At 44.4% G+C, this 243,793-nt stretch overlaps 2 protein-coding genes, 1 long non-coding RNA gene, 1 other non-coding gene and 1 pseudogene across 20 annotated transcripts; 3 read left to right on the top strand and 2 right to left on the bottom strand.

Moving 5' to 3' along the window:
* Nucleotides 1-61,330: 61,330 nt before the first annotated feature.
* On the top strand, nt 61,331-84,674 carry GSDMC (gasdermin C). The gene is given in 19 exon segments (XM_072775685.1): nt 61,331-61,544; nt 62,457-62,640; nt 65,192-65,360; nt 67,842-67,947; nt 68,961-69,005; nt 69,379-69,411; nt 69,650-69,703; nt 69,966-69,992; nt 71,234-71,373; nt 71,755-71,884; nt 72,357-72,430; nt 73,133-73,412; nt 78,664-78,859; nt 79,593-79,767; nt 81,814-81,994; nt 82,335-82,493; nt 83,286-83,333; nt 83,809-83,984; nt 84,654-84,674. Coding segments are annotated over 19 exon segments (2,412 nt in total).
* An 11,521-nt stretch (nt 84,675-96,195) lies between these two features.
* CYRIB (CYFIP related Rac1 interactor B) lies at nt 96,196-243,587 on the bottom strand. Of its 13 annotated transcripts, XM_072774503.1 has the most exons (14): nt 210,463-210,533; nt 199,372-199,424; nt 147,979-148,017; nt 129,238-129,320; nt 128,240-128,322; nt 121,474-121,595; nt 116,704-116,809; nt 110,748-110,884; nt 109,597-109,674; nt 107,172-107,288; nt 106,202-106,281; nt 104,795-104,921; nt 102,704-102,774; nt 96,196-96,940 (listed from the first exon to the last, which is right to left on the bottom strand). In XM_072774503.1, exons 5-14 carry the CDS (start codon nt 128,310-128,312, stop codon nt 96,877-96,879), a joined length of 975 nt encoding a protein of 324 aa, XP_072630604.1. In that variant the 5' UTR covers nt 128,313-128,322; nt 129,238-129,320; nt 147,979-148,017; nt 199,372-199,424; nt 210,463-210,533; the 3' UTR covers nt 96,196-96,876. The 13 variants fall into 13 exon arrangements, with proteins under 13 accessions (XP_072630604.1, XP_072630607.1, XP_072630602.1 ...); XM_072774506.1 differs by lacking the exons at nt 128,240-128,322; nt 210,463-210,533 and adding an exon at nt 243,482-243,587; XM_072774501.1 differs by lacking the exons at nt 129,238-129,320; nt 210,463-210,533 and adding an exon at nt 243,482-243,580.
* LOC140603846 (uncharacterized) lies at nt 138,111-151,113 on the top strand. 5 transcript variants are annotated; one of them, XR_012006832.1, is made up of 6 exons: nt 138,137-138,201; nt 146,770-146,896; nt 147,163-147,265; nt 148,952-149,146; nt 150,328-150,384; nt 150,875-151,113. It is a non-coding gene; the product is annotated as an uncharacterized lncRNA (long non-coding RNA). The 5 variants fall into 5 exon arrangements; XR_012006830.1 differs by lacking the exon at nt 147,163-147,265; XR_012006834.1 differs by lacking the exons at nt 146,770-146,896; nt 147,163-147,265 and adding an exon at nt 142,936-143,072 and having other exon boundaries at nt 138,140-138,201.
* Nucleotides 153,408-155,013, top strand: LOC140603844 (SERPINE1 mRNA-binding protein 1-like; annotated as a pseudogene).
* Nucleotides 169,125-169,324, bottom strand: LOC140604361 (small nucleolar RNA SNORA73 family). Its single transcript, XR_012007281.1, has one exon. It is a non-coding gene; the product is annotated as a small nucleolar RNA SNORA73 family (small nucleolar RNA).
* Nucleotides 243,588-243,793: the final 206 nt, after the last annotated feature.

Genomic DNA, 243,793 nt, shown 5'->3' on the forward strand with positions numbered 1-243,793 from the left:
GTGAAGTAAACATGTGAGAAAATAAGAAATAACAGAAATAATTGATAACGGCCACAAGTTCTGCATTGGTGTGGAAAGGTGGGAAAATTAACCTCTATAAATGCTTCCAAAACAGATATAACAAAAATGGTTCATTTCTCTGCTCAATGAGAGGTGAGCGGCCAGCTGTGGGAAGGGCCAAAGTGAAGAGATGCTAACATGTGAAAAGAAGAGGAGACCACGTCGATTTTTATACTTTTCATTCAATGTATTTCTTCTGAAGCCACCTTGCTCTAGGAAAGGTTTAGGGTGGTTTGTCAGTTTGCATTGAGAATTTTTAACATTATAAAGTAATTTTACCTCCCATCCCAGTGTTCTCCCATCACTTACTCAGCACATGCTGTCCCCATTCATTCATTGACCTGTTCATGCCACAATACTTATTGACAACACTGTGAGCCCATGTTCCAAGCGCTGGGTCTGATGGCTGACTTGAAGACACCCGATTCCAACCTCCTTTTCTACCTTGAAGCCAATCCAGACACAAGACTAATAAGCACTCCATAAGCTAATTTCCTCGACACTCACAAAACTCTACTTCAATTCACAAAATGCAGAGAAGAAACTAAGGACACAGAAGCCATGGGTAGCCCGACCAACAAGCACCAAAAGCTCCCATGCTAAATCAGGTCTGCACAGTCACTGAACTCATTTATCCTTCCTGAGGTAGGCAGGGAAAGTAGGAAGTCACCAACAGTAGTGACAGCCAACATGTGCAGTGCCTTTCATGTTTAAAATCAATTTTCCTATCTTGCATGTAAGTTAAACGCTATGGCAGTGTTGAGAGGGGAGTACAGTTGGCATCCTGCCTTGGATGAGGAAGCAAAGGCTCCAGGGAGGTGGTTTCCCCAGGGGGCATAGCTAGGAGAAGGCTCAGCTGGAACTCAAGCCTCAGTCTTCAGATGATTTGTAGCCAGCGGTGGGTTGGGTGCTGGGGGGAAGCTACAAACAGATAAACGGTAAAGGGCCTGCCTCAAAACAAGAACTAGACAAGTGAGGGAGCCAGGAAACAGCTGGGAGGAGACAAGGCTCTGAGGAGTGCCAGGGAGCAGGCACTTGGGGACAGATAGGGAGGAGCATGGCACGTCCCTAAGTAGGTTTTTAGGGGGAGCCCAAACCACGTACTGCTGTCAAGAAAGCAGCCAAAGAAACCTCAGCACCTATGCGGCAGGCCCAGCAGAGGGAAGCCAACAGTCCTGGATATTAGGCCCACCAGCTGTCCCGGCCTGCCCGGGACTGAGGTGATTTCTGGGACATGGGACTTTCAAGTCTCAAAAGCAGGAAAATCCCGGGCAAACCAGGACAAGATGGGCACTATGGTTAGCATTCCAGCCTTGCTGCTTTCTGGCTATATGAACCTGGGGCGAATTACTTCCCCTCTTCTGATCTTCCTCTCCTCTAAAGTGGGTGTAAGAATGGGACCCCGGCAGGTTTATCAGGAGATTTTAGTGAGATAAGCGAAAAATCTCTCACATACCATCTGGCACTTGGAAGGCATTCCGCTAATGACCGCTATTATTATTACTGTGAAGTTATGAAAATGAGATGTTCAACTGCACTTTTCTCGCCATTCCTGAAGCTGAAACGCAGTCATCAGAGTCCTCCCAGAAACAGCTCTCCTAGGAGCTGGGTTTCGAGCCAGCTGTTACGGATCTTCATAAGCACCGGAAACGTGGAGACGCTGAGGCAGCACTATCCCCAGAGCAAGTGAACCCCAGCTGTGGGCTCCTTGGTCCCCTGGCTGCTCCTTGAAAGTTTCTGTAACTCCCAAGATAAGGCCTATCCTAGATAAGCTTCACCACTGGAAAAGTTTAGCACACCAGGTTGACCCTGGGAATAACAACAGAGAAACCAACTGAGTTTCCCGGTGACGGCCCACATACCAGGAGCTCAGGGCTCTTAAGGTGCCCCTGTTCGCCCCAGACTGTGGTCCCTCCTCTGCCCACCCAGCACATTCCCGCAAGGACTAAACGGGGACCTTGGCTAGTCTGGTACCATCACAGTCACTAACTCCTGGCACACAAGTTCTAAGTGTGCCCTCTACGAAAATCGTTTTAATTTCTGGGAGCATTAACCCACAGCTCTGTCATGAACAGAAAACTCATGCCCTGTACAGAAAGCCATTCTCTCTCCCTCTCTAGGTAGAAGTCCTTGCTTTGAAGACCTGCATTCCACCGTAGGCCGTTTGTTCTTTGGGCTTCAACTGCTGTCATGTTTATTGCATTGTAACGTAAAGATCTATCTGAGCACCAGCACAGCTCTTGGAAGACAGGAGATGACTGCATGCTTCATCCGCGGAGATGGAATATAGCATAGCAGTTGAGAACACCACTGCCCAAGTGCTAAATGGAAACAGGGCTTCCTATCAGGGTGAGAAAAATGTTCTAAAATGGACTGTGGTGGTCCTCATCTTCACCAAGTATACTAAAAACCACTCAATTGGGCAGCCCCGGTGGCGCAGCGGTTTAGCGTCGCCTGCAGCCCAGGGCCTGATCCTGGAGACCGAGGACGAGTCCCACGTCAGGCTCCTGCATGGAGCCTGCTTCTCCCTCCTCTGGTGTCTCTGCCTCTCTCTCTCTCTCTCTCTCTCTCTCTAGGTCTATCATAAATAAATAAATAAATCTTTAAAAAAATAAAAATAAAAAAATAAAAAATAAAAACCACTCAACTGTATACCTTAAGTGGGAGAATTGTAGTGTATGTCAACTCTATCGCCATGGAGGTGTTTTGGAAAGACAGCAAGACCACTGCCTGCCTCTGTGTCCCAGCCTCACCGCTTACCCCGTGATTTGGAGTAAGTTTCGTGATTTCCCTGTGTCTCGGCTTCTTCACCTCTAAACTCGGTTCAAGCAAAACCTACACCAAGGGGTTGTTATGAGGAACCAAAGTGGCGATTATTTTTATTTTTGACAATCATTTTTCAAGTAACTAGAATGGCACCTAGAACATATAAAGCTGTATGTATGTAGGTAGTAAGGGTAGTTACTTTTCATCTCTGTGATGCTAGAACACGGTTCAGTGCCTGACACAGGGTAAAGGAATGATGATTTATTACCTGCGTATCCCCCAAGTTCCCACAGGAAAATCCAGATGTGGGACACGCTAGCCCATATGCCTCCAGCAACAGAAAGAAGAGTGGAGTTAGGAGTTGAAAGACTTGAGTTTGAGTTTCTGATCACCTCCTTAGAGCAGGATGCCTTTGAACAAATCTCTTTCCCGTTTACCCTGAGACTCGCCTCCCTCATATGACAAATGAAGCTGAAAATTGTTTTTTTTAACTTCAAAGTGTTGCTTCGAAGATGAAATCAGCTCACATATATGAATGCCCTTTAAAACTATAAGGTAATGTACAAATTTAAGTCCCCCCCCCACAGAAATTGGTTTTGCCTTAAAAAGACCCATGTTTCTCTCTTACCACAAAAGTCTAATTATGCTCTCCTGTGCTCCCTTACTCATGCAACACTGTTAGGAACATAGACAAATATCAGACCCAAGGGTGGTCTGATGTCACTGGGCTCTGAGCACCAGCGTGGTCCTATTGTACCGAGCTCTGGTTGGGCTGGAAACTCCAAAGAAATACTATTCCTTTAAATTTTGCCCCTTTGTGGCTCACAAATGAATCCATTTGGAGGGCAGCAGCTGTTGAGCTCAGCAGTAGAGCAGCATTCCCAGCCTTGCCAGGGTGGGAGGCTATAATCAGGTGGGCCAAAAGCTCTAAAATTCCAATTCAAAAGTCTCTACTGCCATCTACTGGCCCTTGGGGGATTCCACTGGCAAAAAGCCAAGAAAGGACTTGGGGGGTGGGTAAGGAAGGAAGCCTTAGGAGATTTCTATATGCAGGATGGAAGGGACCTTACGGACCAATTAGTCCACCACCCCCTCCATCTTCCAAATGGGGAAACTGGCACCAAGAGGTACAGGGGCTTGACTGAGATCAGGTTCTAGCCCAGAGCAGGCCATAGCTCCTAGATCCAGATCTTAGCTCTGCCCATGCTATACCATTTCTATCCGAAAATAAGAATGATCAGCAAGGCTGGCTTGGGGAATCAGTTTCTGCAAGGCACCTCCTTCCTCTCCATCGTCCGTCCCACCTTCTTCCTTTTGCGCCAACACCCCCAGATTAGACCTGCACTGACATTTTCTTCCCCGTCTAGAACCCAGATGATTCACCCTGTCCAGCAATCCTTTTCAGGGATGAAACGTTAAGTCATGCACTTGAAGGCACTTGCTTATATTTTTAAGGACACAGAGCCCAGGGCAGATCCTGTATGGTAGACATTCAACACACCCATATTCGAGACAAGGAGACTAAGACTTGGGTACATCAAAGAATGTGCTGTGGCAGTAGTTCCCAAGGAGCCCAACTTTAGGACCACCTGGGGACTGGTGACAACCTCCAAAGCCCAGGACATACCCCAAACCCGTTAAACCAGAATCTGCAGGGGCAGGAGCCAGGCAGCAGGAGTTTTGAAGACATAACTCCCACCTTCCAGGTGATTCCAAAATACAGACAGGTTTGGAAGCTGCTGACTTACATTCATTCAATTAGTAGGTGAGACAGTAGTACCCCAGGCCTTTCCATGCAGGCCCTGAATAACAGTATCACCCACATTTCAGTGGTTTGCCTTATACTTTAAAGACTTGCCAATTCCACGCTCTAAGTATATTATTAATAATTATAAGTGACCCCTTTTTTACTTAAATCAATACGCTTTTAAGGGAACACTTACTTTCAGAGATGGAAAAGCAGGATCACTTGCCACAGAATAAAATTCAACCATAAAATTAAATACACTTAAGTAGAAAAATTAAAATAAAAATGTATAATCGTTGGGATCCCTGGGTGGCTCAGTGGTTTAGTGCCTGCCTTCGGCCCAGGTCATGATCCCAGGTTCCTGGGATCGAGTCCCACATCAGGCTCCCTGCAGGGAGCCTGCTTCTCCCTCTGCCTGTGTCTCTGCTTCTCTCTCTGTGTCTCTCATGAATAAATAAATAAAATCTTTTTTTTAATGTACAATCGTATATGAAATAAAGTTATTTCATTTCTCAGTTTTGGAGCTATTCCTCCCTGAGAGCAAAGAAAGTACTTCTCTCTGCTCCTGACAGGACTGAGAGAAATGCAGCAAAAATACACCTTGGAGCAGTGTTGGACCTGCATGTTCAACGGGCGCCACTATACGTGTCTGCCATCTTTGCCTTCTGTCCTTCTGTCTCTTGCCAGCCATGCTCCGGAGCTTGGGGAGAACTCCCGTCAGGATCTTCAGTGTCCTAAGTCCCGGGCCCAGGGCCTGTGGGTTCTCAGCCAGACTACAATAGCATCCCGCCCAGGGTCTTATCCAACAGCTGGGTCACCCTCACGCATTACCAAGAGCAACAGACGTTCTTTTCGCATTGCTCTAGCCCCTTTTCGATTGGCTGGCCCACCTGTTGGAGTGGAATTGTCAGCTCCTTGTCCCCTAGGCTGCAGACCAACTCCACGACCCACATTTCCTGCAGGTGAGTGTCATCGTGCTGCTTGCTCAGAGCACAGCTGTTTGGCAAAGGCAAGCAGCAGATGTGAAGCCCGGGCCCCCACTGTGCTTGGCAGCGGCATCCTCCATCCCACTGACCCACAGCAGCTGAGAGCAGCTGTCTTCATTGAACAAAAAGAGGGTTAATTAGCAATTACTGCGGATGACACAATTTGTGTCTGTTTTGAAAATATTTGGGTATCAGTCTTATTCAACAACCACCTGGAAACATACCGGTTGTCCAATTTTTTCCTGTTCAAATAAAATCATCACCTGTACACCCTGAAAGGCAGAAACTTCTTAAAACTACCACATCAACATATGGTTAATTTACATACTTAAGGAAAAGCAGAAAAGCAAAAAGAAGCAAAAAGCACTGGTGGTCCCACCACCAATACAAAAATGGTTTTTAACCCACATGATAATCCTTCTCTCTTCATCCTATAACTTATTTCACATTCTTGTACAAAAATAAGTACATGCAAAACACCCCCTTTTGTATCATTTGTTTCCCATAGTAACATATCACAACCACTCCATCATTCAACGTTCCTGTATGACATCATGGTAATGAATCCTAAAACTTCATTACAAATGAGTAAGGTAAAAAAAAATTTAAAAAAAAAAATGAGTAAGGTAACATGAAGAGAGCAAGAGAAGTAATGTAGTGAGTATCCTAAATATTAGGTATACACCCATTCTAAAGATGTAAAAACAAAAGTGAGTGGCCAGTTGATGGTGGAGCAGAGATGCCCATCAAGCTCCTTTCCAACCGAAACGCCTACATAGCCCTGTTGACTTTGCATGCCTAAGACTCACCTTGAATATCTGAATTTTTAACATTAGTGCATTTGATTATAAGCTGAACTCCAAATAAGAACCCCAAAGGAGCTTCGTGAGGCAGCTGATAACCATTATCCAGAAGAACAAGTTGAGTGGGATTTTGCCTCTGATGGAGACAGCTAGGGTCAGATATGGTTTCTTGTTCTGTCAACAACTGTACGTGTCAAGACTGGAAAAGAATCCTGGACTAGATATCAAGAGATCTGAGTTTTGTTCTCACCTCCTCCGTTCACCCGCCAAAGAGTCATGGCCAAGCCAAGACACTCAATTTATCTGGACTTCAGTTTCCTCAACTATGTGCTGGGGTAACACAATCTGCCCTGCCAAGCTCAGAAGATTCTAAACAACAAATGAAACAATGAGGCACTATGCAAACATAAGAGATCCTTAACAAATGCCTTTATGGATCTATCAACAGAGAATTTATTTAACACTAGAAAATACATCAAAGAATTTTAAATAAGGAAGGAAATTCTGAAGCCAACTAATTTTAGAAATAAGGAAACTGACATCCTGAGAAGTTAGGAGGTCGGCTCAGAGTTTCACAGTGAGTTAGGAGCCCAGCTAGCCCAGAAGCCAATGTTGGGATTCCCACCAGGGCCATCTTCCTTTTATAAGGCCCCCCTGGGGCCGATGAACATCCCCAACATGCTCACAAATCTGAGTGGAAGGCAATTCAGTTCATTTCTGTTTCCTGTGGTTCAATAAAAATGAACGTTTCCACACACGGTGACCTCTTCAGCCAATGATGTCCAGCACTGATATGTTTTACCTAAATTTAACTTCTTTCAATGTTGAAGGTTGTAGATTTCTCACCTAGACAGATCTGCCTGAAAAGAGCAGGGAATGACCTAAGGACAGTTGGAGCTTGAGTTTTGCACATGCTGGGAGCTCTTGTACCAAAAGTCAGACACAGGCTTCTCCTGAATGGGACCTGAAGTCGTTTGGTCAACTGATCTCATCCCAAGCATCTGGAGAGCTGCCAGTGCCGGGAGAATTGGTTACAGAGTCACAGAGCGGTATGGCCCCATCACATGAAAGTCACTTCCAGCTTGGAACAGATTGCAAATTCCTGCCTTCTGAGTGGTGTTTCAGATGACTGAGGGCTGGCGTGTCTGTGGGCAGTCACCAAAGCAGCAAAAGGAAGTCAGGGGGAGCAAGAGGCATCCAACACCCTGCCCTAGACCCAGGATCACAGAAAACAGGACTTTGGGGGCTCCATTAAGACTTGCCTTAACTGAAGGTTTTTGATCAAAAAATATCAAGTTTCAATTTGCCTTCATTTTGAAACACAGAAAGTCATCTGTCATCTAATAACACAGAGGCTCTCCTGCCCCAACTTGGAGCTTTTCCAAACTGTCTGCACTGCACAGACGAGGATGACCGGCTTTCACACATACGTGTCAGAGCCTCTCAATGCTTACTGTGTGCCAAGCACGGTGCTAAGTGTTTCACATGCCCTGACTCCTCTAATCCTCACACTTAACCTCAGGAGGGAGGCATCAGTATCACTATTACAGCCAAGGAGCCTGGGACAGTTAAGGAACTTGTACAAAGTCAACAAATGGTAACCGACAATGGAGGAACTTAACCCAGTCCGTCTGGCTCCCAAGCTCTAAATAAGTTGCATAGATAAGAGGCCTTGTGTCCCTCCACTAGGCAGAAAGAACCCCCAAATCAAGAGGAGAGCACCAAGGATATGGCCTCTGTTTGGCCGATGCCAGGACTATCTCAATTCCCAACAACCCACTACAAAGTTCCATGGTCTTCTGGAAAGTTTTCCTTACATCAAAACGCTCCGTCACCATTCATTCCTGCCTCTGCTCACCACAGTCCTCCCAGCACTCCAACTGCCCTTGAGAAGTCGGCCTTAGGCCCTGTTCCCATGAAACAGATCCCCTGCCCTCACAAAGGGATTTCTGTCTGACCTCCATCCTTCTGATCATAGCTTAAGCAGAATGCTTCTTGCTCTCATCTACATGAAAGAGCATGATTGTCCTCAATTTCATGTTGCCCCCACAGTTACAGTACGTGCTTACATCTGCTGGTGTAAAACATGATTAAATTTTTTCCCAAAACCCCAGGGCTAGAAGGGGCTTGGAAATTTTATCTTGTACTTCCTCCTGCCTTCAGACAGGACCCTACCCACCCCACCCCCCCACACACACACACCCCACCTAAATCAACAAAACATAGAAACACCCAGTGAGATCTGTACGAACGCTGAGTATTACTAACGCCACCTGACATACTTGGAAAGCAAGGCAGAGTGATCCATCTGAGGTCCCTCAAGTAGACTGTGGGTAAGGCCAGACATCAGGCCTTTAGGTGCAAGCTCTGGTCCCACATAGCCTTTCCCATAGCATCTAGGTACTCCCACTCACTACGCTACTATAGACACGATGAAGGTACATGGACATATGAGCACAGCATCTTCTCACGGGCATTCGATTTCATTTACCCAGCATTTCCAGCACTGTGCTAGGAATACAGAGGAAGATACATCAGTTGGCTACCCCCCAGAAGCTCAGGCCGAGGCCTCAGAATCAATAACCACCTCCATAACAGACTGACTTTGAGCACTCTGTGGGCAGAGCAGGGCCTTCTGAGCTGGGTTGCTGGGGCCAGTCCTACAACTGCCTGGTCCCTTCTCTGAGGTTCCACAGGGCTCTATAATCCATGGAGTGTGAAACAGGCCTCAGGGGGAGTCCTCCCCAGCTCTTGCCACCCACCAGTTGAGCAGCTGTGGGCAAATGACCTCCATGGATTGAAGCCCGGTTTTCTCAAATCTAATAGCAATGTTAATAACACCTTGTAGTATGTTGAGCGGTGGCCCCCCAAATTATGTCCAAACTGTAACCTCTAGAACCTATCAATGTGACCTTAGTTGAAAAAGGAGCCTTCGCGGATGTAATGAAGTTAAGGATCTTGAGCTCACCCTAAATCCAGCAACAAGGATCTTTGTGAGAGATACACACAGGAAGGAAGAAGACACAGGGGAAAGGGAAGAAGTCTGTCTGAAGACAAAGGCAGAGATGGGATTATAGAGTCACAAGCCAAGAGATGCTTGAGCACCTGCAAGAGGCAAAGGAGAATTCTCTCCCAGAGCCTTTGGAGAGAGTGTGGCCCTGCTGGGACCTTAATTTCAGATTCTGGCTTCCAGAATTGTGAGGAAATAAATTTCCAGAGTTTTTTTCAAGCCACTAAATTTGTGATAATTTGTTAAGACAGCCCCCGAAGAAACACACCTATTTCCTGGGCTGCTAGGCATGGAAACTATCCTATCCTGGAGTAAGCCCTTCATTGATTATTGGTGTTATTCATGGCCTGACTGTGCTCGGACTCAACTCAAGTCCAAGCCCATTTTGCCCACTCCTCCTGGAGACTGTCACCTTACCAAAGATCCAGAATAAAGGTTTTCGTGTTTTCATTCAGGGTTGCTGCTTTGTTGTTATTTACCTCTTTCCCGTGGACATTGTTCAAAATCATACCCCCAAATTTTCATTCAAATGAATATGAATGGGACCCAAAGAATGTATTTTAAAATACATTCTACAACATGTTGCTACTAATATAACATGATAATATTACTACAACATCTAATCGCCTATGTTTCTAAGACAAAAAGTGACTGATACTCCACCAGGATGTATCCACTCCAGGATGCTGGCCAGCATCCTTTCTGATCAGTTTGTGATTGGATCATACTAGGTAACTATTCCTACCCTCGTCCCTGTCCAGAGGCAATGCTCTTCCATCTCCATGGAACAAGGGGCGAATCACCACAGTGGCCTTGTAGACCTAGAACAGATAGTTGAGATTAACCAGTCCAGGGGGTTCAGGCTGTGTTTGGGGAAGCCAAGTTTGCATAGATGAGCCTTGGGGAATGCATGTGGGAGCAGAGAATGACAGAAGAGAGCCAGGCAGGACCCTGGGAGTCCCATCTCCTTCACACGGAGCTGCTCTTTTTATTTCTGTTATAAACTTGGGATATGCATGTGATTCCTTTTTGGGAAAAAAAGAAGTGTAAAGCACTTTGGTGTTTAAAAAAAAAATGCTTAAACTACTGATATGACATATTTATTTTGCAGGCAGACTAAGGTCCCCAGAGCTTGAATGGCATGCTCAGGGTCACTCAGTGAGGGACTGAGAGCCAGGACCAGAAGGCTGGACTCTGAACTCTATCCAGGCACCGTCTGCTCCAGAGGCCACAGGCACAGCCACCTATCCCCACTGTGAGGCCCTGAGCACTGCCACTGCTGGCCTCAGGGCTCCTCTCCAGGTGCCAGAGCCCCACCTCTCAGGAGGTCCGTGCCTGGGACAGGAGGGGATGCCCAGGCAGTGCTGGTAGCCCCTGCTCTGGAGGTAAGCTTAGTCTCTACCTGTGCCCAGGAAGTTCCAGTCTCTAGGCCACTGCTAGTGGACATAGTGTCACTCACTGCCTGTGAAATCTTCCTCTCCACTGTACCTTTCTCCTTCCTTAGAGCTGACACCCAGGCCTTGTCTCACGTAAGGCAATGTCCAGTACACAGGACCACTGAAATGTTTCTTGGAACACAATTGCAAGGCTCCTGTTTTCACAAAGAAAACAAAGAAGAGAACCCACCCAACAATTACTGAGTTGGTTCTGAGAATGAGCTCTTATCTGCTCTGCCCCAGGGGGTCTGGACCCAGGGACTGCTGTTGGCCTCCCACCTGGCCAATGGGACAACCAGGAAAAGTCCAACCAGGGAGAAAGAGCCTACCACACAAAAACAAAGATGCTAAAAAAAACAAACATTAGCAAGAGAGCTATGGCCTCAAAGTCCCAGGCCACTCCCAGTTGCTGTACCGAAGTGAAAAGATGATGAAGCAGTAGTAGCTATAAGCCCCGCACGAGGCTTCTGGCATGGAGGGGCTCTCAATAAACTGTAGTCAAGTTAGAAATGTTTGTGCAGCATCTTCACTCAAGGGACACCCAGTGCAGGAGCAGGGTTCTAGGTGTATTTGCAAGCTAAATGGCAAGAAGAGTCCAATAATAGTCCAAGTAGAAAAAAATTAGGGTGACACAAAGTACTGCATGGTCAGTGAGTCACCAGATAAACGGTGGAATCAATAATTACAAAAGAGCTCAGAGGAGATGTCCAGGCAGCCAGGATTAGTAAGATTTGGCTTCATAACATCTCTCATTCCTTAAGTACCTACTTTGACAACTCTACAAGGCCTGCCTGACCATCTCCACTCCACAGAGGGAGAGCTAGATGCCAGAGTGGCCAGGTGGCCCCCACAGTAACTCAGTTGTGGAACTAGAGTGGGAATGAGGACCCACCTGGGCCCCACCATCTCCTGAGTATGCTCCACTAGGGACAGCAAGGATAATGTGGGGTGCAAGCAAAAGGGGGGAGACATCATTCCAGGCAGGCGTCTGGAGCATCTGAGTTCAGAGGTGAGAAAGTTAAAAGCACACTTGAAGCAATTAACAGAGAGATTTAGCTAGAATGGAGATTTCTAGAATGGGTAATAGCAATTGAGGACTCACTACACTTGGTGAAATTCTAAGACTATATATGCATCATCTCATTTGACCTCCACAATAACCCTGTGAGGTGTGGAGTATAATCATTCCCAATGTAGGGATGAGAATGTAGTGGCACAGAGAGGTTATGTAACTTTCCCAAGATCACACAGCTGGTAAGTGGCAGAAGGAGGATTTGAACACATTCTAGATTGAAAGTCCATGTTTTAATCACACGTAATACTTGAAAGGGTTTGCTGTGGACAAGCTGAAAAGGCTGAATTTGGTGTGGGTACTGCCTAGAATGGCAGGTGCATTCAACGCTTCTGCAGAAAAAAAAATGAAATTGCAATGAAATAGTTGTCCATATAAAAACAAAGTGAGAACAGAGAACATCTCCTCAAGAACAAAGGCCAGGCAGGAAAGGGGCAGCAGCATCCCTGCTCCACATCTTCCCCCTGCATTGTCCTCATGTGATGAAAGCAGAAAGGATCCTTTTGCCACGAGGAGGAAGGTAGGTGTGAAGGAGGACCAGTGGGAGGCCAGAGCCCGAAGCACAGCATGAAGTGAGCGGAAGGTCCAGGGAGATGGGAAAAGTGGAGGTGGACACAACAACAATATGGAGAAGAAAGAATAAAACAGAATTGAGGAAGAAGGGGAGAAAATACTTGTTGCCCCCTGTGGCCAGTTTAACCTACACTGGACCCATGTTCTCACCCAGGAAACAGGCTCGCTGTCCCCGTAAGAGGAATGATCCAGAATGTCTAACGCTACCCCTGCACCAGAGAGGCAAGGGCAGCCTGTGTTTGTGCCGGGCACCTTCTGAATGCCTCTGGGAAAGGATTTACTAGGGCAGGAGGAGGTCCGTCCAGCAACTCACAACAAGGAGAAAGACCCAGAGCCCGGCCTCAAGCACCTCCAGATTTCCCCGTGTAGAAAGCCACACAAGGTTCTCCTGGCATCCATGAGGGGCATTTCCTATTACGAGATTTCATACATATTACCTTTCTAGATTCTGCTAGAATGATGGGCTTCTACAGGTCTGTTCTCTGCAGGCACTGTGCTAGGAGCTCCCCAGAGCTGCCCCCAGGCCATGGTTTTTCTTCCCCCGATGTCACAGATGAAGAATGGAGCTCCGGTGTGATTCAACGAATTCTCATGGTCACACGACTAATAGGGAAGAAGAAGATCATGATAGGACACCGTCCTCTCCCATTCACTAGGACAGGAGGGGCACCCAGTCTCACCATTTCCCAGCTGAGGAAGTCCAGGCACCAAAACACTGTGCGGGTAAATGGCCGGGTGCAGCTGGAATCCCCAGCTCACGAGCTCTGGGTCAATGTTAGTTTTGCCTCTTACTGTTTTGAGTACACTTGTTGTTCCCCCTCATAAGATGGCAAGTTCCTCACAGAAAAGGGGACCTTTCAATCCTGACATCCTCATAGCGCCCAACACCAAGGATGGCCCCTGAAGACATGAAGCATGGATCGCTGGCTTGTTGGATGAATGGACTGTTAAGTCACGTCTTTAGTGCCAACAGTTCACTTCTTCGATCACCCTTCCTGCTGCCTCTAGAGGTACAGTGCAAAAGCATTTGTCTCCCTCAACTATTGCAATCCTTCTCCTGCTTAGGGTACAGCTAGCTGAGAGGCCACCTTCCCCATGGAGGCTTCCTATCCTCACCACGATAATCCCCCTCTTAACCTCCATGCCGCTCTGTTCCACACCTGTGGGTGTCTGCTCCACTACAGAGTCCATTCCTTTAGGAGGTGTCATGGCCATCTTTGGATTCTTAACAAATGCTGATGAGCAAACATGTAAAGGAATGCAGGGATGGATGGATGGATGGATGGATGGATGGATGGATGGATGGATAGATGGATGGATGATGGATAGGACGGACAGATGGATGGTTGGATAGATGGATTCATCAATGAACAAATGAATGTAGAGACAGATGATAGGAGGGAAACATGAAGGGCTGGGACACAGGAGTTAAGAGGTTGTATAGTAGAAAAAACAGTGGGTTCCATGGCACAGGCCCCAAATTCTATAGAGCTGTGTGATCTAGGAAAAGTCACTTCTTCTCTTCCAGGCTCATTGTACTTGCGTTTAAAAAGAAGGGCTTAAAAAGACCAGAATTGCTGCAAGTCCCCATTCTCCAGTTCTGTGAATGAAAAGTTCATCCTTGAACAAACCCACTAACGGATGTTTTGCACCTCCACCCTTGAAAACAGCCATTCTCTTCAACCAGCGTCTTATCTGAGGCCACCCTTCTCTGCCTCATCCCCACCAGGAGTTGCTATCTTGTAGGGGACCTCCTGGGGTGTTTGTGAACAAAAGCAATTGTCTTATCTGGTCACCCTCTCAGGCCTCATCCTGCCCTTGGAAAACATGAATGGATTTAAAGAATACCTGGCCTCTGATAGTCTGCCCATCCCAGGAACAGCTAGCAAGGCAGCCCCAGCTTCTCAGAAAGATGGTGCCATTTCATGCTGCTATCAGGACTGACACAGAGGCAACTCCTAGCCTGGACCCTTCAGCTAAGTTCAACTTCGGGTCAAGTCAGGGGCCCCAGCAGCTCAGAGGCATAGGATCCATAAGGAAGGAATTTCAGAACATTGCCAGAAGCTAACAACAGTCCCCAGCTGTTCCTGGCCGCCTCCTGCCAGTGAAGTAGTTTGAAGTGGGGGTCTTCATACACACACACAGCAGAAGTAGAGGTCAAATGAACGGCTGCACCTCTGGGCCAGGGTGGAGGGCAGGCTGGTGGGAGCAGAAGTCTCTGTCACTGGCAGCTCCTGCACATGGCCCCAAGACCCTTGGCAGAGAGCTCCCCCTCCCAGGACCCCTGCGGGGACCCTGACATCAGTAGTATGGATGCACTCTGACTTAAACATCTCTGCTCCCAGCCTGCCTGTGGCCAGGAGCTTCACTCCACAGTTCCTTTTGGAGCACATTTTGTGAAACCCTCTTAATAAATGGCTCTCCCACAGCTGATCTCCCTGGAATGAAACTGAAAACACCTACCTTAAAATGAATTTGCCTGGAATGCGCCCCCCTCCCCACTGGCCCTGCTCTTTGCCTGCACAGCTCCCACTCATCCTCAGGTCTTACCAGTGATGAGGTGTGCCCACCCTCTGTAGACCAACTCGTGTGCCTCCTCACAACACTCTCATCCACTTTCCCTGGGCGTGTTCCTTCTCAAACACTTGTGTGTTTGTGTGTGTCCTCATAATGGCTGTGTCCCTCGCCAGTACTTCAATCTCACAGTGATGGAAGCTGCTACTCATTTTTGTCATCACTGCCTGGCAAGAACCCACACGCTGTGTGGTATACCGGAAGTGATCAACAAATAGTTGTTGAATAAAATGAACAGAATCATGAATGAATTCATTATCTACCAAATATAGAAGAGTATTGTTGTCAGAATCCTAAAAGAGCAAACTTTGTAGTTATTAAGAGCTATAACATGATTAACACATGGTCTCCTAACTGGTCTTTCTTTTTTTTTTAAGATTTGTATTTATTTCTTTGAGAGAAAGAGCATGCATGTGCAAGCAGGAGAGAGGCAAAGGGAGAGGGAGGGAGACAATACCAGGCAGACTCCCCACTGAGCAAGGAGCCCAATGCGGGGCTCAATCTCACCACCCTAAGATCATGACTTAAGCTGAAATCAAGAGTCAGATGCTCAACTGACTGAGCCACCTGGGCACCCCATAACTGTTGCTTTTTTTTTTTTTTTAATAGAAAAGAAAGAGAGACGAAGAAGACAGTCCTAGGCTCTCAGGAGTTGACAGGCTCCTGGGGAGACACATGTGGCATCTGCAGATGGCAAATACCACATTCTCATTGAATCCTCCTGTGTGGGCTTAGCACTATGATCCACATTTGACCAAGAGGGCCTCCGAGGCTCAGAGACGTTAAGTTCTCTGCTCAAACCACAGAGCTAGAGAGTATCGGAGCTGGAATCCAAGTCTCCTGAATCTCTCTTATCCTTCTCAACTTGGTCTGTTTTTTTTCAATCTTGCACTTGAAAACAGATGAGCCCAGAGCTCTGGCAACTCACACTATTTGCCAGGAGTGACTCTAAAGGACCAGGAGGTGGTCTTGCTTCCAGACTCTGTTGCCCTGCTCCCTATTCCTAGCTGGGTAGTGGACCAGTGTGAGAAGGAAGCATGGGTGCCCACTGCAAGTGACCATTCTCACCCCCACAGAACTGGCTTTCACACCTTTCCCAGCCCAAGGTGTTCTAGAAGGCTTCCACTGAAGAGGCTTGTTTTGCAACAGCAGCAACCATGGAGGAGGCACACCGTTAGCAAACGACCCCTCATCTGACCTGCCAGGTTTTCAGGGATATGTGGACGCCCTAACGGAAGAAGCATCGGGGGATCCCTGGGTGGCGCAGCGGTTTGGCGCCTGCCTTTGGCCCAGGGTGCGATCCTGGAGACCCCGGATCGAATCCCACGTCAGGTTCCCGGTGCATGGAGCCTGCTTCTCCCTCTGCCTATGTCTCTGCCTCTCTCTCTCTCTCTATGTGACTATCATAAATAAATAAAATTTAAAAAAAATTTAAAAAAAAAAAAAAAAAGGAAGAAGCATCGGGGAGCATCCTGCCAGCAAAGCTCCTTCCCTGGAAAGCACGAGGTTTTGGACTCACACAAAACTGCCTCTGACACCAACTGTACTATTTGGGATAAGTTACCCAAATGCTTTGAACTTTGCCTTCCTAAGCTGACATATAGATGCTGATGGTTTATTAGGAAGACACAGACAAACCACACAGCGCCACTGGCGCACAAGCAGCAGGCCTTCTGTAACAGCTCTCCCCACAACCCCCCTGGTCTTTAAGCCTTTGTTTCCCCCCATTTCCTAGTAGAAGCCTCATCTGGTCTATCTGTTATCTATCTGGCTGTTCCTATGATCGAGGTCCTCCAAATTCTGACCATCTCTTCTGGGGTATACCTCCCACCTCCCAATGGTCAGCCCGCAGAGAACGCAGAAGAGCAATTCCATGTTCAAGAGTGCCGAGAAAAAAAAAAAAAAGAATGCCGGGAACAGCTGCACAGAAGAAATTCTGAACTAACTACTGACCAGAGAGGGGAAGGCTGCCCAGCGGAAGAAAGTGTAGGGGCCCTCAGACTGTGGGGTGGTTGGACATCCCAGTCGGATGAGTGAAGCTCGGAACTGGGCTAGGGCAACAGAGGAAGATGGGACGGAGGAGGTGTCATGGGGCCATTGTGAAAGTGCTGGGTGTCACCAAGAGGCAGCTGAATGTCATCCTGTGGCTCTGGGAGGGTTTTACACCCAAGAGTGAAATGATAAAGCCTGTGTTTTAGTGGCAGCCCTGGCGGGCAACAGAAAGGATGGACAGGAAAGAACAGGAACTTGAAGCTAAGAGACCACTTAGGTTTTCAAGATGACCCAGGCAAGACAGCAGTAGGACAAAGGACAAGGAGGATGGAGAGGCGGCAGTGGACCAAGCGGTGTGCTGAAAACACGACACACAGGGGCCCGCCTGTTGATTGATGTGGAAGGCGATGGAAACAGAGTGTGAAAATGCTTCCGAGGGGTCTAGCTTGGAAGGCCGGGTTTCCAGTGTCACCGTTAACAGAGATTTTCCATGTGAGAGACACACCCACAGCAGGAAGAGAAAATGCACTTGATTTGTGACCCATGGTGCTGTTCAAAAGAGATGCAATCAAATGAGTCTGGAGTAGAGATACAGCCCAGGAGACAGCATGAAGGTACCTAACGGAATCCATAGGAGTGCATAAGATCACCCCTGGGATAGAAGCCCCACTAAAGAAAAAAAAAAAAAAAAAAGGCTTAAATACCAGTATTTCAGAGGCACCTAGAGAAGAGGGCTCCAGAGGGGAGCAGGAAGGAGTGGGCAAAATGAGAGGAGAACCAAGACAGGCTGAGAGGGCCTGGAGAGGGAAGAGACCAGAGAAAGCAGCCACGTGCAGTGCTTACACAAATTTATACAAATGCTAAAATTCGTGGAGCTGTATACCAAAATAAGTCATTTTGTTACACGCTAAATTTAAAAATAAAATCAACGAAAGGCAAAAGGAAAAAGTCATCCTGAGATCCTACCTACCAACAGAGGAAACCACTGCGAACATTTTGGCATATGTCCCTCTAGTCTTTTCTTCTTCTTTTTTTTTTTTTTAATTTATTTATTCATGAGAGACACACAGAGAGGCAGAGACACAGGCAGAGGGAGACGCAGGCTCCATGCAGGGAGCCCAACGTGGGACTCCATCCCTGGTCTCCAAGATCACGCCCTGAGCCAAAGGCAGACGCTCAACTCCTGAGCCACGCAGGCATCCCTAGTCTTTCTTTTCTTACACATTTTTTTTTTTTTGGAAATAGAATTTGCAAGTGCAATTAACAAGCACAATTGTGATTTTTTTCCCTAATTTACGTTACATTGTGATTGTGATTTTTTTTCCCTAATTTACGTTACATTGTTTTAAAATTCCATGCTGTTCAATAAATAAAGTGGTGCCAACACTGAAAAGAAAGAAGGGAGGGAGGTGAGAGGGAAGGCGGTAGGGAGGGGCTGTAGATACTGCTGAACCCAGCAGAGGGGAAAGACAGTATAAGCCTGAGAAGAAGATAAGGTGGTTTCTTTCAAATTCATTTTAATCCTACCTAAAGCTTAGTAGTATACATCCTTTTAGAAAGTTCTCTCCCCATTTTTCAAAGAAGAGGCAAAACAACAACAATAACAAAAAAACACAAAAACAGCTTGCTTATTTTTTTTTCTGGAAAGGGAGGTGGTGGCCTTTCCACTCACCCGCCAAAACTCCTCCTGCATGCAGTAACATCGCCATCTGCTGGACCTGATGCCATCACCAGGGAGCAAAAAAATAAATAAATAAAATAAAATAATAAAAAATAAAGGCACCTGGACCTTTGCAATAGCATAATCCCGGTGTGCGCCCCCCGCTACTGCCCACAACCCAACCTGCTCCCCCTTTAAACACTCCACCACCCCATGGCCTTACAATACCAAGGGATATAGGGGTCTGACTGCAAGTGGCACAGGATGCAACTTAGGCCTTTTTGTGGCAAAAAAGCAAGTTAGTATCTGAGGAGCACTGGTATGGCAATAAGGCCTCCCAGGTCCCAGGCCACTGCTGCCACCAGCAAGGTGAGACTCAGGCCCACTGAGGAAGATCGTGGGCTTTGCCACCAAGCAGATGAGCATTTGGGGCTATCACAGCAAGGTTAATGGTAATTAAGTTGATTTCTTTTGCCTCCAACTCCCTGTCCTCTCTCTACTCTTTTGTAAGCAGTGGACACAGAGTCAAAAAAAAAAAAAAAAAAAACCAAGGATATGGTTAATTAGCATCCTCAAGCTTTGTATCTTCCCAGAGAGAATCTTCATGATATAAATAAATAAGCCCAGCCAGGTAAAGCCTATCATGGAAACAAGGGCTCCCCCCAGGCCACACTGGGAGAAGTTATATGGAGTGAGAGATTTTTCCTTACCCTCCTCATGACCCCCACATATGAGACTACCCACCTACTCACACACAAGATCAAGCCCTGCAGCACTACCACATTTGAGCCTCTGATTGTAGCTCGAAGATGGGATGTGTTTTATTCTCTCTCCTCTCCTAGCTCACCTGCTGAGAGCCCCAGAGTATATGATGCTGAGAGTTCCCAGAGAGTGAGCTTAGGGCCCTGAATTCCCGGGGTTGATTTCATATTAGCACTGAAACTAATATGATTCTTGGTCCGGGACTGCAGCCAAGTAAACAGATGTGGGCCTGACAGCTGCCTCCAGCAAGGGAGGAGGGCAGGACAGAAGTGGCATCACCAGGCAAGCAGTTGGCAAAGGCAGGGAAGAGAGAGAGAGGAGATTGGGGGACCCTCCCTACCCACCATCTGAAGGGCCAGGTCTCAAACCTGTACTGCACACCCATGAGTCATGACCATGACAGCCTCAGGGGATCCCCATCCTAGGTAATCTGTTAAGCACAATACTGAAGTAATAAAAATTTCTGGCATAAAAGAAAAGGTTTGATGAGGTAAGCAAAATTGCAAAAAAATACCTAATCCCTCTTCTATCTCTGCTCTCGCTTAATGATTCCACTCATGAGAAACTACCGAATCATTGGTGTCTGGGGTTTTGTGCTTTCATTAATACTGTATATTTATTTAGTGCCTGCTGTGGTCAGGCACCATACGGACCCCGAGGGAGAAAACAACAGCCCATGATCTGGGTTCAGGCTCGTCCTCCGGGAGCTCACAGCCATGGTAGGCAGCTTCATGGAGAGGGGTGCAGGATCTAGGACCAGGCAGCGGGGTTCCCATCAGCCACTTCCTACCTGAGTGACCTGGGGCAGACTCCTTAACCTCTCTGTGTCATTATTTTCCTTTCCTGAAAAATACAGCTAATACTAGCACCAACTTTATATAGCTGGTATTAAGTAAGTTTAACACTGTGCCAGATTCATGATAAACATTTAATGAATGTGAGCAATTACTACCATGTGGCAGGTCCTAAGGGTCTTCATCCTCACACAGTAACTGTACTGAACAGTACAGAGTATGGCTGTTAAAAGGGGAAGAGATTACCCTGAGAGCACATGGACTTAAAACCTTACTTGAGTATTGTGGCAAGCAGAATAATGGTCCCAAAGATATCCATGTCCCCAACCCTGGCACCTGGAACTTTATATGGCAAAAGAGACTTGAAGACATGACTAAGTTAGGGATTCTGGGAGGAAGAGGTGATCTGGGATTAACAGGCGGGCCCAGTGCAATCACATGGTCTCTATAAAAGGGAGACAGAAGGATCAGAGTCAAAGACAGAAGGTGATACTGATGATGGAGGGAGGGAGGAAGGTGATGTGATGTGACCTGTTGGCCATGAATCAAGGAATGTCGATAGCTCCAGAAGCTGGAAAAGGCAAGGAAGCTTCCAGAAGCAATGAAGACCTGATGACACCATGATTTTAGCCAATTAAGACTCATTTTGGGGGCACCTGGGTGGCTCAGTCAGTTAATCATTTGCTTTCAGCTCAGGTCAGGATCCCAGGGTCCTAGGCTCCAGCCCCACATCGGGCTCCTTGTTCAGCGGGGAGTCTGCTTCTCCCTCCCCCTCTGCCCCTCCACCCTGCTCATCCTCACTCTCTCACTTCCGCTATCTCAAATAAATAAAATCTTTAAAAAAAAATTTTTTTTTAATTCATCATGGACTTTGGGCCTCCAAAAACTGCACGAGAATAAATTATGCTGTTATCGACCACTAAGTTGACAGCAATTTTTCACAGCAACAACAGAAAACTAATACAGATTTTAATAAAAACAAAAGTGTGTTTCCTTACAACATATCTCTCACGAAAGACAGCATAATAAAGCTGAAAGAGCACTGGGTTTGGAGTTCGAATCCTGCCTCTATACATTACTGTGTGTCTTTGGATATTTTACTTAACCTCTCTGAGCCTCATTGTCCCATCTCTCAAATAAAGATAAATGTCATTATTTCAAGTGTTGGCTATAAAACCACAAGGTAGACAGACACTCAACAGCTGTATCACTCTTTGTATGAAAAATACAGTGACCATCCCTCTGCCCCCAAACTGCTGATTATCTAAAGGTTCTAGCTTTTCTGCGCTTTGATTAAAGGCGTTCACTTGTGCGCAGGCCACCATCCATTTCTAAGTACTTGACTCCTCTGCTGTCGGAGGCTGGGACTGACGGAGATACCATGTGCTCGCCAGAGATAATATTTTGGTTTCTGTGACCAAGGCCTGCTGATAACCTGAGCTCCACCCAGCCATGTTCCCCACCCCTGCTCCTAAGTCTGAGACCCCTTGGCTGACAGACTGTCCTCTGCTCTAGGTTACATTGCCATCAGTCCACCAATTCACCATCACCTCACTCTATTCTGGAATGTCAAAGAAAGAAGGTCAGAACATGTGCATGCCCGTGGAAAATCCCACTGCATCTATCATTTCCACCCATTACAACAATGGCTAGCACACGCTGATTGCCCACACTGCACTAGAGGCTGCACTACAAGACAGTGGGGCAGGGGCTGGGGGTGTTCCACCCCTCCAGTCTTTTCCTTGGAGGACATTCCAGTAAGAAGAAAATGCAGCTGTTAAAAAAGTGACATAAGGGAATTTTTCAGCAAAAGGTGGTCAGTGGTCAATATTAGCAAAGGAGAAAGTTTGCCTTGTAGATGTTTGGCTCTTAGACAAGAGAAAGGCCCCCGCTCCCCACCCAGCTCCATCACTACCCCCACCTCTAGCTGCAGAGGGATTGACAAGAGCCAAGGCATTCATTCCACTCTACACACTATCAAAGGAGAGCTAGACGGAACTCCACAAACCAAGGTGAATTCTGGGCGGGCAATGAGACAGAGATGGGCTGGGCGGCGCTGTGACAGAGAGTGAAGGTGGGGCATCAGGGACAAGGGGCTCACAGATGGCCACGGCAGGCTGAGAGGCAGAGCTCCCTACAGCCTTTCCCCCAGACTCCGCACACACGGTCATCCAACAGTGTGGCTTTCATCCGGCAATGAACCGCACCCTGCCATCGTTCTCAGAGCTAAGATCCTGCGTGCACACACATATGCTTTCACTTCGTCCTCACGAGAACCTGAAGAGATGGTTATGTCATCCCCGTAATGCAGACAAGGGGCTGATGCCCAGGGGTCAACGGATCCAAGGTAACTAACTGCCAGTCAGACCAGGAATCTAACCTCCGGTCCAAGGCCCATGCTCTTCCCAGACACTGCCCTACCACTGCCACTGGCCCTTGCTTCCCCTCCGCATGATAGGTCCAGAGCCAAGAACATTTCCAGGGCCTCTTCCAACGGGCCTGAAGTTCTGGGTGGTCTAGAAACCTTGAAGCAAGCGTTGCATTTTATCCCAGAACAAATGGAGACGTGGAAGCGAAGGGTCCTTCCCAAGCGAGGAACAGCTGGGCCCAGCTGGGGGGCAGGATAAGATCACCTCTCTGCGCAGCACCGTCCTTCAAGAGGAGGCCTATCTACCACAGGGTCTTGGAAGCAGGCCAGGGACGTCTGCACAGCACGGGCACTGCCGGTCTGCACAAGTGTGGGGCAGGGGTGGCAACGGATGCCGGGCAGCTGCTGAGGGAAAGTGGCCCTGGGCTGGAGGGTGACCGCAGAAGCACCCCAGGACCCCTGGGCAGAGCTGCAGGTCAGGCCAGGACACAAACATCGGTAGTCCCTGCACCCACGCGGAGGATCGCACATGTCTGGAGCCCCCGGTGTGTGGCAGGCTGCATGCTTTTCCCCGTGCTACATGACATGGCCAGAGAGTTCCTCTGGGGCCGACCCAGCCTGCTGCAGGCCCAAAAGCAACTCCTCCACTGCGGCTCTGCTTGGGTCCAAGTCCGGTCCTGCTCTGGGCCTTTCTCTCACAGCCCTGAAGAGACTTCTTTTGTGTGGCTCCTCCCAAGCTCCCCTTGGTTCTAAACCCTTAGTGCACATAAGGGTCGTGGATCTCATAGGTCCAGACAGAAGGATGCTTGCACGGTTAACAGGTATCCGCGGGGTGTGGGGTTTTAAGAAGATCATCCCAGACTACACTTTGAAAGGTTACTTCATTTCTAGGCTGCCGCCTCAAAGCCCTTCTTTTTCAGCCCAGCACTGGCATGTGGTGCCGGCATCCCTGCTCTCAGACCTGCAGGCTTCTGCCCTGACATCCGGGCCAGCTCCCACCATCTTCATTTCGACAGCCCCACAGTTCTGCCAGCAGGTACTGGTTCAGGTTTTGAACCTCAGGAGACATGTCGCTGAGAAAACCTGCCTGCAGGAGGACCCTTCTCTGAAATCAGTCTTGCCTGATGGATTCCACTAATTTTTGCTTTCTGGACTCCTCTCCTCAGCTCCCCGTCTTCCCTCACTTGACTCAGGTCTCTCTTCTCTAGGCTGTCTTTTCCTAAGCTCACCCCCACCTCTCCTGGTCCAGCCTTGACCCCAAAGAACTTCACCTGAGCACACTGCTTACCCAGCAAGGCAGGGGAGAGAGCCCCGAAGGCCTCCAGAAGTTCTCAGGCATCACAAAAATATGTGGTCTGGCAGGAAGGAGAAACAGAGCAATTAAGTGCTTTTCAGAGTTTGCAAAGGAAGTAGGCCAAATGGCAGGAGAACGTGGATAGGTAATCGAGGAATTCTGACACGGGAACCCAAATTAGCCTCCTCGAGGGAGAACATTCCTTGGACGTTTCCTGTCTCCCTTAGAGTTGTATGTGAATTGTGCATTCCGCTCCATCAGAGAGCTGTGTTGAACATATCACTCATGTTTTACGTCAGTAATGCCCAAGGCAGATAGGGGAGTAGTGGCTGTGTGGAGAAATCCCTCTCATGACGAATCTGTGTCTGTGTCTACTGCCTAACTCCATTATGGAAGGTAGGTTTTAACACCCCAACATGATACAGACGGTCTCATCCATTTCTCAGAGACACACAGAAGAATGGAGGGAAGTGAATTTGGCTGTCGGGAGGACAGAGGCAAGGAGCCAGAACAGGACACGAGGCCAGTGTCGTCACAGCTCAAGAACACACTTCGAAGGTGAGGACCTAGGAGGTTAAAGGAAGTGAGGAAGGTCACATGGACATTGTGACTCGCCATCGCTGGTCCCTCAAAGAGACACGAACAGGTGCAGTAGGACACGAGGGTACTGCTTTTACTGCTGATGAGCACAGAACAAAGTAAGCACAAGAAAGAACTGACCCCCCACCACACCACCACGGCAGAAAATCATCTCGCTCAGCCCCACTTTACAGGTAGGGAAACAGGGTCCAGAGAGAAGCGATCTGCCCTGAGATGTCGGCCCACAGTCTACAGCCATGATGACATCGGCCTCGCCCTGGGCCCCAGGCCTGTGCTCTGTCCCCAGCACCGCGCCATTCCCAGGCGTGAGCACCTCTCCTTTCCGTACCTGGCTTCCAATTCATCATGAGGCTTCAAGGGCTTCTGTGATAGGCGCAAAAGTACAGCGCTCTGACCTGCAATAAATCACTGCAGCTAATGGTCTCCTTGCTCCCCATGACCAAATGCACACAGCCCTGTTCTCACTCACGCGTGCAGCAAAACAGCTGAGGCCACCGCCTGCCTTGAGGGAAATGTGGGAACGGGGAGAAAGGGGAGAGCCACTGGGGACGCTGGGCTGGCATTCCTCTCCCTCTTCCCTTGCCTGCCTCCCCCCTCCCTCCTTCTTCCCTTCCTCCTGTCCTTCCTCCTTCCTTTCTTCTTTCTTTCCTCCTTCCTTCTGGCATCACATAAACAAGGCACTATGAACAAACAACTTCCACATGAACCCCCAGTTCTGCCCACTTAGTCATTGGGAATGTCCCCCTGCTAGGGTCACTGTAAGGTTCTGAAGATCTTAGCACTCGGGGTGGGGGAGGCAGCCTCGCTCATTATCCCCTGTCCACTCAGGGGCCTGCAAAGATGCCCTCGTCCCTGTCCCCAAGTGCTCCAGGCTGGACATCTCTCTGCTGCTCCCGGTCCAGGCTTCAGCCGTGGGAATGCCTTGCCAGCTGCCTGGAGTGGCAGCTCCCATAACAACCTGTGGGGCCTGCTGCCTCCCTGCTGTGCTGTGGGATCTGCACTGCTCTGGAGCCTGTAGACTCCCTCTCCACTCCTCAGCCCGGGAGAAGCCCACCCTGCCCTGGCAGCTAAGCCAAGTACTTTTATTGCTTCCCCTACCTAGACTCTCTGCCCACTCTTGAGATGCCCCTTCTCCTAAAGACACAGGCCAAAGCTGTTTACCTCTCTGCACTGTTTCCTCTTCTATAACAGCATCTACTCATAGGGTCACTGAAGATGGAACAAGTTAGTATATGTAATGTATTTAGAACATTGGCTGCCACACAGAAAAGTGATATCAGCAATCACTGTTATTTTCAGGGGCACGCTTGCCACTGCCTCCCCCCAAAAGTACACTTTAACAAGACTACGATCTCAGAATAAAGAAAATCCTTTAAATTCATGAACTTAGCTTCCTGGAGCCTGTCTACCCTTCATCCCAGGATAGAAACCTCATCTGGACAGACAGAAACAGGACACCATACAACAGCCCCAAAAAAGTGCATGGAGGAAGAATCGGTCAAAACTCCAAGGACAGAGGATAGTCTGCACTGCCCTGCCATGACTGACCTTTGGAAAGCTGCAATATCTCTAGCACCCACACTTACCCCCCCTCCGGTTAATGATAACTGCTCCAGCCCATTGCCATTGGATTCAGCAGTTAGTAAGATGCTCTCATGCTCATTTGTTCATTCAGCAAACATTTACGGAGCACCCACTATGTACCAGGTGACGTACTCGGTTCTGGGACACAGAGCAGGAAAGACGAAGTAATGCCTCTGCTCTGTGCTCCCCTCACTAAACTGTAATCTCTCAGAAGAGTAGGGGCTCTGGATTCATCTCTGGATGCCTAGTACCTGGAAGGGTTTCATGATCAGAGAATGGCTAATAACAGAGGCAAGCTATGCTGGCTTCTCAGCACAGAAAAAATGTGGCTGTTCAGGTTACACACTGCAAAAATATTTGATCAAATAAGCACTGAATGCAGGGATAGCTTTGTAACTGGAGGCACCCTGTGCAAAATAGAAATATAGGGCCCTTTGTTCAAAAAAGAAGAAAAAAGTGTCCTTACAGAAACTAAAATATAAAGCTTTTTCCTCTCTTTCAATTAGTCATGGTGTTTTCTTATTTCTTTACCTTCTTATCATTCTATGGAAAAAAAATTTGAAACCTTAATTAGCATGAACTACTAATCTCTATATTGTGCAATGCCAATTTTAAATGCAAATATAACACTTAACTCATGAAGAATCACTGAAATTACACAATTCAAATTTGGTTGCTGGTATCCCATTCTTGCCAGAAGATTGGAAACAGCACAAACCTAAGTCAACTATTTTTATCTGACTTCTTGACACACACACACATTCTACCAACACTCTACCTTTGGCCCACTGATGACAATGACGGACATAAAGGAAGTGAACTATGGACAGTCGATCTTCACCTTCTCTTCTATGCCATCACTTTTGGCACAAGTGGCGGATGAACACCAGGAAGTAACACAACAATGGATATGAGGGGGTTGGATTCCTCCGTGGTTCATGCTTCTAGAACATCATCACCTTCTTTCTGTGCTCAACACAAGTTCTGGCTCAAACAGGAAGCATGGCTTCTTGAGGCTATCGGCACCTCCACTCATTTAAGTGTAGATACAACATGCCCACCTTCCTCACTCTGAGTCATGCTGACTTCCCACATGGCACGTCCAGCAGACTTCAGTGCTCCTGGGCACCACACACACTACATGTAAACCCTCATGCACCATGGATATGCACACTGTGATGTTCCCCTGTCTCATTAGATCCACTTTAAAAGTACAAGTTCAACAATAAACTAGTAAGAATTTCGAGACTGTGGCAACACAGCATTAAACCCTGCATGGGGCCTCTCTGAGCATGGACTTTGTGCACTTGCACAGGTCCCATGCCCATGAAGCCAGCTCTGCCTAGACAGGACCAAAGGTCTCAGCCAAGGGAACAATACCTGAAGCCTGAGTAGGGCCCTGGCTGGAGCATCAACAGCTCCCAAAGTGCCCAGAGCACCACAGACCCAGGCGAGGTTAGCTAGTTAGGCCTGAATAAAGAGGGCATATTGGTTCCTTCTGGGAGCCAGCCTCCTTAGCAAGGAGGTCCTACAAGACCACGGCAGGTGAGGCCCTGTCTCCCTGGGGAGCTCAGGGATGAGAAGCAAGAGAAAGCAAAGCAATCCTGCTAAGCCCAGCCTCAGAGTAACCTCCTTGAGCCTAGAATGGGAAAAATGGCCAAGACAACATTCCCATACTCACCAGGCCTCAGAGCCCCAGGCAATTCCAGTCCTAACCAGAGCAGGTGCCTTACAGGTGCTGGTGACAGATGCCAGAAGAACAGCAGTGGGAGGGCACTGGATGGGACCAGCCACTTGGCACTGGCAGTGCAGACAGGTGGGTTACCCCCATCACATGGCCTACTCTTAGCCTTATCCAAGCATTGCCAAATGGAAATGTGGAATGCCATCCTTCACCAACAGTAGACAAAAATGGCTGAAATTTCTCGTCTAACACAAACCCCTCCCCAGTTCTCTCACCAGCTAGCTGAGTGTCCTTGGCTAATCACTTTTTTGGGCCTCAACATCCCCATCTGAAAATAGGGATAATCACATCTGCTCCATAGGGGTGTTACATAGAACAAACAAGGAAACAATGTACAGAGACAAGAAAGGGGGATGGAGGTTGGGAGGAAGGATTTTCCTCACGTTTCCCTGTCACTCTGCTTCTCCTGTCCTGCCTGCCCAGGATGCTCTCTCCATCCACCAAATCCAAGAAGACCTCACGCAAGTCTTACACCATCCACAGGGCTTCCATCTCCAGCTCTCACCAAACTCCCCCTCCAGACACTCAAGAAGTAGGTCTTTCTATCCCACACAGGGGGGCAACTGGTTACATTTGGCTTGCTGATGCTCCCGGAAAGGGAATAAATAGCACTGAGAGAGTTTCTAAGTTCATGGAATTTGTTGTTTTGTTTTAAAGATTTTACTTATTTATTCATGAGACACACAGAGAGAGACAGAGACATAGGCAGAGAGGGAGAAGCAGAGGCCCCAAAGGGAGCCCAATGTAACACTCGATCCCAGGACCCTGGGACCATGACCTGAGCTGAAGGCAGATGCTCAACCACTGAGCCACCCAGGTGCCCCACGGTATTTGTTTTGATAGGAAAGTCCTCGGCACCAAACCTGACACGGCAGAGACACACGACAGACAGAACTAGGATGATGCCCAGCTTCAAACACTAGGAAGGGAGGAGGGGGGAGGGAGAGAGAGAAGGAAGGAAGGAAGGAGAGAGGAATATCAACTGATCCAAACTCCTGCACTATCTGGTCCCTCTGTAGCTCTCCAATCTCATCTCCCTTCCACCGTGACGCTCCGATCTGGTACCCTGTTTTCTAAATATCTCCACGAATGTCCATCTCTTTTCCACAATAGGCTTGGCAAATACCGTTCCCTCCATCTAGAAGGCCGTTTCCCCACGTTTGGCCCTGCGATCTCTCCCTTGTGTCTGAGACCCCAGCTTACAGCTGGTGCTCCTTCACCACCTAGTCCAGGGCGGCCTTCCACATTGCCCTGTTGGTAGAAACAGTTACCTTTGTTGCTTATCTCTGGGTGCCAGCATCTAGCACACTGCATGACCCACAGTTGGTAATTAATAAGGATTTGTTCATGAACTAACACATGAATGATAAAGGAAATAAATATCTTTTTTCTTCTCCCTTATGTGCACAATTCTTCTCTGAGTGTTTTGCAAATGCAAATCGTATCTCCCATTAGAATGCAGGCAGGGTGGGCATTATAGATTGCTTTTGTTTCTAGCCCAGTGTGCAGGACAGTGCCGTGCTTGTATACAACACTTTAAAAATGTTTGATGAAGGAATGAATAAATCATGGAATAAATGAGCAATCGGGCACTTACCCAAAACTTGCTGGACTAAACTGAATTCAGTCGACCTGCACGTGTAAAGGAAGTGCCACATCCTCACGACAGCGAACATGTGTTCTGCATTTGTCAGTGGGGCTTTCTTGTGCTCTGCTCCCTCGTAGGGCCGTCACCCATCAGCCTGCTAATGGGATCATAAAGGAAAGGGAATCTGGGTCCTGGGCTTTCTCAGAGTCATCAGCTCAAAGCCCTTTTAATGTGAGTTCCTGACTCAATTGGGTGTGGAGAGAAAAGAAAAGGTGATGAATGGCCCAAATACAAGGAAACTCAGATACCTGACTTTGTTCTTATCTTGGCAAGAATGCACAGCCTCAAAGAGTCAGCAGCAGGCACACTGAGTCACGATGAACTAAGAAACTCAAGAATGTCCTTTGATAAATGTTTGCTGGATAAATGAATGAATGCTTCTGTTGCTTATTACCTTTTAAGTGAATAGGGTCAAAGGTTGGTATTAACCCAAGGCTCATGGGGTAAAATATTCTTTGTGACCTGGCAGGAATTATTACCAAGGGCAGACTGGGCCAGCCGGTTCACATGGCTAATGAAGCCAGGGTCACAGGTTTGAGGCTCCCTGGAGACTAGTTATCTGTAGGCCAAGGAAAAATCTGCTTCACAGCCATACTCTGTGCGCTAACATTAACGCTGGGCAACAATCTTGCAAATTCAAGCATTTGTCCAGGAGGGGGAGGGTTTCTTAGGGATGGCTTAGGTGAAACCTTTCAGCAGAGAAAAACAACCAAGATCTTGTTTACGTTTACACAGGACTTCGTAAGCACCATGACGATGACAGCTAATATCTACTGAGCAGTCACTCTGCACCATGCGATGTGCATGACACCTCTGACCATCCCACTTCCCAGATGAGGAAAGGGGAGTGTAAAGAGGTTTACAAGGTACTTTCACAGCTACTCTGATTCAGGTCATTGAAAGGAATCGGCTGCATCCTTGTGAGGCAAATGTCATTCACTTTCTTGTACAGAGGAGGAAAAGGACAGGGGGAGAGATGTGCTGACTTTCCCAGGATCACCCAGCTGGGAAGCGGCTGAGCCAGATCTGAGATGCAAGTCGTTGCCAAAGCCAATTCCATTCTCTTAACCGAGACAATGCTTTTTTCTTTCTTTTTTTTTTTTTTTCTTTCTTTTTTCTTTGCACAAGCAGGTGAATAACACGGTCATGAAAGGTGACTAGTTCAAAATCAATGAGAACAAGGCCTTTGACTGTTGCAAAGAACTGCCACCTAAGGCATCAGCCAGGTAATCTCCCAGATTCCAAGGTGTTGGAAGGAGGGAGGCAGTGATGGGCAGGGAAAGAGCCAGGTCTTGGGCCAGAGGACCTTCTTGCAAATCCCATCTTTACCACTTACTGTGTATTGCTGGACAAGTGACTCAACATCTCCAGCCAGGGTAGCCACTGTTCTAAATGCTTTAGAGGCAAAATAACCATTTAAGTTGGGCAGGACTAGCCCTTCCTCATGGATTAGAAAATTGAGCCACAAAATGACTAAGCAGCTTATCCCCGGGACTCAATCAGAGTTGGGATTTCAATCTAGGTGCTCTAGCCATAGTGCCTGTGCTCTGAAGGCAATAATAATAATAATAATAATAATAATAATAATAGTAATAATAATAATAAATACCACCTACCTCACAGGCTTTGGAGATCTGATGCATGTAAAATGCATAGCAAAGTGGCCTATAGTATGTATTTAATACACAGCACATTTTATCATTAACTAAATTTCCCACCTCAGGAGACTGATTCTCATTTTTTAGTAAGTGCTTAAGAACAACCAGATTAGCTGCAGCTGGATGATACAGATGGTTCAGGGGTCCAGGGTTTGAAGTCGAACCTTTTGTGCCCAGGCTGAGCTACAAGTCCTGGGAAAGCATGCAGCCCAGCAGGCTGACTCTGGGGCAGGGTGCCTTCACTAATGATGAGTGCTAGTTCAGCATGACCACCAGCCATGGAAGACAGAACACAGCAGCCAGAAACCAGGAGCAGCCTATACTCTGAAGTTCTAGGAGCACCGTCTTCAGCCAGCAAGACCTCAATCGTGGCCTGGGGCTCAGAGACCAGGCCCCAGGCTCCAAGGAGAAGATCTCACTAGGGCAAGGCAGGGCTCAGAAGTATCTACCTCAGGAAAACAAGGACTTGGTACAGAGAATAAAAGAGGGGTGGGTGGGTGGCTGGGGTCAGGAGACTTTTGTCCCAGTGACTGGGCAAAAATGGGAGATAAGAGGAAGAGCCCAAATGGGACCCAAAGCTGAATTTCATGCACTTCACCTGGAGTTTTTTTAAAGCTCTCCTGACTTGGGACAGCAGGGGTCCTGAGAGCTTGGTGCAGGGGGAAGGCATGGAGGAGGATGGCAGGTTCCAGTTGACAGAAGACGCCCACCAAGGCTGGCGACCAGGGGGGGTCCCACATGCTCAGACTGCGGCTGGATGTCGGGGGCAGGGGGTCCTGCATTTGGTAAAGTGTTGCATCAGATGATCCCTAACACCCCTTCCACTCTGCCCTCCCATGATGCCAATAGGCTCACTCCCTCGCACTCCCCCACATCCCTCCCAACATCATCATGAGCCATCTTTGGGCCCAACCAAGGCAAATTAGGACTGCATACATGATTCCACTTTAGTTCCAAATATGGAGACAGCACTATTCTCCAAAATCTGAACCTGGCAGAGATGTCTCCGAGAACAATCTCCCCATAAAGCCAATGCTCATCCTGAGATCTAAGATTCCACAGTGGTACATCTGTTCTTGTAGGTGAAGTGGAGAGGTAGGAGCCCCAAGAGTGGCGCCAAGTCTCTCGAGGAGCAGGGATGAGATGGTCCCAGCCGTCAATGGAGCTTTGTGGCCTCAGTGGAAAGTGAGGAACGCCCTGTCTCAGGAATGCAACCTCAGAGCACTGAAGACAGCCACTCTTTGCCATTATGAAACCCCAAACACTCTGGGTGTGGTGGAGTCTTTAAAAGCATATTCTGCTACCACTGAGAAGCCTTGAAAATGTGGAGAGTGTACCACCCAAGCCATTAAATGCCCAGACAGCTCGGGACAGAGGCAGGGACAAGGAGCCAATGAGTTTGGGGCAGAATGTCTCAAAGAAATAAACATGCGGTGAAGGTATTTCCATAGCCTGTAAATACTGTCTTTCAGGGGGCTCAGAAGGAGACCAAACAGCCTGCCCTCACTATCCCCTGATAAAAGAGTGACACTGTGTATCTAAGGAGTGAGCAGCCAGGCACAGAAGCCAGATTTGCCAGCCACCCTTTAATTTATAGGCCGTAAATGATAGAGCCCATGATCTATTGCCCCTGACTCCGGGGGGATTTATTCTGGCTAAGAGCACACACAGAGGCTAGAAGTGATGGCTTTGGGTGGAAAAAGGTCGGGCTCCCCCTAAATGCTAAGCAAAAATGTTTGGAACAGACAGTTACATTACTAAGAGATGGTTCCAAACACATCACAGGAAGCAGCTGACACTACCCATCCCAGCCGAGGTCAAGCTGACGGGGAGGAAAACCCAGGATGCTGCCACAGGGAGGCAGTCCCCAGCAGCTGGCAGTTGGCCTGGATCTCCACCGGCATCCCCACTATACACCCTTTCAAGCTGTCCTTCTATCTAGCTTTGGCCCCGTCCAAACCCGCTATGGGGTCAAGGTTGGTTCCAGTCCTTCATGTGAGCTGCTAGTATCAAAGCACCATGAGGGCCTAGACCTCTTCTGTTCCACCATCACTGTGACACAAGACAGCTCATTGTCCATCATGGACCAGATGCTTGGTAATTGACTCAACAAACAGACAAAAACAGTTTGTTTCTTTTCATCCATCCATCCATCCACCCACCCATCCATCCATCCATCCATCCATCCATCCATCCTTCCCCCAACTATTCATCCAATCAGCCTTTCCCCAAGGGCATGACCAGGTACATATTTTAAAGAGAGCAGTTAATCATGTTTTACATCATGCATATATATTTTCTCCTTGTCATCTATATAGGGTACACAATACTGATTTTCCATTTGTGGTAGTGATACAAAAATTCTGTGTTCAAATTTATTCATGCAAGAGAGTCAACTGAAATAAAAATAGTCAATTAAGTAATACCACAGGCTTTATAAGGATATGGCAAAAATCTTAAAGGTGGCTCAAAACTAACTAAACCTTGAAGAATACCACATTCAACAAACATTTACTGATTAGAGACAGTTCTAGAGTTAATGCTGTCCAAGGCAGAAAGCACCCATAAGTAAGTCACCTCTTTTTAAAGTTCCTCTTCATACATTCAGTGAGTTTTCTGTCCTTCTTTTGACTCCTGTTGTCACTGGGATAACCCTATTATTGGTTCATTTTCTAAAATCAGTCACTGGTAGGGACTGAGTTGTGCCCTTGCCCCATATTCATGCATTGAACCCCTCACCCCTAGGACCTCAGAATATCACTAATTTGGAAGTAGGGCCTTTAAACAAGTTAAAATGCGTGTGTCAGTGTGACCCAAATCCAATCCAACTGGTGTCCTTATAAGAAGAAGAGGCAGGGATCCCTGGGTGGCTCAGTGGTTTAGCGCCTGCCTTCGGCCCAGGGTGTGAGCCTGGAGTCCCAGGATCGAGTCCCACATTGGGCTCCCTGCCTGGAGCCTGATTCTCCTTCTGCCAATCTCTCTCTCTCTCTCTCTCCCCCTCTCTCTCTCTCTCTGTCATGAATGAATAAATAAAATCTTAAAAAAATGAAAAAAAAAAAAAGAAGAAGAGGCATCTGGGGTGGCTCAGTCAGGGAAGCATCTGCCTTCAGCTCAGGTCATGATCTATGGGTCCCAGGATTGAGCCCCGCATGAGGGGCTTCTCCCTCTCCCCCTCCCCCAATTATGTTTGTACGCCCTCTTTCCCTTGAATAATAAATAAAATCTTTAAAAAAAAAAAAAAAAGAAGAAGAGACTTGGACACAAAGAGAGAGATACCAGGGGGGGTGCTCACACAGAGGAAAAGACCATGTGAGGACACAGGGAGAAGACAGCCATCTATAGGCCAAGGAAAGGAGCCTCAGGAGAAATCAATCCTGCCAACACCTTGATCTTGGACTTCCAGCCTTAAGAACTATGAGAAAATCAATTTCTGTTGTGTAAGCCACCCAGGCTGTGTACTTTGTTATGGTGGCCCACGCAGACTAAGACAATCACAACACTCTGCATTGTTTCCTTGTTGCTGGTGATGTGCCACATGAACAGGTTTAGATGTGAATGCAGAGAATGGCGGAGACCTATCCTGGTGGACATGTGGCCAGCACGTGAGCAGGGAGGTCCTGAGCTCTCATTGATTAATGTCACTCAAGAGCAGTCAGTGCCTGGGACACAATCACAGGAGTGGAGGTTCTGAAAACACGAATCTTCCTATAAAGTTGTATTCTTTTATAATCTATTCAGTACCAAATTATTGGCTAATGTTAAGTAAAATATCTGACAATTCTGTTTCCATGGACTCTGTGAATGAAACCTCAAATGTTATCCCTAAAAGTGACCAAAAATTTGTGTATTTTGTGCTATTTTCATCCATATAAACTGCACTTATGTCCACATAGGGCAATCAAGTGTTCATCTTCTCATCAGAAAATGAGTTCATGAGAGCAGGTGAAGATCTCTGCCCACATCTGCCCACCTCCTTAAACACAGCTGCTCAGTTCACCTTGTGAAAAGAACACTGATGTATGACCTACAGCCTCTGCCTCATGAACTTTGTATCTAACAGAAGACACAGACCAGTGAAAACTTCCAGTGCCAGCCACTGTGTAGTAAGCAGAACACATCTCTCCCACCATTTGCAACTAAAAACTCTGCAAAGTCAAAGCTGATTGAGCCAAAAAGAGAAATAGAAAAGTCAGCAATTATATTCTAAGATTCCAATATCCATGCCTCAGTAGTTGATAAAACAAGAAGGATACAGGAGATGCAAAAAACGCTACCAACCAACTGGACTCAATTGACATTTACAGAACACACCACCCAGTAGCAGGATAATACATCTTCTTTCCCAACATTCACCACAACAGGTTATAATCCTGGGCCATAAAATAACACAAAATGTTTAAAAGGGTTTAAGTCACACAAAATGTGTTCCCTGACCACAATGCACTATATAACTTCTTTGAGTTGCAGTGTTCTCATCTGTAAAGGAGAATAAGAATCCTGGTAAGGATTCCAGAGTTCCCATGAAGTTTAGAAACAGTAATATGTAAAATAACCTCAACACAGAAGGCATGAAATAGTATAACTACCAGAATGCACTCAAGATAGCAAAGCTAGGGGCACCTGGGTGGTGGGCACCCAACCTTTGCTTTCAGCTTGGCTCATGACCTTGGAGTCATGAGATTGAGCCCAGGTCTACACTGAGTGCAGAGTCGTTTAGGTTTCTCTCTTCCTCTGCCCCTCTGCAACCCTGTGCTCGCTCACTCACTCGTGTTCTCTCTCAAATAAGTAAATAAATAAATCTTAAAAAAAGAAAGGAAAGAAAGAAAGAAAGAAAAGAAAGAAAGAAAGAAAGAAAGAAAGAAAGAAAGAAAGAAAGAAAGAAAGAAAGAAAGAAAGAAAGAAAGAAAGACAGCAAAGCTAATAAGTTGGCAGGAGCCAGAATGGAAGCCTGAGTTTGCCAACAGTCAAAGCCTGTGCTTCTCCCAACACAGAAATCAGATACCCTCATGGGGTTGTGGTAAGAATGAACAGAATAGTGTTCATGACCATATTTTAAGAAGCTAAAAACCACCAACTCAATGTAACAATTAATCACTATTATAATATCAACATCCAAGATTATGAATGTGCGTACTCACAATGTTCTGATACCAGGACATACCACATACATTTCTTTTTTGGCCTAAGTTCTTGTTTAACAGAGAGCATTTTAAAAGCTAGAAAATTCATTGTTTCCTAAGTACTGAAATACATACACACACATCACACTTGTGTACACATATCGCACATATCATACACGTCATAGGTATCATACACATATGGTACATACCATATATATATATCATGCATGAAGACATTCAGAATAATTCCAAACACATAAAACACTAATGCAATTACATATTTATATATACACATAATTTATTACATATTAACAAACACATGCACAAACATTATATACATTTGCAATGATGCCACCTTAACCACAGACAAACATATAGTCAACTACAGGCTTACAACAGTAATTTCAGTTTATACTCACATATTAATTTATAACTTACATGGTAATTTCATATTGACCATTTCATTTTCGGTTCTCAACTGTCTTATACTACATTAGGGCTAGAAATCATCACAGCAAAGCATAATGGGATAAGCATGGGTTCTAGGGACAGGAAGAAGTGGTTTCAAATCCTACTTGTTTTTAATGATTTTATTTATTTATTTAAGAGAGTGAGTAAGAGAGAGAGCACAGAAGCAGCAGCAGAGGGAGAGGGAGAAGAAGCAGACTCCCCACTGAGCAGGGAGCCCAACAGAGGGCTGGATTCCAGGATCCTGGGATCAAGACTCAAGCCAAAGGCAGACGCTTAACCAACTGAGCCACCCAGGCACCCTTGGTTTGGAATCCTAGCCAAATCTGTTACAGAAGCAAACTCACAGATATAATGATAATAAAATGTGGTGAGTGTGGTGGGAAACTGAAATAGGTATTAAGAAGCCCAACTGTAGGGGCCTGTGAGGGACAGGCAGAGAGGACTGCCTGGAAGAGGTGCCATCTGGAGTGTCTCAAAGAAGTGACTGACATAGAGTCATGGATCCCAGGAAGTCAGAACCACACACAAAGGCAAGGAGACAAGATATTACCTTCATTCCTCTTTTTGCTCAAGTCCTAAATCTGAGACCTCTCCTTGGGTCTACCCATGCCCCATCTTTCTTTCTTACATACATATGCTATGGACTGAACTGTATCCCCTCAAAATTACTACATGGAAGCTCTAACACCCAATATGACTATATTTAGGGCTTTTAGGAAGCAATACAGTTAAATGAAGTCATAAGGATGGATTCCTACTCTGACAGGACAATGTCCTTAAAAGAAAGATATCTCCCTTCCCTTCTCTCTCCTCTCTCTCTGTCTCTGTCTCTCCACGCAGAACACCTAGAAAAAGCAAGAAAACAGCTGTCTGCAAACCAGGAATCTGACAGTGCAAACACCCTGATCTTCAACTTCCAACCTTCAGAACTGTGAGAAAATAAAGTTCTGTGAAGCTACTCCATCTACGGTATTTTCTTACAGCAGCCCAAGCAGACCTAGACACCCACCCCTAAGACCTCTCCTGGTTATTTCACCATGACTTATTTCAACTATTGCCTCTCATTTTATTTATTTTTTTTTAAACTTGGAATGGTGGGTTTATTTTTTTTTAATTTTTATTTATTTATGATAGTCACAGAGAGAGAGAGAGAGAGAGAGGCAGAGACACAGGCAGAGGGAGAAGCAGGCTCCATGCACTGGGAGCCTGACGTGGGATTCGATCCCGGGTCTCCAGGATCGCACCCTGGGCCAAAGGCAGGCGCCAAACCGCTGCGCCACCCAGGGATCCCTGCCTCTCGTTTTAGAAATGGTCTCTCTCCTCTGCTTCAGTCCTAAATGTCCAGCTGCCAGATAGAAGGCCCAGCCGGCACCCACAGCTCAACACGATCTATGCTGGGTTTCACGCCTTCGTCTCATTCCAATCACTGTCCTGATTTCCATATTATAGTTAAGAACACCACCATCAGGGCACCTGAGTGGCTCAGTCGGTGAAGTGTCTGCCTTCGGCTCAGGTCATGACCCCAGGATCCTGGGATGGAGTCCCACATCCAGCTCCCTGCTCAGCGGGGAGTCTGCTTCTCTCTCTCCCTCTGCCTCTGCCTGCCACTCCCCCTTGCTTGTGCTCTTTCTCTCTCTCTCTCTCTCTCTCTGTCAAATAAATAAAATCTTTAAAAAATAAAAAAGAAGAAGAGTAATAGAAATGACAAATACGCAGGCTTCAGATAAGGTTAAATCCAGGGTCTCACTGTTACCAAATATCACTCTCCGTGGTTCTGCTCACTCTCCGTCAGGCTGCCCTCATGTAAAGGCAAACACAGCTTTGGGTTCACACCCTGCCAGGTGGCAACCCCACCAAGGGGACTCGTCCATTGTTCCAACAGATGTCCTATAAGTGAGGAACTTGGCTTGAGAATATTCTGTTGTGTGGACTCTCAATAGTCAGACCCAGTCCACTGACACCAGCCAAAGAGTAGGGGAGTCCCACCCAAATCATGACTGTAAGTGGGAGAGATGGTTCCCTAAGGCAACACTGAGGAGCTGATACCCTAAAGTAGGGAAGGAACACTAACCAGACAGGCAGGCAGACAGAGGAATAGATAGATAGATAGATAGATAGATAGATAGATAGATAGATAGATAGATAGATAGAATAAAACAATCATCCAAAACACCTCTTAATTTTATTTTTTTTTAAAGATTTTATTTATTTATTCACGAGAGACATAGAGAAAGGCAGAGACACACGCAGAGGGAGAAGCAGGCTCCATGCAGGGAGCCCGATGTGGGACTCGATTCCGGGTCTTCAGGATCAGGCCCAGGCTGCCCCTTAATTGTATTTCTTAATTCCAATGTCACTCTACTTCAATTCATCTTAAAAACATCTCTGACCATGTCTTTCCTCTGTTCCCAAGTCTCCAATGACAGATATCCCATTGGAAGCCCTGAAGGGTTCATCAATGGCAGTTCGCAAGTGCAGTGAGGAATTTCAGAGCCCTCCTTGAATGAGAGAAAGAAACCTGGGAAGAGACAAAGTTTTAAGGACAGAATCATGGGGAGGGAGAGAGAAGGGTGGGCGTGACTGTTCCGTTTTATTTCCTGTAGTCCAGCTGGACACCTTGGGCTGGTAGGGCTCATACACAGGTCTGTGACATAAAAATCCACACAACCAAGATGGCATTCGGAGTAAAGCATCCAGAAACGTGGCTTCTGGCGGCGCTGGGTTTCCTGTGCACCTGTCAGAACCCTCACTCATCTCCTGGAGTCCTTTTTCCCTCCTCCATCCTCAGGAGAGCTACAGTTTTCTTTCCTCCTCATTGTGTCATGAGCCCTGCTAGAATGTAATACTACAAGGATGGGGAATAGATCAATTTTATTTACATCTCTATTTCCAGACCCTAGCAGAGTACCTGGCAAGTTGTACCCTTAATAAATATTCATTGATTGAATGAATGAATCAGAGGGTCCAAACATACATGTTTTGTTTTGTTTGCTCTTTGACAGCACTTAATCCAGAGTATGGTATATAGCACATGCTCAATAGATGTTTAGTGGATCTTATTTATTTCAAAATATATAAAAAAAGGATCCTAATCAGATTTTCTTGTTTGGGGCTAGTGCAAATTTTGGGAAGCAGCTGGATTTGAGTTATCTCTGTGCCAGCATCCCTAAAATTTACAGTCTCTAATCATAAAACCATAGAACATTCACAGATGTGAGGTACTCGCAAATAAGCCATGTTCTATTTTCTGCGTCACTCCTGTTTCATCGCAAGGGCTGCTGAAGCAAGTGTCAAGGACATTTGAAAACAAACATTATCCATTCTTGGATATAAATCATGTCATTTTTAGCTTTCTATGAGGAGAAATAAAGGCTGGCCCATATGCGTGTCCCTCCCCCTGCCCCAGGCAAATTCAGCTCCTACCAGGGTTTTCCCACCTCAATGCCCACCCTCGGCCCTGCCAGGTGGCCTTCCGGGCTCAGTATCCAGCAGTTTCTCTGCTGCTTGGGAAACCCAGTGAATTTTAATGCTCTTGAGCAACTCTGCTCAAACACTCCTGGTGTGAACTGAGGAAAGCTCTGGTTGCTAGGCAACTGTTACAAAAGAAGAATTTCCAAAATAAAAAGTGACCCAGAATACACTTGAACTGAGTACAATTGCACACTTAATTTGCAATTGGTTGGAGTATAACCTCACCTTGGTTAGATGGTCTGTTTCTTGGGAACTCTAGGAAATAGCCTTTCTAATTTTTAATGAAGCTGAAAGTGTTATTTATTTCTCTCAGACTCAACAAAGAAACAAAGAAAAATGTTTCAGTGCTGGGATTCCTGGCAAGTAGTGGGTGCTCAATAAATATTTGCTGAATGAATGAATGAATGAATGGATATGTGGGCACAAGGGCCTGCTTTTGCATCCTGAAGAGTCATTGCCTGAAAGATATATAAACACAAAGTTATGTATCTATGTGGTGGTTTTAAAATAAGTCCACAGGGGATCCCTGGGTAGCTCAGCGGTTCAGCGCCTGCCTTTGGCCCAGGGCGTGATCCTGGAGTCCCGGGATCAAGTCCCACATCAGGCTCTCTGCATGGAGCCTGCTTCTCCCTCTGCCTGTGTCTCTGCCCCACCCCCCCTCTCTCTGTCTATCATGAATAAATAAATAAAATCTTAAAAAAAAAAAAAAAAAGTCCACAATTTCCTTGGTCTCCCTCCCCTCAGGAGATGAAGCAGGAGTGGGAGTTGGGCTTTTACCAACTAATTCTAACAAATACAATGTGATAGAATTCACAGCGTGTGACTCCATCATAGAAAAAACTGAAACTTTCTTCTCTCTCTCTCTCTCATCATTCACTCTGGGGGAAGCTACCTGCCATGTCCTGAGGACACTCAAGCCATCTATAAAGAGGCCCACGTAGTAAGGAGCTGAGGTCTCCTGCCAAAAGCAATGTGAGAGAGCAATCTTCAAAACAGATTCTCTGGCCTCAAGCAAACCTTCAGATGACTGTGGCCACTGCCAACCTCCAAATGCAATCACACAAAAGACCCCCAGCCAGAACCACCTGGAGAAGGCCACTCCCAAACTCCTGAGGCACAGGAACAAGGAAATATAAAGTAAATGTGTCCTATTTTAAGCCACTATGTGTTGGGGTGATTCGTTATGCAGCAACAGATAATCTTCTTTCTCCTTTTGGGACATGACAGATGGTTAAAGCAGAAACTCCTTGAGGGTGTCTTATATAGTCTTATGTCCCCAACATCTGGCATCTTGTAAACACCTGTCATTCAGTAAACAATGGAAGTGACTCATTTAATGACAAGTTTGTCCCTAATGTTTTTTATAGAAACCCATACATATAGATTCACACACTGAAACAGGAGCATCCTTCACCAATTAAAAGAAAAAGAAAAAAAGACTTTTCAACAAAGAACTATTAGAGAGCTTAATTATTTAAAAAGGAACTATTAACTTGAATTTGTAGAAAAAGAAAGACTATTTAAAAGTTATTTAATGAAAAGGAACTATTAGAAACTATGGAAACAGTGCTGTTAGAATTTGCATAATCCTCCTCACTTACTGGGGTGAAAAAGAGCTACATCTAGAGGGAATATAAGGCATATAAGGAATATACAGAATCCAAGGTAAGAACAACCAACAAAGGGCAGAGCCTGAGAAAGCATCACAGCTTGAGACACAAGGGACCTGGGGGTCTCAGATCCCACTGTGGGATTTTCTTGTAGTTCTCTTGAAGCAATGTTATCAAAGGAGTTCAAGTATACAAAGGCCAGTTGAACAGGATAACCCTCCAGTACCTTTCTGACTTGAGCTGCTGTAATGGGAAGACCTCCTCCTGCCTGTGCTCCAGGCACACCTATGAGAAAGGTGGGGAGCACGACTGCCCTCTGCTGGCCCCAAGAGAGCTAAAGAGGAAGACCTGCCACCAACACTGCCAACATTCAGGCTCACATACTCATTTCCATTATCTTGTGATATTATCAGTTTTAGGACATACTACACACCTCTCTGTAGAAATAAGAGAGGGTAAATAATGGTAGCAAATCACTGTCTTGTTTCCTCAATGACAATTAGGACAATGCATATTAAAAAAAAGCAAGATTTGCCCTCTGCCAACCTCTGACAATGGAGGGCTAACTGTATTCAAATGCAAAGACCTACTGATGTTTCCTTTTCTTTTGAACAACTGATACTGTGCACTCTACCACCTGCTGTGAAGGATGCAAGGAAAGTAATATCTAACGTGGAGTCCCAGTTATTTGTCAATCAGCTCCAATGAGAGGGGACATTTTTAAATATGCTCAATTCCCTACGAATACCTAAAAATTAAAAATAATTTAAGCGTCCCAGACCAGAGAATCCCACTCTTCTTGTCATGCACAGCTTTTGAGTCTTCCTAGCGCCACAATATCAAGTGCAGGGCGGGGCCCCTAAAAGTTAATGCATTACTGTTGTCTTAGTTGAGTTATTTCAAGGAAAGGTTACTGAGTATGGGCTCTGTGGTAGGCACTGTGGTAGGTTCTTGACACACATTATTTAATTTGGTCCAATAATGATTCAATAAATGAGAACAATAAAGCTCAGAGAATTTGTATTATCTACCAGAGGTCACAAAGCTAGAGAGGTGTCAAATGCCAAACCCAGATTTTTGCAGCTGCCCCCAATAACCAATCCCAACGTTCTACTAAGTGTCTGAAGACAAGCTTTGTTTCCATCACGATAGCGAACCCCACACTGCTGCCCCCTGTGTTTTCACATGTGTTAACCAAGCTTCCAATGTTTTAAAAGAGTTTAATTGCTTGGCTGAATTTATTTAGAAATAATATACCCTTGCTTATTAAAAGACTTTCAAAACTCTTAATCTGGGCTTCTTGCTCAGCATGAGACAATCAGATCTAACACAGAATCCATAATAATTCTGGCCTAAGCCACTGACATTTTATAAAAGGTACAGCTTTTCTGAGATGTTGAACATAGCTCTAAGTTCCCCAAAATTCAGGTCTTACCTCCCAGAGATCTTTAAGGGAGCTGTTTATAATACAATCAATGTAGTGCTTAAGAGGGAGATTGTACTCTGAGGATAAAAAGAGAACCCAGTGCTAATGCCATCTGCCATTGCCCCAATTCTCCCAGCCTATTCCACACTAACCCAGCAGGGAGGAAGCTGGAAGGGGAAGGAAGGGAGAAGTGGGGGGAAGGGAGGCCTAGAGCTGAGCCCGGAGAGGAGACTGCCTCTCATTCCATAGGCCCCAAAGCAAAGAAAGGAACGAGCGCCTGGCGTCACCAACTAGCTTCCTGCTGTTTGACGATGCTGCCACCTTCTGGCACAAAGTGAAAATTCGTGAGAAAATACTACCAGTCACTACCTACCATTCAATAGATAAGCCAACAAAGACGTGATCCCTACATACCAATAAAATTAGGGAATAAAAAATCCCCCCCCCCCCAGTGCACTCCTGGGATCTATTTAAGCTAGAACTAAGTACGTATCTTCACTTTTCAGGCTCTTACCTTTTAAAATATGTCATCTAGTACCTGGACAACTAGAGAAATTTCTTCAATATTCTCCCAACCCTCATGCATGTCCCCCTTCCAATCCATTGCCCCACCCAACAGTCAGAGCCTCCAAAGACTTTTAATTTTACTTGGGGACAAACCTGTTGCTCTTGCCCATGAGGGATCCCAAGCTAGCCGCCTACAAGCCCAATTTCAGTAGCCCAATTTCAGTAGTGTGTGTGAGTGTGCATGTGTGTCTGTGTGTGTATGTGCAGAGAACAATATTTTCAAGTGCTTTAAATGGGGCACTCCCTACCTCCTCAGTGGGTCGCCACCTCCACCTATACCACATACAGATAGGCATACATCTTCACACCCCCGAAGTCAAGAAAGCTCACTCGGAAATTCACATCCACCCAGAACCTCAAAATGTGACCTTATTTAGAAATAGATATACCTGTAGATATACTTAGTGAAGAAGGAATCACATGCGTGAAAAGGAGCCCTAAATCCAATACGACCGGCATCCTTAGAAGAACAGACACAGTGACAAAGACACATAAGGAAGAAGTCATGTGAAGACAGAGGCAGAGATTGGAGTGATGCATTTTTAAGCCAAGAGCCATGCAATGTCTAAAACTGCCAGCAACCACCAGAAGCTAGAAGAAGCGAGGAAGGATTCACCCTAAGAGTCATAGGAGAGAGCATGGCCCTTGATGTCAGACTTCTAGCCTCTACAACTATGAGAGAAAAAATTGCTGTTTTAGGCCACCCAGTTTATGGTACTCTGTTACAGTAGCCTTCGGAAACTAATACATTATTTGTTTTCTATATCTTCTACTAAAATAAAGAGCCCTGAAACAAACCCTCATAAACACCATCAAATAATTTTCTCAAGCATGCTAAGAGCATTCAGTGGGGGGAAAAAACATTTTGTCTTCCAAAATCAATACACAAAAATCTGTTGTGTTTCTCTACACAATGACAAACTATCAGAGAATTAAGAAAATGATCACATCAACAATTCCATCAAAAAGAATAAAATACCTAAGGGGGCACCTGGATGGCTCAGAGGTTGAGCATCTGCCTTTGGCTCAGGTCATGATCCCAGGGTCCTGAGATTGAGTCCTCCATCAAGCTCCCTACAGGGAGCCTGCTTCTCCCTCTGCCTATGTCTCTGCCTCTCTCCCTGTATCTTTCATGAATAAATAAATAAAATCTTTAAAAATAATAATAATAAAATACCTATGAACAAATTTAATGAAGGAAGTAAACATTCTGTATACTAAAAACTATAAGACAAAAAAACTCTAAGACATTAATGAAAGAAATTGAAGACACAAAAAATTAGAAAGATATTTCAGGCTCATGATTGGAAAAATTAATATTGTTTAAATGTCCATACTACCCAAAAGAAATTTACTGATTTAATGCAGTCTCTATGAAAATTCTAATGGCATTTTTCACAGAAATAGGGCAGATAATCCTAAAATTTGTGTGGAACCACAAAATATCCCAAAGAGTCAAAGCAATCTTAAGAAATACAAAGCTAGAAACATCATGCTTCCTGATTTCAAACTATATTACAAATCTATAGTAATCAGAACAGTAGGTACTGGGGGGGGGGGGGGGAAAGGACACATCAATGAAACAGAATAGAGACCCCAGAAATAGGGACGCTTGAGTGGCTCAGCGATTGGGCATCTGCCTTCAGCTCAGGGTGTGAGCCTGGGATCCTGGATTGAGTCCCACATCGGGCTCCCTGTGGGGAGCCGGCTTCTCCCTCTGCCTCTCTCTCTCTCTGTGTCTCTCATAAATAAATAAATAAATCTTTAAAAGAGAGAGAGAGAACACGCCCAGAAATAAAACCAAGCATATGTGGCTAATTTACAACGAAGGAGCCAAGAATATACACTGGGGAAAGGGCAGTCTCTGTAATACTGTTGGGAAACACAGGCAGAAGGATGAAACTGGGCCACTGTCTTTACAACACACACAAAAATTCACTCAAAATGGATTCAAGACTTGACTGTAAGACCTGAAACCATAAAAATCATAGGAAAAAAAACAAGGCCAGAAGCTCCTTGGTGATGACTTTTTAGACTTGACACCAGAAATAAAGGCAACAAAGGCAAAAACAAGTAAGTGGAACCACTGCAAACCAAAAATCTTCTGCACAGCAAAGGAAACCGTCAACAAAATGAAAAGGTAACCTACCAAATGGAAGGAGATATTTGCAAATCACATTTCTGATCGCGGGTTAATATCAAAATATATAAAGAACTTCTACAACTCAACAGCAAAAAAAAAAAAAAACAAAAAAACAAAAAAAAAAACCCAATTAGAAAATGAGCAGATCTAAAGAAGACATTTTTCCAAAGAAGACATCCAGATGGCCAATGGGTAGGTGCATGAAAAGATGCTCAGCATCATTCATCATCAGGGAAATGCAAATCAAAACCCCAATGAGATATCACCTCACACTTGTCAAAATGGCCATTGTCAAAAAGACAAACAAACAACAAGTATTGGTGGGTTTGTGCACTGTTGGTGGGACAGTAAACTGGTGCGGCCAATATGGAAAATAGTCTGGAGGCTTCTCAAAAAGTTAAAAGCAGAACTGTCATATGATCCAGCAATGCAACTTCTGGGAATCTACCTAAAGGAAACAAAAACACTGTATCGAAGAGATATCTGCACCCCTATGTTCATTACAGCACTATTTACAATAGTCAAGACATGGAGACAACTTGAGTGTCCACTGACAGATACGTGGGTAAAGAAGTTTAAGAAGTCGTGATGCATGCACGCACATGAATATCACAGCCATAAAAAAAGAATGAGATCCTGCCATTTGCAACAGTATGGGTGGATCTGGAGAAGATTATGCTAAGTGAAGTCAGTCAGACAGAGAAAGACAAATGCTGTTATGATTTCATTTATATGTGGAAAAAAAAAAAACTTCACAAGAGATCAGATTTGTGTTAACGAGGGATAGGGTGGAGGAGGACAGAAAGAATTAGATAAACCAGGTGGTCAAAAGGTAAAAACTTCCAGTTATAAGATAAATAAGTACTAGAGATGTAATGTACAACATGATAGCTATTGCTAACACTACTGTACGGGTTTTTTTTTTTTAAGACTTTATGTTTTAAGTAATCGCTACACCCAACATGGGGTTCGAACTCATAACCCTGAGATCAAGAGTCACACACACCACTAAGCCAGTCAGGTACCCCTGTGTATGGTGTATTTGAAAGTTGTGAAGAGAGTAAATTCTAAGGTTTCTCATCACACAGGGGAAAAAAATGTTTTTCTCTTTTTTATCTGCAGGAGATGATCAGATGTTAACTAAACACACTGTTCATCATTTTGTAATATACGTAAGTCACATCATTATGCTGTATACCTTAAACTTACACAGTGCTGTATGTCAATCAGATCTCAATAAACTTGGAGGGCGAAGGAACTGTCAAAGTTTAAAATTAGACAAAAAGTTTTTAATGGACAAAAGAGTTGGGGACCCCTGGGTGGCTCAGTGGTTTAGCGCCTACCTTAAGCCCAGGGTGTAATCCTGGTGACCTGGAATCAAGTCCCACATCGGGCTCCCTGCATGGAGCCTGCTTCTCCCTCTGCCTGTGTCTCTGCCTCTGTGTGTGTGTGTGTGTGTGTGTGTGTGTGTGTGTGTGTCTCACATGAATAAATAAATAAAATCTTTTTTAAAAATGGACAAAAGACTTAAATATTTTACCAAAGAAGATACATGGGTTGGGGGAGGGGCAGCCCCCAACAGAACAGCAGAAGATGTTCGACACCATCAGTCATTTGGGAAAAGCATATCAAAGCCACAATGAGATACCACTATGCAGCTGCAAAAACGGCTAAAACCAAAACACATGACAAGGCCAAGTGCTGCCAAGGGTGCAGAGAACTAGAACTTTGTTGGGAATGCAAAATAGTGCAGCCACCTTATTTAGTAACTTTTCATGAAGTTAAAGAGCACGCACCATAAAACCCAGCAGTCCACAAGTGAAATGAAAATCTACGCTCGCAGAAAAATGTGTACAAATGAGTCTTTATGCAGAATTGCCAAAAACTGGAAACAACTGAAATATCCCACGCTGGTGAGCAGATAAGCGCGCCCATACAACAGAAGCCCCCTCAGCAGCAGAAAGGAAGACACACCAGTGATACATGGGACAGTACATCACAAGATGAGACATGAGGCTCAAATGCACTATACTAAGAAGCCAAACTCTGAAGGGCGCATATGATAGGATCGCGCTTACAGGCTGAGGCAGAAATCAGTGGTCAGGAGGGGCTGAGGGTCAGGAGACCAGATGATTACAAAAAGCCACAAGGACCCTTGGGGAGGGTGGCGACACACTGTATGCATTTGCTGAACCTCATAAAAAACACAGAAAAAAATTACATCTCTATGAAAACTCCTGATCACCCCTGTCTACTGCTTCCAGGGCTTCGGTGAGTTGCTACTGTCCTATTAGCAGGGTTTTCCAGGACACATCAGCTCTCTGCCTCTCTTTCCAGCCTCATCCATCATCCCGCCTCTCTGCCTCCAACCACACAGCCTGCCATTTTGCTGAACACACTTTCCCTTATCTTTGCCTATGTTTTCTCCCCAGATCACCTAACGCCTCATCCCTCAATTTCGGACCCCTTTCTGCAGCCCCAGGAAACCTCCTTCAGCCCCCACATCTGCTCCACTCGGTGCTTGCTGGTAACACCATCTGGCCTTCAGTGCTTCAGGTTCACTGCACACTTGTGGTGACAGGTGTCTGAGCTGGGTCAGAGATTCCTGCTGAGGGCACCAGGAGATGCTAGTGCTATTAAGCTCATGGTAAATGAAAACATGCTATATATTTAGGGAGGGGGGCGGGAAACGACACTTAATTTTTCTAAGTGTTGGCAAGTGTGAACAGAAGTTAAAGGCTCCGCCAGCAGTGCATGCAAGTCCCACCAAGTCCACGAGGGGGCGAGTAGGGCTTACTGTTTACACATTCTAGGCTTATAGGGGAAGAGAAGGAAGCTTAAGTATGGCCCAGGACAGCAGACTGGATTTACAGGAACTACTGTAATCATCACGACAAATCAGAGAGGAACATAAGTGTAGAACAATTCAATAACTCACCACAGCACTGGCTGTGCAATTTCAAAGAAAATCAGACTCTGTCACCCATCTTGTCTATAAAATGGAAATGAGCTCTCCTCTCCAGAGTCACTATGAGAAGTAGAGATGTCTGGTGAGGTGACTGACAAAGGTTACCCTTATCCTCCCAACTTCACCTGAATCCTTCCCCTGTGAACTGACAACCAGGTCAGGTCCCTGTCAGCTCTTAAAAGCCCTTACCAAGTATCCCCTCCAGTGACCCCTTCCTCCCAAACACTGTCTCCTCTCAGACCACTTCCCTAAAGAACCATCTAGAAGCTGCGCGTTCACTCCTCCCTGGCATTCACACCTCCACCCACTGAAGTCTGTCTCCCAGTGAGTTTACACCACGGAAGTCAGGAAGAGCACACTCTTGGCTATTCCCTGCCTAGATACAAGGACACCTGGTCCAGGGGGCCTCCTTTAAGGGATCATTTCCATTCTGCCTCCTTCCCGGCTCTGGTCCCTGGCCCAACACTTAAAGCCTATTGTTAGGCAAATCCCAGGTCTCAACACATCAACACATTTCTTATATGCAGCTATGAAATCACTCAGAAAGGGATGCCTGGGTGGCTCAGCAGTTGAGTGCCTGCCATCAGCCCAGGGCGTGATCCTGGAATCCCGGATCAAGTCCCACATCGAGCTCCCTGCATGGAGCCTGTTTCTCTCTCTCTGCCTATGTCTCTGCCTCTCTCTCTGTGTGTGTGTGTGTGTGTGTGTGTGTGTGTGTGTGTGTGTGTCTCATGAATAAATAAATAAAATCTTTAAAAAAAAAAAAAAAGAAAGAAATCACTCAGGAAGAGGGCAGGATTGGGGGCACACAGGTGAGGGAGGAGAGCTCAGGGGATAGGACAAACGTCAACAAACAGACAATCCTACCCAAAGAAAGGAGGACAGAGCCAATTACCTTTACCTTACAGAGCCAGTTGTCCAATCTCAGAGAGCACAGTGATCAACCGAGGTGCTTGGTCAAAAGGCAGGCTCCAAGGTCCTCTTCAGAAAATTGAATTCCGAAGATACAGAATCAGGTCTGGGGTTCTGAGTTTTAGCCAGCATCACAGGTGCCTATGTCAAAGGCATTACAGGTGCCTATGACAGGGGTCCCCAGGCCACGCTGAGAAAAGCTGCCATGCCTGGCCTGGACGAGGAAGTCTGGGGCTGCAGGTACAGGAATATGAAAGAGTCCAACAGGAATAACCTTAACTCTCCTGGCCTGACTTCTTCCCATCCAGATATTCTCATCTCAGATGACGACAAGGAGAAGAAAGACCTTTCCAGAAGGTGAGCTCCAGAGCTGGGCAGCTTCTCTGCCTAGACGCAGACCCTGCTGAGCCCTGACATTCGTTTGGGGTCAAATGGAAAGCCTGTGTGTGCCCCCAGCCCCAGCCCAACGGCACTCTAAAGGACCAGGAAGTACCCTATACTGTCATCAGCAGAAGGGCCTGAAAGGAAGTTAGGTACATGTTAAAAATTCATGGTGGTGGTGGTGGAAGTGGGGGCAGTGTTTGCAAGGAGAAAGTGAAGGCCTCACTGGAACGTGACATTTGAACAAAGACTGGAACTGGAAGAATGTGGGGAGGACATGAACTATGTGGCTGTCTGGGGAAAGGAGGAATGAGGAAGAGCAGAGATCCTACAGGAAGAAGTACCTGGCGCCAGCCCAGGCGCAGTGCCTGAGCGAATTCATCAGGCAGGGAGGGCAGGTGGGGGCAGGCCCTTGTTGCACATGGTTAGGACTTGGTTTTTACTTGAAGTGGGACTGGCAGCTGTCGGAGGGGAGTGAGCTCAAGAGTGACAAGTGGGACACGTCTTTGGAAAAGATGCCAGTCTTTGTTGTGTTGTCCACAGACAGACATAGTAAGGCAGTAGGAGCAGAAGTAGGGAGTCTGGTTAGGAGGGACTGCGGTGACCCTAGTGAGAGCTGATGGGGGATGAGGCCAGGGTGCTGGCACAGACAGTGAGATGGGAAGTGATTGGGTCCTGGTCTGTGTTGAAGGCAGAGCAGACATCTACAAAAGGAGTGGCCTAATGAAAAGAAGACCTACACATGGCCAAGAGGCACATGAAAAAACGCTCCACATCACTGGCCCTCAGGGAAATACAAATCAAAACTACAATGAGATACCACCTCACACCAGTGAGAATGGCTAAAATTAACAAGACAAGAAACAACAAATGTTGGCATAGATATGGAGAAAGGGGAACCTTCTTACATTGCTGGTGGGAATGCAAACTTGTGCAGCCACTCTGGAAAACAGTGTGGAGATTCCTCAGAAAGTAAAAAATAGAGCTGCCCTATGGCCCAGCAATTGCATTATTGGGTATTCACCCCAAAGATACAAATGTAGTGATCTGAAGGGGCACCTCACCCAATGTTTATAGCAGCAGGAGGAAGAGAGGGGAAGGAGAGGGGAGGAGAGGGGGGGGGAAGAGAAGAGGAGACAAGAGAGGAGGAAGAGAAGAGGAGGGGGAGGTGGGAGGAGAGGAGGAGAGAAGAGATCTGCATGAAAACCTATGAGAAAGGTTAAATAAGCAGGAAGAGTAACTAATGGAGAATTTTGAAGATAATACCCTGTGCTGTGCAAGGGCCACTACTTCAGGTTCCACATGTGACCTTAAGTAAATCGACATCACTCACTCTTGGCCTCTAATTCCTGGGCTAAGAGCTTCCCAATGATTATGTGCAAAAATCCAAGAATCCTATTGTGAGGTGTGGTAGGAGTGAAGCATGGCTGCTGAAGGAATGAAAACAAGTAAGTGTTGTCTACACACTTGAGATTCTTTTAAGAAGGAATCTGGAGCTTTTTCTCATGCTTTTCAAGATTGCCACCACCCCGGCAAAAGGATGTTCCCAGCCTGGGAGGATCAGGGAGGCTTTACTGCTGCTACCTGCTGGACTTTCCCACCTGCCTGGGGTGTGTGTAGGCTCCAGGCTCTGGGAGAGAACAGGGAGGGTTGAGTTAAGACCATGGGTTCGATCTTGGTTCTAAACCGTATTTGAAAAAACAGAACCAGAAAAACAACTCAGGGTTCACCAGCCTCACATAACTCTTCCCAAAAAGCTAAGTTACTTTCCTTCAGCTTCTAGAAGAGCCAACAGCAAGCCCATCCCTTGGAATGCTGGTGTGTCAAAGAGTGGTCCATATTATCCAAATCCTACATGACAAGTCTGTTGTTCCTAAAATGCAAATTACAGAAAGTAAAACTGAGGTTTGGCAAATTTTTTGGTCTGGTGGTGTCATGCGGTGAGGTGTGTCCCGAACGGAGTTGAGTATCAAGACTCCCAAGATGGAGAAAGGTGGATGTGGGACGTCTATGAATATTAAAAGGAACAAAAAAGTGATATAAATGCGTTGTAAAATCCTGTGAACCAAAAGGAATGTTGTCTTTGTGAGCCTCTGTTCCCGTATATTACAAAAACTTGCAGGTGTGGCCTTCCTATTCTTACAATTTTCCCCTCCCACAGCATCTCATCTAATCCTTAAGTCAACAGAGAGTCACCAGGAAGAAAATGGGTTTGGGGCAAGTTGTTTTTGTCCTCTTTGAAAGTCTTTTAATTTATCTTTAAAATAAAGGTTGTTGGGATCCCTGGGTGGCGCAGCGGTTTGGCGCCTGCCTTTGGCCCAGGGCGCAATCCTGGAGATCCGGGATCGAGTCCCACGTCGGGCTCCCGGTGCATGGAGCCTGCTTCTCCCTCTGCCTGTGTGTCTGCCTCTCTCTCTCACTGTGTGCCTATCATGAATAAATAAAAATTAAAAAAAAATAAAATAAAATAAAATAAAGGTTGTTGTAATATTGGATTCCATAATATATACATACTACCTGACATACAGGAGGTGTTTTAAAAATTCCTGTTGTACAGAGCTCCACATCGAGGCAGTTCAGAGGCTCTCCCTAGGGCCCTGGCACTTGCACCTGCCACTCCCTCTTTCTGAATTGTTTTTCTACCTTTCTAAATAACTCAAGAGTATTTACATATAGCACAGTTTACATCTAGCACATTTACAGTTTACATATAGCACACTTAAGACAAAATATGAGCCAAAAACTTATTCCATCCACAATGACTGTGAAACCATGAATCAAAACTTGGTCAGCCAGTTCTGTTAGTAAGAAATGGGTGTGAGTTCCGAAGAACTTTCTCTAGTACCCTCCTCACCTAGCAGATATATAAGAAGAAGGACTGGAAAGCTAAGATTATGTGATCCAGAGTAAGTTCCATATCTGGCTGGCCTCCTGAAAGAGAAGAGGGCCCATCATATGCTGATTTTTTTCTGGGATATTGCATTGGAAATTGAAGCAGGGACCTATAATTGGTGAAAAAAAAAAGAAAAGAAACAGTGAGCAAAATCACATTTATCTGGTCTCTGAAATCTGACACATTCTGCTTAATATCAGGATATCCAGAGATTGCAAGGAGCCCAACTCAACTGGAATCTTTCTCTACAAGACAATACACAATCTGGTAAGTTGTTTTTTTCTTTTTGGGGTTTGTTTTGTTTTGTTTTGTTTTTTAAGATTTATTTGTTTAACACAGAGCAAGAGAGAGAGCACCAGCAGGAGGAGCTGGAGGGAGAGGGAGAAGCAGGCTTTCTACTGAGGGGGTAGCCCAATGCAGGGCTTGATCCCAGAACCCTGGGATCATGATCTGAGCTGAAGGCAGACACTTAACCAACTAAGCCACCCAGGCTCCCCTACAATCTGGTAAATTCTAACTGAGGGTCAGAGGATGAATAAGATTATTATGGTCAGAGACAGAAATGTTCAGGATGAGTTCATGGAATGAACAGGGGGCTTTGTTTTGCTTTTGGCATAATTTTGCCCCAAAAGAAGGTAGGACTTCTTTCTAAAGGTCTCCTTAATAAAGGAGAATTCTGGGGATCCGGGGGTGGCTCAGCGGTTTAGCACCTGCCTTTGGCCCAGGGCGTGATCCTGGAGACCCGAGATGGAGTCCCAGGAGAATTCCTGATAATAACATGCCAGCGGGTAAGGCTAAGGGATTTATCTTTGATACACCTCTACTGAGGTCCATTTTCAGAAAATATTTTATTCCCATTACTTTGCCATCCACTGATCTCTTCTATGACTTACACTAGATAGAACTGAAGGTCATATCAAGGATTTTATAGGAACCGTTGAAAATTCTGTTTCCGTTCAACCAATAAATAGTTCATAAATACTCAAAAGCTGAATTCTATATAGCTGGGAAACCCTATTTCTATTTGCTGATTTGTGGTCGGCAAGATGCACTTTGCATTTTCCCCATCCAGCTCTTATATTAAATATTCAGTTACATCTTAATTTACAGTACACTGGTTTCAACTTCCACCTATACACAGATAATTCATTTACATCTCCAGGGCAGGTCTCAGCTCTAAGCCCCAATCCGTAAACTGTCTGGGGGAGTAGGGGTTCTTGTGGGTTTTTTTAGGAGTCTTTTTTATCCTTTTTTTCAGCTTGACTCAGGTATAACTGACAAAAATTGTATAGGTTTAAGGTACACAATTTGATATTTTGATATACATTGTGAAATGATCACTACAACCAAGCTAATAAGCATATCCATCACCTCACATAATTATCTTTTTGTGTGTGGGGTGAGAACACTTAAGATCTATCCCCTTAGCAAATTTCAAGTACAGAATATGATATTAACTGTAGTCACCATGCTGTACATTGGATCTCCAGGAGTTTTTCATCTAGTATAATGAAAACTTTGAACCCTTAGATCAACATCACCCCATTTCCTTCCTCTAGCCCCTAACCACCACTATCCTACTCCCTGCTTCTGTTAAGTGTGGCTATTTTAGATTTCACATGTGAGATCTTGCAGTATTTATCTTTCTGTGTCTGGTTTTTACTCAGCATAATGTCCTCCAGATTATCCATGTTGTTGCAAATAGCAGAATTTCGTTTTTTTTTTAAGGCTGAAAAAAATACTTCAGTGTGTGTGTGTGTGTGTGTGTGTGTGTGTGTGAATTTCACATCTTCTTCATTCATTCAACCATTGATGGACATTTAGGTTGTTTCCATATCTTGGCTATTATGAATAATGCTGCAATGAACTTGAGAATATAGATAGCTCTTTGAGATACTGTTTCATTTCCTTCAAATATATGCCCAAAAGTGAAATTGCTGTTTTTTTTAATATATTTTATTTATTCATGAGAGACACACACAGAGAGAGGCAGAGACACAGGCAGAGGGAGAAGCAGGCTCCATGCAGGGAGCCCGATGCGGAACTCAATCCCAGAACCCTGGGGTCACAACCTGAGCCAAAGGCAGCCGCTCAGCCGCTGAGCCACCCAGGCGTCCCAAGAGATTGCTGAGTTTTATGGTAATTCTATTTTTTAATTTTTTGAGGAACTTCTATATTGTCTTCCATAATGGCTATACTAGTTTACATTTCCACCAATGGTACCAAGAATCCCAATTTCTCCATATCTTCACTTGTTAAAATAACACTTGTTATTTTTGTCTTTTTTTTTTTTTTCAGAGAGAGAGAGTACAATCGGTGGGGGAGGGGAAGGAGGGCAGAGGAAGAGGTAGACAGAGAATCCCAAGCAGGCCCCACGCTCAGCGAGGAACCCAAAGCAGTGCTCAATCTCACAATCCTGAGATCAAGACCTGAGCTGAAATCAAGAGTTAAATGCTCAACTGACTGAGCCAGCCAGGTGCCTCTTAATCTTTTTGATAATAGCCATTTCACCAGGTGTGAGATGACATCTCATTGTGCTTTTGATTTGTGTATCCCTGTTGATTACTGATGTTGAGCACTTTTTCCTATACTTACTTGGCATTGTGTATCACAGAACCGTATCTGTCTCCCTGCTGACAAACTTGTCCTGAACCTACAAGATGAAAGTTTTACCAGGGGCAATGACAGCCTTATCTAGGGCAAGAAATGAGCCTGGTGACCAAGAACTCCACCCCCAGAGAAGTGAATCTGTTTCTCTCTGGTTTTTTGAGGAGCCAGCTTGGGCTCATGTGATGGTCCAGTATCATGTGATGGTCCCTTCTGTATCTGTCCTCCCAACCCTTCTTGGATGAATAAAGCCTGACCAATTTTAGGTAGAATGATTTTGCTCGTCCCTGTGTTGGCCAGAGATGTTGGGACAGTGTGATTTCTGAGTGATTGATTTCCTACAGTGTTGGTTCTTCCCTCCAGGTTGGGAGGTGATAACCACCAACCCAGGAATTCTCAATAAATTTTTATTAAAGGGCACCTGGGTGGCTCAGTTGGTTGGGCATCTACCTTCAGCTTGGGTCATGTTCCTGGGGTCCTAGGATCAAGCCTTGCATCAGGCTCTCAGCTTCTTCCTCGACCCCTCACCCTGTAGTGCTTTCTCTCTGTCTCTCTCTCAAATAAATAAATATTTTTTTTAAAAATTTTATTAAGCAGAAAAAACTATTAATTAATTAATTAATTTAATGGCATTGTGATAAAAATGTTCTCTAGATAAGACTGATTCTTCATATTTGTGGAGACTTGCTTAATGATGGATGTGTGTGTGAAAAGAATTAGTCTCTTTGTAAGGGGTAAACAGAGTTTTATATATATCTATTCAATCAAATTTGATAACTGCATTGTTCATATCTTCTATGAGTATCTCCTATATTTTTATACCTGATCCATCATTTATTGACCTCTTTGTCTAACAACACTTGTTTATATGTTTTCATGCTTTATGAGGTTCACTCATGGTTTGAATTACTACATGTTCTTGTTATTATAAAGTGATCTCATTCTACCCCCATAATGTTTACTAATATATGAATATATACATACAGGTTTTATTTTGGTACTTATCTGATTTTTATTCTTCCATTCTTTTAGTTTTTATTTATTAATTGTAGTGTTCTAAATATGTCTTTTGTCTATAGAGTGTACTTCTACATTTTGGTTTTTTTAATGTAATCCAACAACCTCTGATTCTTGAGTGAGGAAGAGTTATCTATTATATTTACTCCATTTACTGTACATTTTGATTTATTTCTACCACTTCATTTGAACTTTCTATTTTCCCTGCCTTTTCTTCCTCTTCTTTTTGTTTTATTGGATTAGATACATTTTCTTTACTCGTTTCCCCCCCTCTCCTGGTCTAGAAGTTAAATATTCAATTTCTACTTATTTACTGGTTATCCCTAAATTTAGAAATACATATTGGGTTTAACAAAATGTAAAACTGACTTCCTTGTCAAAAAATACAAAGATATTTAATATTTTAATTCTGACTTCCTTTTCCATGACTTCTATATTATTATAATCTAGAATTTTGGTTTCACCTTGTTTTCTGCTGTCAAGTTAGTTAGTATAAATATAATTTTTATGTAATACTTGATGCAATACTTGTTTAGATTTATGCACTTGTTTACCAACTTCTTGCTCACACTTCCTTCTTGTATTTCACTCCTGGCTTTAGAACTTCAATGTCACTCCACCTTAAGAACATCACTATTGTCAGAGAGTTAATTTAATTATTGATACAGCCTTCCATTTTTTTTGTCTGTCTGAAAAATGTATTTATTCTGCATTAATATTGGCCTGGTAGTTTAGCTGAACTAAGAATTTTTGGTGGAGAGTTATTTTCTCTTAGTACTTTAAAATGTTCTCTTTTCTTTTAGCGTCTATTATTTGCAATTGAAAATTCTCTGTTCTATATAATAGGCATTCCTTTATAGATGATTCACCTATTGCTTAGAGATTTTTAAGATCTTCTTATCTTTACTATTTCACAGTAATATCTGATTAGCTGTGGGTTTGACTAGTTTTGCCTATTGCATCTAGACTATTGCTTTACTCCCATTCTTTCCATTCTCTCATATATATGCACATCTTCCATATACATGTGTGCATGTATGTATATACACATATATGTGTGTGTTTCAATTTATCATTATGTCCTCCATATGTCTTACTATCTCTATACTATTTTCTCTTTATAGTTCTCTGATGAATTATGGTAAAGTTCCTAAAATCCACCTTCTAGTTCCTAATTCTCACTTAAGCTAGGTCTAGTCAACTATTTGTCTAATTCACCAAGCTATTATCTACAACTATTTTTCATCTTAAAATCTTCTTTTGAATCTTTTTTCCAATTTGCCTGGTCACCTTTTTTTAAAGATTTATTTATTTATCTAGTTTAGAGGGGGGAGAGCGGAGGGAAAGGGAGAGGAAAGAAGCAGACTATCTGCTGAGCACAGAGCCCAACACAGGGCTGGACCTCATGACCCTGAGATCATGACCTGAGCCAAAAATCAAGAGTCAGAGGCTTAACCCACTGAGCCCCCCAGATACCTTTGCCTGGTCACTTTTTATGTTACCTTGTTCTTTTCTCATGTTTTGTTTCTTTATGTTTTTAATATTTTACACATACTTCTCCTATAGTCTCTATCAGAGTATTCAATTTTATGCCATTCTGTAGGTCTAATCCTGATGAATGTTGTGTCTATTGAGCTCCACTAAGGGTGATTTCCTCCCACGTGTGTTTTCTATTTTTGGACTGTGAGATGGTCTTACACAGCACTTTGTGTCTTCTGTAGGGCTATGTTGAGTCTGCAAAGTGATGTTACTATTGACCTGCCAGAGTTACATCCAATCAGGGACCCATTTTTACATTAATTACTCCCCTTATTACAATTCTCTATTCATTAGATTTTGTTTTGCTCTTAGAAGAATGATCAAAGACCCAAAATAACCTCTAAAGAACAGTACCACCTGACTGCCATCTACTTCCTGAGCATTATCTCCCACCCATTCCACCACTTATTCCACTCCAGCCATACTGGCTTCTGTGCTTTTCTAGAATGGACCAAACTGTCTCTCATCACAAGGCCTTTGTACATGCTGTTTATTCTACTGAGGGTCCTCTTTCTTCCCTTCTTATTTTAGCTAACTTCTACTATCTAATATCTCAGTTGAATAATTACTCCCTTAAGAAAGACTTCCCTGACCTCCCAACTACCCTGACCAAAGAACAAGGAAAATCTATCTATCATAGATTCTGAGAGCATCAAATACCTCTCCTTTATGGATCTAATCATGATTTATACGTGCACATGTATTTATTAATGAGATCGCTTGGTAAATACCTGCCTTTCTCACTAGACTGCCTCAATGGATCTGAGACCATTTCTATTTTTTTTCACCATGGTATTGTCAATTCCAGCACAGGGCCTAGAATATAATAGGTGCTTATTAAAAATTTGCTAAATGAATGAGTAAATAAAGAAATGAACAAGTCGGGCAGCCGGGGTGGCTCAGCGGTTTAGCACTGCCTTCAGCCCAGGGTATAGTCCTGGAGACCTGGGATGGAGTCCCACGTCAGGCTCCCTGTATGGAATGGAGCCTGCTTCTCCCTCTGCTTCTCTCTCTCTCTCTCTCTCTCTCTCTCTCTCTCTCTGTCTCTCATGAATAAATAAATTAAATCTTAAAAAAATAAAATAAAATAAATGAACAAGTCAATTTACAGAGGATCGATTTCCCTAGGAATCATCTCTCTCCTCTTAAGCACTGGTCTTTGTTTCTTATACCATGACTAGTGGGGATCCTGGGTTCTTTTCTCATGTTGTTGACATTGAAAATGTTTATGAAGCATGACAGCATTATCCAAGATGATGACTACCCATTCAAGTTCCTGACACCTAGCAGGATTGACTTTACTAGATTTCTAGTGATTCTTGGCCTATCCAGCACAATATAGGCTTCTGGGTTTATTATTTTACCATTTCAGCCCATCTTCATGAAAGTGATTCCCTTGTCCTATATCAATCACAGCAAGAATCTATAAAATCTTCAAAGGCATGAGTTTTGCACCACTACACTTAGACAATTCACAAAACCTATATAAAGCCCTTCTCCAGTTGGTATATACAAATTGTACAACTTGGCTGTCTTAATCTTATCTACAGAGGCAAAGGAACACACATATAGATGTCCTTCGGAGGGGAAATTCTTCTCTTTGCCACTTCTAACACCTGAACCAGGTGCTCATTGACTCTTTGATTCTGTCAAGGTCTCATGGCCTAGATTTTATTTCTGTCCTCTAAAGATCACCTGCTAGGTACCTACCTGAGTAACAGTTAAGGCTCATTCCAGCTACAAATAAGGGCATATTTATGTATGTGCACTACTTCACTGAGCATATGTGATAAAGGTCTACATCTCTGTGAAGTATTCAAATCATGGTCAACTCTCTCTGAATGACATTTTTAAGACCTATTTAATCTCTTCTGTAAGAACAGAAGGAGCCCATAAAAAGCACCCAGTTTGTCCTTACAAGTTCACAGACAGCACAATGAGTGACACGTGTACCTATAATTGATTCTCTGGCTCCCCAGGCTGGCTCCTCTTTATTTGCCAAGACTCCTGTTTCCTCCATCTTGCCTTATTTCCCCAACATCTTCCACTCCTTCACATTCCTTATTCATCTCCCTCTCTAGCAAACAACTCATTTCAGAATTATTATTGCTGATGTCTACATGGCACTTTCCTGACTCAAAGTGTCAGAGCTTTGAGTAGCCACTGGGACCACCTCACCACACCACTCCTTTTGTAGATGCTGGCTCTGCCTTCAACACAGACCAGGACCCAATCACTTCCCATCTCACTGTCTGTGCCAGCACCCTGGCCTCATCCCCCATCAGCTCTCACTAGGGTCACCGCAGTCCCTCCTAACCAGACTCCCTACTTCTGCTCCTACTGCCTTACTATGTCTGTCTGTGGACAACACAACAAAGACTGGCATCTTTTCCAAAGACGTGTCCCACTTGTCACTCTTGAGCTCACTCCCCTCCGACAGCTGCCAGTCCCACTTCAAGTAAAAACCAAGTCCTAACCATGTGCAACAAGGGCCTGCCCCCACCTGCCCTCCCTGCCTGATGAATTCGCTCAGGCACTGCGCCTGGGCTGGCGCCAGGTACTTCTTCCTGTAGGATCTCTGCTCTTCCTCATTCCTCCTTTCCCCAGACAGCCACATAGTTCATGTCCTCCCCACATTCTTCCAGTTCCAGTCTTTGTTCAAATGTCACGTTCCAGTGAGGCCTTCACTTTCTCCTTGCAAACACTGCCCCCACTTCCACCACCACCACCATGAATTTTTAACATGTACCTAACTTCCTTTCAGGCCCTTCTGCTGATGACAGTATAGGGTACTTCCTGGTCCTTTAGAGTGCCGTTGGGCTGGGGCTGGGGGCACACACAGGCTTTTCTATTCTAGCCCAAAGAGCAATGAATTTCACAACACTGCTTTCCTCCAAAGCCTAGGCTGTGTTTAGAATACCAAAGTTGAGAAAATTATGATCTAGTCACCATTCTAAGTTAAGACCAAAGTTAATCTCATAAATTTGCTCTTTCTTTAGGAAAAATATCAAGCTCCGTGGGAGCTTCCCCTCTCAACTGAATTTTGGACTCCCCTTCTACCTGTTCCTAGAAACATGCCCTCCCTCTTTGAGCATATTAGCAAGAACTTGGTCAGAGAGCTTGGAGACAAAGACCTGAGGCCCATGAGATGCCTGTCAAATGCCAACCAATTCCGTCAGCTGGCAATATTACAGAAGAGGAAGAAGCGCTCACCCTTCTGGGAACAACCTGACATTCCAGCCGAATACACCCTCATGGACCTCCTGGAGCCAAGTTCTTCAGTTCCCGGTATTGTCAACAAGGGCAAGGGGGCAAGGAGTAGAAAACACATGTGCTCACAGGCAGTGCAGCATACAAGGATCCCTTAGGCACCCACACAGGTCAACATCAGGGTTGGTTTTGCCAAAAGGCACTGGGCAAGAAGCTACAATACTTAAAAATCTAATATCAGGACGCAGGCATTTATTAGTTCATCTGATACTTAGGATAGCTTCTTAAGTCAGGGACATTATCTCCACTTACAGAACTGTGAATTGAAACTTATAAAATAATCTGTTCCAGGTGATACACCCAGGAACTAGTAAAATTAGAATCCAAACTCAGATCTGTCTGGGTCCATAAGCTTAACATTTTCTGCTCCAGGGTGCTGCCTCCTGGGACTAGAGGCTGTGCGTGCTACAGAGGAAAAGATGACATTGTGGATTCCCTGTACCAGTGCACACATGATGTCACCAGAGCTTAGGGTTTGGGATACTATCCTCTGTTATCCAACCCCTAGGCTGATTCAAACATTTGCCATCAGCAATAATTTATACTTAATACATTAACTCAGGGGCACCTGGGTGGCTCAGTTTGTTGAGCGTCTAATTCTTGATTTTGGCTCAGGTTATGATCTCAGGATCCTGAGACCAAGGCACCGACCACCCCCACCCCCTGCTGGGCTACATGCTCAGTGAGGAGTCTGCTTAAGGATTCTCTCTCCCTCTGCCCCTACCCTCTACCCCCTCTCTCTCTCAAATAAATACATCTTTAAAGGAAAAAAATAATTAACCACTGATGTGATAGCTTCTCAACTGAGAAATGCAAATGAATTGGAGGGTCAGGGCAACACAGGACTCAGCCATTCGATTTCCATTCGGTTTCCCAACCATTCTGGAGTAAATTCTTGGCTGAACCTAACGTCATCTTTTCTGTCCCCAGAAACTGCTGTCATGGGACCGTTTCTCTTCAGTGACACTGTGGTCCAGCAGGGACAGGTTTCTGCCAACGTGACCACTGGGCTAGAAATGAATGTGTCAGGGAAAGCTACTGTGTTCCATGGATCCTCCCTTCAGTTTCAGGCTGTTACCATCCCACCCCATAACTGGAAAGACCTTCAAAAGAGGTGAGGCCATAGGACAGGAAAGAACTGGTCGGGAACCCTGGGTGGCGCAGCAGTTTAGCGCCTGCCTTTGGCCCAGGGCGCGATCCTGGAGACCCGAGATTGAATCCCACGTCGGGCTCCTGGTGCATGGAGCCTGCTTCTCCCTCTGCCTATGTCTCTGCCTCTCTCTCTCTCTCTCTCTCTGTGACTATCATAAATAAATAAAAAAATTTTTTTTAATTAAAAAAAAAAAAAGAACTGGTCAATGAGGCCCTTGAACTCTCCTCATGTGCCAAAAGGCACCTCGCAGGCTTTACTGCTAGGCTCAAGAGTACAGAAAATGACATCTCAGACCATACTATTCTTCTTGGGTATTCATTCATTCATTCAACTAATAGTTATTAGTTATCTGGTATATATTGATTAAAACAGTAATTACTGGAACACCTGGGTGGCTCAGCAGTTGGGCATCTGCCTTTGGCTCAGGGTGTGATCTGGAGTCCCAGGATCGAATCCCACATCCAGCTCCTTGCTTGGAGCCTGCTTCTCCCTCTGCTTATGTCTCTGCCTCTCTCTCTCTCTCTCTCTCTCTCTCTCTCTCTCTCTGTCTCTCATGAATAAATAAATAAAATCTTAAAAAAAAAAAAACAGTAATTACCCATAACTGTGCTGTCATGTGCTGGGGATAGAATAACGACAAGACCAATAAAAATCTCTACCCCAAGCCACTTATATTCAGTGTGGACAGGCAAAGACCAGGGAGTGAGGAAGCAGGAAATAAAAAAATAAATATAGGGATCCCTGAATGGCTCAGGGGTTTAGCGCCACCTTTGGCCCGGGGCGTGACCCTAGAGTCCCCGGATGGAGTCCTACATCGGGCTCCCTGCATGGAGCCTGCTTCTCCCTCTGCCTGTGTCTCTGCCTCTCTCTCTGTGTGTCTCTCATGAATGAATAAATAAAATCTTTTAAAAATAATAATAAATTTTAAAAGTATTAATTTAGGTGAGACAAAGAATCTGAAACTCTCTGTGCTTAATAAATAAAGTATGCAGCAGTGTCCTGGGATTCCACTTATCTCCATGTATATGGGTACATGGGCAAAGGTAGGTATCAAATGATCCTCTAAGTGCTTAACAGACAACTTCTTAAATCATCTTAAATAGTGTGTTTACAAAGGCAAAACACATTGTTAGGTAAGCAAGGAGTTAAAAAATCACAGTACTTTTAGAGACTAAAAGTTACTTTCACAAGGTATTGGACAATTTTTGTTTCCCTGGGTTCTTACAAGGCCCTTATTAAAAATAACATTTGCAAAGACTGCTTATGGTGCAAAAGAGTATCTCAGATTCTTATACTGCTCAGAAAGAAACAAAAAAAGAATTCTCAGTATTTCAGTAGGGAAAGAGGCAATTTCTAGGATACATTTTAATTGCTAGCTCTGAGAGAAATAAGTAAGCCTGAGGTCAAACCTTTAAACATGGAGGCATTGAGGGGGAGCAGTTGGCTATTTCTAATAAATGGGATGTGGGCATATAATGTGTTCATCTGTGAAGGCACTTGCAGATCATGATAGGAGCTCTGAGATAAGGAATAACAAGACAAAGAGAAAGAGACACTGCTGGTGGTTGGTTAGGTTTCTCTGTGGCACTAACAGCTGAGCTCAGACCCCAAAGAATGATGGAAGCAAGGAGGAACAGGAGGAAAGGGGTTCAAATGAGGGTTTAGAAGCCCTGGGGCATGGAAGAGCTGGATGATGATTCCAAGGCCAGGGGGAGGCCAGGGAGGCCAAACCTTAGTCAATGAGGACGAAAGTGATTCAAAGCTTAGGAGGTAAGGAGGGGTCAGATGACACACCCCTCGGATGCCTGGTAAGAAGTCTGCATTTGTCTCCAAGGGCAACAGGAAAGCCCCCACTGGATGCTCAGTACTGCCTGCAGTGAAAGGAGAATTTAAGGACCTCTCAGTATTCTGCACGCCAGGGCACCAAGCCCAGCGGGGCCTGGGATAGAATCTGACTTGAGTCTCAGAACTGAAATGGGGATAGACTTTTGTCTTCAGCACTGCAGACCTTCCCCATCCAACTCATCTACTAAGGACAGTCAGCCCATAAAGCCCACCTGTGCTCATGGAAAATAATCCAGCATCAGCCCTGCTTCAGCATACTCTATCCCCCTGCTCCACAAGGGCACACGGGGGGTGTGAGGCCAGCTTTGACTACAGGGCTTTCTAAGCCCTGTTCTCAATCACCTGGACTCATCTACGTCCAGTCTCCTTCTGCTGAGAGGCCCTAGTTACTAGTGGAAAACTACCCTAACAGGACCAAAATAATTCTGGAAAATGCAGCTACCTTTCATCACACGGGATGCATACTGTCACACCCATACCCTGTCAGAGAATGGGGGGCCCTGCATTGTGCATATAAGAGATGTTCTGGTGCTCTAGGTAACCTAGCCTGTAAGCCAGTATCTTCCAGATGCACTGTACCCCATCCAGGTTCCTAGAAGAGTAATCTAGAATAACCTAAGAAAGCATCCCTTTTCCACTATGACCTTTCTCTTCCCACCTACCCCAGGAAAGTGCAAGATCCAGAGCTGCTATTTCTGGTGAAGTGCCGGGACAGACAGGATAATCTCTATGTGGTGACAGACACCGTGGAACTGACCGACACTACTGTGCTTTGTGACAACAGAAGTGTGAATGTTTGGGGAAGCTGCTTTCTCCCTTTTGATACTTTCTTCAAGGTACATGGTTGTCCTGAAGTGGGTTGGGAACACAAAGAGCCCAGCCAGCCCAGCCTCACTTCCCAGGGGCTCTGCATCCTATTAGGACCCGTCTTTGGGGGTGCAATGAATGGGTCAGCATTTCCCACTTCTCATGTGCTGAGGAATCCTGACTCCTGACCTGAGAGTATATTCTGACGTGGTCACTTTAGTATTTTAATATATATGAGATTATTCAATATTGATAAAATGAAAAGAAATTTAACTATTTGCAATGATTATATTTGCTTTGGATAAATGATGGATCCTGGATACTCTGAAAGTATGGCTGCTCTACTACATACATGTGCAGCTCTATGGCTGCAAGAAACAAGGGACCACACAGTACAAAACCTTAGCAGTTCAAAGATCCTAAATACTGTGATACCCTGACTAGAAAGTTTTCTGGATTGAGATTAAATATCTTCGAGCACATCTGATGCACGTAATTTATAATAACCACAATTTTTAAAAAACGGTTTAAACACGAGTTTATCAAATATTTAGTCAACATGAACCGTGATTCAGGGACATATATAGTGTGTATGTGTCATAATGGACATTTTATACACAATCTATTTTATATGTAATATGTCCTCACTTAAGAGACTTAGGAACTAAAAAAAACAGGACAAAACAAAAACTGAGATGTGCACTAACTTTCCCAAGATCTGTGAATGAACCCTAGAGGAGGACACGACACCACCCAGTGGACAAGGAAGTCTGAAACAAAACTCAACTCCAGCTTGGAGGATTATTTCCATGTTCAGCTGTTTTCCCACCTGTTCAGATGGGTGGACTGGGTTTTGTAAGGACAGGTGAAGAACACCCTATGGCATTTTGCATAGGGCAACTGCCCAGCTGTGTGTCCAGCTGCCATCCCAGCTGTTCACAGCCAGTGCCAATCTAAGCATGGGCTCTTGAGCTGTGATGCTGTTAAACAGTTTATATATCACCCCCCCACCCCCAGCTCATGGCTGCATCAGTTTCCCATGCCATTGGTTTGCACTTGATTCTCTTAGGTAGTATTTGATTCTCCAGGACATTCAAATAATAGGGCTGAATTCTGGGGAAGCTATTTACTCACTAGGCTGCCTGAGAATGGTATTCATGGTTCTGAGATAGGGTTCCTTCATACATAAAATTAAATACAACACTTACATAAAAGCCCACTATAATACATTTTGACTATCAGGTCTCTAGAATATAGTCATTACTATTCAATATGATGGTTAATTTTATGTTGCCAATGTGACCGCCCCATGGGGTGCCCAGATATTTGTTTCAGTGTTACTCTGGGTGTGTTTGGGAGGGGGTTTCTGAATGAGATTTAAATGGGTGGACCGGTAAAGCAGATTATTTTCCCCAGTCTAAGTGGTCCTCATCCAATCCACTCAAGGTCTGAATAAAACTAAAGGCGGAGAGAGACTTCACTCTCTGCCTGAGTATCTCTCATCTGGGACACTGTTCTTCTGCCATCAGACTCAGATTTGCACTATGACAATACACCATGGGCTCTCTTAGTTCTTTAGCCCTTAGATTCAGACTAGAACTATACTATTAGTTCTCCTGTGCCTGCACATCTGGGGATTTTTCAACTTTTTTAATTGCATGAGCAGATCCCTTACAATAAATCCTTTTAGGTAGATAAATATATAGACAGACAGCCTACTGGTTCTGTTTTTCTGGAAAACTCAGACTGATATACTCAGTAAAGTTTATTCAGCTTTTTATTTGATTTTAGGACAGAATAATAACTTTCAAGCTTTCTACATGCCAGATCAGAAACCAAGAGTCTAATTTTTTTTTTAAATAGAAAAGTCAAAAGATAAAATCAAATTTTCCCCCAAAAAAAGTAAGCAAAAAGAGAGGGAAAGATTAATTTTAAAATTTAGAGAGTTAGTCCAGGAGAGAAATGGAAAACAGAGTAACACAGTAAAATAGGGAAAAGTATCCAGGAAATAATTCCAGAAAGGTAAGACCTGAAGCATATGCTCCCAGTTGGAAGGACCAACAGGAGGCCAGTTTCCCGGGTTCATAGGAATTAACTGCTAAAAGAAAGATCTGGAGTGAGGAGAAGCAGTCTCCCCAACAGTAAACAATGAGTATTAACTTAGATATTGGGACATGAACATTTTAGGAGGAGTGGAGGTGGGGCAGAGAGAAGAGTAGGACAATGAAATCCTCATCATCCAAAGAAGAAAATAACTGAATATACTTCATTCTGGGAGGAAAAAAATCAAATCACTGCAAAATAATCATGAAAATGAGAAAATGCAAAATAATCATGAAAATGAGAAATAAATATTGAACCAAGAAGGAAAAAGAGCAGAACCTGGAAATCAGGAACAACAGAGGGTGAGATCAGGGGGCTGGTGGGTTCTTTGATTATGAGCTTTCTAGATCTACCTGAGTTTTAAAATCATATGCATATGGGGCATATTGTTTGCTTTCTCTCCCCAGGGTCGAGGCCAGGGAGAGGGTCTAAAAGTGAGATAGAAGACACTGATTCTGCCACAGGGCACAGTGATGGCCTACAAGAGGAAGCAGCTGGTTTTTAAGGAGAATGGCTGGGGTAAGCAGAGGCTGAAAGAGGCAGATGGGGAGAGGGAATCTGCTTCTCCTCAGAAGAGAAACGAGAGGGAAGGAGCATCAGCATGCTTCCACCCACTGCTCTGCCTATTCATGGAGAAGACTGAGGACATTTCCCAGCTCTGGGGGCACACACATATCCCACTACCCATGGCCCCCTCCAGCACAGCCTGGACTGCTGCTATGAGGAGAGAGAGTCTCCCATGTGGAAAGGGGCCCAGTGCAGAGGTGACCTTAGCACTGAACAAAGTGCACAATCCCACCACCTGTATTCATTCAAGGACTCACTCAAGCCACTCTCAGCAGCTTACCTGGGAGACCCCATAACCTGAGGTCAGAGCCCATGAGACACCAGCAGGATCCCAAACAAAACTGCAAACATAATGCCCTAGGAGCATAATGCAGGGTTTTATCTACACCTCTCCCTCCCTTGCTAGCCCCAGGCCCCTAGCACACACACACTCACACACATGCACCTGCACACATATACTCACTCACCCACTACTCTCTACAGTATCCTCACTGCAACATCTTGTCTCAGCACATTTCTTATATGCAGCTATGAAATCACTCAGGAAGAGGGCAGGATTGGGAGCACACAGGTGAGGGAGGAGAGCTCAGGGGATAGGATAAACGGCAACAAACAGACAATCCTACCCAAAGAAAGGAGGACAGAGCCTCCTTTACCTTACAGAGCCAGTTGTCCAATCTCAGAGAGCACAGTGATCAACCGAGGTGCTTGGTCAAAAGGCAGGCTCCAGGGTCCTCTTCAGAAAATTGAATTCCGAAGATACAGAATCAGGTCCAGGGTGGGGTTCTGAGTTTTAGCCAGCATCACAAGTGCCTATGATGGGAGGGGTCCCCAGGCCACGCTGAGAAAAGCTGCCATGCCTGGTCTGGATGAGGAAGTCTGGGTCTGGGGGTGCAGGAATATGAAAGAGTCCAACAGGAATAACCTTAGCTCTCCTGGCCTGACTTCTTCCCATCCAGATATTCTCATCTCAGATGACGACAAGGAGAAGACCTTTCCAGAAGGTGAGCTCCAGAGCTGGGCAGGTTCTCTTCCTAGACGCAGACCCTACTGAACCTTGACCCCCTTTGGATGCTAGTAAGAGCAGTGCATTGGGCTCAGCCCCCACAGACCCATAGGGAAACCTTTCCAGCCAGTCTCCTTCACTGCCTCCTACTCTCCCCTGCCTTTGACCTTGGCACAGGCCCCTAGCCACTGAGATAAGGTTGTGGGGGTGCTGCCTGGGTCTCCATATGCCTAGGCACCAAGTCACCTGAAGTAGTGGGAAGAGGTAAGAAATCCAGGGGCGGGGGTAGGAAGAGGAGGGAGAGCCGTGGGGTTAGGGCAGGGGGAGAGGAGAGTAAACCTTTGTGAGTAAACACTTCTCTTTCTTTCCAGAGAAACTGCGCATGCAGTCGAAATCACTTCCAAGTGAGTGGGTGATTTTTGAGCCAGGAAGGTGGGACTGGATCCTCCATGACGCCACCTTGCACAAAAGCCCCACGTGATTGCCTCTGCTGTCCTTACCTAAGGCGGGAGGATCTGGCCTCTGGGCAAAGGGCAGGAGTAGAAGGAAAGGAGGGGGTCAGGGAAGTCGGGACAGAAGGTCAGAGAAACCAAATGGCTTCAGAAGTTAACTGTTGGATGGGGAATGTAATTTCTCTTTCAGGCACCATCAACAGTGGTTTCATCCCTCCAAGAGGTGAATATGTGTTTGCTGGAGGTAAGGATAAGGATCCCAACCTGCACTCATCTGGTGACCAGGGCAGATTGCCCTGGCCTTTGCCACCACTGCCCCCAGGGCCTGGTCCTAGTTTTTATGGAATAGGAAAGGTCCAGGAAGGCCAAGGGGGTGGAGGGATTGACCCAGGTTTGGGCAGGAAGTTTAACAAGAGGAAGTGGTAAGAGGACAGAACCCTCCAAAGCGTCTGAAAAGCATATTTGAGCATGAGAAAAGAGATGATCACTTGTGATTCTCTTTCCAGGAAGAACACAGGAACCTTTTAGGCAAGGTGAGTGCTTATTAAGAGGGAATTAAGAGGCCTCTAGGATAGGAAACTGCAAACCTGAGAACCCAAATTGGAGCTTCCATGCAACTCAGAAAACTGAGCTCTATGTCCAAATATACACTTTGGTCAGCTCCACTTATTCATTCTTTTTTTTTTTTTAATTTATTTATTCATGATAGTCACACGGAGAGAGAGAGAGAGGCAGAGACACAGGCAGAGGGAGAAGCAGGCTCCAAGCACCGGGAGCCCGATGTGGGATTCGATCCCGAGTCTCCAGGATCACGCCCTGGGCCAAAGGCAGGTGCCAAACCGCTGCGCCACCCAGGGATCCCTATTCATTCTTTTATTCATCTGTGCACACCTGCAACAAACATTTATTAAGAACTTACTGGGCGAGGAACCTGGGTGGCCCAGTGGTTGAGCATCTGCCTTTGGCTCAGGTCGTGATCCCAGGGTCCTGGGATCAAGTCTCGTATCAGGAGATACGGGGGGGATTTGCAGGGAACCTGCTTTTCCCTCTGCCTATGTCTCTGCCTCACTCTGTCTCTCATGAATAAACAAATAAAATCTTTAAAAAAAAAAAAAAGAGCTGGGCAACAGGCATTATTCTGAGCAACGGGGATACAGCAGGTGAACCAAACAGAAATGCCTGTTGTCACTGCAGCCTCCATTCTGGTGATCCCTCACTTAGCGGATCATCTTGAGGTCACCTGACATCTGCTAGGAGAAGCAGAGAGCCCCTGAATCCATTCCTTGGTTAATTCTGTATGGACATAGACAATACAGGGAGAATTACATGATAAGGATAGCTCACGTGTACCCAGAACTACTCGAAGCATTTTACATACATAAACTCAACTGAATCCTCTTAACATCCCCATTTAACACATGTAAACCCAGAGCACTTGAGATCCTTATTTCCCAGAGCCCAATATTAGAATCCACGTTATGTCAGATATGTCCCAGTAATGAGCACCTAGTCATTTTCTTCCACTTCCCATGACCCCTGTCCAGAATCTCCATCTCTGCTCCCTGTATTCTAAACCCCCCTCATCTCATAGCACTAGGATTGTCTATTTGCCAGTCTGTTATTTTAACTATTTCCGGAGATCAAATGTGCCATCCACAGAGATGCTTTAGTTGATAAAAGGGCTCACACTGGTGGGAAAGGGCTGATCATTGCAGGAATGTTCTAATCAAAGAATTGTACCCATTTTCTGGTTGATGCTGATTCCTGAGAGAAGATTTCAAGCAACTACATGAAGAGATTTTCCAGGAAGTGGAGGCCCTGGACGAGCTCTCAAAGGACACTCAGGATGCCATATTCCATAATATCCTGAACACGCTTGGGAACCGAAAGGCTTTGCTGGAACTTATGGACAGGGTAAGGGGTTCCTACAGCTACTGAGGGCTGATCAAAAGTGGTAAAGGGGGCAGGTTTAGGCGATACTGCTACCAATGCACACGGGGGGAAAAGGAAATGGGACAATGCCAGGGAAAAGAGTAGGATGTCAGAGATCCAGGACACTGGCCCCAGGCACAACAGGGCCAGTGAGTGCAGCTCCAAATATTGGGGCTGAGGGCCCTGCACAACAGGGCCAAACCCCCTGGGGCAAGTAAAGCGCACTGACTCTTACAGCTTCATCAATGACTTACAGACTTAGAAGACACAGGCAAAATTACTTACTAATACTAGTTGTAGTAGTAGTAGTAGTAGTAGTAGTAGTAGTAGTATCATATTACCAATACTACCAGTGTCCTACAGCTGGATGGGGACCCCTTTGATCCTTTGGATGGCTTTGGTGGCGAAATCCTAAATGAGACACAAGAAGACACAAGAAATCTATGGATCCAGGGAAGATCCTCCATCATTTACCTCCTCGAAGCCATAATAGGTAAGAGTGATTTGGGAGAAATGTAGGAAAGTCAAAGGTTTGGCCTGCAGACCTCATGAAAGCCATGGGTTAGATGCCACCTCTCCAAAACCCTTCAAATACCATGATCTTTATCCTCACATATCAGCTCTCTCCAAAGTCTGGAGGGCTTAGGGAGATAAATTTGCTGTATTAACAGAGAACCAGCCTTAGGTTTAGAAAGTGATCTGCCCAAGTACATCCAACAGATCATTGTGGGTGGATGATTCCAGGCTCCAGCCTCACAATCCCTTCCTCTGAACCATGTTATGTAGCATCCTGGAGACCATCCCAAGAATAGGAGGAGGACTTAGTACAGGGAAATTGACTTCCATGTCCAATGGTTTATTTGCCTGCCTCAGAGTTCCCCTCTCAGGAGGTCTCCTAGTTCACAGTGGGGAGAGGAAAATCTGACTCTTCATCCCTCTTTCTCCAAATGTCCCCCTGTTCCCAGTGCTGAGTGATACCCAACACAATCTGCTGGCCCAGTCCATGAAGAAGAGGATCCTCCTCCAGCAGCAGGAGCTGGTGAGAAATCCCCAGGGGCCAAAATCCAGGAAGGAGGGTGAGAAAATCAGAGTTAAGAATGGCTCTGATGAAAAAAAAGAGATCATGATGGAGGTTTCTGCCAGGAAGGGAGATGGGATTTTGTGTGGCAACTGGGAAATCCCTGGCTGCAACTGCCTCTGGGGAACAGTCCCAGCGGGTATGAGTCTATCTCAGGAGGGTCTCCATTTCCATGGCAACCCCTGCAGGGGGCCCCCACAGTTCTAAAAGAGCTATATAGTGAACCCAGGTCTGGGAACCCAAGGGCTCTGAGTCATATCCCTGCTTTACTTAAGCAGTTACCATTTGAGAATTGCTCTCCCTTTCTCCACATACATATATGTAAATACATATGTGTGGGCAGACATCTATACACACACACACACACACACACACACATTGCACACATGTGCGTACATGAATACATATCCTACTACAGATGCCACTACTCTAGAAGGGAAACGTTAGTATAACTGTTTAGCAGCTGAAAAGCCAATGCTCAGCATTTTCCAATAACATGTCCACACTCACACTGATCACAGGATATGACCTGGATATGACTCCTGGTCCACTTGACTCCAAAGCTTTTATCCTTTTCAGTTACCCTGAATGACCCTCTTGGGACCAATTTTCTCTTCCCAACCTCAAATGCTAACCTGTAACGTGGGATGCTGTTTATTCTAGGTAAGGAGCATCCTGGAGCCCAACTTCAAATACCCTTGGAACATCCCCTTCACCCTCAAACCTGAGCTCCTTGCCCCACTCCAGGGTGAAGGTCTGGCCATCACCTATGGCCTGCTGCAGGAGTGTGGCCTGAATATAGAGCTGAATAGTCCCAGGTCAACCTGGGATCTGGAAGTCAAGCAGCCCCTGTCTGCCCTGTATGCGACCCTTTCCATGCTGCAGCAGCTAGCAGGCAGTCAGAGAGGCCAGGCCCTACCAGTCTATACTGGAAGTGTCCCTGGTGAGCTCAGAGGACTTAGGACCACAACTTCTGCCACTCTAGGTCAGACACAGCCAGGAGTCAGTAGACTTGAGGGAATGTTCTGAAATCACAGAAAGATCTGTACCTTGATGAAGATTCATGCAATTGTCAAAACTCATCAAATAGTATCTAAAGATGTGAGCATTTCGCTGTATAGCAATGTTACTCCAAAACAATGTAAACCAATATTAAACTCCAGTAACAATATGAATTGTTTGGGGTGAGGTGTACTGGTATCAGCAACTTACTTTGAAATACATCATAAGGGACGCCTGGCTGGCTCAGTGGTTGAGCATCTGCCTTTAGCTCAGGGTGTGATCCTGGGGTCCTAGGATCAAGTCCCACATCAGGCTCCCCAGGGGGAGCCTGCTTCTCCCTCTGCCTATGTCTCTGCCTGTCTCTAATAAATAAATAAATAAAATCTTTTTAAAAATGCATCATAAAATAAGGGGACTAATGAATGGATAGAGAGACAGATATCAGATTTTAAAAACAAGAGAAGTTTTCTTCTTTTTTTCATTTAAATTTAATTAACATATAATGTAGTATTGGTTTCAGAAGTAGAAGTTAGTGATTCATCAGCTGCATACAAAAGCCAGTGCTCATTACATCAAATACCCTTCTTAATGTCCATCACTGTTACCCCGTCTCCCCACCCCCCACCCCTCCAGCAACCCTCAGTTTGTTTCCTATGATTAAGAGTCTCTTATGGTTTGTCTCACTCTCCGATTTCATCTTGTTTTATTTTTTCCTCTCTTCCTCTCTGATCCTGTTTTGTTTCTTAAATACCATATGAGTGAGATCGTATAATTGTCTTTCTCTGATTGACTTATTTTACTTAGCATAGTATCTTCTAGTCCCAACCATGTTGTTGCAAATGGCAAGATTTCATTTTTTTGATGGCTAAGTAGTAGTACATTATATATGTACCATATCTATATCCATTCCTCAGTCGCTGGACATCTGGGCTTTCTCTCTCTCTCTCTCTTTTTTTTTTTCAATTCTTGAAACATTTTGTATGTCTGGAATTGCTTCAAAAAAAAAAAAAAACTCTAAAAAGGCGGGGAGGGAGCGCTTGGGTGGCTCAGTCAGTTAAGCATTTGCCTTCAGCTCAGATCATGATCTCAAGGTCTTAAGATCCAGTCCTGCATTGGGTTGCCTACTCAGTAAGAAGTCCGCTTCTCCCTCTGTCCCCCTCCCTAGCTTGTGCTCTCTCTCTCAAATACAGTTTTAAAATCTTTAAAATTAGCTCCCTCAAAATTATACCTGTGTACTGATCATTATGTGTGACTTTTCCAAATTATGCTTTTTTGAGCTGTTTTAAAAGGAACATTGAGGGACACCTGGGTGGCTCAGTTGGCTAAGTGTCTGCCTTTGGCTCAGGTCATGATCCCAGGATCTTGGGATGGAGCCCCACATTGGGCTCCCTGCTCTGTGGGGAGTCTGCTTCTCCCTCTGCCTTGGGTCCTCCCCCCTACTTGTGCACACGTGCGCTCTCTCTCTCTCAAATAAATAAATAAAAGCTTAAAAAATAAAAGAAACATTGAGAGAACAAAATAAGATGTCTTAGAAATTAAAACTAATATAACAAAAGCCCAATAGAAGGATCAGAAGGTAAAGTTGAGGAATTTTTCCCAAAAAGTAGAGTAAAAAGTCATAAGATGAAAAATAAGAAAAAAAAAGAAGAAATTGAGAAGAGTAGCTTAGGAAGCCTAACAGCTGGTTAAAACAAGTTCTCAGGGATCCTGGATGGCTCAGTGGCTTAGTGCCTGCCTTCTGCCCAAGGCGTGGTCTCAGAGACCTGGGATCGAGTCCGCATCGGGCTCCCTGAATGGAGCCTACTTCTCTCTCTGCCTATGTCTCTGCCTCTTTCTGTGTCTCTCATGAATAAATAAAATCTTTAAAAAAAAAAAAAAAAGTTCTCAAAATAAAAAGAGAACACACACACAAATGGAAAGGAAATCAACAACAATTCAATAAAATATTCCATAACCAGAATATGAGTTTCCAGATTTAAAGAGTCCATCGCATACTTGACACAAATGGATGAAAATGGGCCCGTACCAAAACACATTTGGGTGATGTTCAGAACATGCAAGACAAAGTAAAAATCCAGGGAAAAGTACAAAGGTTATTTACAAAAGACCAAAAATGAAAGAGTAACTTTTAAGTGGGTACCTGGGTGGCTCAGTCTCTGGCCTGGCCTCCAGCTCTGCACTGGGCAGGGAGCCTATGTGAAATTCTCTCTCTCCCTCTGCCTCTCCCCTGCCTCTCCCCGTCTCTTAAAAAAAATAAATAGGGATCCCTGGGTGGCGCAGCGGTTTGGCGCCTGCCTTTGGCCCAGGGTGCGATCCTGGAGACCCAGGATCGAATCCCACGTCGGGCTCCCGGTGCATGGAGCCTGCTTCTCCCTCTGCCTATGTCTCTGCCTCTCTCTCTCTCTGTGTGTGACTATCATAAATAAATTTTAAAAATTTAAAAATAAATAAATAAATAATAACTTTAAATTACAACCACACAAACTAGAAGCAATGGAACAAAGACTTCCTATATTTTGATGGAAAATTATCTCTAACTAGAAGTCTACATCAATTTGAAGGTAGAATAAAGGACATTTTCAGGCAGATTTTTTAAAATTACTGTCTATGTTCCATTTTCCAGAAAGCTATGAGATAACGTGATACAGTAAAATGAGAGAGACCCAAGAGGAAGATATTGGCTACAGAGAAAAAAAGATTTAGTGTAGAACAGAGATAGGGGGATGCCCAGGATGACAGTATGGGGGCCAGAGGACAAGTAGTCCCCATCTGAGCAAAGAGGAAGGCTTTGGGGGAGATGTCTCCAGAAGAGAAAATTGATAGAATACCTCAATTCTGAGGTATTTAATACAAGATTTAAGGAACTGGCAGTTTGGATTTAATTAGATACAAACACACTGAAGATAGAAGGAAAAATAAACAAAAAATGACAATGAGAAAAGTCCTACAAGAAAGGAAAATAATTATGGCTTATTAATAGCTGAGAAGTATTCACATAGTCATAACTGTGATGGGACCTGTACATGGTGCAGAGCCAAGGGGACCCTAAATCCTCATCTTCCCTGGTATAAGCTCATGAAGAATGTCTAAAATTAAGCAAGCTTATTTTTTAAAATATTTTATTAATTTATTTGACAGAGAGTGTGCACACAAGCAGGGGGGAGCAGCAGAAGGAAAGGGAAAAGTAGGTTTCCTGCTGAGTAGGGAGCCAGACAAGGCTTGATCCCAGGACCCTGGGATCATGACCTGAGCCCAAGGCAGATGCTTAAAGGGACTGAGCTACACAGGGCACCTGAGCAAGCTTATTATTAAGAGATGTCAGACACAAAGGGCCACATATTATATTATCCTCTTCATAGGAAATATGTAGAATAGGCAAATCCACAGAGACCAGGAAGTACATCAGTGGTTAGGGTGGGGAGTAATGAAAATGTTCTAAAACTGACCATGGTCATGGCTGCACAATTCTGTGAATACATTAAAAGCCACTGATTTGTACACTTTCAAGGAGTAAATTGTATGGTAGGTGAATTATAATCTCAAGAATGCCCTTTAGGGCAGCCCGGGAGGGCTCAGCGGTTTAGGGCCCCCTTTGGCCCAGGGCTTGATCCTGGAGACCCAGGATCCCCGCAAGGAGCCTGCTTCTCCCTCTGCCTGTGTCTCTGCCTCTCTCTCTGTATCTCTCATGAATAAATAAATAAAATCTTAAAAAAAAAAAAAAAGAATGCCCTTTAAACAAGAAATAAGGGAGGTAACTACCAAAAGCAACAAAGCACATTTAAAGTGATCTTCTCTGGGGAGAAACAATGGGGGAGAAGGGGGCAGAAAGAGGGGTAGGATGGGATCTGAGATTTAAAAGAAAACTCAAGTTCTGTGAACACCGGCTTTGATTAAAGAACACAAAGCACTGATATTCCTGCAAGTGCACACGCCCTTATTGAAAGCTGGAGGATCACCCCAGGGGCTGGAGATGGCTGGAGACGGCGGGAACCACAACCCCTGAGCAGGGCTGGAAACCCTGTAGTGCTGGACATGGGTTCTAGAGAGTTCCTGCGCTGGGCACAGCCCACAGTCCCGAACCATCCAGGGCAGCCGCCCAGGGCCTCAGGTAGGTGCAGGGGGCAGGGACCCCAGGTCCTAGAAGGGCGGCCGGCCTTGGGGGCCACAGGGGCCCCCAGCAGGACAGCAGGCCATGGCAGGCCAGCAGCTCCCGCAGCTGCTTCCAACCTGTCCTTCTTGGGCACCCCCTCCCTCCTGGAGAGCGTCCCACTTGGGAAAGTGCTGCTTGGAGCTGGTGCTGCCCCTGGGCGGTCCCCGGCAGGGGGGAGAGGGGGGGACATCTTCCTCCTGCTTCCCCAGGCCAAGGTCACCTACCTACCTGAGCCCCTTCCTCCATAGAAATAGCAAATATTGTCATTTGAGGCTGTGTTGGCCTCAAATTAGACGAATTTATTAACAGAAGACGAATATATTAGACGAATATATTAACAGAAGACATCCTCGTAGACCTAAAAGTTTCTTTCTTTCTTCTGATTTTAAAGTAAACTAAAACATTTTCATGGGCCCTAGTAGTAGTGTGAGCCCTGGGCACCGCGCCTAGTGGAGAAGCTCGCCCCTCACCCACCTGCTTTCCCCCGGGTCACACTCCCCTGGGCTGTGGTCCTCCGCTCCTGGAGTCTCCCCTTTCCAGTGGGCTGTGGGTGCTCATCCTAAAAGCCACCTCCCCACTTGCAGTGTCACTGCCCTGCTCACAGGGCCCACCTCAGGAGGTGCTCACAGACCCCGTGCCATCAAAGACAGAAGATCAAAATGTTACTGGGGAGGGGAACAGAGGCTCCCCCTAGATGCCTCTATCCGAAGGAGGGAGGAGAGGAATCCCTGCTTTTCTCATGCCCCTCCCATCTCCTCCTCCTCCTCCCCCCCCCCCACCCCTGACACCCCACTACCCCAGAAAAGCAAGGTAACAGCTTATCGACAACCTCCCCTGGGCATTACCTTGTCATCCTTCCCTCCCCTTTTTAAGATGGAGCAACTGAGGCTCCAAGAGTTAAGTGGCTTGCTGAGGGTCACCCCCCCACCCCATCCCCCAGTAAGTAGTGGAGGCCAACGTGGACCTCAGGGCTGATGTCTTAGCCATGCTCAAACTTGCCTCCCTCGCCACCTGGCTCTAGCCTGGACCTCTCTTCCCACAGAGCTGAACCAGAGCCAGTCCATCCAGATCGAGGAGATGGTGGCAGGAGCCGTGACAGGGGCCATGAATGTGAGCATCGGGCTGCCGGTGCAGGTGACAGGGAGCAGTGGGGTGACCCACAGCTCCACACTGACTGTACACACCCTCAGGGTTTCCCCTCACACCTGGGAAACTGGTGGAGAAGAGGTGAGAGTCAGGTGGGCCATGCAGACCGGGGGGCCCTCCTGGCTGAGCTCTGTGGGCGCAGGGCCTCCAGGTGGGAGTAGGGATGAGGGGGCAGCAGAGAAAAGCCCAAGGCTCAGGCCAGCTTGAGGCCTCCAGTGAAGCCCCTCTGACGAGTGGGTCGGGATGGGAGCCCACCATTCGCAGTGAGCCCAGGGGACCAGGGACCAGGGAGTGGGTGGTAAGAAGGGCTTATTTTAAGTCAGAGATTTCAACCCAGGTGGAAATAAAACAGAAACATGGTAGCTGCTGAGTGGAGGTGACAGGGAGTGTGGAAGACTATGGCAAGTCGCGAAACAAGCCTGCCCTGAGCTGAGCAGCAGCTGCCAGGACTGCTCCAGGCAGGACTGTGAGCTCCGTGGCACCATTTCTTCCAAGAAGCTAGAAACTGAGATTTTTATGTGAAACCTACAAATTTTATCTCAAAAATTCTGAACACCACATGGGCCAAGTAAGCTTTTTGTACAGTTCAGCTTATAGAAAGCCATAGGGTGGCCTCTCTACTCTGGACGTTTTGCACCGTGTATAAGACAGATGTCACACTCCCCCTCAGTTTCTCTCCTCTTTCTGTCACCCCCAAGTGACCTTAAACAAGCAGTCCCGAAGTCCAGGCCAGTCGTACCTGGGAAGGCCTGGCCCCCCGGAGCCCTGGCAGCGGCTCTCCCCAGCTCTGCTCTTCTCCTGTCCCACCCCTACACACCCTTGCAGGAAACTGAGGACCCCAAAGCCCTCGTTCCTCAAGGAGTTGCAACACCGGAAGGAGAAGGAGGGCCTGTATGTGGTGACAGAGGCCGTGGAGACTACACAGGACACCATGCTTCAGAGCCTCAACGATGCCAAGGGATCAGGACAGCTGGCCTTCCTTGGGCCAGGCCACTTAAAGGTGGGTGCAGGGTGTGCCCCAGGGGTGCCAATTCGGGTGTGCTGGGGATGCGGGCAGCCACCAAAAAGCTCCCCCTCCACCCTGACTCCTGTCAGATGGCTGCCTCACTAAAAACTGCCCCATCTCAACAAGAATGGCATTCCTGGGCGCTTGTGTCGTGGTTCTCAACTCTGATGACATGTTAGAGTCACCTGGAAAGCCGTTTTGTTTTTGTTTTTGTTTTTGTTTTAAATACCAGTGCCCAACAGTGCCCTGCCCAATTCTGTTTTCATTGGTCTGAAACGGGCCCTATTGGCTGGTCTTTTTCTAACTCCCTCGGGTGATTCTATGCACTGTATCAGCTTTGGAACCTGGAGTGCCTCTGGCCACCTGTGTGGCCTCAGGCAAGCCACCTGACCCTCTGAGTTTTCCGGCTCTCGCCCCAGAGGCTGGGCTGCAGAACCAGGGGAGATTAGGCAGTGGTGTAGGGAAGGTGCTGATGACACTGGTGTTGTGACACTCTGTTTCCTTCCACGTGCCTGTAAGGCCTGGAACTGCTCCTCATCAGCTCAGTCCTTAGGTCATACAGCACCTGTGAGCCTCAGGTCCCCAAGGTCATGCAGGGAGGTGTGGGCCCTACACCAATATCGTGGGGCTCTGGGGCTCTCGTCTCCCACCAATTGTGACTCAGCCTCACTGTTGGCCTCACCTCTCAGAGCCAAGGAATGCTGGGGAGTCTGGGTCACCTATTGGTCAGTCTCCAGCTGCCATTGCTGAATACTTTAGATGCTGGAACACAGAGAACAAAATGTTCTCTGTCAATTTTTCGCATCCATCCCTTCTGAGGATTCTATAAGGCAGGTGCTGTATGTCAGGTTCTCTCAGTACCGGACCTAGACCTCAAAGAGGCCAGGGGTGCCTGGGTAGCTCAGTCAGTTAAGCACCCGACTCTTGATTTTGGCTCAGGTCATGATCTTGGGGTCGTGAGAAGGAGCCCTGCCTTGGGCTCTGCGCTTAGATCTCCTATATAGAGAGATTGTCTCTCTCTCTCAAAAAAAAAAAAGAAGGTTAATGAAGCTCCTTGCTCAGAAGCACACAGCCAGCAAGTGTGGCTAAAATCAGACTGGGATGAGCTGGTTCCAACACTCATGTGTTGAATCAAACCTGTTACACTACCGTGTGTGTAGTGTAGACAGCCGGCCTTCTCACTGAGGATTATTTGGATGTTAATAAACGATGCTGGCTCACTCCACTTGCCACTTGTGGGAAAGACAGGGAACCATACAAGGGGAGGGTGGGAGTAGCTGGGGAGCAGGGAACCATCTTGGGATTAAAGTCCCGACATGGGACTCCAGGTGTGTCATGGGCCTGGGGTCAGTGTAGGGTAACCAACCTTCCCAGTTTGCCTGAGTGAGGGGATTCTGGGTGGGAAAACCAGGTCAGTTAGTCACCCTAGTGGTGAGTGATGGAAAACTTGAAATGACAGTGGCTCTAAACAAGAAAACGATTTCTGTCTCAGGGAAAAATCCAGATAGGAGCCTAAGGCAGTGGCTCTGCAGTGGCAGATCCTAGTGATCAGAGACACAGCTCCTTCTATTTTGTCACTCTGCCACCCTCAATGTATGGCTGCCACCTTCTGGTCCGAGATGGCTGCTCTAGCTCCATCTGTCACGTCCACATTGCAGCTGGCAGAAGGAAGAAAAGGACCTGCACACACCACCTCCATTTGCATCCCACTGGCCAGAACCTGGCTACTCAGCCACGTCTAGTGGCAGAGGAGTTGGATTCACCGTCTTTATGCAGGCCAGCCAAGTGCCAGAAGAAAGCTGCTTTTTTTTTTTTAAGATTTTATTTATAAATTTGAGAGAAAGAGACTGCCCCCACGAGTGGGAGGAGGGGCAGAGGGACAAGCAGGCTCCCCACTGAGCACAGAGCCCAATGCAGGGTTTGATCCCAGACTCTTGAGATCATGATCTGAACCAAAATCGAGTCGGGACACAACTGACAAGCCATCCAGGCGCCCCGTCTTACCGTTGCCTTTAAACTGCATTTTCCCTGTGGGAGTAGGGTGGTAACGGTGACACTACCGGTGCCACGTCAGGAGCCCCAGCTTCCAGTGGGCCCCCGTGCCTCCTTGCACTTGCCCCAGCTGCACCATGGTCTCCGCCTCCAAGTGATGACTCAGAGACCACTTGGAGGTGGCCCAGCTGCTGTGCTCATGACTCCAGCGAGGCACATCCCAAAGCCAGTACTCCACACTCTGGACAGTGCTGAACAACACTAAATGAAATCTATTTCTTTGCTATGGGACTTTATTTAGAGCTTTACCCGTGACAATACATCTTGCTTTGACCCCAGAATGCCTTGTTTTTTGTTTTGTTTTTTTTTCTGGAAATATCTTGTGTATTCCAAGATAGCAGCATTATTTTGCTCTTCATGTTGGGTGTCCCCCGACATCCTGCTTTTGGATCTTCCCCTCCTCTCCAACCTCTAAAGACCTTACACTGATCATCAAGAGACTCTTGCAGTCCCTCCTCCTGTGTCTCCCGTCTCCTATTCCTGTGTGTCCTGACGACACCTTCCTGCAGGTCCTCGAATCCTGTGTGGACTTGAGGTCCTGTCCTCCCTGCCTCCCTCCCAGCTCCAGGGTCAGAGCCACATGGCCAAAGAGAAGACAGTGACCATCCCCCAGGGCACTGTCCTGGCCTATAGGGTGCTGCAGCTGGTGATCAAAGAGGACTGCTGGGGTAAGTGGAGGCTAGAGGTGGAGGAACAGCAGCAGGACTCTCCCTCTGGGAGGGGTGGCAGAGGGGTAGGGGCCACTTGCAAGAATGGAGCAGGAAGAGGATGAGGGAAGCTATTTCCTGGGGGCCTGAGCACTCAGCCAGCCAACTCTACCTTCTGGCAGCTACTAAGAGGATCTGATGTGCAGAGAGGGCCCTGACATCAGCTGTCCAGGAGGGTTTACAACCCAGTCTGCACCCCACTTGGCCCAGAGGGGAGCTGCATTTGATGGGAGGAAGGGCTATTACATCTAACTAGCACAGAGAATCATGTGGACTGGATGGTCCTACCCATCCTTGGCCTAGGGGTGACAGTAGGAAGCTGGGGGTTCGCTCTCCCATCAATGCTGCAGCCCAGAGGCAGGCTGGGGACTGAGCCCCGGGTGGGACAGCTCAGATTCTCAGATCTGGCCAGCTGAATCTGAATCTGCAGGGTTGACTTTGGGTGGGCAGAAGAGGAGGATCCAGCCACCCTTGTCCTCACGAAAAGAGCATGAGCTTGAGTCCAGTGCACTGAGGTTTGAGTGGTGGCTTTGCCCTTTGCCCTCTGTGTGACCCTGGAGACGTCACCAAATGACTCAAACTTCAGCAGCCTCATCTGTAAACGGGCTCATGCTGACAGCCCGCAGGGTGCCGTGAGGCCACAGGAGATCAAGCTGTGATGTCCCTGGCCAGCACACTGTAGGAGCCCCATAACTGCTAACTGCCTTCCTCTCAGGCACTTTCCTCTTTTGTCCTACCTGTGCTTCCACACAGCTATTCTGTACCTGCCTGAAGGAAAGCTCAGTCGAGACATTAGTGCAGGTGAGTAGCCCTGCCCAGGGCCTGGAACCCAACCACAAATCATCCCTTCCCACAGAGAATGCCCTAACACTGTTCTTGGGGTCCCTTCCCTCCACCATGCCATCACCCCATGTCACCCCATGTCACTCTAGGGGCAGGGAGGGCTGTCTTCTAACTGAAGCATGGGCCCTGAACAGGTTGGAGTAGGGAGGGCAAGGTGGAGAAGGAGGAAGGAGAGTGAGGTGCAGAAAATAGGGAAAGGCAAGGATAAGATCCATGACTGCTACCTAGTATGTGGTGGGTACTCAATAAATGCTTATAGGAAGGAGGGAGGGAAAGTAGGTACACACAAGAATGCTCTGCATGAGGTGGGAGCTTCACCAGGCCAGGACCGTGACACCAGGACCTCCTGGTTAGGCTGAGGATCTGGACAGGCTGGCCCTGGGCAGGGGGCCTGGGCCCAGGAGCCAGGGGCGCCTCTCCTCTTTCTCTACAGGCTCATCCTTCAGCTGGGCCCTAGGTGAGGAGCCCAGTTTCCAGGGCCTACAGAGGCAGGTGGGTGCCCAGCTGCAGGACCTGGCCACACTGCCCGCAGAGCTGCGACACCCACTGCTAAGTGCCCTCCAAGACCTGCTCCAAGACCCTCCAGCTCTGCAGAAACTTGAGGACACGGTAAGGGGCCCACAGGCCAGACAGGGACAGGGGACTGGGATCCAGGAAAGTGGGAAGGAACAGAGGAATGAGAAGCAGGACAGGATGTGCTCTGAGTCTCGGCAGCGCCCAACCTTGGATGGCATGGTGACGCCGGCCCGTGGTGACCATGCACAGCCCTTTGCCAGCTGTCATGTCAGATACTCACTGAGCCTCTGCTCACTAAAGCCCAAAGGAGGGACCCGGCTCAGCAGTCTTGGTATTAGAACCCAGGCTCATATCCTCACTGACACCAGAGGGGACACAGTGCCAGGGGGTGTGGGACAGGAGCAGGGGGGTAGGGTGCAGGGGCAGGAGGCAGAGGAGGAGACCCACAGTCTGTCTTCCTTTGCTTCCCCTTGCTCCTGCCCTGCAACTGGAACATGCCCTGGACACTGGGGTGCTGGGATACCTGGGTGGCCCTGGGGGCTTCATCCTAAGCACCATCAGGAACCCCTCAGGCAGCCTGCTGACCTTGAAAGGCAAGGCAAGGCCATCCTCTGCATTCTTGGAGCTCTCATGGGTAAGAGGGATGCACGAGGGGCTAGGTGGAGGAGGAAGAGTCCGGAGAGAAGGCCCCTGCCCAGCAGCCCTTGTGATCCCTGTCCACCCCCTCCGAGCAAGCCTTCTCCTGTTTGTTCTGTGTCCCAGGCCATTCCCACTCACATCTGATTCCGTGTCCAAGCTCTGCTCAGAGTCAGCATGGAAAAGCACAGCCCGTTTCCTCATTTTACTTGTGCATTACGTGAGGGTAAGTGGCACTCACCTTGCAGGAGGCTCCTTCGGTAATGATCTGCCGAGCACCCGCTGTGTGCCAACAAGGCACCAGGAGACATGGAGGCAGCTGCTCTCCTCTTTCAGTCTGTAGTGGGGACAGACGTCACACTGATATAGACAGAGAATTACCAACAGCATGAGAGTGTCTAAAAGAGGCCCTGCTCCAACCCAGAATGGATGCGAGGCTCCCTGAGGGAGCTAGGATCAGGATCCCCACACTGGTGGTCAGTGGTGTGGACAGAAGCACTGGGGCAGGCAGGAGGATGGAGGATTTGAAGACGGAGCCAAGCTATTCTGTTGTCACCTTGGGAAGTTGGGATCTTCATTTCCAAGTACCCCCTCCCTGGGTTCTGGGTGAGAATCCCCCAAAGAGGAACGAGCATGTGATGTGGGGGCCAGAAGTGAAGCAGCAGCCATTCCTCTATGAAGGCTCCACAGTGGACTGGTGCTTCCTCCCAGCTGCTGGTGGCTGGCCAGCAAGGCCGTGACCTGTCACCACACACAGGCTGCAGCTCCCCATTGGCCTCCCCAGCTGCACCCCGGCAGCCCCCTCACCACCAGCCTTCTTGACTCTCCCCCCTTGCTTCCTGCATGCCAGCCGCAGCACCCTCTGTGCTGTCATTGCTTGAACAAGTCAGACCTGCCCCTGCTCCAGGATCTTTGCACTGGATGGTCCCTCTGCCTCGTATACTCTTCCTCCCAGATATTCACAGGGCTAACTGTGTTTATTGCTTGTCATCAGTCTCCCTGTGCCAGAAACGCAAGTGCCATGAAAGCAGGGGTTGTGGTCTGTTTCCCACATGCTTGATCTACTGAACACATGTCTGTACGTCATGGATGCCCAACATCCATTAGGTCCCTCCTCACGCATGAAAAGGAGATTGAGGGGCAGAGATGCCCCCATGGAGCTAGAGGGATGCTATTTCCCAAGACTGAAGCTTCAGGTTTGGAATCAGGCCAACCTGGGTTCTCATCCTTGTTCTGCCACTGACAGGATGAGGAATCCCCCTTATCCTGGCTAATAACCACCTCACAAAGCCACTGGGGAGCAGATGAGCTCATGTGAAAGCTCTCTGTAAAGTGAAGCGCGCCATACACGCCTCATGAATCATACTTTAGGGAACCTGAGGGATTGGAAGGGGTGGCAACTTACTCGGCATTTCCAAGGCAGGCACGGTTCCCACCTCCTTGAACACTCTCAGAAAGCATGGCCTGAGAGGTGCCTCGTGGAGCTTGTCTCCACTTCAGGGCTCCAGTATCCCAGCCACTCTGGTGTAGGGCCCGTGAGGAGAGACACAGGATACCAGTGGCCCTCAACCCCATCTCTCATCGGTGCTCAGTGACACCCAACGTTGCCTGCTGACCCAGGTCCTGGAGAGAGGGATCGTGCCCCGGCAACTGGAGCTGGTGAGAGCCGCCGGGATGGGGTGTGGAGCGAGGACATCTGGAGAAATATCCCTAGTGGTCTGTCCGGTGTCCGGTCCCCAGCTGCTTGATCAGCCCTCACTCACAGAGGGGGCACTCCCTGGCTCTGACTTCTGAGCGCCCAGGCCTGTGCAGCCTCTGCCGGGTGGGCCACATTCAGTCACATGCGGGTTTACTGATCATGCTGCATCCATACCTTGTGCCACCAGACCCTCTGCTGGGGCTGATACAAAGGGGAAAGAGAGTGCACCCTTCACAGTCTGGTTAAGGGACTGTGCAAACCAGCGTCAACAGATGGCACCTGCCTTATAGCTCAAACAGGCAGCTATGGGGACACCAGCTATAGGGCTCAGGGCATTTCCTGGGGGGGGGGGGGGGGTGTGACACCCCCCTCCCATGCAGTTTGTGAATTTCTAGATGGAAAAAGATGGAGCGGGTGGGCTGGGCCAGAACCCAGGAAGAACAGCACCGGCAGAGGCAGGGAGTGTTGGCAACCAATGAATCCAGCCGGCGCAGCCCGGGTGGCATCGGGAGGCGCACCGTTTTGCCAGGCCTCAGCTGCGGTGGGAGATGGCGCAGCACCGCCCCGGGCTCCCCGCCTCAGGGTGGGTTCCACGGATGCGGGACCCGGGGCCCCTGTCGGTTCACTCCGGGCGCCTCCCTGCAGGTGGCGAGCATCTTGGGGCCCGACTGTAATCAGATGGAGGAAACCACCTTCTCTCTCCCGGCAGGCGGCGGAGTCCTGTCGCGGCTGCAGAGCGAGGATGCAGCCCTCTCCCTGAGCCCGGTGGAGAGCTGGGGGCTGGAGCAGCCGGGGCCCCGCCAACTCGCCTGGGCCCCCGACCTGGTGCCACAGCTGTCTGCACTCTGCGGGTCCGTCGAGGGGCTGCAGATGCGGGCTGCCCCCAGGCCCGCGGCCCTCTAGGCCTGCGCCCCGCGCTCCGGCGCCCTCGTCCAAGGAGCCGCTGGCCCAGGCCGCCGGGGTGGCTGCGGGGCTCCACCGGGGCTGGCTCACACGCGCTCCTCCGTCCCCTTCAGGACGGGTCCGCGCCAGGTGCCGGGGGCTCTCCCCTGGGGTCAGAATTCCTCCTTGAGAGGCGGTGGCAGCTGGTGCCCCGGCACCCGTCTCCATCCAGCGGCCCACCGCCCGCAGCTCGGCAGCCCCGGGCAGGCCCCCCGCCGCTCGCGGCCTGCTGTCCCCGCACCGGGCCGGCCCGGAGCCCGGTGCTGGCAGCTGGCGGGGTCACGACCCGCTTCGAGAGCCCGGCGGACCCGTCTCACGCGGCTGGGACGTATCTGAGCTGTGAAGGGGGGCGTGCGCGTGCGTGTGTGCGTGCGTGCGTGCGTGCGTGCGTGAGCGCGCAGGGCGCCGGAAGGGCGCGGGGGAAGAGCCCTGAGGACCCCGAGAGGGTGGCGGGCCTCGGAGCCCCGGCCCGGTTCTCTCCACCTAGCGGAGCGCCGCAGGCCCAGCAGCCACAGGATTGGTCCCCTGCCTCTGACGAGAGCTACCTAAGGACCCGAACAGTCGGCCCTTGTAAGAAAGGGCCGGGAGTCTCGGAAGGGCGCGGGGAACGCGTGAACGTCCGGAGGCCACTGGCGCGCATTCGCACAAACCCTCTTGCGGGTGAACGCGGCCGCTGGCTTGGGCGTGCGAAGCTGCTCTTTAAAAATGCATTACACTGTGCGCGTGTCCTCGGGCGCGTGCGCTCCGCGCTCCTCGGGGACGTAGGTTTTCGGAACGTGGATCTTTGCCAGCTTACGACAACCCCTGGAGTTTCGGAGCTAGTGCACCGTGTCACACCTTCGGGGAATTTGTGCGGCTTCCTTGTCCTCACACTGGAGAGATGGCCCGGCTCCTCCTCAGGGGGAGAACAGGAGGCCGGCCCATCTAGCCAGCCAGCCCTCAACTCATCCAACCAGCTCATCCAACGAGCCCTCCAACGAGCCCATCCAAACAGCCCAGCCAGCCAACGCATCCAGCCCATCCAACCAGCCATCCAAACAGCCCAGCCAGCCCATCCAGTCAGCCCAGCCAGTCAGCCCAGCCAGCCAGCCCAGCCAACCAGCCATCCAACCAGCCCAGCCAACCCAGCCAGCCAGCCATCCAAACACCCATCCAACCAGCCCAGCCAACCAGCCCATCCAAACAACCATCCAAACAGCCCAGCCAGCCAACCCAGCCAGCCCATCCAAATAGCCATCCAAACAGCCCAGCCAGCCCAGCCCATCCAATCCAACCAGCCATCCAGTCAGCCCATCCAACCAACCCATCCAAACAGCCCATTCAGCCAGCCCATCCAACCAGCCATTCAACCTGTCCAGCCAGCCAGCCCATCCAACCAGCCCATCTAGCCAGACATCCAACCAGCCCATCCAGCCAACCCATCCAACCAGCCCATCCAAACAGCCCAGCCAGCCAGCCAGCCAGCCCAGCCAACCAGCCAGCCAGCCAGTCCAGCCAACCAGCCCATCCAGCCATCCATCCAAACAGCCCATCCAGTCAGCACATCCAGTCAGCCCATCCAACCAGCCAAATCTTTTTGCACATTGCTCTCACAGGTTCAGAGACCCCCACATTTTAATCAAGAAATTAAACAGCCACTATACTTTAAAAGGGATTCATTATTCACATGTATTAAAGAATATTAAATGAATCCATACACATGATCTACATTAAAATCCACTTTCCAAGCACCTGAGTAGCTCAGTCTGTTGAACATCCCACTGTTGATTTGGCTTAGGTCATGATCTCAGGACCATCAGATCCAGCCTCTAGTATGGCTTCCCGCTGACTGTGGAGCTTGCTTGGGATTCTCATCCCCCTCACCCCTCTTTCTCTGCCACTCTCCCCGATCCTGCTCACTCTCTCTTGCTGTTAAAAAAAAAAAAAAAAAAAAAAGTTTTATTTCCTTTCCCATGCCCTCACCTCCTGCAGCTGCACAAATGCCTCTAAGCACCCTTGCATTGACTTCTTACTTCTGCCATCTGCCTTCTATCTCATACATCCTCCCTTCTCTGAGATTCATTTTACAGATTGGCCTGTCTTCTCTCCTCGCAAGAACCCCTCCTTTTGCAGGGGAGGGAATGGACACCCAGTGGAAATTAAAGGATTCTCTCCTATAGTCTGGTCAACATAATAATAAAAAATGGTGTTCCATAATGCATACATTTTTAAGTTCAGTTTTCTTGAAAAGCAACTTTTGCCTGAAATTAGAGGTGATCACGATTTGAACTAACAATGTACTAATTAAATCAAACTAGTTCTAAAAAGTGAAGGGTTCCATCATCATCATCATCTAAAATGGAGAAAAATAATGTAACATACAGCAAGGGCTCTGAAATCAACAAGTGTGGACTGAACATTGGTTCTATTAGTAACTGTGTGAACTTAGGCCAGTTTCTTAACCTCTCTGGACTTCTGTTTCCTCTCCTGTAAAGCAGAGGTAAAATATCTCCAAGTTGGAGAATGTCATCAAAAAGTTGTGACTGCCAATTGACCTGTGAGCTAGACCCAGGAACTCCAAGGCTCCCCACCCTCTCCCCTGTCCTTGGAAAGAGGGTTCCACTTGCCTTTCCTGCTCCAGAGGCTGCTACAAGGACATAACCCTGAGATGGTGATGTAATGTTGAAAACACCCGCATGATATATGTGAGCACCGTTAGGGCCTTTTTATAAACTTCTGAGATCTGGAGAGCACATGTGGGAATCCATTCATCTTCTTGCTGCCCAAGAGAAACTCGTATGTAAGTTCCCTCCACTGATATTAAAACTGTCAACCTGGAGTGGCCTGCCACTTGCCTAGGTCTCTTTTTCTGCCCTCTGATTACAGGAGCCAGGTCCAGATCATACTCAGAAAGCTCAAGCTCCCACGAGGGTTGTGAACTAACACCCTGTGTGTTGTACCCCTTCAGTAACATGCTTATATACAGTGGCCCCTCAAAATCACTTTCCTCCCTTCATATGACCTTCTAGAGATCCTAACAGGATGGCCCTTGTCTGAAATCCCCTTTCAGCAGCTAAGTCAGAGTCTCCAAGAGTTGTGAACTTGTGGCCAGCATAGGAGAGGGGATAGATGAGCTACCTTCTAGCCACGGGGGTCTGAAAGAAGCATCTCTCTGCCTTTAAACCATCCCTATGCAGCTCTTTCTTGGGACCTCCCAAAAGCACATAGGGCACAACCTGGATACCAATGTTGCCTTAGCAGCTTTTCCAAATATGAGGTGGGACCTTAGAAATAGGGAGAATGAATGGGTCATAAAGCCACTGACAGGAAGAAGGGGGACCAGAACCCATACAAAGGAGTCTTTCCCCTACCAAACCATTTTGTTGTCCTTCTATGCCCCTCCCATCTCCTAGCCTCTTGCTGCCAAATGCTCCTGGAGAAATACTCCCTCACTGGGCCAATGGAGGTCAGAATCTCAGGGCAAAAGCCCTCAACTAGTGAAAGATGCTAGTGCTTACTACACAAGACAAAGCATATTTTCCTCCTGCAAAACATGCTCCACTCACCTCCTTCCCACCTCATCCCTCCTTCCAGATGTTCAAGTCCCAAACTTGGATCATTCTTGACTCTGATCTGCTGGGGACGCCTATGGCTCTCCCTTAAAATATATAGCGAATCTAGTTCCTTCTTATCACACCCACTGCAATGATCTGTCGTTATTTCTTGCCTCGATTAATTAGTTGCCTCTTGCAATTCCTTAAGTGGTCTCCTTCCTTCTGTCTTGCCTCATCTCAGTCTGTTCTTGGCCAGGCAGTAGGAGTTAAACCTCACCAAATATACCAGTTTATATCACTCCTCGCTCAGAGCCCTCTGATGACTCCGAGCAAAAGCTCAAGTCTTCTGGTGGCTGCTATGGCTTTACACGATGTGATCCCATTACCCCTCCAACCCCTGGCTCCCTCTGCTCCTCAGACACTCTTCTGCTTTGAGGTGTCGGCACTTGCTCTCAGCTCTGTGGGACACCTCCCTGCTAACTGCCTTCCCTCCTTCAGTCTTGGCTCACATGTTACCTTCTTAATGAGACCTACCCTTTGTCCACCCTATTAAATTGCAAACTGTACCTCTGCCCAGCACTCCCAATCTACCTTAATTTTTCCATAGCCCTTCGTATCTTCAACTGTACTGTGTAGTGCCTGATATCAGTCTAGGAATTGATTATATCTAGACACGGAATACAGACAGCAGTGCTGGGAACAGACCTGGTCCTGCTTTAATGGAACTGACCATCTGGGGTGTGACACAGACACCAAACAAAAATTCCACAATCCCTTTAATTCCTGCCATGAGTGATATGCAGGAGACTGCTGACACTGGTTAGGGGAATCCAGGGCCTCCTCAGAGCTGAACATGCCCTAGGACTCCACTTTGGTCAAGCACATTGATCATTGGCATGACTTTTCCAGGTGTCACTGACAACTCTTGTGCTACTTTGGGAGATATGTCTGAAGATGGAGAAAGAAGGATAAAGAAGGGAGGCAAGAACAGCAGGAGCCAGGCCTCCTATTGCAACCTTTGACCAATGGTAGATGGTCACTGGTGGATAAATACTCCCATGGACACCCCAGGCTAGAACAGCATGTTCGGTGGTAAGTGCAGTGGAGACAAAAACAGAATAAGGGTAGTGCGGAGTGCCTGGGAGTTTGTCATTTTCAACAGCACACGGGCAAGGTAGGCTTCCCTGGAAGGTAACATCTGCACAAAGACGTAGGGCATGACTCATTCACAATCCCAGTAGGGGGACCTGCCACCACTAAGGACTTGGGACAGTAGAGTGACCACCCTGTACTCAAGGAACAGCAAGCTTAGTATGGCCAGGGTTGATGGATGCAGAATAGACGCATGATACTTGCACACATGCATGATGTGTGTACAAGGCTCATCCTCATACCATCCCTTACAATAGTCTAGAAACAACCAGAGTCCATCAAATAGGGGAATGGTTAAATTATGGTACATCCATATAATGGAGTACTACAAAGCATTTAAAAAAGAATGAATACACTCTTTATATAATAATATGGAACAATTTCCAATTCATATTGAGTGAATAAAGCAACCTCTGGAATAGTGTATATAAGAAGTTGCATTTGGGCAAAAGGATGGAGAATAAATATGAATGACATAAAATCTGAACCCAAGTCTATCGCACTTACAAAAGCCATACTTTCTCCTACAACCACACATTATTGAGGAATTTCTCAAAAAATTCTTGTAAGCTCCTGGTGTTTTGTGTCAACACAATATTCAGACCACACAGTGGAGAATATACACCAACATTTGCTTTTACTGTGGCTTCTTCTATCTGAATGTCCTCTCTAAACACCTAGAACATGCTGCCCTCCCTCCATTCAGGCCCTACCCAGCCTCCATCATTACAGACCTCAGACACAACCTATGTGGGCTCTGAAGAGGTACTTACTAAATGTTCACTGACATAAAGGTGTGCTTCTGAACACAGACTGAAGCAATGTATCACTACCCTGGAGCTTGATGTTTAAACTAATTGTGTTGCTAATTTTCATTTCAAATAGGCAATTAACTGCACATCCATTTAGAAACCTGAAACTACCACACAGTGCTTATTAGTTATAGGATCTTTAAAGGGTTCATTAAAATTGAGCAGCTTTGCCTAGCAGCCTTACTAACAGAGGTAAGTAGAACTGGTACTGTTGACTACTCTAGAATAAATGGAAAATGATACAGGTTAATGGACAGGACACTTGGAATAGGCTGTGTTATTGTTTTTAATAGTTAAAATGTCATGATGGACATAGTGAGACTGGCAGTGAGCACGTCTGATATGTACAGAACATTATGGGGATTATCTAGCATAATCCTCAGGGCCACTGTGGAGGGGTAGGTGTCTCAGGTATTACACATTTTGTAAATGAGGACATGGACTCACCCAAGGTCACACAGAGTTAAACTCCAGCCCAGCAACTCTAAAGTCTTTGTGTTTTAACTGTTCACATTCCTACTGCCTTTTGCACCGTACACACAAGACATGTAGTATATGATGTGGAATCAAACATTAGAATTTTAATTCTCTCATTTTATCAATGAGACAGAGTTTCAAACAAGTGATATGGCTTGGGTTTCCTGATTCCTATGCACAGATCCTTCTGTGCTATCTTCTGTGATCACACCGTACTCAACAGAGTTTGAAATATGCTCTGTAAGAGATTATTTTTTTAAAAAGATTTATTTATTCATGAGAGACACAGAGAGAGAGAGAGGCAGAGACACAGGCAGAGGGAGAAGCAGGCTCCATGCAGGGAGCCCAACGTGGGACTTGATCCTGGGTCTCCAGGATCACGCTCTGGGCTGAAGGCGGTGCTAAACAGCTGAGTTACCCGGGCTGCCCTGTAAGGGATTATTTTATGTAAGAATTTATGGAATGGAGTTTACTGCAATCTCAAATGGAACCGGAATGGCATTTTTAACTTAAAAAGACCTAGATTTGAGCACGAATGCTAATTATAAGTCTTAAAATATTTGGAGCAATCTGAAAATAGTTCAGTGCTTTTTAATCCCAATCTGTAAGGGGGAAAATAGCTGATTTAAATGTTCTACTTGTCCCCATTGAAGGCTATAGATATGGGGCAGTGGCCAACAGAGGCATGATGCAATGGGTACTTCATATTTTAAGGAAAGAGGCACAATCACTGGCCTGCAATAACAGAAACTTTGTTTTAGAGGGGCAGAGGGGTTAGAGGAGGCCAGTTTCAAGTGACGTCACAATTTACCTATGGAGAGCAGGGTCCCACCTCCCTCAAGTACGCAAGACAGACCCTAACTCACCCTGGCTCCCTTTCTTGATGAGCCCATGGCCAGTACCATAATCCTTCACTCTAGGATGGATGTTATGAGTAAGAGATCAGACTTGGTAGGTGGGAAGTTGTTTATTCTCTTTGGCCATCTGAATGGCAAATATTTGACCAGAAATTAAATCCATGGCGGCAGGCAAGGATGGCTCCTTTTATCGCACTGTAGCACCTCACTTCTATCACACCCAGTTCTGGAATAAACCTGCTCTACTCTAGCGGTTTATTCTAGCAGTAACTAGTGGAGGGGTCAGCAAACTGTCTGCAAAGGGCCAGATAGTAAATATTTTAGCCTCTGAGGACCATATGGGTTCTGTCACAAGAATTCCCTTCTGTTGAGTGCAAAAGTAGCCAAAAATAATATGTAAACAAATGAGTAAGGCTGTGTTCCAATAAAATTTTATTTATGGGCACTGGAATTTGAATTTCGTATACTTTACACATGCCATGAAATATCCTTTGGATTTTTCTCAACCTTTTAAAAACATAAAAACTATTCTTAGTTCACAAGCTGTGCAAAAAATAGGTGCTGGGCAGCTTGACATGCAGACCAGTTTGCTAGCCCTCCTTATAGAGTTAGAAACTTTTCTTCTTCTCCAATATACAGAGCCTTAACTGTGCTAACCAAAAAGGCCTTAGCAGTATTGTTTCCTCTCTTCCAGTGGCCTCATTATTTTTAACTTGTATTCATTCACTCCATTCGAGCATTCACTTGGCCCTACTCAGATCTGGGTACTGTACAAGATCCTTGGGTCACTGAGGGAAAATCAGATGTGGCTCTTCTCAGAGTTCTCACAGGGTCAGAAAAGGTACCCACAGGTGCAGTCAAGTATCACAAGTGTTTGATGAGGCACCTGTATTAGATTCCCAGGGCTGGCACAGCAGATTACTACAAACCAGGTGGTTTAAGACAACAGGAATGTGTCCTCTCAGTAGTTGGTCCTAGAGACCAGAAGTCTGAAATCAAGGTTGTGGCAGGGCTGGTTCCTTCTGGAGACTCCCTACTTGTGGAGGGAGAACCTGTCCCATGATGCTCTCCCAGCTTCGGGTGACTGCCAGCCATCCTTGGTTCCGTGGCTTGCTGACGCACTGCTCCAATCTACCTTCATCTGCACATGGCCTTTTGCTGTGTCTGTTTCCCCTTCTTTTCTCCTATAAGGATCTGTCATTGGATTTAGGGCCTACTCTAATTCACGATGGTCTCATCTCCAGATCCTTAGTTTTATCTGCAAATACCCTTTTTCCAAATAAATCTGTATTTTCAGGTTCCAGGTAGACAAATCTTTTAGGGGGCCATTACTTAATTCATTACAATATGCTTTGAAGGTTAATGTTATCCTGAAGGCTTCATGAAGGTCTCAAAAAGCGAGAGCTACTGCTCATCAGATGGACATGAGAGAGGAAAGGGAGGGCAGGCTCGGGGACCAGAGGCGATCTAAACTGCAGGCCGCTGAGCCTGCCTGAAGAAGCACAAGGTATGCACTGGGAGAGCATGAGACAAAGGCCAAGCAGGTCAGCAGGAAATCCAAGGTGGCGGTGTGGGCATCACGATCCTGGCACTAGCACAACAGAAGGATTTGGTGGAAACCTCTGAGACTCTCTTCCACTTTAAATGCACTAGAGCTCGGACGGACACTAAGATACTCATCACATCACCAGCACAGCCGGACTAAACAACCTTTAAGCTGCTTCTCCCAATCAGGACATTTAGATGTTGCAACAAGGTTTTATGATCTTCAAATAACGAACACGCTAGTTTTTCACCACTAGTGTCAAGGCCTTTGGTTTCGAGCCTCGCTTACATGTCATCCCCTCCCGTGCTGAGGGTTGCTCTTCCTGCCACCCTCTTTGTTTCCTGTGACTACCCTCTCACTCCTGGGAACTGTGAGTCAGGCAAGTAGAGTTTTCCTCCTATTACTACAACCATGCAAGAGTAAATCAAGAGTAAAAGGCAAGTTAATAAAAAAATCACTGGTCTTACTGCATTTAGCAAGATTTTAAAAGCAATTAAAACTATCTACACAGACAATAATGAAGAAAAATACTATTAAAAAGAACCAGCTTTCCTCTACAGGAATGGGAAATTATGTGTTTATGCATTCCAGTAAAACAACATGGGGAGGGCATTAGAAGCCTCAAAACACACCAGTAAACCAAGCCACACTTAGAAAAATGAAAGCTGATTTTTATTTTATCATCAACAGCCATTCTTTAAACATGAACATGCATACGTAATATTCTACGCACACATCACAGTTTTTAACGTTAGTTAATAAAGGTTAAACACACAACATACATCCTTACAAAAAAAGTCAAATGCAAACTTAAAACTTTAAAACAAAAGTCTTACTAATTTAAAAAAAGTTTGTGTTGGGTACCATTTGTACAACACAGTTAATTTAAACATTTTCATTTTGGCTGCACATGAAAAAAGCGGCAGTAGAAAATAAAGTCATTGAGGGTTTTTAAATAGCAGAATAGGCAGTTTTGCCATGCAGGAGAAGCAATATTAAATATTAGTTTTCAAAAAAAATCCACATTTAAAAATATTTAGTTCAAGTCACAGAATTTTTCTCAGTAGAGACCCCAATGCAATGCATAATTAGCTGCCTTAGATGGCCCGTTTGAAGGGACAATATCCCTCCAGAGTATAACTTTACTGATTTTGGCACAGAAAAGAAGTCTTAAGAACGAGAACATGATTAAAAAAGAGGGAAGAGGAACAGAGGAAAGAAATAAAAAGCAAGAGTACATGAGATAGTAATTGCAATCACTAAAAACTGTGCATTCCCAGTCACTGCAGAATACTGTCTTCCGTCCACAGCAGGTGCGCACTCCACGACGGTTACTGCAGCATGGATTTGATTTGCTTGGAGGTAGTCTCATCATTCAAATGTTTTGTTGTGTACCTAAAAGTAAAAAAACAAAAACAAAAACAAACAGCAATTTTAGGGTATTTTTAAAAAGCCATTTTCTGCACTGGGTTCGAGAATTATTACAAGGTGGGCAAATAGGCACATTTTCTCTCAGAGTTGTGCCTTTGGTTTCCAGCTTCGGCTATGGTCAGGTTCTGCCTGCCTTAGCCTCCTGACCAGCTGTTAAACAGAAGATCCAGGAGCTGTGTAACTGAGTCACAGCTACCTTGATGAAATGATCTGACTAAATCCTAAAGGAAACACTTGGCTGCACCTGCTCACTCGGAGGAAAGCAGCCCTTACTCCATCCCGGGACTGACAAATTACAGCCGGGGCCAATCTAACCCAACAGCTGTTTCTGTATGGCTTGTGAGCGAAGTACATTTTTATCATTTTAAATGAATGGGGGAAAAAAAGCAAAAGAATATCTCATGTTAACATGGAAATTAATGAAATTCAAATTTCAGTGTTTTTATGAACACAGCCATACAGATTCACTAAAGTACTACCTATGGTCACCTTCTTGCTACAGCAGCAGAGTAGCTACGATAGAAACCATGTGGCCCCAAACCCTAAAATGTCTGTTTACTCTCTAGCCCTTTACAAAGAAGCAGGCTGACCTGTGTTCTAGTCCCAAACTGTCACATCCCCAAGTGCCTTGTTTCCAGGTAGGTGTGTTGTGCTATAAGCATGTAAACACGGGAATTGTGATGAGTCATCAGATTTATAAGACAATTCACCACATAGCCCAAGGTCAGTGAGCAAGGCTGCTATGTCTGGCGCTGCTCCCAGAGCTTACCACCTGGTGAAGCAGGAAGACGGTATTACACTCATACTAGGGACAAAGGAGGAAAGTACTAGAAAGGCCCTTACAGACTGGAAAAGCCCAGCTCATGAGGACACCGCAGGCCACATCAAGGGGTTGGGAGGTTATTTTAAGCGCAATGAAAGCCAATGGAGGATACTAGGTAGGGCAGTGATATGGGATTTCATTTAGGTTCTGGAAGGCCTGCTCTTCTGTTGAAGAACCATAGGGAGCAGAGGAACAGCACAGGGACTAAACAGGGGGCTGTTCCAGGGTCCTCAGTGAGAGATGATCAAGGCCTGGACCAGATGAGCAGCAATGGAGACAGGTGCTCAGTGCTTGAATGCAGGACAATTCAGATGGAACCTAATGCTGCATCAGTTAATTTGGCTTATAAGAATTTCATATATAATCTTTAAGGAATATATCATCTCAAGCAAGGACACACAGATGGTCTTTGTGTCTTTAAGAAATTTAAACCCAATTCTTGTCAGTTTCATCTCAAATCAATTTAAAAATTGAAGAAAGGACCTGAAAACTCAAATCCTTGGAGAGGTAAAGACACAGACATGTACTTAATTAAATAGCTGATATATTCTCAACAGTTTTACGTAGAAGCCACTTCCAAATTGTTTACATATTACTGAAGAGACACCAGAGTGCCTGGCACGTGATAGGTGCTCAATCAGTATTTGCAGAAGGAAGATAAGAAAGTAAGCAGCCAGGCTGAAAAAACTATCCATACAGGAATATTTACATTAAGTGGCAGGTGATATAGCCAAGACTAAAGCCTTCTGTTTTATTTTCCAAGTGCAAAGAAAGTATATATAGCTGCACACGATTCTACCAATGTCAGGAAATAAAAATGTTTAACATTCCTCTCTTCATTTATGTTCTTCTCCCTTCCTTTATGCTCCTGGATAGGGGAGAGGGCCACATAACTGGCACACCAACACTTCTACGTAGAGTGGTTTTAAGTATCAGTACTCAGCAATGTTCGGTGACATTCCAGGAGTTGTAAGTGCTTTCCTCTCCACCAAACACAAGTTCTTGCTGCTTCTGCAGGACGTGATCATGCATTTCCAGCAGTTCTCACATGCTTCCCCCTGAATGGGGCCAACTGGGAGGCAGGCTTGTCACATCACCACATTTTTTTTTTTTTTTAAAGATTTTATTCATTTATGAGAGACACACAGAGAAGCAGAGACACAGGTAGAGGAAGAAGCAGGCTCCATGTGGGGAGCCTGATGCGGGACTTGATCCCGGGACCTCAGGATCACGCCCTGGGCCGAAGGCAGTCCCCAAACTGCTGAGCCACCCAGGCATCCCACATCACCACATTCTTATCAAGAAATGGCCAGGAATTGGGGCGCCTTGGTGGCTCAGTTGGTTAAGCATCCGACTCTTTGATTTCAGCTCAAGTCATGATCTTAGAGTTTTGGGTTCGAGCCCTCTGTCAGGCTCTGCACTAGAAGTGGAGCCTGCTTGGGATTCTCCCTCTCCCTCTGCCCCCTTCCGATAAAGAAAGAAAGGGAAGAAAGAAAAGGAAGGGAGGTAGGAAGAGAAGGAGAGAAGCAGAGAGGGAGAGAGGGAGGGGGGGTGGCAAGCAGGCCAGAACACCTAATGTGTGAAAATCATATACGGATACGTATGGTATTATCTTACTTCGTATATAACAACAAAGTTCCTCACTGAGTGCATGACTTTTCTACTCAAGAAAAGCAACCTTTACTCTGAAATTTAGTAAAGCAAGCTGTTATCTAGCACAGAACCTTAACTCTCCACTCTGGCTTGCTCTCATATAATCGAGGCACTTGGTTCTATTTCTCCAACTGTAAAATGTAGGCATGACTTGCTGCTTTTCTATGATCACATACTGTAAGTTGGAGGCCCTTGTAATAACTACAGAGAAGAATTCAAAATAAACAGCATATATGTGTGCGCAATTAAAATTTTTTCATTATTAACTGTTGGCTCGGAGGAAAATGACATAGTGAGCACCTCTGGTAAAAAGCAGCTACTCAGAAAGTAATTCCACAAAAGTGTCTTCCATTTTGTGGAGGTGTAAATAGCAATTAACATTTGCACAGCACTTTTGGGATTATAAGATGTTTTTCAAATAGTATCTCCTTTGCTCTGAGTGAAGCATATTAGGGGCTAGGGTGGGTGTTTACATATAGAATGAGGTGCCTGAGCCCCGGCCCAGACCTGAGAGAGAGAGAGACTCTCTGGGGATGGGGATGGGGACCTGGGAATCTGCATTTTTGCTTCCTTCTCAGTTACTCCAAACCACTGCAGGGTTCAATCACAAAGGAAACCTAAGGCTTAATGGTACAGCATCAAGCATATGGGATTTTAAGAATGAACTTCTGAATGTGAAAACAGATGCCAACATTTATTTGCTATGTGATCTATGAGTCTCTCAAGAGCTCACAGTAACTTTTTGGATGATGGAAACATCCCCAGCACCTCATATCCATCACCTACTTCTCAGAGCTGTGGTGCAGATTAAGTAAAGTCATACATATGAAACTGCATACAAACGCACAGTGATATAAAAATTTTACTAATTGTAACCACTACTATAAAGCATCAAGTGTACTGGTGAACCTTATAAACTTCCCGGGTGAAAAAATAAGAACCAGACACAACATGTTCACTATGTATAAAAACAGCTCAAGGGTTATTTCTGCAACAAAACCTTCATCTATTTTCCATTAGACATGTGAAAAGAAAACTGAAAAGAGGTGACTCTTGCCTCAATGGTGCTTTTCTTCCCCTGTTCCTCAAACACAGACCGGTGTGTGTGAGTCTTCAATCCCACCTCTCACTTAGAGCCACTGCCTGGTGCTGCCCTAGTTCTAGAGTAGAAAGACCTCACTACCTTTAAATTCTGAAAAACAAAAGCAAATTCTGAGCTTTTACTGTGCGGAGTACTGTCTCTTCATGGTAAAGGAAATAACAGTAGGCCCTCCTGGACATCAATTCCTTCTTCCTTTTCAAAGCAGGTTTCATGTCAGTGGCTGGCTTTGCAGAATCTACCCAGAAAGAAGGGTCTTGGGAGAAAAACTAGGCTGACTGGGATGGGACCCAGGGAATCTTCAGAAAGGGATTCACAATACTATGAATATGGATAAAACCAATGAGGTTTACATTGTAAAAATCTCCAGAGTAAAAAAATTCCTGAAAGTTTGTGGCTTCCATAGGCTTATGGTGCAAACAGTTTGACATCACGAGGCTTTTTACTGTTATATTACGGTCCTGAATCTTTCTAGTATTTGTTTAGAATTGACCGACCTTCTTTACCGAGGCAGTCATAGCTTATAGAGTACTTTCCATAATCCTAATAAAATCATTTGATGGTTCCATTCAGCTGAAGTGACACAGCACAGACTCTGCTTTATGATGTACCAAGTGTGACTAAGCATTCAAGAGGAGTAAGAACCTGTTTTGCTCATAAAACATGAAAAATTTAATACTGAATTGGAAATCATTTTTGTGTGTCATGTGAACTAAAGTGCACTGCAGTGAAAAGATGGCCTGCGACCTTAAAAAGTCTCTGTATTTCTGTGCTCATGCAATTTTGAGCATTTAAACACAAAATTATCAAGCAATGAGCAAACTGTCTTTTATGTTAGGGATATTATACTATAAATTAAATCTCTGTAATCAAGATGTTAGGATACGCTAAGATTTACATTTAAAAATATTCCAGCACTCAAGAGACTCCTGGCTAGCTCAGTGAGTAGAGCAGGAGACTCTTGATCTTGGGAGTTGTATGTTCAAGCCCCACACTGGGGAGGGAGGGAGGGAAGGAAGGAGGGAGGGAGGGAGGGAGGGAGGGAGGGAGGGAGGGAGGAAGAGAGAAAGAGAAAGAAAGAAAGAAAGAAAAAGAAAAGAAAAAGAAAGAGAATCCTGTCTTAAAAAAAAAAGCCAGCATTTGTAGGAGCCACAGTAACTACATTAAGTCAGTCTAAGCTGAGGAAAGACAGCAAATAACAGCTTTATTTTCATTTTAAGAAATATACAAAAGTAATAAAGGTATCTGTGAAACTAGGAATGTAATTACACTATATTAAGGGAAAAGAACTAGTTGTAGAAGAGTTTGTATGGTACTGTATCTTGTAAAAAGTATCACAGATCTGTGACTATCTACAAGTGTAAAGAAAAAGCTGTACAAGACTATATACCAAAAGGTTAGTAGAGGTTTATTTCAAAATAGTGAGATTTTGTGATTTCCTTATTTTGCTTTAAATTTTCCTGTGTTTGCTGGATTTTATTTGCAATTAGCACGTTATACATTCATTAAAAAATTTAAAAACAGGGCACCTAGGTGGCTCAGTTGGTTAAGCTGCCTTTGGCTCAGTTCATGATCTCAGGGTCTTGGGATTGAGTCCCCCATCAGGCTCCCTGCTCAGTGGGGAGCCTACTTCTCCCTCTCCCTGATGCTCTCTCACTTTCTCAAAGAAATAAAATTTAAAAAAAAAATTAAAAAACAAACATCCCCGGACTCCTGGGTTGCTCAGCGGTTGAGCTTCTGCCTTTGGCTCAGGGCGTAGTCCTGGGGTCCTGGGATTGAGTCCCGCATCGGGCTCCCTGTGTGGAGCCCGCTTCTCCCTCTGCCTGTGTCTTTGCCTCTGTCTCTCATGAATAAATAAATAAAATCTTTAAAAAATAATAAACAAACACCCCAAGACAATCAAAAAAATGAAAGCCAAAATCTTTGGCAAAGAAATGAAACTGCTTTTTTCATCTGAGTCGCCCCTCCCATGCTCTCTTTATTGTAGAAATACTGTAACCAATATTTGAAAGCAGGATTACTAATAATGCAAAATGAGATCTTCATATTTCTAACATGAACATACATACTCATATTCTTTGTAATATTTGCATTTTGGAGCATTTTCTTACATATTTTTTTTCTATACATATGCACACGTACATATACATACCTGAGAGCATTGAGAAGACCTTCTACACTATTGGGAGGTTGGTCCTTAAGAACTTTGATACAACCTTTCATCTAAGAAGAAAAGGAAATAGAAAAGGTAAAAATGTTTGTTTTCTTATATAACATTCATTATCTCAAAACAGTAGTACTTAAATTAGTACCACAACTATGGAACTCCTGAGCAATTACATTCTAGAAATGTTAAAATCATTATTCTTAGAAGGGAAACAACCTACCCAAATGTTATTTTCAGTTTCTCTATCAAACAAAACTTTTTAAGAACCGAACCAGTCAAACAGAAGCACCATGCACACTAATGAGAAAACTAAGGGTTGCTAAGGGAAGACTTCCCAGAAAAGGTGTGGAGCAGTTTATGGAAGGACTGAATGGACACGCTGCCAAGGAACAGAGGAGCCTTTCCAAGTAGACAAACATCTTGATCAAAATAAAGTTTTTCACACGCTGAGGACAGAATCTTGCAGGACTAAATGACTAGCACAGGGAAGTTTACAGAGGGCCTCACATGCCAGGAAGACTCAACTGTAACTAATGAGGCAGGGGCTGTTACGGGCTATAAAAAGGAAACAACTCAGTGAAGATGGTATGTAAGGACTATGAGGACTATGAAAAACAGAGCATAGCAGAACCAGCACAGGCTTGAGAGTGCCTGGGTGGCTCAATCAGTTAAGTGTCCTCCTCTTGATTGCAGCTCAGGTCATGGTCTTGGAATCCTGGGATGGAATTCCACACTGGGCTCCACGCTCAGTGTGGCATCTGCTTGGGAATTCTCTCTCCATCTACCCCTCTCCTCACTCTTATGCAGGTACTTTCACTAATTAACTAAATAAAATCTAAAAAACAAAACAAAACAAAACAAAACAAAAACACCTCAAAGAAAGAACACACAGGCTTTGGAAGCCATGGAGATGTGGGTTCAAAATCCTATTCTAACATTCTAGCAATTATACTTGTAATTTCCTTAAGTGTTAGATTTTCTGTTAGTATGGAGGAGATAACATCTACATCCTCAGAGTATTTTCAAAGGAAGTGGGGAAACAAGAATAAAATTCCTGACACATAGTAATCACTCAATAAATGTTCACTCATTTCTTTTCACAGAGGATGGACATGAATAAAGAAAGGTAGGGAGGCTGGCTAGCAATCAGGAATCTAGACACGAAATGCCAAGAACCTGAACTAACTCTATCAGGAAACTGCTTTATTCCTAATATAAACTTCTGTAGAGATAAGCAAAATAGAAGCCCAGACTAGGGCCACAAGTTATTATGATTGGGAGGGAGGAGAAAATCTATATTATATTGTCTTTCTTTCATTGGAGTACCTTTACTTTTTTTTTTTTTTTTTTGAAAGATTCTATTTATTTGGGACACCTGGGTGGCTCAGTGGTTGAGCATCTACCTTCAGCTCAGGTTGTGATCCTGGGGTCCTGGGGTCCTGGGACTGAGTCCCACATCAGGCTCCCTACATGGAGCCTGCTTCTCCCTCTGCCAGTGTCTCTCATGAATAAAATCTTACAAAAAAAGAAGATTTTATTTATTTGAAAGAGAGACTCAGAGAGATCACAGAGTGAGAAGGAGAAGCAGACTCCCTGCCTGAGCAGGGAGCCCAACATGAGGCTGGATCCCAGAACCCTGAGATCATGACCTGAGCTGAAGGCAGACGCTTAACTGACTAAGCCACCCAGGTGCCCCCTCTACTGACTTTCTATTCTATATACATCTGGAAATAAGTCTTTTGTTTGAAATGGCCTTTGGTCAAAGAATGAAAGGAAATTTCTTATGTCTGATTTTTTAAATTTATATTGCAAAATAGGCAGAAGGACTGCTGAGGAGTACGAGGGACACAGAGGCATGTTAAAAGACTCCAGCTGTCCTACTCTACTCTACTACTCCACCCATATATGACTGTATAAAGTCCAACATAAGAGGCAACAGAAACCCACCATTATCAGAAACTATAATACTGAGAGGTCTGTGACAGAGTACAACCTGCAGCTCTTATAAATAAAATTAACGCTTATGATTTTCACTTATGCGAGTGGTTTGGAATTAAATAAAGCAATATAACTTACATCAATCTTTGATGTTTTGGCAAATGCTCCCACTGGATGTACATGGTCATAGAGTATTATGACACCCACCATTACCCTCAAGCAGAATGACACCGTCTCTTCATTTGTAAATCTGCTTCTGTATTCCCTGGAGGGTAGAAAATATGTGGATGGATGAGGCATAACTTAATGAGCTGATTCACCTTTCAGCTGGTGCTGAAAGATGTATCCTGTTGATCTCTAAAGGGAATACAAGCATTATAACCCCTCCCCCCTTTCTCCACAGTGAGATTCCTAGACAACTGAGGTAGGTGGAGCAGATATAATACGTATTCTGATCTCTGCATCCTCCTTAGTTTACCGTAACTCCTTCTGCTTGGCAGAGATGAGGCAAATCAGAGAAATCAAAGTAGCCCCAAAGTAGTTTCAGCACAGGTGCTTTGTAAAGGCTGTTCCCACCAATATGATGGGAAAAGCCACTAGCTTAATGGAGCAATAGGTTTGCTATTTAGAAGCTAACTTAATATAAGCATTTACATTATTGTATTTGGATTCTAATTTTACTAAAATTCACTCATATTCTTCTCTCATTTGGAAAAAGGGATAGAACTTTTGTCTATATATAAGGCAGTGTGACATAGCGGAAAGCACCTAGAACCAGGATGGAGCCATCCAGGCATATGTGTGGCCAATCGGCCACTGTGCATAAAAAAGCCCCTTGACTTCCCAGGACCTCACTCCTCTACTGGAAACAATAATGAAGAGCTGCCCTCCTACTTCATAAGGTTTTCCAGTAAGATGATGTGTATAATAGTGCTTTGGAAAATGAAAAGCTCCACAAAAACAAGTTACCTAATAAAACCATATGCTATTTAGGAATCCAGGAGGAATTCTTTCTGCCTGCTGATAAGAAAATCCAGCCAGACACCACTGTGGCATATATGACAAATGCGTTGAAAGTGAAGGGAAACCCAGAAGAGAATTCAGATTAGTGTCAACCAAAAAATAAATAGATAAATAAAATTAAGACTGTAAACTAACACTGAGAGAAAGGGACAAATAGAAGAGTAACTCTGTAGCCCTCTAGCAAAAAGACAAGGTGAGGTTCTTCACTGAAAAGGAGAGAATGCTGATGAGAAGCGTAATCAAAACAGCAAAGCTCTTCCCTATCTCCAATAAAAGCATCACAAAATTCCCCATTTAAAGCATCTAGTAAGTTTGTCTGACTGGTCTTAGGTACCTGAAAACCCACTGTACTTTCTACTTAACCAGAAGTTACATTAGCTTCAAACTATCTTCATATTGTTCATATATAAGCAATGGATACTTCAGATATATTTAATTTCTGCCTTCCAAATAAGACATATTCATATCTAAACAACTGTTTCCATAAGATTGTTAAAGTGAAAAAGATCAGCTAATACTCACGGTGTTTCGAGCATGACTCTGCATACACTAGCCATGGTGCTTAGACAATCTGTGGTATTTTCTATTGGTAAATTTTTATTCTGTAAAAGTATGTGGAGAAAAAAGTGAAAGTGATAGTTACTACTTTAGTATTATTTAAAACCTAGTATAAGGTGAAAAACTGACAACTTTAAAATTTGGTTCCTACTCCTCTAATTTTGTAAAAAATGTACTAGGTACATTCTAGGTACTGTTCTAAGCTCTCAAATATGGCTATGAGCAAGAGAACCAAGACCCTGCTCTCCTGAGAGTCACTTACCTTCCAGCTGAGTGGAAACAACCATTACATGCAGACAGGGCCTCACGGGCCATGAAGTATGGGGATTTTATTCCTTATACTGGGAAGTCACCAGAAACATTTTAAACAGAGAAAAGAAGGGCCTGTAGTTTTTACTTGGCTGCTCTTTGGAGAAAGGACTATAGTGGGGCAAGAGCAGAAGAAATAAGACCAGCAGGAAAATGAATACTGTCATCTAGGTGAGAGGACAGTGGGCCAATCCAGGGAGGCAGAGCAAAGAGAGAGGCTAAGTTTTCAGATTCAGGGTATATTTTGGAGGGAGAATCAATAACACTGACAGAGGAGATGTAAGAAGTGAAATAAAGAAAGGAATTCAAGATGATAACCCCTAAGTTAGCTTGCTTTTGCAGGGGTACTATTAATTAAGTAGGAAAAGACGAAGAAAGGGCAAGGTTGGGAGAAAACACCAAGACTTTGGTTTGGCCACAATACCACTTAAGTGTTGACTATGCATCCAAAGGGAAGCTGGATAGGCAGGTAGATGTGTACATGTGGGCCTTGGGGAAGGGACAGGAGTCCACCCACACACGCACAGGGATGGCAATGCCACAGGGCCTGCAGAGGTCACCAAGGCTGCAGACAGGAAGAAGAATCACAACATGAAGACTAGCTAGCTGTTCAGGCAACACTTACCTCTGATACAAATTTTGTCGTGGCATCACTTAAGGTTTTCAGCATTGGGGTTGCCTCAGCATAAAACAAAGACATTCGATTTGCCAATTCATTATTTACTTCATTTTCTCCTTCTGCCTGTGTGGAAAAAAAGAGCATGTAATATCAGTTCATAAATTGTTAAATATCATAACATTTATAAAAGAACCTAGGCAGAGTGCTTCTTTTGCTAATGCTTGTAAAATTACTCTAACAAATGCTCTTAAACTCTATTTTAGACCTTCTTGTGCAAATACTTAAATATTCTTTAAAAACGGGTTAAAAATGATATTAAGCAATTTTTCAGAAAGATGAACTTCCTTTCAAATACTATAAATGATATTAAGCAACTGAGTAAAACCTGGATGGCCTGCCTACTGTAACAAGGCTATGGAAGACAGGGAGATAAGGTCACTGCCCTGGCTGCCTTTTCAAGACCATGCAGGGACCCACAATAACATACTAAGACGTGATGACCAAAAAAGGAGGTGAGAGGGAAGACTATCAGACTGGAAGAAACTAAAGTGGACTCTGAAGACCCTGCGTTTGCAGGTGATGATGGGCAGGTAACCACAGCATTCCAACCATTTCAAGTGGCTTAGAGTGTAACCCAGTGTGTTCAGTGTCATAAGGGGCACGGGCCAGGGAACAATAAGGCTGGGAAGGAAGGCTGGGGTCAGGCTGCAAGTGTCTTAGCTTCCAGCTTAAGTTCATATTTTTCCTCTGCACGTAACAGGGGGCCCCCTGAACATGTTAGAAGAAAGGAACAACAATTAAGCTAATTTTCTAAAGCAAGTTGACTGATGGTGGTAGGCAGAGTGTGCCAAAAAAGAAAGAGATCATAGGTCAAAAAATGAATTCTGCTACAGAATGCCTGCCAGAGAGTGAATGAGGCTCTCAACTGGGACAGAAGAACTAAGATGGAAAGGGGTGAGTGAGGAAGAGAAAATATTTCACCTGACAACAGTTGGATGTACCTATAATTACTGAGGGCAAAAGACAGGGCAGTGGTGATTTAACAGTCTTTGGCCTTAAGGAGTAGCAGGATGGCTATACCAGAGGACTGACTGGGTGTTACGTGTTCTGTTTTGTTTTGATTTGATCTCATATGATTTTACACGGTGGCTCTGAAAAAGACATGGTAAGTTCAGCCTCACAGCAGGAACTAGTCTATGCAAAACCAAACTGATGTAAAATAACAGATGCTTCATGAAGAGAGATCCTTCTCCCTACCAAGCTCTGTCTTATAGCAGCCACTTCAGAAATATGGATTCAATGAAGAAAGGGGGGGAGGGGAAGAACAGTCTTTCCTTTGGCACTTTCTTATAGTACTTACCACTCCTTACACTTATGTAATCCTTCTTTATTAAACTATCTAGTTGAGGCTGTAAGGCTGATCCTAGAAATTTCCCCTTTTTTCACACCAATTAGCACAAAGTAGTAGCACAAAGTACCTCAAAATCCCTAGAGAAAAAGAGAATGTTTTCTATTTAAGATTTTACTTATAGTATTTGACTCCCTGGAGGTAGAAAAGGGTGAAGACAAGGAGAAATCAAGGGCAATCAAGCCTAAATAAACTAGAAGTGCAGTTAAACAGCCAAGAACAGGCACAGAAGTGCTCATAGCCATGACTTTACTCTCTCCTCTTGCCAATATTAGTATCCCATTCCAGGCCAACTTTTCTCCAGGACTCTTCCATTCTAAGACTAGGGGGTCAAAAAACTCAAAACCATTAATTCACTAACTTTTGTATAATTAAAATAAGATTACACATGGGATGCCTGACCGGCTCAGCCAGGAGAGCGTGCAACTTTTGTTTTTTTTTTTTTTTTTTTTTTTTTTTTTTTTTAATTTTTTTTTATTTATTTATGATAGTCACAGAGAGAGAGAGAGAGGCAGAGACATAGGCAGAGGGAGAAGCAGGCTCCATGCACCGGGAGCCCGACGTGGGATTCGATCCCGGGTCTCCAGGATCGCGCCCTGGGCCAAAGGCAGGCGCCAAACCGCTGCGCCACCCAGGGATCCCGCGTGCAACTTTTGATCTCAAGGTTGTGAGTTTGAGCCCTGTGGGGGTGTAGAAATTACTTAAAAAAAAAAAAAAAAAAAAAAAGAAAAAGTAAAAGAAATTACTTAAAAACCCTTAAAAACATTAAAAAATAAATAAAATGAGAATACACAGGGAAATTTTGTAAGTATCAATGATAGCAATTTTATTCGAGGATCATCAGGACTAAAGGGACTCAGTGGAAGAACAGGCCAGCACTTTGTGTGGTCTATGATATCTTGCCCTTTCTCCTCACAGCTACAGCCCATAGTGGGTTACTGACTGTATCTGAATGGATGAGCACATGAACAACCAAACTAATGGCTATTATTACTATACCCCCGATTCAAAGCATTAACTTACTGGGACGTTATTAATCCTCATACGACTCAATGTTCTTCTATAATAGCTGAAATCGTTCTGTATGGCGGGATTTGTCATCTAAAGAAGACATTTATGAAAGAAAAATGTATTATGCACCCTAAATAACAGTGTAATGATAGTGTAAAAGTGAAAAATTTATTAGATACAGTTTTAACTAGTTAAGTAACACTTCCTACTTTGTAATACCATTTTAAGAACTAAAACTGGTATCAGCCAAGACAGCTTTTTGTATCTAAATTATATAACATTGTACTTAGTCCTTACTGAATATATAAACCATGTAGACTGTTTTACAGTCATGATTCATATACTTCCCCTTTTCAATAATTTTGGGTAATACACTCAAAGGTTTCTCAAAGGCCAATATTACCAAATAAACAAAAACAAGAAGAAAAAGGTAAGCATTTGTTTTTAATTATTACAATAAATTATGTGTATATGAAGGCAATCCTCAGACTAAAATTTTATATATAAATCCTTTGTACTCAAAGTATTAATAAAAGAGAACAATTTCCTGTTATGCAATCATAAAAGGCTGTAGTTAGGAATCCATCTCCTCCATTTATCAGACAAGGTCCCTAAGGTCTGGAAAGTCAAAGGACCTGCCTTATACCTAGTTACAGTGACAGAGCCTCAAGTGGATCAGGTCTCCTCATACAGAAGTTAGTACTTGTTTCTTTACCTTCAGTCCTTCTAACAAAGGGAGGATGGGTGTACAGGGAAATAGGAAGAGAGATAGAGAGATGAGGAAGAAGGAGGAAGGAAGGAGAGAAGGAAAGAAAGAGGGAGGGAGGAAGGATCTTAACATTTTTATATAAAGGGATCCTGAAAATAGGCTAGTGATGAGCAAAAAAAAAAAAAATAATATTAGAAAAGGTCAATATTGTTCTAGAGATATTTAAAAAAATGAAGCTAAGTGAAGACTGAGTATTGGGTAATTTGCTATTTATTTTCTACGCACGAAATATATCAAAAGACCTGTTATAACATTTAAATCTAGTTTTCCATGTTTCACTTAGGACCCACAAATACCATGAAAACACACTTTGACAAAGTCACCAGGCATTTCCTACAATGCTCACTGAAAGGCTCACAATGCCCATGCACTCAGGGGCAGCACAAAGTCCTACCTTGAGCTCGTCGAACCGGAGTGTGAAATGAAGGATCTCTGCAAACTGTTTGGCAAGAGCCTGCTCTCGCTCTAGATGCTGCGTGGGAGAGTATGGGGTACTTGTCAAGGCTCCCAGAAGACCTCTTAGTGCTGCTTCTAAAGAAAGGAAGATTAAAATGTTAAGCTGTATCTCCCTGATTTTTGTTTATTAAAAAGCAAGCTATTTATAAACGTTATGATTTTAATTCCCATAGAAATAAAGTCTCTTCAAAAGTTGTATTATCTAAATACAATCACTGAAATTGAATAGCGTTTAACAGAATAAAAGCCTTAAAGAAACCAATTCGGTTTTATAATTCCATAAACCCCAAATCAAAATAACGCAGAATGTAAACCTGAATTAAACACCAGGATCAGCACTGTGCTGATTTTTATGAACTGGTAAGGGTTACCTACAGCTGAGTTAACTTCTTCAGTGGCATCATGTCCACACAGTCAAATCTCTACATGGCTGGGAATGAATTACCAACTTCTCATATTTTGAATATGTTGCTTATTTATAAACACAAATTGCTTTTGTTCAAATACTAAAGGAAACAAAGTATTTGGCTTAAATTATTAGCTTCCTGAATGTCTGAGAACTTGGCATCTTAGAATCACGATATAAATATTCTCTAATTCGTTATATAAGATGATCCCTTCGAAATAATTGCTCTTTTTGGAATGTTAGACTAACATATACCGTGTTTTTTTTTTTTTTTAGATTTTAGTTATTTTTTATTAATGAGAGACAGAGAGAGAGAGGCAGAGATACAGGCAGAGAGAGAGAAGCAGGCTCCATGCAGGGAGCCTGATGCAGGACTTGATCCCGGTCTCCAAGATCATGCCCTGGGCTGAAGGCAGGCGCCAAACCACTGAGCCACCCAGGTGACCCTACTGTGTTTTTTAAAAATGGAAATATTGGTGAAAGGGACCATAAGGAAAGGTGGGGGGAATCTGAGCAGGGAAAAATTAGAGAGGAAGACCAACCATGAGAGACTCTGGGAAACAGACAAACAGTTGCAGAAGGGGAGGTGGGTGGAAGGATGGGGTAATTGGGTGATGAGCATTAAGGAAGGCACATGATGCAATGAGCACTAGGTGTTATACTGTATGTTGGCAAATTGAATTTAAGTAAAATTTTAAAATGTATATATAAAATATAAGTGGAAATACTGATATTTCACTTAAAAAATAAATATCAAACTGGGATCCCTGGGTGGCGCAGTGGTTTGGCGCCTGCCTTTGGCCCAGGGCGCGATCCTGGAGACCCAGGATCGAATCCCACGTCGGGCTCCTGGTGCATGGAGCCTGCTTCTCCCTCTGCCTATGTCTCTGCCTCTCTCTCTCTCTCTCTCTCTGTGTGACTATCATAAATAAATAAAAATTAAAAAATAAAAATAAAAAATAAATAAATATCAAACTAATTCACAGATTTTAGAATCTTGAATTCTAAAAATGCCAGATTCTTTTCAGAGAAAACAATTTATAATAGTAGATGGTGATCTGACACTAATGAATAAATGTCAGATTATTGAGTAAACAATAAATTTATGTCAGATCATCAATCCTTAACTTAAAAAAAAATACTAGCTCTACTATTTATGAAGACCCTACCATGAACTAACATCCCTGCTGTGCACATGACCTCGTCTTTTATGTAACTTTTACCACTGACTCATATATAAGCATTACAGATGGGTACATACCAAGTTTCAAAGAGTTAGACCCCCAAGGGTATAGCTAATAAATTCAAGATGTTTCTGACTCTGCAGTCCTACTCTTTCCACCATAATACACAATAAACTGTCTCTCAAATATAGCAACATTCTACCTAGTGTTCTGTAACCTTAAAAAACGTGAATCTAGGGATTACTACATAGTAGGTATTTCTTATATGTCTAACATGCATTAGTACTGAACTAGACACTACACAGATGTTATTTGTCATCTACACAGTAACTTCAAATGACAGTTCTTTTTTCCATAGCAAGTCAGGAAATGTACTGATTGTCTACTATGTGCCAGGTACTGGGGAACAGAAATGAAAGCCAACATATTCCCTAGGCCTACCTGGAGCGTGACTACACAGAGAAGAGAAGGACAAATTATTACAGTTTAACATACGTTAAGAAGTACACAATAGAATGGAAAGATATAAAAAGAGAACCTCACCTAGTTGAAGGCTCAGGAAAAAGCCCTCTAAGTAAGTGACATTTGGGCTGAAAGTGAAGTGTACACTAAGGATGAGCAAGAGGGCAGTGAGCCAGATCCTGAGCTGAGAGGAGCAGGACATAGCAGAGGAACTGCAAGAAGACCAACATAAGTAGAACAGAGATGCAAGGAGAGTAACCCAAGACTAGCACAATATGCATATAATTTATGTTCCATACCAAGTGTTCTGGTCTTGTCATTCTAATTCCCCTGGAGAAACTACTTAAGCATAATAGATTAATGTTTATGAAAACTCCACTTCATCTGCTATGTGTAGGATGGATTACAGGAGGACGGACGGATGGCATATAGAAGTATAAGAGTGGATATGAAAGTCAATTAAGAGGAAAAGTACATTTTAGCTATTTTGAAAAATGGTTTATTCATCTCAAGATTCATTCCATTTGTCAGTATTGATGTAAGTGCAAAGCAAAGTCTGAGAGAGAGGAGAATAGTAAAAACCATTCAACACACACGTGTGCGCATCCACACCCCAATACTGTTACAGGCTGTTGTAGAAAAAAAGAAAGTTGCGTTTTCTAGATTTATCAAGTCTCAGGGTTAATGTAACATTTGCAGTGCTCTAAAACTTTGGGGGATGGCACAGCCCCTCCCCTGTGGAGTGCAGTCCAGTCACTTGGCTCAGGTGGGATAGCTGGTAACCATGTTGGAAGACTTCAGTTCCTGAATGGCTGGAGCCCTCAATGGCAAATCTATGGAAAAAGGTCATCTAAAAACAAGGACACTGATTATCTGACTTTGAGGCACCTGCATCAGCCTCTCATCTTGGGAACTTCTCTGGATACAAAACAGTCCTACTGGTCTAGAATAGAATGGCCTGTGTCAAGAAAGGAATCAGAGACAGAAGATCCCAGAAGGTGGCTCAGGTCTCTGGCTGAGTCGGAAAGAAAGAGAGGTCAAAGAAGAGATGATGTAAGGACTGTGGTCTTACTGATGGAGCTCCTAAAACAAAATCATGTGATTAGGGTTCTTAGGAAAGATAGGTGACATGAAGAAATTAACAGGCTACTAAACTCTAAATTCTAGAAGAAATTAGCTGATAGATGAGTGCACAAAATTGCAAGGAAAAGACCAACTGGGAGAAATAATAAAGACAGATTAGGCTACAAAGTAGAATAAGGGAAAACAACTGGATGCCTAGGAAGAGGAAGTCCCTGTGGAAAGTGCTCCTTTTTTAAAAAAAATTTATTCATTTATTCATGAGAGACAGAGAGAGAGAGAGAGACAGAGACAGAGAGAGAGAGAGAGAGAGGCAGAGACACAGGCAGAGGGAGAAGCAGGCCCCATGGCAGGGAGCCTGACATGGGATTCGATCCCAGGTCTCCAGGATCAGGCCCTGGGCTGAAGGTAGTGCTAAACCGGTGAGCCACCCAGGCTGCCCAAAAGTGCTCCTTTAGTACAGGAGAAACACCAAGAAAAGCCAAAGGAGTCTGTTTACTCTCTGATCATACAACCTTCAATGAGGTGCCTCAACTCAGAAAGCCTCGGGCTGAAACAAGTACAGGAACTATCCCAGGCCAGCAACGTTAACCTTGTCGACAAAGGTCACTGTGTCTTCCAAATTAGTCAAGAGATTCCTTCCCTGTGTCTCTATAAATATGCAAACTGGCAAGGGATCAGGATCTCTCTTCTGGGGTACACACCACTGTATATCTGTGATGCTGAAGCCAAGCAACTCTCTTCTTGGGACTGCAAGATTCTGAATGATCACATGTATCTTGACAGCTGGCGCTTTATGGGCTATTTGTAATGTTTATCCTCACCTGTGGCTCAAGTAGGAAGAGGAGAGAGGAGGTTTAGTGGATATAAACCAGATGGTTCACCAGACTCAGGTCCAGAAAGGATACTGAAGCTCATGTGGTCAAGACCACACAACCAATACTTAGCAAACAGCAGATTTTAAATAGGAAGCTATGCCTCCAAAGCCCAAAGTCCATTATTATTGCTTCTCCTAAATACCCAATACATATTTGATACAGCAGATGTGTTTAACCATTAATTCATCCCTCACTCACTCAAGAGACAAAGAGTTTCTATCATATGTAAACAAAGATGTGCTTCTGTCAACAAGGAAACTGGAAACATTACTAACCAGGTTACTGGCAAAGAGATGTAAACTGTCCTATGTTAAATTTGTACTTTGCTCATAACTTTACAGAGAAGTCGCTAGAGTTAATCAAAGATCCAGGCTCTGACAGGATGTATGAAAGATGACAGCTTCTTGCTATTACCTATGTTACAAATACCATTCTGCCGAAATGGAACACATACCACTAGCCTGATTTAATTCCGATAGTTAAAACATAAGAAAACATGGAAGCCTAACTGGTTCAGCCTAGTTTACAATTATTCTTTTAAAGTAGCGAATGCTAAGAGACTAAGATGAGCCTCAGGAGGCCTGAGCACCATCTAAAGACATATAACTTCAAAGGCAGCTAGAAACTAGCAGTGCAAGAAACACTCTAAAGATGAAGGAGTAAAGATAACCACAATTAGAAGACCTCAATGAGGTCAATGAGGTCACAAAACTATAGACCTATAGATCAAGTATAGATACTTGATCAAAAAGGCTGGCAGCGTGAAAGAACTGTTGCGCTTGAGAAAAGAAGTTATAATTCTTATTTCTAGTAAGAAAAGTTATACCAACACTTCTATCTCAACAATCTGTACCTTTAACAGTCTGTACTTCATCTAAGGAAAAACAGCAGTTCTCTCAGTTTTTAAAAAACCTAGGCATTAAAAAGAAAAAAAAAAAAAATGAACCCAGCTTTCAAGCAGGCTGCAGACCAAGTGGCCCAAGTAGCTGATATGAAGGTATAGACAGCCAGATATAAAAAACTAGGAAGTGATAGGGACCTGCTGGACACTGGAAAGCACAAGCCCTATGGTAGTGCAAAGAAATGCTTTGCCACAGAGATCGCTAAAGCCAACTGAGATGCTGCTGACTGACCAATCACTGCCTAAGCTACTGATTTTTCCCAAGCATCTAGAGACTTAGAAACAACAACAACAAGATACAGAACCCAAATAATTACCCATTTTTAAAACTTGGCAACTTCCATCTTTCAAATGACTCCAGGGACTAATTGCCTAAATCTCACCTGCTCTGCCTCCTTCTTTTCCAATAAAGGGAATTCCAATTTTGCTTACTGTATGGAAGGCACAACGCTGATCTCTGAAGAATTTTTCCCATACTAGGGAAAAAGCAAATGATTTCGAATGCTTTTTATTTTAATAACTCCCTAAATACCTGTGGGCACATCATCAACTTGCTATTTCTCTTGTACTATTTTAGATACACGAACTGACTGTAATCAGTAATGATCTTTAAGAATACAAGAATCTAAATAGCCCAAGGGCCTGAGGACTAGTTATCACATATGGGACAGGATTTGCTGTAGAGATGGAGAGAAATTCTACCAAGTGGTTTCTCATACTAGGATCTTTTAGGCTACAAAAAAAGAAATCAGTCATTTCCTTGTGGAAGATATAATTTTTTTGGGAGAAATGATCTAAAGAAATTAAAGACCTGGGTTGATAGGGATGGTAAGATTATGCTGTAATCTTACAGTCTAACAAGACTGCTGTACCTATGTAGCATACAAATTTAGCAAGGTGAACACAAAATATTCTATATTAATTCCTTATCAATATATGTCTTTTTCACTAGGGAAGTCATAATTACAAAACTTTCAACTTACCTAACCTCTGAGAAAATTCATAAAATGTCTTTAATTTGCCTACTAGTGGGACAACTGCACCCCAAGCCTTCTCTTGCAACTTCTCATCTGCTGGATGCTGGATTGCCTTCAAAATCCAAAGAATAAAAAGAGTTAGAGTTTTCAAAATCAAAACAGTATTATTTTTACATTAAAATATAGGTTTCAGCAAACATAGGAAACCCTGGTATACTCAATAAAATATGACCAGTCTTTCAAATCATTAGGCAATCTTTTGTGAATATAGAGGGTCACTCCCAAAGAGATGGATTTTCTTGCTTTCATCTTTCATTTGTTTAATCTTTTATGGAACTTAATGCTTTTTTCAACAATCTGGCTTGGTTTCTCTAACATCTTCAAACAAGCTAAACATGCTATTTGAAAGCTGAAACTCGTAACCAAGATGGGGAGAGCATATGGGGGTCCTTATAAACATTATCAGGAGGTTATTGACATGTTTAGATTTTCTCAAGGCATTAGTACTCTGACTCTATCCACCTCAAACTGAAAAACAAGAGAGCAAAATAAAATTGAAACCAGATAGATTTAGGGAATGCTTTGATAAATAAGCTACAAACTAAACAAATGGGCTATATATTACTTACATAATGTGCCTTACAAAAGCTTGCCACTATATGCAAATTTTCTTGATTTTTTTATATAAAATCATTTTTTTAAAAACCTTTTAAATCTTTTTAAAAGATTGTATTAATTTATTTGAGAAAGAGAGAGAGCATGAGGAGGGGAAGTGGCAGAGGGAGAAGCAGACTGGGAGGGAGCCCAATGTGGGGCTGAGATCATGGCCTGAGCCCAAGTCCAATGCTCAACCAACTGAACCACACCCAGGCACCCTTATATAAAACATTTTAAAATGATGTTCAAACACAACAGAATTCTGAGGTGAATCGCATTTATGTGGCTACCTAGAATTTTAAAGAAAACCTGACATTACATATAACACTCCTTCTTTCACATGAATACAAATATTTCAAAGGGACTGTGATACTATCCTGACATACACAAAAGTGTTCTTTTAGCCTCAAGCCCCATCTCAGCAATGTTTTTTTTTTAAATGTTTTATTTTTTAGCAATGTTTAATATCAAGTAGTAAAAATCTATTTATTATTCAGGAAATAGATGAAAATTAAAATTTTCTGTTCTGTTCCTGAGAATCATATTCAACTTTTCTTACAAGGATCTAAAAATTATTTTCGGGACACCTGGGTGGCTCAGCAGTTTAGCACCTGCCTTCAGCCCAGGGTGTGATCCTGAAGTCCCAGGATCGAGTCCCATGTTGGGCTCCCTGCATGGAGCCTGCTTCTCCCTCTCTCTTTCTGTGTCTCTCATGAATAAATAAAATCTAAATAAATAAATAAATAAATATTTTTCAAAGTATCAACTCATTCTCATAATATCAAAATGCTCTAGCAAACATTACCCACTTTCACAACTGAGTTAACTACTTCCCTAACCCTGCCCTGCCTCGATTTAGAACTGAGACATTGGTTTTCCTTTTATGACAACATGTTATGGTTCTCACTCTAATTCCTTCTCCTTTCACATCAGTTACACTGTGTTAGGCAACATTTTTGGTATAGCACCCAGCACACCCCAACATGCAGAAGGGCACTTAATACATGTCAACAGTGAGAGTGTCGTGGAGCAGATATGGTAACTCATTTTCAAAAATATTAACCCTGTACAGATATATCAAACAGTAGTGAGGAATTTTTATTTCCCTGACTAGTGGTTCATCCTAGAGAATAAGCTTTATTTAATAGATTCTGTATTAAAACACTATTTAAAAAATATGTAATTCCACATCTTAACCATAGGTTTTCACATTTACCTTCCTCTCGAATGATAGTTTTTCTGAGAATATTTTCTAAAATGTAAGCCAATACAAGAGTACAAAGAATTCTATAAATCTTATTTTACACACTGCCAAAGTGACCTCCAAAAAGGCAATCATTTTATAATAGAACTTGCATTAAGACAACCAGTTCCTAAAAAAAAAAAAGACTACCTGTTCCTTCATAAAGCACCCAATAACTGAGCTTTTAACAATGTATTATCATATATAACTGCATGTCAGTGATGTGCACTTATTAGTAAATCTGAACAGTTTTTTCTATTGTCTGTGTTTTTCCATAGGTAGAATGGTTGTTCTACCAAGTTTATTGGTCTTCATATTGACAGTTACTGCAGTTACAGCTGTTCTTTGTATATTTGTATATAATCAGTTTTTATTTGTACCTTCCTTTCTTGTTTTCCTATTATTCAGAAATTTTTTACAGAGTTAAACCCAAACATCAATATGCACTCCTCAGTGAAAATTTCTTCAAATGCTTGAATAGTTACACACTTCATCTACAGAAGACACAAATGTGGTTTTAAGAGTTTTCTAGCTTACATATTTTTTATCTATTTTATTTACCTAATTTCTCTGTCTTTAATTCTTTTACCAAAGAATTAATGAAGGTACCTTTATAATAAGTCTCAAAGCCTGGTCAGGTGAATCTCTTCCCATCTCTTATGATTCTCCCCTTTCCTTTTAGTGTTGTTCTTCAGTGTTATTTTTCTATATAAACTTTAACTTTGTGACATTTATTTACTTTCCCGCCTGATCAATCATGAATGCCACAAGCACACTTGCACCAAATGTGGCTACAGCACTAAATTGGGTGATCAGAGTATCCAAGGACAACTCCAACCTTTGGTCATTGCGTCTAAAGTTTCTGGTTTCACAGCTGAGTCCTCTTTGCAATGACTTCCTATGTAAGCTTTTCCATCATTTTCCCCTCTTTTGGAAGATGATAACTGCATTCAATTAAGTCAATATACACATTTCATTAAGTCAGTATAAAAACTCTGCAGTGAGCCTTCCCACACAGAAGCAGAGTAACCCTTCACTTGGTTAAGTTAAAAAAAAAAAAAAAATCCTAAAGGCTCTAACCTTAAAAATAGGTAATAGTCTATAGCTCTACAGTGAATGAGATGTTTTTTCTTTATTGTTTATGGGAGACAACTATAAAAAACTGATCAGAATTCAATTATAAAATAAATTTTAAAAGAAACGATATAAAACTGAATTAAGAATAGTATTAATGATAATCAATATGGAAACACCAAACATAACAAATTGTGAATTGTTGTGACCTATAAGGAAATAATTCATTAATTAGTTAATTAAGGTCTTGTCTAATCATTTAAACCTTCCATTTCCACAAATTTTTGATTTTTTGAAATATGTTTAAACGTTCAGGACTTGAATTTTACAGAAATGATTACATGCCTTCATTTACTAAAATCTTAAGGTTTCACTTAAACTAATGATATTGGCAAGATTCATCTAAGCTCTTCTATTTACTTCTGCAACAGTTACTAATTGCTTCCTAAACACTGTTTTAGGTGCTGATGACACACAAATTAGTAAGAAACCAGGGTTATGCTCCTCAAGCTGTAGGTGGTGGTGGAGTTATCAACATTAAATTTCAGAAATTTTTAAAAAAAGCGATGGTTACCATAAAAGAAATGTGTACAAAGTACTGGGGCAACAGAGTAAGGGGGAATTAATTACTGGGATGTAAAGGAAGGAAAGTATATGTGCAAGACATTCAGGGAACAAACAGTCCAGAGCAGGAGAGGTAAAAAATGGAATGCATGTTATCTATAATTTCCCTCAGCTAATGATATTACCAGTGGCTAATCTAAACCAGAAACCCTGGAATCATTTAACTCCCCTTCTCCCTTATATTAAACATTCAGTCAATCACCAAAACCTGTGACCCCTTAGTCCAAAACTAAATCGTCCTGAATCATCTGATGCCTACACTTAATTCTGGCTTCACTAACACTCCGTATGTCATTAGAGGAATGGAGCTGGATGGATATGGACTGTAAACCCAACACTTTGACAACCTCTGCACTGTTATACACATAATAAAAGAAGCATAAGGGGAGGGGGATTGAAGAAACACGGCAATGACCTTAAGAAATACAGTGATGAGAAAGAGATAAGGTCCAGAGGCTGGGTGTTTCTTTTGGTGGTAGAGGCCACCGGAGTATATTCTGATGGGAAGAAGTCAACAGAAGAAAAAACACAGAAGATGTAATTAAGAGAAGAAATAATTAAAAGAGTAAAGTTTCAGAGGAAGATGCAGAACAAAGGTAAAGAAATTAGTCTTGATAACAAGTAGAGACACAGCTTCTTCTGAAAAAGAGAAGAAGTGGAATAAGAGATGGACAGAAGCCTGGACAAGTTCAGAGGCTCATGACAAGAGAATTGAGGCGACCACACCAAATATTTGCTCCATGGTATAAAGTCATCAGACAGAGTCGGGGGGAGTCTAGACCACAAGGATGACAACAGCCTTCTCCCAGAAGCACAGGAGGAGTGGAAAAAAAGAGTAGCAGGACAAAAGGCCACAAAAAGTTACATTCTCTCTTCCTCTCCAAAAGTATAAAGAAGTATAAAAAGTATAAATAGTTCCCCATGGATACTGTAAATTTCAGGTGTAAGAGCAACCAAAAAATAAATTTTTCTTTAACATACATAAATTGCATATTCACAGAACAGTTTTCCTTTTATCCTTGAATCACTACAACCACTTTTGAAACAATGCAAATGATCATTCTTTAAATATAATACTTAATATGCAATAGAGAATTCAAAAGTATGTACAAAGAGATTAAGAAGAAGAAGGATGCAGTGAATTTTAGTCTGTTGGAAAATGTTTAAACATGCTTTACCTCTCGTATTTCATGGCCAGCTCCTCTATATGATTGCAAATCCTCCAAGATACCTTCTGCATCTTTTAATACTACATTCACCTGATTATAAATTTCCTTCTCAGACTCTGTAGGCTGGGCATCTAAATAGCAGGAAAGCACAAAAAAAATTTACAGTCACATGATTTTTTTTTTTTTTAGTACACATATAACTCTAAACAATGAACAATCTCAATTTCTAAAGATGGCTAACATTTTATTCAATGTTAACTTTACACTTCTTAGAAAACAGAAAAGATTCATAATTTTTCCATTACTTCTACATCTGAAAAGCTAGCCTCATGTTTGTAAATATCACAAAGAAGCAAGGGACCCTCCAACATGACTATTTATCTTAAGTTATAAGTCATGACTAGGTATATTAAATGAACTTCAGAATTGTGAATTCAAAATTTAAATTGTGGTAGTGTTAACAATCAATTTTACTACTCTAGTAATCATTATCAGCAATGAATGTATATGCATGAGTAGTGATTTTTGTAATGCAAGAGAAATGGAAAGCCTACCTTGTTCATCTACGGTTTAAGACTGAGACTACTTTATTTTCCTATAAAGTTCATTTTAATGACCTGAGTTTCAATATAAAATAAATTAAAAACTATTTTAAAAGAATAGTTGTTAGATGCTCCCTTTTTCTAGGGATCACTTTAAATTCTGTGCCAACTGAACTTCTCTGCTGATGAGCACATGGACAAGACTCCTGTGCAGAGGAGTTAAAATTATGACACTGCTTCAGAACAGTGAGGCAGGCTGCTGAAAAACAGATACTTTCAGCTATAATACTGTCACTGAAATTTTGAAATACTAAAGCAAAAACAGGCTCCCCACATACTTGGGGTTGAGTGAGAGAAAAATGAGGGGAAAATTATAGTCATAAGAAACGTAATCAGGAATACAAACATATGGGCATTTCCACCACCTGTAGTGTTAGCCACAGAGCATATGCTAATAGATGACTAAATCTGGATTTCTCTCTCCTAAACTCAGGGTAACAGAAATTCTGTTTTTAATAACTTGGTCATTTGTTTTTCTAAGGATAAATCTTTTTTTTTTTAATTTAATACAATTCTTTTTTCCCTTGGATAAAAATGGGCAATCTGTGTGAAACGGGGTTTTTCATAAATCTTTCCAATTACACCACACTCGGTGCTACAGATAAATTGCTACAGCAATAAGGCACTAAAAATGATAAATATTTCGATTATCATAATGTTTTAGAAAGAATTGTGTTGGCTGAATTCCTCCACAAAAATTTTTCTTGGACAGGGGAGGCAGATCAAACTGATAGTATGAATTGAGAACATTTCTGACAAATCCCTTTGTCTAGCAATCATATAAGACTAGTACTTAGACTTTTCTGCACCCACTTTACCTCCACACAAATATACAATGTATTTATTTCTGTCCTTAGAAAATTTAAAGAAACAGTTCACACATGAAACTTAGGAGAGTCCAGATGCCTAGGAACTGTAACTTTATTCTGCACATGAGGCAGGTCATAATTGAATTCCACCTATTGAACCTGCCAACTAGTCAAAAATATACCTTTTTTTTTTTTAAAGCAACAGAGTACTAACTTTTAACTTCAACATATTTAAACACTACTACAGCAACAATAATGGAGTAACATTCATGTGCAAAGCCAAATTAAGAATCTGTGTTCTCATAGGTCCCCTATTTTTCAAATCTCCTTTCAGAAATCATCTATTTTTTTAATAAAAATAATGTGACAAAATAATTACGCAAGAGGAGCCAAATTAAAAATACTCTATATCCAAAGCCATAAAGATATTACTAGGAGCAAATATTAATATTGGAGCTAAATGATTTTTTAAAAATCAGGGTTTCACATTTACCAGTAATAATTTCTCACATTTAGCCAGACCATATTCTCCAAAATAAGAGACACACTGAAAAAAAGTACACCTCATAACTTTTATACTTACACCAGATGCAATAGAAAAAAGTACTTTACTTTTTTTTACATGCAAAACAGCAGTTTTATTCTTTTTCATATGGAATTGTGAAACTACAGACATAACATCAATAGTAGACACATATCATAGTTTTAATTCATGAAGTGGGAATTCATGACAAAGGACAATATTTTGACTGTTATATATCAAAAGATACTTGTGAAGTTTGCAAATACTAAACTGTATTTTTAGTGTGGTGACTAGCTCTTAACAGAAAAATGTGACACTGAGACTTACATACAAAAGAAACATTATCAAGTAGACTTAAGTAGACCTTGGAAGTGGTTAATAATTATTAAAAGTTTAGTAAGCACCAAGAAATTTAAAAATAAAGGAGAAGATTCCAGTTCCCCCTAAGGGTGGAAAAAATACCCAGCACCACACTGATTAAACATTTTTTAGACTGTCACAGGAAAGTCACATTTATAATTTTGAAAGCTGCTGAAGACTGCTGTAGAAATGAAGACAAACAGCAAGTAGCAGACAGGTAATAAGCACTACTTTACTGAGAGCAAGTCATGCAAAAGGGAGAAATACTAAGGAGGGAGAAAGACTATAAAGCATTTTTCCAAAAAATGGTATCATATAATAAAACCAAGACTTGTCACTTTGATTTTTCGTGGCAAAGAATGATGAAGTTTATTACTTGAAGAAAAAAATATCACTTAACCAGTTGACAAAAGGACATTCGATTGCAAAATAAAGTATTACTGAGAGTAGGAGTAGTTATTACTCATCAAACTTAGTTCTTTTTTTTTTCAAGCTTAGTTCTAACAGCTGTTTAAGGGAAAGCATGTTTCAGTTGCTCTTATTGTTTGAACGTCAAATTAAATATTGTAATTTCATACAGGTTTGCTATTAAAGAATCACTGAAAATAACTGCGAAAATTGAATGTTATGGTCCAAAAGGGGGCAGAGATCAGCTTAGCTACAGAAGTAACAAAAAGCAAGTCACATAAAAATTGTGATAAGCAGCCGTCCTGCTTTAATCTTGCACTCACTCATTCAGTAAATATTTACCATCTATAAGTTTCATCAAAACAGGGACCTCGGTGTATATATAGCACATACACTGTATAGGATGTCATCTCAGTCCCGAGTAGATTTTCTATAACAAATACTTGGTGAGTGAATGAGAAGGTAGAGATATAAATACACCTCCAGCATGAGTTAAAGGAAGCTATTATGCATTTTTATCTCTGTATGAATATAATCCTACATGATTTTAGAAAAATAAATATAAGAAAATGCCACCAGTATAAAGATATTTCAAAGTACAGGGCAAAAGCAACTGAAAATATGCAAAAAGTAAAATTGGAAAATAAAGTTAGACTAGAAGAGTGGATTTCAATAGTTTCACAAGGTTGTGGGGGACAAGTCACACAAAACACACAAGAATTAGAGGAAATGTATGACTAAATGGAAAGGCACTTTAACAAAAAATCAGAGAAAGTAAGATTCCATTCCTCATTGACAAATGACTACCTCTATCAACTCTCCTGTTTTGGTCTACCTGGAGATAAGTCAATCAATTCAACAGATACTGAACTCCTATCATTTACAAAGCACTATGTGAAGGCTGGAAGGGGACATAAAAATAAATAGAAGTCCCTCTTCTCCTAAGAACCATAATTTAATAAACTAATAAGATATAGTAGTTACTCAGACTAAAGATGTGTCACTAGAATCAGCTAAGTCGTTATCAAATAAGAAATTCCAAAAACTAGAAGAGGCTATACTGCCCCCAAGTCAGTACTTTTTATATGCTGCCATTAACATAAACTGCTGCCAAATTTTATGGGGCAATTCTGGGCTTATACCTTAGTTGAACCATTATTCTTAAAATAAAATCTTATCATACAGGTATAATTTAAGAAAAAGGCCCTCTTTCTAATACACCTTAAGAGTAGACAACAATATTTCATTGAACACAGAATGTCATTTCATGCCTTAAGGCTTTTGTAGATGCTGTTCCTTCTTTCTAACAATGTCCTTCACTAACTTACCCTGAAACACTCTAAGTCACCCTCCACAACTCAACTCAAAGGTCACCATCAGAAAGTCTTCTATAATATCCCATCTACTCACGCTAGGTATCCCTTGGGATCTACACCTTGAATAGTAAAGGATATAAAGGAAATTTTTAGTTTGTATTTCTATCTCACTAGATTGAGAACTCCCAAAGGCAAGGACTGTATCTTAGTTATCTCTGCATCCCCAGCATCGACTAGCCAGTATATAGGAGGCAAGCCATAAATGTTTGCTGAACTGAAATGAAAAACCATGTGTGTGCAATGTATGTGAACTAAAGGAGTAGTGATTTAAAGACATCTTCATTATGTCAACTACAGAGATTAGATTATGTCTTACATGCATAAAAATACTTAATTTGTATACAATTTGATACAAAATGCCAGTATATCTATCTGTATGGAATTAATTCTCTAGCTGCCCAAATAGATACAATGATAGATTTAACTACTAAGAATGATGGAACAGTAGTAAAGCCAAATTACTCTGGTAACCTGAGTATTATTTTTCAACCAGAAACAAACAACGTAGTACTAAATATTCTACTTAATAAAAGAATGTGGCTTTATTCTCAGTAATCACAAAGAACTGGCAAATCAACTATATGGACAATCTTGAGTCTGGTATACAACTGTTGAAGACAGGACTCATGTGCTGGGTGCTCAAGTCACTGAAGTAGTCTAAAGATAAAATAAACTTTTGGAAATGCATATATCCAGAAGGAGGCAAATATGCAAATAGATGAGCAATAAAACTAAGAGAACTCTAATGATGGACTCAAAAGAAAACATTTCAAAATCCGGGTAAGAAGGAAATGGGCAAACTGCGGCCTAGTATACAACAGAACATCAGGTGTCTAACAAAGTTCTACACTGGCTGAAAAGGCAACAAATATCACCTTTCACTTTTCATCTGCTTTTAATACATTCACATTTCATATGTAGTTCTTCATTATTGGCTATTGGTGGTGGTGGTGGTATTAGTAATTTTAATCTACTCCTGCCACTAAATTAGATATTTAAATTTTAAGGATAATGGTTCAAACCCTCAAAGACTGTAAAACCAAGACCAAGTAATATTTAAGATACTATAGTAAATTCATGCTTCTTACTTGACCACATGATGCTACATTTATAAAAAGATCAAGTGCCAAGTCTTGAACAAGATCTTGACTGTATGAAGCCAAGATTCTGCAAATGTAAGGAATTTGAGACAGAATAAAAAGGAGACAGAATAGCAGAAAAATGTACAAGACCAGTTTGAAACAGATGCAAATAAACTAAAATACAGCTCTAATGTAAGTTGCCTCATCTGAAAGAATCTTCAAGTAAGCAATCTGCTTAACATCCCCAAGCTGATTAAAATTCATGCTGAACATGCATTTAAAATGGCACTGTTAAATTGTTGAGAAGGGTCAAGAAAACTAATATTCATTTAAATAACATCTTTAACATTTCCCCCTAAAAACCCAACAATTTAATATGGTCCTGATAGTCCCATTACTCTTCTTTGATAGCCTATACACAGGACCCAAATATAACAGAACATTTATAGGAATGTAATAAAAGTAAAAAAACGATAGAAATAAATCAGAGACCACAAATTATTCCATAAAATGGGATAAACTACAAACTGATTCATATGAACTACCCTGGTTCAAAGAAAAAATATATATAAATTATTCAAAAAATAGAATGTATTATGTAACAGAAGTTGATGGAAAATGCAATGACTCTCTGGGGATAGATTTTACGGGACTTATTTGTTTTTAAAACCAGAAAAGGTCTTAAATTTTAAGAATTTAAAAATCTGTTCAAATGTTTTAATCTTGAATAAAAATGCATGGGCTCACACAACTTAGAAACTTCTATCTCTTCACCCTTTCCTAACAATTTTCTAATAATGATCAGTTAAAACAGCAACATTCACACTGAAACAACCAATTTAATATCATTGTTCCCAATTTGACAACCAGATAAGCTAAAGCGATACAGACAGCCAAAAAGCAAAAGCTTTCCAACATGCACGGGGGTCAATGACACTTACCTGCCACTCTTAGACCATATTACAATAGGTCATGCAACATAAAACAAACAGAAGGCAAATTACTTAAAGGTCTGTGAACCTATTATTTTTCTTTTTATTTAGAGTTAGAAAAAAACGAATTCCTGAAATACATACATATAATGAGTTTAACTTTTCAAATTAATTATCTGTAAAGATTAAATAATTAAGGTTCACACTTACCTTTTAATATTATGCCCAAACTACTGAGCTTTGAATGGCCTTCATGAACAGATTTGTATTTAAAATACTTCAATAGTCACAAAGAGTAATTAAAGCCTAGTCAATTTTTTTCAACTATGATAAATTTTTCCCCAAATATTTGGCTTCTATTAATAAATCTTGAAGTAGCATTTGTCCTTTCCACCAAAATTTTTCATAAAAATGTTTTCATTAGAGTATCTCCAATTATAAAATAATGTTCAACTAGGAGATAGGACTCTCTTATAAAAATTCAAATAAAAACATTTTATCACAATTTAATCTATAAAATATAACTTGCAGTTCTAGAAGGCACCAGAAATTTTACTCAAACAATTCATAGCTCAGTCATGCAAAGCAGTTAAGAAGATGGCAAAGTGGAAACATTCATTTAGTGCAAGACAAACGCAGTCTACTGCAGGCAAAGAGAAATAGATATAAAATCATCTTCTCACTTTCAAAATCAAGGAAAAAATTTGGCCCCTGCTCAAGGTCTGTGCATGTCAAAACTTTAAGAAGATTCCCCATGTTAAGGTACCTGTCAAGACAAGAATGAGAAAAGAGAAAATATCCCTTTATAAAAAAGAACATCTGAATTTTTTTTTTTTTTTAAATAGTAACAGGGAAAATGTTCATTAGGCCATGAATTCGTCCTTCAGGTTACCCAGACTGTGCTCTGGCAGGCAGCAAACCGGGTTCTCAAGGTGTTGATATGTAGGACCTAGAGGTGAAATGTGGTTTTCCTGTACACAATGGCACAATTGTTGCTCTAATTCTTCTCAAAATTCTCCCAAGACAAGTTTCATTAATGGCCTTATAATGAAAAATTCTTTAAGTATTCCAATAGTGCTAGTTTTCTGAAAAAGAAATTTCTTATCAAGAATTATTCACATGTAATCTTGTTTAATATTGCACTGAAACAACAATTTATTTCAAAGCCAAATATTAAGAGTTTTGGCCACAGCTCACCTTTGCATTTCATCTTAACATAGCAGAATGTTCAACTTACTTCCTGCATGCCATTCAATAAAGCATAGATTTCTAACCAAATTTGATTAATAAATTTGTGGAAGCCGTTTAGAGTACTGATTCTGGATATGCAGCACGACACCGATTTTCTCTAAGATTATCATAGGATTCTGAGCAAATACATTGCTGGGCGTAGTCACCAAGGCATACTATTAGAATGTTCATCATAAGGCTGCTTGCTTCATGGACTAATGAAAGGACAGCACTGGCTACAGACTCAACATGATTTTAGCAAATGAAAAACTAAAGAATTATACATATGATGGTGATGTTTGCCTACGATTAAGAAAAAAATCATGCAAACTTTGTTTGATCCCCATATTTTATTAACAAATATTCGGGCCAGCCTTCACTGCGGTGTGACTATAGATCATCTTTCACCTTTACCATTATGCACCAGCTGTGAAGGGCTAAAGAGACTTACTTTCAAAGTCCAAGAAAAAATGTGCTGCATTGTGGTCTATGTCCCTGGTTAGCACCTTAATGAGATTACCCATGCCAGCAAACCTAAAAATAAAAATGGCAACATCATTTAGTTCCAGTAAAAAAAAATTTAAGCAGAGGCCTGGGATTCGGCAAAGGCTGGCTTGCTCATAATTACCAACAGGTGCAGGTTTATATACTTCTGGCATTGAAAATTTGGAACAACAAAAGCACATTTGGCTCTGAATTTATAGCCCTTTCCCTCTTTTCCACATATCAAAAAAGTTACATAAAGCAAGACTGGAAAAAAGATTAGATTTTTACATATAACTTGCAATATTTACATTAATCAATGCACCTATGCTAGTGTTACTCCTTTAAAATGTTTGAGGCATATATTCTCAACTTAAATTAACATCAAAAATAGATCTCTCAAGTAAGTAAAAACTATTATTTTTAAGTAAGAGGGATATTTTTCTCCTTGCAGAATCAAACCCTATTGGGAATACTAGGAAGATAGTATTCAAACCACATTTAACCATTAAAGACTGAAGGGATTTATCAATTGACCCATTTAAAGAATTGTACCACAAATAAACCAGTATTTCTGACATCTTCTATACTCTTAAAATTAATCAGATTTTTCATTATTTAACTCACAGACTGATAATTCAATAATATCAACTATATACAAACATACAAAGTGTATAACTGGGAAGTTAACACAGCAAACAAGCAAAAGGGAGCCAGCAATCATCAAAACTAGTTAAGTTGGCAGAGGAAAAACAGTAAAAATTAAGGCATCAGCATAAATCTTGCCCCCAAATTTGCCATGAGCCAGTGAGGATGAAGGTGGAAGGAGGTGTCAGGAACATCCAGGAAACCAGGTTCAAACCATAAAGTTGCAATAACTATAGGGAAGGCAGACTATGATACCACAGACACCCCTCACCCTCCCTTCTACCAGTTTCAGTATTTTTTTCCTCCCAATATTGAACTGCTAGCAAATATAAATGAAACAAAACATAAAGGTAACTATTTTTATCAATGAAAGAACACATATTATTACTCACTCCCATTACAAACAATCTGAAAAGAGTTCGGACTTCTGGCATCTGTGCTGTCCATTCCCCTCTCTTCTCTCACCTACTCCCTGGACAGTAGCATACCTATCTAACTAACTTTGTGCTTCCCAAAGAGGAAGTAACAGTACAGGCCTAACAGTTACTTGCTTTACAGGTCAAAGTGTGGGGGAATGACACACACACTTCTTAGAAAATGTTAAAATTTATTCACAAATGTTAAATTTATTTCACAAATGTTAAATTGATTCACAAATATGATAAATACTGAAAAGTCCTCTCTCTTTTAAAACAGTATTATTCCTCCAGTGGGAGAGGTCAGAATCTTATTTTTGATATTAAAATCTTTATCACAAAATTTCACTGGAAAGATTTTGTACAATATTTTATATAGATAGATAAACTGAGAGTAAAACTAAGAGGGAAATATTTCATCCTAATTATCTTCTACACTACAGAACTTTAATTCTATGCTTTTTTATTACAGGGAAAATATAAGCATTTTCTCAAGATCATCACATCCAAATAAGACCTCAAACGGGTTACCAAATTTATTCAAGAGTTGTTTTTTTCCCTTTGGAACCATTTGGAAATAGACTATTTCACAGCTTTAATTTTTAAAAGCTTTCACATATATATGGAATATCTGTTTCCAAACATATATAAATTCCTTCACTAACAAGAACGGAGACCAAATATACACAGAATTACCTAATAGTATCAAAATTTCAACTACAAATGGAAAATAAGCACAAAAAAAGAACTGTAATTGTCCTTAAGAAGAAAAAGGCAACACACCATTTGGTGTTAAGAGTTTACTTCTATGAAATCAGACTAGAATTCCACCTCTAGCTGACCAGCTGTCTGACCTTGAGGATGCTAGTTAACCTTTCTGGGCCTCATTTTCTTCATCAGTAAAACATACATACCATAGAAACTATTTTAAAGGGTTATTAAGAGAGTTCAGTAAGATTAAAGCACTAATTTAGCACAGTGGCAAACAGAAAGCGTGTGATAAATGTTGGCTACTGTAACTATAGCCTTAAAATTACAAAGTAATTTCTGAAAAATAATAATAGCTGTATACTTTAATACAAACTAGTCAATTTATTAATGAATTTCAATGTCATAAATCAGAGTAAATGACAAAACTAATGTTTTGCCCATTTATGTCAAGGATATTGCTGAAATGCTATCCTAAAATTAGTCCTATGAAATTATCATCAGGTACAGGAGGAAGGGAGATTAGGTTTCCTTACCTCTTTACTTGTATGAATACAGTCAATCCTCAAGGAAAATATTCAAAACTAGCCAAGTTTGTCTGTTCCATTTTCCTACACCCTCCTCTATAAACTTCTTCCACTATTGGGTCCTTCTTCCAAGGCACCCTAGCCTAATGTGACCTTAATCCCCTAAATATGCATCATACTTGGTCTAGACCTAGTCATTCTCCCCAAGTATCCCAAAATTTAGAATTTCTTATCTCTTCAAATCCCAAACACAGAAACTTAGTTTGATAATAACCCAGCTTATCTGGTACAAGTTTCTCAACCTCAGTACTATTAACATCTGGGGCTGGAAAATTCTGTTGTGGAGAGGGGTCTGTCTCATGTGGTAGGACCTCTAGCAATATCCTGGGCCTGTATGTACTAGAGGCCACCAGTAACCCAAAACACGAGTTCTGACAACCAAAAATGACTCGAGATATTACCAAATGTCCCAAAGAGAATCATTCCTGGTTAAAAACCACTGAATGTAGTACAACTGCAGTCCAATGCATAAAGTTTCTTTACCATATAGCACTCAAGAAAGATCTATGTAGGGGCACCTGGATGGCATAGTTGGTTAAGCATCCAATTCTTGGTTTTGACTCAGGTCATGATCACAGAGTCCTAGACTGAGCCTCGCACTGGACTCCACACCCAGCATGGAGTCTGCTTGAGATGCTCTCTCTCTCTCTCCCTCTGCCCCTCCCACTCATGTCCTCTCTAAAATAAATAAATAAAATATTTATAAAAAATCTATGTAGGCAAAACATACTATGTGCGCCTCTTTAAACAACACGGAATTCAGGGTGCTAAGGTGGCTCAGTCGGAGAAGCATGCAAATTTTGACCTCAAGGTCGTGAGTTCAAGCCCCATGTTGGGTATAGAGATTACTTAAATAAATAACCACGGAATTTTTCAAAGATCTGAAAATAATTCGTTATAATATTATCATGTGTTGTATCTTTTTAATAAGGGTAAACAAATCAAAATCATATCCCTGTCTTGCATACTTTTTAACTCTAGCCAAAACCACAACACACAAAACCTCTTCATCCCCTCATTTCAATGAATACAATACTGTAGCTAACTGTCAGGACTGGTAGGTACCAGACTGCCTAGGTTCAAACTCCAGCTATGCCACTTACTTTTAAGCCTTGCTACTATAGTCCAGTTTCCTAATTTCCCCATGCCCCATCTGTAAATTGTGCATAATATTAATATCCACTGCAGAGGGTTCATAAAATCATTAAATGGGTTAATAGAAGCAAAACATGTAGTAACCATGCTTGGCAATCTATTTGGTGCTTATGCTATGGCTATGTTAGATGATCTATTACCCAGTAGCAGAACCCAAGCAATGTGAGGCTTCAGAGTGTGTGGCAGCCGTATTTCCTGCCATAGAGGAAAACAGTCTATCACAAGAGGATAAAACCAGCATGCACTTGAGAAAGTGTCCTCAAGTCCTAAAGTCACTAATTTCTAATTCCATTTGTTCCTGAATTCTAGCTGCCATTTCCCTCAGTTTAGTTGATTTTCCTCTGGCCTTAAAATATCCTAGTTTATTTCAACCAATTTCCTTTCTACCTGTTTAGTTGAAGTGGGTTTCTGTCATTTACATCTAAACAAGAGCTGACTAATAAGATTCTAAGTTTCAGATTAATAAACACGATACAAAAGACACCAAAAGATATAAAAGAGTTTTCAAATTGTATAAAACTTGGGTCAATGCTTTTTATATTTTATTTTATTTTATTTTTTTTTGCTTTTTATATTTTAGAGGCACAATTTCAAAATAAGTAATATTATAATTTCTTTTTTTAAATATTATAATTTAAAATAATAAACTTATAATATGATTTAGAAGAAAAAAATCAAAGATTCTCTTTGAGAATAATCTCAAAGATTATTTTATTGTAACTTTTGGATTAAATATTATAAATATTTACTAAGTAAGCTAAGAAGAAATAAGACACACAGAAACCAGATATAGGTCACTTCAAGTGTTCCTAGTATTTTTTTTAAAGATCTTATTTATTTATTCATAAGAGACAGAGACAGAGAGAGAGAAGGGCAGAGACACAAGCAGAGGGAGAAACAGGCTCCACGCAGGAAGCCTGACGTGGGACTTGATCCCAGGTCTTCAGGATCACACCCTGGACTGAAGGCGGCGCTAAACCACTGCCCAGTTCCTAGTATTTCTGATAAAACTTTGTGACTGTGAGCTCTTATGTTACATGTTTGTTCCAAAGTTGGTGAGTTATCTGGAAAGGAACTTGCTCTTCCTGGCTTGTGGAATGTATTTTTGAGCTCACAAAAGCACTTAATAAATATACTAGACCATTTTCCATAAAACATTTGAAAAAAAAGCTTCTTTAATGAGAAATAATAGAAGCTAACAGAAACACAACTATACATTATAGTTAATATACTATTTCCTCTCTTTTTAGAAAATTCCTAAGAGATGCTGTTACTTCATTTATCCTTTCCAGCTCAGGGGCTTTATAATGCTGTCTCCTCTGCCTAGAATGCTAGTCCCCCAGACTTTCCCATGGCTGGCTGTTTTCACTCTTCAGGCCACATCTCATGCCCCCTCTTCAGAAAGGCTTTGTCTGCCAATCTTATCCATAGGTAGTTGCCCTACCTATCTTCCATAACATCACCCAACTTCCTCCTTCAGCATATTTAACACAATCTGAATTACTGTTTGTCAGTTTGCTTCACATCCAGTTTGTAAACTTAATATTTCTGTTGGGGGTGAGAAAAAAAGAAAAAACACACCGATTAGCTTTCCTATAAATGAGGGTTTCTTAAATTTGAACCATGAATTCTTTGTTGTGGGAGCTGTCCTGGGCACTGCAGGATGTTAAGCAGCATACCAGGCCTCTACCCCTGGATACCTGGTATCACCCAGTGATGAGTTGTAACAATCAATACCACCTCCAGATGTTGTCAATTATCTCCTAGGGGGCAAACTTCTCCAGTTAAGAACCACTGCTTTCAATGTATGGCCACTAACATGGAAGAGCATCCTCAGTTCTGTCCACAATCCTACTATGCATCTCCAATCCATCTACTCTCCTACTTCACGTGACCATTCCGCAAGGCAATTTATTTTTAATTTCCTCACACTTCTAACAATCTACCTAAATCGTCACATGAAAGAAATGACCTCACTACATTGTTTACAAAAAAAAAAAAAAAAAATCTACTGTTCTTTCTACCCTTTCTTCATCAGTAACCACTCAGTCTGCCCTCTGCCTCTGTTCCTGAGAGACCTGGTTCTCCTACTCAAGGCTTTATGTCTCCTGTACACCATCTTGCTTATCTTCTTTACAGCAAAAACTGGTCATTAAACTATCTGTAGTTATTTCTTTCTACTTTCTACCTTTCCAATCTGGCTTTTATTCACATCAATATAATAAAATTGGTCCCTTTCAAGGGTCACCAAAACCTGTATCTGGCTAATTCTAAAGGGCAATTCTCACACTTCAACCTACTGGATCTCTTAACAGCCTTTGACCCAGTTTATCACTCACTCTTTCCTGAAATACTTTCTTCATCTGACCTTTAGGACAACCCATTCTCCTGAGTTTCTTTCCTACTTTATGGCTGTTCTTTTTCCATATCTTTCCCTTTTGCATCCATAATTATTTCTTCCACCTTAAACAAAACAAAAATTTTCTTTCTCTTTCCCCTCACCAGTTCCCCCCTAATCCTTCTCTTTGCAGCAAAATTCCTTACAAACAGTTGCTTACACTCGTTGTCTTTTATTTCTCTCCAGCCAGACTTTTGGCCAACTCTACACCACCAAAATTGTTCTGACAAAATCATCAAATAACCTCCATGTTGATAACTCCAATTACAAATTCTCAAGTCCTCACCCTACGTCCCCTCTCAGGAGCACCTGACATAACTGACTTTCCTCCTCTTCCTCCATACACTTTTTCTCAGTAGCTTAGAGGACACTCCATCTCACCTCTTTTCACTGCTGTATCAGCCTTGTTCTTGCCACCATCACTTCTTGCAGGAATTACTTCTCAAGTCTCCTAACCGCTTCTACTTTTGCTTTCTATTACAAAGTCTTTTTATTATAAGAAGCAAAGCTCTTAAAAATATAAATCAACCACATACTTTCTCTGTTCAAAAACATGTAATGGCTTACTGATGCACTCAGAATAAAATCCAAATTTCTTACCTGGGCTTACAACAAAACCCTACATGACCTGCCCCTGACTCACTCTGGCCTTGTCTCCCATCACTCTCCACAACTGCCTGCTGTAGTTTCTCTAACAGAGCAAGATTCTCTTTCCATGGAGCCTCTGTACCTGCTTTTTCCCTAAACTGGAATGCTGTGTCCACAGACCTTCAAGTGACAAGCTACTCTACTTCACTGAGGTTACAGCTTCAATCAGACTACCTCAGAGAGGGCTTCTGTGACTAATCCATCTGTAATATCTCCTCCTCTTTCCTCTTCCCAAACTGATGGTTATCACCATCTAACCATATTCATAACTTTATCTGTTTGTGTCTGCCGCTGCAAGCTGAACTTTTAAGAAGGCAGGGGCTCTATTTCAACAGCACTCTATCCCCAGCACCTGGAACAACGCTTGGGAATGTAGTAAGTAGTCATAAATATTTGCTGAATAAACAAATGATTGAAAATATAGAAACCAAAAATTTGTAAAGTTTTAGGAGTGTTCCAAGAAGAGGAGAGGAAAAACCAAAATACATATTGACAACTGAAAACTAAATTTTTTTTAAAAAAAGACCTGAGAATTTAGAAAGGTTGCACATTTTCCCAGTCAAATCAATGTAGAGTCTGTGTCTCTCACTCTCTCAGTAAAAGCCACTAGTCTTATGGGGAACTAGTAAAAATTTTTAAAATATTAAAATTAGAGAAATAAAGTGACAGATAACATGAATATCAAGAAAGTCTACAGTATGCCCCACATACTAAGCAAGACGTAATATCCTTCTACAGCTATAAACATGGTTCCAAAGTAGGAACAGAGACTAACCTACATCATAATTCTGATCTTTATAAAACTGAACTGCATTCATAAAATTAAAAAGTCCAATATATGGAAAATGCTGCAATTAGGTGAATGCAAAGTTGAAAGGCAGGTAGAAATTCACACAGTTTTGCTATCCCGCAAGCCAGTTGCAAAACTCTAATGCCATATTTCTAGATTTGGTTTATTAAGGATAAACAATTCTCAAGTGATTGCATAAAGCAACAAGTACAAGCAAAAAAAGTAGTAGAAACTTCAAAAAAACACAAATGGTATCAACAATCTCACTTGGCACATCTTCTAAAAATATTCAAGCATCATCCCCTTCAAACACTGCACTAAGTCTTGTTTCTAGCACTACTTCTATGAAACTACATCATCACTATTTGAAAACAAATGTTGATTTAATATTGCAAATGGACAGCAAAGTGACTCCAGGAGTCACCGAGCAGCTGACAATAGTGCAAGAACAAAAATATTTTCACAATGTCAAACTTTCAAAATTGGACTCAAAATTAGTATCATAATAATTACATTTCAATAAATTTTCAGATTAATATATCCCAGCAGCATATTCTATGATGATTTTTGGCTTTGGCCTTAGGTGAATACTGACTTTACTGGCCAAATGTGTATTTGATGCATCTCTGATATAAGGCACAAAGTAAATCTTCAATGTGGTGCAGAGTAAATATCCAATAAATACCTACTGAATTCATTTAAGAACTGTAAATAGGTGAGATCCAGTGACATTTATCTGAAGAATCAGGTACACAATAATTTAAAGAAGAGGAATCACAATTCCTTCTTATTTTCTAACAACTTACTTTAGGAACATAGTGGTTCATTATCTGAACATACTAACTTCGTGCACAAACTGGGAGACCTCCAACAGTTACAGTGCCATTATAATGGAGAGAAATAACCAACTCAAGCTAGCCGGCCAATAAAGCATCTATAATAATTATCCTGACATTATACTGTTTGCTCTACTGACTACACTACAAATGCACTATCATACTCTAACTTTCTCGTACCTTCTTCTCCAATTCTTTCCTCCTAACTAGAGAAGCTGCTGAACAGGATCTTTGTTCTAAGCACAATGACAATGACTGGGCAACAAATAGTTGTTCAACAAATGGCATAAAGCAAGATTTCTCTTTTTCTCTTGCCCCTCCTGTTTTCTGATCTTTATGTGGTAAACATGTTTAAAATCTAAGCTACCAGGACATTAATTCTCTCCCCACTCCTGGTTTTACTGCATTTGGTAAAATAAGGAGACTATGCATCCCCTCTGGGATTCTACATTCATAGGGCTTTTTCCCTCTTACCTAAGACCATCTGAGCATACACTATTCAAGAACTAGAATTCTGAAAGGCAGCATAAAAATGGTGGCACTGAATGTACTTAAATCAACAAAGATAAATGAATACCATGTGGTCAGAAAGGTAGACTGTGACAGTTATATACCTACTAATGCTCACCCCCATCCAAGTCCATTGTTCTGTCATGCTGGGACTAAGAACCTGAAGAATCTATTTCCTAGACTACTTTGTCAGCTGGCTTCTCACTGGGCCCCATCAACTACAAAGAAATTGGAAGGTGAGAAGAAAGAAGGTCTGTCTTTGGGAACATCTGGCTGGCTCATTTGGAAGAGCATGCAACTCTTGGTCTCAGGGTTGTGAGTTCAAGCCCTATGTTAAGAGTAGAGATTACTTAAATAAATATAACGAGGGGGAAAAAAGGTCTTTTTTTTCAAGTCCTATCAGTATTTCCTGTCATCAAAAGCTACTAGCTATTTGGGAGTATCTCAGTGGCTCAGTCGATTGGGTGTCCGACTCTTAATTTTGGCGCAGGTCAAGATCTCGGAGTCCTGGGATCGGCCCTGCCTTCTGCACTCAGTGCGGAAGTTTGCTCTCTCCCTCTGCTCCTCGCTCCACCTCCACCATCCCCTCTCCCTTCTGCACATGCTCTACCTCTAAAATAAATATTTTATTTATTGATTTATTTCATAGAAACAAAAAGAGCCTATGCAGGCAGAAGGGCAAAGGGGGAGGGAGAAAGAAGCAGGCTCCCTGCTCAGCCCCAATGTGGGGGTCTATCCCAGGACCCTGGGGTCATGACCTGAGCCAAAGGCACTTAACCAACTGAGCCACCTAGGTGCTCCTAAAGCTAAAATAAAAAATAGAAAATAATAAATAATAAATAATAAAATAAAATAAAAATGAGCCAGCTATGGCTCTAGGCTCCAGCTTCCTGGAGAAAGCCTATCAGCACGGTGGTGCCCGGTCCCTCCAGAGATCTGAGCTCCCTGTCTTCCAGAGTTCCTCTTTCGAGCCTAAATTCTGCCTATCCTACATCTTCCCTTCTTTGCCCTCAGCTCGAGAAGTGACAGGTGCTTCCTATGGTTACCATTACTATCTCAGTTACCTCAGGTGACAGAATAGAATATGTATTTGATCTTTATCACCACCACCACCCCCTCCCCGTGCCTAACCCACAGCTCCTAAATCCCTTGGAATTTCCTGGGTGACAGGAGCATCTTTATCTTAATGAGTCCCCAAGATTGCTTCAAGATGAGGACTGGTTGCTACAAATACCAAGGCATACTTAGATTTCAGCCCTACCTCTTGACCTCTGTCAAGTGGGGAGGGGGACTGGAGAACTGATCACCAATGGCCAAGGATTTATAGAAAGTCATGCCTATGTAATGGGACCTCCAATAAAAACCCCTCCATGATGGGAGTCTCAGGAAATTCCAGGTTGGTAAATGCATCCACATATTGGGAAGGGAACACACCCCAATTCCATGGGGGCAGAAGCCCCTATGCTCAGGACACTTCCAGACCTCATGCTATGTACCTCTTCATACCTTTTATAAAATCTTTAGAATAAACTGGTACTAGTGTAAGTAAAGTGTTTCTCTGAGTTCTGTGAGCCATTACAGAAGATTAGCAAACCTGGGGAAGGAGTCATGGGAACAACCCTCCCCTCCCTGTACCCCCTTCACAGCTGGATGGTCAGATGTACAGGAAACCTGAGGTTTGTGAATGGCATATGGAGTAGAGGGGTAGAGGGGAGTCTTGTGGGACTAACCCCTTAACCTGTGAGGTCTAGGCACCAACTCTACATAGTTAAGAATTAGCATCAAAATGAATTGTAGGACACCTAGTTGGTATCTGGAGAGTTGGAGAATTGACTGGTGTGGGGGAAAAAGTCCCACACATCTGGTATCAGAAGAGGTGTTGGAAAACAGTTTAGCATTAATGTCAGCAGTGTTATGAGTAACAACATGCATACCTCAGCATCTTTTTTAAGCTCATGTTTCTAACATTTGTGTAAATAAATCCACGTTAAATTCCTTTTTAAGATACCTAGTAAGGTGGGGCACCTGGGTGGTTCAGTCAGTTAAGTGTCTGCCTTCGGCCTAGCTCATAATCTCAAGGTTCTGGGATCGCCCTGTGTGGGGCTCCCTACTTGGAGGGAAGCCTGCTTCTCCAGCTCTCCCTCCCCCTCTCCCGACTTGTGCCTGTGTGTGCTCTCTTTCTCAAATAAATAAAATCTTAAAAACAAAACAATACAAAACCCCAGCAAGGTTTCTGCTATCTTGGTTGAAATCCCACTGATATATAGGAAGTTTGGAGAGTAGCTTAATCCTTAACCTTACTCACAATATCTAATCTATCATTATCAGATACAGTGTAGCAAATAATAAAGTGATCCTTTAATTCTCCTTCCTTTGCAAAATATAAAGGAGGAAAAGCAGGATTCAGGTATTACTGGGTGGCCAGCCATACTGCCACCACAAAAGTACTAAAATATCACCACAAATCCCTAGTACTAGTCCAGAGCAACATATTAAGTCTTATAATTCCATGGAGATCAGTTACCAGTCTTAAAAAAATATGACATAAACAAACAACAGAATGGAAAGTGGGAGACTTGATTTCTACTCTTGACTATCACAAAATATGTGACTTTACACAAGTCAGTACTTGTTAGACTGAATCTCTCACATTGCTTCTGGCTAGGATTCTACATATGTTACCCTACATCTCTCCTAATGCTGACATCTAGTGGATACACTTAGATTTAGTATGCTAAAATGAAAAATCTTACACGATTTTACATAAAAGTCTCACTAGGATGCCTGGCCATGTGCAATAAATACAATAAATTAGGATACCAATACTATTCTTTAAATGGAAGTAAACCATAATAAATGAGTATTACATCAGATTGTCATGGCATCTTCAAGTCTGATTCAGAGATTACTAGTAATCGTAATCTTCCATGCCTCCAGCCATTAAAAATTAAACCAAGGCAAATTACTGCTTGAGTTGCAGAGTTAAACCAAGAAATCAAACACATGCTTCTTGCTACAATGCCTTACACATCAGGTACAGACATAGGTTATGAGAAGGGCTAATATAAAGCTCCAAAGCAAGTACATTTAAGAATGTACAGAAAGGTGATGGGAATTAAAAAAACAAAACAAAACAAAAAACACTGAACCCCCAAATTACCTGTTTTACAAGGATTAAGAAGGTTTTTTATTGAAAAAATATGATTAAACAAGAAATAGTACTGTGAATTTACTTTCTTAAAATGTACCACTATTTTGAAATCCATAGAAAATTATATAAAAATGCAAGAGAATGATAAACACAAAATTTAAGATACTGGTTATCACTGCAGAGAGACAGAGACCTAGGATCAGGCAACTTCAAAGGTCTGGGTAACATTTCAGGTGCTTAATTACTGGTGGATTCAGGGAGTCTTTTAGACTTTCGCATTTACAAATAAAGGTATTCTTTTGTATGTATCAATAATTTTTTAAAAAAATTAAATGTAGAGAGGTGCCTGGATGGCTCAGTTAAGCGTCTGACTCTTGATTTCGGCTCAGGTCATGAATCTCAGGGTCCTTGAGATGGAGCCCTGTGAGATGGAACCCCATGTCTGGCTCTGCACTCAGCAAGGAGTCTGCTTGAGATTCTCTTTTCCTCTCCCTCTGTTCCGTCCCCAGCTCTTTAAAACTCAAAAAAAAAAAATTTTTTTTTAAGTGTAAAGTAATTGATACTCAACACATGTGACTCATTCAAAGGTGTCCAACAAAAACGATTGGATTGGAATTCAGGTGCCTGGCCTCTTTGCAATACACATTTGACAGTGTGTGGAGGAGCCATTAAATAAAAACTGTAGCAAATGTAAAACCCTGAGTACTTCTACAGCTAGCTGAGGTCTGCAGTGCCCGGTGACGGTTGCTGCTGTTTTAAATCAAACCACCTTGCCTTAGCTCCTGTCTGCCAATTACTATGACAGACACTGAGTATTTGGCACTGAGGAATTCACATGAGTGGAAGAGACCAGACAAGGTGGTATGGCATGCTTCAAACAGAAGCATGCAAACACAATGAACATATAGAAAAAGGAACACCTAACCAAAGGCTTCCCAGAGGGGCCGATTCTTGAGTCCTTCTTGTCTTCTATTTCTTTAAATTAGAAAATAATTTAAACATAAAAAGATATATTCACATAATCTACCACCCAGAATAAAGCAATGTCATTTTGCTGTATTTGCTTCAGAGGTCTCCCTACCTTTTTGTGCAGTTAACCTCCCAACTTTCCTCTCCCCCATCTCCTAAAGGTAATCTTAAAAGTATGCTTCCTTTCCAAACATATTTTAGAATTTTTATCGTGAAGGTCTGTATGAACAACGCAGCACTGTTTTGCTTTTCAAATATGCATAAATGATATATTGTCCATATTCCCTTAGAATCACTTTTCTCACTCAATGGTGTTTTTATAGAATTATCCATGTTGACTCATTCAGATGTTACACAGTATTCCATGATTCAAACGAACCAGTTTATTTACTTATTCACCAACTGAAGGACAATGCCTTTTCAATTTTTCTCTATTAACAAAGCATGCTTCACACACTACATATACTTGTGCACACGTACAAGAGTTTCCACTGGATGGCAACCCAGAAATTACAGGGCAACTGTGACTTTACTAGATTGTGCCAAATTGCTCTGCAAAGGACTTCCAACACTTCACTGTTCCACTAGTAAAAGCTCTCTCTCCCATCCTCTAAAACCTCAAGCTTCAATGTTTAGATTGTGAAATATCTCACTGATGCTTCAATTTACATCTTCTTGATTACCAGTAAAAATGTGCCTCTGTTTATTTATTTTTTGTGTGTGTGTGCCTGTTTATAGGCCACCTGTAAAATGTATATTCATATCCTTTGTAACATGTGCCTTTTGTTTTCTCACGATCTCTCCCACAACTACCTTTCTATACACTGTACTCTGTACTGCTGGGGCCCAGAATCTGTAAATAACAGTCTTGCCAGCTGTTAGGTTATGTCAATAGGAGGCACCGGAAGATGAGAAGGCAGGAGAGAGAGAAGCTTCCTGTCTCTGGCCTGGACAGACTAGCAGTTGCTCTAAGAGCAGTCATATGAGGTAAGGCCAGTATGCACTGCCCCAGTCAGAGGCTGAAGCAAGCACAGCCTGTGTGTTCCAGTCTAGTGGTGGTAGCAGCTTTTGGTATCCCCTTCACCTTTGCTCTTCTAGTCTAATACCTTCATAACCAATCCTCTGTATTAAATTCCCTGTTCAAAACACCAGGGTGGTATGTTTTCCTAATTCAACTCCAACTGATACACCACCCTTCCCTACAGTTGGGATTTAGGAATTCTGGATAGGAATTCTGAGTACCAATCTTTTGATGCTTATACACATGGCAAATATTTTCTCCTAATCTATAACACTGCAGTATCCTAGTCTTAACTTTGTTTATGATGCCATCCGTCACATGTAATCCATTTTTCTTTGTGGTCTATGCTTACCATTTAAGTAATGATTCTCTACAAAAGTAGCCCTTTGTTCATCCATGTAACTGTCAAGTTCTACAAGTTCTACAAAAATCTTAATGGAATTTTGACTTGATTTTTGCATTAAATACACACACATGAATACACATATCCTTCTGAGGCAGAACTCCCATCTTTAGAATATCAACCATTTTTTCATTCACTTTATGAATTATATTCTCATAATCCATATTTATCATAGATTTTTTTAAATCTATGAATTATATTCTTACCATCTATGTTTATATATGAATACATTTTCTACTGCTAAACCATCCTTGCATTTCTGGTATCAACTCTATACAATCATTTGAAAATACATATTTCTAGTTTTGGTCTAATATTTCACTTTGGATTATTTCATAAGTAAGACTGACCTATAATTATTTGATCTCTTCTTATCTGGTTTTTGCTATCAAGCCTATTTTATATATCAGCTCTTTCTATTCTACATAAAAATATAAGAGAACATGAACATCTGTGTCCCCTCAAAATTCATGTATGAAATCGTAAAACCCCATGTGATTAAACCCTCTGAGAGGTGAGCAGGTCACCAGTGTGGAGCCCTCATGAATGGAAATAACACCCTTATAAAAGAGACCCCTGAAAGCTACCTTGCTCTTTCTACCATGTGGCTTTTAAAATTTCTCCTCACTGGCCTTTGAGAACTAAACTACACAGTCTCGGGATGCCTGTGTGGCTCAGTGGTTGAGCATCTGCCTTTGGCTCAGGTCGTGATCCTGGGGTCCTGGGATCGAGTCCCACATCAGGCTTCCTAAGGGAGCCTGCTTCTGCCTATTCTCTGCCTCTCTCTGTGTGTCTCTCATGAATAAATAAATAAAATCTTAAAAAAAAAAAAAAAAAAAACTAAACAAGTCTCTGTGCCACCTGACAACCCAATAGATACCTGAAATATCTCTTTTCTTTTTTAAAAGATTTTTATTTATTTATTCAGGAGAGAGACAGACAGAGGCAGAGACATAGGCAGAAGGAGAAGCAGGTCCCAGCAGGGAGCCTGATGTGGGATTTGATCCTGGAACCCTGGGATCACGGCCCTGAGCCAAAAGTAGAAGCTCAACTGCCGAGTCACCCAGGTATCCCAATATCTGAAATACCTTAAAATATATTAAACTGAGGTTAAAAAAAAAGTTACCCATTGATTATATACATATACTAACATATGCAAAAAATTACAAACAAGCTATCTCCTGTCTAGTAATTACAAGGGTTTAGCTTCTGAAAGTGAAGGAAGTTTACAAGGGGCTATTTAGGAATATTCAACACAAGGACCTTCTTTTTTTTTTTTTTTTTTTTCACAAGGACCTTCTTAAACATTACAGACTAAAGGAACGAACTAAGGGTGTAGAACCATCTTGCCCCAAGTTTAACATAACTTTAGTATCCCAAGCACCTTGCAGAGGTCCTTGGATGCTGTGAGGACTAAATAATAAAAACCAGTGAATGAACTCTTTCTGTGTGCCACATATGATCCTAAGTTATATACACAGTATTATAAAATCCTCAACTATTTTGGAGGTTGTCTAGCACTACAATCTTCATTTTACTTCTAAGCAACCTTAAGGTCAGAAAATTAAATAACTATCTCAAGGTGAACTAATCAGTAAACAATGAGGCCAAAATTCTTACTCAGGCAAATGTGGCTCCTACAGTTCCTAACCATTTTGCCATTTGCTTCTTAGTCATAAATGAAAATACACATAGTTCATCCAAAAAGAGTAAAGAAAATTTAAAGTCTTCCTGAAAGAAATTAATTCAATTCTAGCACTAACATTTCTAAATTAGGAATAAAATTCTCATAGAAAAAAAAATTTTTAAGAAAAGAAGAAACATGACTAGAAAATGATGACAAATGCTAACTAAGAAATGTCCTTAAATATTTCCCTACCATTTGTCAGGTTTGTCTGTTTGAGCCCAGTATGCTAAAGGAATTCAATACAGTGACATTATAGGAGGGCATGAATGTTTCCCTTGTTCCTGAACTTCAGTTAAAACCATTCTCTTGAATATAATTCCTCCAGACTCATCATAATCAAACAGACTATAAATTTTCTCTTCCTGGCAATCACATAATCTTAAAAATATGTACTTGAATAATCTTTCTACATTTAAAAATCAGTATCGCATATAAGGCTAACCAGACTCCAGCAGACCAAAATGCAGAATGTATACATCATAAAAACATTTCTGAACTAAGTACACTAATCTAATTATTACAGCTTTTAAAGTTCTGCATAGCTTTTACTGGGGCAATATTTAATACATCGAAGTTCAAATCACTTAACAACTTTGAATATTTTTACCGTATTTCAAATGTTGCTGGTAGGAAGAAAGAGAAAGGAACTGAAGGGTTTCAGAAAAGGTAGAAAATCAACCCAGAATACAAGGTTCGTGAGAGGATCTGAAATCATATAGCTCAGTTCTCTAATTTTATATAAGCAAAAACAGCAAATCAGTTTTTTTTTTTTTTTTTTTTTTTAAAGTGGGGCTTAATCCAATGATCCGGACAGTGCAGCCTTTGAGAACATCTTTAAGACAGGCATTAGGGGCATCACATTGACGGAACAAATCAAGTGCCACAACCAAAAAATATCCCAAAGTCAGATGTCCCACTACATCCCCTTCAAGTGCTGTTTTTGCTATCAGCCAAGCTTCAACAGATATGCCAGTCCTTTTATATTGGTAGTCAGCTACAAGTGGCTAAATGACCACTTAATTGTCAAATTTAGTTGATGACATTCTATGCTCTTCCTAACTTAGGTTGGCACGTGATCACTGTACAGTTCATACTACTGAATTAACTATAAAACTTCTGATGACTTTTTATAAGCCTTGACCTTTTTTCTGTGATTCCATAACACAAGCATCAGACCTTACTATTTTTTCATCCTTCCTGTGGAAATTAATTATGACGTTTCTCTCATTAAACTTTCAGCATTCTGAGCTGGTATTTTATTATTTACATGTTAATTTCATATTCCTTGAAATAAAATGTGAATTCTTTGAAGGGAGGCACTCTTGAAAGCTTACCACTTATCTTCGACTTCCTTTTCAACAGAATATGCTGCTGTTTCTGTGATTACTGACCAGCAAACCAAAGTTTCTTCAAAGCTTTTTTGAGAACTTCTAGCCTACCCCATTGGGATATTTCTTAAGAAATCACTATGTAACTCCACTTATTAAAGATTAGCTATACAAAACACTAAAAAAAACTACACTTATTCAAATATGATGGAAGAAGAAAGGTCTAACTGACTTTTCATTAACAGGAGTTCTTAACCTGGGATTCAGAAAAAGAATTCAGTGACCTGTGAATCTGGATGGGAACCTTTTCATTAACCTCTACATGAAGTTTTGCGATTTCTTCAAGATTTCTTCAAGATTATAGGCAAAAAAGTATAGTAGTATCAGAAATACCTATGAACTTATCATCAATAGAAATCACACGTACTTTCATATTATTCTACAGTTATTGCAAACTTATCACTATTTAAAATTACAGTATTTAGTAGAATTGTTGCTAAACCTTATTCTTTAATGTGAGCATATATATTCTCTATCAAAAACTGGTATTTTTAAGATTTGTTAGCTACATTTCAGTATCATTAATTTCCTTTTTAATCTCATGTATTTTATTTCATAAAATCATGAATCATTTTTAGAATCATTATTCTGGGAAGGGATTCACAGGCTTCACCAGATTACCAGAGGTCCATGGCACAAAAAAAGGCTGAGAACTCCCGCACTGTAACATACACAGAGTAGGTGAGATAATTACAATTTCAAAAGACCATTATGATAACTGTCTTATTAGTTCTAGTACAATGACAGGCAAGTTTTGAAATGTAAATATCTGTTTATGATTAGGAAGAGCACAGAAAGAGATCTTAAGTTGATCATTTTTACTTGAAGAACACAAAGTATGTCTACAGAAAAATTACATTTTCAAATACCTATTAACTTATTAAAATTTTAAAAATTACAAGATTATACATGTGTAAGCACTCAGAACTCCTGTATCAGTAACTTTTGTGGTGGCTGTTGTGTTCTTTACTTCCAAGACTTTTTCACAAGGACCTCAAACAATAACAGGTAGAATTCTTATTCAAGAAGAAAACATGTACAAGTGTCTTCCTTTCTAGCATATATATATATATTAAGCCACTAGAATTATGGGTTAGACCTTTCCTGATTAACTATACTGGTGATAACTAAAATGACTTAAAAGGGAATTAAAAAAACAAAACACATACCTCTACTACTGAAAGAAAGCTGTAAAAAAATTAATTTACATTTTCCCCACTACTTCCTATTCTATGAAACTAAACAGCATAGGGTATCCCCTAAAGATACTTTTAGCAGGTCAATATTATATACAGAATATCTTCCTTAATTATGTTGAGCCAATGTAGTTTTTTATTTAAATCATAATTTTTCACTTGTATCTGAATTATCATTTCCCCCAAAGACATATTTACCTTCAGCCAGTGCTGGTGATTCTGTTCTTGTCCTTCTGTCTGTTTGAAGAAAGAAAAAAGGAAAAAAGTCTAAAACATTATTATACTTTAAAACATGTTCAATTTTATTAAAACTGACTTTAATGAAATTTAAGAATGTCATTGCATATAACATATATATGCTACAACACATGTGTTTGTGTGTGTGTGTGTATGTGTGCTTATGTATGTACATATACTGCCTTGAATTAAATCAACAACCATTTATAGAAAACCTACCAGGAGTAGTCATTATATCAAGCCCTGGGAAATACCAACAGACTTGACACCCAAATTGCCATCCTTAAGACACTCAAAGTCTACAATCTGTATCAAGAGAAGTACATAGTTCTCATCATTTCTTATGAAGCAGAAGACAGCAAGAGAAGAACATTAGCAATTCATCTTTATTCTTGTAACAGGGGCCTAAAATTACCAAAAGAGATATAGTTCTATACTATTATCATAGTTTATGTTCTTTTCAATGTATTAAAAAAATGTTTTACTAAAGGTACTAAGGTCCTTATACTTCACGACAATAACTTATTACTTGCCAGAGGCACATGTGGCAAAACTCAAGTGAACCACGAAGTCCTCTATAGGACTGGTTTTATTATTTCAAATCCTGAAACATTTTAGGTAAAATTAAATCTTCAGAATGACTTTACTCTAACTTTACAACTAAGAGCAACCAACTATAGCACTACAGCAAACCAGCTGAGTTCACATACAGTGGGGGGACACATGTGACTAATGCAAGTACTCATCTTTATGTAAAAATTTCTTTCCCTAATTGTTTATTCTATGACCAGAGCCCTGGACTTAGCACCACACATAAAACTTCTATGTGCTTAGTAACATTTAGAGGAGATAAGGTATTACCTTCCAAGAAGGTAAGTGATCAGACACTACATCATTTTCTAAAGGCTGAAATGTGGCATTGTGTCTCTGACAGATTAAAAGAAAAGAAAAACCCAACAGATGGAAATAGGATTGACAACCTTCAGGTCCACTGGATTAGAAATTCTGTTAGTGGGGGAAGAGAAAAGTGGTTTCTGCCAGAAAACACAGAAGTATTCTGAGGCAATGATAACTGGTTATCTGGGACTCCTTACTGGACCACCATGCTAAGTTAAGAGCTACCATATTGGTGAGTCCTGCAAAGTGACCCTAACCTGAGAACTTAATGGCTGCTTTCACACAATGGGGACAAGCTCTGTCCCTATCCAGAACCTAGGGGATTCGAGTGGGGGCGCCATGCTCAGGAACAACTGTAAATGAGCAGCTGCAACAATCATGACCCGACAAGGAGAAATCAACTACAGGCATTGATCCCTTAGAGAAGGTCTGTGTCACTGAACCAGGACAATGCCTCGACCTGTTCAAGTGACGGTTCAAAGTAAGGGTAATCTAGAATGAGAGGTAAAGGACTGTAAAAATGAACATTATTCCATTAACCCTCCTATTATAAGTCTAATGTAGAGATTGTGGCCAGCCACAATCTTGAAAACTGTACAGAAGACTGGACTAAACAGCAAGTACTTAATGGAGGATACGAGCCTGAATGAGGCACCTCCTGCGCACCACCTCACCTTTTCACTCCAACTGAGGTACCTCCCTAGCTGCACTACAGGTGCACTTTCTGCTCTCAGGCTTTGCTCTAAGAGATGCTTAACCGGTACTCTTCAGCCATCCTGAGACCTACGAACTCTGACCTGGAAGTGTGGAGATGTTACTATCAATACCCTATGAGCAACCCTGACCACTGAGGAATAGGATCTGGTAGATAAATACCCCCTCCTTTCCACCCAGAGCATATTCTTCATGTCTTTTCAGAAGACTTCCTCTGGATCAAGCCCCAGGTACTCACAGATGTGACCAGGTCAATAAGAGACCCTTGCACGGACTTTCCTTCCTCCCTGTTTCATGTACCCCAGTTCTCCAGTAAATTATCTGCATAAAAAGCCTGTCTCCAGCTCTGCTTCTGGTATGAAACCAGATCAGGATACTCTGGGACACCATACTTCTTCCCTTTTTGTTCTAACTTACTAGATGCTCTTTAATAATCTGTTGCTGAACTTCTCTCAAATCCTCAAATGCTGATGTGCCCAGGGCTTCAGTCCTGGGTCCTCAACTCCCTTTGTGATTTCATTCCATCTCATGGCTTTATATATCAATTATGTACCTCAAATTTACTTTTCTAGTCTAGACATTTCTCTCCAACTCCCTACTCTCATAGCCACTGCCTACTCAGTATCTCCTCTAGGATGTTTTAATAGCTCAAACTTAACATGTCAAAACTAAACTAAGTCACTTTCCCTCCCCAAACAGGATTTACCTAGTCTCACTCAACTCAGTTGATGGCATCTCTATCCTTCAGTTGTTCAGGTAAAAACTTTGGATTCCTCTCCAACTACCTTCTCTCATACATTCCAAATTCCACTACAGCTCTACGTACAATTTTCACATCTACTATTCTAGCTCCTATTAACTTAAAGTGGAGGGTTCAGCTGCATTAGCAGTTATAGGTGTACTATTACTTCTTAATTCAAAAGCCTCCAAGGGCTGCAAAGTTAAATGCATCTGGGTTGGGTGGAGCCATATTAGAAGTGCTAACTAGGGCAAATGCCTATGCTTAATCTAAGAAGTACCATGGCTATTAACACCCATGCTAAAAATGCCCGTAATCCGGGGCTGAATATTCATGTAAAACAATTTTTAGATGTTATCAACTAATTAAGCTTTAGAAATAACCAATAGGCCAAAAGAAACAGCCTGAGGATTTTGTTTGATAAACAGCAATTTGCAACTCCTGCTTTAGGACTTGTCTATAATTTATATATTATTAATTCTAATCTTTTCCTTTTTTTTCTATCAGGTAGGAGATGAATGGAAGCTATTTATGTTCAAAGCCTAACCATCCTGGTTTTCCTCAAAAGCTCCTCTTGGATCAATGTTACTACAAGTGGAATGAATAAACACATTTTTGCTTTCTCTGCCAAAAACAAACTTCCTTCCCTAAGGCAGACCTAAGCCACCCAGAAATAAACAAAACAAGTGGCTTGGCTGGCCACTCTCATAAACTAGAGGAGGAAAACCAGTGCCACTTGCTTATAACCACGGGGAAAAATTCTATTCACTCTAATTCTTAATAAATCAATAAATCAAGAAAAACCACTTGTAATTGTTTCTACCCTTAGAAATCAAGTATCAGGTCATAAGTAGTGAATATTAGATAATATGTAAATTGGATAATCCAGGCGTCTAAAAACCCGCAAACTTAGAGGTTCTAACTCAAACCTAGAGGTTCTTCAGTAAGTGTTAAAATTCCTTTGCCTCCAGCAAAACATAAAAGCTATGACTTCTGTCAACCACATTTGCAGCTTTGCAGCATTTCAAATGATACATACATCTAACTGGTTATGCAACCCTACACTGCATTCCTCCTTCATTAGGGTACATGATAAAATCTAATTCAATTCCATTTGTTTAAGCTCCCCTTGACATACACAAGGCAATCTTAGAGCCATCAGAGAAACAGAAAAAGAGCACTTGAATTAAAGGGCCTATTAACCACGTTCCCAGATCACACAGTATTATGGAAGTGCATTATTATATAATTTCAGCAAAAATCTCAGTAAGTTTTTTTTTAAAGATTTTATTTGAGGGGACCCCTGGGTGGCTCAGCGGTTTGGCGCCTGCCTTTGGCCCAGGGCGCGATCCTGGAGTCCCGGGATCAGGTCCCATGTTGGGCTCCTGGCATGGAGCCTGCTTCTCCCTCCTCCTGTGTCTCTGTCTCTCTATCATAAATAAATAAATAAATCTTTAAAAAAATAAAGATTTTATTTGAGAGAGGGAGAGCACACATGAGCTGGGGAGAGGGGCAAACAGAGAGGGAGAAGTAGACTCCCTGCTAAGCAGGGAGCCCAACAGACCTACGGCTCAGTCCCACAATCCCAGGATCATGACCTAAGCTGAAGCAGCTGCTTAACCAACTGAGCCACCCAGACACCCCCTTAGTAAACTTTAAAAACTTGACAAAGTTATTCCACATCCATTTGAGAAAAAAAGAAACATGCAAGTCTACGAAAAACTTTAAAAAAACAGAAGAAAAGAACCAGTCCTACACATTTATAATTAAAATTGTGTGGAACTGATACAGATATATAGTCAGGGGAAGAGAACAGAGAAATCACAATGTTCCAATTGTACGTAAATGTAAAGAAAACACACACCAGGGCAGCCTGGGTGGCTCAGCGGTTTAGTGCTGCCTTCAGCCCAGGGTATGATACTGGAGACCCGAGATCAAGTCCCACGTCGGGGCTCCCCACGTGGAGCCTGCTTTTCCTTCTGCCTGTGTCTCTGCCTCTCTCATTCTGTGTCTCTCATGAATAAGTAAATAAAATCTTTAAAACACACACACACCAAATACTTAATGGAAAGTCGTGTGTGTATGTACAGTACCAAAATAAATATCCGAGGAGACGCTAGGATGAAAAAGATTGTGCTCTCTAGAAGCACCTCCTCTTACTGCAGCAATTAAAACATTCGAGGTAAAAATGAGGTATCATGAGAAATATCTACATATAGAGCTGCGGCAATTAAAAGAAGGTATCTCAAAAAAAAAAAAAAAAAAGAAGTTATCTCAGCTAGGGGTAGAGGATGGAAATCAGGTATTAGGAAAGATTTTATGAAGCCCTGGTAGTTGAGATAGATTTGAAGAATGGATAGGATTTGGACAAGCAGGAAAAAGAGGAAGAAGGTTGAAAGAGAATATTCCAGATGAGGAATGTATAAAGTAATCATTATAGGGCAATAAAGAAAACTTTATTTAATAAATGGTATTGAAATCATCCCATTGGGCAGCCCGGGTGGTTTAGTGGTTTAGCGCCGCCCTTCAGCCCAGGGCCTGATCCTGGAGACCTGGGATTGAGTCCCACATCGGGCTCCCTGCGTGGAGCCTGTTTCTCCCTCTGCCTGTATCTCTGCCTCTCTCTCTCTCTGTCTCTCATGAATGAATAAAATCTTAAAAAAAACAAACAAACAAAAAGAAATCATCCCATTAAAAACTGAGATACAGGGCAGCCCAGGTGGCTCAGCAGTTTAGTGCCACCTTCAGCCCAGGGCCTGATCTTGGAGACCTGGGAGAGAGTCCCACGTCGAGCTCCCTGCATAGAGCCTGCTTCTTCCTCTCCCTGTCTCTCTCATGAATAAATAACTAAAATCTTAGAAGAAGAAAAAAAAAAAAACTGAGATACAACCATCTCAGCCTATATTCTAGGTGGATAAGAGTGCATTTTCTCAAAACTAAATCTCAAGAAAAACAAACAAACAAAAAACCCACTCAAAAATAACACCTTATCTTTAAAAGAGTAATCTGAAGCACAGTAAGAAATTTAAAGCGGGCTCTCTCGGCCCGGCCATCTTGTGGGAAGAGCTGAAGCAGGCGCTCTTGGCTCGGCGCGGCCCGCTGCAATCCGTGGAGGAACGCGCCGCCGAGCCACCATCATGCCTGGGCACTTACAGGAAGGCTTCAGCTGCGTGGTCACCAACCGATTCGACCAGTTATTTGACGACGAATCGGACCCCTTTGAGGTGTTGAAGGCAGCAGAGAACAAGAAAAAAGAAGCCGGCAGGGGCAGTGTTGGGGGCCCTGGGGCCAAGAGCACAGCTCAGGCCGCAGCCCAGACCAACTCCAACGCGGCAGGCAAACAGCTGCGTAAAGAGTCCCAGAAAGACCACAAGAACCCGCTGCCCCCCAACGTTGGCGTGGCTGACAAGAAAGAGGAGACGCAGCCGCCCGTGGCGCTTAAGAAAGAAGGAATAAGACGTGTTGGAAGAAGACCTGATTAACAACTGCAGAGTGAAGGGAAAATAATTGATAGGAGACCAGAAAGGGGACCACCTCGTGAACGACGATTTGAAAAGCCACTTGAAGAAAAGGGTGAAGGAGGAGAATTTTCAGTTGATAGACCGATTATTGACCGGCCTATTCGAGGCCGTGGTGGTCTTGGAAGAGGTTGAGGAGGCCGCGGACGTGGAATGGGCCGAGGAGATGGATTTGATTCTCGTGGCAAACGTGAATTTGATAGGCATAGTGGAAGTGATTGATCTGGCCAGAAGCATGAGGACAAACGTGGAGGTAGCGGATCTCATAACTGGGGAACTGTCAAAGATGAATTAACTGACTTGGATCAATCAAATGTGACTGAGGAAACACCTGAAGGTGAAGAACATCCAGTTGCAGACACTGAAAATAAGGAGAACGAAGTTGAAGAAGTAAAGGAAGAGGGTCCAAAGAAATGACTTTGGATGAGTGGAAAGCTATTCAAAATAAGGATCGGGCAAAAGTAGAATTTAATATCCGAAAACCAAATGAAGGTGCTGATGGGCAGTGGAAGAAGGGATTTGTTCTTCATAAATCAAAGAGTGAAGAGGCTCATGCTGAAGATTCAGTTATGGACCATCATTTCCGGAAGCCAGCAAATGATATAACATCTCAGCTGGAGATCAATTTTGGAGACCTTGGCCGCCCAGGACGTGGTGGCAGGCGAGGACGAGGTGGCCGTGGGCGAGGTGGACGTCCAAACCGTGGCAGTAGAACTGACAAATCAAGTGCTTCTGCTTCTGATGTAGATGACCCTGAGGCATTCCCAGCTCTGGCTTAACTGGAAGCCATAAGACAACCCTGGTTCTTTTGTGGACCCATCCCATCTGAGGTTTTGCATGCTTAAGGATCCCAAACGACTTAAGAATTAAAAAAAAAAAAAAAAAAAAAAAAGACTGTCATTCATACCATTCACACCTAAAGACTGAATTTTATCTGTTTTGAAAATGAACTTCTCTCGCTACACAGAAGTAACAATATGGTAGTCAGTTTTGTATTTAGAAATGTATTGGTAGCAGGGATGTTTTCATAATTTTCAGAGATTATGCATTCTTCATGAATACTTTTGTATTGCTGCTTGCAAATATGCATTTCCAAACTTGAAATATAGGTGTGAACAGTGTGTACCAGTTTAAAGCTTTCACTTCATTTGTGTTTTTTAATTAAGGATTTAGATGTTCTCCCAATTACAAACTGGTTTTAAATATTGGACATAATATCAGTTTTAATACCTGCTTTGCATTTTCACACATGGTCAGCTGGGTCATGTAAACTTTGATTTGTCAAATTTCATGCTGTGTGGAATACTAATACTATATGTATTTTAACTTAGTTTTAATATTTTCATTTCTGGGGAAAATCTTTTTTTCACTTCTCATGATAGCTGTTATATATGCTAAATATTTATATACAGAAATATCAGTACTTGAACAAATTTAAAAAAAAAGAAAGAAAGAAATTTAAAGCGGGGGCAGCCCCGGTGGCGCAGCGGTTTAGCGCCGCCTGCAGCCTGGGGTGTGATCCTGGAGACCCGGGACTGAGTCCCACGTCAGGCTCCCTGCATGGAGCCTGCTTCTCCCTCTGCTGTGTCTCTGCCTCTCTCTTTCCCTGTGTTTCTCATGAATAAATAAAATCTTAAAAAAAAAAAAAAAAAGAAAAGAAAAAGAAATTTCAAGCGGGAACATAGAGTCAAATCATATAAAAATTAAAGGAAATCCAAAATATTTTAATGTTTAATTTTCACATAAAATATTAATGTATATTAATATACATTAATGTCAAGAGGAAATAACATAATTTGTAAAAGCAAGGAAACAGTAAACATTTACATTAAAAAAACTTTTATATTCCCTAATAATAAAAAGGAAATAAATATAAGCAAAGTGGTTAAAGCACTGATTCTGAAATAATATAAACCTGGGCTGAGTTTCCACTTATTTAATTAGTAGGTTCTTTGGGCAGTGGTTTTATTTGTAAAATCAGATTTCCAATTACTTAAGTTATCTAAGCATCAGTTTTCCTTATTTGTAAAAGAGCAAAAATAATCTCAAAGATTATGTGAAGATTAACAGAAATGTCAGTTTTACTGAACATGGTCATTATTTCTCTTACTAACATTAGAATTACAAGAGTATCTAATTTGACATTCTCAAGCACAGTACACATAATATCCATGTCTGATACACACTGGAACTCAAATAAGTGAATACAAATCTCAGGCTTCTAGGTTTTCTTATGCCATGATTACTTCTGTATGGGTAGCACTTAAAGGAGACCCTGACACACAATAAATACTCTGTAAATGTAATGCTTCTGTAATGATCATCATCATTTTATAAACCATACCCATATGTTTTTTCTAAAATGTCTAGTCTCTTTAAAATGTAATGAAAGATGAAAATAGCATAAATACAGTATGCTTTATAAGTTTTATCATTTTCTCCCATCTTTTACATCATTATTAGTGACCAACTACATCATTTCCTTCAAGTCTACCAGTGATTGTTCACTAAACATCTGTTACTCAGGTCATGCACAGACTACAAAGTGTGTCACTGGTGTTACCTCCTTGTTTCCTAGTGACAAACCCACAGTGGCATTTTAGAAAAATGGATAAGCAAATGAGGGAACTTGCCAACAAAGATAAAAGTGCAGCAAAAAACCGGAAGTAACACTGGAAGCCAAACTCTTTAAGAGTCTGAAGTTACAGAACAAAAGACTGACTGCAAGAATGTGACACTGCTGCCATCAGAGAAACTAAACATGCCAGTCAGAGGAGCCCTGGGAAGGTGAACTTAATTACCATAAATGAAGAAAGTGGTTATGATGAAAAGGATGAAGATGTCCCAGAAGAAGTAACACTAGCAAAAAAAAAAAAAATAAAATCATATTAAAGGAATTCTGGGGGGTGGCATGTGACTAGCTCAGTCAGTGGAACATGAGACTGATGTTGGGATTGTGAGTTAGAGCCTCATGTTGGGCTTAGAGATTACTTTAAGAAAAACAGGAATTCTTGGATACATTTCAAGACATTGAGAATACAACAGACAAAATGCTGGAAACAAATCCAAACTTAGAAAGACGTATGACAATGTAGCCAAGGCATAAAAATAACGTTCACTCCAAATTATAAGCTATATAACGAAGAAAAGGAAGGTGACTGTTCACTTTTAATTACATGCTACCTATGTAAAAATATATATAAATATCAATGTATCTTAGCCTACATAAACAAAAGGAAAACTGTCTCTTTTGGAGGCGACGAGTACAATGTCCATCCACTCATGTCCTTTTCTACAATCCTGACACTTTGCAGAATATCTCTGAATTACACCTGACAATAACAAAAACACACACAAGTTCAAGGTTGGGAAATCCAAAGTCCCAAAGCTAAGTTTTCACATCTTAATTTGCCAGAGCCATTTTTTTCTATTGGGGAAATAGGTAACATAAGCAAGTGTTTAATAGCAATAACCTAGAGTGCTAAAACAGAAATAATGCTCTCACAACATATAAGTGCAACATGTTCTCATTCTTTGTTTAGTTTTAAAGAGAGAGTGCAGGCAGAAGCAAGAATAGCAGGAGAGGGAGACAGAATCTTAAGTAGACTCCTCACTGAGTGCAGAGCACAACATAGCACTGGATCTCAGGACACTGAGATCATGGCCTGAGACGAAATCAGGAGTCAGATGCTTAACTAACTTGAGCCACCCAGGTGGCCCAACATGTTCTCTTTCTGCGTCTGAATCGCATACCACAAATTTCAAAACACAAATAGCTGTATTTTGCGTCACCTATCAATATTTTAAAAATAAGCAAAAGCCTATTCCATACATTAGAGTGAAAAAACCAACATATGCACAAGAAAACTAGAAACTACTAATACAATCAAAATACTAGCATCCCACTTTTAAAATTTCTTAATTCTTAATATATCATTAAAAATTAGAGAAATAATTTGCAAAATCTGGCTGGTTTAAAGGCAATTCGTGTTGCTCACAAATGACAGAAGCCAGTGCAGCATTTAGTTCAGCAAACTGCGGCATGATGTCAAGCAGGAGCAGCATTATAGACCTGATCCACATCTGGCCTGGGGGCTTCAGAGAGAAGCTCTGTGCCTGGGTTGTCATACACTGCTCTCCTAATTCCAAAGAGTTCTACGACCAAAAAAAAAAAAAAAAAAAAAAAATTAATCATCTTCCTAGCAAAAATACTCATCCACATATAATGTATTTTGACAGAAAGAGTCCATCAGTGTTTAAAACTCTGAGCAAGAATCTTAAGTCTCTCAAAGCTTCAATTTCTTCATTTGTCCAAAAGAAGGTAATACCTACACCCCCTACAATTGAGAGACTCAGAGAATGAGAGGCACCTGTTACTATGGCTCTTTTCCCAGGTCTTACTAGTCACATCAGGCGAACAGTACCTACACATCCGCCTGTGTAGGTACTGTTACTACCATCCTTGTAGTTCTAAGGGCCCAGTTTAAGCAACACCGGAGTATTACAGAGTTTCTGTTGGTCAATTCCACAAGTACTATTAAAATGTTCGTATCAAAAGCACTACTGGAGATATAAAGTAATCAGAGAATCTTTATCCTGAAAGGTTAATGACTTCCTATGGAAATAATACCTGCACATATAAAAAGTAACAAGTCCACAATAATTCTGTCCACACTATATTATTGTTACAGACTACAATTACAATAAAAATTTAGAGAATAGTACAGTGTAAGAGAAGAGTATATTCCAAGAATAGGTTAAGTATCTTCAAATGGGGCCCATAACATATCATTTCAGTCATCAAAATGCCTGGCTCTTTCCCAGAACTGAAAGCAGTTATCACAGTCTGTTCACTGTTAGTACAGCCTCTGAACTCAAGCACAATGCTTGCAACATCGTAGTCTCTGTGTGTATATGCTGAATGAGTGGATGAATGATCTAGTTTTTTTTTTTTATAACAATTTCTTTTTTTTTTTTTTTTTAAGATTTTATTCATTTATTCATGAGAGACACACACACACAGAGAGAGAGAGAGAGAGAGACAGAGACACAGGCAGAGGGAGAAGCAGGCTCCATGCAGGGAGCCTGACGTGGGACTCGATCCCTCAGGCCCTGGGCTGAAGGCGGCGCTAAACCACTGAGCCACCCGGGCTGCCCCTGAATGATCTAGTATTAAACAACATGATAAAAGATGTAAGCAGCCTGGCATAAATACAACTCGTTTGGAGTTATGGTCCCATAAGACTGACCACCCTGCTAAAAGAATTTGGGAAAAATGAGCAGTAAGAAATGATTGATAGATAAACAGGTAGCAAGTAACTGACAAAAATTTTTTAAAATGTGTAATTTTTTCTATTAAAAGTTAAAGTGATAAAGAGACTTTAAATAAAATATAGTAATGTGTTTTATAGATAACAATTTTTCCAGGCTGACAAAATAACTGCAACAAATGTAGATAAGTGACCTCTGGATATCTAGTATCCTTTGGGGAGATATTGTACATCTGATATGTGATATTATTGCACAGCTATCTGTCTGGGTAGCAATCAAATAATAGATTTTTAAAAGACTATTTAAAACACTCTGCCACAATCTTAAATGTGAACTGCTTCCTAATGGCAATTCTATAAAGATTAGAAGACCTCCAACAGACCAGATATGTTATGCAATGCAGAGTATAAAATACTGAGTAAAAGAAGAACTGCCCTCCAGAAGATCATAGTCTTCAAGAAGATGTGTAAAAAATTACTACAATGGGGCACCTGGGTGGTTCAGTTGGTTAAGCCTCCGACTCTTGATTTTGGCTCAGGTCACAATCTCGTGGGTGGGTCCTGAGACTGAGCCCCGCTTAAGACTCTCTCTCCTTCTGCTCCCCACTCCCTGCCATGTGTGTGCTCCCTCTCAATACACAAACACATACTGCAATGCAGGAGGTAAAATATTATAGAACTGGAGTTCTTCGGATAAACTACAACGGGAAAACGGGGATAACTGATGTATATTTAGAAGACAGTCTCAGAAAGAGCAATGATGTTTGAGTCTGCCTCATTTGTTTAAAAAAATACCACTACCCCAACAACTTTCAAAGACATTTTTTAAACTCGGCAAGCTTTATGTTAAATAAAACTTTTTAGGATAAACATGAGCATAACTATCAACCTGGAAAAGGGGAATATTCTATCCTCCTAAAAGAGACATCTTAAGTGTTGTCAGGAAAGGGTTTATAATAGATCAACACTAAAGTTCCTACGAAAAAGGCCTTGCTAACCATGAGACTGAGGCAACATCAAGAACTCCACAAACAATGGGTGGGATTTTTCTGTGTGACTAAACACAAAACACACAAGATAATTTTTTCAACTACTATTCCATCAGCAATGTACCTCTGAATCTTTATCTTCTCTTATTTTTACTTATTGAAGTTTAAATAATACCAGATTTTGACTACTCAAGCCTGAATTGACAAGCCAGATGACAGGAAAACATTTTCAAAAAAGGACATGTACTATTCTAATTCTTGAATCATCAAAGACTATCTATGTACATGTTAAAGCTCTATCTTTAAAATACACAGTTCAACATGGTTCAACAGTTCCTGGGATGAAACCGTCAGGGCAAGGGCTAGGGGGAGATTCTCTTCTCTTTTTAAAAACAACCTTACATGTCTTACAGGCTTTCTTCCTAAGAACGAGATGTCCACTAGTAGCCACAGGTTACCTAATGGGTTTAACAGATAAAAACATCAATACACACAACTACAAAAGCATCATATCATATAGGTTAACTTTATTTCTCAAAAGAGCTGATAATCTTTAAAAAAAAAAAAAAGATTTTATTTATTTGATAGAGAGAGAAGAGGGGAGAGAGCACAAGCAGGGGGAACAGCAGGGAGCCAAGCAAGGAGCCTGCTGGGTGGCTCGATCCCAGGACCCTGAAAATATAACCTAAGCCAAAGGCAGAGACACTTAACCGACTGAGCCACCCAAGTGCCCCAAGAGTTGGTAACCCTTGAGTGGAACTGTTTCTCCTAACTTTTAAAGGTTATGCAGAGATAGTCAAATAGAAAACATTCAATACTTCCAGATTCTGGCATATGTGAACATGTATATTGCATCATACTGCCTTGTACGTAAGAAGAAAGGACCGTCATTTCCTGAAATCAATGTCAACATGCATACATACTATGTTGTGTGCAAATGCAAAACAGTATATATTTGATTGTTTTATTCTCAAAACAGCATAAACACAAGAACAAAAAGCAAATCAAATTAAAACTTTTCCAAACTAGGAATTGTCTTGGCCATGTTAAATCTGTCAGGCCAAGGCCTCCAAGTAAGATACGGATAGTCAATGCAGCACAAGTGTGGAGGTCAGAGAAGGTCAGCCCACAAATACTGCCCCTCAACTCCCACGACTTCCTATGTTGAGAGAATGGTTCAAAGACTAGGGATACTTGAGTAATCATTCACAGGGACAACAACAAGGGACCAGTGCCACAGTGTCCTAACCAGACTGCTACTGTAACATAATCTGCTTCCTGCCCTCCTCTGGTTACTGTTCACTTTTTGAACCCGATTTCAAATCTCTCTACCACTAATTCTGTGAGCTACCTGGCATCATGCCAATAAATTCCCTTTTCCATTCAGATTACCTAGGAAGGGTACCAAATATCCTTGAATGAATTATAAAGAATATTCTGGACTCCTATAGGAAGACTCCCTGCCTAATTTAAAGCCATTCCTACAAATAAGCAAAACTATGTTACAAATGTAACTTGGGATTCAGAGTATAAACAATAAAGATACTCTAAAATTAAAGATTACCTACTTTTTTGAGACTTTAAAGAAGTACCTGTATCATTAAAATTTTAAGTTTCAAAGCATGAACATAAAAAAAGCATGAGAACATTCACAAAGACAAAATACTAAGATCACTTAAAAATATAGGTCTAATAAAGAATTTAAGAACTTTCTGGAAAAAGAACAATGGAACACATTTTGAGAAAAAAAAACTGAAATGATACTGATTTTTACAGAGTTCTCTCTACAATAAGAAGCCTTCCTTTTCGTTGTATATATATTCTAAACTCTTTCAAGAACAGTAATGAAAAGATTCTCTACCTAGGCCTACCTTTTCTTTAGACCCCTAATTCATATGCTTCCTCACTAAAAAACAACATGTAAGTATACTTTTCATTCTTTCTGAAAATATTTTACATTTCAAATCAAAAGTGGAATTTTTAGCTATCCTAAAAGCCAGCATTTCTTACATCCTAGATAGTATCCTGTAGTCATACTCAATCCCCTAATCGGTTTGGTATTTTTAAGGACTACATTTAGAAGCAAAGCACATACTAAGGAGAGTAAGAACATATTTAAAACTTTAGGATTCATTTGCTGTAAGGAAGAGGGTTATTAATATTTGTGAATACCTACCGCATACCACACATTTTGCTATAGACCATAACTTTTTCATAAAACACTGCAAAATAGATGATGTTGCCCTTTCCATAAAAAGTAAATGAGGGAGCAGCCCTGGTGGCCCAACGGTTTAGCGCAGCCTTCAGCCCAGGGCACGATCCTGGAGTCCCAGGATCGAGTCCCCACATCGGGCTCCCTGCATGGAGCCTCCTTCTCCCCTCTGCCTGTGTCTCTGCCCCCCCCCCCCCGCCTCTCATGAATAAATAAATAAAATCTTAAAAAAAAAAAAGTAAATGAGGAAAATGAACCTCAAAAATTAGTTTCCCAACCCTCATGTCAGTGCTGGTAATGACTGATCTGCTGAAGCACAGATCTGACAACCCAAAGATGACGTTCATAACAAAATGCCTCAACTGGCACATCCTTCTTGTAAAAATTTTTCAATGAGAGTTTTATTAGAAAAACAATTGTAACCATTACCCTGAACAAGCAAAACCTGTAGGATGTAACCATAAGGCAATGTTTTATCTACCACTGTCCTTTAAAGTTATTCTGTGGTGACAATTTAATGTTCCTGAACTTTTATTTAGGCAAGCCTATGACTTTGATCATTTTCAAATTATAAAAACTGTCGGAATTTAGAAATTGGTAGACCCAGTTTAGTGTAATTGTCAAAATTTTTCACCTAGCACTACAGCTTCTCCCCAGTCCCAGTTCTGCCACCAGCCTACTAGCCCTAGGCATTACAAGAGCAAAAGGGCTTTCCAGCCCTCCATTCCACCTTACTAACCTGAGCATAGAAGTCAAGTGTCATTAGAGGGTATGAGCACTCTCAGCTCAAAAAGTATTTAAAAGTGATCTTTTAGGAAATGCTTTCAGGAGTTCCTTGGAAACTCACCCACTCCAGGAGATCTCTCACTGCAATTCCTTGATGCAAGATAAGGCATCCCCTGTGGGAATCCACCCATTTCTTCCTCCCCCTCTGCCTCATATCACCCTGATCCTATGAGCTTCCTCTCACTAGTAGCCCTCATCTGGTCCATGGGAAACATGTACCCCTTCTGCCAAAGAGCTCAGGGAGGATGGGCAGTCCACCCACACGGTAACCTCGCTTTGCTGTGCTGCCAGAGCAGAAAGCTTCTCTTCACTCAGGCACAGAGAGACAGACATCAAGCCACTGTGTTCCCTAAACTGCACAAGTTACATATGCAGCTCTCCAAATCGTTACCAGAAAGCTCCTTACTTGAGAGGGAGTCATGAAGGGGGGTGCGGGGGGCGGGAGTCAGAAGAAACTCCTGGCAAACTAACAACTTGGTTTAAAAACACTTTTCCAATTTCCAACAACTCAGTTCAAAAACTATTCTAATTCCAGCTACCTGATTTTTATACCAACAGATGGGGTAGGTATTAGAGGTCACAAATCCATTTTCTGGCTCTTTATTTATGCTCCTGCATGGCATCCTTAAAATTCTCTTTAGAAATATGCATCTCTCAACTTAGGGCCAAATTCAGAATAAAAGAGTTTCATTTTAACATCTTATTATATGATACATTTAGCATTTTACTAAGTTTTCCACAAAAAGCAGGAAGAAAAACCCATAATTCCACTGCATAGTTAACCACAGTTAATGCTTTAAGCATGCTACTTTCCCTTCTGTAAAGAGTCCATTTGTCATGTGAATATTTCTTAAATTTTCTTTTTAATATCTTGTGCAAAACCACTTCATTTATTAATTTCATTGAGGAATCTGGTTCTACAAAATTTCAGCATTTCTTTTTCAAATATCAAATTTCCACTAAATGAATGTAAAGGTGGCTTTTTGAAACCTGTCATTGTCACTCCCTAAACTCAAAACCTTTAATGGCTCTGCACTGCCAGATGTTTCTGACCATGAGATCTGACCTACACTCAAGATGAGAAAGTGTTTCAGAGTTTGGTCACAGTTCCACAATGGCTACTTTATCAAGGATTACAGGCTGAATCCACAAAATGCAAAAGAGCAAAAGGTGTTATTCCTTTATTAACATGGCAAAAATAAACTTGCAGCAGGGATCAGTCCTTTTATTTGCTATATGATAGCAAATAAAACTCTATCACCACACATATAGTATTTATTGGCTCCACAGTGGTAATCACAACTGCCAAAAAGTTATTCTAATGTTCAAGAGCAGATTTATAGAAACTTTAAATGTTTAGAACTGGATTTGGGGTTTAATTTTGTTAATGTTCCACACATAATCTGCCGTTCATTCAAAAGAGCACACATTAGAAAATTTGTTTTAAAGTCATCTTTCAGCAGATGAAGTGAGAAATAAATTTCAATTAACATGCTACCAAGAAAAAAAAGCACTCAGTTTTTAGCCCAAAGAATCTTTGCTCTTCTCAGAAGTGTATGTCAGTAAAAACTCACAGAATTACAGAAGTGCCTAAAGAAAGAAAAATAATCAGTTCTCTCTTAAAGTTGACAATAAATGTATTCATTCACTCAAAAAGTACACAAGAACAATGAGCGTGGGGCCAATACTGATGTGTCTTTATGTATAACTGTGGAGGATGGGTGTGCATTCATACAACATGCATGTATGTGCAGATAGCTAGAAAGATGTTCACCAGAACACTGATTACTTAGATGGTGATTTTTGCTTACTTTTTCACGTTTTTTTTTTTTTTTTAACAAATGAGCATATAATTTTATTTTATTTTATTTTTATTTTTTAAATTTTTATTTATTTATGATAGTCACACAGAGAGAGCGAGAGAGGCAGAGACACAGGCAGAGGGAGAAGCAGGCTCCATGCACCGGGAGCCCGATGTGGGATTCGATCCCGGGTCTCCAGGATCGCGCCCTGGGCCAAAGGCAGGCGCTAAACCGCTGCGCCACCCAGGGATCCCAATTTTATTTTATTTTAAGGATTTTATTCATTCATTCATTCAAGAGAGACAGAGAGAAAGAGAGAGAGAAAATGAGAGAGAGAGAGAGGGGCAGAGGGAGAAGCAAGCTCCATGCAGGGAGCCCAATGTGGGACTTGATCCCGGGACTCCAGGACCACGCCCTGGGCCAAGGCAGGCGGCACTAAACCGCTGAGCCATCCAGGGATCCCCGTGCATATAACTTTATAAGAAAAGAATGCTATTTGTGCTATTAAAATATGGCATGAAAAGCTACAGTAATCAAGACATGTGGTCCTGGCAGAAGGCTACACATATAAGACCAATAAAACAGAAAAAAGAGTCCAGAAATAAACCCTATGTCTAGGGTCAATTAATTATCAACAAAGATACCAAGGCAATTCAACCAGGGGAAGGCCAGTCTTTTCAATAGATGGGACTGAGACAACTGGGATATCTACATACAAAAAGATGAACTTAATAAATTTACCTTACACCATATATAAAAGTTAATTAGAGGAACCTGAGTGGCTCAGTAGGTTGGGCATCCAACTCTTGGTTTTGGCTCAAATCATGATCTCAGGGTCCGGAGTTTAAGCCCAACAACCAGCTCTGTGACTGGCATGGATTCTGTTTGGGATTCTCTCTCCCTCTGCCCCTCCCTCCACATGCTCTCTCTCTCAATAAATAAATAAAATCTTTTCTAAGAAGTTAATTAAAAGTGGATCACAGACCAAAACATAAGAGCTAAAACTACAAAATATAAAACATTTGGAAGAAAATACAAGCATAAAATCTCACGGCCCTGGGTTGGGCCAAGACTTGACAGACACACCACAAAAGTATGATCCTTAGAAGAAAAAGAAACTAAACTCCATCAAAATTCAAAACCCCTGCACCTCAAAAAATACCATTAAGAAAATAACAAGACAAGGCAGAGACTGGGAGAAAATATTTGCCAATCACGTGACTTATAACTGTCTGGGATAAATTGTCTTACAGCACCTGTTTAGTCTTACTTTATGACTTGAAGACAGTTTCCTGTAACACTGTAAACCAGTTACACTTGAAAAAAAAAAAAAAAAAAGCTCACTTGTAAGACCCAAGTAAGACCCTAGAAAGGATCGGAGAGACCAGAGTCAGTGAAAAGACTTCACTAAGTTTTGCTTGTTTACCTCAACTAGGGAAATCTTTGAAATGTTTAAATATTTTTTAATTATTTAAAATCATAAGCTATCTACCTACCCAAACTAGGCAAACTGAGAATGGTTTAAAAAATTAAATTTCATTTTAATAAAATATACACGATTTTTAAACGTTGCTGTAAAGAACACTGAAAATCAGCTAAAACAAAGTTCTTAAATGAATTTTTAATTTGCTAATAGACTACTAAAGGGTCAGTGACACATACCAAAGACAGAACACTGGCCAGTTGTCACCATGACACATACTATAACGGAACTTTGGCACACCCATTTCAAAGGGTTGCCAACCCCAGGCTACATATTTTGACTATTGCTTCAACATACTGTTCTATAAATAAAAAGGAAAAGCTTTGGTTTAACTATATTCACATTTTAATATAGGAAGTCCCAATTATCAAAGAGTATTTCCAAAATGCTTCAGCCCTTGATTCTTAGACATCAAACTTTTATCCACTAATAACTTAGAAGTGGCACCACCGTAGGTAGATTTCTTTACATTTCCAGCTCTGTACATTCATGTACACTTTAAGCCAAATGAATAGAATAAATGAAGCTGACTTTTCTGTACTTTAGAAAACTAGGTAAATAGTATTTACATAATGCCAGAACATATTAAATATTTAAGCCAAAACAAGTTTAAACGTAACAATTTTCAACAAGATAGCTTTCAAAGTAAAATTTTTTACGTTTGTTTACAGAAAATAACTGGACAAGAGTTAGAAAATGCTGATTGATAAAATGAAGCCCAACTCCCCTTAAAAAAAAACAAAAAAAAAAAAAACCGAAAACTCCAAGTTTAAACCTCCCTCCAACTATGCCAACCCCTCTTAACTCCCCTCAATCTACACGGTCTTAAGATCTAAAGGAAAAGCTGCCTCATTAAAAATGTGCTTCATTAGGGGCACCTGGGTGGCTCAGGTCATGATCCCAAGGTCCTTGCCCCATATCAGGCTTCCAGTGGAGCGCCTGCTTCTCCCTCTCCCTCTGCCACTTCCCCTATTTGTGCTCTCTCACTCTATCAAATAAATAAATAATTTTTTAAGTGCTTAAATTGTTTTGTTAGAGGTTTCCAGAATTTTAAGTAGAGAACTATAGTTTGATATAAACAAAAACAAAGTAATCTCATACCTTGCAACCCAAGATGGTTTTCTAACACTTCACTTTAATGTCCCTGAAATTCCTAAAAAAACATGATTTTTTTCAAATCAAAAGACGCCTGGATATGTTACTCATTACTTTCTCAGCAAGTGTTAACAGTTATCAACTTACCTTGGAGAAAATACGTCTCAAATGCTGATGTCCTGGCTACTGCTATTAAAGTAATAAACTGTCCTTCATCTCTTACACAGGAGTTTCATGTTTTCTACCAGCATCCATGAAAATATGGCACATGGTAACTTACCATCTTGCAATTAGGGTAAGATCCCAAACCATCATGGTTCTGGACAGTATTGGCAGTAAGGATGGGATGATGAGAGAGCCATCCATGACTTTCTAGAAGACAGAAGATAAAGGCGCCCAAGGGCAGAGTTCTAAGAAATGGGAAGACATTCTGAGATCTGAGAGTGGTCAGATGGTAGGTGGGGAGAAGGTGAGAAAATGGATCCCTACTACCGTACCTGTTAAACAGGAGTTGAATTAATGTTTAGAGAAACCAGGCAGTGAGAAGTGGAATTGAAATAAGCCACCCAAATGGTGACTTGGTGGTTGTTCATTCTCCTCTGGGCTGGCAGAGGAAGGGATATGCCAAGACAATGAGGCAACAAGCCTTGTGTCTCCAGATGAAAGGCAATGTGGCTGTGACTGCTGAACCATGGAATCCTCAAAACTAAAATAGATTTTGTAAGTAATGATGGCCTTGCTGCCAAAATGAAATTTTAGTTGGACCAAAAGTATTAGAAGTTCCTTTGATTTAACTATAAGGGAATAACCAAAAGTGAACACAAAGTTTTGATTACTGGTATAGCTGCTCTCTCCCTTGGTGCTCCCATCTACACCCTCCTCTTCTACTTCCCAAATTCTCCTGCTTGGCAGAAAAAAATGATAAAGGATGGGGCTGAGGTCTCCCTGACCCCTATGGACTGAAGGCTACAGGACCAGTACACTGCCTAAGGAACTTTTGAGAGGGACTCAAAGCTTGAAGGTTCTTCTAGATACAGAGAGGCACCCATGGCGTCACCACCCTACCTATAAAGGGAGGGAACATCCAGATTCAATCAATAGGGTTTGAGTAAGATTTACAAAGGGGAGGACACAACTTATCAGGCATATTCCTTCTCTAAAGCAACTGTTAGCATGCTACTGGCCTCTTTTGGAAACTGAATGCCTAACTCATGGAGGCCTCATGAGTCCCCAGACTCATATTCCTACTTTGGTTTTCTAACCTACTGTCCCCCGCCTTGACTTACTCTAAAGGACAGTTTTTAATGGGGGTCAAATGGGCCCCAGTTTCCACACCTCCAGGCTTATCTTACAAAAACGGCATTTATCACTTTACCAACTCTCCTTGCCAAATAAAGGACCCCAAAGTGTATGTAAAGTGTCAACTGCCAATGTTAGGTAAGGCTCCTCTTCTCTCCTCAAATCAAATAAATTATCGGGAATCCTGAGCAACCACTGCAAAAGAAGGTAGGTAAGAGCTTAATTCAGTAGAATAGCAGCTGATAAAAGCAGATTTTTCTTTCATTTCCAATCAACCTAGATCCAGATAGGGAGTGCTTAGAGATCTGTTTCCCTCATGGTTTGTCTCCTCAGTCATCATCCATAGGACTCCGAGAAGCTGTAGGAATATGCAGGCACAGACTCAAGGCCCAGCTTCATTTCCAACGCAGCAGAAATGGGATGGTACATCACAGGGCAGAGACCTATGTTCCCCTACGCCACTTGGGCAGAGCCCATGGAATACCTAGGAATACCCATATTGGTATGCTTACTTTGGGATGGGTAAACTCTGTAACTAACAATGTAGAGAGTCAACTGAAAGTGCATATTTGAGAATACATCTAGCTTTGTCTTAGCCCCAGAAGCATCTCAACTTTACATGAAATAGTAACACGATCTTTGAGGAAAATTTATCCCATACTCTACCACCAGAAGCAAAGTTACAGGCTCTACAGAGCCTACATCTAGTAAATCATCAAATCTTATAGACTTAATACCATTCCTCCAATGCCAATACTCAAATACTGATTGTTAGTTCTTTCCTGGACTTAGCAACAACAGTCTTTTAAATTGCCTACTTGTATTCAACCTTACTTCACTTTCAATCCATTCTCTAAAAGCTGCAGAACAAAGCTGAGTATTTCACTCTCTTCTCCCTTAAAATCCTGTAAGTTTCTCCATAGCCTTCAGTGCAAACCAACCTAAACTTGTTAACACAACTCAGGCAGTCAGGCTTACACCTTATTTATTGTGTACCTCTTTCCCACCCCTCCTTTACATCCTATATTAGTCATACAGATTCGGTATCCATTTCTAAAATGTACCTGATCTCTCTTATCTCAAAGCTTTTGCATCTCCCTCATCTTATGCCCAGGCATTTCTCCCTTTTTGCCTGACTACTGGCCCACTCCTCAGGTTAGTTTAAAATGGCATTATGACATGGGCTTTTACCCTGACTCATAAGGGTACCTATGGAACACATAGCCCTGAACTCACATTGTCTATCTTTCTCTATCTTCTACTCTAAGGAGGGCCCACTAATATTTTATTCACTATTATAAGCCTGCTCACGTGCTCACTAACTACTTGGGGGATCAATAACAACCACATAACAAGAATTATGCTAGCTGTCAAAAAATACATTATCAAAAACAAGTTTTTATTTTTTTTTAATATTTATTTATATGAGAGAGACAGCAAACGCCTGTGTGTTGGAGGAGGGGGAATCTCAAGCCACTGGGGAGTCTGCTTGAGATTCTTTCTCTCCCTCTCCACCCCCACCAAAGAAATGTATTACTTTAATAAAATTTACTTTGCCATCCCTACCATATTACATTGAAATTAACATTAAAATGTCATAAGAATTGTGAGGGACATTATTATTCCCATTTCATAGATAATCTCAGAATCTTCACACTATCAGACAAGGGCAAATCAGGGCTTAAATGCAATGTTTCTACCCATACATACTAAAATTCTACAGTGAGTATAATCTCTCAATAGGAGTCCAGATCAGCAAACTGTAAAATTCACTTCAAGACCTAGTAAATCACAGGTTAAATTACTGCCTTCAATTCTCTATTACTCTCACAAACAACAGAGAAAATGCGTAACTAATCCCCAAGTAATAATATCTGGTAAAATGTCATAGCTTTTTTTATAGCAAGTATATCCTAAAATCTTTGACTTAAATTAGTATTCAGTGTAATTAGAATTATATGAGAACATGCCAATTTATGACTGGAAGAAATATTCTAACCACAAGGAAAAGTTCAGTTTATATTTAATACCCGACATAATGCACCAACTAGAACATTATCAAGTAGAAATTACTCACATGGCAGAAAATAAACTGTACAGGATTGTAAACTTCACAGTGTTGCATATAACAACACCAGTGAATGTCATCTTTTCAAAATAAATAACTACAAAAATATATCTTTGTCTTAGGTCTTCTACTTAAACAAAATCACATCTTTGAAAAAAAGCCATTCTCAAAAATGGTACCACTATCAAGACATGTGATGTGTCACAAGAAAGGTGTGTTTCTAAAGAATCAATAATCTAAGAATGATTTCCTTATTTATAAAGTTTTACAAATTTCACTCATTTGCATTCCAATATACTTACATGAGTGGGAAAAGAGTGAAGCTACAGCCAGTGAGCAAGAAATTATAATCCTATATATGCTCACAAGAGAGTAGAGAAGTGAACATTTTCCATCCTGTGTCAGCTGAAAAAGTTTTTAGACTGGCTGTTCTAAGTATGCCTTCTAAATATATAATATAAAATACAGGACCTCAAATTAGTACCTTGAAATAGAATTTTAGTAAAGACTACAAATCACAGAGGCCTGGGTTTATGCCAGCCTTCCTCACTCTACTTGGACAAGTTGCCTGACATTCTCAATGTTAATGAGGAGTTAACTAGGAATTAACCTAGGGTGGTTATAAAACTACCTTAATGTATATAAAGAACCTGGTATATAGTAGGTGCTCACTATCACAGTATAATAAAGAACCAAGACCAAGTTCTATCACTTAGTAGCTGTGTCACTCTTATTATGTAACTTCAGTTTCCTAGAATGTGACATGGGAATACTAACACCTAACAAGGTTGTTGCAAAGGTTGAATTTCTTAGAACCTGGTCCAGCAAATAGTAAACACTTTGTGCTAATTACTATTATCAGCATTACCACCACCACTGAAATGTTACATAACCACGGTCACATTCTTCCATTTCAGCCACCTGGAAAAAAAAAAATCCCTCGAAAAATTAACCTAGGGGATCCCTGGGTGGCTCAGCGGTTTAGCGCCTGCCTTCAGCCCAGGGCGTAATCCTGGAGTCCCGGAATTGAGTCCCACATTGGACTCCTTGAATGGAGCCGGCTTCTCCCTCTGCCTGAGTCTCTGCCTCTCTCTGTCTCTCATGAATAAATAAATAAAATCTTTTTTAAAAAAAATTAAAAACAAAAAGTAACCTAATTTTAGTGAACTGATCATAATATAGGATAAGCTTACACATCCAAGAATTTTATGGTGACCTTAAGTGCACAAGACGTAACCTGAATTGACATTGCTCATGAAAATCACAAGATACCAAAATCAATTCTAAGTGAACAAATCTACTCAATGGACTAAAGCGTAAAACAAAATAATATGTCTACTGTACTTTCTCCTCCAAAATCCCAAAGCGGTTTAATCAAATATAGCAATCCTCAAAATACACAAACTTGAGAAAACTGCAGCTCAGAGCAATCAACATTTCCCCCAAAACTTTGCCACATAATTACAAAATGATGTTATAGTAAAAAACTCTTTGACCTTGCCATTCTTTCAATTATTCAAAACATTTGAGTATCCACTGTGCACCAGGTTAAATTCTGGTGCAGTAAAAGAAAAAGGGAGACCAAAAATAATAGTGTGAATTCCATTAACAATATAAATATTTCCAAATATTATAATTCTGTTTCCTTAAACAGTGAAAGATAGCAAATTATAGGCTTTAACAGTTAAGTGCATCAATACTTAATGATTTAAGTAACCTTATATAAGTGACAGTCCAGTATTTTCCCCAAGGAAACCAGGAGTAAAATGAAATAAGTATCCCTCTATACATACTCCTCAATCAATTACTTACTATGGTAAATGACCATTCCAAATAGGAGTTACATAATCTCAAGAGTGACACTATGTAACACATTTTTTTATCCCATTTTTGGGAAAAGCTCAGAAAAATGGGAAATTCTAAGTTTGATTAAGTATCACCTGTAATCGATCAGAAATAAACCACATTTGCTTAATCTTAGAATCTGAAATTATATTTTTGCTGGGGCAATTAGAATCAATTTACTAATCATGTCTCCCTTTGATGAACCAGTTTCACAGAAGAGAAAAATCTAGCCTCTATTCAACTATCAAATGATCTAGAGTGTACACTATAGATCCAGCATCTTATGAAGCAAGAGCTTCTTCTGGAGCACCTAAATAACTGTTAAAAGTTCTAAGAAATTTAAAAATGTGTTATCTAACAAAATTGCTCTGCCAAAGGCAGGCAATCCTAACTATGAGTTAAGAAGTCTTACTGCTAGAGTGGTTATCAAAAACCTAAAAGAGAACAAATGGCCAAGTGCCTGTTTAATACCTAGCTCCCCAGAAGGGTTGTTAGAAAATGTTGCTATTAACGTTAATAGCAATTACACCATACTGATGCCTAGGTAGGTATATTGTAGGACTTTTAAAAACCTTCCTTTGACTTCGTTATTGTGGACAATGATGGTCCATGAAAAAAAGAGGGAGGGGACTATCATTTCATTATACCAATGCTTATCAGTTTTAGCCAACTACAACACTTTAAAAAGGGGTTATCAAATAAGCCCCTTATCAAGATGCTCTAGACGCTACGCTTCTATCATTAAATACAATTAAAGCATTAAAAGGATCAGCGTGTTTTTCTTGAGGTACATTTGTCTAAAATGCTTTGCACTAAGTCCCCAAAGACTCAAGCGATTGAAATTCCTTCGGCTATATAAAACACTCCTCTGGAATGTCAGCCTGCCAAACTGCAAAACTCTTAAGAACACAAAATTGACTGATACACATTTTCCACATAAAGATTAAGGAGTCAAAAGGATGGCAAACTCCATAAATTGGCAGGAGGGGGTGGGGATGGGGGCGGGGGGAAGAAAGTGTAAACAAATTCCAAAAATCTCGGTCTCCCCCGGAATGGCACTTTATGGCACTGCAAGAATCCACGCATTTCATCAGTGATTTCCGCACGCGCCAGGGGGACACTCTGGTAACTGCGGCAGACAAATTAGACGAGGGACAAGTCTCACCAACAGACAGTGGGAGTAACCGGTAATGTTGCAAATCGGTCCTGGCAAACAAGCAGGAATGCGGAGAGGAGAGGAAAGAGTAACAATGGCGGGGGGGGGGGGCACCTGGGTGGCTCAGTCGGTTGAGCATCTGCCTTCAGCTCAGTTCAGCTCAGGTCACGATCCTAGGGTCCTGGAATCAAGCCCCGCATTGGGCTCCCTGCTCAGTGGGGGAAGCCTGCTTCTCCCTCTCCCACTCCCCTGGCTTGTGCTTTACTCTGTCAAATAAATCTTAAAAAAAAGAAAAAAATCAGAAAAAGAAAGAAAAAAGAAAAGAAAAGAAAAGAAAAGAAAAGAAAAGAAAAGCCAAAATTTGCATTCAGAGAGAAATCAGTCCATCATAGATACCCGTCGGGGGGGGGAGGGGTAAAAAAAAAAAAAAAAGGTAATTGGTACAGCCCAGAATAGCCACGAGTTACACACACACAGCAATTGCCACTTCTGCCAAAATTTACCTTCAGAGAGAAATCAGTCCATCATAGATACCCCTCCGGGGGTGGGGGGGGGAGGTAAAAAAAAAAAAAAAAAAGAAAAAGAAAGAAAAAGGTATTTGGTGCAGCCCAGCATAGCCACGAGTTACACACACACAGAGCAATTACCACTTCAACTACCGCTTTTTGACAGTCACAGGTTTGGGGTCAGCCTAGTAGAAAGTGTGCGTGTGTGTGTTGAAAGGCACGTGAAGACCACGCCCGAGGCCCGAGGCTGCGGACTCGGGGCGCCCAGGTGAGCGCGGCGCGGACGCGGGCGGGGCGGGGCGGGGCGGCCGCGCAGGTGGAAGGGCGCAGGGGGCGGGGGGGGGGGGCAGTTAGAGACGCCAGCCTGCACGCGGGTGACCCAGGAGGCCGGTTCCGGGGGGAAAGGGGGTGTGGATGGGGGGAGGGGAGGGGAGGGCGGGGGGAGGCGGGCACGCGCGGGGAGCCGCGGGGAGGCGCGGGGAGCCGCGGGCAGCCGCGGGCGCGGGGAGGAAGCGGAGGAAGAAAGGAGGTGGGAATGAATGAGCGCCGGCGGGCCGGGCCGGCGGAGGGGCAGGGGGGAGGGGGCGGGGGCGGGCCCGGGGCTCGGGGGCTCCGGGGCCCCCGCCGCGCCCGCCTCTCCGCCCCGCGGGCCCGGGAAGGGGGGCGGGGGGCGCGGGGCGCGGGGCGCGAGGGACCCGGGAGACGGTGAAGATCAGCCACTCACCGTCCGCGCGAGCCTCCGGGCTGTCTCAGCCCCGCTCCTCCGCCCTCCTCGAGCCGCGGCGGCGGCGGCTCCTCAGCGGCGCTAGAGGGAGCCCCGGGCCCGGAGCGGGGCGGCGGCGGCGGCCGGACCGGGAGCCCCTCCGCACCTGCCCCTGTGGCGGCGCCGCGACGAGCCGGGCAGCGGCGGCGGCGGCGGCGGCGGCGGCGGCTCCGAGCGGGGAGGGCAAGTGACCCGGATGTACAGGGTAACGGCGAGGAGGGGGAGGGGGCAATGCCAGGAAGTGAGGGCGCCGCGGACCTGTCCGGCCGTGCGCATGCGCCGCGCGCGCGCCCCGCAAGGTAAATCCTCGGCCTTCCTGCCCCGCCCCCCGCCCCTCTCCCGGAGGGGGCGGGGCGAGGCCGGAGACAGGTGGTCCGACGCGCGCCGGAGGGGAGGGAGGGGGCGCGGCCGCCGCCTCCGCGCCCCACCCCCCGCCCGCCCTCCTTAAAGGGGCCGCACCCCCGCGCGGAGGCGGCCCCGGGCGGGCGCGAGTCTTGCAGGCTCCTGGTTCTACAGGAGGGAAAGCGAGGCTCCGAGGTGAGGGGTGAGCCGCCTCAGGTCAGCGCGCTCGGATGTGGCAGCCGCTGGCGGCGCCCGACTCTGTGCTGCACTGGGCGAAGCTGGCGCTTGCCACCGCTTCCCGAGCAAGCCTGCAAGGGCCGGGGGGCCTGGGGGGGCCGGGGGGCCGGGGGGGGGGCAGCCCTTCGCCGCCCGCCAGGTGCGGAGCCCCAGCCGCGCTCGCCCCGCGGGCAGGAGCGCTGGCAGGCTCCCCGGGGCCCCGAGCTGCACCGCGACGGCCTCCGATGGCATCGTGGAGGCGCCCTGGGGAGGTGCTAAATGCTCAGCCTCAGGGCAGAAATTAGGCGCCACCTGAGACTTGCACCTTGCCACGCATGGCAATTTGGGATAAATGAGATTTTGCTCTAGGGTTCCGCTCTGGGCAAAAATGCTTGGGGGTGGGGTTGGGGGTGGGGTGGGGTGCGGAGAATTTGGATGTGGCCCAAGGCACACAGCATCTTCCTCCTCTAATCTTACCCTTCACCCTGGAACATGAATGAATGCTCCCTCTTTACATAAAAAACCGGGACATCCCATCTACCTGGTATACATCCTAATCCTGCTACGAACCTCTGAGATTTTTTTTTTTTCATTAACCCGAAATAGAAATGATTACGGATGTAATCACCCCCCCCTCCCCCACCCTGGAATATTTTCAGTTTGAACAGATCATCACCACGGAGGTAAATGGTTCTGAATATTCTGGGGTCAAGGCCTCTACTGAAAATCCCACAAAAGCATGGGGCTTTTTCTTCCACAGAAAAATGAGCACAAATTTGCATACAATTTCAGGCGATTTATCGACCCTGAGCGCTTACCTATGAAACCCTGGTTACGAGCTGTGGTTTTGGTCAAACAGGTAAAATCCCAGAAACTGTCCAGGCCAAATGTGGCCAAGAAATCACTCTTTGCCCCAAATACACAAGGGCAACCTTTAGCCTTTTGTCTTCCTCCTGAGTTACTTGGAGACTACATGGCATGAGCCATACTATTATAATAGAAATGTGTTAGAAGAGTCACAGAAAGGGACACCTGTGTGGCTCTGTGGTTGAGCATCTGCCTTTGGCTCAGGGCATAATCCCGAAGTCCTGGGATAGAGTCCCACATTGGGCTCCCTGCATGGAGCCTGCTTCTCCCTCTCACTTTGTCTCTGCTTCTCTCTCTCTCTGTCTCTCATGAATAAATAAATAAATTCTCTAAAAGAGTCACAGAGAGATTAGATGGCTTTTTCAAGGCACACACTACAGCCAAGAGTCCTAGGCCTCAGTCATTTACCCTAATTATCACGCTTTAGGATGATTAAGGGGTTCTATACTGTATCTATTATAATCTTTCATCAATTTCAATTAAACTGAGGGAGCCAAATTTTTGCAAACATTGTTGCTGGCAGAACAGTCTTCATAATCCAAGAACTTTGGTCCGTGTTTCTGACACATTGAGACCCATTCTTAAATAACCCTGGTCCACAGAAACCCACTATCCTCAATTTGTACCAGAGGCGGAGAGTTCATACACCTCCCCCATCCCTTAAATATGAGCTCTGAGTAACCACACACCTCTACCTCAATATCCTAATAATAGCAGAAATATATCTTCTATATATCCTCAACCCCATTCAGTTTAGCTCAAATATATCCCATTATGCGGAACTCATTACTGCACTGGTTGGCCTCTTCTCATTGTGAGGAACCTCTTCTCTTACAATGAGCAGAAATCTGATACCCAACAATTTTCATCCATTTGTCCTAATTTTATCTCTGGAGAGCAACACCAACATGATGCCAGCCTGAGGGAGCTTACAGTCCAGCCAGGAAAAGTCCGCTGATGAATGATAACCGTAAAATAGGATGAGCTCCGTGAGGAAGGTGGAATAGCATTTTTTGGAGACACCTTTCTCCTTGTCAGCCTAGACCCACTCCTGGCCTGTGTCACAACTCACAAGTAAGCTCTACCACTACCCCACGTGGGAGATCCTGAAAGTGGGAAAAGAAAACAAGACCTTAAGAGAAGTGCTGAATTTATGCTTCCCCAATGCTTTCTTCGTCATCCTGCATGAATGTAATCCCATTTCAGCTGAGGTCAAAGTTTTATGTTGAAAAAACAAGCAGAACGATGCAAAAAAAGAGGTTTACATAAGAGCACTAGGCTCTAGATGATGATTTAATCACTGCGGCTTGTTAGCATTTTTTTTTTTTTTTAGTCCTTCCTGTGTGCCAGGCACTGTACTAAGCACTTTACTTGCATTTCCTCTGTTGCTTTTTACAGCCACCCTCTATGGTACTGCTATGATGTCCATCTTACAAATGAGGCCATCAAGGCTTCAATATGAGATCCAGGATTCAAACCCAATCTGTCAACTCCACAGTTTGTCCATTTACATGACTTGACTGTGGTTTTGTAAATTTCAGAAGTTCCTGATCTCTTCTTTAGATTCTGTTTCCTCTGAAAATTGTATTACTAAATCAACTTTAAAACATTATGAAGAATAAATTGTTTCACTTAGTCATTCATTCATTCAATCAACACACAATTTTGTGCCTCTACTAGTTCATAGGCACCATGCTGAGGTCTGGAGTGGAGGTCAGTAGACAGACTGTGCCTGCCCTGGAGGGCCTCAGAATTCAGTGACCCAACCATAACAACACAGCACACAAGTCCTGGTAATCCAGGAGAGCGAAGAACCAACCATGCCGGAGACAGCCGTGGAAGCTTCTGGGACAATGGGCTTGGTCTTGGGATCCGGGAAGGAATGAAAACAGAAGGCACATGGGCACAGAAAGGGGAGTTTATGACATGCTGGAGGGAAGACTGGGTGAGACGGGGAAGATCACCTCAACCACCATCCTGTGGAGTTTGAACTTGCCCTCCTGAAAGCAGTAACAAGTAAACAGAAGCTTCTCAGCAAGGGAGAGATATAATCAGATGTGTTTTATATCAAGATCACTCTGATGACAGTGTCCAATACGGACTACAGTGGGAATGAGGATGGGGGCCCGAGGACTACTAAAGCTGCTGCTCAGTCCAGGCGAGAGATAATGAGAGGCTGCTTTCGGAAGCTGGCAGTGGAGAGCAAGAATGGGCACCAGAGGGGTGCCTGGGTGGCTCAGTTGGTTAAGCATCTGTCTTTGGCTCAGGTCATGATCCCAGGATTCTGGAATTGAGCCCCACGTCAGGCTCCCTGCTCAGTGAGAAGCCTGCCTTTCCCTCTCGCTTAGCCTACCCCTCTCCCTGCTTGTACTCAATCTGTCAAATAAATAAATAAAATCTTTTAAAAAAATGAGCATCAGAATTAAGATACTGATGTCAAACCTATAGGAATTCATGACTAGTTGAATCTGGGGAAAGCAGCCGCAGGAGCTGTGGGACATGGCCCTGACATTTCTAGCTTGGCAGACCAACCAGAAGGTGATAGCACTCAATCCCAATACCTGCACACAGTATTCTTTTTTCTTTTTTTTTTTTTTTAAGATTTTATTTATTTATTTATGAGAGATAGAGAGAGGCAGAGACACAGGCAGAGAGAAAGAAGCAAGCTCCATGCAGGGAGCCCGACGTGGGACTGGATCCGGGGTCTCCAGGATCACACCCTGGGCCAAAGGCAGGCGCCAAACCACTGAGCCACCCAGGTGTCCTGCACAGTTTTCAATCCTGTCCTCTTCCCTCCTTTAATCATGCGAATGCACGTTGCTTTAACTGCTATCTTCAGATCCGTGCAACAATTTCCCAATACCGTTTCATATTTCTACAGTCACATTTATCATTTTAATGGCTGCAGAATATTGCATCATGTTGAAATAGCTCCATTTCCTTCAGTTGCTAAAGGTTCACACCCTGTGTGCCTGGTTTACCCTCGACTCATTTGGTTCTGAGTATTTTGCAAGGGATGAGTTGAGCGAGGGAAGAGAGCCTTTAGGTGAAGGGTGTTGGAAAAATGTGGCCCCAAGGGCCAGCGAAGCTCCAGCTCTGGTGGGAAAAGACCCAGCAAATGCAGAGCTGTGGGAAAGAACACCTCAGCCTCACATTTACTCACTCATCCAGCAATGCATTCTCATGAAGCAGAGGACAATACGGCAGAGCAGAAACCATGTCAAAACTCTGGATTCAGCCTAGCTAGGGTCTGAGTCCTGTTCTACAACTTACACAAGTTACTCAACCTCTCAGAGCCTTTTTCCCCACAAGTACCCGGGTAAAGATTGACCCAGATAAAATTTACAAACACCTCGGACAGAACTAAGCATGCATTAAATTCAATAATGATTTTCGGGCTTGGCCCCTTCCCTACCCTTTCTTGAACTCTCATTATTTTCTTGGGAGTTTCTGAGCAAACCCACTAGGCAACAATGCACGTACTAGAGATCAGAGACCAAATCTGCCAGAGTGAGCCAGCATCACTCACATGACCTCTCTAACCTTTCATTTCCCATCTGGGAAACCGGCCTAAGAACCTTGTTCACAGGAATGTTGCAAAGGTCTCATAAGTACTTTATAGGAAAACATGTTCAAAGCCCCAAAGCACAATGCCATTAATGACTGTTACTGCCGTTATAGACATTGCTGTATTCTTGGTTTCTCTCGATTTTATATATATATATATATATATATATATATATATATAGCACATGCATTATATTTACACATATATTATACTTACATATATATATAATAATTTTATATATATATAAAATCTCCACATATCTTTCTTGGACCGAAGTTTCTGGGTTAGAGGATCTGAACATTGTTATGTTTCTTGATTTGTATTGCTCTGATTGCTCCTAGAGAGGACTCTGGATGGTGCTGCCATAGTTAACTCAAAATCATTGTCTAAGTCCTCAACCTAACTTTCAGGGTCTTCTATCAACCACTTCCCTCCTCCTGTTGGTGGAAGTACTGAACACCAAATCCTTGAGGAGGAGGCACCCTCCCAAACATTTCCAGGAGGCACCCTCCCAAACATTTCCAGGATGGCCAGTGGTTCAAAGACTAAGGACTAAGACTCCAGTGTCCTGCCTTACACCCGAGCATCCAATAGGAAAATTTCACAAATCCAGAAGGAGAAAGGGGAAGAAGGCCAGAGCATCTCCAGGGCAGAAATCAAGGCCTATCAGGCACAAAAGACGGCATCAGAGCTACCCAAAAGCTACAAAGTACAAAGCCAACATCTCAACCCTTAATACCTTCCAGTTATCTAGCAAAACATTAACCGATCTCTCAGGAGTTACAAAGTTATCCTTAGGGCCATATTTCTCCTGAGTTACAAGGCTGTCTGTGAGCCTCCATCATATTTTCCAAATGTAACATTTCTCCCACTGTAGGCAGTTCCAAACAACCACTTTTGCCAGCCCTCTGGGTGACCTGCAGGAAGGTGGCAGGCTCTCACAGCTGGTCCTTCCCTGTGCCTCCAATATGCCTTCCAGCCTCTTCAAGTGGCTGTTTCTGGGCCTTCAGGTTCATGGGTCACCTCCTCAAAGTGGTCCTCCCCATCCCTCTCCTCTCTCCTGTCAGTCCTAGATTACTGGCTTTTTTGCCTTCATGGTACTTATTACAACCTGTAAATATTTTTATTTTTTAGCTTAAAAAAAAAATTTTTTTTTAAGATTTTATTTGAGAGAGAGAGCAAGCACAAGCAGGAAGGAAGGGCGGAGGGAGAGGGAGAAGCAGGCTCCCCACTGAGTAGGGAGCCCAATGGGGGGGCTCCATCCCAGGATCCTGGAATCATGACCTGAGCCAAACGAAGGCAGATATTTAACCAACTGAGCCACCTGGGCACCCCAAAAGAATGTTTTTTAAAAGCCTGCTACAGAAACACCAGCTCTGTGAAGGCAGAGGCCAGAGCTATCTTGCCTATTCCAACACCTGCCCACCCAGCTCCTAGGAGACCCTCAATAAAGTATAGGGAATGACTGGGTAAAAAAGGAAGGTTCCCAGCCCCCCAATACCTCCCGTTCACCCTAACTATATGAATAACACATGTTGACTGCAGAAAAAATTGGAAAACACAGATGAGCAAAAGGAAGAAAATATAAACACATGATCCAACCTCCCACCATGTGGATACCCTTCCAAATGCTTTTTCTATATCTATATAAAGATAATGCATATATTTTTATAAAAATGGTTCATATCCTAAACTAATCTGCTGTGTTTCATATGATTCATGGTATATCTTAATCACCTTTCCTTAATAAAGATACATCAGCTGCCCTCTTATTAAAGGCTCTATACTACTCAGCCCATGTCGCTGTACCATAAAGTATTTAACACATCTCCTAGTGTTAAGCTAAAGGGGAGGATTCTTCAATGTCAATAAAGGTAAAATGTTTTAATACAGCACTTCCCTCTTGACAAGCTTCCCATTTTTTTCTTCTGTGTTTGTATTGCTTTAGAGCTTGTATTTCTACAGAACCGTACTCCCCACCGCCCATTCACCACCTGGAGTTATTAGAGTCCCCATCGACTGCAGAAGCAAAATTGTTTGCAGCCGGAAAAGCTGACGTATGATGAAGCCAGGATGATCCCTGAGAGTTCAGTTAGAGAATCTGCGGCTGATACGGGGGACAGAAATAAAGAGTATATTTTCTTGCCAAGATTTTAATGTAAAAAGAGGAAGAGGCTTTCTGCAAGCCTTGGCTTCTCCTCCCAAGCCCTGCCCTGAGGCAGGTTTTTCCCTAGAGGGACAAGCTGGTTCACAGGCCTTAGGGATGTCCTAAGCAGTTTGCAGCCTGAAAACCACTGCCCCATTTGGAGACAGAGAGCTGGCTGCAGAAAAACCCAAAGAGGGCAGGCAGGCTCAGGAGACACCACCCTTTCCCACAAGCAGCTCTTTCAGCCCGTGGTGTGGTTCAGGAGCCACTTGGCATTTTCAGCTCTGACAGTCACTCCCCTCCAGGAGCAAAGGCCGGGTGGTAAAGCAGACCAGAGGAGCAGACCCCACTCCAGCAAGACTGCTCAGGGCTCAAGGGCACTCACTGCCTTGCCCACCACCGGTCCACCCCCACTGTGTCTGGGCCACCTTATCAAGATGCACACATTGCACACACGCAGGAGGGGGGTCACCTGAAGAAGGGGGCAAGATGTCATCGAATCTGAAATGGCACTGGACAATGGGAGGGAGAAGAACAGCTGGGTGGGCCATCTGTTCCCGGACCTCACCCCACCATGACCTAGAAACCCAAACAGAGGTTCATCTCTGTGGCTCTACTCATCGTATAGGGCACCCCATCCCAGTTAGAGGACAACTTTATCTATAAAGAAAAAGAATCCCCAATTGTGTCAAGGGTCATTAAGTTACCCAGGCCCTTCTAAAAAGCTTCTTTGTGTGTTTTACAGAAACACCATGGTTGGGGAAAAGAGATGGGCTTGTTTTCAAATATAATGGCAGAAGCAACCACCACCACCACCACCTCGGATCGATCGCTTCGTTTCTGCCAGTTTTGAACAAAATGATTTCCATCTGTGTTATAATTCAATCTTTATAATGACAGTTCTCAGATGAGAAATGAGGTACAAGGAATTTAAAGTGTTTTGCTGGAGGTCATAAAGCCAGTAAGACACGGAACCAGGATTTGAGCCAGGTAATAGCAGCTGGTCACTTGGCCTCGGTCACGCTGCTTTCCTTGCCTCCCGTCCCCCCTTCCTCCTATCTCTCCACAAACATTCATTAAATCACTCAGTGTCCAAGCTCCATCTAAAATACTAGGCCACTCACTTATAAGACAGGCACAATACCACCTAATTCACTGTTATTGTGAGGATTAAACGAAATAATGGATGGAACATAAACTGCCAACGGTCAATCACGTTTTACTCTATTAAAAACAGCAATTACATACAGTTAAACCCAATATGTCAACATTCTTGGAAAACTCCTAAATGTTTAAATAGATGTGCATTAGTGATTATCTTGCTTTTTGAAATTGGCAGCTTTTGTATCCGAACATGGAAGGCTGTACATCATAGTGACTAAGTACTCAGCCCTGAATCTGAATCCCTTCATTTTCCTCATCTGTAAAAAACAGGAAAGTAATGGTACTCGCTGTCAGATTTAAGTTATTTCCTGTAAAGCACTTTGCACAGTGCCTGGCAAATGTAAGTGCTCAATAACTATTAGCCTTTTCTATTATTTATTATTATTACTGTTATTATTAACTTGCTTTCATTAAGATGGTATTGGTATAAAGCTGCCTATCGTAGCATTATTTATAATAAAAACCAGAAACAAATTCAATTTCCCACAGCAGGGAAACAGCATAGCAGGGTTCTGAAAGAACTGTCTTTAGAATTAACGAAAATCAATTTAATTAAAATGTAAAAGCCCCTGCTCTGCCACTTAGGGGTTGTATAATTCTGAGCAAGTCATTTCTTTTCTCTGGACCTGTTTTCCTCACCTCAAAACCGAAGGATTTGCTTGCAATGATTCATAAGTCCTCTCCAAATTTAAAGTTTATAGTCCTAAGGCTCTAAATGCTCTAAATAAAATATAATCCATCAACATCAAGGATAATATACAACCCCTAAGTACACAGGAAGATGGTAGTAACATGGGAAAATATTTTATAAATACTCCTGATCTTCTTTAACCCTCCTGTTTCTTTCTGTAACAGTGGTCACCTCTTAAAAGAATTTATATTATGTGTGTTGTCTCTCTTCCATGAACCAGGTGGAAGCTTCCATGAGAGCAGGATTTTATGTCTGGTTTGTTCACTGATCTATCTACTTCAGCCACTAGAACGATGTCCAGCACATAGTAGGAGCTCAATTAACATTTGCTGGTCGAAAATTTCTGACTATTCTAGAAAAGCAAATTACAAAACTGTATCTATAATAGAATGCCACTAATAGACAATATGTATCCCCGTGGGGAAATGGCAGAGAGACTCACAGAGGTTAAAAGAAGAGATACAATATTTCTTTAAATTTTCCTTCAATGTTTTGAGCCATTTTGTTTAAAAAGCTGGCCTTCAAAAGGGGAAGCATGTAGCCAGAAGAAAGATAAAAGAGAAACAGAAGTGACCATGGGGGCAGGGAGTGATTCTGAAGGAGAGCACAAGAAAGGGCAGGAGGTGCAGAAGCAAATAGAAGGCTCTCTTAATGGAAACAGAATCACAGGGGCAGAAAGAAAACTAGGTAATTAGATGCAGGGAAGAAAAGCCGATTTATCTTGGACTTTTAATTACAAGCTAGTATCTCTTAAACTATTCCCAAGTTAATAGGCTTCCCCCATTCATTGCCTTAATCGATGGAAGCTTTGGTGAATTTAAGCACAAAGGGCACATGGGGCTGTTAGCTGTTACTGTTCCCACAGGTCCTGAGCCTTCTTTTCATCTGCTGCTGTGGATGCAAGAAGGACGAGTTTCACATACTAAGGTTAACCGGTGAGCTATAGGCCTTTTTATTAGCCACCTGATTGACGATTCCATCCACACTGGGAAGGAGACACACCAAGTATAGGGAACAGCCTTCCCTTTGGGGGACAGGTAAAAGACACACTGCCTTATTACCATACAAATCAACACACAACTGCCAAAGAAATGATACAGACATATGGCCTGGAGATTTTAAGGGAAAGAATAATTCCTTTGGCTTTGGGGAATTACAGGGGAAGGGGCAAGAATTTGCCAAGGAAGGCCTGGTGCCCTGAACTTTATCAACTCACAGGGACCCTAACCCTGTTCGCAGGCTTAATCTTGAACTCTTCACCTGTTCCCATCTTGCATTTGATCATACAGGGCTCTTAATGCCTCCAGCTTCCCCAACCGCTTTCCTGGGCTCTTCATCATGTCCATGCATTTGAACTCTGAGTGAACTAGGTTGGATGCCCTGCTGTGAGAGTGCTCAGGACCCTGTGCTTCTTGTTTATAGCACATACATAATTGTAATTGCACAGTGATTTGTGTACTTCCTTAAACATCAGCAGCCCCACAGGGGCAGAGCCCATGCTGTTTTGTCACCACTATACCCCCAGTGCTAGCACGAGTTGGGCATAGTGCCTGGCACAAGGTAATGCACTCAAACAGGTGCAGCTGGTCAAAGAGATGGCATTGGTCCAGCCTGAGTTAACCCAGTCCTAGGGCCATAACCCTACTTCAAACTCCCAACATGGACACTGCCCTAAAACCAAGGAATGAGATGAGCTATGTGAGGAGGCGAGACATAAACCCACCTCACCAAAGTAGCCAAAATGATTAATTGTGTAACCAACTATCTGAAATACAGGCCTTTAGACAGAACGATGTGGATGTCAAACACGAGCTTACAGTGTGAAAAAGTTTTGAGTTTTGAGGCTGCAGAAGAAAAAACATTGCATAAGATTTAAAAAACCAAAAAGCAAACAAAAAAACACCACCACTTTTCTGAGAAAGAATCAATATGGTTCAAGTTAAGAAGCACCTTAGCTGGTTTAGCAGCTAACTCTGAAATTCTGGTGCCAATTTCATGTTAGAACAAAAGTTTTTGGTTTTTTAAAAATATTTTATTTATTTATTCATGAGAGACACATAGTGAAAGTCAGAGACCTAGGCAGAGGGAGAAGCAGGCTCCCCGCAGGGAGCCCGATGCAGAACTTGATCCCTGGACCCCAGGATCACGCCCTGAGCGCAAGGCAGATGCTCAACTGCTGAGCCACCCAGGCATCTCAGAACATAGGTTTTTTTTTTTTTTTTTTTTTTTTAAGATTTTTAAAAAATTTATTCATGAGACACACACACACACAGACACAGACACAGAGGGAGAAGTAGGTTCCACGCAGGGAGCCTGACATGGGACTCGATCCTGGGTCTCCAGGATCAGGCCCTGGGCTGAAGGTGGCACTAAACTGCTGAGCCACCCAGGCTGCCCAGAACACAGATTTAATGAGAAAGCATCCTTCATTCTATTTTAATGTACAGACCAAGGTGGAGGGGAGAATGCTACCTTGCTCTGGTCTATCTAAACCCACAGCCTTAGAGAAAATGTCTACACTATCCATTATAGTATTTACTTAGCATTTTTATTTAATGGGACACGTGCATTAACGGGTACCTGATGAATCACCTAATTTTAGGCATGGCAGGGACCTTGGAATTCACCTTCAATCCAACATTTTACACTGAAGAGAAAAAGGCCTAAGAGGGGCTTAAAAAAAGAAGGGTCTCCCAGGAACACAATCCCCAAGGCCTGGACACTGAGTGAGACTCAGATAACTCTTGAGTTCATTTGCAACAGTTGGATCCAAAGGTTGAGGCATCAACAGAGTCCTATAAAAAAAAAAAAAAATCTCTACTATTAAGCAGTATACAACATCGAGTGCTGTATCTGGTGTGATCTTTCAGGTTAAATCAAGTCAATTAAAGCATTATGCTTATTTGGCCCTTCTTTACACACAAATTTCTTCCAAAGTGGGGGGAAAATGTTAGATGTGTACCAAATGATTAAAAAAAAAAAAACAAGTTTTATGGGACTTTTCAATCACCCATAAAAGTGGGTTTGATGTCTTTCTTGGTACTAATACTAAACTGATTATAGAGTTCCTATAAATACCACTTCCTGCTGTTGTGCCTTTGCCTGTGCTATGAACACCCTTCCCAGCACTATCATACCTCCTGGCCAAACTCATACCTACCCACCAAGACTTTAGCCAAATGTCCCTTTGGATGCTGGGTAAGCATTTCACTACCACTTAGTTTCTGTTATTACCTATACCAACACATGGCCTTGCTGATGCCCAACAGTCTTTCTAGGATGTCAAGAAGACTAGCAACGATATGACATTTGTATAGCACCACGTATCCCATTGAGAAAAGCACTACAAAAACACAAGGTAATGTTTTATTAATTTATTTAATTTTTATTTAACCTGATTCCTTGAAACACTGAGTGATTTTGATGGATGAATCAACCAACCCAAGATAAACAGCTTGGTTTACTACACTCATTTCTCTTTCCAAGCCACAAGCCAAAATAAACTCTCTCTCAATTTATAACTTTGCAAAATGTGCTTTTGCATATCGATTCCTGAATCCACTGTGGTTATTAAAAGGATGGTTGCATCCATCAGGATGGGCCAGGTTATGCTGTGGTAACAAACAACCCTTGAGTCTCAGCCCCAATGAGGCCCACGGTGGTTATTCTGGGGTCGACAAGATCAACCCAACAACTTCATCTTTCTGGACTATACCTGACCATCTGGATTAAGCAGCTCTGTAGCTGACATCAGTTTAAAAGATATGACCCTCCCCCCACCTTTTTCCCTATCCAGCCACCTACAAAGCTGTCTGGCAGGACTGCAGTATGGATTAGATGTGACAGTGTTTGTTATACACCCAGGATACTGCCTGGCAGATAGGCAGCAGTCAGGAAATCATAACGATGGCTAGTACCACTGGCATTATCACTATCCCTATTCCTCTTCAAATAAAAACAGCAATGTCGAGGATCCCTGGGTGGCTCAGCGGTTTAAAGCCCGCCTTCGGCCCGGGGCATGGTCCAGAAGACCCAGGATCAAGTTCCGCATTGGGATCCCTGCATGGAGCCTGCTTCTCCCTCTACCTCTGTCTCTGCCTCTCTCTGTGTGTGTGTCTCTCCTAAATAAATAAAATCTTTAAAACAAAACAAACAAACCCAGCAATGTTATTATAATTCTCATAGACCAGTGATTCTTGAACTTGTCTGCAAACTAGAATCACCCAGAGAGCTTCAAATCTATTAGTGCTTGTGTCCTACCCTCAGAATTGGTGAATTAATTCATCTAGACTATGTCCTGGGCTTTGGAATTTTAAAAGATCCCCAGGCGATTCTAAGGCACAGTGAAGTTTGAGAACCACTTGTCATACAGGTAACAGATTCATATCTATACTTCTATATATTTGCATGTGCATGCATTCAAAGAGGTGCATGCACAAGCTGGCCAGGTTCCATGAATCCTGCCACCTCTCTGATAGTGGTGATCACATCAGTCAGGATGAGTTAGGTTACACTGTAGTAACAAAAAATCCTACATACTAGTCCTAATGACAACCATGGTAGTCACTGTCTAGAGTCAACAAGATGAGCCCAGCAATCCCTCTGGACACCCGAGCCTATGCATCTACCATCAGGTCTTTTCTGTTTCCTCTTTTTTATTTCACTCTTTTGCCAAAGTCCAGTTTAACAAGTTAGCCAGGCCCAGAGTAAAGCAGAACCAAAAACATATATATACTGGCATGGATAGACTGGGAGGAGAGCTTTCCAGAGGAGGCCCAATGAAGACTATAATAATGGAAACTATGGGATGCCTGGGTGGCTCAGGGGTTGAGCATCTGCCTTCGGCCCAGGGCATGATCCTGGAGTCCTGGGATCGAGTCCCACATCAGGATGCCTGCTTCTCCCTCTGCCTGTGTCTCTGCCTCTCTGTCTCTTTGTTTCTCTGTCTCTCTCATAAATAAATAAATAAATAAATAAATAAATAAATAAATAAATAAATAAATAAATAAAATCTTTTTTAAAAGGGAGGAATTAAAAAAAAAAAAAAAAAAAGGAGACTATGCTTTGGTCGGCTCTCTATCCCCAGGACCCAAAACATGGCAGACAACTTAGTAGAAATTTATATAGGTAAATTCATTATTATCAGTAATAACCTGAAAAAAAAAATTAAAAAAGGAAAACAGACACAAGAACTCCAAAAGTACAGCATCTAACTTGAAAGTCTTAGGTGTCAGCGTGTCACCAACCACCGTTTTGATTTCTCCATTTTTATTAATTTCTCCCATGACAAAACTATGTCCAGCTGAGTGGAAGTGAGGTCAGGCTATCTACAAACCAACCAGTGCTCTTTCAACAGGCAGCAAAGCCCAAGACATGCACTGTAGGTGCAGGAGGCAGTGAGAACACGGACATTTCACCACCAGCACACCATCGTCTGCTCTGTTGGATGTTATATCTCTGCAAGAGTCTGGAGAGAACCAGAAAATCGGGCTCGTACACCCTTGTTTTGGCAGTTTAATTTAGGAATCACACTGGCTTTACATAAACTCCTCCCCCAAAAATATATCCTGTATTTTGAACACATGAGTTAACCTGAGCCCAGGGGAAAGCAGCATTGTATCGGATTACATAATAGTTACTCTATTACTTTAAAACCAAATGGAAGCCTCAGGCAGCAAAGTGAAAAGGAGAGAGAAATCATTTTTGTAAAATTATCTGAATGCACCCATCTCTTCTGATGCATTGTGAGTTGACAATGGTTCTGCCTTTCTCAGAAGCTCATTCAATTATAGGTTGCTTATCTGGACCTGAGAGAAGAGTTTTCCTCCCATCTAGAGTTGGTTAAAGAAAAAAAAAAGCACACAGAATTCCGCTAATAAAAGCCTGAAATGAAAAGCAGTAACTACTCCCAAGGCCCTGCTTATTGTAGGAGTCATTAGATGAACCTTTGTAGGGTCTCTGTTAATGATGTATTTTCTCTACAACCATGACAAAAAGGAGAGGAAGGAATACAGGATGCACAATTTCAAAACACCTTGATCTCTTCGGCGTGCGGCTGCTGGCAAGTGACTTAACCTCTCTGAACTTGTTTTCTCATCTGTGAAATGGAAATACCTACTTGACAAGGACATTATAAGAACTGACTAAGGAAACATGGAAAGTGTCTAGGGTTCAAATGTTGTAAATGCCCTTCCTCTGATCACTGCCAAAGTCTCAGGAAGCTCACTAGAATGTGAGCTTTTTGAGAGAAAGACTTTTTTTTTAAGAGAAGGGACCTCACTCATCTTCCTATGCCCACATCCTACACACTGCCCCCTTACAGACTGTAGTTGCCTCTTCAACATCTATTCTATTCTTCCCAGCAAGCCGGATCCTTGACAGTTCCAGGGATGAGGAGTCCTGACTGGTCTAAACCAATGTGTCATCCCATTTCCTCTACCTCCATGATGGAGTGAGAAGGAGGTGTCCTGAGATGATCCCATCAGAGGGAAGCCCAGGAATTTTGTTCAATGGCCCTGGGGAACGATGGTAGCTCTTCCTCCCCTGGATGTGATCCGACAAGCATGTGGTCTGAGAGGAACCAGCAGCCAGGTCACCACATTGGACAGCTCTCCTCTGTGCTTCCTGGAACACACCTATCCTTCCTGATGTCTGCTGGTGTTGAACAATGCAGAAGCCCTGCTAGCAGTCCTCTCACTACTATGAAGAGAGTCAACCTGAGAACAAAGCCAACAGACTCAAGTGCAGAGCCCAGAGGGTCACAGAGAAATGAAGCCGGAGCCCTGATCAGAATGTGCCTGAAACCTATCCCACCTCTTTGCTTTTTGGTTATGTGAATCACTCCTTTCAATGATCCAGTTGTCCCTTACAACTCAAAGCATCCTGATTGATACATCCTCGTGCATGGCTCAATAAATCATCAAGCAAGGGAGCATGCAGAAATATCATCACCCTGCCAATGACTTAACTCAGACTCCCTGGGAGTAGGAGGCCTCATTGGTCTTGGTCAGCTGGTATCCCAGGTTTAACAGTTTCTGGACATAGGCCCTCAATAAATACTTTTTTAAATAGGTGAATGGAATGAAACTACCAAATAACCCAGAATTTCAGAGACTTTTAAAGTCCTACTCCTCAGATGTATCTGGATCAGAGGAACATGAAGGGAGAGCTCACAGGACTGGGAGCCATCAGATAGGCCTGAGCTCAAATCACAGATCCACTTGAGCCTCAGCATCCTCCCCTGCAAAAAGAGGATACCTACCTTCCCAAGCAAGGAGAGCCATGCAAAAATACCTACGGCTGCATTCAAGAAATAAATTATTTTCTTCCTTCTGTTTGGCTAACCCTGCTTCATACCGTGAGTTCTAGTCTGGGGTTAAGAAAACAGGGTCATCGTATGTACATAATATAGGCCAAACCCCAGATTACCCAGAGGGCCAGGCCTGGGAGGGTAAGGACAGGTAATGCATATCCTGAGCATCCCATCTCTCAACATACACCCATTCCCTTTAGGAGAGGTATCTTGGGCAGAGAGCATATATTAACTAGGCCTCTGGCAATGGTGCTTTCTCTTTGCTTTGCTGGTTGCTTCCTAAGAGGCTGGGGACTAGAGCAATTGGCAGTCCCAGCACATCCCCCAGGGGCTGCTGATCTAACCATCTGCAGGTGAGGTGGAGCTCAGCTAGACACTTAGCTCCAGGAGGGCAGGACATTCACCTTGCCTCATTCACCGGTACACCTCCAGCACCCAGTGAAATATTTCCTGAGTACATGAATGAAGGAGTGAGTGGATGAACAAGGAGTGATGAAATCAGGATTCTCAGAATAGAACCATAGTAAAATCCTGTTAGCGCACACACTGCTGGTTATGTAGCAGGCAAACCGAAGCCCAGAAATGAGAGAGGACTTCTGAGGCTGGCACATGGGGACTGCATTCTGGCCCAAGGATTCTCGGGCCTTGGTATGAGCCACAGGTTCTTTCTCTGACAAGCACCAATATCAAGATTAAATAATTTTTTTTTTAACGCAGCTGCAAAACAGGGAGAAAAGGCTGACAGTGTATATAGCAAGATATTAATAACAATTAGCCTTCAAGGGTAAGATTATGGGAGGGCACTTATTTTTCCCTTTTGCGTGCATTTTTAGATTTTCTTTAATAAGCATACGTGGACTGCCCAATAAAAATAAAATGAAGACAAAAGCGGGGTGATGCCAATACAAGTGTCTAGCCCAGCACCTAAGACATAGAATGGGGACCCAGCAAAGGTTCTATTTCTAGGAATGCCCTTGAGACATTTGGAAACGGCTTTCCCACGTCTCCTATCTCGTTAAATATTTCAGCTAATTTAATGTCAGCCTCACAGGACTTGATTTCAAGGCTCTCTTTTAACCTTCCTCTCTGCAAAGGCTCCCATCTGTTAAAGCCTCACTCCGGGTATTGTATAACCAGCTCACAGAAGCAGCAGCACGCTCCTGTTTGCTCATTCACCCGTTAATTCATTCATTGAGTAAACACTGGTTAAAAACCTACCCTATTGCACATCCTTGCTTTCGCTTACCCACTCCCACCCTCAGGCACAAACGGTTCCCAGATTTTCCTGGGGGAACATCCACCTCCCCTCTCCTGGTGCTCGGGCAGGTGCAGACCCCAGCTTCTTCAAGGCTGGATCCGGGATGGCCAATCGGAGCATCGCGTTTGCCCAGGACAGGGATTGGTCCGGGAAGATAAGACCAATCAGAAACATGGAGGCTCAGTTCTGGGACTTTCCCCTAAACTGTTGGATAAGTGGCCTTCTCCTTCTGCTCAAAGCGCTGATGCCCATCTTGCCACCATAACCCAAAAAGAAATGGTAGGTGATGCTGAGGGATGGAGAAAACTGTGTAAAGCCTTTGCCACACGGTTGAAGCCACGCCTGAATTTCCATCCCTGGACTTTCCAATGGCATGCATCCCCTTTCTGCAGAAGCCAGTTCAAGTTTGGAGGTCAGAAGAATCCCGGCTCCTGAACTCTGAAGGGCTGTGACATATGCTGCACGCTGGCTCATGCTGAGGAAGTGAGATGATCCTGGCCACCTTGCCTGGCATTCAGTCTGAATTCAGCTACAAACAACTGCAGTTGTTTAAAACCAGGAAGATACCTGCTTTAATTAAATATTCCATGGAACAAGAGGAGCCTAGATGAGGGGGGAGCCCGGAAAAGCCTCCCACAAGAAACAGCACTGAAACCTCCTCTGCATCTGCAGTCAGGCAGGGGAGATAGAATTACCACTTGGGGAGTCCGGAGGACACTGCTGATACACATCCACTCCCAGTAAACTAAAACCACTACGCGACACATCACACCAGTGGCAGTGATACTTAAAGTACTTAAGGGCACTCTCTGAGCCCACAACACAGCCTCCTGAGAGACAGCAAAGTGCCGCTGTCAAATAGCCCTTGCTGGCAAGAATTTAATCTGCTACAATGTCACACCCTTAAATAATACTCAGGTCAGTTTTTGTGATTTCCATGCTATAAACTTTTTGCTCCAGTCCTCTTGGCCATTTGGATTACTGTTGATCAAATCACAACATCGTAACAATAGCCCTCTGGAGATGAATAACCTGTTTACTGCATTTGTTACCAAATGATAAGAGAGAAGAGAGCAAGCATCTGGTTCCATAAAATGCTTGGTGATGGGTTAGAAATGTGGCTGGCTGCAGGAAACAAGAGTAAAAGCACCTCTGGGAACATCTATTTCGCTAAGAAAAGCCCCGAAGGGGGCCTTTTTAAATGAGCAAAGCTAGAGTCCTTTAGCCCTCTAATGATGCGTGCACAAGAGTTGGGAAGATTAATAATGACTCAGAAAAGGACACCGCAGGACAAATTCTCCCAGCCTTTGCTGTCACTTAAACACATCAGCGATTCATTTGGTCCATAAACACAACTCCAACTTTCCAGAGCAAAGAGTCCTAAAGATGGAAAAATTAATACTGAAAGAACACTTCCTTGTGGTCTCAAGAGAAGTGCCAGGGTCTAGTGTTAAGACGGAGAAAGGCTTGAGAGCCCTTCCAGATAACCTGATTTCTGAGAAGCAGCTGGGTCACCTCTGCTCTCAAACACTTGAAAGGCTACTGTGACTCTCACCTCCTCTGCTGCATGCCACATGACTTTGCACCAAGACTTCTCCTCCCCTCTCCTGCAAATGAGACCTCCGTGGATCACACATTCACTGGGCAGCTGCTAGGGTCTGGGCAGAGCCTTCCAACAGAGAGACCCACAGTGTACAGGCGCGAGAGGACTGAGCTGGAAACTTCAGGGGTGTGCCTGGCACTCAGCATACGCTCATTAAACCCAAGATCAGCAACCACATAGGGGTCTGCCAATCTCTAAAAATGAGAGGGGCTTTCATGTCAAAAGCTCCCGAAGTGACGTTTTTGTTAACTAGTTTGTTTTTAATGGAAAAGACACTATATGCTTACGCTTTAAAATTCAAAAAAAATATGAAAGATCTACAACAAGACATCTTCCAGCCACTCTAGACCCCAATCCCTTAAGCTTTTCCACCAAGGGGTAAACAGTGTTCCCCACAACCACTTTCTTTCTTGGTGTCTGCCAGCAATAATCTACGTATAATCAAGCACATGATGTGTGTCAGTGAGTGTAGAGAGACACACTTTTATCTTGTGCTTCTTCCCCACACATGGGAACACACCACATACACTTTTCTGCATATTGTCTTTTGTTTTTAACTTAAGAATGTATCCTGAAAAAAAAAAAAAAAGAATGTATCCTGGAGATTACCCCTTCTTAGTATACATGAGCTTCTATTTTATTTTTTATTTTTATTTTTTTAAAAATATTTTATTTATTTATTCATGAGAGACACAGAGACAGAGAGAGAGAGAGAGAGAGAGGCAGAGACACAGGCAGAGGGAGAAGCAGGTTCCATGCAGGAAGCCCAATGTGGGACCCTGGGATCATGACCCGAGCCAAAGGCCTAACTGCTGAGGCATCCAGGCGTCCCATGAGCTACTATTTTAAACAGTGGCCCAGAATTCCACTGTAAGAATATACCACAATTGAGTCAATCAATCCCCTACCAACATACATTTCAGCTGCTTCCAGGGTCTTGTCTTACAAACAATGCTGAAATGAATATACATTATATATATATCTTCACATACACCATGTGTGACTATAAGAAAGATAAGATTTATAAGAGCAAATTTTTGAAGTTGAATTCAGGGCCATGCATTTAGAAATGGCAGATAGTACCAAACTGCTCTTCAAAGATGCTGTACTCAGGTGCCTGGGTGGCTCGGTAGGTCAAATGTCTGACTCTTGATTTTAGCTCTGGTCATGACCTCAGAGTTATGGGATTGAGCCCAGCATGGGGGCTCCACACTCAGTGAGAGTCTGTTTGGGGATTCTCTCCCTCTCCCTCTGTCCCTTCCCCTGCTTACACGCTCTTTCTAAAATAAATAAATCTTAAAAAAAAAAAAAAACAAAAAACACAAAGATGCTATACTCATTTTCACTGTCCCCCATAGTGGGATATGTATGCTATTTTCCCCACCCACATTCACAAAATGTTTTGCTTTTTTAAATACAAGAGAAGAAAGGTGGCCAGAGCTCCACTCTTGTCCCATTGTTTCTCCCTGCCCCTGTGACATCACACATGACATTACTACTTCCTAGAAGTTTCACCCCAGGGTGCACAACCCAGAAATCACAGTTTAAAAGGAGAATGAGCATCAGAGCCACTGGTGTGCTGAAGCCGGCTCAGGCCAGCTCAAGAGAGCTGAGTGGGCGCATCTCTTCCCAATTCTGGGTTCAGGGACATGAGGTTGGTAGCTTGAAACTGGTCATAGGAAGTATTTATACTATAGAAATCAGCAAATGCTACAAAGCAAGGCTTCTTTTTTCCCCCAGAGAAACTTTTTCAAACATATCAGCACATCAATGCATACGACAGTGGAAACTGAGCCTCTGCCATCCTTCTTTGAATATTTCCACCTTCCTTAGAGCCACAAATTCTGGTGACTTGGTCACAAATTCTTGGAACCTAAGGACTGGAGAAGATCTGAAGGGACTTCAAATCATTGTGACATCTTTTTTTCCCCTTTATTGTGTCTTTGAATACTGCCTCTCCCCACTGTTTCAACATAAGCAATCTCTTCTCATTCTCTTTCTACACCTCATTGCTATTCTGTGTGTTCCCATATCTTTATTATTTAGTGGTTATTTTTGAGGATAATCTACATCATAATAATTACATACACAGACTCCAGACTACACTAGGCAGCCTGGGGTCAAATCCCAGTCCATCCTTACTAGCTGTGTGACCTCAGGCAAGTGGCATAAACTACCATGCCCTAGCTTCCCCATCCATAAAATACATGTGATATTGACCATGTCTTCCACATAACTTCGTTCTGAGGATTAAACGAGTTCATGTATGCATACAGACTAGCATCTGGCACATACTAAGGATGTAACAAATGTCAACTATTCCCACTGTCTTCCAGTTCACTAATTATTTCTTTGGCTGCATCTAATGTGTCAGTTAACCCTTTTGTGGGATTTGAATTTCGACGACTATTTTTCATTTGAATTTGGTCACCTTACAAATCAACCTATTCTTTTTCATCTTTCTTTACGTCTTTTTTTAATATCATCTTTAGCCATTAATTATCTTAAATATGCTATTTTATAGCCTCTTTTAGATGGTTCTATTACTTCCACCTTAAAGCAGTCCATTTCCTAGACAGCTCGTATTGTTTTATTGTGAACTTATCCTGAGAAGTAGTTCTTTATGTGGGAGGCCTGCTAGGTCTGGGTTGTTGAATATCCTTATGGGGTGATTCTGTGTTTGTGCTAGGAATTTCCATGGCACTCGGCCAGCTTTTATGTGCATTTCTCAGCTGGAGGGGTCTCGTAATCTTACACACAATAAAAATGTAGATTCCACAACTACATATGGTTTTTAATTTCTTGCTGGTGACTTTTTCTACTCAAGGCAAGCTTCCTCTCTATTTCACCAGACAGTGAAAGTTTCCTAGCCTCTCTGCATAAAGAAGTGTGATGTTTAACATTCCCAATGTTCAATTCCACCTTGAGCCCAAGTCTTATTTGGGCCCCACTGTAGCATTAAAATTGGAACACCCAGACCCTATGGCCATAGCTTCAGACCATGTAACCACTTGGCATAATTTTCTCTCTTCATTTCTGACACTAGTGGAATCCCTTTTCTGATGAGCTCCCCTTGGCGCAAATCTTCTGTTTCAGCCCACTCTGTGTTCATATCAGGAAAGATACAGATCGGCATAGTCCGCCACGTTGGCAGAGTGTTGGACGTCTCCAAATCTAATGTAACAACCTACCCATGCTTGAGTTCCATCCACATTACAACAGTTGAGCAGTTTACTCAAGGGTTAACTTCCAAAGTCAGCACAGATATGAAAACTGAAAGGAGTCAAAATTCTCCTTGAAAAATCCCATAAGATCTCACAGCAGAGACCGAAAAACCACCTCCAACAAAGGCAGTGTCCCTTCAGCACTGGATTTGGTTTCTTAGGTTGAGCACTAGAAGAAATAGCTGGCTTGCATTTCCAAGCTGTGTTGTAGGATAATTAAAATCTATAAATGTAAGAAACACACTTGATGGCACAAGATGCTCAGACTCTAAAAAGCCATAGGAACAAAGAGTGACAGAAGGAACAGCAGATCTGTCTCTCATTCACACTCACTCCAAGAGAGACGCCTGTTGGGTGGAATGACAGGATCACCCACGCTATTTAAAGTGTTATTTTTATCTGTGCTTTGTTTTTGTTGAGTAAGTATATTTGGATCTGGATAAGCCTGAAGCAGGAATCTATATGATGGATGTGGGACTTCTGTAGGTCAGAATAGTGGTTAGCCCTGGGGCAGGACTAACTGTGTAGGGGATTAACAAAATGTCCTGGAGAGATGGGAATACTGAATGCCCTGTGTAGGTGGGGACAAGGTGAGTGGCATATTAAGAATTCATCAAGGGGCACGTGGCTGGCTCAGTTAGTAGAGCATGTGACGCTTCATCTTGGATTTGTAAGTTTGTTGGGCACAGAGATTACTTAAACATAAAATCTTTAAAAAAAAGAATTGTGCATTTTACAGTATGTAAGTTAAAACTCCATTAACATAAAAGTTACACGCGTGCATGAGAGATTGATGTACAGCGTCCTACCATCTGATCTCCATTCCACGGCTAAAGTTCTCCAGAGGCTAGCAGGTGAAAGACAGGCCAGTTAGGAGATAAGGATGACAAGGAAACAGAAGAAGCAGAAAAACAAAGTGCCTGGAGGGGGTAGAGGGCATGGAGAGCCTCACCAGGTTGGTTTTCCATAAGGGCCTCCCAGCATTTAAGAGCACTGGCTCTCCAGCCAGGCTGCTTGGATGTGAACACTGGCTGTACCTCTGCCATCCACTGTGAGTGTCCCTGCCAAATTCCTATGTTGAAACCTAACCTCCAATGGGATGGTGTGAGGAGGTGGGGCTTTCAGGAGTGATTAGGTCCTGAGGATGGACTCAAGAATGGGATTTGCATCCCTGATGAAAGATGCCACAGAGAGCTCCCTCACCCTTTCTGCCGTGAGGTTATAGGGAAAAAATGGCCATCTGTGAGACCAGGAAGCGGGCCTCACCAGACACCCAATCTGCTGGCACCTCAATCTTGGACTTGTCAGCCTCCAGAACCGTGAGAATGAAGTTTCTGTTGTTTAACGCCCCCTCAGTCTGTGGTATTGTGTGATAGCCCAAACGGCTGGAGACAACTCCTCGCATTTGGAGTGAACTTGGTTCTCTCTTCTCTGAACCTCATCTTTCTCTTGCAATTTAAACAAGGTAATTCAGACAAAGCTCTTGGCACAGGGTCTCCCCCTCCATAGTACTCAATAACTATCAACTATTATTACTGCTACTGATCACAGGAGGCTGAGTGTCTCCTTCCCTCCAAAGTTCTCATTTAAATTAATAGTTTGACCTGATAACCTGGTAGGTTCTCTAAATATTCATGGAGTAAATGAAAGAAAGCACATGGATTCTAATTTCAACAGGAGCAGAAGGTTCTTATTTCTACTGAACTGAAATCCATGTCCTGGCCTGATATTACCATCCACTTCAGTTTCTTCTTCACAGTGAAGTGGTGAAGAACACAGGCTCTGAAGCCGACAGCCATGGTCAAATCCACTGTGACTTACCAACTCGGTAACTTTGAACGATTAAGTCAAACTCCAGGCCTCAGTTTCTTCTCCTGTAAAACAGAGGTACAGCAAAGGGTTAAGCAAATAACGACAGACCTGAGCACACAGTAAGCGCCCAGGAAATGCTAGCCACTCTTAGTCTTCTCAAACCAGAGAATCAGTCCAGACATAACTACTCCAAATTCCATGTCTTTGGACCATTAAAGTTTACAGAGCATGTTCCACAACCATTTTTCTCACTTAATGTTCAAAGTAGTTTTATGTATTTCAAATAAAGAAATGGGAGATTAAAAAAAAAAAAAAGGAGATTCAGAGAAGTTCAGTAACTTGCTGATGGTTGCACAGCAGAGTAAAGAGCAGAGACCTAAATCTAAATCCTATGACTGAAGGACAATGTGGCTGGACTTTGTGGTCTTGGGGACTGAGGGTGGGGCTGCAATGTCCTTTCAAATTCAGAATTCTAAGAGAAGGGACGCTGGAACTCTGAGTTACAACAGCCTATCCTGGTGCCAGCAAAATGCTCAGCCCATCTTGAGTCTGATCTGGTCTGAATCATTCTATCCCTGAATCACTTCCTGTTTTAGGTTTCTTCTTGGCTGAGAAAGGAAAATAAACATGTATAGCACACCGTCTTGTCACCCTGGACATCTCTTGCAGCAGCAAAAACTTATGAATCAAAGGGAATTTTCATAAGACCCTAGTTAAACGACATCCCATGGAGCAGTCACCAGCATTGGTGTGAGGATGGGAGCAAGGTCTGCAGCATCTAGGCATCCTTATTATTGCACAGGAGAGAAACAGAATGCCTTTTTCTGGCCTGTACTTTCATTAAATCTTTAGCTACCTTAGTGTTTTCTCTGTGCTCTTCATTGGGCACTGAAAGCCACTCCACTGGCCCCCACTTTATTCACAACAGGTTTGGGGGCCGAGCCTGATTGTGGTAGGAGAACACTGTGGGCTGATCACGTCAACCGCCTGTGACACTCCTGTCATCTCTCCTTTGCTTCTGGGCACAGGTTTGTGTTTTTTTTTTTTTTTTAAGATTTTATTTATTTATTCATGAGAGACACAAAGAGAGAGGCAGAGACATAGGCAGAGGGAGAAGCAGGCTCCCTGTGGGGAATTTGATGCAGGACTCGATACCAGGACCACGACCTGAGCTGAAGGCAGATACCCAACCACTGAGCCACCCAGGTGCCCCTAAAATTCCCTTTTAAACCATGATTATGGGACTGCTTGGTGCCAAAAAAAAGAGGGGAGCTAATTTAAGAACCATGGAAACAGTTACTCTGCCCTTGAACGTGTGCAACACGCCCCATGCCCTGCAGGGGAGTGTGTGCACACCACACCCACACAAACATGTACACACACACATCATGACTACAGTTCTCCAGACTCCTCTCTCTAGGTCTTCCCATTACATGAAGGATTTTTTTTTCATTCATTCATTCATTCATTCATTCATTCATTCATTCATTCATTACCAGATTTACAAAATAGAGAATGGAACCAAGTTGTTCTCTTGGGAAAAAAGGACCTAGCAATCAGAAAAGGGCTCTAACTCTCACAAGACCCTTTTTTTGTTTTAAGAACACAAAGCATAAGCTAGCCATTGTATCACCTGGAGACAAACCCATGAGACCGCATGCAGCTCACCTAGAAGGAAAGTGGTAAGAGTGACTTGTTTTCACTTCCATGGTGGAGGCAGAGAACCTGGACTGTGCTCTAGAAGCCAGATTTCATCGTGTCTCCTCTTTAGAGTCACACCATGGGCTCCAGCCCCTTCTCAGGCTCTCAAAGCCGTGTTACTTTGGGAAAGGTACTGAACCTCTCTGAGCTCCTGTAGCCTCTGCTGGAAAGTGAGAAGACGGCTTCTTTCAAGAACTATATACTGAGCACCCATGATGTGCCAAGCATTTTGGCCATGGAGGTAATTTCAGGAATTAAGCCATCCCAGCCAGCCAAGACCTTCCATGGATTAGTGGGCCAATTACAGGCACACAAGCAATTACAACGGAATCTGGAACAGCGGACAACGGTGGTGAGCACAGTGTTGGGCAATCACAGAAACAGGCATTTACTTAGCTCAGCAGGGGATGGCCAGCAATGGGTATAAGAAAGGCTTCCCTGAGGAGGTGATATCTAAGCTGAAAATGAAAAGACAAGCTAGAATTTGCCCCAGTCCAGGCAGGAGGGGATCCAAGCAGGATGGACAGCACATGCAAAGGCCCCCAGCTAATCTGCTGGTTCACATGGTCAAGCACAAGCAGTAGGAAGACAGGTGTGGGGCTCGCCAGGGTAACTTGCCTGGACCAGGTGACCTCCTGAGGTCCCTCCAGCCCTAAGGGCTGGTTCTGTGGTCTTCTGAGAGCCCAGGTCCTTATCCTGCCCTGACAGCCCTTATATCAGCATGCAGAAACCCCTGGATCCAAGCCAGGGCACCAGGGAAGTCCCAACCATCCCACGTGGGCCCACCTCCTTCCTCTTTCTTTTCTCCTCAGGAGTGGCTGGGCAGAGTGACTCAAAGAGGGAGCTGTCTTCTCTTTGTCATTTGTTTATAAAAAGAACCACCCAGAGCTCACAGGGGCAGTGTGTGTTCCCACTGACCCCCTCTTCCCACCCAGCCCCTGGCCTCGCTGAAGAAATGCTGGAATTACCTGTGTGCCTACCTGCCTCCTCCAGGACATGTTAAGCTCTCTGAGGGCTAACACTGAGTTTGGTCATCCTGTTGTTCCTAGCACCTGATGCATAATAGGTCCTTGAAAAGATCCTCTCTGCAAATAAACACACATCCAGATGCCCCCACCAACCACCACCACCCCCAGCAGCTCTGAGGCCAGGGCAGGAGACCCACAGGCCCAGAGTGGCCACCTCGATGCTTCTCCCCCATTGCTCTACAGACAACTCTGCGGCTCAGTGAAGCTTCTCCTGGACAGTGACGATCTCCTCGTTACACCAGAGAAGAACCCCAGGCCCCAAAAAGTGATTGACTTGCCCCAGTTCTCTTAGCAAATGCACCATAATGTTTTTAAAAGGACACAACATTCTTAAGTGGAAGGCTCCACCAGAAAACTTGTTTTCAAGCAAAATGCTTCACATTGACAGAACTAATGGAAGCTTTTGTTGTTTCTCTCCACCAATTACACCACAGGACTCCTGGGGGTTGGTTTCTCCCAGAACTGAAAATTCCCATTGAAGCAAATCTCTCCATGAAGATGACCATGAATTTTTTTTTTTTTTTTTTAGGGACTGGATATGTTTTTGATTATGGATCATTTTTTTAGGTTAACTCTCTATTATGTGATCTCAGGCTATAACAATTTTTAAAGAAAAGCTGAGCTCCCCAAACCACTTAATTCCTTCCGATTTTTTTTAATGTTTTGATGTTAAACAACTTCACTATGACATCAAAGACAATGTTTAAAGAAGTCATTCCGACCCATAATCCTTTCCACCAGAAATATTCCTCATAATTCTCTGTGTCCTCTGAAACTTTTTATTCACAGATCTGTACTCGTACTGTACATACATATGTATGTATTTCATTAAAAGGAATTACCTCTAGTGTAGAAGTTCCCTAAATAGTCCTTTTTTTTTCCTTCAAAACAAAACAAAACAAAAAACAAAAAACAGGGGCGCCTGGATACCTCGGTTGGTTAAGCATCTGCCTTTGGCTCAGATCATCATCTCAGGGTCCTAGGATCAAGCCCCACATTGGACTCCCTGCTCCTCCCTCTCCCCGCTGCTCGTGCTTTCTCTTGCTCTTTCTCTCTCTCTTTCAAATAAATAACATCTTAGAAACAACAACAACAAAAACAAGTCACTGGCATGATAAACACCACAAAGCACAACCCAGGGACAGATTAAGGCACTTGGACATTCTGGGTCTGAGACATTCAGGGCAACATCTTCTGGCCTGCTTCCTTCAGCAATTACCCTGATACCTCCCACATCCCAGTTCACAGGGAAGACACAAAGGAAAACAGGTGTTTCACCTATTTCACTTGGCGTAGCACACGACTCTCAAAGTTTGCAATGATTGCTGAAGAGCTGGAGTCAATATTTCTCTGCCAGTGGAAAAAAAAAAAAATCTCCAATAGTCTGACACAGAGGTTCTCATCACTCCGGCCGATTTAACCGGAGTTCGTGGCAGAGGGAGGAACCTTTTTCTTTTTTTTTTTAATCCTGCTGCTGGGTCCCAACCCTGTACAATCAAACAGTCTCTAAGGATGACACTCTGGCACCACCGCAGTTTTCTGGCTCCCCAGGTGACTTAATGTATGAGCAGGACCAGCTAGAAAAATTCATTAGTCAAAAGAAGCCCATGGGAAATCTTATCTGGAAGTGAAGAACTCCTCGTAATTAAATAAAATAGCAGATGAAAAAGTACCTAACAGTGCCTGTGACCCAGAGGATGCTTAATAAATGTTAATTAAGCACCAAAAAATAACTGAAATAATTACTCTTTCTCCTCAGTGAATTCACCTTATAACTTGATTGGCTTGTTTATCACTTGCTGTTTTTTCTTAGCCATGATTCATTCTATCCCTGGTAATAAAATCATAAACTCATACCCATAATCCTGTTCAATTACAAGAGCTCTGTAATATTTCTAACAACCCTTAATCACTTATTTAATAAAACTTTCCCTCGAAACAGTGGCTAATATAAACCAAATGCTCGACGAATGTTAGCTATTTAGCATAATTATTATTATTCAGAATTCATGATAATTCTAAAGCAAGCCGAAATGCCTTTTATGGTATTCAGGGGACTTAACAATAATGTGAAAGAATATTTGGATGATATTTTACAAAAACTTATGAAAACTTTTGAGCAAATCAATGCTTTCTGTGATTTTGTGAATAAATAAATAAATAAATAAATAAATAAATAAATAAATAAATGTGATCATTGCACAGGTAGCTAGCTGGCTTATCCGCCCAGAAAAAGCTACGTGAGGGCTCAGCAGTTTCCATAGTTACTTGGAAATGCTAACACTGCAATTAGTTATAAATGGTCTCTCAATCCAACTTGCCTGACACTGGCTCCTGAGTGAGGAAGAGGATTCACAAAGTCACATTACCCCTCAGTCCTGAGAACCCCCAAATCTGTTTTTAAAAAGAAATGAAATTGCTCAATCCAAACAAGGAGTGCTTATTAGGAAAACTTCCAAAGCTCCAGCTTGCCTGGGCTCTGGGATGCCAGTCCTCATCTTGTGCTCGTTGTGCAGAGCACAGGAGACCTCGGCAGCTATGCTGGAGGATTTGCTGTGCCCCGTCCAGGATTCACACTGGTCAGCATCCCCTCCTGTCGCCTACACCTGAGCTCCTCACCGCATGCTGCCTCCCTCTGCCCCCCACCTCCAAACGTCTGCTATGTCAAGTTTTCAACCAGCTGGACTGAAAACACATATCCAAAAAGAATCATGATGTGCATTTCTTTATATGTTGGGTATCCCCCCCTCAATTCACACACTGGAATCCTAATATCCCATGTGACAGTATCAGGAGGTGGGGCCTTAGGGCGTCTGGGTGGCTCAGTAGGTTAAACATCTGCCTTCATCTCAGATCATGATCCTGTGGTACTGGGATCGAGTCCCCAGCATCCTGCTTCCTGCTCAGCGGGGAGCCTGCTTCTCCCTCTTCTCCCTCTCCATCTGCTGCTCCCCCTGCTTGTGCTCTCTGTGTCTCAAATAAATAAGCAAAATTTTTTTAAAATATTTTTTTATTTATTTATGACAGTCACACACACAGAGAGAGAGAGAGGCAGAGACACAGGCAGAGGGAGAAGCAGGCTCCATGCACCGGGAGCCTGACATGGGATTCGATCCCGGGTCTCCAGGATCGCACCCTGGGCCAAAGGCAGGCGCCAAACCGCTGCGCCACCCAGGGATCCCAAATAAGCAAAATATTAAAAAAAAAAAAAAAAAAGGAGGCAGGGCTCTTGGGAAGTGCTTAGGTCATAAAGGGGGATGGGGCTCGTGGCCTTATAAGAGAGGCCCCAGAGACCCCGCCCCCTCACCCCTCCTACTGTGTGAGGATACAGGGAGAAGCCCAGGACCCAGAGGAGGGCCCTCACCTGATTATGGCAGTACCCTGATCTCGGGCTTCCGGCCTCCATGCAGTGAGGAATAAACCAGTTATTTATAAGCAACTCGGTCTGTGGCATTTTGTTATAGCAGCCCTAAGACAAGGTCGAAAGTGATCATACAAGGGCCTTTGGCTCTGATGGCTTGGCTTCTCAGGATAAGAATACAGCCCTGACTGTCACAGGCCAGCAAGCTTCAGAGGGGCAAGAGAGATGAAGAGGGTGATAGAGATCCTGGAAGACCTCACATTCAGGGGAGCGAGCACGCTTGGCTCCTGCAACACTGCCTGACAAGGGCTCTAACAGTGGAAGCCACGGGGTGACCATGAGACACAAGGACGGGGTCACAGAGGCAGCCCCGGACACCTGGCCTGAATGAGAATCAGAAACAAGGAGGTAACGGTTGGGGACACCAGTGTCAAGAGAAGTACTGCAGTTCACGTCAATCATTCCCTCAAGTGTACCACCTGAACTTGATGCCTCGTCCTACACCCCCTCTATGACCACCCAACGTTTGGCTCTTTCATTGAAATCATAAGCACCTTGAGGGTGATGGGCATCTTGTGTAGTAGAAGTATTCACTTTAGTTTCTTTTTTTAAAAAAGAATGTATTTATTTATTCATGAGAGACATAGGCAGAGGGAGAAGCAGACTCCCGGCGGGGAACCTGATGCGGGACTCAATCCCAGGACCCCAGGATCATGCCCTGAGCTAAAGGCAGATGCTCAGCCACTGAGCCACCCAGGTACCCCTATTCACTTTAGTTTCTATACTATTAAGTGTATATAACACTTGAGAGAACCAGGCATTCCTATCACCTGAACATTAAAACTTCTGTAAGTCACCGGAGTCGGCCCAGCACTGAATTACTAGTGAGTGGGTTGTGGGAAAGGCCTTGTGCAAGTGATTCCAGCTTGTCTTGGCTGATTTGTTTTTGTTGTTGGAAAAACTGCAATATCTGGGATTCCCACTGTCACAGGGCTGCAGGGGATCCCTAGAGAACATGCTCCCGGACTCACATGACAGTGGATGCCACCTCCTGCAGGACCATTCCAGAACTGTGAAGCGTCAAAGATGCAAGCTGGACATGAATGCATTTGGAGGAGCCCTCCGCCATGCTGGAGTTTCTAAACTGTTCCTCGATCCATTCAGAATATATCCCTTCCTATTAACCAGGTTCTCCATGGCTCTGTCAATCTGTATTATTATTATTACTTGCCAACGATGCAGTCCAGAAAGGCAGCTAACGTACTGGGGAGAAACGTCGCTTGAAACACATTCTCAGGTGTTTAATTTCCTCATCATAACTAGCACTAATTAGCTATGGAAATCTTACATGACAACAGCACCACTATCTTCAGCAGTATTGCTCTTACTTGCAAAACCAGACATATGCCTTATCCCCCAAAATGAACTTCAAATATTAAAGATAAGGTTCTACATATTTCAATATACATCAACTTTCTACAATCCTAATACCACAGAACATACAAAATACTCCTGACTTCCAATGCACATTCACCACCCTGATGGGAAACCCACACATTATTTTAGGATTCTTTTGAGATAGCATAATGGATTCTAGGGTCCACAAGTTTACAAAATTTCTCTGGCTTGGGGAGGGGGGACGCCTGGGTAGCTCAGTCAGTTAAGCATCTGACTCTTGATCTTGGCTCAAGGGTCATGAATCCAAGCCCTGTGTTGGACTCCACGCTGGGCGTGGAGCCTACTTTAAAAAAAAAAAAATTCTCGGGATGCCTGGGTGGCTCAGCGGTTGAGCGTCTGCCTTCCACCCAGGGCGCGATCCTGGAGTCCCGGGATCGAGTCCCACACTGGGCTCCCCGCAGGGAGCCTGCTTCTCCCTCTGCCTCTCGTTCTGTGTGTCTCTCATGAATAAGTAAATAAATAAAAATCTTTAAAAAAAAATTATCTGACTTGGATTTTTCCACCCAAAAAAGTAGCCCAGCTTCATTTCACATACTGCCCCCCTGGAGGAATACAGGCTCCTAGAGCTTCTTTCACATACTGCCCCCTGAGGTCTTCTTTGTGGAAGGACCCTGAGATGCCACCTTCCTCCCAGCCCCCGGCCTGGGATCTGGGGAGATATCACTATCACCGTGGGCAGTTCTCTGTCAAAGATCATGCTCAGCAACACGACCTATTAACTACCATTTCCCTTTGCATCCCTTCTCTCCTAGAGCTACAGACCATTTTCAGGATCATATTCTGCAAACAGGATGGAATCCAAACATGGCTTCTACACTTTCCCTCATCATTTCTCCCAGCTTAAGATGCATCCATGTCGGGATGCCTGGGTGGCTAAGTCGCTAAGCATCTGCCTTCGGCTCAGGTCTCGGGTGTGATCCCAGGGACCTGGAATTGAGCCCCATGAGCCCCAAGAGGGCAGGCTCTCTGCTCAGCAGGGAGCCTGCCTCTCCTCCTCCCTCTGCCCCTCCCCCTGCTTATGCATGCTCACTCTCTCTCTCTCAAATAAATGAAATCCTTTTTTATGAAAAGATGCATCCATGTCTTAACATTTCTCCATACTGCCATGATCCATCACTCATACTTAAAAGTGTTCTTAACAAAACTGTAGTACTTACAATTCTCTGTCCAAGTGATGAATTTGGACAAATCTCTAACCTTGAGAAATCTCCAATATTTTAGGGGAAGGGGAGAGAGACTACATAGGGTGCTCAGAACGTTGGTAAATGTTCAAAACAAATATTTGGAGTCTTAACCAATCATCTCTTTAATAACCTTAATTATCCCTGTACATTGTATCATTAAGTGGTCGTCGTTCTTTCTCAAGAAGTGCACCCGGTATGGCATTAATTTAAGAAACAGAGCGTGAAGGCAGGAAGGAAGAGGAGCAGGAAAAGCAGAAGGAAGGAAAAGAACTGTTCTATACCAAATGACCACTGCGTGCCAGACTTAATAGCATCTCAGTTAAACCTGAACCCTTCAGGCTAGCTCTGGCCCAATCATTATCAAAGCAGAGAAAAGAGGAGCCGATCACCAATGGAAGGGCAAGATAAAGGTCATGTGCCCCAAATAGCAGATTATCAAACATATTCACTGTGTAAGGATATGTCGCCTTTAAAGACATATCACTATCTACTTGAAAAAGTGACATTGGCAGAGGCGCAGAGTATGATTTCTGTGTATCTGGTGCAACCCCGATTCTATAGGTGAGACAACGTGAAAGCTGGAGGGAAGGCAGTAGGATCAGAGCAGAGTCACGCGTGAGTTTTCCCACTGCTCACTGCACAGGGATGGTCACTTAGCTTCCTCCCATTTCCAGACTCTTTCATCTGGTTAACTGCCTCCCAGGTGTGTGTTCTCTCTCTCTCTCTCTCTCTCTCTCTCTGTCTGTTGAGGTATACCCATTGATAGAGCCTTCAATTCAGATAGGGACCCCTGCTGGGTATACCTTACCCCAAGGCTCCCCTTTTCCAGAGCACTCCTCTCACTATACCTGAATGATGCCATCACCTATTCCGCTAGCTCCCTTCTGAGCTTTTCGTGACTCTCTGCCAAACTCTGCGTCCTGGACCCGGACACAGCAGTGACACCTACATGGAAATGGTGTCATGAACACCCCAAGCCATCCCAGTTTACCAGGAAATTTCCCAGCTTTTACAAGGAAAGTCCCGAGTCCCGGGAAACCCCTCTGTTCCAAGCAAAGCAGGTCGGCTGGTCACTCTAGCAGTGGATACCAACAGGGTCAGAGAACCTGCTCACAATTTCCTCCCTCTAGCCATGCCCAGCTGTACAGCCGGGCCCCGAGCCCTCTCTGTGCCATGTGGTCAGTGGCGCTCATTACTGTCCAACAGAACTGTCTGCAATGACGCAGGTGCTCTGCACCTGCAATGTCCAGTAAGGCGGCACCAGCCACAGGTGGCTATGAGCACCTGCACTCTGGCCAGTGTAAGTGAGGAACCGAGGAAGTGGCTGGCCCATTAAACTTCAAGAAACAGGCTTTCTTTAGAAGCAGCTAAATCAAGTTTATGTAAAAAATACTATGAAGAATTTGATTCTGATCCCCAAAAGTGAACGAAGAGGAATCATTTCAAGCAGGTCTTCAAAATACCTGTCAGGTTTAAAATCAGATTCTAAACTGCCACAGCTGTCCCACAGGGCTCGCCATGATTTGCTTTCTGTCCGAGGCCTGTCGTAGCGCTGTACCTCCATCAGGAGGTACCACAGGGCAGGGGGCACGGAGCGACTGGAAGATAGTGTGCCAGTCACTGGGGCATGGGCGATGCCAGGTGCAGGAATCCAGCCTGGTCACAGAACAGGGAGGAAGCAGCACAGAGGAAGCAGGCACTGCCAGGCCGAGCAGGGACAGAGAAGGGCGACATGGAGCAGAGCAGGTGCAGGGGATCACCCTAGAGCTCGTCCTTCCCAGCACGGAGTCCCCTGCACATCTGTTCCTGCTCCCTCCCACGGGGATCCACTTGCTACAGCCCTAGGATCCTCTGGTGGATCCTCTCTGGAGCCTCTCCAGGGCAGGAAGGGGCGGAGGGTCCCCAGAGGGGCAAGCTGCAAATCAGCATCACCTTGGGAGCTTTTCAAAAACAGTGTTCCCCAGGACTGGGAATTGGTGTTTGCAAAAAGCTCTCAGGTGACTGCTGCACAGCTGGGGACTTGGTATTTTTCATCTGAATGCTTCGGAAGGAAGGAAGGGGATTCTTAGGAGCGGCCAAGAGGAGAAGGATCACCAGCAGAGAGAAGCCCTATCTGTGGCTTTGGGAAGAAGTCCCCTTCTAAAGGGTTAATTCCCTCCGTTGCAGGGACAGCAGTGAGAAGGCCACAGGGCCTTGAAGCCAGAGCTGGGGCATAAGCCACCCCCACCCCCTCCCCCCAACTTGGATGGAACCACCTTCTGGTTCCCCAGTACCAAATCTGTCTCAGATGCAGCATTAATGGGGGTGTGGTGGGCAGTGTCCTCCTTCCCCTTGAGTCCCAGAGTCCCCCAGGGCAGAAGCCCTGTACCTCTCTCTGAAGTCCTTGTACCTCTCCGGTCCTGGTGTCCCGGGACTGGTGCTGGCACTAAGGAAGCCCGCAATAAATGCTATTATTGTGGTTCTTACCCTCATTTCACTGAAAAGGAAACCAGCTCCTAGCGATGGTATGACTCACACAAGGCCCCATGACGCTGGGGGCAGGGCCGGGACAGGAACTCTGGGCTCCTGGGTTCTTTCTCTTCCTGATACCCCTAGGCTGCTGCCCAGAGCTCCCCCACCCTAGCTGCACACACACCATTTTTTCTCCATCTTCTGACCAATATTCAGGCTCTGCCACTCAAGATAAATTCTCACTTTAGTATTCTAGGGACCCCACCTATCCTCCAAGAGTCTGGGGGTTCTCTTAAGAGCTCCCTTTGAGCACCACCAAAGGGGGGCATTTTGGGCACAACTCCGGACTCTGACTCACCTGTGCTGCCACTTAGTAGCTGGGTGATCCTGGACATGGTTCTTAACCTCTCTAGGCTCAGCTTCCTCAGCTATAAAACGGGAATAGTAATATTTACCACTGAATCTGGTGGTGAGGATTATTAGCTGAAATCAAGCAAAGGGACCAGATGGGCACCGCGACCAGCCAGCAGGATGCACCAACAGGTGGCAGGGATTGTTCAGATGGCAGGTCCTACACCTCTCATCACCTGCTCTGTGCTCCAGATGCTGGCCCAGAAGAGCTTCCCAAGTGTGTACCCTCCTGCCTTATTTCCCCTTTCTCTTCCCACGGGCCACCCTGGGCCAGCGGACCCCCCCCCCCCGCTGCCCCCCCTCCTGACCCATCCTCTCGGGTGCCTGGACCACCCTGGAGGACCAGATGACCGCTGAGGTGGCTGTTGACACCAGAGCCATCCCCACCCCACCCTGCCGGAGCCCCCAGAAATAAGCAAGAAGTAGCTTTTTTCTATTCCTCATTCCAGACTTCCTTAATTAAAATAAAATATTTGCACACTCTCCAAGGCCTATAAACCTGAACTGCTTGCAGGAAAGAAAGAAAAAAAGGTGCAAAGAGAGTAGCGTGGGCACGGTGGCCAAGTAGAACCTCAGAGGAAAGGGGAGTCGGTCTTGAACAACCACACACGCCAGCCAAGAGCCCGGGGTGAGCAGGGGAAAACCACCATTTCCAGAACAATCACCCCTGCTCTTTTCAATCGACCTCCACAAAAATCAATGGCACATTCACTCTGAGAAAGGCCCACGGAGAATCATCTGAGGGTGTTGAGTGTGAGCAAGAGTTGGGGGAGGGATAGAAGTGAGGAACATTCTACTCCAGCCACCAGCCACCCGCCACCCCAGAAAGCTCTCACACCAGCAGCAAGTGTGCAGCTGCTTCACACCAGCATGTGGGTATCAGTTGTGAAAATATGAAATACTTGAGGAGGATGGGAAGTGGTTGCTGTCCAGAGTCCTCACCTTCAGTGACCCTCTGCCCCCAGCGCTCCCAGACCCACCCACCCACCCCAAGACCCAGCAAGGAAAGGATGAACATCAGGAGGTGTAGGGCAGCCCGGGTGGCTCAGCGGTTTAGCGCCTGCCTTTGGCCCAGGGCCTGATCCTGGAGACCTGGGATCGAGTCCCACATCGGGCTCCCGGTGCATGGAGCCTGCTTCTCCCTCCTGTGTCTCTGCCTCTCTCTCTCTATCTCTCATGAATGAATAAATAAAATCTTAAAAAAAAAAAAAAACATCAGGTGGTGTAGAGGCTTCCAGAAATTACTCTGGTGGGTTAAGCATTCTGACCTACATCCCCGGGCACAGGTGAAGCACGTGAAGCATGCACACAAAATTTGGAGGTGATCAGAAAAGGGACAGGGCCGTAATACTAGATTGCTGGAGGGAAGGAGAGGGAACAGAGGAGACTGGTTCACGTGGCAGTGGTACTAAGGCCAGGCTATGGACGCACCGTACCCCTCTCCCTCTAGGCCACTCACTCCATCCAAGTTCGGGTCATCACTTCAACAGAAGCCTTCCTAAGCAGGCAAAAGCAAAGTCGAGGCTGAGCTCCTGGCAATGCACAGCTGACGTCTTTGCCTGCCCAGCCTCCATGCCCCTTCTCGTAATGGCACCCAATTTTCCAACAAGGCATCCCCAATCTTCCCCTCCACACAATCCAGGGGCCAGTATGTTACCTCAGGGAAGGTAATCAAAGCACAGAACCTCCTAGAACCCATGGCTGGCTGCAGAACGGGCATGTGACTAAATGGTCATTAGAGTCCTCTTGAGGTTCAAGAATGGGCATGTGACCCTCGCTGGCTGGTAAGAGCCTTCTCTAGTGGTCGGGCTGCAGACACGTAAAAGGATGCCTTGTTTCCTGCACGGGGTGGTTAACATGGGAAGACATAAGCCTGGGCCCACGCTGCTGGCAGGCTCTTGCCATCTGGAAAGGCAAGACAGCCTAAGAGGAGGAGGAAGGAAAGCGGGACCAAGGAACAGAGACAAAGCCCGGCCCCTGGATTAGCCATGCCTGTTTAGCCACTTGACACAAGAAATTATCTTTTTTAAACCTGAGCTAGCTTGAGTTTGGTTTCTGTCACTTGCAACCCAGTCACCGACAGACACAATCCTCAATGGGTTTACGAGAAGCTGCTGGTTGGTTGCTGCCAGGCCCCGCTTCCCGGCCCGGGTGCCACTTCAGGCCTGACTCAGTGGCTTGTCGATGGCACCAGGAGGCTGGCTCCTGCCCGAGGCCCTCTGCACAGTGTGAGGCCCTCTGCACGGTGCGTACAGAGCAACCCCCTCTTCACTGTGGACCCCAGACCCCCAGATTCTCCCCCCCCCCCCCCCCGGTGCCCCCCCCCCACCTCCCACACTGCCTTTTCTAATGTGCAAATCCTTCACAGGCTCTGCGGTGGCTACAGATTATGATGCAGATTCCTCTCACATGGCTTCCACCACCTGGCTTCACCACCTGGCCGTGGGGATCTGTGCTCTCCCCCACAGGAGTCCCCTGTTCATCCACGGGCGTTTGCACACTCCGCCTGATAGCGAGTGTTCCAGATGGTAGGTGTTGTCACAGTCCCAGTGACACCGGAAGCTGAGGACCAGGCTGACCCTTCATGCTCCTCCTTCATGTAACCTACAGCCCCTCCACTGAGCTCAAAGCCCCCACTCCCCATCGGGAGGGAGGAAGGGTTCAAGGAACCTCCGAAACACAGCCTCTACCCTTTGATGGTTATCCAGGCCCTCCCCCAAGCTCTCTAACACCCACCTAAGACCGAGATGCTCTGAGATAAATAAGCCTTTGTCATGTAAATTAAAGGGGTTTGTTTGTTTCCGCTGAAACCACTGGCCAGCTCGGTAAATTTCATCCAAAGCCACCAGGGGGGAAAAGAATCTCTGGCTAAAACTCCTCTTGACACTGAACATCAACTTACAGCGTTTCTAACTCCCATGTGCCGAGTTGACGTCAAAATAGATTTTAGAGATCTTCTGGTGCAACGTTCCCATTTTACAGAAGTGGAAGCTGGAAATCGGAGAAGTGACAAGATAGCCCGGGGTCACACAGTCAGGGGGCAGAGAAGCCAGGGCCAACACCGGGCTCTCTGCTTCCCCCCTCCCCAACCCAACCAACATTATAGATAACTTTACCTCCGTTTTATTTTATTACGACACTAATTAGTACATGCCCACTGAAAATTATCTAAGCCACATGTATTTTCTGCTCTTTTGCACTAGATCTCCTCTGGAAGTTGGGGGTCTCTGTGTTTCCCGGCACAGCGACTGGAGACTTCCAGCCTTCCTTGGATTCAGCGGGTTTCTCAGCCTCTCCACGCACAACCCCCCAACACTGGTAACACAGACAGTGACAGCAGCTAGTTGTGCAAGGGGCCAAAGTCTCCACTTTCTAATGTGGGGACCGAGCGGTGGTGGCTCTTTGTGAAAATGCCTAATCTCTCCCAGACCCAGCAAGCTGTCATGAGGACGTTCATTCGCGGCTCAGGGTGGTGTCGTGTATGGCTCATTGACCTCTAAAGAAGAAGAACCTTGCAAGGTCACAGTGATTTCAGCAACAGCCTGGAAGGTGAATTTCTGGCTGTTCCTTTTGCTCACTGTGTGGCCTTGGACCAGTCACTTAGCTTCTCTGAGCCTGTTTCTTCATTTTCAAAAATGGCAACAATATCCCCAGTGAAACTGGGGTATTACAATACCCAATCTGCTGACCCAGGTCATCATCCGAGATTTTCTGAGTCTTTCCCCTCCTGCCACCCATCAACCCCTTGGCTGCTCAGGCCTGCCGACACCATCCCATCCACACCCCTTGGGCTCAGGGTCAGAGTTTAAGTGGCTGGTTTCCTGCCGGGGGCCGACCACCCTGGGCTCGGGGTCAGCTCCAACATCCAGCTCTACAGCCGGGTCATCTAGGCATAGGTCTAGAAGCCCCAGGCAGAGTTTCTCCTCAAACTGAAAACCTCTAATGGTCACCGTAAAATTACTCACTTTTTTTCCTCGTAGGATCCAATGGAATGTAAAGCCAGTCACCAAAGTCTCTCTGACCCTTTCCCACATGTAGCAATAGACTATGTAATATGTGCAAGATTCCTTTATTGATCTGTGGCCAAAATTAAGCTTGTGCTCTGTTTATTGTTGCCACTGAGGAACAAAGAGGGGGCTCCCGACCCACCGCACCCAGACTGAGTATCATGCCTTATGTCTGGATCTCACTCCTCATCATGCCCCCCATGGCAGGGCCAGGGCCTCTCACCACCACACTCCTTCTAAACAATCTATCTATAGGCTGAACCTCTGGTCTGTCCCCCAGCCCCCAACCCTGCCCCCCCCCCCCCCAGTAGAGTCTAGACTTGCTCAGACAAGAGAAAAAGCAGAACTTATAAGCAGAAGCTGGAACTGGGGGTAGCGGTGTGCTAATGCTGTAGCTGACCTGCTTGGGGTAAAGAAGAGAAGCTTGGTGACTTAAACCTTCCACTCATGGCGTGAACTTTCTGGCTCTACTGCTTATAGTAAAAGGACCAATATCAGGTCTCACCCAATGCTGAAGCCCCAGATTTTGGCAAATGCTCAAAACAAACCTGGTGATAAGAGAATGTAGGAAGGATCAAGGATCACAGATGGAGAACCCCAACGGACTATTTATTTATTGAGCTGTAGGGTGTATACTGAGGGCAGGGGCGAAAAGAGATGCAGGGAAGCTGCTGGAACTTATCTCTTCAAAGCCCAGAAAAGAGAACAGTTTTTCTTCTCTTCTTTACTTCCTGCTACAGCCAATTACAAGTAGTGGAGACAGTCCCTTGAAAATGTTCTGCGGGTGTGTGCCTATGAACACACGTATGTGCATGTACACGCGCACACACACACTTAGCCCCTTTTGCTACCTACCATCCTTTGAGAATTGAAAGCCAGGTAGAGGGGCACCTGGGTGGCTCAGTGGTTGAGCATCTGCCTTTGACTCAGGGCATGATCCTGTGGTCCTGGGATCGAGTCCCACATCGGGCTCCGTGCATGGAGCCTGCTTCTCCTTCTGCCTGTGTCTCTGCCTCTCTCTCTCTGTGTCTCTTATGAATAAATTTTTTAAAAATCTTAAAAAAAAAAAAAAGCCAGGAAGAGGGGGCCCTCAAAAATTGCTGGTGGGAATTAAAAATGGTGTAGCCGCTTTGGAAAACAATTTGGCAGTTCCTCCAAAAAAAAGCTCAACATAAAACTCCACACAACCCACCAAATCCCACCCCAATGTATCTGCCCAGGAAATAATGAAAACCTATGTCAATACAAAGACTCACACACGAATGCTTAGAGGATCATTACCCAAGAGTCCCAAACCCACAAACAACCCAAACGTCTATCCGCCATGGAACAGAGAAACGAATCCACGTGGAGCAGAGAGACCACGCGCTGTATCTGCACAACGGATTATTATCCCACAATAAAAAGGAACAAAGTACTCATGCACTAGACAGCCCAGATGAACCTCAACAACATTACACTCAGTTACAAAAGCCAGACACAGAAACCACATGTCATATTATTTCACTTATAAGAAATACCCCAAAGGCAAGTTTATAGATGAATTTAGAGAGACAAAAGGTAGATTGGTGGTTACCTGGGGCTGAGCACAGGGAGTAACTGTAAATGGACAGGAAGGATCTTATTGGGTGATGAAAATATCCTGAAACTGTATTACAGTTATGCTTGCACCAGTGGGTAAAGTGTCTTAAACCACTAACTATACATGTGAAATGGGTAGATTCACGATACATAAAATACACCTTGAATTAGTTTCCTGTTACAATGACCACAAATGTAGCAGCTTAGAACAACACAAATTTATTATCTTAGAATTCTGGAAGTCAGGGGACACGTGGGTGGCTCAGTGGTTGAGTGTCTGCCTTTGGCTCAGGTTGTGATCCCTGGGGTCCAGGGATCAAGCCCCACGTCAGGCTCTCTGCACAGAGTCTGCTTCTCCCTCTGCCTGTGTCTCTGCCTCTCTCTATCTCTCAGGAATAAATAAATGAAATCTTAAAAAAAAAAAAAAAAGATTTCTGGAGGTCTAGAATCCAGAACAGGCTTCCCTGGGTTTAAATCAAGGTGTCAGCAGGCCCACAAATCCTCCAGAGCCTCTGGGGGCGAACGTGTTCTCTGGTGGCTGTTGTGTCCCTTGGCCTGTGCCCCGCCCCCATCTTCAAAGCCAACAGTGTGGCATCCTCATATCTCCAATTCTGACCCTGTTTCCATCATTCACCTTGTTCTCTGACCCCAACCTTCCCTCTTATGAGGCCCACTGGATAATGCAGGGTGATTTTCCCAGCTCATGATCTTTAACTGTGTCACGTCTGCGTCACCTATCGCCAGATAAGGTAATATATCCACAGGCTCTGGAGATTAGGGTGTGGATATGATTGGGAGGCCATTATTCTCTCTGCCATATGCCTCAGTAAAGCTGTTATAAAAAAAAAAAAATTGCCAGTGTAGGACACGGCCAGCAAGTAGGGCTCATGCAGGTGACGTGTCTAGAACCCGTGCCACTGAAGAAGCCCCGGGGAGCCCTGTCCCGGGCACCATGAGCAGCATTAAGTGCCCTTATTTTGTCTTCAAAACACAGGAGGGAATAGGGCAAGAGAATATGGGATCCTGACAAGAAGACCTGGACAAATGGTCAAGATCTAGATGAAGGAGGGGTTGAGGGGGCAGGGGAGGAGTGCCTCCTGCATGCCCGCGCACACACACACACACACACACACACACACACACCCTGCCTGCACACCACGATCAAGTCTAAGGAAAAAGAGATGTCTACATGAATCTAAGTCTCCGGGTGTTCCGAAATTTCCATTTCATTGATTATTTTAAAAGAACCCAAATTGAGTCAGTCCCCAGACAATCTCAGATTCCGGCAAGCACCTGAGTCAGTATGTACGGAGCCACCACGCCAGACCATACTCATTGTGGGAGTGGGAAAGACTGGCCCCAACTCTGCTCTGCTCCAGGACCTGCAGGCCTCATGCCCTTCCCTGCTCACACCTCAAGGTAGGCCTGCCCAGGGTCACCCCTCAACACCCCTACAACCTTGTCCCTATCAGGGTTAGGGCGTTCCAGCAGATAGAAATGGTACCTTCCTCCCCACCTCTTCTACTAGAGTGCACTCCCCTAATTCCTGGCACAAGCAGGCAGAGGGTACTCAGTAAACACCTGGAACCATACAAATGGACATACTGTAGATGCGTGTTTTATATATGAATACATGTTATTTATAGTGTATGATGGGTATTCAAAAAACACTTGTTTTCATATACATGTATGTACGTACAGGTGCATGTTTTGTATATACAGACAAGTTCATATGTACAAAAGCACATTTTATACATAGAACATAGATGTTCAAAAAAAAGAACATAGATGTTCAGTAAATGGTTTCACATACACATATACGCCTATGTATGTTCATACGTGTGTACATATACATATATACAAATGGAGGAAGAGGTAAAGAACAAGACATGGTTCAAAGGCAGAGCAAGCTAAGGAGCCAAAATGAAAACTCTAGGAGGATAGACATTATGTCTCTTCAGTTCTCCACTCTATCCCTAAATTTTATTTAGCACAGTGCCTGCCTGGCACTTAGTAGGTGCTCAATAAATACTGGTTGAATGGATAAATGGCCAGCCTAGGTTCATTCAATGAGCATTTACTGAGCAAGTACTTACCAAGTTCCGGGTGTGGGGCAAGACTCTGGGAAGCCAAAGTGAACAAACAAATAGAAGTAGTCTCTACCTTTTGGAGGGGGGCAGTGGGGAGACCTAATAGGCACCCCAGCACCACACACCACATACAAACGAGAGGAGAGCTCTGAAGGGAAGGCACAGGGTCTTGGGATAAAAGGGAAGATCTGATACAAGAAGGTGAAACTGAGGAAGGAGGCACCTGTCCTGCAAAGACTCAGTGACACAGCAAGCAGAGGGAACAGCATGAGCCAAGGCTGGAAAGAGGCCAGTTCTCGGGGGAACGAAAAAAGCTGGGGGATGACCGCAGGCGAGGAAGAGCAGGGGGCCACAGGGAACTCGGGAAGGCAGGGCCCGGGGCCTCAAGACCCTGGGTTCTGTTTAGTTTTTCGGTGACAACAGAAAGCCATTGAGGGTCTTCAGCAAAGGGTCTGATGTACGTTTTCAGTAGGAGCAACTGAAGAACAGAAGAATGATTTAGGGGGTGGGGGGAATGTCCCTCCGGGGGAATGCCAAGCTGTCAAAGAGTGAGAAGAACCCCACTGGCCACCCTTGAACAACACTCAGAAAGCTAACACGTGACTCTGCCATGATTGATTCACTTCATTTTTCCAGACATTTAGTGAGCACCTAGCACCTAGCATGTACCAGGCACTGTGATGAATGCTGGAGACACTGAGGTGAAGGAGACACAGGCCCCTTCCTCCAGGAACCTAAACTCTCTAAAGTCTAAGATCGGCCAGCAGGGCACAGATGAGACAAATTGGCCTCAGACCAGTATTTATGAAAGGGGGGAGAAATTCAGCCCCTGAATTGACACAGTGTCCTTTATTTCCGCTTTTATCATTTATTTATTTATAACCCTGCATCCTTCCAAAAGAGATTTGGGATAACTTGCAACACGAGAAAGGACAGATGAAGAGAACAAACAAGAAGAGAAAATGACAGTGGGAACAGAGCAAATAGACTGAAACAAGGGACCTTAATGGCTGCTGGTGATTAAGCACAAATTTGGCTCTGAGCGCCCTGGCAGTCACAGCAAAGAGATATAAAGGGGAAGGGAGAAGAACCAGCTTTCCCCTCTGGTAGCACAGCTTTTCCTGGCTGTCCCTAAACTCTAAAAATCAAAGATGGGACCTACTGTGGGTGGGGCATGGAGGTGAAGGCAGGAGGGGTGACCTAGGGTAAAGTCACACCTGCTAGTTCATCTTGTCCACCACCGACTCCACATCTTCCCTTACCCCTGGGCTCCTCATCTAGTCCTCCTGGTTGCCAAGCTAGAGACTGATGTGTCTTAATAACTTGGTCTTTCTCACTCCCTCCCCATCACTGACTTCACACATTAGACACAAGTTCTATCTGTTTCATCCCTGGTTTTCTTTTTCTTTTTCTTTTTTTTTTAAGATTTTATTCATTTATTCATGAGACACACACACACACACACACAGAGAGAGAGAGAGAGAGAGAGAGAGAGGCAGAGACACAGGCTCACAGAGAAGCAGGCTCCACGCAGGGAGCCCGACGCGGGACTTGATCCCGGACTCCAGGACCACACCCTGGGCCGAAGGCAGGCGCTAAATCACTGAGCCACCCAGGGATCCCCTCATCCCTGGTTTTCAAATCCATTCCCTTCCTTCACTGTCCAGCATCACTGCCTTGTTGCTGGCTCCCAGGCTCCTCCTCCCAGTGTCCCTGCCTCTAGCCTGGCTCTTTTCCACAATATCCCCAGAGATTTTTCTAGAAATCGTGTCTGGTTGCTTCCCTCTTCTGCTTACAAGACTTTCATGAGTATTCATCCGCCCTGGCCCACTGGGCAGCAGCCATGTGGCTTGGGCAGGGTTGACCATGTCCTCCTTAGAGGCGGCCCTTGGCTGGACCCTTAACCTAGCAGCACAGAGCATTCTCCTGCCCATGGGGTTTGGCTCCAGGCTGCACACATAACCTAAGAATTGGAGAAGAGAAGCAGATGTGAAGGCTGGAACTGCTGAAGCTATGTCAGCACCACGAAGGAGGGCAGGGCTGAGAGAACAGAGGAATGAGCCAGGGCCCAGAGCAAATGCCCCCTAAAGCCTGTGTACCTGGATATTTCAGTTCCACATGCTCACTAAGTTCCTATCCTCACTGACTTGAGTTTACTGTTATCAGCAACCAGATCTACTCTCCATAATCTCAACGTGAAGTACACACTCCTTAGCGTGGTGTGTAATAGAGGTCAGCACACTCCAGCTCATGGGCCAACCGAGGCAAGCCATCTGCTTTTGTCAATAAAGTCTGATGAGAATATAGCCATATGCAGTCACTTATGGATTGTCTACGACTGCCCAGGTGCTCCCGTGGCAGGGTATTCCAGCTGTGATCACGCAGCCCACACTGCCTGCAAATTTACCATCTGGTTCTTTACAGAAAATGTCTGCTGACCCCTGGCCCACAGGTCACCCGCATTCAGCCTTCTGCTTTCCCTTCCAGACTGACCACCCACCACCCCCTGCCTCCCCTCCCCCCCATTGCAAGACCTGTCACCTCCCTGGTTTGGTGATGCTGAGCCTTTTTTTTTGCAAAATTCCTCCCAGCTATCCAGATGGTCTAGCTAACTCCCTACATCCTCCCCCCACCTCGGCTCAGGCATCGCCACCCCTTTTCTGTGGGTCCCCCGTGCAAACACGGCACCTTTGCCTGGCTCTATTCTCCCACCTGGCTGAGCACATATAGCCCACTGTGTTCCCGTCTCCACCTCTGGCCTGCAAGCCCCTCACTGTCCAGGATCACAGATTCTTTATTGCTGCATCCCTGTGCTTATCAGCGCAGCATGACATGACACACAGTAGGTGGCTGATGTCTACTGCCCTGAGCTGCAAGAGACCGAGTCTTCAAAGGATGTGCATGGGCTGGCTGGTGTCCACAGCACAGAAAGGGAAGAGACAGGAGAGCATCCGATGCAAGCTCGCCCATCTCACCACATTTCCAAGGTCCACGTGACAGAGGCGTCCCTCACTGCGGCCTCAGCCATGCAGCTCGGTGGGGGTTATTGATTAGAGACAACAGAAGTCGCTGATGACTATTTTATGGAGAATAGGAATTTGATGAGAAAATAATGAAAAGCCCCGGAAGCAACAGGCAGGCTGGAGAGCTAGCTTGGGATAAAGGACCAAGGGAGACTGGACAGAGGGGAAATGTGACCAAGGCCACGCCACAGGACATCTGCTTAAGATGCTCGCCAATCTCAACTGGACTCCCAGTTCTGAGGAACCGCTCACTGGCCCTGCTTCACCGTGGGGCTTGGCCAGGACCAATGTCCTGTAGCTGAGGGGAGGCAAGAAGAAAGAATATCTGGTCTACCTCAGCCTTCATACTGAGAGCTTTGCCCCCTTCCAAGACCTACATGGTGGAGGTTTCCCCTAACGGGAAGGCAGGCAGGATGCTGAGCACCCCAAAATACAGCAAGTGTCCACGAGACACACCAACGCAGCAAACTGTGGAAATTACGTAACTGTAGATCCATGAGCCCTTTCTCTCCATAACTGGTCCCACAGAGGGGACTCAGGAACTCCCAGGGTGGCAGCAGTGAGGGAGAGGCCCCTGCCTGTGTCTACATAGCACCAGAGCCAAGTGTGAACAAAGGAAGTGTTTCTTCATCTCTCACCACAGAGAGCAAGTGTCAAGCAGAATTTCAAGTATCTGCTATTGCAAAACATCTAAAGCAGTAGCAAAAGGTCATTTTCCAGAAACAGCCCTCTCCCTCCACCGCATGAACACACGGAGCTGCAGATACATTCTGGACAACTTCATTTCCATGATCTGAAATTCATTCATTCATTTGTTCCTTCATGCATTCATTCATTCTGCAAACTGTCCCAAGGCCCAGATGGGTCAGGTCCTACGCCGGGTACGTGGGTTTCAAAGAGGCATCTGTGCCATCCTGGACTTCAGAAGTCCAGTCAACTAGAGGAGAGGCCAGAAACAAAGTGACTTCGGCTTTGGGGATGCGATGGCAGCTGTAGTGGAGAGTTAGAGGTGATCTGAATGAATATAAGCTGTAGGCCTTTTTTAGCATGTTCCAGGCATCACTCCATGTCGACACACACACACACACACACACACACACACACACACAAAGGAGCTACCCCCTCAGTCAGCCACCAGCCCTAGGACCATGGTCCAGAGGACCAGGGCTGCATGTCTAAATCTGGATCCTATTAGAAGGGCTGCAGGCTACTGAGCTGGTTAAAAATGTCAAGCCTTGGGCTTCCTGGGTGGACACACCCCAGGGCACGCCCTAGCTCTTGCCAACAGTCGGTCCTTAGAAAACAGGTAGATAAAGTTAGTCTCAGGTGCCCCTGTTCTACCCTCCACACATGAGGATACCAACACCTGCCACTTGCACTATTTTCCGGTGTATTAAACCCTTTTGCACATTCCCTCATTCAGCCTTCACTGAGCACCTGTTTCTATGGGAAGACCTCTGCTTGGAGCTAGGAATGTGAAGAGTAATAAAACACAGCCCCTGCCCTTTTGGATGCCTCTTCCTCTGGGAAGCCCTCCTTGGTCTCCGAGGCTGAGTCCAACATGCCTCACCCCATCATGGGCTCACAGCCTCCCTGTATCATCACTGGCTGTCAATCAAAAGTCCCCGGCCTAGAGGAAAAAAAGGGGCTCTTGGGCCTCACACATCACTGTATCCCCAGGGCCTACTCTACTGTGGCACACTATGGGGGTAGAATGAACACCTGGGAGCGTGAGTTAAGAATCTGGCATCAACCTCCCCACTTTGTTTCTAGATCAGGAAGTTTGTCCCTGACAGCATGGATGCTGGCCTCTAATCCCACTCTCTTCATACTAAATTCCACACCCACTTGACACCCCAGCCCACTTCTGGGCTCTTCCTCTCCCCAGGAAACCACAGAATCCCATCCACCCTCTTGTGATCAATTTATGGTGAGGATTTTACACCCTCACCTTCCCTCTGGGCATTTTTTAAGATACAAGGAGACAGGGCCCGTGATTAAAAGGAAAAAAAAAAAAAGGATGCCCAACGATGGAATGTCAGGCACTCATTTATTCATTAAACAAATATTTACTGAGCACCCACGCTAGGCTCTATCCCAGGGGCAGAGAAGCAGAGCAAATGCAGGCCAAAATCACTGGCTGCCCTCGAAAGTCGTGAATGCATGAAACCGTGTGTTGCAAAGTGGTGTCCCCCTGGTGAATGAGTGAAGGAGTGAATGAACTGCAGGGAATGTCAAGTGATCCTAGCAGATAATGTCAAGAATTAACTGGAGCTGAACGGGGGCGAGTGATCTGCTGTAGCAGGGGAGAGACCATGTGGCTCTTCACCCGCAGGTCACTCTACAACCATCAGGGTACCCCGGCCTCCCTCTATTCTCCTGTCCACATCCGTAGTGCAAAACACATGGATAGAACAAGGCTCTTCTTCTGGCCGCTGCTGGCTTCCTAATTAAAGTCAAGGATCTGTGTTTACTCAGGATCTATAAACACACACCCAAAAGAAGTGTTTAAGAGAAAGCAGATGAAATGTGGGTAAAGACGAGCTAATAAAATCAGGGGAAGATGCTGTGAGTTTTCAACCATGGCTGTGATTAAACAAGCCTGGCAGGGAGGATGCTTTGAGGGCCAAAGCCCATGGATGTGTGCAGTGCCTGCGTTTCCAGGGAAAATGCAAACCATAACTTCCTGCAGAATTAATTGGTCCCCGGTGAGAGATTCGTGCTAAGTTCCCCTGGACCATGCAGCGAATGTGGCTTTCCCTCCCCGCTCCTGCCACTAGGTTGTCACACAGCTTGTCAAGACTGCATTTGAAAATTCGTGGATTTGCAGGTCAGCTGAGGACAGCCTTCGGTAGAGAAACCTGTGTTCCTCATGAAGTGTCAGAAGCGGAGGCTGCCTCCTTCCAGAACATTCACTGTCACCTCACTTCCCAAGGCATTATTCTCATGTGGTCACTGCACCAGACACCTAACTGACACCTGCCCACAAACCATGTCCTTCCTCAGTCCAGGGAGGAAGCTGGGCTGTGGAGGAGCACCTCTCTTCTGAAGTATGGACGAGAGTCTGGCCTGAATTCAAAAGCAGGTGGCCAAGATGGAGAAGAGCCTGGAGCCCCGAGGATCCCCCTGGAAGTGGGTGACTTCCCAGGGATCAAAGTGGGCAAATGAGGGGTGCTGCCCAGAGCCCGCCTTAAGGAAACCCTAAAGAACAAGTTTCCACAATTAAAGACAACGAGGAGGGGGTGAATGAGGCCCAGAAAACAGTCCATGTCTTTGATTAAGCCCTGATGGAACTCCGCATCACTGCTCTAATCTGGCTCCCTGGGGTTCTGCTGGCTTTGCAATGTTTTCAAAGAAAACAATCTTAAATATATGCTATCCCCCCCCACCCACCCACCCAGCCATTGCAGAGAGAGACTGGCCTGCTGCCTCGTCCCCCTCTTTGGAGCACTTTCCCAAGTGAGTCTTTAACAGCACACAATGGCCCTTTTCTGCTGAAGATGATCTTTCTCACCAGCTTCTGCACTCAGCAGGCCCAGTTCCTTTATCGGAGTCTCAGTTTACCAGTGGTTTCCTGCATGTGAAGCTGAAGCCAATCTCCTTGGACTGACACGAGCCCTCACAAAACCTGATAACACTGAAGCACTCTCTGAAAACTGACTTGGTTTTAATCCCAGAGTAGAGTCTATCCTGAGTCGACTCCAGACATACCTGGATTCTGAGCCATTCTGAGCATAAACGATCACCAGCACTACACACGGCAGGACTGCTCCAAAGCTGAGCTGATCCACCCATTCACACCTTGTAGTTGCTTGGACACAGGCTTGCCTGCTTTTGCACACGCTGTTCCCTTTGTCTGAAATGCTATTCCCAGCACTGGACTTCAAAACTCTAACTGTCACCTTCTCTAAAAAGCTTTCCCCAGGCCCCCCCAGGCAGAGTTCACTTCACACATCCTGAGTGTGCAAGCATGGCCAAGCACAGGGCTTAGCCAGATGTATGGAGAGGAGAAAATTCTAAATGTGGCTAGAGACTCTCCCAGGTGAGCATCTTCAAATAACCTCTTGCTTGCAATTCTATTTTATAAGTTTTACTGTAGGGCAGCCCAGGTGGCTCAGTGGTTTAGTGCCGCCTTCACCCCAGGGTGTGATCCTGGAGACCCAGGGTCAAGTCCCACATCAGGCTCCCTGCATGGAGCCTGTTGCTCTCTCTACCTGTGTCTCTGCCTCTCTCTCTCTCTATCTTCATGAATAAATAAATAAAATATTTAAAAATAAATAAGTAAAAGTTTTACTGTGCAAGGGGCACCTGGGTGGCTCAGTCGGTTAAGCGTCTGCCTTGGGCTCAGGTTATGATCTCATATGATCTCAGGGTCCTAGACTTGAGTCCCATGTCAGGCTTCCCTGCTCAATGGAGAGTCTGGTTCTCCCTCTCCCTCTCCCTCTGCCCCTGCTCCTGTGCTCTCTCTAGCTCTAACTCTGTCTCAAACAAATAAAATCTTTAAAGTAAAAAATAAAAAAAGTTTTACTGTGCAGTATTTAAGATATACAAAAACATATATAATCCTAAATCAAACCATCTCTTGTGCCCACCACCCAGCTTAAGGAACAAAATATAATACATACAAAGTCTCCGGTACCCCACCCCAATCATATTCATCCCCTCAATTCCCCAGAGGTTAAGTACTAACCTGAATTGGGCGTTTATCACTGCTGTGCATTTCTTTATACTCTTACCACATAGGATTACACCCGTGAAAAAATGCGTATCATTGTTTTCCAAGTTTTACAATTTTTATAACCTTGACGGTTTGCATATTAACACAATGACTTGTTTTCATGTCCATCCCCTCCCACAGTCCAGGACTCTGTGAGCTGGGCCTGCGTCCTGCTCATCTCTGTCTCGGGGCACCTGCCCCGAACCCTGGCACACGGTCATGCTTACTGCACACTTATTGAACATATGAGGGGAAGAAGGAAAAGAAAAGAGAGGACAGAGTTTTGCTCACTGGACCCAAAACAGGATTGGGGAGAGGAGCAGAAGGCTTTCCCATGAAGTTGATCTGCAGCACAGCCTGCTGAAAGCGTCCTGCAGTTTGTAGACTCCAAAGGTACAGGGACCCAAGAAAGACAGGGCTCCAAGCTGGCATTTACTGTGAGAACAGAAACCATAGTACTGTCCCCAGCACACAGCAGGGGTTCTGGATGCGTTTTGTGAATGAAAGACCATTCCTGTGGATGAGAAAATGGAAAGTCTAGAACAAGACAGTACAACTGGCCTGGAGGACACCCACCTTGGGGACCATCTAATAGAAAGGACGGTCCTCACTCATGGAGGACCAGTGTCTTCCTTCGCTCAGCTCCACAGGAGAAGCCCCGGACTGCACACTGACTTTCTCCCTCATTGCACAACACAGCCTCAGGTGGCTTCCAGGAGCTTTAGAGGAAACCCAGAGAGGGTCATTCAAATGGGAAGATGCTTAAACACACAAGGGGGTGGCAGGAGGGAACAGAGAGAGGAGGACAGTCTATATGGGCACCATGAGAACAGGCCAATTTTTAGACTATAATGAATACCAGCTTTTAGAATAAAGGAGAGATGAGGCCTCAGTAATGCTCTTTCCCTTACTTACTCTGTGCCTTTGACTTTCTGAATTGCCTGTCAGCCTGAAATGTTCCTGTAAGGAGACCGCCAAGTGGAGTTTAAGAGCTCGGCTAAGAAATTCAGTTCCAACTCTGGTCCTGACCACCTGTGCAGCCTTAGATCACACAACCTCTCTGGGCTGCAATCATTCTGCAAACCCTCTTGGAACAAGGCTACAGGGAGCCTGACCCGTGGACCTGAAACAGACCAAGGCCCAGTCTCAGGGCTTGGCAATGTTTGCTGGCAAAGGCCACAGCATCGACACAAAGCGCTGCACAGATGGGAAGTGTTGTGATTAGACTTTACCTGCTGTCATAAAAGCCTCCTTCTGACTTTCTCATCTTCCTTTCTTTTTTTCTTTAAGATTCAAGACCTAGAGTTTGGTCAAAGTAGAACAGAGAGCCAGGAAGCTCATCTTAATTCAGTGCTGACAATACTCAGCTCAGCTCAAACTTGGCAAAAATGCCTTCTTCCAGCACATCTATTCATAGACGTCTGTTCCTAGAGTTAGCTCTCAATTATTCAGTCTACCAGAGGAACTGTCCCATGCTCTGGGAAAGGCGTGCAGGAGGGCAGGAAGGAGGGGGCACAGGGAAGAAAGAGGGGAGAGGAGAGGAGAGCGGGAGAGGCCTACGAAAGCTCCTCCCTCCTACACCCCCCCCCAAAGCAGACATAGCCCCCTGGAAGGGGGCAAGGTGACAAGGCCCTGAGGGTATGGTCATTAGCACAAGGACATGGGAAGGTGACAGACATATCCCCCCCTCACTCCTGGGTAAGGAGTGCTTCCTGATAGCCACTCCACAGGTGAAGAGTGAGAGGCTGGCAGGGGCCAAGTGGCAGCTAGACGCAGTGGCACAGCTGGCCTGGGGCCCAGCAGAGGCCCCCTGGGGAGCCCCCCAACCCAGACGACAGGGAAGTGCAAGCGTGCAGGGCCCAAGGCTTCAACCTTTCCCCAGGGCTCCACCTTCCCCTGAATCTCCTGTCTGCTGAGCTGAACGCAATCTCCCCGCCAGGGACTGTGGGTGCCCGGCGCACCTGCACAATCCCCTGCTGTCGCCAGCTTTCCACTCTGTGCTCTCAGGTCCTTGGCTTTCTGTCTCGGACCCTGGACCCTGCAGCACGGGGATGAGGCATGACTCAGCTGGGGACACCCAGGGCCAGCCCAGCAGGTAAGTTCACTCACCCGAGGCAGCACACCTGCCCGATCTCCACACCCTTTCCTCCGCCAGGTGCTGGGAGCACAGCCCAGGTGCCCGACAGGAGGACAGAGGGTGCCGGGAATGGGGAAAGCGAGGGATGTTCCGGACCCTCAATAAACATCTGTGTGAGATGCTAAACCGTGTCCCCCTTCATATCTAAACACAGAACCCCATACACACGCACATTAAAGATCACGAACCATGGGCTGTTATGTACTTTTTTAAAAAAGATTTTATTTATTCATGAGACACAGAGAGAGAGGCGGAGACACAGGCAGAGGGAGAAGCAGGCTCTGTGCAGGGAGCCTGACACGGAATTCGATCCCAGGACCCCGGGATCACGACCTGGGCTGAAGGCGGATGCTCAACCATTGAGCCACCCAGATGCCCCAACCCTGGGGTTTTAAATGAACGTTTTTTTGAAAAACACTCTGGGGACACCTGGGTGGCTCAGTCACTTAAGCATCTGCCTTTGGCTCAGGTCATGATCTCAGGGTCCGGGGATCAAGCCTCCTGTAGGGCTCCCAGTTCAGCCAGGAGTTTGCTTCTCCCTCTCCCCCTGTTCCTTTCCCCCGCCCATGCTCTCTCTTTATCTCTCAAATAAATAAAATTAAAAAAAAAAAAAAACAGAAAGAAGAAAGAAAGAAAGAAAGAAAGAAAGAAAGAAAGAAAGAAAGAAAAAAGAAAACACTCTGATTTCTGCCACCCAAAGCAGAAAATTAATTCATACCCTTATTCATCAAAGATCCACTTGGCACCTGTGCGCCAGGCACCTTTTGATGCTCGGTGCCTTCCTTTAAAAAAAATGGCTAAGGAGTTTTTAAGCAGAACCTCTCCAAAATGCAGGCAGAGATGACAAGTGGGCTGCATGACAGACATAGGACTTGAGAGAGAACAGCATTTTAAATACCATAGTGACTGTCTGGAAATTTGCAATCCCATAAACGGTTATAGCTCAGCCCCCCGCTGAGGTGCCTGGGGCCGCTCCCTCTGGGTTTCTCAGAAGGCTGACGCATCCTTTCCCTGCCCCCCTGCATCCTGCCACGGAGCACAGGCAGGCGGCAGGTCAAGGGCACTCCCCCTCTGGCTGGATGCGCACAGAAGCTTGCCTCTTCCACCTAGAAGGCGCTGGGCCATGGCTCCTTGGGTCTGAAGCAGCAGCTCACTCCTGCCCTGGCACTTACCTACACACCGCATCACCCAAACGTCTGGAAAACCCTTTGCTCTTCTTTGTGGGCAGCTGTCATTCACCTTACCTTGCCCTGAAAGTAATTTCCATACGACTTGACACGGTGGTGTCCCTAGATGCCCTTGACCCCAACAGCTGTTAACCAGGACGGAGGGCCAGGGCGGTGAGTCTTGAAAAGTCACAGGCCCCCTGACTTCAGGTGACCTCCTTTATCAAAGGGCAACAGTGGCTCCTTCCCCATGAGCCTAGGAGGGTCTGCTCCAGGGTGGCGACTGCACTCAAGAACTGCTGGCTGTCTTTCTGTCTCTTATCAGGCCTGTTAGTACTTTCACCTCAGGGATGTCTGGGCCTAACTGCTCTGCTGTATTCTATTTACAAAGTGATCTCAACATCGGTTTTTCTGTCTTTCCCTGCACACAGTAGAGGACTGGGTTTCGTAGAAAACAGGAGACGAGACAGGAACAGAGAAGACAGGAGGAGAAAAGGTTTCCTTCCAGTAATATCATACCCACGTTGCAGAAAATGCATAAAAGAGAGAAAGGAAATTTATCCATATTCATATCCCCCAGCACAGCCTCGGACGCCATCTTGGTGTGTATTTCCTTCCAATCTTTTTTCCTAATAAATAGGAATAAAGTAACTGGTTTTCTCAGTTTCCCCCCAGACTCTTAAGCTCTCACCTCAATGGCTATAGGATAACTGATCTGAGTACTTAGTAAGTTTCAGACACTTAGGTTACTTCCAATTTATTATGTTATTGTAAGAGAAGCTGAACTGATCATTCTTTTTTTCTTTTTTTAGGATTTATTTATTTATTTTAAAGGGAAAGGGAGGGATCCCTGGGTGGCTCAGAGGTTTCCTTTGGCCCAGGGCGTGATCCTGGAGACCAAGAATTGAGTTGCACGTCGGGCTCCCTGCATGGAGCCTGCTTCTTCCTCCTCCTGTGTCTCTGACTCTCTCTTTCTCTCTCTCTCTCTATCATGGATAAATAAATAAGTAAATCTTAAAAAATAATAATAAAGGGAAAGGGAGAGAGGAGGCATAAGCAGATGGAGAGGTAGAAGGAGAGGAACAAGCACACTCCCTGCTGAGCACAGAGCCTGATGCAGGGCTTGACCCCAGGACCCCAAGATGGTGACCTGAGCTGAAACTAAGAGTCAGACGCTCACCCAACTGAGCCCCCCAGGCGCCCCCTGAGCTGATATTTATGCAACATGTTGTCCACATTTTTAATTTCTCCTTTAGGAAAGCTTCCAAGAAATAGGTTCACTGGGTCAAATGTTCCAAATATCTTCATGGCCCTTGACATAAATTGCCATGGTTTCCCAGAAGGGTCTTTGGAGGACCCAGTTAGCCACCAGCAAAAAGATACAGGTGACTTCACAGGACAGTGACACTGTTCACAGGCATCATTGGGGTGGGGACAGGGGCACCCACTGGGTTTTCTCTGCAGTGAGCTCTACTGGAACATTCCGGCCTCTGCACATCAGCACATGCACTCACAGGGTCTTTTCATCTCCCCCTTGTTGAGTGGGAGCTCCATAAAAGTATAAGAATTAGCTCCAAAGTGGAATCAAATACTCCCTCCCCCCATCCCAACAGCTACTTAATATGAAGGGGAACAAAAGATCAGGTTCCTTTTCTTTCAGTTTTAGGTGTCCAAGGTCTTGAGACAAAGATCAATTTACCTGTGGGAGGCATGTTTCGACCACCTTCCTAGTCATGAAGGGAGGTGCTGGAGGAAGGGGGGCTGGGGACACTCCAAATAGGTCATACCTTGTTTATTCCCCCTTTTACTTCTGCAAGGGGGAGGTCTAGGGTAAAGTCACAAGTATGCAAATGTCGTTTCTCTACACTTCCCCTGCATTTCACCACTGAAACTTTGAGAAACGCTGCTTGGGAAAGAGAAGGTCCCACTGGGAGGCAGTGCCTCGGGGACCAGGGTCACCTCCCAAGGCTGGGGTCCCTCATGGGCCCAGGAGCCCTTTCAGATCAACTCGAGATGGGGGCATTCAAACACAACCTTGAGATGTGCAGCATCAAGGGCAGTCATAAAGGTCCTACTCTGGGGGCTGTTGTGACCAGAGACTTTGCTTTCCTTTATTTTTTTTTTTTTAAGATTTTATTTATTCATTCATAAAACATACAGAGAAGAGAGGCAGAGACGCAGGCAGAGGGAGAAGCAGGCTCCATGCAGGGAGCCCGATGCAGGACTCGATTCCAGGACCCCAGGATCATGCTCTGAGCCAAAGGCAGACACTCAACCCTTGAGCCACCCAGGTGTGGCATTAAAAAAAAAAAAAAAAAAAAAAAAAAGAAGAGTCAAGCCTCTCTAGACCCATCCTATCTACTAGGTCTGACACACAGGACAGCCGGTCCCCAAAAAAGTCTCTCTGAAGTTAATCACACTCAAGCTGGAGAGACCCCTGGAATACTCACATGCATATATTATGTACGTATGTCGCCCAACACCAACCAGGTCAGGACAACTGTGTGTTCTGAAGATGTCCCCGACGCACGACAACATAAATGGAATCATATCACATGCTACTTTAACTTAGCTATATTCAACTCTACTCAAGCAACCAAACCTTTTTTTTTTTTTTTTAATAAATTATTGGTTGGGGGGATCCCTGGGTGGCTCAGCGGTTTGGCGCCTGCCTTTGGCCCAGGGCGCGGTCCTGGAGTCCCGGGATCGAGTCCCGCATCGGGCTCCCGGCATGGAGCCTGCTTCTCTCTCTGCCTCATTCTCTGCCTCTCTCTCACTCTATCATGAATAAATAAATTAATTAATTTTAAAAAATAAATTAAAAAAAATTATTGGTTGATTAAGCGTCCAACTATTGGTTCTGACTCAGGTCGTGATCTCAGGGTCGTGAGATTGAGCCCCACGTCAGGCTCCCTGCTTAGCAGGGAGTCTGCTTGAGATTCTCTCTGTCTTCTTCTGCCCCTCCCCCCACTCACCTGCCCACTCTCTTTCTGATAAGTGAATACATCTTAAAAAGAATAATAAAAGTTTAAATAGTGTAAAAGTGTATTTTGTCTATTGGATTTGAATTGTATTTGGGTTTTTTTCTTTTTTCTTTGGACATCGGACACTACTGTTTATGCCACACGTTTACTCCTACATGTTACTGCACAGCATCACAGACACAAAATCATGCATATGCAAACGATCCCTCAGGGACAATTTGGGAGACTGTCCGAGATCATTTTCACCATGCTGTCTGACTTCTGAAAGTCATGATTGAGATGTGACTCTGCTATGTAAGGTTTTCTCTCTTTCGGGGCTTTTAGGTTGTGAGGGATGTGTCGTCTGTTAGGTAGTGGCAGAGAATCAGTCTCGGATCACAACAGGAAACCAGGCCTCCCAGGCTGGCAAACACTGGGGGGAGGGCCCCTGGCTTTATAACCACCTTTACAAAGTTGTCTGGGCACGAAAACCCGCCCTCGCACTGGGTCCCAAGCCGGCTGTGCAGCCCTTATAGGGCATTCCTCTCCTTGGCCTGCTCCCTCATTCTTTCAAAGAGTGGCCTGGATGATTCTCAAACTGCTGTGTGACCCCCGGGCAACTCACATTATCTCTCTGGGCCTCCGCTGGTTGTCTACACAGCTCCCACGTTGGAGGAGAATCGGCACTGCCCAAGTGGGATTCCCAAAGCTCCCCCTATGTTGAGATGTTGACCTCCTCAGCACTTTGGGCAGGTGACCCCGGGATCAGTCACCTCCAGCTAGGCGATGCTTCCTCTTTTATTGCCCATCTCCCAAACCACACCTCACAAATCTCTTTCCTAGGGGAGCCATGCCCCGAAAAAGCCTGGGGAAGGATGGGACTAGGTGATCTTCAATGTCCTTTCCATCTGAACACCAGCCACCCCACCCCTGGCACTCCCAGAGTTAGAAATGCATGGTACAGGGGCAAGAGAGGACAGTACCTGGAGGTTCTCTAACTGGGTCTGTAATGGGGACCTCTGCACCAGAATCACCTGAGAGAGCTCGTTAACAATGTGGATTCTTGGCCCTGCCACCCAGGAAGCACACCACGTTATGTCAGATGAAAGGGATACTGCGGAAGATGGAACACACGCATAGAATGTTCTGGCTACTTCACACAGTGAAAATGGATGGGAGGAACAAGCAGAAGTATTAATGCTGTATCTGCTGACTTTCTCAAGGCTACAACGATCAGCGTCCAAACATTGGATTTTCCTTTCAAATTCAACCCCCCCAAAGCATGAACCCACAGTACCTATCTCCCCCCCCAAATCTTTCTCTTGTGAGGGTGCCCGCAGACCACACGACATGCTGCAAATCCCAAGACCAAATGCAACAAGAGGTGTATTAATAGTGTGAGTCAGTTTCACACTGAATTTACCAAAAAACCTCACCACTCAAATTAGCCCAAGTCATCCATCTACTTCCAAGAGTAGCTATAATTTCTGACCTTCCTTGGCTGACCGCTCGTAGTAGGTAGTGTTGGCGATGGTGGTGGCTGAGATGCCTACCATGGAAACCACCCCCTTCCAGCAGCATCGGCCAGCCACAGTGGCTACTCTTTGTAGCCTGCACCCTTTGGAGATTTCTGGAGTTATGATCGAGGTTCACTCGAAAGAGATAGTCAAAATAGCGGTGGGCACTGAAGCTGGCGGGTGTGTTTTCCTTCTAGCTCTGAGTTTTCTCAGCATCCTCACCTGTGAGATGACCTGCCTCACACAGTTCCTGCGAACGAAAGAAATCAAATATGCAAATACACACAATCCATGCTCAACAGGGAAAGCTGTGGTCATTTCAGGGGAGACCAATATAAAACAAAATCACTAAACCCACAACATGATGCTCATGGGCGGCTTACGATTTGGGGAGGCTTTTGCTTGGCCATAAATGCCTGCACAAAAGGCTGGAAATGCTGCCTCAGTCTCCTCTCCCGCCCCGCTTCCATCGGCCCGCTGCTCTGTCCCCTCTGGTGTCAAGTGACTGCCCCTGCTATCCTGTCCCCAAACCTAGCCAGAGAGCATCTCCAGTTCCTGGGTGGCGGGGGCACGGGTTGGCGCAGGGAAACAAAGCCTTCCTTCTCAAGTGGCACAGGCCTTAGGGGCCTGTGTGGGTGGCAGCGGGACACACACTGTGTCCCCCACACACCCATCACAGGGCGTAGCACACAGTAGGTGCTTGCTTCATTACAGTCACGGAATAGCAGGACGGATCCGGCTCCTCCATTGCGAACTGAACACTGAGAGCGACGAAGGCTTGCTCAGAAAGGACTGGAAGACGTCACCCGGCTTTCATTCACAAGCCCGTGTGATCTTGTGCACACAGCCTGGCCTCTGGGGCCTCTGGGGCCTCTGGGGCTCAGAGCAGTACGCAAAACCAGAGTTCAGGGGAGCAGAGCAGACATTTTAGGATGTTATTGACCGAGTTTCACTTCCACATTGCCTTCTGCATCCTGCTTCAACTCTGGTTTTGAGCAAAGCTGGGGGCCCTGCAGAGACTCGCGGGAAAAGCCTCCGTTATCCGGCTCGCTCTCCCCGAGCCCCAGCCCCTGAGGCTTGTGTGGATAGCAGACCCGGTTTCAGCAGCACCTCTCAGACATCAGGCCGCGAGCCAGGCACATTCAGACATTTTCTGATGTAAGAGCCACAACAAGCTGCAAAACAGGCGCTGTGATGCCAGAGGAGGTTGTGCAATCTGCAAGACTCCACAGCTAGGGAGCGGCTGCAAACCGAGATGCAGCTGACCCGGGCCACCCTGTTCTGCACCAGTGTCCCCTGTCACAGGAGACCCCCCGAGGGCCCAAGCACAGCGTCCAGTTTTGCATAAAGCCACCGCAGCAGTTGGACGTTATCTTAAAGAAACGTCCGCTTCCCATGAAATTCATACCCTGCATCTCTGCCAAGAGGATGGCCCTGGCCTGAAACTTGCACTGGACAAATCACTTCTCACTCACCTGTGACTAGGTCCTGGGAGAAGGAGGGGGGCTTCTGGGGAGCATTTCCACCAGGAGGCCAGCTAGCAGCTCTCATGCACATGACCTGAGTCCTTCCAACCCTCTGGAGAGGCGGGTGTACTTAGCCCAGCTTCACCGTGACAGTCCTGGCTCAGCAAGGTGAGGGACTGGCCCAAGGTCACACAGCCGGTGAGTGGCAGGGCCAGGGCTCCTCGAGTTCCATGCCGTGGCATCGTCTGCTGAGCAGGCACTGGGTTTAAATTCCCAAGAGCTCCGGGTGGCCAGACAGAGCCAGTCACATGAGGCTCCCCAAAGCAGATGAGCAACGGCGGCACTCGCTGCCCAAGCCTCTTGCCCTTGACCCCTCCATGTAAATGCACCCCTCTGTACTCCCCACATCGGAGGATGCTGGGGGAGTGGGGAGCGGGCCATCAGCCTCTGACGGCATGTGAACTTGACCTGTCACTTTTCCTGTGTTGGACCTTCTTTCTCACGTGGATTTAAATGCTCTGTCCTCTGCTGGAGGAAGGTCACCAGCACTGGCACCGCTGAGCTGGGGCAGGACATCCAGCCAGCACCATCCACTGGGCTGGGGCTGCCTTGCACTGAGGCCTGGCCCAAGGCACTCACAGGCAGATACCATGGAGCCATGCGGAAAGGCCGGGCTAAGACACAGGTTCCAGGCCTGATTTGGCTTCTTGGGCAAGATGCTTCCTCTTCTGGGTCCCAGTTCCCTCCTGTTAAATTAAGAGTGCTGGACGCCTAAAACCTGACATCTGAGCTTGAGCTTCCTGCTCAATCCTCCCAGCCCACAACCACGTGTGAAGGCCTGTTGTGCTCACACCTCTTCCCTTCCTGCCTCAACAGTTGAGAGGGTATCGGCTTTGTGGTAGATGAAGGAGGGTCTCTTCTTGCCACCCCTCTGTGTTCTCTCTGTACTCTGTCCTAGGCCTCCATCTTTTTAATCATATGGCCAATGGGCACGGCTGCCTCTTCCACTAGCTGAGCTCTCAACTGGCTTAGGGCCCTTGGGTGTCATTCATTATCAGAGTCGCAACCATGTGAGTCCAGTCCTGAATGAAGGAGGGGAGGGGGGCCTCCAGGCTCTCCCTACTCAAAGTATGGTCCATGGCCCAGAGCTTCCCATGGGAAAGAGTAAGGAATGCAGAATCTCGGTGCAACCCCAACCTCTGACTCAGAATCTGCAAAGGAACCCCCAAGTGATTTTGGGGCACACTCATTGGGGAAGCACTGCTCCCAGATGCCCCCCAGCTCTCACCTGCCCCCATCCCACATCCTTGGCTTTGACCACCTAGAAGCCTTCCAACCCGTGGGCCTTAGTGGGACTTACTAAAACATGGCCTGTCATTAACCAAAAGAGATTTGTCTTAGGAACCTTCTAGAAACCTGCCAGGGACTCTCACAAACAGGATCTGAAATGTGCAGGCCCTAGGGTCATTCCTGGCATGTGGTACCCACTGCCACCCTCCCCCGCCACTGAGTCTCAAGGAAGCTCAAGCAGCTCTCAAAAATGTTGAGGTCCCTTACCCCTGGTTCTGTGGATTTGGCTACTATCACCCTCACCACCCATCAGCCCCTATAAACGGACTCAGGTGTTGGTGCAGAGCCCAGCTGCCAACCCACACCCTGCAGCAGAGACAAGGCAGGCCACCTGCCCCTCACGGACTCTGTATCCATGCTCAGAAAAAGCTCTTCCCTCATTCTCTACTCTTGACACTTAATGAACTTGGAAAGAAAAGTAACTTTTCCAGGGCAGCCCTGGTGGCTCAGCAGTTTAGCGCCTGCCTTTGCCCCAGGGCGTGATCCTGGAGACCCAGGATCGAGTCCCACATCGGGTTCCCTGTATGGAGCCTGCTTCTCCCTCTGCCCCTCTCTCTCTGTCTCTCGTGAATAAATAAATAAAATCTTAAAAAAAAAAATAACTTTTCCAAAACATGTTTCCAGTTTTTTAATAAACCCTGCAATTCCTCTAACGGTTTCAGATCATCTTAAATATTTATTAATATCACTCTCAGCCACACTTCTTTAAACAAATCTCCTCATTGACTTCGATTATTTATATATTTACGAACACGATGTCTCCTTCCCTCGGAGCAGATGGCAGCTAGTAAGTCTTTGGAAAGGAGAAAAAAAAAAAATCAATGGGACAGAATGTAAACTCCAGTGACTCCCTGATTTACTCTTCTTGACAAGCTCCGGTACATTTATCTTCCCATTCAGTGGAAGCGCCATACGCTGGAGAGTCAACGCCTGGTTTGGGAGAGCATCGAGCCTTGAACCGGAAAGGAGGAAGAAGCTCCCAGCGCAGGGCTCAATTCCCAGTGGGAACTGGAGCCCTGTTAGTGGAGGGATAGGACAATGGGACAGGGAGATGGAAAGAGCTGGGGGAGCGGAGAGAGAAACCTACACTGGGGAGCACCTCCTGTGTGCCACGCACGGTGCTGGGAGGCCCTCCACGCGACCTCAGAGTCCATCTTCACAACAACCCTCATGTGAATGCTGAACACCCAGGGAGAGAGGACAAACCTCGCCCAAGGTCACAGGGCTAGGATGCAGCAGAGCCAGGATGGGAACCCCGGCAATATACCCGCACGGCCCCTACAAGTAGAAAAGGATGACAGGAAAAATGTAATTGCCTTAACCTCATGCATTCTTGGCTACGAAGTTACTCTCCTGCTTTCAGCCTGGTGAGGCCGAGCACTCCTTTTCAGACCCATCAAAAACTCCATTCCCAGGACACCTGGGTGGCTCAGCAGTGGGATCAAGTCCTGGGATCAAGTCCCACATCGGGTTCTCTGCAGGGAGCCTGCTTCTCCCTCTGCCTCGGTCTGTCTGCCTCTCATGAATAAATAAATAAAATCTCAAAAGAAAAAAAAAAAAAAAACTTCATTCCCCAGCAACAGGAACTCTGTCCATCTGTGAACCTGAGGGACTCAGGTGTTGGTGCAGAGCCAGAAGGGGTCCACAAGGAGGTTGTGAGTGCCACGGAGCACATCAAGGGTTAACTTGATGAGAAAGTGGGAAAAAAAAAAGACCTTTGCCCTCTGAAATGGATGAAAAACACCATCTTAATGATGCTTTCTTTATGGGGCCTGTATCAAGTGTCCCAGATAGGGAAAGTGAGAAAGAATAAAATCAGCCACATACCCCTCCCACCTCATTTTACTTCTCTGGAGAAGGTCCAAGTCAAGCTAAAGCCGAGAACCGGGTCTGGCCTTGGAGAAGCTCCAGGTGAGGAGACGCGTGATGATCGCCACTCATCTGGGGTCTCGGCTGCGGGGGCTACACTGCTGCATGAGCAACACTCCCCCCCCCATCTACAAATGAGAAGGCTGAGGCTCTGACGCCGGGGGGGGGGGGGTGCCACGGATGGGCAGGGGGAGGCAGAAGCGGGTGCATGGATATGGGTCTTGCCCTCTCGCTCAGGAACCTGCGAGTGACCCCCGGGGGCAGGCGGGGATGGCTTGGCCTGTTGGCAGACGGGGACCGAGTGGCCCCAGTTGCAGAGCCCTCCCGAAGGCCACCTGGCCGGCGCAGGGAAGGTAGACCCGCTTTTAGCCCGATCTGTCCCCGACACAACACGGCCCCGCGCAGCACGGGCTGGAAGCTGGTCTCCCGGAAGACGGCCAAGTCCCAGGCTGCCGGAGCCACGGGACAGGGGTTCCTGCACGCGGGGAGGTGGCAGCAACGCTGAGCACGAGGCCACCATCTCTTGGCACGGGCGTCCTCTCAAGAGTCCCTCCTGTCACGGTGTCTGCATCCCAAAGTAAGAGCTGTCAGAGACGGGGATTCCAGACCCGGGAATCGAGATGCACCGGGGAGGACCTTTCAAGGTCATGCGCAGGCCAGGGTCAAGGTCACCCGCAGGCCAGGGCCCTGCCCTTGAGGTGCGGACCGGCGACCGTACCTCCGTAAAGGGCGGAGGAGAGAGTATCTTGCTCTGGTGCATCGGTCACAAGACGTGGCCCCAAGCATATGCCGGACAGCCTGCCAGGTGCCAGGGGACCGCCAAGGGAGCAGAGCCCACGGGGCGGAGGGGGAGCACGGCTGCGCGTGGAAGCCAGGTGAGGATCCCGCACCCGCCACCTCCTGGAGGAGGGTCTGGGGGCCAAGTCCCACACTCGCTCCAAGTCTTATAAAATTAGAACAAAACCTCTGCTTCGCAGGTAACCGTGACCAGTCTCTGCATCTTAAAAATGCATCTGCACGTGTCAAACTGCGGGCGGCTGGTGCGTGAAGGTGCCTGCGATTGCTCCTACAATAATAGTAGCACCCAGGCTCACCTCCTGCCCTCCGGATGTGAGGGAAAAAAAAAACAAACCCACAGCTAAGATCCTACAAGAGGCGCACAGAAGGCTTTGGGAGCTGAGATAGAAAGGACGGCTGTCAAGGAAAGCCAAAATTACTTGAAAATCTCCCACCAAAGTGAAGTGCAGACACCTTTAACTGAAGGCCATTTCCAAGGTCCCCCACCCACTGACCCCTCGCCTTAACCCAACCCAGGGTCTCTCTTCCAGCACACACACTGCTCCTCCCGGTGCCAAAAGTCTAGCAAGATCTGGAAAATGTGAACTCCAACATGCCTCCCCAGGAAGAAAGCTCAGGCCCGCAAACCACTCCTGCACGCCCCTCCGAGGAAGAAAGCCACCACTCCCCCAGCTGCCTCCGTGTTTACAGGAACCCCCCCAAGTCTGGGAAAACAGCCCAGCTGTGAGCCCTGGCAACCCTCCTCGGACAGTCATCTGGCGGTGGCAATCAAAATGATGCTGCCTTTTCATTTCCACAGAATGCAATCTTTCAGGAATAGGAGAAGCTCAAAGTCAGAGTTTAAGCTCCTTCTCACAAGGAATCAATATTTTCACAAGATAATCCGCCTCGGGGAGGGGATGGATTACACAGATCCCAGGTGGCAAAATGTGGCTCTCTGGGGATTGTGGGATGGATGTTCCCGGGCAAGGAAGCCAAAATGCAGACCCACCCCCACTCATTTCTCAAAATTCACGAGCCAGGTCGTCATTCCGCAAATATCTACCCAGAGCCTCCCATGCGGCCAGGGACCAGCCAGGGACCCTGTGTAGGCGGTGGGGATGCAAAAATTGGAGGGGAGGCCAGTGACAATGACTCTTTCCATGACTGCGCCCCCTCCAGGCCAGGAAATCCACGCTCACTTTCCCTAGGCCCTCCTCAAAGCACCCATTTTACAGACAGCCCTCGACCACCCAGAGAGGGTAAGCGGCTTGTCCAAGGTCACACAGCTGGGAAGGTGGCAGGGCCAGCAATCAAGCAGAGGTGCAAAGTCCACGTGACACTCCCCAGCGGTGCCTCCTTCCCGCTCAGCCCCTCCCCCATCGGCTCCATTTCTTGCAGCAGGGTGGGGATCCGAGCCGCCGCCCCCTCCTCCGACCCGGGAAGTCCTCGGCCTCGGTTCCTCTTTCCTCCCACCCTCAACACTCAGGTTCGAGACCCACGCTGTGTGCGCGCAGCCCCAGGAAAGCCCTGCAGGCTGCAAGGGCATCCACCCGATGGCCCTGAACTTCCATTTAAAAAAAAAAGAAGAGAAAAGAAAAGAAAAAGATGATGAAAAAAAGATAAAGGGCAAAGAGGAAGTGCTCTCTAAACACAGGCGGGTGGTTACCCCAGGAGGAAGTCTTGAGGCCATTGGAGATTTTGCTCAGCAGCCCCCCCCCCCCCCCCCCGCTTTAGTTCCTCTATTCGAAGCGCCTGCATCTCCAGCCGCCGGTGCGAGTTGCGCGGGGGCTGCAGTGCGCGGGGCCGGAGCGGACCCTGCACCCTCACCTGGCTCCCGGCGCTGGGGGGCGGGGGCCACCCCGAGCGCCCCCTCCCGCCGCGCGCTCCCCGCAGCTGCGTGCACGCCCCCGCCCCCGCCCCCCGCGCCCCCGCGCCTCTGCACCCGCACCCGCTCCCGCACCCGCTCCCGCGCCCGCACCCGCGCCGGGCGCAGGCGGCTCCGGGGGCGCGCGGGCGAGCTGGGCGCGCTGGGGGGGGGGGGGCGGCGGGGCCCCGGCACCTACCTGGCGGCCGGCGAGCGGCGAGGGGCGCGGGGCGCGGGGCGCGGGCGCTGCAGCGGGAGCCTCGGAGCCTCGGAGCCTCGCAGCCTCGCAGCCTCGCAGCCTCGCAGCCTCGGAGCCTCGGGCGCCGCCGCCGTTTCCGGGTCGGCGGGTCTCACGTCACCGCCACAGGTTCGCGAGCGGCCCCCGCCGCGGCGGCAGCGGCAGCGGCAGCGGCAGCAGGAGCGAGCGGCGGCGGCGCCCCGGGGAGCGCCAGGCGAGAAATAACTATAAAAGGAAGAGACGCCTCGAGGAGGAAGAGGAAGCGCTGTTTACCTTCGCGCAGCCGAGCCGCGGGCGCTCGCACAAAAGGAGACGCTCGCCGACGCCGCCTCCCCCCGCCCCGGCCCCGCCGCACCGCGGGCCCCGCGTCAGCGCGCGCGGCGCCCCGGGACCGCCCCGCGCCGGCCCCCACCCCAAAACCCGCGGCGGGAACGGGGGCCGCAGGGGGACGCGGCGGGGTGACCTTGGGCGAGTCGCGGCCGGCTGGCGGGGCGGGGCGGGGAGGGGAGGGGAGGGGAGCCGGGGCGGGGGCGCTCAGACCCGGGGGACCCCAGCCCCGGGGGCCGCAGGGGGACGCGGCGGGGTGACCTTGGGCGAGTCCCGGCTGCCTGGCGGGGGAGCCGCTGCAGGGGGCGCGCTGGCGGGGCGGGGAGCAGGGCTGGGGGGCGCTCGACGCCCCCCCCCCCGGCCCAGACTGGGGTAACCCCAGCCCCCGGAGGCGCAGGGCTGAACCCAGCTCCAGCGCGAGGGTCCTGGCCTGGCTCGGCTCCCCCCTCCCCTGCGCCCCGCCAGGCCCGCCTCGCTGCGGGGTCCCAACCTTCACCCGCACCGTCCACAGATTATTTATTGAGGACCTACTAAGTGCCGGGGACTGATCTAGGCCCTGGGGGACCCGGCTGGGAACACACACCCAACCACCCACCCAAAAAAATTCTGGCCTGGGAGGCAGGGAGGACTGCAATCAGTAACTATCTGATGTGTCTGGTGAAGCTAAGTGCTAGGGGGAAAAATAAAGCAGGGGCAGGGGGAGGGGGGGGGCGCCTGTGCCATCATGACTGGCTCTCCAAGGACTTAGTACAGAGATTCCCAGGCAGAAAGCTTCTCTGAATGGGAACAGCGTCGGGGGTGGGGAGACCCCATCATTCCCAGTGTCTGTAATGGCACAGAATACATTTCCCCCATGTAACAGCGCAACATGCCTGGGGAGCTGCACTGACCATCTTCCCTCTGCCTTGCTCCCCGGCTCCCAAGCCCATCCTATCATTGTCTTGAAATTCCACCGCATTTCTCGGGAATATAGACCATGTTCTTTAAAGTATCTTTCTGCTGACCTCTAGCAGGGCATCCAGAGTTACACCCAAAGCCTTCAGTGTCCTTCCACCCTCCACCTCCAGCTATCCTGGATGAGTTGGGGGCTGGGATGTGCCCAAATAATATCAAGTGTTGACTTACCTAATTATGACCGGTGGGCTTCTTGTACAAAGATATCTAAAGCCTTCCTCTTACCCAGGCCCAGTGCTAGGAGCTGCCCCCCCACCCCAAGATCCGATTCCAACAGGACTTGCAAGGGGCTCCCAGCCTTCTATCTGCAGGAAAGCAGCCCAGATGACAGGGCGCAGAGGAGACCGAGGGGGAAGGGTGTCTATTCAACTTGGCAAGGAGGGAGCCCCAGAGAGGGCAGAAGAGATCCTAAAACTCTTCCTAAAAGTCCCGAGAGACATTTGGACAAAGTGAAAAAGAAGCACATGGAAGCTTACCTGAGCGTCAGTGCCCTTATCTCTAAAGAGAAGACCTGTGGGCCACCTCGCCCTGGTGGAGAGGAGGCAACCCAGCTGGGTCTTGAACTAGGAACGTGAGGAGCAGAGGAGTTGGAAGCTGAGCTGAGCCGAGTCCATTTCTTTCTTGGCCACTTACAAAGTGGGCATTAAGAATTCCGAACATTTTTGAAGTTCTAACCGGTTGCCAAACGCTGTGCCCATCTAATTTAATTCTCAGAACAGCCCCACGAGGCAGGTTCATCATGCTCGGTGTTATGCAAGATACCAGAGCCGGGAGAGAGTTGGAATCTG

This window comes from Canis lupus, chromosome 14, assembly GCF_048164855.1.
Source record: "Canis lupus baileyi chromosome 14, mCanLup2.hap1, whole genome shotgun sequence".
Classification (NCBI taxonomy): domain Eukaryota; kingdom Metazoa; phylum Chordata; class Mammalia; order Carnivora; family Canidae; genus Canis; species Canis lupus.

Excerpts from the sequence above, each read along its gene's own strand:
- CYRIB (XM_072774498.1), bottom strand. The coding sequence starts at position 157,929 with ATGCCGCAGTTTGCTGAACTAAATGCTGCACTGGCTTCTGTCATTT. Across the intron at positions 107,289-109,596 it reads TGAGGATTAATAACGTCCCA|GCAGAAGGAGAAAATGAAGT; the intron begins GTAAGTTAATGC and ends TTTTCCACACAG. Across the intron at positions 102,775-104,794 it reads CCAAAACATCAAAGATTGAT|ATGAAAGGTTGTATCAAAGT; the intron begins GTAAGTTATATT and ends TTTTCTTCTTAG.